Source organism: Stegodyphus dumicola, chromosome 9, assembly GCF_044657685.1.
Source record: "Stegodyphus dumicola isolate Sdum_Otavi_A_Nest chromosome 9, ASM4465768v1".
Lineage (NCBI taxonomy): Eukaryota > Metazoa > Arthropoda > Arachnida > Araneae > Eresidae > Stegodyphus > Stegodyphus dumicola.
In genome coordinates this window covers 145,123,180-145,367,705 of record NC_140776.1, presented here as the reverse complement: position 1 = coordinate 145,367,705, position 244,526 = coordinate 145,123,180, and the positions used below count along the sequence as shown (strand labels likewise).

The 244,526-nt window shown below is 33.1% G+C and overlaps 1 protein-coding gene and 1 long non-coding RNA gene across 5 annotated transcripts; one reads left to right on the top strand and one right to left on the bottom strand.

Annotated features, from left to right (window-relative positions):
- The first annotated feature begins 29,388 nt into the window (after positions 1-29,388).
- On the top strand, positions 29,389-236,247 carry LOC118183424 (prostaglandin E2 receptor EP3 subtype-like). 4 transcript variants are annotated; one of them, XM_035352945.2, is made up of 4 exons: positions 29,389-30,900; positions 227,324-227,740; positions 232,007-232,223; positions 235,724-236,247. In XM_035352945.2, the coding sequence occupies exons 1-4, from the start codon at positions 30,415-30,417 to the stop codon at positions 235,906-235,908; spliced, it is 1,305 nt and encodes a 434-aa protein (XP_035208836.1). In that variant the 5' UTR covers positions 29,389-30,414; the 3' UTR covers positions 235,909-236,247. The 4 variants fall into 4 exon arrangements, with proteins under 4 accessions (XP_035208836.1, XP_035208834.1, XP_035208835.1 ...); XM_035352943.2 differs by having other exon boundaries at positions 232,007-232,244; XM_035352944.2 differs by having other exon boundaries at positions 29,390-30,900; positions 232,007-232,244; positions 235,727-236,247.
- Positions 67,500-70,747, bottom strand: LOC146995501 (uncharacterized). The gene is made up of 2 exons (XR_015043109.1): positions 70,635-70,747; positions 67,500-67,730 (listed from the first exon to the last, which is right to left on the bottom strand). It is a non-coding gene; the product is annotated as an uncharacterized LOC146995501 (long non-coding RNA).
- Positions 236,248-244,526: the final 8,279 nt, after the last annotated feature.

Here is a 244,526-nt window from a genome sequence, read left to right as displayed (position 1 = left end):
CAGTGGCGCCATAAATGCCCCTTCCACGATTTTCGCATGCCTATTTTTCGAAAGGAAGCTGAAAGTGATTGGCACTTACCTTCAGCTCGTCTGATAGGTCTCGCTAAATTGACGATAGTTACTCGTATCCTTGGCGATGTAGATAGCTATACAAAGCGGTTTTAAATTCGGCTTATACATGATTTCCAATTCTTGTTGAAATTCTGTAGGAAAATCTTACTTCTTAGCTTATTTACTGATCGTTTTAGATTTGGAAATATATGGTAATTTATGATAATATGTCCAATCCCTAATTATGATCATTCGCAGTGCTTTTATAATTAATAAAATTATTTCTTAAGCCATACTAAATCGTTTGTTCTCTCTTAAATCATCTGTATATGTACGCAGTGTTAGTTTTTCGTATTTATAAGAAGGAAATTTAAATCGCAACTAAGTAGTTAACTATATGTCTTTTTAATTTTTTAGACTAATGAAATATTTTTCCGCGTTTTGAAAAAAAAAAAAAAAAAAAAAAAAAAAAATGTATAAAATCTTGGAATTTAGTTTTCTTGTTTAGAAACGTAAATAAATTCTATAATATCTTTCATTACATAAACATACATATTGCTAGAATACATTTGTGTAACTTTTGCATAATGAAACTCGGCAACGTCAAAAACAAACGAGAGCCAAACGATATATTGGCGAGAGAGGATTTTTTTTTTTTTTTTTTTTTAAAGATTGAGAAGTTTTAAAAAGCTTTGTATTTGCATTATTTTTTGTGCTTCATTCTTTTCAACATGTTACCTTCTTTTATGAAATATACTCCTAAAATATTGCCTAATAGGTAAGCCTGAAGTTATTTAAACTTAAAAATGAGTATTTTGTAATTTCTTTATTTGAACACGTCAATTTAAATATTTGTAAAAACTTTTAACTTTGATTTGTATTTTATTTGTGTCTATTTGAATTAATCAAGCTGTCTAACTTGTTAAATAAAGATTTCAAAGTTATTCTAACTTATTCTTTAATAAAACTATGCTAAATAGAGGCTATTGTACTCAAACGCTTTAACTGTGTTAAATGCACGACTTATCATATATATGTAATGCTTTAGATTTAGATAGAAGACAGATGTTGATGGCATAAAACAAGTACTTGCTGTCATGTAGAGTTTTAATATTCCTTTTTATTCCACACTGACATATATTTTTATGAGCCAACATAAATAAATTGACTCAATATTCTTGAAGAAGTACATCTATATAGTATTCAATTTTGAAATATATTTGAAGACATACAGATAGGTACAGTTAGCAAGAAAAGCTCAGAGCGAATGCGACGTGTCTTAGATAAAGGTTTAGTAAAGAGTGATTTTGAGCTATTGTTCCCCAAAATTCCTTTCAGTTGCCATAAGTTTCGATTTTCAGATTTGAAATTATTTGGAACAATTATTGATAAGATTAATTGACCCTTATGTAAGAATCTCCGCCATTAGTTTTATGTAAGAATCATATGACAGTAGATCCACAGTTCAGAAATATCCATTATAAGCATTTGCTATTTTTAGGACGGAATAAGAAAATATCCCAACTAAAATGGAGAGCCAAAGAACTACCATACAGACACAAGCACTTCGCATACCTCTTTCTTATATTTGTTAATTATCTTTACAATTCATTTCACCGTAAGTCTGATAATAATAATAAAAAACGTCTGTTGACTGGATTAGCAGTTTTAATACTTAGGTTTCATCTACCTAAAAAAATTCTTGATTTGAGTTTTAAAATTGCTCTAGAACAGAATATCATCCACATATTTTTATTCTTTTCGTAATAAGTATGTAACTACTACGCAGCTAATACTTGATCATCTAACTTAAAATTGCTATAATAATCTGGAAAGTAAGTGACAGAAGAAAATACTTCCATTGTATTTGTCACTTTTCTGTTATTATTGCACTTAAGACAGAAATAGATGTATTCCATTTTATTTATTTATTTACTTTTGTTTTTTCCTTTTCATTACTTGTAAAGTTTTAGGTATCAAATTTCTTCTCACACACTTATATTGAGTGCCCGAAAGTTAAGATTCTTTACAGTCACCATTCTGTGAAAGACAAAAAAGGTCTCACTTCGTCGCAATTCTTTCATCCGCTGAGAGAGAGATAGTAATCGTAGACTGCTGCAATAAGATCTTTTAATCTGAAATATTCCTCTTAAATGTCAAACTTCGAAGCATTATTTTGTGGATAATAGAATTTCGACAATAGTTCTTAGCCATAGTCTTTTTTAAAGCTTAAGGATTATGGGAAGTTTACGGTCGCAGCCACTTTGAAACAACATTTTTCGAATTTCTCTTATAGAGCGTAAAGTGCAATAACAGCCTGTTAGCTATTTTAGGAATTCTCTTTAGTTATTAAATCTTTTTCTGTACCGTTCTCCCCACCAAAATAAAGTGTATGTTCTACATATGCAATATTTATTTATGGAGAATATATTATTTAAATTTTTACACAAATGCCTCTGAAATGGAAAGGAATATATTAATTTTCTGATTGCAGCTTGAGGCTATACGGGCACTGAATTTTTTTTTCGCATTATAGGGTAAACTTCGTTTAGTATTTATTCATTTGACGCTGTTGGTGCTTTCAAGTATTACGCTATCGCTTAAATTCTAATGCAAGCACATTTAAATATTTAAAATATCATATTTCATTGGTTTCCAAAAAACTAAAGAAAAATCCTCCACATAGCGATTTTTCAGAAAGTTATATGTTCATGAAACTCAAATTATCAAACAGTTAGTGATGTTGTAGAGACATTAGGTTATTTCGATGCCGGAAAGATGAAAAATATGCAGCGCCTTCGCCGGGAATCAAACCACGGACTTCTGGAATACGCGCCCAGCGTGCAGACCACCACACCACGAAGGCATGCCAAGAAGGCGGGGAGAAATACCTTATAATGTATGAAATGATAGAAAATCAATATTGAAAAAAATTATTTTATTTCCTAAATTAACACATGAATGAAAATAATAAATGAAGAAGTCAGTTTACAATAGAGAAGTGACATCAGAATGAATTCTAATTTCTCCGAATGGCAGTACAACGCTTACAGCAAGTAATCATGCTTATTAATTATGATGTTTATGAGATCAAAGACAGTGACATTCATTACTGCAGCTTGCAAGGCTGTTGCAAGCGTATTAAGATTCTGACAAAAGAATCTACAGAATCCTCTATAGCAGTGGTATTCAAACGTTTTGGCAGTGCGACCGTATGAAAAGGAGAACGACTCCCCAAAACAATTTTGCGTCCCCAGTCAGAGCGTTGACTGTTAGTTATATACCAACAATTCAAAATTTTTAGGATTTTTATCCACCTTTTGCTACCACTGTAAATTTTTGCTACCCCAAAGGGATCGGGACCCATAGTTTGAATACCACTGCTAGACAGACTTTCTTAATAGGATTCAAGCGCAGAGATCGAGGTATCATTCCATACGCTTTTTTATACTGCTTAAGATATTCGTCTATCATACGAGTTCTGACTAACATAGCGTTTCCGTTCCCGAGAAGAAAGTCTGTAAATCCATCAAACGAGACCACATCCTATATACAGACATTACCCCTTTTGAAAGATTTTCTTTCAACAAGTGTGACTAATGATAATAAGTTCCAGATTCTCTCCTTATTAAACACAATCTGCTATCGCTCTCCAAACTGAATTTAGATCCACCATCAAGAATACTTTTCTCCATTATTCTTCATTCCAGGTTAGAGATACAAAATAACTTGCTTTCTTGCAAAAGACTTCTTTTGTGAAGTCTTCTACGACTTATCATCATTCTCGTGGCTGAAGTAAAGAAAGACCTAAGTGGAATTGGGGTTGTTGCGCTATCTTGTCTTGCACATAACTGCACATACCGGTCTTCAGCTGTAGCCGTGAGTCTTGATCTTCTTCTGATGAATATTTTGGAGATCGTACATGTACTTCGAAATTTTTAACAAAGTCTAGGGACCACAGAAAGTCTCACTTTGATCAATCGATCATCTCTTTGATTTTATTCTGCCTGCAGTCTTCTAGTGGCTCTTCATCGGTATCTGGAATCATAATACCTGGAAGTAATAAATGATAGCTAAACGACCCAAATGATACCTGGAAGTAATTTTAACAAACTAGCTGTATCATATTAACTCACAGGAGCTTTAAAAATAAATATTTTGGCTAGTGTCTCATGACGCAAAGTGATCGTACTACCAGTATTTTACACATTGCAGTTTTGTTCAGCACCATTTTGTATGTAAAAGATATTTTCCTCAGTTATCAACTTTTCTTTTAAAGTTCCCCTTAAGTTTTTGGAAATCAGAATATCATTTATTGTTATTTTGATCTAGAAATGTAATAACAGAAAACTGTATTACTCGTGTTGAAAATCTAACATCTATCCCATACGAGTTGCAGTAAAATATTAAAAGATGTCTAAAGGTGTAGTACGTGGAAGGCAGAGGTGTCTAATAATGTATCTGTATCTTCAGTTTATTTCAAATTCTTACATATTCTTTTAAATAAATAAAATAATTTATTATTATTTTCGAAAGCCTCTTTGATGCACCTTTAGACACACAGAACCATTAGATGCAAAAGAGCTTTGAAGAATCATCAATCTTTATTTTTACATATATCAATCATTTCTTTAGCAGACAAGTTACTTTTCGATCATAGTTGAATACAATAGTTTTTATGTACATAAACAAGGTACGACATCATTATAGATAGGAAAGCGCAGCAGGGCAGAGATGTTTGCAGGAGAGAAGTCAGGAAAAGGAATGACGTAATCGAATCGAATCGAACCCTAATATTTCGCGAATATCGCGCAGAGCGCGATGTATCCGGATCAATGACACATATTGCCATAAAAGCACATAACATGAATGCAGTCATGGTAAGTAGGACTTGGAAGAGAATACTAGTGAGTAGAGGCAAATTGGGCAAGAGGATCATAAAATGATCCGATATCGCAAATAAGGAAGGGCTGGAGTGTATGAAAAAGCAAGTCAATAAGTGTAGTAAAATTAACTGGCAGTGGTAACTGGTAGAGACATTAGATATTTTGGAAGAATTAGCAGAGCCTTCACCGGGAATCGAACCACGGACCTTTGGAATACGCACCCAGAATGAAGATCACCACACCACGAAGTCATGCCAAGAAGGCGGGAGAAATACCTTATATACTCCCCCTTTTAAAGGGAGACTGGGGTTTTTAGGGGACCCAGTCGCCAAATCCTGGGTGTGAAGAATCATCATCCACCACCCTTTTAGTTCGGGCGCCACTGTAGAGACATTAGGTATTTTGGAAGCAGGAAAGATTGGAAAATGAGCAATGCCTTCACCGGAAATGAAACCACGGACCTCTGAAATACGCTCCCAGGGTGCAGATCAGCACACCATGAAGGCACTCCAAGAATTCGGGAGAAATACCTTAATTTAAAGTAAGAACACTTCCTCATAGTGTGAAAGAATACAATGCAAGACAAAAGTGCAATGAAAGACAAAATAAATGCAAAAACAATACGGAAGGAAGATGTGAAAAATGACTAGGAGATAAAAAGATCTGTCTTTTTGTGGTATGCGGCAAACAGCCTTAGATCATAGTCAAGTATTTAATGACGTAATTGCTCGCGAAGCAATATTTGTACTAGCTAGGTGCATATGTACAGCTAATCTACGCTTGGCTAATTTTAGGTTTTAATTTCCTTTTTCAAGCAGTGTTATGTAATTTGGAAAGATCTCGAATTTAGGGAGAAATGATAAATTTAGGGGGAGAACATAAAATCTAAAATAGTTAATTTTGAGGTCGCCAATCATTTCTTAGCACAGCCATCGTATTTTATTATATCTTAAATATATTTAAAAATATCAGTCTACATTTCTCATTTCAAATAATAAGTTTTACCATAAATTTTTATTCCAAATGTTATTTTAAAACATCTGTTCTTTTTTTAGTTCTTTTTCGAAATCGTTCTAATAAGGTGTAAACATACTCTGCACACTTTATTATTTAGGTTCATGGTACATCATGGTAACTTAGTTCGTTCTAAAAATGTATTTATCTTTACAAACAAAAATAATGACAAGAAAATTGATTTTAAAAAGAGGCTCGAGATAACTGACATTTGAACTTATTGATTAAATATTCTTTTTTACTCTTTCAGTTAGTTTTATTAAAAAGAGCCTTTATCTGTTGTTAGAGAAATCAGCCTAATCTATATCAATTCACTCCATACATATTTTCTTTGATGTTTTCAAGCATATTTTTATTAATGAAACATAATTTTCAGTTCTCTTAACATGGGTGATTTTGTAAGAAATATTTTTAGACAAAACTGTAAAAGTTGTATTACTTTTGATGTTGTTTACCAACTGTTAAGCCCATCTTGAAAGATAAATCACCCTCCATTCAATACGTTACAAGTAACATAGCAGTCCATGTACTATAAATAACCGCAGAAACTCCCTTTGCGTTACTCTTGCACAGGATAATTACTACGAAATTGTCACGTAATAGCAGGAGGCTTATTGAGAAATTTGTCTCTGCTTGTAAGTCTAGGAGGATTCTTCAGAATTGATCTGTTCAAATAATGCATAAATGAAATCGTAGCAAAAGGTTAATGAAGTAAATATATCTGAAAATAAATCTTAGCAATATAAATGCACTTAATTATATATAAAAATATAGTTTACCACTTTTTAATTTATTCTTCTTCCAAAATATCACATGTAAACAAATTATGGGTTGAAAGATATGCTTTTGTGTTTCCGAAGAGATATATTCCTATTGCATAATTCAAAACTATTGTGAAATGCATGGTAATAAAATTTCGAAGTTCAAAATAAGCAAGCTTATCAATCGGATCAACCTGGAAAGAAAATTCCAAAGGAATACCCGGATACCCGTACTGTTTCTAATGTTACTCCTCCTACATAGAAATCACTTGCGAAGTCTTTAAATATACCTCTGTACCAACAGTAAATAAAAGATTAAACTAAGATTTACAACCTAAAAAGGTTAGAATTCATAATGCTCATCAACTTTTTCCTGAACATGTGGCTCCACGCAAAAACAATTTATAGAACACCTGCATGAAAAATATTTAGCATGGGGATAAATGGGAATGCATTGTGCCCCTTGATGAAGTATGGGTTTACTTACATGACTGCAACAAAAAGGTCTATTTATTGTCGAAAAAGTACAGAAAAAAATGTACAAATCTGATTCCATCAATGCAAAGAAAGTTTCAGGAAGGGGTTTATGATTGTCGGAGGATTCGTTTTCAAAGGGAAATTAAAAATAAGAATACTGAAAAAATATTAAAATCAGCTAAAAAAGTACTAGCAAGAGAAAGTTTTACGTCCGATATTCACAGAAAAAATTCATTTCTTTATTCGAATGATTTTAAGAGATTAAAATTCAGTAGGGTAAAGTAGCAACAATTCATACAAGCTAACGCATTCCTTGGAAAAATGAAGAGTGATACAGGTATTGCATATATACCTTTTCAATATATTATCGCAATAATTCAGTCCTTGTATATATGAACTGCATCTTTGGTCCCTTAAAAAAACGTTTTAAGCTGAAACCCATCACGATTGATGGACCCTGGAAAGTAGTGGAAGGAGAAAGGAAATTAATATCTCTGGACATTTTTATGAAAAGCCTTTCTCTCACAGAAATTACAGTGCATGTTTATATTCCAGAAAATGCTATTAGATCGAACATATAACAAAGTACTCTTGACACTTTTATCATTAATTAAACAACTCCGAAATCGTTCTGAAACTGTATAAACACCCTCTTTACTTCTTGCTCACTTATACTCTGCTTCATTTTGGTACTGATTTATTCCTACAGATGTTAATAGTAAGGTATTTCGTTTATAGAAGTATATCTTCAATTAGATATTGATTTTTTCCTAAATTTCCAGATTCCAGAAGAAATGTTCTTTTTCCATTATATGTTTTTTTTCGCGACTACTCCGGAAGACTTATTTCTTTCGGTAACATGCAGACGTTGTACATTAAGATCCACGGGAAAAGGAAAACCGTGGGATATCTCAGACTAGCTAGGGCTCCAGATCCGGCCGGTAGATGGAAAGAGGTCGCTTAGAGGATTAGAAGAGAAAACGAAATCTTCTGACCAGATGGAATTTGCTTGGCAAGCATGTTTCAATCGGACTACTGTTTGTTTGCCCTTAGTACTCTTAGTATTTTGCTCAAAATTAAATGACGTATAAAATGATACTTAAAGATTTTTTTCCTTGAGAAGAAATTAGAACTTGCATTTATGCTAATATTCTGTAAAAAAAAATATTTTCTTTGTTCAAGATAATAAATTGTAAATAGAGGTGGGGTCAATCTCGTTTACGTTAAATAAATAACAAATTTCAAAATACTGTGGTTTTAGAAATATCTTAGCTTTTTAAAAATATAAGCAACATTTTAATTTATCTGTGTAGGGTTTCACTTGCTAAGTAATTCTAGAATTTCGCTCACTACTCTACCGAAGCGTGAAAATCAAAGTGTCGGCACCGACAGAACGCAAGGCCGAATAATTACAACAATCATAGCTGGCAAAAATCTAATAGGTAGTATGCAAGCGAAGTTCTTTGTTCTATGTTCTTTGTTCAAGATAATAAATTGTAAATAGAGGTGGGGTCAATCTCCTTTACGTTAAATAAATAACAAATTTCAAAATACTGTGGTTTTAGAAATATCTTAGCTTTTTAAAAATATAAGCAACATTTTAATTTATCTGTGTAGGGTTTCACTTGCTAAGTAATTCTAGAATTTCGCTCACTACTCTACCGAAGCGTGAAAATCAAAGTGTCGGCACCGACAGAACGCAAGGCCGAATAATTACAACAATCATAGCTGGCAAAAATCTAATAGGTAGTATGCAAGCGAAGTCAGAAACACGCTCTGCCTTAAAATCCAGAAACCTCAGTTGAAATATTGGTTAAGGTATTTTCTGCTACTCGAGATTATTGGAAAGCAATAAGAGGATCGAATTACGGTTACATCTAACATAGTGGTCAATTATATTTATTCAATTCCACCACAAATTACCAAGATATCCATTTATGCTTTTCAAAGTACAAATTGTTTATAAAAAATTCCTCTATATATGAGCCTATACCGGCCGATCTGCTCAGCCTACCAAAATGAAATTTTAGATTCTGTTATTTGAAGATACTCGCTACAGATTCTGATGATTTCAAACAAAAAAAGCACTCATGGTTATGGCAACAATGAAAAAATTTGAAATTTTCCAATGACAGCGTCCACTTTTTCCCTGCACAAATGGATTAGCGCACTAAAAAACCATAAATGCTGTTGGAACGATACAAGTATGACGAAAAATTTCCGGCGTAAAATATTTGCAAGGCATATCATTGCAAAATACCAATGATAACACAAAAAGGAGATGTACTGACACACTTTGCATAGTTACAGGGATAATTAGAAGAAGCACCAATTAGAGAACAGCATGTGCAAAACATTACTTGTGTAAAACCTTTAATAAGAAGAGTGGGGATATTTTTATTTCAGTCAGGAGTTCGATTGGGCTAATAAGATGATACTTATAGGGAAATAATGAGGTGAATTGCTAAAGTTGCTTTCTCTAAACAGAGAAAATATTGCCGAAGCAGTGCGAGTTTATCGGCGAGATAATAAGTTAAGACAAGGCCTATACTTCGTAAAATTGTACTTGATATACTGAAAATATTTGAACTGGATGCACATGTGATAAACTGCTATCCGGACAATCATGTGTTCCTGTTCGGCCATATTCGGCCTATTCGACCATGTATTTCTGTTATGCTGAGGATGTGCAAAATACGATTACTGCAGGTCCATTGCATTTTGCAAGAGGTGTTTCACGCAGTTTGGATGTACCAAAAACTAGAGTCCTCCAGTTTCTGCACTCCATTCTGAAGATGTTTGCTTATTCATTGCGTTAAGATGTTGCTACTTGTAGACGATCAACTGCCTGACGATTTTGCGAATGTTTTCCTCATCAGGTATAAAGAAGATAGCAGATGGTACAGCTGCAGTTAGTATGGACAAATGAGGCACATTTCACTTTAACTGGGAACGTAAATTGCAAGAATTGCTTTCACTGGGCTGAATAAAATCCTCACGATGTGGTACCAGGCCTTTACACATAGCTAAAGTGACTGTGTCGTGTAGCATCTCAAGCACATTCGTTCTCGGTCCGTACTTCTTCGAAGAGGTAACTTTCACTTTTATGAAAGCGTGCTTCACCACAAGTACTCGGTATACAACAATGTTACAGAATTACGTAATTTCAGAGTTGCAGCAACAAAATGTGGTTAATGACATTATATGAATGCAAGATAATGCTTCTCCACACGTCGCCACCATGTGTTCGACAAGTGCTGCAACAGTACTTTGGAGATACAGTCATCTACCGTAACTTTGCAGTTTCGTGACCACCGGCTTCTCTTCTCTGACCTCCCGATGGATTTCTGGTTCTGGGATTATCTTAAATCTAAGGTGTGTACATCAAGTCCACGAGGTTTTTCAGAGTTAAAAGATGCCATTAAAATGTGAAGTTAATACAGTTTTCTCCTGCGATGTTATGTTCGTCATTGCTGTCAAAAGTCTCCTGCATGCAATGTGTTATCGTCTGCGAAGGTGAGCACGTTGAAAACTTGTAAGTTCTAATTATATAATTTTTCCTTCTTGTGTTGTTACTAGTGCTTTACATTGGTCTTCTTTATAAATGATTTTTTCGTCATACGGGTATCGTTCTTATGCCAGTTGGGGTGTTTTAATGCGCTGATCAATTTACTTAGGAAAAAAGTGGGAGTTGCCATTCGAAAATTTCGGAATGTTTTCACTGTCAGCGTAACCGTGAGACCCCTCTTGTTTTAAGTCCTCATAACGAGCGCATACCTTCAAATAACTGTATGTGAAACTTCATTTCGATTGGTTGGGCGGATAGGCCGCTAGGGGTTTATATATGGGGAAAATTTTATGTTGCCTATAGTTCTCTTCCTGAAATATCGAAGCCAAAACCCAGCTTCTGTTAATATTTTATCTAAGTAGTGATTGTGTATGGGTTCTACTTGGCAAATGTTATTGATGAGCGAGAATGATATGATCGGATGAATTCTCCCCAAAGCTGCAACAACAATTTTTATTATTTGATGAACTAAAGGTACCTAGTAACAGCTGAATGTTGCAGAGAAAATCTGGAGAGACGCTGTGAGGATTCATCTATTTATTCATTTTGACTAATAGTTAATTTTTAGTTAAAACTACTTTCCTTTCACTCTCTTTTTCACCTACGCTTTCTATGCCAGAATGTAAAGTACATAGACCTAAAGGGAGAAAGAATTGCAAGTTGATTTTAGAGCTTGTTCTGTTTGCTTGAGGTCACGTTGTTACAGTGATTTCATAGCTATTTGATTTTGTGGCGTTGAGTGTTTCTAGCCATTGAGTTTTCCCGCCGGTCTTTATGAGCCAGAGCCTTCCTGATTGTTTACTTTATCCTGTGAGCTATTAGGCTAGCCTAATTATTTTTTATTTTAAATTCAGCATTGCTTCTTTAAGTTAAGCCAGAAGGGCTGGCTTATATAAACCTAAGTGGGGTTCACTGTTAATTCCTTGTGATCGAATAAAAGAGCTATTTGCACTCTTCTTCTGACTTTGTCTGCCTACTGATAAAGACCCGAGGATAATTCTTCAACAGTCTTTCTAGAGCTCGTAAATTTAAGTTACCAAAGAAAATGAGACTCTATAATGCATTTCATGACTTTATAAAATACAGTTTATTTAGTCAGGGTTGAAACATTAAATAGAATCAGCGTACACTATTCGATTTCTACTGCTTAAAAAAGACAGTTTCATCAATACTGATAAGTAAAAGAAATCCCTTTACACGGAGTAAAAGTATTTAAAAACTAAGCAGAATGAATACCAGCATGTTTGAGGGTAGGATCGTGAAATTAAAAAAGCAGCTAAAGTGTGAAATCAAATTACACGTCCACTAATAAATTAATTAATGCGTTCCTCGGTTATTTAAATTAAATCTACAATTAAGATGTAGACCAGGGGTTCTTAAACGATGGTACCCAAGAGAAAAATAGGTGGTACGAAAAGAAGCAAATTATTTTTAACTATTAAATTCAAAAATTAAAACCTTAACATCCTGATTGAGTTTTTTTCTCTAACACTCGTAAATTTATGCGATCTGAGCTTTGTTCAAGAGCGGTGGTGGTAGTAGTACTTTGCACTGAAGGTAGTATAGTACTGAAGGTTTTCATTTTTTGTTTAGGTGATACGCTTTAGTCAAAAGGTTGAGAAACACTGATGTAGACAGATCTTACTTTCATTCAGAGATACTATTTGAGAAATAGAGTTTCTATGTACTCCAGGAGCAAATTAAAAGGAATGCGACACATGTGCGATAATATCTGGCATTTGTTTATCTACGTTTCTAATAATCACATACATATCTTAATTTTCGTGCACTTTAGCAGGTCTGGTCTTCATGTTAATAGATTCTTATTAATTTACGTGTTTCACGTGCTTAGCTGATATTGAAACATGTAATGCGGCATTCTTAATTTCAGACAGCAAAAAAGAAAAAAGAGAAATTTCACGTTCCGACCTTCACGACTCAGCAGGGTAAATATTCGAAGACTAACAATTATTTTTAATCATCTCTTCGGAAATAAGAAGCTGGCGATTTAAGCAGCTTACACCGCGTGCGTCCCCCGACTGGAAGATTTCTCGTCAATTAGGCGACCTCCGGCTGAACGTAGCAAATGCCTTCCTCTGCATCAACTGCGAACTTTTGGTAAAACAAGAATTAACCGCATTACAGAAGTTATAAGAAATACTTTCTTTTTGCATACAAACTGTATGGCTAAAGTCCGAAAGAATTTCATACTTGATTGTATTGTAAACAACAATATTTTTCTTTTAAATATCTTACAAAAATATTTCATATTTTCCATTCGTATGTATTAGATATTTTTTCATTTTTATTTACCCGTTAAATGAAAAACGAAGCATTGATAATAATAAAATTTAAATGAATAAAATAAGACAAAGCTGGATTTCAATATTTCGGTGCATTTTTTTTTTGATTGACCATATTTACAATATTAGATTTTCTGAAGCAGGAAACATGAAAGATAACTGTGCTTCGGGATTCAGACCACAGAACTTTCGCTCTAAGGAGGTATTAACAATTTAATCACAAGAGCACGCACGAAGAAATATCCTTATATTCTTTCTTAGATTCCTTACTATTTAAATGGCGACAGGGAAGTGGCAAGAAGTCCAGCTGAAAAATCCAGGCATTGAAAGATACCGTTCATCACATTTTAATTTAGGCGTCACTGCAGAAATTATTATACGTGCTTCCTTAAAAGCATGAATATAGAGAAGCCGGCTCGCATAACCTTGGGAGCAAGTTCGACTTTGTAAATATACAATGTCTTTGTGGCATGGGGACATTTAATATACTGTTGGTCTTAAAGTCCTCTCGAGATGTCGGTATTAGGGAAAAAGTGCAACAGTCTGTTGGATCCACCTCCCAGGTATTTTCCGTTAAAACTGGAGCAGATCTGGACAAAATAATACTTTTACATGGAGCTCAAAACCTAGGCCAGAAACAACACAACTCTCTGCATCATGGCCACATTGAAATTCTAGGACCCAATTTGGCTCAGATTAAAGTGTGGTTTCACTGAGACTTGAACCACAAATTTTCTTCTGTCATTTGCTAGTGGATGAGCTAATGCTACAAAAAGCGAGTATTCAGGAATGCCACAAAAGGGAGCATGGGGGAATGCGGTTCTTCGTTACATGGAGACGGAAAATTCTGTTTTCATTTTACCATTACAAAGGTATACACTTCAAACAAGATTTGATCGGTTGGCCTTTGAGATGTAGACAAATGCGTTTTTATAGCCATTTTCTTAATTTTATTCAAATGGTTTTTAACCCAGTTATTAGTAAATGGCAGCTTTGGATGATCCGTAGATGCTAAAAGGATTTTCTGTGGTATTTATGTCTCCAATTACGCATTTTAATATGTTTTCCAGTTAGATATTTGAATGCATAAGCTTCTGAAAATCATGAGATCTTTTAAGTACTTTTTATTTCTGTAGTCTAAAGGAAAACCAGTCGTTGCATAGAAACAATGAAACTAAATTACTCTGAAAAATCATCAAAATATTTTACTTTTAAAAGGGCAGAATTATGGTCAATTTCTGTCTCAATTAAAAAAATAATTAAATATAAATAATGAAAAGCTCCCATAGATCTGATAATATTTTGTCTCAGGCAATCAAATATTATGAATAACCAACAAAAGAACTGAAAGCTTTTTAAGGGCAGCCAATTTATTTATCCAGACACAATGTATAATGACAACTGAACATTCGAGTGATAAATTATCGCATTTGTGATTTATGATTTATAAGGACAGAAACTAGAATGTACTGTGGCAGACTGTAGTATTTATTCCTCGCCAGTCAGAATGATAAATTTACTTACTTTTCTAATAACATTTATTTTCTAAGAAACATCTTATTTGCTTTGTCAGTGATTCATCTAACATCTTTTCAGTATATTTTTATTATACATCTGGAAAAGTAGAGGTATCTGTAATTGTCTACCTTCTCAATTTCTATTGAAGGCTTGTCAATAAAACTACAAGCACATTAAAATACCCTTTAGGAGTTGTAGGTGTGAATTACATACGTAATAGAGCTCTACTTATAATTTATAAAAAGTGGAGAGAAATGCTTAAATTTTTCTCCTATAAAATATGTAGTTAAAAATGCTTAACAAAACAAAAAAATTAACCACTGTGTAGAGACATTAGGTAATTTTTTGTAGCAAGAGAGATGAAAAATGAGTAATGCCTTCGCCGGGACTCGAGCCACGGACCTCTTGAATATGCGTCGAGCGGGCTGACCACTACACCACGAAGGCATGCTAAAAAGGCGGGAGAAATCTCTTACATACCTCTCCTTTTAAAGGGCGACTGGGGTTTTAGGGAAGCCAATCGTCAAATCCTGGTGGTGAAGAATCATCATTCATTATCTTTTAGTTCGGGGGCCACTGTAGAATCATTAGGTTATTCTGAAGAAAAAGATGTGAGAAATGAGCATTGCTCTCGCCGGGACTCGAACCACGGACCTCTCCAATACGCGTCGAATGTCCTGACCACTACACCACGAAGGCATGCTAAGAAGGCGGGAGAAATACTTTATAACTATACGGAAATGAAAGCAACTGCACAATTTTATACTAGGTTCGAAAATATTTTATAAAATTTAGGATTTTGATTTTTGTTATGTTTCATGCTATTCAAACTTTTGATAATAATTTAAAACTTTAATCTAAAAAATAATACAAGCATTCTGCACATACATTTTTGAATATTTATAATATGCAGACTGGAACTACCACCACTACACTACTACACTATGTAACTACCACCGGACGAGTGCTCCAAGGCCTCAAGCATGGGGTGGGAGTCTCAAGTCTCAAATGAGAAAAAAAAAAAAAAAAAAAAAAAAAAAAAAAAAAAAAATCTATTGTTTTATATTGGAGACTGTATTTTGAAAATTTGAAAAACTAAATTTCACTAACGATATTTATATTTTACTTTTTAAGTTGAAAAGTTATTTATATAATTAAAGTTTATTAATAGTTAAAGAATGATATCCGCGAGTAAATCGATGTCTAATCGATGATCAGGTTATGTCATGCCCGCTACCACATAGTGCTGTAAAAGAGCATTTAAGTGCTAAAGTCCGAAGTAAGCTTATCAACCATTTAGCATATGAAGTTAAAGATAACATGAATCGAGAATTTCAAAATGCCCCATGCCACTGTTTTCGATAATTTTGGATATAACACCAAAAGTTTCTAACGATGGCAAATTAAATGATATTTTTAGATATATGTTAAAATAGTGAACGGCGAAACAAGATAATCTGCAGAATTAAAAGTTTGTGAAGTTTTTATCTTTTTTAGGAAAATAAATGGTCAATAATCAAAGGGCTTTGAAGTAAAAAATCTCGAAATTGTTGCACAAAGAAGGTTTGTATTTAATAAAACAAGGACGGTTTGTATTTAACAAAATGTCATGAGCAAAGATATGATGGCGCAGCAGTAATGAGTGGGGCAACAATGTATAATGGAAAAAGGCCCCACATGCTTCCTTTTTGTGTGGAACACAATCTAAATTTCGTTTTAAAAGATGCTGTTGAAGGGAACATAGAATCTTTCCAGCTTTTTGAATTAGTCCAAAATGTATATTGTTATTTTAGTCATAACACCGGAAGAACTGAAAGGTCACTGGGCTGGCAGGTTATGATGCAGTCTATGCCTTGAAGCTTAATTTTAGTGATGTGATTAAATGTCTCAACAGCCTAATTAATTCTGACTATCCAAAAAAGCAAGGAATGAAATGAAGCAATACAACTTGTTAAGATTCTAGCTAAATTACAATTACTTTGTTGGTTACATCTTTACTTGAACTGTAAAGCGACTATCTGCTAAGTTCAACTGCATTAGTAACAACACGTGGAAAGGGAGAGAAGTCTCTTTTATTTAACTCAAGAAAAGTATTTACAGTCGGCACTCATGGTGCTTACAAATCTACGCCAATACTTTTGTCAGCAACTTAAACCAGAAATGTAAAAATTAAAATTAAACTTAAGTCAAATAATCAGCCGAAGCTGCACAGAGATATTTAACGCGTAGTTGGCTCTTTGCACTATTACTAACGTAGACAAATCGGCAATTAATATGCACGGCCGTAAAATAGCATGGTTAAATAGCAGAGAAACAGCCTGGCCGAAAGACAGAACACGCTCTGTCTGAAGGATTTCAGACAACAGCTTAAACAGCATCTTTCAATCCTACTTTACATAACAGGTGGAACTGAAATCTTATTCTGGCAAGAAAGCATGGGTCGAAAGCGAGAGAAGTAAGAAACGTTGGTTTAAAATAAAATTAACTAAAATGGTTGGTGATATGGTTTAAATGGTTTGTTACATGGCTTTGCATGGTTTAAATAAATCTCACAAAGTAAAGGAAAAAATCTGATGCATACACCACTTGACTTTTCTTGTAAGGAATATTAAATTATACGCAATTTTTCCTACATTTCATTTAAACTAATTTCCTTGAATTTCATTAAAGATGTAGTTCTCATTTCGCGACAAGGCAAAAACAGATAAAACCTCAAAATATCTTTAAAAATTGCAATATATAGAAAAATGTGAAATACCAGATACAGCTAAAACAACTAAAAGAACAATTTTTGCAATTCAATTAAGAGTTTTTACGCAAAAACAAGCAATACGACCAATGGTCAATTTGGCAGATTTTTCGGTGCACAAAACTGAAAGTTTGCTTTCTGTCCCATTCAGCAAAGAGACACAGAAGATGCAGAAACTGACTTAATTCACTATTTTGCTAAGTTTCAAATGTAAACAGATATGGCTGCTTTGGTAAAAAAATTAGGTTTAGTCGCACTTAAACAAATTTTAAATTGCTGATAATTCTACAACACTTGCATGCAGATTAACTAAAGTCATAAAAACCTCAACTGGAAGATAAGAATAACATAATTCAATTATTTTTAAACCAAAAAATGCATAATTTACGAAAGTATAAGAATAAAAAAACTGAGCTCATTGATCCGAGTGGGTGTATCTATAATAATATATATATAATAAAAGAATTTAAAGTAAATTGGAGTCAAAGCAAGATATTTCCTCAACAATATTAATAATTGCAGTCGTATATAAGAGTTTTAACACAGTACCTAAAACAAATAAAAATTAAAATAAGAATTCACAGTAGTACAAACTCAAATAAGAATGTAAATACAAAAGGGAAGCAATATACAAAATAATAAAAATATAAATTAATCTCCTTATACTGAAACTTCAATTCAGAACTCATCAGGGAAAAATGAATTAAAGCTTCACAAAAGTCAATTAATATGCTTCGAAAACGTGTTTCGTTCTCCTGGTCATTTGAGATTAAAAACCGAAAAGAGAATCTATTAAATTTTCATTTAAGACATTAAAATTCGTATAAAACCGAAAAATCGATTCTCAAATATACCATGATTTTCCCTACGCGCCCTCGAAACATTTGGAAAAACGAGCAAAACATAGCATTGTGCAAATTGACTACTAAAAGAAAACCACAAAACTTTATATTATGTAAAACGACCATTAAAAAAAAATCGAATTGGTTCTAAAATCATTATATGCAAATCCGAAGCTCAAAAGCAAATAAATATAAAACAAATATACTTTAAACCAAATAATTGTCATTTAAACAACACTCAAAAATTGGGTGGTCCCCGATTATGCTAAACTAAACTTTTAATACAAAGAAAACGAAAAACTTTTCGTAAAGATGCTTTAAATAAGAAAATCAAAACTGAGCCTTTATCAGTTAAAAACTGGAAGCCAATTATAAATAAAAATAGAAAAGAAATGCAAACTTACTGAAATCTTATGACACTCTTCTAAACGAAAATATACTTAATTCTTCAGACAACCATATATACTTTGGGTGCGGCTGACTGCCCCAGAAAAGGGAGGTGCACAACAACAGGAGTCCGATATACAAAATTTCAACGTTCTGAGAATATTCGTTTTTGAGTTATGCGAGATACATACGTACGTACAGACCTCTATAAAAATAATCTCTTCTGAATCCATTTTATAAGTTTTATAATTCGTTTGGGAAAAACAGTCCTTTATTCTATCCTTACGTACAGATGTCACGCAAAATCATCGTTAAATTGCATTCGATAGCCGTCAAAATGGATATTTTCGTTGATATATGGTACCCGAAATTTTTCGTGATTACAGTACTTCCTTTACTTCGTACAAGGAAGAAAAAACGAGCTTACGGAGCCGAGTAACAGAGAATATATATATATTTAAATACTTTCGGTGCGGCCGATAGCAACCAAAAAGGGAGGTGCACAACTACATCTTATAGTGGTCCTATAATACAAAATTTCAACGTTCTGAGGCTACTCTTTTTGAGTTAAGCGAGCTATATACATACGTGCGTACAGACATCACGAAAAACGTCTTTTCTGAATCCATTTTAAATTCTTTTTGCAACCCGTTTTGTGAGAAAAGAGTCAGTATTCTGTCCTTACCTAGAGATTATTGTTAAATTTCATTCGATAGCAATCAAAATGGATATTTTCGGTGAAATATGATACCCAAAAATTTTCGTGATTACAATAATTCCTTTACTTCGTACGTGGAAGTAAAAGTGGAAACACATTTTGAAATTAAAATTAATATTTTATCGTACAGGAGTCAAACTTCTTCTAATTTTATTTTTTCATAATGAGCATAAAGCTTTTCCAAATATAAGTATACGAACTGGGAGATCGCATCGAGATTTCGTTACTCGTTGAAAATTAATTTGCAGTTGCTCTTAATATCTTTATACTTTTGTTTATTCTAAAGCAGCCAATAAATATAAAGATGCTAACAGCAGTTGCAAATTTGAGTGTTGTGGTCAAGAAGTCATATAATTATTTTATTTCAAATTTTTAGTACAAATCAAGCTCAAATAGCGTTTAGATTAAAAATCGTTTTAAATATTTTATTTAAATTTGACATTAGCAATACATAAAATATTTTCCTCATTTAAAATACTTTTGTAATTCGAAGTATATAACTAGGACCAAAGATTGCGAAAATAAAGGCTAGTAAGGACAGTTTAAGGGGGTGAGTATATAACTATATCTATATCTGTCTATCTATCTATCTATAATATATAAAAGTTTTGTTCTGCTGAATGCAACAAATAATAAACCTTTTAATCTCCAGCTCGCGAGACTGTCTATCGGAAATCCTAGAGATATGCTGTTTTAAATATTATGTGATTTTGCCGTTGAAATGAATTTTATGTAGTGTAAGCGCAAAGAACAGGATATTTAATATACAAAGTTAACAATCTCAATGTTGATAGTAAAAAGACAGGAGTTAGTTTTGTTAGCCATCTTACTAAAAAACTGAACATTGATATTATGAACTAAGAAAAGACTGAAAAAATAAAATCGCGCATGGTAGCACTTAGCACTACACCGGGAACTCAAAACAAATGCTGCTAAGTTAACTAGAGGAATTTTTGTGATTTTGCTGTTGAATTGTATACCGCGTAATGCGAAGAAAACGATGCTCTAATAATGAAGCTAAAAAATCTGATGTGTACAGCACATGACTTCCTTGTACGGAATATTAAATTATACGCATTTTTTCTTGCATTTCATTTAAACTTATTGGATTGAATTAAATCTACTTCGCCGACAGCGCATAAACCACAATGGAATAAATGCATTCTTTAAAATTCACTCTAGTATTTGTTTACCATAGCGACACTCTGGCGCTAGTTTTACTTAACAGTATTAATAATTATATAACAGTTAACTTATATAATAATTATATAACGGAAACTAAGTTAATTGTTATATAATCCAATAATTATATAACAGTTAACTTATATATTTTGTTCATATTATAACTCATAATACACAAAATTTATATCATTTAAAGAATAGAATTATCTAATCGTTGCCACATGTTCTATTCAAATACTGTAATAAAGCTAGAATGATGTATAAAAGAAATTAAGCAAACAAAACAAAAAAGAAACAGTTTTCACAGACAATTGAGTATTTCTCATTTAATTAATTCAGTTCTCCCTTCGCGAGAAGACAAAAATACATAAAAACTCAAAATATCTATATTAAAAATTACGAAGTAAATCTCAAACACTTATTTCCTTGAAAAAATTCTAGAAAGAATTAAGCATGATTTAATTGGCAATAATAAATGAATGCGTTTTCTTTGTTGTTGTGAAGTTAAGTTTCTCTAGATTGGCAACAAATCCACTAGTCTCCTGTTTCAAATGTAAACATCAATGGCCGCCATAAAAAAAGGCTTAGCGGCACTTAGACAACTTTAAAATTGTTGATAATTCTAAAAATATTGCACACAGATTTACTAAAGGCATAAAAACCCTAACCGGAAGATAAAATCAACATAATACAATCATTTTTAAAGCAAAAAATGTACAATTTACAACATATAAGGGTAAAGAAACTGAGATCACTGAGCCGGGTAACAGAGTGGATATATATATAAATATATTTATATACGTTGGTGCGGCCAATTGCAACCAAAATACGACGTGCACATCTACATGTTATAGCAGTCCTATATACAAAATTTCTACGTTCTGAGGCTATTCACTTTTGAGTTATGCGAGATACGTACGTACATACGTTCGTACAGACGCCACGAAAAATTCTCTTCAGAATTAATTTTAAAGCAGTTTTATAATTTTTTTGAAGGAAAAGAGTATTTTATTCTTTCCTTACGTACAGATATCACGCAAAAACATCGTTAAATTGCATTCGATAGCGGTCAAAATGGATATTTTCGTTGAAATATGCTTCCTGAAACTTTTCGCGATTACAATACTTCCTTTTTATTTCGTACAAGGAAGTAAAAACGACAAAAAAAGTTAGCTTGAGTTAGTGCAATACCTCAGCGAGAGCGCAAAAAATCTTAACAAACCCTTTTAGGCCACCATTAAAATCTGGAAAATATTCCAGGCTTTTTTTTTTTTTTTTTTTTTTTTTTTAATCTTCTCTGAGTTTTTTCTTTGGACAGCTAGCAGTATGTAGTATAGAAGTTTTACTTTTGGAAGGTTTCAACAGATATTCCCAAATGGATTCTGTCTTTTCTTATACAACTTTAGTTAGCATAAATCTTAAAAATTTAAATGTATTTCATACAGAATATAATTTGATAATTTTTTCAGATAAAATGCTTTAAACAGCACAATGCACATTCTTCTCGCATTTTTAAAACAATCTTTTGAAGTCGCCACCCATCCATATAGCAACTCTTCTCACACCGAGATCTAAGGAAATAATTTATCCTGTCATCCTTACTGTTTTATGAGTTTTTTATTACACGTCTCATTTACTTGCCCTATTTCTGATTCGAATCATTTCTGAAAAAAAAAAAAAAAAAAAAAAAAAAAAAAACTGAGTATTATGTTGCATTGGTTAGCTGAGTGACTCACCCATTTCTTTCTTTTTTTTTCCCCCCGGTGTAGTAGCTGAAAAAAATAGCGGTCATCAATCTCTAAAATTATGCTTCTCTTTTGCCTTAGCAAAAGCTATACTTAAAATTCTTCGAAAGCTTTACTTTAAAGCATTGAAATCTAAAATGCTATATAAATTATCAAATCTTTACCAAAAATTCACATTCATTTAATTAATTGATTTTGAAAGTGTAGTGTGAGAATTGAGGTTTGAAATTACTCTTTACATGGTTGAACTTACATACGTAGATCCTCTAAAAATCTGTTCATTAGTAAGTTGCAATGTTGACCATGCCTGAGATCTAAATAATATGCTTCTAACGTTACCGACTGAAATAACATTATTGATTACTTACGGATATGTGACTGAGTAATCTAACAATTTCAGATATAGACAAGAGGTTCATTAACTACCGCATTTGATTTAATACTGTGGAAAGAAAAATTCTTTTCGGATATTTTGTAATCATTTGCTTTTATGTAGTCTGCATTTTTTTGTTTTATTTAATTTGATTGCGTGTACATAAATCACGCAAAAAATACAAGCTCTCAAATTTCTAACTTAATTCATTTTTGAATGAAGAAACTGGTAAATATTTTTTCCTTTTTTTTAGTTATATTCTTTTAATAATATACTCATCTATTTATTATAAACTTTTTAGTGCATTTTTATGCTATTTTGTATTTGCTATGGAAATTTCCTTACTACTTAAAGCCTTGTCAATTAAAAGGAAATTAATGGAATCAATTAGTTCAAAATAATTTTGACTTAAATATCTTATGAAGTATTAGTTTCTTAGATGTATTCATACTAGTATTTTTTTGTTCCATATTTCCCATCTCACTGGGTAATTAGCAAAGTAATTCTTTCGACTACTTTAATTTTCCTAACTCGTTGTTTTTATTAATCTCACAACTGGAACTTAAAATTTAATTTAGTCGAAAATTCTAATTTGTCTATTGAAAACGTTTAATAGATATCGCAGACAATTTAGAGTGAAAAACAAATCTTATTTAAATCTTATGAAAAGGTATGAAATACTTTTTAATCTCTCTTTTAAGTCATGAATATTCATTACTATATTATTAGTTTTAAACTATCTCTTTAGTTAATGATTAAAGCGAAGAAACAGTTCTGTAAAGGCCTTTTTACGAATCATAATGATTAAGGTAAATTACGCAAGAAAACAATTTTTCTACCTTCTAAGGTATTTCTCCCGATTTCCTAGCGTGCCTTCGTGTTGTAGTGGCTCTGCACACTGGGCCGGTATCCAGAGGTCCGTGATTCGATTCCCGGCGAAGGCTTTGTTAATTTTTCATCTTTCCCGCTTCCAAAAAATACCTAATGTCTCTACAACGTATTCCGATGACAAAAAAAAAAAAAAAAAAAAAAAAAAAAAAAAAAAAAAATTCCGAAAAAGGAAACTTAGCTGTAAATGCTGAATACAGAAATTTCAGACCAAGTGTTATATAGTACTTGAATATCGATATTAAAATTCAGAATACACCCTACAACAAGTAAGTAGGGGTGTAATACAAGAATTAAACCCTGAAATTATTCAAATTTCGATTCCGATGTAAATAAGAATAAGTGTTTTTAAAAATTTTCTAAAAATAAACGGATCTCCACGGATCTCTCCGTAGAGCGCAGCCGTGTCAGACCTCAGAGCAGAGGAAATGCCAAGGAGTTCCATCAAGCAACAGTGCAATATGAGCGAAACTAAAGCTGCTAAACTAATTTTCTGATACCAGTTCTGCTTCCTACTGCTGACACGTATGGAGAAATGTGCAAGATATTCCAGCAATAACTTCCCTGTTACGAATTGCCCGAATCGTTGCTGAATTGTAGCTGTTATTTTGAATTCGATCTTCAGGAACAAGACGCAAAAAGTCACCTCGGTTTGACAACAACAACAACGAAAAAAAAAAAAAAAAAAGTATTCACAAATAACAAACTGGGAACACAAGTAGTTAGGTTCTGATCCGTTTCTATCTACTATATAAGACTGATCATATAACCAATTCAATAGCTGCAAAAAAAGCCTCCTCAAGTCCAGGTGGAATGGACAATTCTGTACTCAAAATAATGCACCGTGCGTTTCTAGATTTTCTATACGCATTTATATCCACTTGGACTTGGTAGATATTAAATCTTTTTACCATAGGCGCAAAGCAGAAGATGGTCTTTTCCTTCGAGTGGTTAAAGATCACTGAATAATGGTAGTTCGACCTGGCTTGAGTTCAAACCCAGGCTAACGGATTAGCGGCGTAATTGATTATCGTTGTTTTTCCCCATGTGCAACATGAATACGAGTCAGTTTTCTTCAGAAAGTTTACCCCGAAGACCCCTTTCTTAGGCAGATAGCGCTCGTGGCTTTGCCGTATTCAAATAACCTAATCTAACCTAATCCTAAACAGCGGCAAGGACGCGATTATGCCTTCAGCATATGACCAGTATGCCTCTGCTTGCAGTCGGTAAATGTTTAGACCAGCTTCAATACGGTCATAAAATAAGGGTTAAACGATAAAATAAGAATCGCTAAAAATATTTTTCTTTTATTAGATAATGGCATTTATCTTAAATTAAATTTTCTGATAGATTCTCTTTTCTTCCGTGAAAAGTTTGTTTTTTACTTCTCTCCAATTTATATACATAGGTAAGAGAGGTAATGTTTTCAGTCCAAAATTTCGATATTGGGCTTACAGTGAATAAGCACAAATTAGAGTCTCTACAGCATGTTAATACTATTTTTAGAATTATATCTGTCTCTCTGTATATCTGCGTAACAATTGTTTTCGTCCATGATAAGTGGTTATGAAGCTTCCAAAACTTTTCATTTGTATTTCGCCCTTCGTATAAATAGTTGATTAGATTTTGAGTAAAATTGGACAAACGGAAGTAGTACGTTACTGGAAGCCCATACCACTTTTTCATGAAAAACAACATTAAAATATAATTCAAAACTTTCCAATTTTAGTATTTAAGATTTTTATATCAATGGGAACCACATTTTGGATTTTGGTTTAAACTGATAAATCAGAAGTAATATTTTACTTGAAGCATGTACAGATTTTCTTGAAAAAGTATGTTATGAGATAAACCGAAATTTCTCAGCTTTAGTACTTAAAACATATATATGATTGAGATTAACACATTTCATTTATATTTATTCTTGGAATTATGCCAAATGCAAAGAACATGAGCTCATCATAAAGAAGAGCTCTCGCTATGAAGCATTTAATCCTCTGTCCTCAATTTTGTGTCCGTTTCAATGTTATGTCGCATCACTTTTCAAATAAAAGGATTCTGACACTGAATGTTATCGCTATGTATTATTTCTGAAGCAATAATACAGCAAATATAAATTGTACAGGGAATATAAAAAAATGCAATACAGAACTTTATTGGGAATTTTAAGGATATATTGCTTTTAAAGATTGTGTGATTTTGTGGTTAAATTTTATGTCGTAAAAGTGTGAAGAAGGTGATGTTTAATAAATAAAATTTTTTAAAAAATTTATAAAACTTTAAAAAGATAAAATTTTCTCAGATTCATAATTTTTGTTACTATCAGAACTCGCAGAATTTCTTTCCCCTTTAAATGTACTAGCTATTTGAATGAATAAACAAAATCAAGTAATAATATAACGTTTGCATCAAAACAAACTAAATAATAATAATGATAATTGTAATAAAATCATAATAATAGCAGATACAGATCAGTAAACGAAATTATGTCATTAAAATAACATAAACTAACAGACGTTTCTGCTTTTGTGACCACAAAATCTTTATTCAGAAAAAAAAAAAAAAAAAAAAATTGCAGTGGGCTACATTTTACATATATTAGACAAAATACAATTTAACATGCTTAACAGTATGCAAAGTCATTCAGTTACCCTAAAATAAGACGCGTGAATAAATAAAACAGGAACATATTAAATTTGTGAAAATCGCAAAAAAGTAAATATTCCTCCATTTGCGGGTGTTACTTTGCAGAATTAGAAGTCGGATATTTAATGCACTTTCAGTTAATTCCGTTGAATAACCAAAGAATCAGTTTAACATGTTTTAAATTTTATTAGCTTCTTTAAAAACGCCTTGAAGAAAAACCATTTCGAGATGTGTATTGTTCTCAGTTTGTGATAAAATTGTATGCGCAATAAATAGGAGCTGTTGCCAATCCACGATATGTAAGATCTTTTATTAGTTTTGATTGTAAAAGTTCGTTACTCAATATAGCTTATGTTAATCATTTAAAAAATCATATTTTGCAGCAAATGGGATTTTATATTGTAAATATCACAAATAAAGTAATTTCTAAGAACCTATAATAGGTTACCTGCAAAACGTGTAACTCTACTTCTTGTGCACGCTTTCTTTTACATCCAAAATAAAACCATGTATGAAAACCTTTTATAATAACATTTGGATTGCAAGCTTGCTTTCTTGCACTGTAGAGACATTAGGATTTTTTGGAAGCAGGAGTCATGATGAATGAGCATCGCCTTCGCCGGGAATCGAACTACGGACCTCTGGAATACGCGCCCAGCGGGCAGACCACTACACTATTAAGACATGCTAAGAAGGCGGGAGAAATACCTTATAATGTAATTCCTTTTTAAATTTTATTCAAAGGGTACAAATTACTTTAACCTTTTTATTAATTATATTCTACATTCAGAAAATAAATGCAGAAACATATGAATTACTAAAAATTTAAATATTTTGAGGTAAAAGTACATTTTGATATAAAAGTACATTTCATGAGTTGGGAGCAAAAAAGGTTATTTTAATTGAAGAATTTTTGTGTAGTTTCCAATATGTTTAAAATTTTTATATACACTCATGTCCATAAATTAAGGATAATTCGGAGTCACGCGGAAATCGAACTCTAAAATAAATATATCACCTGTAAAATCACTACACACATCTTCAAGAATCATACGCAAATTTCAGGAAGTAACCAGATGACACCGATGGTACGTCACAATGACGAGAGTGTAAGAGAGTGATATATAAGGAATACAAGTAAAGAAGTAAAATTGTTCGCAGGCGCTTTATAAGCATTTCAGTGCAATAACCGAATAGTTATGACACAAAAGACGCATTTGGGTGATTTTTTACGTCGTAGAATTATCGGCCGTCTGGAATGTGGGCGTACCCAACTGGAAGTATCAGACGAACTTGGAATTGCCCAGAGCGTCATCTCCAGGCTTTAGCAACGATTCCAAGATGATGGTAATGTGAATAGACGTTACACCACAGGTCGCCCCAGAGTTACAACGCCGAATGAGGACCGGTATTTGGCAGTTACAGCCAAAAGAAACAGGCGGAGCTCAGCCTCAGACCTGTCTCGTCAGCTCTCTTCAGCCACTGGTACGATAATTTCAAGACAGACCGTGTACAGACGCTTAGGGCAGATTGGTCTATATGCTCGTAGACCTGTCAGATGCGTTCCACTTACTGCAACTCACTGTCGCCTGCGGTTAGCCTGGAGTAGAGAGCATGCATTGTGGACACCGCAACAGTGGGCTTGTGTGATGTTTTCCGACGAGTCCAGGTTTAGCTTGCAGTCTGATTCTCGCCGGACTTTCATATGGAGAGCTCCAGGTACCCGTTACTACCAAGAAAACATTGAACGACACCGTTACGGTGGTACAGGAGTGCTCGTTTGGGGTGGAATTATTCTGAGTTACAGAACTGACCTGCATGTTCAAATAGGAACCATGACAAGCCAAATCTATCGGGATGTCATTCTGGAACAATATGTACGTTTTTTTCGGGGCGCCATGGGCGCGCAATTTGTGTTTATGAATGACAACGCCCGTCCTTACCGTGCAAACATCGTAATCGAATGGCCTCAATCGGAGGATATCACCCGTATGGACTGGCCAGCATTCTCACCGGACTTGAATCCAGTAGAGTACGTGTGGGACATGCTTGGCCGACGAGTTGCAGCCCGTCAACCTCCTCCTACATGTCTACCGGAACTTCGGAGAGCATTGCTTTTTGAGTGGCGTAATATGTCCCAAGATCAGATCGATAATTTGATACTCAGCATGCCTATGCGTTGTAAGGACTGTATTGCATCGTCTGGGAGACATAAAATGTATTAACAATCATACCAACCATGTAATACTGGTTTTTCGTAAATAGTTTTTTTTTGTAATTTGCTCCAGGGAGAAAAAATCGCTAATTTTTTTAATAATATCAAACATATAGAATCTTTTTTTGCTCTTTACCTTTTGTTTAATAAATAAGCTTTACATATAAGTCAAATTTGTTTTGCTTCTAACTCTTCCTTTGCCTGATTTTGCATTATCCTTAATTTATGGACATGAGTGTATTTTAATGATAAATTCTGATCTGAGATTTTTAGATTACAGTTTTTTTATTTGTTTATTTAAAAAAAAAGACAAAGGCATCCGTAATTCACCGTATATTTCTTATTCATTTTCAGTGCAACGAATTTGAAAACATTTCGAAAAAATTAGAGTAAATGACTATCATCGTTTATTTTGTAGAGATCTATTCGACTAGAAAAGGAAAACTTGAGAAAATAAAACCGACTAGGTATTTTAGAAATGAATTAGGTGCTTCGATCATTAATACCTTAACCGTAAAATATTCTTTACTATGAATTGCGTATGATTTAAATTATGCATAAACCATTTTCTTGATCAGCTGAAAGCACTGATCCAAGAGTACCTAACTCAGTCGTTTATTTTTTAACAATTCCAGAGAAGTTAAAATGATACTAATAACGCGACGCAACTTGCTTACACGAAAATTCATTCTTACGAGAAATAGCAGAGGGAATAATAATCAAAAACAGCATTAAGAACGGTTATTCCGATGACGATAATGCGCACAACAAATAGCACCATATTCAGAATGCACATCAACTAGTCATTCTTTTGGTAATGTAATTACAAGAATATAGAGAGAAAAGGCTAAATTGAAACATAAATGCTTCTAAAGGCTCCACAAGTCGTAAATAACGCAGGAAGAGAAAACAATTTATTAACCCTGCCCCTCCAATCACTGACATGGAAGTTGAACCAAAAATAAAAATATAAAATGTATCAGCCTCAGCTTCCAATGGCCATCCGAGTTGGGCTGAGCGCCCTCTGTGGGATTTACTTGTTGCTGCCCGTTCCAAGCGATCACAAATCGGTCTGTGCGTTGGAGGGAAGTTTGTAAACAGAATAAGCCGGTCGCATATTTGGTTCTGAAAAATTTGAGAATTCTTTTTCGCAGGTTACCTTTTCTCTGAATAAGGATGTTTTTGAGGATCGTATCCTTCAGAAGTTCTTGGAATTAATTTTGAAATGATAAGAACGCTTTTCTCTTTTTTCGAGATGAAATGTTTATAACAATGAATGTTTTAAAATACTAAGGTACTGTTCATACCTGGAAAAACTGCGAAGTAAAATACATCATAGGCTTATTTCAAAATAAAAATCACACTGATATAAATTTTTTCTGAGATGGAATATCAGTGATTGAAATATGATTCAAACGCCACTCACTATTTATGGAAAAACAAACATGTGCATTATTTGGACAAAAACAACACGAAATATTTTCAAGAATTCGGACTATAGTGCTTTTTCAATACGAAAGATTGGATTATTGGCTTAAATATCATATAAGTAAAAAGATCTGGACAAATGCGATGGTATAATTTACAATAACTGGTTATAGATATAAAATACAAGTATATAATACGTTTTCTTAAGAATATTTAAAAAGCGTTTTCGTGCAGTTGTTTAACGTACTAATTTTTACAGCTCTATCAAGCAAATTATGCAACTATAAATTTCCATATGGAAGTGGTAAATTATAACTTAAGTTGTTGAATATGTTCATAAAATGTTCATTAATTATTATGTTAATAAAAATATGATCATCAATTAATTAATCAGTAAAAATGTTGCAAATAACAATAAATAAATTTGATGTAACCATGTCCCAAAAAAGCCTGTTTTACAGGTAACTGTTTATACTGTTTTCTTTCAATATAGCAGTTTTTAAGAATAATAACGAAATTCGACGTGACGTCAATGACCATCGAATTTGGGACTTTCTACAGAAAGTTTAAATGGTGGCACACGACACACGAAGAGTATGTTTTTATGTTTGAATAGGCTTTCATAAATGATCTTTCCACAGACTGCTTAACATTCATGTTCTCATGGATACCGCAAACCCCACACAGAGCCTGATGGAGGGGCAAATTATGGACTTACATGGTACTTATAATTATGATAATATGACTACTGATAACTGGACATTGTCAAACACAACCTCCCAAGCCGTAATACAGCGATCAACACGTCATTTAACCGTCATGGTGCAAATTTTAATCACATTCTTCTATGGCTTCGGGATCAGCTCTAATGTGTGTGCCCTGGTGCTTTTAGCTCGAGGGGAAACAGCACGCAATCGTAAACAAACTTTAATGGTAAGGTGCTTGGCTTGCAATGATCTGGTTGCCCTTCTGGGATCTTTGATTCTCATGTATATGCATCTTTACATGAGTGAGCCACTTGTGGACAGTAGATGGTTCTGTGCTTTGAGAGTGATCCTCAGGACATTCGGTCTGTCATCTGGATGTGTCGCCATCGTCATGGCCGCCGAACGATGGATGGCTCTCACCAGGCCGTTCCTCTATCAGAAGGTAAAAGTGTTTTTAACATTAATATCATCATTCATTTATTTTCAGTTTAACAATTTTTATAAACGATCTACGAATATTCTTTTATTGCCTTTAACGAATATTTAGATTCGAGGAATTTAACATTATGTATCCAATACTTTAATAATATATTTCATCGAATTAATAGATAATTCCAAAATGATGCTGGATAGGTTACAAGTGTAATTTTACATTATACTGGTAACCTTACTCTTAAATTACACTGGTATTTAAGCAAAGTGTAATCTTAAACCGCTTTACTTAATTTAATAACTTTTGCATGTTAAATATCGTTCATACAAAGTATAATTAAAATCTTTGTATCCTAGTAATGATTTCATAGTAATCGCATGCAATTATTCGCAGCTCGCAAGAAAATCGATTGGTGGAATTGGCAATAAGGTATATTTTAAAATTGAAAATAGAGATGTATCATTAAAAATATACATAATTAAAGAAGAGGCATTTTTATTTGATCAAATTTTTTTTATATGAGGAACCAGAAAATATTTAGTCAAAAGGAAATCTATATGTTTTTAAGCTAGCATAATTTATGGAAGTTCACTAAAATACTTTCCATTTGAACAAAGGTTCATAAATTACGATAACTTAATATTGTACTGTATTAGCTTTTTGTCCAGTGCATTTACCTTTTGCTATGCAAATTAAATGTAAAAATATTGTTTACTGTGCAGAGAATTCATATTCAGAAATGAGTTTCACACAGCAATTTTGATTCTTTGCTTTTTCATTACTACTCGCATTATTAAGGTATAAATTATCCATATTGTTAAAGAACAAGAGTTGGGAATTTTAATATAATAACTTTATTTTTCACTGAAATATTTTAATAATGTTTATCGGAATGTATCTATATTAAAAATCATTGCAACAATTAGTTATAAGTCTTAAAAATTCTCATAAAATGCAAAATGCGTCTACAAAGTCTTAGGACTAAGTTCATACGGAGTAGAAAAATAAAGTAAACAACTTTCTTCGCCTTAAATACAAAATCCTTGTAAGTCTAAAAAATGCATGACACGTTCATACAACTTAGAACTCATCATCCAGTCTTAAGTTGCGGTATTCTGAATCTCATAGTTAAATTAAAATAATAACTTTTGAAGTGGAATTTACTTAAGGGAACAGTAAGTTGTTTGTGAATGCCAAATTTAGCAAATAAAGGAAGTAAATGTGATTTGTGAAATTTGTACTTGTTACAAATTGCTGGAAGAGAATGGTAATATATGACAGTGGATTGTGTATCAGAAATAGTTATCCGATTGTGCCTTCTCAGGTCTAACGTGTTGAATTCTCTTTAAAAGTCTGCTCATTATTTTTGTATAAAATATAGAATTCACTGTCTATTCTTCTGCAATCAAAAAAGTGTTTTTACTCGAGATTCTGAAACCCAAGTTTTTGTAGCCGTAATGAACTTTATCCAACTCAATCAGATGGCTGCCGTTTTGTCTTAGAATCGCAGCATCACACCTTGTATGATCTCCAGACACAGTCTGAAAAACCTTTCTGTTTTTCTTGCTTTGCAGCAAACCTTTGTAACTATTCTTTGCTCAGCTTTCAAATTAATGGCAGCAAATGATTACTGGATAAAGGAAACAAGTAATTGCTCGGAGAATTATGTCCGAAAGCGGAAAATATCGTAGGGAAAGTAGTAACATCATAGCAGTAACTGCTGTCAGTTATTATGTGGTAGTTTTTCTGGAATTTGCTTTTTTATAAAAAAAAAAGTTTGTTTAATGGCATTACGTATTTCTGTTGTGACGAACAATTAAATTTTGTCTGAAACAGAGTAGTTAGAAATAATTTTTAAATATTAATATCTATACTTATATTAAGTATTTAAAATTGGGTATGTTGCTTTAATGTGTTATTTTAGAGAGCTGGAGTTGTCCTCCAAGAAATGGGTACTAACTCATTAAAAACTTCAGCAGCAATTATGCATAATCTTTCAAAGGAATATAAACTACAAAAAATTTACATCGACTCCAAACATTTCAGGAAACCTTGTAAGAATTATTTCTGTAACTTTTATTATTTTCGAACGAAATTGAAATTTTTTTCATTTCATAGTGCTGGAAAAGATTTAACGAAACTAACTCTTACCAATAAATTTTGTATCTTACTTTATTATTTAATTAAAATTATCATTTTTATAAATACTACGTTATGTTTTTCAGTTCATTATGAGTATGAACCTATTTTGAGGCATTTTTCCTTTTCGTTTTTTAAATTTTGAACTTTAAAGCATTTGAGACGGTATACTGTTAAATCTGCTTTTTTTAACAAACAGAAATACCTATAAAATATGCTCGTTTTCGTAAAAAGATGTACTTTATTTGACTGTGTCACACTCAGTTTGAATCACTTTTACATCTCTGTCTATGCTTTAACGGATTATGAGAAAAGAATAAAAAAGTATTCGAGTCTGTCAGTTGCCCAGCTGTAAAAATAATTTAAAATGAATACGTGCATGTTAAGTGGAATCCATTTTGAATTTAATTCATGATGAGAAGGGGAGTTTTTCCCCTAGGTATAATGTAATTAAAATTTAATTTACGGAAGAAAATTCCCTATAGCAAATTTCTTCCAAAGTATATTACCAGAAAAACAAATTTTGAATATCTTTTCCAACTTTGCGATCTTCTGTTTATGGTAAAGTACTTTTGAAGTTCGTTTTGATAGCTTTAAGGAAGTTATTTGCATAAGTTCCATCTCGTTTCTGAAAATGAGTACTCCAGGGTATGTAATCAAAGTTTCGGATCTGCGGATTTTAATTACCCTCATTTCGCAGATACATCAACCCCAAAAATTTTCTGGTTTGCCCTGAATTCGAAACCAGAAATAGCTGCATACGCATTTAGCTTTTTTGCTGCATCGCATTTAGCTTGCGATGGAAGTCTAAATTACCTGAGGTAGCATTTCGAAAACTGTGAAATATAATTAACACTACGTTCATAACTTATTGAATATTGATTAAGTAATTTATCTTTTTTTAATTAATAACTTACTTGTCTTTCCACGCGCTATTAAAATCCATTATACACGGAAAGAATTTTTTTCCTAATAGGAATCTCTTGAATTTTGTTTTATTAGAATTTTTTAATAATTTTTAACCTAAAATTAAGTAAAATTTAGCTTTCACTGAGGTGTCCGTGTCCTCCGAAAACATCGCGGCCAAAACGCTGAGGAGAAAACAACGCAAGGCGAAAAACGTCGTAGTATAAAACATCGTCATCGATAATAAAGCGGTTAAAAAATATCGCAGTTTTAAAACATCGCTGTAAAAAATATCGCAGTAAAAAATAAAGCATCTGCAAATAATCGTATGATGCTAAAATTGCAGACATGCGTTTTTTAGGCTTTAAAAGTTGTATATTCTTACAATTAATTATAATGGATTTTGAAAGTAAGAAGGGATGATGAATATCCTTATATTTCATATTTTTGGATTAATTAATAATTTCTTGTAAAATAGAAAGAAAATTTAAACATTAAAAAACTGAAAATGAGTAGAAAGTCAATGCTACCAAATAAATAGCGCCAAAATTGTTGCTTTTATTTATTTATTCATTTTATTGAGTTCATTTGAAAAACGACAATTTTGAAAAACTGCAGCAGAATAATTTCTTCCTTGAAGGAAGCAGACTTTCATTTTGCTCACTAAAAATGTTTAGAGCATTTTCTCTCTTAAAGTACAGCCAGTCAGCGATCGAATTTTGTTTAACTTAGATGTTAAAATTTAAGTGCATCTCTTTTTGATATTAATTTAAACATATTTATTTCACCGCTTGTGAACATAAATTAGAACAAGTGTGTAACATAATTTTATTGAAGCATTGAATTTTATTTAATTAAGAGTTCGTATACGAAAACCTCCTTTTTGCGATGGAAGAGAAAATATTTAGTTAGAAGTTTTACAAAATAATGTAATTTTAAGGTTATTTATATTTAAAATCCTTTTATATTTAAAATACTCCTAAAATTTTCATAAACATAACGCCCTCTCTAAGAAATAAGTTAATGATATCGTTTAATCCTTTGCACAATGCATAAAATATTTAGTTTTCACTTTAAGGAAAAGACGATTTCAATTCGAAAAATATTCTTTTGCTTATTTTTAAATGTTTAAACTAAACAAAAACATTTCTACGTTTTATTAATTATTATCATATTTGCCGGTAACGATATGAAGAAGCGTCTGATATCATTCTGTGATTAAATTTATTTAAATAACCATTAAATTTTAACGATGTGTATATTTCTCCGCTTATGTATATAATTTTAACAATTGTGTAAATTTCTTCGCTTAAGAAATATCTCAGATATTCTTGAAATTGTTCATCATGAATTTCAAACTGAATTCTTTTCAGTTGGTAAATTTAAAATATTTTGTGTAAATTTAGGAGGAAAGAAAAGCTGCTGAGAATTTATTACTCTGAAATTTGTGTTTGAATGCTAGTTCGAGTAAATCAAATATGCATTTATTTATATATAGAAGAATAAAATATTTGTTATTATTACGTGGTTAAATGAAGATTATCTTTTTTAAACTAGTTTCTTTATATAAATATGGTTGAACTTAAATTACATGAATTTCGATAATTCCAAATCTTTATAAATAAAAGGAAGAGTCTCTCTGTGTGTGTCTTTCGTTCGTGCTGCGCGTAAGCATATAGACTCAGGGCTACGAAATTCGGTACATAGGTGCATCTAGACAAGAGCCAGTGCACCTCGAAGCGATTTTTTCAAAATTCGAATGAGGTTTTTTTTTTTTTTTTTTTAAATTTTGTTTTTTTTTTTTGATAAAATCGGATCAAATCGATTATTTTCTTTCATTATATCAGCAACAATGGCTGCGTGCCATTGTTGCTGATATATCACTGTTGCCACTCGGAAAAATGAGGGTGATAGTTTTGTGCAGTTTTTAAATTTAATGTTTCTCTTGGATATTGGACGTTTGTCGAGAGAAGGCAATGGGAAGTTGATTAATTAATTTATTCAGATAATTAATATTTATATTAAGGGATATTGCTTATTTCATTATAATTTTTTTATATGTAATACATATTTAGTGGGGTTTTTTTGAAAGTTGTTCTGCAGAATAAAATTATGAGCAATTCTTAAATTTAATGTTTGATGCTCCCTTTTGGCATTTTTCCGGTACATTTGAAAGCCAGACGAAGGCTGACCGCGTAGCGGCTAGTTTTCAATAAATGAAAATGTATGTTTCCAAATGAAGAAGACTTCAATGAAAAAATAATATTAGTTTTATTCGATAATTCGAACTTCTTTAAAATGAAATGTTCTATTAGTCGAATGTTTTTCGAATGTAGCTAGAATTACTTTCTTTACATTTTTTTTTCTCTCAAATAATTCTTTGTGGGATATTATACCCATTTGTGCAGGTCATGCTTCAAATTTTCTCAGTTAAATCTTTAAATTAATTCTCATTCCCTCGATTTTCAGGGTCATTTAGAAGGTGTCATCCCTCTTTCTCTTCGGATTATTTAATAAAGCAATTTAAAGAAAATCGTAACTTATTTTTGAAATACAATTAATATTTTTATGTGGGATAACGCAAAGTTAAGCTAAATTTTAATTTTGTGCAAATTTTTTAAGATATTTAATGTATTTTCTTATATATGTCAGAAGATAAATTAAGATATTATACTGTGATACTGTTTACGTTAGTCTATTTGGGTAACAGTTCTACTTTAAAAAAGAAAAAGAGATGTTGCCAAAATGGCAAAAAATATTTTATTAACTTTTATTATGACTTTCAAGTGAATGCATATTGTCTAATTCTCCTTCGTAATTATATAATTTCATGATTCTGTCCATACGGTACTTTACTAATGCAAATACACTATAAAAATTGAATTAAAAAATTTAATTATGTTTTGAATTAATTATTAACGTTTGTGAATACAATAGTTCATGTCTTGTTTTGTCAACTATCTTTAAATACTTGTCTAAGCAGAATCTTGGACGGTTTTAAGAGTAATTTGCCTAAAATCGCATTAACTTTATTTTCCTATTACTCGAGTAATTTTAAACTGTCTTTAATTTCGACTTTTCAAGTTTAACTATGCTGGTATAGTATTGGAGGCTGATTGCTAGCCTCAGTTATAGCATGTGGGTTCAAATCCGGTTACAGGCTTTACCGTTTGTATGTGTCCTCTCTTCTCGTGGGTATAACGTCGGTCTACTCCTTGTGGTGCGCCCCGTACAACGTTCTTGGGGATGAGACGACTAAATGAGAGATGGTGTCGTCCATTCTCGACAAATGCCTGAAGAGTAAGTATAGGGCCATTTTTTTAATGAAGTTTTATTATTTTAATAAGATTTCCGTTTCTGTTTAAAATTTCTCTGTATACACGTATGAAAGTATTTAGAAACTGAGAAAGATCATGATTATGAATAAGATTTTCTAATATTAATTTGTAAGATTTGAAATGGAAAATACTCGCGAATAAAATAAATCCTTATTCTTAGAAGATGGTTATGTTGCATTGATCTTATTTCCTCCCTCTTTTCTGCATGTCTTCGTGGTGCAACGGTAGTGCACTCGGCGCGTATTCGAGAGGTCCAGGTTCGAGTTCCGGTGAGGGCATTTCACATTTTTCATGTCTCTTGCTTCAAACCCTGATGTCTCTACAATCGAATGCAATTATGGGCTTTAATTTTGATTACTTTTATCTGCGTTAGAGGACAGCTACGTAAAAAATAAAAGATATAAAAGATTAAGCGAAATAAATTGCCTAGTAGTTAAGAATTTTTCTCGTGAAGAATAACATGTCATGAATAAAAGTCTGTACGTGGCTTTTATTTTCGGAGTTAGTCATAGACATATATCTTGAGTTACTAAAATATTTCAAAGGAAAATACTCACTTTTGTGATTTTTTTTAAGTTAAAAATTAATTTTGTAAAAGTTAGGAAATCTAACTTTATCTTCCCGATTTTAATACTTTATCTTCCCGATTTTAATACTTAATCTTCCAGATTTTTATACTTGTATTTAGTAAAGATATATACTCATTATAAAAACAAAAGATAAAACATTTGATTCAAGTACAACAAATTTGACGAGATACTGAATTTTAAAATTTAGGGATTTGAGATCTTTTTGAGCTTTCGTTGAGGAATCGGTTAAAAATAAATTAGGATAATTTGAAGTTGATAATTTTTGTATTTAATAGCGATATGAGATAATTATTTATGGTTTATTAGTGAGTAATATTTTTTAATTCATAATTTTGTCCAATTCGGTATGCCAAAAAAAAAAAACATTTTCCCATAGTTAATTATATTTAAATGCAAAGATGTGTTAATAATATTCTCATGCAGTTTTATTAACTTATGATCATAATCTAATAGTCATGAGAAATTCATTGAACTAGAAATATTCCTCACTTTATAATGTAATTTATGCAAACTACATTATGAATTGAATATGTGCCAATACTGAGATCTATCATTGCTTTTTTTGAATATGAATTCGTTGACCCTCTGAATAAGTTTTTTCTTTTGAAAAAAATTGTATCGATCGAAACGTTTCACGGCAGTCTGCATAGAAATGCTCGGCATATAATTTATTGACATCAAAATTCTTTTTCTAAACTAATGTTTCATCTTTAATTACATACAAATTAAATTATTTCACTTTTCAATTTGTGTATGATCCCTTAATATAATCGCAAATTTTAAAATTAAATATCTCAATCCCCTTTCTTTCGTACGAGAATCAAACGCATGCTTTAGAATAAGCATAAACTATAATTAAATATAACCATAAGAATCGGGGAAATCGTATAAAATGCTAGATTTCGTAACTTTACAAAATTATTTGTTATTTCCTTGTACGAAGTAAAGGAAGTATTGTAATCGCGAAAAATTTCGGGTATCGTATTTTAACCGCTCTCAATTGCATATAAACAATGTTTTTGCATTACGTCTGTACGTACGGACAGAATAAAGGACTCTTTTCCCAAAACGGATTGTGAAATGGGTTTAAAATGGATTAAGAAGAAATTTTTTTTCGTCACGTCTGTACGTACATATGTACATATCTTGCATAACTCAAAAGCGATTAACTTTAGAACGTTAAAATTTTGTGTATGGGACTGCAGATTTTGAGCATGCAGATGCACACCTCCCGTTTTGGTTGTATGGTTACAATCCTGCCGAACCAAAAGTATATATATATATACCTGCTCTGTTACCCGGCTCCGAGTTCTTATATATTGGTAAATTGTGCATTTATTTTTTTGCCTTAAATGTTATTCATTTATATTGTTCTTATGTTCCGATTAAGGTTTTTATGCCTTTAGTTAATCTGCATGCAATAGTCGTAGGATTATCAGCAATTTAAAAGTTGTTTATGTTCTACTAAGCCTAACGAAGCCGCCATTTGTTTACATTTGAAACTTATTAACATAGTGAATTAAGTTAGTTTCTGCACCAACTTCAGTGTCTTTCTGCCGAGAGGGGCTAAAAGTTTTGTGTTCTGAAAAATCTGTCTTTCTGCCTAATTTTAATTAATGTAAACTTTAATTTTAATTGCAAAAAATTGTTTTTTAAAGGTTTTTAACCCGATTTGGTGTTTTAGGCCTTTATGTGTTTTACAATTTGTAATTGTTTTGAGTTTTTATGTATTTTCTCCTTGCCGCGAAGTGAGAACTAAATTGATTGAATGAGAAATATATCTCTAATGAAAATTGGGGAAATAAGTTTAAATGAAATACAGCAAAATATGTGCATAATTTAATAAGCTGTGCAAGGAAGTCATGTGGTGTCCTCATTAGATCTCTTAAATTTAAAAAATGATGTAGGGCTATTATTCTAAACTAACCAGTTATTTTAATTTGGATGTTTACCATAATTTCGTCTGTCCATTTCCTTGCTATTGGGATAGTGTAGATACATTAGCTTATTTCGAAAACAGATGACATGAAAAATGAGAAATGCCCTCACCGTGACTCAAATACACGTCAAGTGTGCTGATCACTACACCACGAAGTCATGCTAAGAATGCGGGCTAAATACTTTAAATACACCCCTTTTTAAAAGGCGACTGGAGATTAGGGGACCTCATAGCCGAATCCTGGTTGTGGAGAATCATCATCTATCACCTTGTTTTTAGTTCTGGAGCCACTATAAAGACATTAGGTTATTTCAAAGCAAGAGACATGAAAAAGGAGGAATTCTCTCGCCGGGACTCGAACCTCGAACTTCTCGGATACACGATGCGTTTGTGGACTACTACATCACGAAGGCATGCTAAGAAAGCGGAAAAAATACCTTATAATAGCTAGAAGTTTAACTGAGGGTTTTGGAATTTTAAACAAAGCAAGTTTTTGGCTGCGCGTATACGTTACGTTTCGTTCCTGCCAGGTCGAGTAGTTCTAATTATTCTGCTTTGTGTTATATTCGCTGCCGAAAATTTGATTTTGGGATTCCGATTAGAATTACTTAGCCAGATTCGAGTATATTTAAATTGAAACTATTTCACGTTTTAACTTGAAGTTGACTGTTGTTTTAGTTGCGTCACCGCAGGCCGTGGCTGATGTATTGTTAACACAAGAAAGTGCATTTATATTCTAAGTTCTGTTTACATAAAAAAGATTGTTTGAACTTTTCAAAAAATTCTATAGTTATTTCAGACATAGCGATACTTCCCTTCACATCTGTTGGGATTAATTGACTAATTTACCAGTTCCAGATCAAAGAAACTCCTCAACGCCATATCATGGATGTTTATCTCATTTAATAAATTTTTGTCATTTGAAATATACGTTTGTGATTAGCTGTTGCACAAATAAACATTATGGATATGTCGTATTTAAAAAATGCATAAATGTTATATGAAATATACAGGTGATTATTTCATTTTAACATACATTTTAACTCACCGAGCTTGAATTTTGTTAAAGGCGGAGAGGTGAGGACAAACGAATTTCATCTAGAATCCAACGGAATCTTTTCCTTGAGAGATTTAGGTTCATAGACATAACAAAAACAATAATTAAGAAGATCTGATGTGTCAAAGACTGTAACACACTGATTTCTAACGCTTTAATAATTTGCTGTAGAAAATTTCGTAAAAGATCACAGTTTCATTATAGCACTAGAAAATTTTGATTGAAAATAGTGTAGATAGGAATGAGTAATTATAATTTATTTTGCTTGCGATTTTTGAAATAAATATAAAATTCTAATCTTAAGCCCTTTTCTTTTTTATTTCTGTTTAGTATTACTTCATCTTGCATCTCGTTTCTTATGGGAGATGAATTAAAAAATAAATTTTGCACAAGCTAGTTTAATGTATAATAGCAGATGTTATATATATAATTTAATTGCTAGAGGACGACTAGTTAAATCTCCGAGCTACTGATAATTCTATTTCCTGCGACTGAACGTTCTAGACATTCGATGGTTTTGTAGTTTTCATGTTTAACGTAAAAAACCGGCTAGTTTCTTTCGGTCTATTTAAAGCCCTTAAAGGTATCTGTATCTATTGACTGAAAGTTCTAATGTGCTTTACTCTAATGTCATAACTCAATCTATCCAGTTATATAACTAGTAAATTATAAAAATTCGTAAAACTAAAATTTGTGTACATAGGTCTAATAGGTTTTATATGCAAGTAATTATTATTGTTAATTAAAATACTTTGGTCAATATATTGAACTAAAATAAACAGTGAAACTCGTTGTAACGAGCTTTGAAGGGACCAAAAGTTTGGTTCGCTATGTCCTATACCGTAATGAATAGATATCCCTTTAAAGAATGTAAACCTTGACTTAGAAGAACAGATAGAAAAAAAAAATTCGGCATTGTCACATCTACCCAAACAGTGAATGATAACTTTACCTCTTATAAGAAAGATCATATTAAGCGTGAATTACAATTATTATTAAGTAAAATTGTGAAATTATGAAATTAATTTTTCTTTTATGTTCATTTGCACCAGTTTACGCAGTAAATTACTGAGCAAAAATTCATGGTTTAACCCTACCCTCGAAATACATATCTCCTTCTAATAGACCCGTATAGAATTATGAATAATTGCTTTCATGATATAGCATTATCTCTTAATATGCGCTTGTTGTGTACGCTGTTTTTCAAAGAATTGGCTATTTCACTTGCTTTACAAAGCTTTCATAATAGCCTAAATGAGGATAATTTTAAGATTAGTAATTTTTGAATTAAAATTACAGAAATTTTGGAAACAAAATAGGAAAAATATGTATAAATATTCCCAACTGAAAACCCGCTAAGTTCGTTACGTTCTATTTTCATACTGCTAGGAATTTTATATTATCATTATCAATCCTCGTACATAGTGTATGAGCATTTTTCCGGTTAACAAAATTCTGAAATTACGGGACTAAATATATCCAAGTCCGATACTGTCAAAAATCGCAACTGTTAATGTTTTTATTTCATTAAAATTCATGTTATTTCTAGAACCTGAGTTAGAAGTTCATTTCAACCCTGTATTATACCCCGTTGTTTATGCAGCGGTTTCGGTCACTACACAACAATCTAAAAGTAACTTTATCGGGTCATTATATGCAAGTTTGACCGCATATACATTCCAGTAATTTCGTGAAATGAAAGATACTAGAAATTTCCTAGAGTTTCCGAAGCAAAACTAATAAGACCGCAGAGAGTATGAGTTCTCAGTGTTTAGTTAGGAGTATAAAATAACATTTTATACTGCTAACTAAACACTGAGAACTCAGCAGTATAAAATAGGTAGCAGTGAAAAACCAGTAGCAGTATAAAATAACATTTAGTCGAGTCCCGGAGTACTGAGAGACCTCCGGGCGAGATTCGCTCTTTAGATACGCTTTGCATCTTTTAAATTCACTTTGCTGTTTAGATAAGCTTTGTGTTTAAGAATTTTAGTAGTTTGAAGTGGTAACTACTGATTGTGCTCTATCGTACTGAGAAGAGCTGTACGAGTACATTTGTGGAAAGTTCCAGAACTGTACAGTGTGTCTTTTGGAGAAATAAATTTTATAACTCTATCATCGGTTCGTGCGCATTCAATCCATTAGGAATCTGCACGCGCATAACAATACATTTGGAGGTTTGCTGTAGCAGTATAAAATAACATTTCGTGCATTGGAAATTGAACGAGAGCAAGAAAATTCATTCGTTATATCCGGAGAGTGCGTTATAAGCAGTGTTCGCTTCCCTTTGTATTTGATTATTAATTGTTGTTAAAAATTAATGATAATTACTCATTAATAGCAGACAATTATTTTTGTAATACACCATAAAGTATCCTGGGTTAGAGCAATATCATCTTCCTAGCTATATTTTTGATTTTGTGTTGAATGGCCTGTTTTGTCATTCTATGATTAAAGTATACTTGTATTTGGAAATTTCAATTTAGAACGATTAAAATGCTGACAAATCAAGAAAAACGTATTCATTCATGTGAATATTGCTGTTTAATTAGGTATGACTAAAATAAATTAAATAATAGTCTATAATTAAGTTAAATCTGACAAATTAATAAATTCGTTAAAAAGTCTGTCCCGAAGTCAACTGAATTAATTACTTTAGTGGTGTTGGAAACCTTAAGCATATTTCCATTTATTTATATTTGCCTTTGATTAGGTATATGGCTTATAACTAGCATTCTATTAGACTAAAGTTTCATAATTTGAGGATCGTGTACCAATGATAGAACACTGAGGCTTCACTTTCATGTGCAATAATATATATTTGTAATAAAAGACTTTTATTAGTTGAGGAAAAGAAATAATAAAAGGGAAACATAGAAAATGATATGACAACAGAGTGTTATTTTCTGAAAATTCCTACTGAAGTTCTTATAAACTTTAGCAATTTTCCCACAGAATGCATCATATAAGAAAAGAATATTTCTAAATTTATATTTAAATTAGCACACATAAACAAAATTTCTTTCTTATTGTATCTATTTTATGTGATTCTTAGAAATTTTAAATACATTTTATTCAGAATGAGGTCGCAACGTTCATGTATCTTTCATAAAGGTCTGTAGTAAGAATAGAAACGCTTAGGAATTTTAAGCATCCTCTTAATTCTTCCTAAAATTAGTGTCATAAATATTACGATAATTATTCGAATTACTGAGATGAAAACTTATTTATCTAGAGGACTTTAACAGGGATACAAAAAGAAAGTGTTTTCGGTAGAGATTATTATATTTTTCAGGAAGGAGAAGATAATGGCGTGTAAATAGGTATTTCTTTCTTTGAAAGTTCCAAAGAAATTTCATAAAGTAAACATATTCTAAGAATATCATAGTCCGTACTGGGACCCCCTCTCTTTTTAGCTGCACTTTTTGGGGTCGTCAAAGATTTATGGGATATCTGTCTTCTAGAATATAAAATTTGTAGCTTAATTATCCTTCGTAACAGCGTAATTATTTTAATAAGGTATTGAACTCTTGCTTTAGAAGACCATAATTATGTTTTTACAAAGCCTACAGCAAACTTCAACTGCATCTTTTCTTGACGACACAGATACGTTTGTATAGATGTGATTTCTGTGACTTACTACGTATTCATTTATAATGGTGGATGTTGGTGCATACAGTTGTTCCGTCTGAAATAGACTGCCTTTAACTACTATTAAAATTAGAAAACATTTTCCAATTCTACATCAAATATTCCAGCGTGTTTTAAACTACATCCCGGATAGGAATGAGACAAGTTTGAGATTTATTTAAATCCTATTATTAGCAAAAAATTATTATTATTATTAACACTATTATTAAAAATATTAAAAGTCTGCAAATTGATATTATTCAAATTATTCTTGAATGATGAATTCAAATAATTCTTCAATGAGACAAATTGAATGAGATTTATTAAAGTGAACATTATTATTTATGAGAAAAATAAAATTGGCAACAGAATATTATTCAAATAATTCTTTTCTATATGCAGATTTTAACTGATACGTAAATTGCTTTTCGAATTATCTCACGACGATTTGTTTTGACTCTTCTCATGTATCCTATTACTATGTATCCGAATTTGCCTCCAACTAAGGAAACTGACTGTAATAGTCGGAGGTAAATGCGTTCAAACTGAGTTAAGCTTTTAGGCTGCTCGTTTTTTATTAGCATACCGGTTTTTAATAATTCCCCAATACTTTTCGATAAACTTGGGGTACGTTAGGGAAGCATTATTCGATTAAGACACAAAACCAAATTTCTATTTTTTTAAAATAGTTCACAGCATTTTTCATATTAACGGCAAGTGACTAACAAAATATCTTAACTTTGGTGATGTTTTTCGATAAAAGGAAATAATTTTTTAATGCAATAATTTAAACAAACGGAACTATTTACAGTTTCTTGAAAAAAAGCTTTCTTCGACTATTACGCTTCACACCGTTACTTTTCTTACGAAACTCTCTTAGGTTTTATGGTATATATGTGGTTATAGGTTTTATCATAAAATGTGCAAGGACATAATAATGGAATATCAAATGGTAATATTTAGTGCCATTACTCACATTAGAATCAAACACAAAATGCACGTCATCATCTACGATGAGTTCCCGCCCACTTCCGGAAAGAATTAAATTACTTATCAATATTGTTGGTGATTGTTTCAGCATGTTTGTCGTAGTTTTTTGACGACTGTAAACGCGTTTTTGAAGCTTCCCTGAGTAATACTGACTAATAAATCGTGTTTTCATTCTTCATCAAGTGTTGTCGTCAGTCACTCCAAATACAAGAACCCGTAGAAACGCTGTAAGGCTATAACGGTAAAGATAGCTTCACGGCAAACCACTGGAGTATAGCTCCCGACTTGGTTCGGTCGTTCTCGGAACTCAACATACTCTCGAGACTCTCCACCCTACAACTCGTGATACACTGGACACTAGACACTCGCGATACACTGACACGACACTTCGACACCAGACTCCTACGCCACGTATAGGCAGGGTTTATATAGCTTTTGGCTTGCCTTCAAGAACATTCTGGGCCAAAGCAGTAAGAATTCGTTCTAGAATGTTCTCCATCCTTCTGTGGCATATCGATGATTTTGTCGTCAAATGGGCGATTTCGCGCCAAATTTGGCAATCATGACTACCCTTGCCATTTTCTGGCAACCCTAAACCTGCTTTGCGGGGAAGCTATCTTAGCGCAGCTGGACAATTCGTAACAATATTAAAGGAATTCTTTTTTGCTCAAATTTCTAAACCGGTGTTGCATTTTGGAGCTGTCACTTAAACATTAGGTTATAAGTCCAGATGATCTTCAGCTTTTGAGCAACTAGATAGATAGGAAAATCCAATTCCTCGACGAACTTCAGGTGAATAATTTTTCATAATTTGCTTATTTCTTTTTTGGACTCTTTTTTTTTAAATTGAAATTGAGTGGCCCGTGATCATCATGTTGTTTAATAAGTTGTAGCTTTTGATATTTGAATATTTTTCTACTATTTAAATATAATGATTTTGTTTCTTTAAATATTTTAATTATAAAAGCGTACATTTTCGTTTTTAAGACTTTTCATTAAGTGAGATGCCCTTTTATTAGCTACTCTAGCACTGAATGGAACTGCTGTTGCTTTGAAGGAAATGAAGTTTTGTTGTAATGGTAAATTGGGAGAAAAAAAATGCTAGTTATTTTTATTGGCTCGCATTTCATCAATGCAATCATCTCATTTTTAACCAAGACGCATTTTATTTCTAACATCCTATTAATATGAATAGTTACTCAGTTTGAGTTTTCTTGAGAGGTAGTAAGAATGCCTGTTCAATTCACGAGAATGTAAAAGTTCTGAAAAAGGAAAGTGGATCTTACAATTTAAAATGTATAGCATAGGATTGGAGTTCGTGATTCGATTTCTGAATAAGACTTTTATCCGCATGCAATAAATTTGCTACACGCAGTTATATAGTCAGAGGTAAGTTTCCATTTGCTTTGTACTCAGTATAATGTTGTATTTCTATCATTATAGTAAAGCAGCACAGAATTATATAAATAATCTTAGACAGCTTTTTAGTTATATTGCAGAATATGAAGATTAATTAAAAATCCATTCTAAACATAAAGGAAACGCGTGTGCTGCCATGCGGTGATATGTCTTTTCCTATTCTTGTGAAATCATTTAAGATATTTTGTAAGCATTTACTTATTTTTATCTAACCAGTTATTTTATGCTAAGTAGCTTTATTATCTAAGTAGTTATTTTATGCTAAGTAGCTTAAACGAAAATGTACGCTTTATTATCCTTTCCTACCAGAATGCTAATTTTAGTTCGCGCTTATTCAAATGAAGTAGAAAGAGATAGTTTTTAAAGAAAGGTTTTAGGTTGTTTAGTCAGAGCGTGTTCCGCTTGCCGAAAGCCACGGTACTAGTTGCAGTTCTACTACAGCAGTCTGTACACGCCGTTGCATTATTCTTGTCAGTAATGCTTGTATGCAATAATGCCGTTATAAGCTTCAGTCACTTGCGCGTTATTTATTCCTGCGTAACCTTTGCGCTAACTTAACATTTAACTTAGTTTTAAATTTGAATTCCTTATAATTTGAGTTACACGATAAATGCTGGCTGGTTTTAAGCACAAGAAGTGCCTTCTGTTAAATTATTTTGGGTTCTGAATAAAAGGGTCTTTGACCCACTTCTTAAGTTCTGTTTCGTCTTAGACATAGCCGTAAGTCGCATGCACGTCTATTCGAGGATTTGCTACAAGTTATACTTAGTTGCACAATCCCTATAATTAAAAAAAAAATTTAGACAGTCATAAAGAATTTAAATCTCAATTTTATAAACTGAAACAGACTCATCTTATTGGGATTTAATGATTTTCATGATAGCTTAATTATGAGTTTGAAAAATTTAATCAGATAAATCATTGTTATTTTAATGATATTGTTATAATATTTACAAGCATTTAAAAAAAAAGCTGAAGCCTTTAAATTTATTCTTCGAAGCATTTTTTCAAAACGAGCTTTATTCTTCCTTTTTATTTTAAAAGTCGATAAATATATATATAATAAAATAAACTGTAAATACAAGATCTTTGTCATTTTTCTAAGAGACTGTATATTTCTAGAGAAATTAACCGAAGCTATCCCTTTTATAAATTAATTTTCTTTTTCTAAACATTTCTTATTCTTTCGTTTGACATACATCTATCGCTTTAAAGTAATTTGTATGATAAAGGAACATTCTTTTGTTATCTTAACTTTTCCATTATGTTACATATTCAAACACATTTCATGTTTATTGTGTGTTACGAAAAACAAAATTAAAATAGAAATTTATGTAAATTTGCTAAAAAGCTATTTAAAGATGATAGACAGCAAAATAGATAATTTTGTAAAGATAAAGGCACTGGAACATTATTGCCTGTCTTGAGTAATTCCTTCTGAGTTCCCAAGAAGGGGGGAAAATAATACTCTGATTTTTAATACTGTTGTGTTGTTTTACTTCAATTATCAACATTAAAGACATCGTAAATTTTTTGTCATTCAAGGAGGGAGAAATGGATTTGTAAAGACAGTACCTGTATTAAGTCATCTATCGTAAAAGCAGAATGGATTCTCATTCTTTTGTGTGATATTTTTCGAGTTTTTTAAATCATAACAGCATATTAGGAATCTAAAAGCGTATTAGTGCAACAAACTAAGAATTTAAATTAAAATGACAATAAAAATAACACACACGCCGTTTTTATTGATTTCTATATTAATTTAGTTTTTTAATATAATAACAAATACGTTTCACTGATTAAAATATATTACTGATTAAAATATATTTTACAGGTAATTTCTTAAGCAATTACACCATTCGTGTCCTCAATAACAGGCGTTTCTATTGATTTCTATGCACATTGTAACAGAATAAGTGTTTGAGAGATATTTAAAAAGAGTATATTATACAGTCCAAAAAAGCGACACACAAAGAAGAAGGTATCCGAATGAGAACGATGTTGCGATATTGCTTATCCATATCTTACAAAGATTCACTTTCAGCTAATGATTCAATTACTAATGAGTACTTACAAGTTGAATGCAAACGAGATATTGAAGGCAAAAAAGTTTATGACATAACGAAACTGAGAGGATTAGAACCCCATATAAATCCAGATAAGGACCCGTGCAATGCCACAAATGTCAAAGATATGGGCATACACGGGAGCTATGTCATTATTCAGCGAGGTGCATGAAATGCGCTGAACCTCATGAAACTTATACCTGTACCCAAAAGAAAGAGAATAATAAACCTGCTTGCTGTGCCCTTTGTGGAGAAAATCACGTCTCGATTTATAAGGGTTGTGTTAAACACGCAAATAATATACAAAAAGCCATCGCTGCAGCAAAAGCCAAAAAAGAAGCAGAAGCAGCAATAAATTCCAGCTTAAAGCCGCTGACTTCCTCACGCTACCAAATAATACAAATAAATCAGCTTTAACAAAAAATAACCCAAATACTGAAAATGAAACTTCGATCTTTTCATGGATTAAAGTACACATTAACAAAGCAAAAGAATTCCTTCAAAAATTCAGAACTGCGAAATCAATGATGAGTAAAATCGAAGTAGGCATAGCCGCTTTCGATTATTTTACGAGTATTGACTTGGAATTCTAGTTTAATTTACTACAATTCCACTACTGCAACTTATTATTTCAACTCATACTCATTCTGTATATATCATTCTTCAACTTGTAGTCTGTAAGTAGTTTTATTTACTTAAGATTTTACCTGTTTTGGACTTAGTTTATTTTATGATAATTTATTTTATGATTTATGCTTCGAGCTCTAACTGCACTGCATTGGTTCTCATAAGCCATTTTTCCTATGGACTATGTTCTAAAGCAAAATACAAAAATTTATATCAAATTAAGCAATTTTCTAGCTTAATTAAGAACTTTTAACAAACTTTGCTTACTTCGAAGTTGACCAACCAGGTGCCTTCTTAACATCACATAACTCTCCTCTGACTGCCTTCAGGCCAGCATAACGCAAGACGCAGAACATCCTTCGTACAGACTTTACAAACTCATGAACTTTAATTTTGTTTGACTTTCGCCCCTGTGTGCTGATGTACTAATGTACATCTTTATTAATTTTAAACCTAGCAAATGTATAATGGTTGTAATTTTCATGATACTGGTAAAAACCCTTGGAGGTTGAGGCCAGAAATAAAGATACTATCAAAGATGAAAGATCAAAGTTCAGTTGTTTTACATAGTTGTTGTTGCTGTTGATTGAAGCGAATTCGCGGTGAGATCGTATTAGCTTTCTCTGCGCGCGCGTTGATACCTTGAAGAAATTTGTAGCGACGGCAGGGAGCAATAGCGATGGTTTTAAATTTTTACCCATATGTGCTTGTCCCTCTCTGAAGTTATCCCCGTATGATAGGAAGACCTCCTGGAAAGTATATAAGACACAGTTTTCTATAGTGGCAGAAGCGAATGGATGGGATCCCCAAGCTAAAGCCTGTCATCTCGCCATCATCTGTGAGAGCAGACGCAGCGGATAAGCTTCAGATCTTCAGATCTTCTCGAAAACAAAAGCCTGCATTTAGAAGCTCTGTCCATCGCGTTTGAGCTGCTGCGCTTTGGGAAGAAGTGTTTTGAAGACTATAGCAGGCTTCAGTTAAAATTCCGTCAACAGAAGCCCACGGAAACACTCCAGGAGCTCTCCATGGATCTTGAAAGGCTGTCTCAATTCGCCTTTTCGGAATGCCCGAGAGAAACAATGAAAATCCTCTCCCTGCATTACTTTATCGATGGTGTACGCCATGAAATTCGAGGCAGCCCAGCAAGGAACTTACAGAGATCGCCACCCAGTCAGAGCTGCTCAAGTACAAGAACTAGCTTTGATACAGCGTAGGAGTGAGAACAAACTGTCTCTAAAGTGTTGGAAATGTGGTACTGAAGGCCATATACGACAGAATTGCAGAACACCCCAGGGCACGGAAAATAAAATAGATGATTTTATCAGACAAGTCAGTGTTTTGAGATGAAACAGAAGTGAAAAGAAACCAATTCTAAAGTGATGGAATTGTGGTGTTGAAGGCGACATGCGAAGGAACAGCAGAACACTCCAGAGCATGGAAAATAAGACAGACGATTTAAACAGACAATTACATGGTTGATCTGTTTTAAGTTACTTATTGCAATTATTGTTTACGTTATTTGTTATTGTAATGCAATGTTTATTACTGCATTGATGCCTTAGTTGTAAGTTTGGCTTCTTGTCCAGGGAATGTACTGCTTGGCACGTGCAGTCCTTGGGAAGGGTGCAACATTATGAATTTTGTATTCAGTTAACTATTTTTAGTAGAATTATAATTAAAATTGTTTTATTTTCCCGTAAAATGCAGCGAGTGACAAATTTTAAGAGAAAGCTAAGCCGGAAAATTAAAAATGGAGGAGCACGTGCATTTAACATTGAATAAAAGTTTACCTCGGTAATTTATATTTAATTTGAATAAATGTAATTGACTACTGTGTTAGCTGTATACGTAATTCTACACTTTTTGCTTTTCAGAAATTGCTAGAACTATATCTCGCGGCCGATTTAGAAGGCTTTAAAAAGCCGTAGAAGAACATCTGAGTTCAGTTGTTGTTGTTGATTGTAGCGAATTCGCGGTGAGATTGGATTAGCTTTCTTTGCGCTTTGGATTGCGTTCTATTTAACGTTTTCGTAGCTTGAAATATAACTACTGCGTGATACTGTGATAGTGTACGAATAATTTTGAGGAAACATCCAGCGTTTTGTTATATTTGTTGTGATAACAACAAATTTTATTAACTTTTTATCGGACCTGTGCATTCAATATATTATGAACTCAAACGCATGCAACAATATTTTTATTCTTGGGTTCGTAATATTGGAATAAGTGAAAATAATAATTGGAAAATCGGATGATATTTTTTCAGTTTGCCCTATAGATTAATTATATTGTTCCCCTCCCTTGCTCAAATTAGAGGTCATCGATCTAGATCCCCAAAATAGGGGATAGAATGAAAGGCCATTTGGAACAGGGGTCAACAAAGGCATTACATCCCTCTCCCCGCCCATCATTAAAAGATGCCCGAAATATATGCTGCACTCCAAAATAGATGAGATCCTGTATTTACTTAGCTGATTGATTACCATATATAGAAGCAATAAAATCCACTATAACAGGGATGAAAAGCTGCAAAAAGAAGACATGGAAATAGTTGGTAATACCTCCATGTAACTAAAATATAAAAATTTACGTTCATAAGAATTTAATGTGACTGTAATTTGTGTTTGTGTTCACAAATAGGATCCCTTGAAGGTTCAGCCAGCTTTTAATTAATTTTTAATGTTGACAATCATTATTGCAAACATTAAAATTGCTATATTTCAGAGTGCTGCCGATTTTGTAGGAGCAGATTTTAAATTTGTCTTTCGAATCATATAAGTACATGAGTGAAACAAAGTGATGAATTTAATTAAAATAAAGATAAAATTAAAACATACTTCTTGATAATTTGCATATTTATTTAATAATAATAAATAAGTGTGAGGCATTTTAAAACATGCCTAGCAAATAAATTTTTAAAGCAATAACACCATTGATGTACTTAATAACGGACGTCTCTAACGACATAGTATATTACACACTTGGTAACAGAATAACTGCTTTTCTGTTTTCTAAAGTGAATTTATTACGTTTAGCTGTTGTTACTAATTAATAGTTTTTCATAAACTTTTAATGCTAAAATAAAATTTAATCTTTAATAAATTATCTAATTTTTGATAAATAATAATTTATTATGAAGAAACATATGTAAGAAAGAAATTATTTTGTGCGATATATTACAACATAATTTTTGTTGAGGAATCACATTAAATAATTGAAGAAAATTGTTTATTTGGAGAAACAGTGATATATAATATTAATTTATGTAAAGAGAGTAGCAACGTATAAATTAGAGAAGATCTTTTCTACCTCAGTGTAACTAGATCAGCATTCTCAGAAATTTAAAGAAAAATATTCTTTACTCAGCAATTCAAACTGTTTTGAAAACAATTTATTACTATTTTAAACTCTTTTGCAAAATAATTTGCAATACGCATTACATTTGTACAGTTTTGTTCATCAAGAAATGTTTCTGTCTAACCAAAACGACTGTGCTCAACAGCCCACGCTCTAGAATCGTATGTACCCATTTCTCTAATTACTATTTCCGACGACGAGATAATAAAAGCTTAATGACGCAAGTATGCTCTTCCGAAATATTTTTACGATTTTTTTCTCTCAAGAAATAAATTTGAAAATAAAGTATCATATCTGGTAGTTTTTTATATCTAACGAAGTAAAAAAAATGAATTTATCATTTATAAAATGCATACAGGTTTTTATCCATTTTATAATGAATTCATTTATGAATAAAAATCTTTATTCATTTTATAAATCGAAATATTTCTTTACTGTTGTTAAGAAACATTTTTTGTGTATAACCGATAAAATGTCCCTTAATGAATTTTTTGTCATTTTTAAGATGCTGTGGTACGAAGAGCTGCGAGCAGCAATGTAGTTAGACAAAAAAAAGCAGAGAACGAATACGACGCATCCATGATGAAATCTTGATTCAGAATGGTTTCGTTTTGCTTTAGTTTTATTTTCATTGATTAACAACAACTTTCTAAAATTATTATTGGATGAAACCTTGCGTAAGCATCTGCGTCGTTAGCTTTTTGGAAAATCATATGACATGAATTAAGTTTGAAATTACGCAGTTTAGAGAGATTTATTATGAGCAATTGCTATTTTTTAGGACAGAATGAAAAATAACCAAATTATAAAAGAGAGTTAAAGAGCTGTTGGAAATTAAAGTTAGTATTTTGCTTTAAATACTTTTTCTTTTACACTATAAACACACATATTTATGTATAATTTGATTTGTCTAATTCCTTTAATATGATTTCTTCACAGCTAGAAACATCAAAAGAAAAAATAATGCAAAGTATTATGTTCATTCATTTCTTTATACCTTGCTTGAAATTAACTTACTTTATATTCCAAGGTAGGATTTATCATATGTATGCGCATGGTAATTATTACTATTATTATTTGTGCCGAATTTCAGTTAAGACAAAATGATGTCATCTGTGCAGTTTATCTTACCATTTCAGAAGGCGAGCATCAGATATTTAATTAGCAATAATAATAATGGGAAAAAGAAAATAATTTAGCAATTCGACGAAATACTACGATGAGAGTCCAAGATCTGTTTTTTCTCTCTATATATGCATAAAATTTCAGCCGATTATCCTGTAAAATGGGTTGTTGCTTTCGGCAGATTACCTGCAATGACTGCTTAGATCAGTGATTCTCAACCACTGTGCCGCGGAACTTTTGAGTGCTGCCAAATTTTAGAAATGCATATAGTAAAAATTACACTCATATTCATAAATTGAGGGTAATTCGGAGTCACGCGGAAATCGAACTCTAAAATAAATTTATCACCTGTAAAATCACTACACACATCTTTAAGAATCATATGCAAATTTCAGGAAGTAAGCAGATGACACCGATGGTACGTCACAATGACGAGAGTGTAGGAGAGTGATATATCAGGAATACAGGCAAAGAAGTAAAATTGTTCGCAGTGGTTTATAACCATTTCAGTGCAATAACCGAATAGTTATGACACAAAGGACGCATTTGGATGATTTTTTACGTGGTAGAATTATCGGCCGTCTGGAATGTGGGCGTACCCAACTGGAAGTATCAGACGAACTTGGAATTGCCCAGAGTGTCATCTCCAGGCTTTGGCAACGATTCCAAGATGATGGTAATGTGAGTAGACGTTACAGCACAGGTCGCCCCAGAGTTACAACACCGAATGAGGACCGGTATTTGGCAGTTACTGCCAAAAGAAACAGGCGGAGCACAGCCTCAGACCTGTCTCGACAGCTCTCTTCAGCCACTGGTACGACAATTTCAAGGCACACCGTGTAGAGACGCTTAGGGCAGATTGGTCTATATGCTCGTAGACCTGTCAGATGCGTTCCACTTACTGCAACTCACTCTCGCCTGCGGTTAGCCTGGAGTAGAGAGCATGCATTGTGGACACGGCAACAGTGGGCTTGTGTGATATTTTCCGACGAGTCCAGGTTTAGCTGGCAGTCTGATTCTCGCCGGACTTTCGTATGGAGAGCTCCAGGTACCCGTTACCTACAAGAAAACATCATTGAACGACACCGTTACGGTGGTGCAGGAGTGCTCGTTTGGGGTGGAATTATTCTGGGTTCCAGAACTGACCTGCATGTTCAAATTGGAACCATGGCAAGCTCAATCTATAGGGACGTCATTCTGGAACAACATGTACGTTTGTTTAGGGGCGCCATGGGTGCACAATTTGTGTTTATGGATGACAACGCCCGTCCTCACCGTGGGAACATCGTAAGCGGATGCCTTCAATCGGAGAATATCACCCGTATGGACTGGCCAGCATTCTCACCGGACGTGAATCCAGTAGAGCACGTGTGGGACATGCTTGGCCGACGAGTTGCAGCCCGTCAACCTCCTCCTACATGTCTACCGGAACTTCGGAGAGCATTGCTTTTTGAGTGGTGTAGTATCCCTAAAGATCAGATTGATAATTTGATACTCAGCATGCCTAGGCGTTGTACGGACTGTATTGCATCGTCTGGGAGACATACAATGTATTAACAATCATACCAACCATGTAATATTGGGTTTTTGTAAATAGGGGTTTTTTGTAATTTGCTCCAGGGAGAAAAAATCGCTAATTTTTTTAATAATATCAAACATATAGCATCTTTTTTTGCTCTTTACCTTTTGTTTAATAAATAAGTTTTACAAATAAGTCAAATTTGTTTTGCTTATAACTCTTCCTTTGCCTGATTTTGCAATATCCTTAATTTATGGACATGAGTGTATAATGAGTTTAAATTCGGTACACATGAGAATAATATAATAATGGGTTTAATCACGGCCAACTGGAAGAACATGGACTGGTTAGCTACAGAGTGACGTCACGGAAGGCGTCTGAGTTTGCCGCGACTTTGCTTGGGGTTTGAAATGTGCGCGTTTCGTTAAATGTTTAGATTCTTTTGTTTTAAATAACGCATAGTAATTAATTTTTCAGAAATTTACGAAAAAATGTATATAAAAGATTGTTTATACATTTTTAGTTAATATTGATAGCTTTATAGGTATTATTTTAAGAAATATTTTTGAAATTTTCTATCCAATGTTTTACGATATTTTGTACAATACGATATTTAATTACGATATTTGTTGATTTTATACTGCATAGTAATAACATTTTATGATTTGCTGAAAAACAAAGTTTTAAAATAAATAAATAAATAAAGATTGCTATTTATTAACATAAATAAATCTTTCCAGTTTGATTGTTCTTACTTCCACTAAGTATTAATATAAAATTCTTTAATAAATACTCCGAAAAATAGATTTACAAAATTTAATGTTGATTTCACTGATCCTCAATTTTGCAGATTTATTTTTGTAGATGTAAAGGAAAAGGGAAGGAAAGAAATAAACATAATTCCAAAGTATAAATAATTAACCAAAAAATATAAACACTATTTAACCAATTAAAAGAGATAAAAACGATTTTTATTGTCTTATCACGATATAATTATTTATTAATAATTACAGCTGTTTTTAATTTTAAGAATAACTAGAATGAACGATCAGTAATATAGCCTGGCCCACCAGCGGCCGAGCGGTAAAGTCGCTGAACACTGGTAGTTCGGTCCGAGGTTCGAATCCCGCGAACGGGCTGGCTGCATGGGTGTTTTCGTGGTTTTCCCCATGTGTAACGTGTATACGAGGCCGTTTCCCTTAGAAAGTTCTCCACGAAGGCATCCCTCCCCTTAGGCAGATAGCCCTTGTGTGCTTTGCCATAATTAAATACACACACACAGTAATATAGCCAATGCTTTACTGCACAGTTTCCAAAAAGTATGCAAATGTATCTTTTATTCATTTCAGTTATTATCTAACAAAAAGAACAGGAGATAAAAATTTGCAAAAAATTAAAATTTCCTAAAATCCTCTTGGCATTTGCCAACATAAATTAAATAAAGCGTAATTTTGTGCTATATTACAACAAGCGAATTACTACTAATGTAATGATAACTTTATAATCTGTTAATAAAGAAGAAATCATAAAAGACTGAACAGATGTTGCTTCAATACGTTCAAGATTCTTAAGAAAGCTTCTCTTCTTATTTTTTTACCTTTCTATGTTACCTTTTTCACTCGAACTTCATCAATATATAAATTCACGAACTGTTCATGTCCTAGTAAGTTTTCAACTTTACCTTTTACATACTTGCAGTTAGCTTCATTGTTCGCTGATACATCAAGCCTTAACAGGCCTAGTCGTTGATACATCAAGCCTTAACAGGCCTAGGATTTTTCAGAAAGCGTCAATGCATGGTTAGGTAGATTAGTTGATTGTCATAGAGTCAACTATAACAAGCAGCTTTTTTAATGTATAACGATTTGATTTGACTTGATTTAGTTTATTATAGCAAAACACACTAGGGCTATCTGTATAAGGAATGTCTTCACGGAGGACTTTCTAAGGCAAACTGACTCGTATACACGTTATACATAGGGGAAATCATGAAAATGCCCTTGCAGCCAGTCCCTTCGCCTGGATTCGAATCTAGGTCGGAACTACCAGTGTTCAGCGATTTTACCGCTCTGTGGCTGGTGGGATAATGTATAACGAATAAGCAAAGACCAGTACCTTCTAGTCATTTTACTTTTCTTACACATCTTAAATTGTTCCAAAATACAATGTTCTATTCCTCAAGTAAGGTTCTCAAGTGATTTTTATTCAACGTATGCTTCCTAGTTATATAAGTCATAGTTCAATTTTAATGTTTTTAATTACTATTCTTTTGACATAACTATAAATGGTTTCAAATTCAGTGCATAAAGTATTTTCATTTAATATATTTTCATATACTCCCATTTCAACAGTTTCTTGTCCAAGAGACACTGCTATATTCATATGAAGTGATAGTTTCCCAACTTTAGGCTGAAGATTAAAAAAGAGCAATAAAATATAATTTCCATCGACAGATCTTATATCAAATTAAATCTGAATCATCTGAAATGTTTAGTTTATTCCATAACGAAAAAAAATCCTCAAAAGATACAATTTTTTCCTTTTTAAAAAACAATTTGGACAATCAGAAAAAATGCATGGATAAGCATCGTTTATAATTTAGGGTATCCTTTACAAACTTAAACCATAATGCCTTCATCTTTTGATAAATAATCGTACCGAAAGATTTCTTCTTCTCAAAAATATTTCTCACATTCAACGGTCACTCGGAAATTTTTTATATAGAAATTCCGTTTTAATGTATCTTTTGGAAACTTGAATATCTGCATATATTCACTGATTTTATAATAATTTGCAGTCTGAAACGCAATATCGTGCAGGTATGAAAGTAGACTTAACTCATTTTAGTTCTACATAGGAGTCGATAACTACATTTATTAACAAATACTAAAGAAATAAGTAAACTTAACTACCAGTGTGAACTTAAAAACCAAAACTACTTTACTTAACTCAAATTTAGTAATAAAAAATACATGAATAATGAAAAAACTCACAAACTAACGCAGGAATTCTTTGCTTACCAGTGCCCAAAGTGAAGCGCGAAGGATGAAAGTTCTGACGCCTTTCGTGACGTCAAATCACGTGACTTTAAATCTGACCAGGCCATCTAAATTCACGAAGGTCACGGTTTAATACGATGCACATGAGAAGGTTAATCGCAGCGAAAACATCGCGGAGAAAACAACGCAAGGCGAAAGCGTCGTGATACAAAAGATCGTCGCAGAAAAGAAAGCAAAGCAATGACATCGCAGTTTCAAAACATCGTAGTACAAAATATCGTCATCGAAAAGAAAGCGGCTCAAAAAAAAAAAAAAAAAAAAAAAAAAAAAAAATTGCAGTTTAAAAACATCCTCGTCGAAAATTTCGTGGTAAAAAAAAAAAAAAAAAAAAATACGTACAAATCATCGCATGACGATAACATCGCAGACATGCGCTTTTCAGGCTTTAAAAGTTTTAAATGTACATTCGCATAAATATTTGGAATTGCGAGAAATGTTAAAGACACTTTAAGAATTGACAGAAACAAAACCAGAAATAATTTTCACCAAAGGCATATGAAATTAACAAAGGTGAAAGAAAGTAATTTGATGAAATATTTATAGAAGTAACCTCATGCAGTTATTTATCTTTTTTTTTTTTCCTAAACATTTTTCATTAAAAATTATGAATAAAACTTTATAAAACAATATTAATTTATTAATGACCTTTGTAAATTAACTATGTAACTTTAATTAATTATGTAACTTAATTAACTATGTAACTTAATTAAGTGCTGCAAGTTGTATTAATTTTCTACTCCTTTTCAATTTTCAAATGCTTAAGTTTCTTTCTTAGCCTAAATACCTAAAAGCCTAAATGCCATTAACTGAATAAGAAATCCACGAAGTAATGATTTTTTAATACGCTCCTCCGAAATGGCACAAATTCATAAGAGATTAATTAAGCCTAGATCTGTCTTTCAGATTTAAGGGGAAAATCGTAGAGTTTCAATACGAAAACAAGCAAGAAATGATTGCATCAACTTTAACTGCTTATTCTAAAGATGCTTCGATTTCGGTGGATATTTCTATGAAAAGGAAAATCAAGCCTCGTTTTGCTCAGTACTGAATAAAGAATAGAAGCTTAATATCATTTCAAAATGCCATATACAGAAAACGCTACAATTTTTTGCAATAATCATTTCCGAAATATCATCTCTCCTTTATGTTCTCAAAATAAGGAGTGTGTGATCACAGTTCTGAACGCCAATTTCAATTTAAAACTCACCAGCGAATGCCAAATAGTTTTGATGTTGTACCATACGAATATTCATGCGGAACATAAAAGGAAAAGAAGCTAAACTAGAGAAATTTGAAGCTATAAGTGTTTTAAAAAGATGTTGAAGAAGAAAGAAGGGAAATTTCCAAAAAAGCGATCATGTCAAAGGTAGTTAGTCACATTGAGGAAAATCCTTAAATGTTTTTACAAAACTGAAAAGATATATTAAAGCATTAAAAATAATCTATAAATACTTTCGGTTATTCAGTAAACGCAAGGTGTCTGCAGACTAAGTGATTATATGTAATACGATTATTTATTGCTCTGCATAATGTAGGAATGCACTGTAGCCGATTTCTCTATGAAAGGAGGCTGTCATTAGTCGTTCCTACATGATAAACATTTTGGAAGATGGAGAACGCAAAAGAAAGACTGAAAAAAAAAAACTACCGTATACAACTCAAAATAGTTGTAGATGATTGAAAGACTATTTTGATAATTGTAAGAAGCTGAGAAAAAAATGTTAATTTCATTCACCATTTCCAGGGGAATTAACTTCAAAATAAATGAACATAGAGGATCAGAAGCTTTCATTTTCAACTTTAAACATACAGCAGTATAATATCTACAAAGGCTACGTAATCATAAACGATGAATTGTGGAGCAGTAGCATAAAGCTATTTACGGAGTGATGAAACAATAATCTTTTTCGCTCACAACAAAGGAGCTATATTCATATTACGCCAATGAAGTAAAAGATTCAAACACTACTCTATTTTTCAAAGCTTAAAATATCCTATTATCATTATGATTTGGTACTTAATCTCAGTTTACATTGGTGGTAGACTTCTTTTCATTGTATGCAAAATGAATGATGCCAATATCCATGTAATACAGAGGAAAATTAAGTTATTGACATATTCAGGAGGGTGTACTCCAACTGCGCGAATAAAAATCCCCCCTCTTCCTGGTATAGTCCTACTGAGCGAATCAAAATTTCTTTCCCCGGTTGCCTACAGGGTTGCCTACAGGGTTACAATTTTACTTTTCAAAGCCAACTGTAGCCAAGAAGAAAATAAAAATAAAAAAAATAGAATGACAAATAACAATAACACGTTGTAACAGAACTATTTAAGTGTAATTAAACTATTTTATTCAACGCCATGAACTCATGAACTGTGTAACCGAACTATTTTATTGAAACGCCATCTAGTGGCGAAGTGGGCCGCCATGATGATAGTTTACTATATCTCTATTATTCTAATGTTTGATGTTCCATTTGGTATATGTTTCATTTTTATGTATATTTCTTTTGTTTGTAACCGTTCCTGTGTGCTCTGTTAATAAATCCTTTTAAAGCTAGCCGGCATCAGTGTCTATTGAAGAACGGCTACATCACAACGTAAAGAATATCTAACAAGCAGGATGAATAACAGTAACAAATGCGAGAGCTAACAAAGAGAGTAAAAGGTATTGCTTAACATAACATATTAGAATTACAGACATCTTTCATTAATTACAATATTAGAGGAAAGAGTATTATAATAATATCATGAATCAAATAATTGTAAAGCATACCAATTATATTTTTTATAAATTACATCAGTAATAGTCAACATGTCTGAACTAGACTGAAAAATTTAATAGAGTTCACTAACGTGCAAAAGATTATTCCGTATCAAAGTGTGCTAGAAATATTTTTTGTTAATTAAAGTAATCATGTAAATATTTGCAGAAATTAATAGTTAAATTAAAAAAAGCTTAACATGAAATCTATTACAACAACATTACTATGCGTTAGTACTCTGACGTATAAATTGTAAATAAATTTAAATTATTATGCTAAGAAGTTTTTTTAAAATTTATCTAGAAGAAAATAATTAGATAAACAGTACTGCAAATTAATATAATCAATCAAGCCTCTCAATAAATAAAAACTTTTTTAAAACCAAAAAGTAAAAATTGGGATGCAAAAGTTTGTGTAATATACTTGGAAATATCTGAACATATAATTAATTAAAAACGTATAATTAAATTAATAACAAGCTAATTAACAGCAACATTAAGCTTAATTTCATTCAATCTAAAACAAGCAATCGATCAGGAGCTCCGCATAACTGAAGTTTAATTGCTATTTTACGTAGGTTTCCGTATAAAATAAATATCTGCACTTATGAAACAAGTGAATAATATACTGATAGTCCACAGAAATTAAAATACAGTGGTTAAAAATATAACTACTTGTCAGAACGTATGCAAAGTTACCATAGCTACAGAAATTGAATGATTATAGAAAACTCATAAAGTTAAGCGCTACAATGTAAAAAGAAAATTCTGGAATAAACATATTAAGAAAATTAGATGGAGAAATAATCCTTAATTTAGGGATAGCCATATAAACTCTATGCTTTTGGAAAAGGTTACATATAATTTGGACCGAGATATCAATCATCGAATCCGAGTTAATTTCTTTCCTTATTTTTTCTTATTAGAGGGATTTATAAAAGGATATGCTAAGGTAAAGGTGAAAATTTCTGCAGTATATTTAAAGAATAAATTAAAAAAATATTTTTGCTTCATGAACTGAAATTTATAGGAATCATTTTTACACAGTAAATAAGTACAAAAAAAGAACGAGCTGGGAGATCTCTGGGATTAGAAACTTGGGTCGAACTACCAATGTTTAGTGACTTTTCCGCTTGATCATAAGACCTTTTGAAATTAGGTTGAACAATATATTAAAGAAAATAGCACAAGTAAGAACAAAAGTGGGCTGAATTAGAGATTTACATGTTTGGTGAATGAGTTAAACTTATCTGTATGCCATTATGAAATATTAGGAACGTAGCATAAAAGCATCAGTGAAGAAGGCGATGGCAATCTCTAAATCATTGTAATCTAAATGTATAAAATTATCAATATCTGCTATTAATTTCAATACTGCTGAAAAAATTAGAAATGGACTCTATAAATCACATGAACGCGTTGTATTATAAATTACAACAGTTAGAAATATTGTTACGGATTTGGTATTTAAATAGCTAATGTTAGTTGAATTTAAATGGTTTTATTTCCTGCGAAGTGCAGCGCGTGACGAATATTAAAAGAAAGCTAAGCCGGAAAAACTGAAAATACAAGAGCGCGTGCATTTAACATTAAATAAATATCTCTTTTTGATTTCGAGAAAGTTCCATAAAGTTCTCGCGCGATTTAAAAATCTTATAAAAAGGAGGAAAACCTCTCAGTTCAGTGATCACTGTAACAATAGTTCTAAACGTACGCTGTTGTCAAAAATTTTTTTATCTATAAATAAGTCATTGATTTGCGAAACCGAAAAACAAAAATGTCCTTTTATAGGACACCACTCGATAGTTTTGCTGAAGAGGACTACCGAAGCGAGCGTTCGTCCAAAACCAACAAGACCTATCCATTGAAGAAAGAGGATTTCATCCTTATGGCCAAAGAAAAGAAAAGTAAAGCGAAAAAGGCGAAAACTATGTCAGATACGGAAAGCGAACAACCAAGTAAGAAGAAAGAGGTTAAACCTGGTAAGGAAAAAAGAGACATTCAAACAAGCTACTGATGAACAGACACCAGAAGATTTATCAATGGGAAATGATGAGGACATCCCAAAATTCAAGTCATGTTCTGAAGAAGAAATCCGGGACCAGATTGCGAAATTTGGATTTGACGTTATTTGCAATTACTTTCATAAAAAAACTAAGGGTGAGATGGATGTAGAGACATTCACGAAAAAAATTTTATCCAGGGCAAATAACTGAAAGAGGAACAGACAGCAGGGAACAAGAATGGATTTCTCCTAAGAAAACCGCGAAAGTCTCAGAAAACGAAGCTCCAATGGAAGTTACGACGGAAAATCGATTTGAGAAGCTAAGTGAAGTAGAAGGTATGGAAGAAGAAGGAGGAGCCGAAAAAGAGGAAACTCCACCCCCAATAGTTTTCCAGCAAAGCGAAGTGGATTGGCCTAAAATTCATGAAATCCTTATCAATACCTGCAGTGAAGAATTCGAAGCCAATATGAAAATGAAACTACTGTATGTTAATTTAAAGTCAGTAGACGATTACAGAAAAGCAACTCTGGTTTTGCAGAAAAGAAACATACCATTTCATACTTTCCAGTTACTCAGCGAAAAACCTATTAAGGTTGTTCTTAAGGGCCTCCCATCGACGATGAAGGAAGAAATAATCCAGGCAGATCTGGAGAGAAGGAAATTCCCGATAAGTAAAGTCAAGCAGTTTTCCAGACGAAGAGGAGACGCTATCGAGAAACTTCCGATTTTCCTGTTGGAGCTGAAGAAAACGAAGGAAGGACGTGCAATTCATGGACTCAACAATATGTTAAGTGTTAATGTCAAGATCGAGAAGTTTGCCCCGAAAAAACGCGTAATTCAATGCTTTAGATGTCAAGAATATGGACATTCGCAACATCTTTGCTCAAATCCTGAGCGATGTTGCAAGAGTGGACAGCACCATAGAAGTAAAGAATGCCCTCTAAAGCCAGAAGAAAAACCTAAGTGCGTCTTCTGCTCACTACCGCATGTAAGTTCATATAGGGTTGCCCCGTGTACACTGTAAAAAAAAAAAATCTGTAAAGTTACTAAGAAAAGTCGTGGAAACTGGGATGCCATGGATTATTTGAGTAATCAAAACAGGAATTTTCTTAGTAACTTTACAGAGATTATACCTGTAATGGTTACAGATGTTTGACATGTAATGTTACAGGAAGTTATTCTGTAGGCATAACAAAGTTTTTGTATGTTGATTACCGAAGCATATGCCTGTAAAGGTTACAGATCAAAGATCTGTAATGTTACAGGAAATTATCGTGTAAGTATAACATGTTTTTCATATGTGATTTACCAATGTAAACATCTGTAAAGTTTACAGGAAATAATAGTGTAAGTAGATCGTAATTTTTGAATGTGAATTACTAAAGGGAATATTTGTAGATTACTAGTGTTCTGCTTGTAAGATTATTGCAAGTGATTATGTAAGAACATGTATTTTCATGTGAAATTTTAAAGGATATATATGTAAAAGTTGCAGATAATTTACTTAAAAGTTCTTCCAAATAATTATGCATATAGAACATATTTGTCTTATACAAAATAGATGTATTCTCAAATATTAAATATTTTGATTGTAATATTACTATAAATAATTACACATGTAGAACATATGTTTTATGTGAAATGTCTACAGCTACTGCTTGTAACAAAATATGCTGCATTTATTTATTTGTGGGGAAAGGGAAGTTATGTAACTTTAAATATTATTAAGTTTTTTTTAAGGAAAAATAACCTTAGATTTTCTAAAAGATATACAACATTTTCTTTCAAAATATTCCCAATGTTAAAAAGAAGCTCAAATTTTATGTTTTTCTTACATCTGCATTACTTTCCTTTATTGAATTTTAAGACATCTCAAAGTTACATATGCATCACGAAATAGCTGGAAAAAAAAACTTGTGTATTAGACTTAATGGTTTTTTGCCAATAAATTAGTAATGTTCCAGAATTCCCCAGCTGAACACTGGTAGTTCGGTCCGATGTTCAAATCCCGCGAATGGGCTGGTTGTATGGGTATTTTCATGGTTTTCTCCATGTGTAACATGTATATAAGTCAGTTTCCCTTCGAAAGTCCTCCACAAAGGCAGATAGTCCTAGTGTGCTTTGCCATACTTAAGTAAACTAAACCAAATCATTCTCCTTATACCCAACAGTGTAATCTAAAGAGATTGCAATTGGATATGATTACAGTAAAAAAATATTTTAATGAAATTGTTTCAATAAACAATTCTAAATATTTTTTCAAATTCTAAAAAAAATTACTTATGTAACTCAACAATGAACTTAAATTCAGTTATCACAAGCTATCCAAAATTATTTTCATGCTTAATTGCATTATTCATTTTAATTACAACATATAATTCTTTTAGGCATAAATGCTTTTTAATCTCTTCTGCTACTGACCATTAATTGAAATAATAGATTAATTAATCAGACAGTTGTACAGGTATTTTCCCAGATTTAAAACTTTATTAATAAATTACATTCTTCTCATTGAATACAAAATTGAAGAATTAGTTAGTCCTAAATTTAATTTTTCAAGTATTCCTTCTACTAAAACATTTATTGCCTACAGGCAGCCAGACAGTAAGCTGAACACTAGCATTTGGCTCTAGATTTAAATCCTAGAGAATGGGCTGCCTGTGTAAATGTTTGTGTAACATGAAGTTTTCCTTAAAATATTCCTTTCCTTGGACAGATGGCCCTCACTTGCTTTGTCATATTTCAAATAATTAATTCAAGCATTTATTAGGCAGATAGCCCTCGTGTGCTTTGCCATAATTAAATACACCACACCAAGCATTTAATGTAGGTATGACTTCACAACTTCGTCCCAAATTCTAACTGAAAAATTGAACAGAATCCCCTGATACTGTGTCTATAATACATGATGAATATAGAATGATCTTAAAAATTTAAGGAAGAAAATATAATGTATTCGGAAATGCCTTGATCCTATAATTATATTTTTCTCTGCTATGCCTAGAAAATTAAGAAAAGAATGTAAAAACTGAAGATAAAGAATTCAGCATTAATAATTGATATGATAGTAGTAATAAACTAAAAATTTTTTAATGAAAAATTGATAATGCATAATGGCTCCTTAAAATTTTAATTTTCTATCCTACTATTAATGGAACTAATTTATCACTATAATCAAAATGACTCAGATTTTCTTTCTTTAACTGATGTCAAAAATACGATGATTATTTCAAAATTCCTGTGGATGATTTAATTGTTCTCAAAATTTTCTATTCATTTATCAAATGGTTCAGATTAATGTTTTTGTTATCATTATTTCAAACGACTTTTTAAATCTGCGGGAAAAATGTTTAAATCTTCATTCAACAAAATTATATTTTTAGATAGATTTTTATGGAATAAAAAATTCTGTAAGATAATATTCATTCACACAAGATATTAACTTAGTATTTGCTCATTACTTTACAAGTATTCGATGAAGCCTTTTAGTGTAACATACAGGTTACATAAGGAACCATTTCATTTTAACGTAATATTCCATAATCATATATTTTATTTCAAAAAATATCATATTTTGAAAATATTGGATATTGCAATGCATTTCACTCCTAACATATACAGCTAGCGTGAAGATCTATAATTAACAGTAAATATAATTCATAATAATGAATTTCGTTATGCATAACTACATCTTGCAAGATTAGATTTAGTTGACAAAAACTATTAAAGATAATATAAAAGATCTATTTAGTTAAAGCAATTTAATGCAGAAATGAAAATACTTTTAATACCATATATTAGTGGTTCTCAACCATTTTACCTTTGCTAGATCATGCCTCTCCTCCTTACCCAACTTGAAAAATAGATATACACTTATTTTGATTTTATTATATTTTAACGTTTTTATAAATTAAATAAGAAAAAGGTATGGAAAATGTTGATATATACAAAAACAGATCTTTTATTTAAAATACACAGAAAAAAAAATGACTTATCCAAATGCTACAATGTATCTTCTATTGTAGATCTTGAAAATTGTACATACTGTGAAAAATGAATGTGACAAACAAAAACTGATTTAATTTTGCACACAATTCTTTTACATGCATATCAGTGAACACTGGGGGGGGGGAACTCTTTATTCCAATACACAGAATATAGAAACAAAAATAGGTTTATTTTTATTTGAAAACTATCCAAAAGGAAAATAAAATAAAAAAATAGGTAAAATTTATATTATTGTTATTTTTAATTATTCATAGTTGTGAAGGTGCAGTCCTCTTCTTCTTAGGATTCAAAGCATGGCTCCTAAATAAAGAAAAAATCACATTCGTTAGAAGTACATAACATATTCTAAATTTGTTATGTGACATTTTAATTTAGAATCTCTTCATAATAATTGCATGCACTTGCACATATTCCAAATGATTTAAATCTTTTTTTAAATTAAATAATTAAATTGCAAACAAGATTCCTTTTGGTCATTTCATGAAATCATAAATTGCATGTATCATCCATTTTTGAAGCAAAAACAGTACAAATTTAAATAATTCATTTTGCAGAAAATAATTTGAGGTTTATTAGATATTTACTATATTTATTTGTAATATAAAATAAATCTGTAAAGTAGTTTTAATAATGATCAGATTTTTTTTAAGATTAATTTCTCTAGAAATTGAAATGTATTAAGGTAGCACTTCTCAATCTGTGGATCATACAGCTTGCCCTCATGGTCCTCCGAAGTTTCCAAAGGAGACAAAAAAATTTAGTTGAAAAATCTCAGAGTTTAAAAAGTTACATATGACAATCATCTATCACCTTTTCTCGTAAGACAGACATTTTATGAAATTTATTACCCTACTTACAGACTTCCCACTCAGTCTTAGCAGTAAAAGATGGATTTAAATCACTATAACTGTGGTACTTACCACCATATATCCAAATATACTATCATATATCCACTAAGACTGTGGTCTTACCATCATATATCCAAATATAGAAGAGCCATGCAAGAATTACAAATCATCCTTCTCATTAATAATCTTGAAATATTAGAAATATAACTTTTCTTCAATGGACTTAATTATGAAATAAACGGATTTTAATTATATATTAAAAATATAAGTGTACTAGTAGTAATATATGCTAAAAAATTAATAATAAAGTCAAGGGAGTGCGCGATGCCAAGTTTGTACAATTCACAGATTTTTTTTAAGTAAAAATAGGTCGATGTGTACATGGATACCGAGTATGTGCAATCTCTTGTCTTCGTGTAGCGGCGGTTTTTGGCACACAAATCGTCGCTACACAAGCCAAAATAACATGGTCAAAGAATTGCACAAACTCGGTATCCATGTACTGCCAAAAATCGCCAAATTTTGCCAAGGGGCACCCATAAATATGCTTTTACCAAAACAAGCTTTAAGGCATACTGTCAATTACATTTTAAATTCCAGTGATTTTTCAACATTAGTTCAAATACTCTAAGCATATGTTTGCATAAGTTACATAACTTTTGCATCAGCAAAATTTATAACTTAGCAAATATGAACTATGAAAAAAAATATTTGAGCTTACCTTGACCCTTGGATTTACTAAATCTATGACACTTTTAACGCCAAAGAAATTCGATGACCGAAAATACGCGATGATTTATTTAATCTGGTTTTAAAATGGGTCATTTTAAGTTTGGCTATATCAACAACATATTACTCAGTATTGTTGGATAGTGAATTTGTAATTCTTTTTCATTCTTTAAATATATACACATGACAGAATTGGAATAAAAATTTTAGGTTTTTCAGATGAACTCATAGATTGAACTAATTTGTTGAATTTTATCAAGTAGTTCTTAAAAATACAACTAACGATTAATTAAAACCAGCTGCAATTCAAATGGATACTCTTTGTCAAAAAGGAGCAGTAGAACTTATTTTAAACATTCAGCAATAAATAGTTTTCTGAATATATTTTTTAGCGTAACGGCAGTTTCAAACATAATAAAGAGGACAACATTCATTCTAATGAGGATAATTTTGAAAATAATTCACATTAAAATATATCTCAAAGAGATTTTTAAATGAAAAGATGACACAAAAGAATTATTCTAAAAAAATACATGTTATCTCAGATATAGAAGAAATTTGGCATTGAGCTGAGTATTGAAATTAATATATGCAACTGACGTATCATTACTAATATTTCCATGATTTGATATTGAATGCTATAACTATTAAATATTAGCAAATGCATTTTATAATGAACTTTGCACCAAAATTTATAGTAAATTTATATGTAAATTTACATTGTAAGTACTAGAATGACTGTTGTACCATTTTATTAATATTTTACTTTTCAACAAGCATAAAGGAAAAAATAGAATTTTTTTTCTTTAATGTTCCTAGTATGTTACATCATAGTTAAAAATATGTCAAAGTCACGGCATTTCGATTGCCTTTTGTAAATGTTGGTTATATTGTAACTTAGTAGATGCTTTATAAGTTGGTAAAGACTGTCCTGGATTAAAACTATCTTTAACACAAAAAATAATATACATTGAATACTTTTACAAATATGTAATTACTATCCGACTATATAATCTTTTAAGGCGAACTTATCGCATGTATTAAAGAAATGATATTCCATTTTTAATGTATGTTAAGTTATTTTGTCGAATTTTTTAAATATATTACATTTATTTTTTCTTTTCCGTTGAAATTAATAATAACATACATAGTGTAATAATGCTCTGAAAAATATTCTAAAGCAGTTCACGCTGGGTTTAATGATAACATGTATGGAATAATAATGTTACATCTGTCAACAAAATGAAAAATATGAATATTCTAACGCGATATGTTTTAAAAGATACATAAATATTTAACATGAGAAATTATCAGACTATAGATAGAACATTAATATTAAGCTTATTTGTTTTTAAACTAACATATTAACAAATTTGTTTCTGTTTATAAATATGAGCAGTTTAACTGCAGACACCTGCAGATGTAACGAATAAAAGTTGTTATTTTACTAAATGGAACACAAGCTCTGTGATTTGAACTCTAACAATAATTCAACACAGGTTTATTTAGGAGCATTAGAATTATAAGCTAAACATTAAAAGAATTTAATTATAGATAGTGTAAAGAACATAACAAATACATTACATAAAATTAGTAAAATACACGTCAAACACTATTTCGAACTTACCTCGACCATAGCAAAAATAATGGCTAACATGGCGACTATCGTTGAACTCTCCCGCTAAGACGCTGTTTTTCCACCTTCTTCCTGATTGGTTCTTCTCTCTCAGCCGTTTTAAGCCACGTGATCACACGCTACGGACAAAATCCAAGCAAAACTTCTTGAAAAATTCTTGTAGAGTTTACACTTTCGTTTGGTTCTGTGTTCGTTACAGGTATTTCCTTCGTAATTGTTCGCATTTCTGTAACTATACAAGACTTTTGTCTGTAAACTTCGAGGTTTTTTTTTACAGTGTACAAGAAGCGATATGAAGCAAAGAAGCAGCAGGCGAAGCCAGCAGCTAAGATCCCTACGCCGGCAGATTTTCCGAAATTCATCGAAACAGAGGAAGATATCAGTAAAACCCAGATGAAACCTCTCTACAGTGATAGAGTAAAGAAAAAATTGGAAAACCCACCCACAGAGTACAAGGATATCATAAACTGGATCCAAGGTCCTAAAATCAAAAAAATTCTGAACAGTATGGTTGAGCACGTTGAGAAGATCCGCGCTGCAAAAACCACGGCTGAGAAGTTTACTGCCGGGTTCAAAGCAGCCATGACACTGATGAGATTTGCTGAAAGTGAAGAGTAATCACCAGCTTAGAAGCATTTGAGAGAATTTCACTATGTTTACGATGTCTTTTCATTTTTTCAACACACAGGTTCCCCTGTTTATAGCAGCAGAGCTCGGGGTCAGTACTTGGTGACTAGCCTCGACGTATCATCTTTCTTCATACTAGTGAAGATACAGCTCGTACGGCGGCCAGATGCTTGAACCCTCCTTCTACAAAGTCTATTTGACCAACTCACGTGCATTAGCACATGTTCCTGCTTCACCTTTGTCGGTGCGGTGTAAATCACCTTAATTTTTAATTCTTCCCAACGCCTTAGGGCATATCTCCAACAGAGACGGTTAAAGTAGCAGAGGCTACTAAATGCCGCCTAACCATTCACTCGATTTCGATTTCGATTTCAGTTCAGTGAGTCAGTGATTTTAGTTAGCTTGTTGTTGTTTTAAGAGTTTGTTTAGAAAACTGCTCTTGTTGATTGTAGCGAATTGGCGGATTAGCTTTCTTTTAGCTGTTTTGAACTAACTTTTGTTGAACTTTTGAGTAGTTGAAAGATAACTACTGTGAGATATTGTAATACTGAAAGAATATCTGAGGGAATTTAAGTATTTTTATTGTGATAATAATAAAATTTTGTCCATTTTTCATCGGACTTGTGCATTCAATTCAAACGAACCCGTACGCACGCAACAATATTATTAGCGTGATTTAGCGACAAATCACGCTAATAATATTGTTGTTAATAATATTGTTGTTAACAAATAATTTAAAATAATTAATTTTACAAATAATTCAGTCTGAAACTAGGTTAGAAAATAAGCTGCATGCTGAAGATTAAGCTTTACCAAGGTGTTGGAAATATCTTCTGTTAACTAGAGTTCTGATGCAAGAATTTGTAAAAATTATCATTTAAATATAAATTGGCATAAATACAATACAAAGTATATAAATTCTACATAGATGAAAACTTGAGTACAGTGCAACAATATGTGAAAAAGGAATGGATAAAAAGGGGACTGAAAATCCCAAGACATGAATATAAGGGAGTTAGAATTTTTTTTTGTTAATTATGAAAATTTGGCAGATGCTTATGATTATCAATTTATTAATTAAATGTGTATTAGAAATTAAATGTATGCCAAAGTACATCAGGTAGAGTAACTGGAAAACGAAATAAATATTTAAACGTTTCTAGTATTAAAATATGGACTTTGTAAGAAAGTCAAATAACTTTGAAATAACTTCAATGACTAAAAATGGAAAGCTTAATACGGCAATATATTGCAATAATATTAGTGTGAATTTAGAACGACTTAAGAAATCCAATTTCTAGATTTAATAAAGAGAATTGTTTAAATTGAATTGGAACTGTTTACCTAAAATGGTGAATTTGAAAGTTAAAACCATTCTGCTATTTAAAAAGATTTGTTAATATTTATCTAGACAAGAAACTTGTTTAAGGTGCGCTACAAATCCGATATTTGATAGTTTGATTAAGTATCAGTTTTGTGTATGTCATTAAGCTATCAATTTAAGTATTCAAAACTGATGTATATATCAGCGACTAAAATCTACAACTTGGAAAGTTTTTAATTTTTACCAAGAATAAAAAGGATTTGGCTCATCATTCTTTTAAGCATCATAGAACTTAAAATGAGTGTAAAAGAAACTCGTTTTTATTTTAGCAGACGCCAGACTTTAAATTAATATTTGTTTTGTAGGCAAAATTTTTTACAATATTGATAAAAGAAAATAGAGACTTGCAGTCTCAATAAAATGAACCATTAATGGCGATAAAGGATTTTTTGTAGCACCCAATCTTTTTTGGAATTTAAGTTCTTAGAATGGTGTGGTGGTGTATTTAATTATGACAAAGGACACTAGGGCTATCTGCCTAAGGGGAGGGATGCCTTCGTGGAGGACTTCCTAAGGGAACTGGCTCGTATGCACGTTACACATGGGGAAAACCACGAAAACACCCATGCAGCCAACCCGTTCGCGGGATTCGAACCTCGGACCGAACTACCAGAGTTCAACGACTTTATCGTCGCTGGTGGGCCAAGTTCTTAGAAAGGGGGAACAGGAAAAGGTCGCGCAGTTTGTCTATTAAATAAGAGGGGGGGAGAGGATCTTCGATCAAATTTCGCGCAGTTCGTACTCTACCATTCAGGAATAACAATCATTTTGTTGAGTAGTAAATGGTTTGTTTCTATATCAGTCGAAACTGTGATGGTCTACATAATCACTGCACCTGTGTCTGAGGAAACAAAGAATCCAGTAAGGTATGTTGTTGCTAATGCTCACTTGTTTGATCTATAGTCAGCACAAGCCCACAAAATTCCGCGTGGTAAGGAGCGCAAGTTATACGCAAGCACCTTGCAGGTTGACAGTGCGATTTAGCTCAGTTCCGCCCTAAATTTTCAATCCCGAGAGGGGACGGGTCCGAGGATCTCCCACTCCCCCCTCTTCCTCTACCACCATTCTCTCCAGAGGACTTTCGGCTCGTCGCATATTTAGAGTGCCCCCATGCCGCAGGGACACTATAAATTTACAAGCATCCATGCATTCTCTGGGATTCGAACCTGGGCCTTTCGGCACGGCAGTCAGCAACGCTAACCACTGTACTATACTGGTTGGGCAGTATGCAGTAAGTATGACATAGTTAATTGAAATCCATGATTTCATGTTATTTACTTGTCATCACTCGTTGAGTTTGAGCTTGTGATGTGTATAGTTAGGAGATATATTTTAGAAACAAAAATAAACACTGCAAAAGTAGGTTGTTCTTAAGTATAGCTAACTATGTTCTCAAATATAGTAACTATTAGTCAATGGTGTGTAAATGGTTGTTGTTTTATAAAAGAAATAAAAAATGCGTTTATGGTTGTTTTATAATTTCGTTCATCTTTTCTTTACATGTAGGGTCATGCTGAACTTTTATTCAACAAAAGGTTTTGAATCTATTCCTCCTCTTTAATTCAATTATCCCATGCTTTCTCTCAAGATGCTTTTAATACTTTATTGAGCCTTTTCTGCTATCTTAAAAATATTACCTCTGCAAAATATTATTTTTATGGGATTTTAATTCATAATATGCAAGTTATTAATATTGACTGCATCTTTATGATTGATTTCAAAAAGCTGCAAAAACTTCATAATTTAATGAAGCTTTACACTTCTCAAATTTACAGTTTGACTTCAGTCTTACGTTTTACACTTAAGCTTCAAATTTCACTTCGAGTTTAAGTTTTTCACTTTCTTAAGCTTCGAATATCAAAGCAAAATTCGGTCAGAATCGCATAGTTAGTGACTTTGGTCCTGATAGGAAGTGAGCAGCAAACGGAAATAATAAATCATCCATCTAAGAGCTCTTTCTTCTTGTTTTAGTTTAAGCTAATTTGCATCTCCTAGAGAGAATGGATGTTTCATTATAAATTGGGAGAAATCGATACGAAAACGTAGTGTAAACGTTAATGGTTAAAGAAAGCAGATGTAAATGCATGTAGTTGAAAAATGTATGTATTTGAAATTTTGTATAATTTGTATAACCAATTATTTACAATAATTATCAGTATATTATAATAACAAAAGTTATTTATAAATATCAAAGTGAGAAATTATGCAATGCATATAACTAACACTTGCTGTTAAATTCTCTTGAGAGTAATCAAAACTTAAACGTGACATTATTACAGATACTTTTATCAGAAAGCTCTCCTGATTTTATGTAAATAAACCAAACGGTTTTGTATCGTGCATGACAGCATGTTAGAGTATCTTTTATTAACGACGTCAGAGCTGCAATTGTTTATAAAAGTGCTCAGTTGGATGCTTTATAAGTTATACATATTATAAATGTTATTAGTTTACTTGATTATTAATAACCTGAAAATAAATTAATAATATTGCTGCATGTAAAATGGCAGCAGTCGGGAAACTGGTTATTGGCCAGTCCAAGTAAAAGGCAAATTAGCATATTATGTATTGTGCAATGACAACAGTTTGCAGATTGCGTAGATAGTAAATGATCTGACAATGAAACGTATATTTGAAAAAATTCGGCAAAAAGAATTTGTAATATCCAAACTGTAAACAGGTTTCAACATATCACCTTAAAACGCTAACAAAATAAGTTCTAAAAGAAGCGTTTTTAATTATACATAGAATTCTATATAGCCATTAAGAAATAAATATTGTCACTAAGAATTACATAAGGTCACTAAGAATAAAGTTGCTTGCTAGTTTTTGTAGTTTTGTTTTCAGAGTAAGCATTTTCTCAACATTTTATTACAAATATGAACGTAGTACTACTGCATGCCATAAAAATTTAATTTGTTTGTGATGTTTCATTAATGTGTAAGTGAGACTAATGAGAAGAAATTGTATCGATTGTATTTACGTATTATAAAGAAATCATTATTATCGCTGTTCTTTTATCAAAATCCATAAATGTTTGTACCTGTAACAAAAATGTACCTTATTTTATTGTTTGATGACAGGTTTATAAAATACAGTATGGAAAAGTTAAACGTTTTTCTACTGTTTATATTGTCGGCAATATTTCTAGTCGATAAAAGACTAATAATAATTAAGTTTCTGGAGAGGCAAAATTTATATTGGGACTTAGCAACTACACTTATGCTATTTCAAAAATCAATGGTATTTGGCCCCATGCCTGAAAATTTATTTGAAAGCTAGGACACGATATAGGATAAGTATGTTACGAATTTGATTACTGTTTCGATATTGTACATATAACACTGAATGAATACATGTAAGCAAAAATAGATAGTTTCCCTATCATTTCACGAGTATGTCTATTTACGTTCAGAAATTTAAAAATCAACGACATTTGGAAGCTATTAAACCATTTTTAACACCTTCTGTAATTTACATACAGACGTTCCACATCTTACGAACGAATTACGTTTCGAACGATGAATGTTTCGTAAAATATTATTAGGTTCACTACGTATATCTTTTAACAATGTTAATAAGATAAATACTACCTAATAAAAAAAATTAAAATACTAAAAAAAAAAAAAAAAAAAAAAAAAAATAAATAAATAAATAAATAAATAAATAACATTTCAAGTTTTCAATATAATACATTGCAGTAAAAAATTATAAATAAGTAAAGAATTACTTTACTATACAGTATGTACCCTAGATTGTTTCCTTTGAGGGATGTATGGGTGGGGAGAGGATATGGCTAATAGATCTTTAAATGGGTGGAGGTGAGTCATCCTCTGACTCTCCCTCTGAAAACTCATTGACATGCAAAGGGGACATTTGTGATAAGGAGGCTACATGAGAGGTGCAAGGAGTTGGCATATTAGATCGGTCAGCGACATCAATTTCTGAAACGTTTATCTTAAGCAAATGAAAATGTCATCAGAATTGGAAGCTATCCGTGACTGAGCGTCGAAAGAAACTTTTCCGAAAATCTTCGCTTTCGGGATATCTGAGTGAGTAGATTCGCAAACCATCTGTTTAGGGAAAACCTGCGTAGTTCCAAGAAAAATGTTTTTGCATCAATCGCAAAATATCCAGCGTACATAGCTGTGACACCGATTCCAGCGAAACTGTTTCGGTTAGAGATCTCCAATGGTAAGAGAAGGAGTAACTTCTTTCTCGGAAAAGTTTCCTTCAGCGCCATGCATCGTTAGATATAATAACTGCGTTAGTGTCTAAACGTTTTTGAATAAGACGAATAGTACTGTATACCAACGTGCAAAGTTGTTTTTACTTTAACAAACCTCTCAGAATTTGCTTCTTGGTTTTCAAAAATGTGAGGATCAGTTTCACTTTTTGAGAACAAGTTTGTTTGGGTCTCCAAAAATTCTTAAAATAAAAAATCGCAAAATGAGGAGCTTCTGTAATCTCTCTCTCTATATATACAGTTTAATAATTAAATTCAATAATTTGTTGGGTAGTTGGAATGAATACTAGTCTGATTTAGTGAAAATAATGACTAGTACATGACAAGTTTAAATCTTGTGTTTCAGCAGAGGCAGCTTCATTATGAGGCATTAGGGCAAGAAATGACAAGAATTAAACGCACAGAATACTTTTTTCATATACATTAAGCATGAAATGTTTTCATAAACCATAAACGTTTGGCTTCGAAAGTCAAAATAAAATGGAGGAAATAGCGAAAAGAAATGTCATTTGTCTTATTTTATTGATTAAAAATCGTCTGACGGTGAAGTATATCGTCGAAAGAAAAGTCTTTAAGGATCTTTTCAGAGAAAAAAGTATTATCGTTGATTCTGAAATACTTTCGTGAATGGGCATTCCTGACGTCAGCGAGTTACTCGCGGTAAGTCACGTGTGTCATTGACATTGATTCGTCTACGATGGTAAATATGGAAGACATAAATTTCTGTTACCTGTGGGCGGTTCTGACATTCACTCAGTGGGGTGTATGCCGACGCACTTACGGCAACAACTAGCCAGCGAATATAATAGCACGTAGACATGGATAGCGAATGTCTTTTCTGATCTGCGCCCAAGATAATTTTTAAGATCATCATCAGAGGTAATTCGCTTCGGTAGAGATATTTACATTCTTTATACCCGTGACTTTTTTGGCTGATGCTCATATTTTATTTACTGTAATAGGAATCGTTTTCTAGCTGCCATTCGTTTTAGCTTTCTTCTTTCGTTTCCCAAAAAATAATTTCTTTGAAAGAGCTATACATATTAATAGTTATGGGATATTATTTCCGGACAAAGTGGAATTTATAATTCATTATCGAAAGATTATATTGCTAATTTGGTGTGCCATATTTCAGAGGTGCTATTTAGGAATATGAATTATAAATTTTTTTGCCTTAGGTATACCAGTCTACAATCCACAGAACTTTCTCTTATAAAAAATCTAAGCTTATACAACTGCAGCAGGTATTACAAGAGTCGTAACCGTATATATCCGAATAAATTGTTCTTATTGTAGTCCTTTATTCTTTTAGAATGAAAATGTTTGCGACCAGACAGCAGTATATTTACCAACTGCTCTTGTGTTACTCAAAAGGTCTTTCAAATAAACAGCGAAAATGGATGTATTCTTCATATTAAGCCAGTTGTGGGCAGGAAACACGTTTATAGAATATAAATATGACTCATTTGCCCTTGAGAATGTCACAAACAAGTTACGAGATCCATGTTGAAAACTCAAAGATTTGAAGTTATATGATTACTATTCAGGTAATAATAATTTTAAAAGTATTGTGATATTCTGTTATGAATGTAAACAACAGATATTTATTTATTTATTTATTTTTGCTTCTCAGGTGTAATAAATGTAAAACATGCGCGTAGTGGCTTATATCAAGTAAAAATTCTGAAAAAGTTTGTTAAATATAAAACTTTAAAAAAGAAAGTAAAATTTAACATTATGTATTATTTTATATAATAACTGAATACGTATACTTTATTTTCTTAGTATTTTTTTCATTGCGTACGAATACAAAGTCGTTTCATATTATTATTTGTTTTACACTTAAGTGCCACTGAATTAGGGATAGTAAGTCAATAACGAGTTGGGCCTCCTCTGGCCTTGATAATAGTTGCCATCTTACGAGGCATAGATTCAATAAGTTTGTGGAAGCATTCACGGGACTTGCTTGCTAAACATCGGATAGAGCTGTCCACAATTTAGGAAGGGTCACTAGTGTTGTGCGGTGAGGTTTCACACCTTTCTCTAAAACATCAGAAAGTTGCTCAGTAGTATTTAAGTCAGGGCTTCTAGGTAGCCAATTTACAACAGAGAACTCACAGGAATACTCATCCAACAAGGCAGTAGACGACCGCAACCTGTGATAGGTGCAATTATCTTGCTGGAATATTCCGTGTTCGCGTAAATGACAGTACAACATAAATGAAAAGAGACGATCGCCTAGTAACTCTACGGAATCATATGAGGAAGGTTGGCACAAGCACCAAAGATCCCAAACACTGTCAAGAGAAAACACCCCAGACTAGTGTTTCCCAACCGTTTTTGTACCATGCCCCACCTAAGCCTTTCTAAAATTCTTACTACCCACTCAATTAAAAACTTTCAAAATATAATATGAACTGTAGTAAACGTAGACTAAAGCTGCATATTTAAATATGTGTGGCACATTTGTTTCACCTTCCCCAAAAACATATTTTTCCATACGACAAATTTTTCTGAAAATGATGCTTCTAAAACTGAAATTAATAAAAATTACCAATTGAATTTACATACCATTTATAGTATATCATTTGTATTTATACAATGAATATATTTTTTAAAATAACTTGACTTTTACAACAATTTAACTGACGCTTATTCCAAATTAATACCAACGGTGTATTCTGAACGTTACTGCGAAACACTGCAGAAACTGAGACCCCGGCACTAAGCTTTTCGCGCCATTCAAAACAAATAGCGCGAAATGCTTAGTGCCGTCCCAATATAACCATTAGTTGAACTCTAACGTCTAACGATGAAATCACGGCTATTAACATGGAGGACAGAAGTTTTAGTGCAGGTTTACCGAGCTCGAGTAGCAATCGAGAGTAGCCATACGGTTAACTTCAACTCTGAATGAATCCATTTCCAAATTGACCACCTTAACAATTGAATTTCCCGCTGTGAGGCGTATGCCCCACCCTGAGGAACTTTGGCCTAGACTATTACTGATCCGCCAAGGCCTTGTATAGTTTCAGCCGGGCATGCAAGATCCACGGCTTCATGAGCCTTATGCCATATTCTCAGCCTCCCGTCGGTGTTAAGTATTCAAAATCGAGACTTATCATCACTCCTTGCTACTCGTTTCCAATCCTCTAGAGTTCATTCTCTGCGTTTTCTTGCCCAAGCAAAACATGCGGCTCGATGGCATGCCTACAGCAATGGTACTCTTTGTAGGTCTACGGCTTCCGAAGCCCATATGGTAAAGCGAGCGCTGCACGATCCGTTTTACTGACTATAGAACTGGCCTCCTGATTCAGCTGGGTTGCAGTTTGAGCTAATATTTGGTTTCACTGGCTATGTTTAATATCAGATGAGCCGTCTCACACCGCACCCGTTGAAGGTTAATTTTTCTTTGCAGTTTGTTCGATCGCTAGTTTTTTTCCTCCGATCATCCGTGTATTCTCAGTATACTCTTGACACTGTCGACAATGAAAATCTTAGTCTTCTGACGATTTCGGAAATTGAATGGCCCATGCATCAAGCGCCTACTATATGTCCGCAATCGAAGGTGTCTAAAACAGAAGTTTCACCCATATTGGCACTTGGAAATGGCTGATTAACAACCATAGTACTAGCTATATATGCAGTTACCACAACGCTCTTATGTGAACATAAATACGGTTCAGCGCTGCAAAATTTGCATAGTCATGTTTTCAATAATTCAATGGCTTGAGTTCAATTTATCATTGAGAAATAGCCTATATTTTCTTGATTTTTCCCATATATACATAAATACAGGCCAGTTAACGAAACATATTCCCTAACGTAAATACAAGCCAATTTCCTTTTGTGAAGTCCTTATTCAACTATCTTAATGCTGGAGTGCATTTCATTGTGAAACATGATCAATATACCTACGTGAAATTTGTAATCGCTCTGTCTATATTTTTTTCCCAGTAATTAAGAAATATTTTCATTCCTCTCAATACACATTTTGATTTTCTTAACAAATAAAACTTTAGTTGTTCAATTGTATGAATAGTAAAAAATACTACAAATTACAACAAAATAATTATTTCCTAATGATTTCACATAAGGTATTTTGTTTTTGGATTTATTGCATATTCAAGAATATTATAAAACAAAAAAAATAAACATGTTTTGGGCATTCGCTTACCCGTATTTCCATATATAATATTGAAAATGTGTTTAATAGTCTGTTATGTTACAAAAAATATCTTTATAGTCTCTGAAAGTTTTAAACAAAAAATATTACAGCAAAAAAGTAGCACTTAAAGTAAAGGTATTATTTTATATTTTGATAATTTTCAATAAAATTGAAACAGTAGAACCTAAGTCAATAAAATATTAAAGTAGTACTAAAATATGATAATAAATCTCAGTTCTCGTTTCACAAAAACCGAGATTATTATCATATTTTAATCCTACTTTATAAAAACGGCCGATATTTTCTTTCTCCAAACAATTTAAGTTATTTTAGGATAATTATTCGATATGGAGACTACTTATTGCCAATATTTAGTCCGAGGTAAATTAACCAGTGAATTTTCTTCTCTGTTCTTTCATGATCTCACTTTCATCAAAAGCATACAGACTGAACTAGTAAAAATAAAGAACACTCAGGCCCCGTTTTAAAGATATGGTAGCTATTTACTTGCTTAGAGTTGAGTCTAACAATACCACGATTACAGAGACGTCTCTCTCGGGCTGTTACTGGATGGAGTCAGGTAACGCTTAGACGTGAACAAAATCGAGCTGGAACTAACTAACTTTTCTGCAGGTGAAATTTAAATCATCCTTGCGCAATTTAGCATTTTGTTGAGCAAGTTATTTATGGTGTATTACGATGTATAACATGCACTTTTAATACAAAAATTAGGATCGAAACTTTAAAAGGTGTTATACGCCGGATATAAATATAATAGATTTCAAAATAAGGAAAACACGAGTATACAAAAAGGAGATATCTGCATGTACCTACATGCTTTTTATTTAAAAGAAATGTCATAGCTTGTAAACTTAAAAATTTTCATTTTCGGATAACATGAAATAGTCGTCTTCCGTTTATATCTTCAGACACATCATTGAATTATGTTTCATCTTCGCTGTTACTGTTGCTCTGATCCATGATGCTCTGATCCATGAATAAATAATCATCTTTCGTTCCATCTAAATTATTAGAAACACTAAAGTTTTATATGATTTCTGAATTAAGTAGGGTTTAATTTCATTCCATGCTTTTATTATCTACGCACACACTATTTCTAGAGTGGCATGACGCATTTGCCTCCTTTCGTAAACGTGTTTCACCTTCTAACATCCACGTATTTCACTTTCGTTTTAAATTTTCTTTTCCGCCTGGAATAACAGCGAAATCTGTATTACACTATTTCAGCAATTTATTCATGTTATCTATTAGATGGGATTTGAAGATTTCCCGAACTAAAAGTCTCTCTGAATTTAAGGAAACACAACACTTTTGTCAAACATTTCCCATCCAAAATTTTACACCCTTTTTGTCCAAACATCCTTTTTTGTGAACAGGAATGATAACACCATTTGGGAAATTACATTTTGGCACCGTCTTTCTTTTAAGAATAACCATGGGTTTTAATTTTTGTTCTGTCCGCTAAGTGGGAAAAGTACTACGATGAAATGAGATCTTTTGTGACCTGTCGTGTTATGTGTGTAAACTGCTTTTGTACCTTTCACATCAATCACACACATACTGCTCTCCTTACTGCTTGTCAGCTCAGTATACCATTGTGAAAAATTTTCGAATGAATGTTGTTGTTGTTGTGTCCATGTTACCGTGAAAGACCGAAATTGGAGAATGTCGACTTTCACCGGAGAATGTCAACATTCACCAAATACGTCGGTGAAAGATCGAATAATACGTTACATTCTTGTACATTCGGACCCTCACCGGCGCATGTCGACAATCACAGATATGCTCTGGTGTAGGTCGAAAAGAGAGGAGTATATGTACACGCTGACATTGCAAAAGTAAGTGTTCCACAAATAAATGCAGTTGTAAAAGCAAGGGCCACTTGTGCAATTCAAAGTGCCATAATAGTTTAAGTTAATGCAATAAATTAGATTTGAATCACATAATTTAGTAAGTTTTTAACTTCTATTATTTTCTTTTCTCATTTTGAATGTACTGTGTGTTTCAAGTTCTTATGTTTTTAAGTTCTTATTTTAAGTCTCAAGTGCGTTTTTTCGCGACTGAGTTTCGGAGAGGAAAATATAATATTCTTATATGTTCAACATTCACCATTAGTACATGGTGGATGTCGACATTTACCGGTGTAAGTCAGAAATAAGAGTATTTGGAAAATATTTCGGGCATACACCAAGCGACTATGTGAAAGGTAACATTCACCGGTGAAAGTCGACATTCTCCAGATTTCGGTGTTTCACCGTAACATCCATATTACATGAACAATCATTGCTAGAGCCTACTTCGAAGAGCGGTTGGACTTCTATTTTCCACCGCCCAAATTTGAGGTAGAGCACCCCGGAGGGTATCCGGGGGTCTTCCCTCCCTCTCCACTCCCACCAATCCACACGAGAGGATCTTTCGGGTCGCCGCATATTTAGAGTGCCGCCATGCCGCACCGACACTATACATTTACAAACATCCATGTCTCCTCCGGGATTCGAAATCAGGCCCTTCGGTACCGTAGTAGGCTTCCCTAACCACTTTACCTTCTGGGCGACCTCTGAATGAATGATTTCAAAAAGTAAGAGCATCGCACACGTATCTATCATGTTTCTCTGTAAAAACAAAAGAGTGGGCATTATGCAGCAAATATACGTGAAAATTTAAAAAATGTAGTTTGAAATTATAGGTGCACATTATTCGCCGGAATATAAGATCCTAGACAGCAGGGAGCTTGTGGACTGTTAATTTGTGCATAATTATTGATTGTTAAAATTTAAGCAAGCATTTGTTTAGTCTTAGAAAGCAGGAATGTTAGTTTGCAATGTTAAATTTGTGCACATGATAAGTTATTAATCAGAAGTAAATATTTTAGTTATTGTTTGCTTAATTATCTGGGTATTTAATAAGTTTGAATTAAACTCTAATTCAATGGTTAATTCTATAATAAGAAGCTTTGTTTCTTGGTAGCGGAGCTACAAAGCTAAAAATAGAATTAAAAAAATTTAAAATGTCTGAAAGGTTTCAAATTTTAACCGTCGCCCGAAAGGGTTTGTTAAAGTTTTTTTACGCTCTCGCTGAGCTCGCAGTCTACTTAGTCTGCTGTTGCACTTACTCTTGCAAACCCATTCGTTTTGCCTTTTTAGCTTCATTACTAAGCATAAATTTTTTCACTATTACTCCGTACAAAATTCAAGAGCAAATGCTCAAAAGTTTTTATTTAATTAAAACATTTTTGAATTCCCAATGCAGTGTTAAGTGTTGTCATACATTTTTATATTTTTCCACTCTTTTTTGAGTTAATCATATCAGTGTTCAGTTTTCTTAGTAAGATGGTTAGCAAAAATGTTTTTTTATTAGTAACATTTTGCATGCTTACATTATTTATTAAATATAATGATTTTTGCACTTATGCCACATAAAATTCAATCCAACAGCAAAGTCACCATATATTTAAAAATAGTATATCTTTAGATTATTCGATAGATAGTTTTTCGAGTTGGAGATAAAAATGTTTCATTCGATACAGTGTTGCCACTGTTTATTTTCATATCGTTGAGTTCGTTAATCAAAAATTCATTAAAGCGAAAAACATTCATACATTCATGCAAATTCTTCATTATTTAATTTCTTTAAAAATAATGCAGGGTGATAATATTTGGTGGCAGCAATTTGAAAAGTGATACTCCGTTTATAGCGATTCAAAGCAAAATGTTGTTTTGAGACTAATAGACCTTTTGGGCTAATAATAATTAGAATATTTGATATTAGATTACTAACGAAGATTTCTCTTGACGATATTCAAGAGCGTAGGAACAACCTGGCACATGCCATTCACCCTATGCTCTTCGTTACACCATCTTTCTAATTCACACAAACTCGAATTTATAATGATAGTCATTATTATGATAGTAAATTCATTTCAATTTTTTTTTCTTTAGTGTGACACATGTCAATATAGAAAAATTGAAGTTTTAGAACAAAATTAAAATATCATTATATACAAAATATTGTAGCGAAATTAAGGAGTACTAGAAGGAAAATATTAGATTATACTTTCTTGTAAAGCGGTACCGCGCTTAGTCGTCAAACCTGGCAAATTTATGTTAATTTGTAACGTAGAAATTTCAGTTGTGGATAAAGATTTATGCGATTGCCGCTTAAACAAGGAAATGTATTAAACCACTAAATTTCAAGGTAGAAAGGCCACTAAAATCAAACTTAGTTGCACCGCCTTTAACCGTCAGGACAGCTAGAATTCATTTTTTCACTAAATATTTCGCTTTTATATAATATTATTTTGATACAATATAGTCACTTTCAATACGTCTTTGTTAGAAAACTACATACAACTTACAAAAGACCGTAGTTTTTGTAAAGGGTTAAGATTCGGGATCCTTTAGATTTATTCAGTTTTGTCTGTATTATACATTCTGAAATCCATCATAGGAAACACTACCATTCCTGAAACACAAAAATGACTCACAATTAAACTCTACATCAACAGACTTAAGTAAAAACTATTGCAGAATAAATTTATAAACTGTATTAAAAATTATAATTATACAAACTACACGTTTTACAATTTAGGGTTTCATTTATTTTTACTAAAAGCTATTTTAATTTGTGAGCTTTTTCTGTTTTCTCTTATTTCCCTCGAATTCCTTCACCAGGATGTAAATGAGTTAGTGGGAACGAGAGTATTTAAACTGTTGGAGCGAAAAGTTTAACAGAGTGGGATTTCTCTATTGTAAGCGCACTTTGCTAGTTTTTCCAGCTGTTAACCTTAAATATCGGTTACGCATTCTTGCCGCCGAATTACTATTCTTCCGGTGTGGGTTCTGATTCAACCTGTTAGCTTTAACTTGAATCGTGTTGTCTTGTATTAATCTTACCTTTAATTTAGTTATTACGTATCTTTTAGGTTCTCACCGCAAGAGGTAAGTGTTTGTAAGCACGCAAGTCCGTGCCGTTTGTAAATTATATTGTGATCAATAAAGGGGTCTTTTATACCCTTTCCCTGGCTGTGTTCATTCTCAAACCTGTGCGAAAATTCGCAAGGATTAACACTTAGGCAGATTTAGTTATATTTTATGATAGCTAAAAGACCAGACCTTTCAGCTATTCGAGTCACATTTACCAGCCGTCACTAACGGCATTTATTCTAACTCCATATTTATAAATACAAGGAATAATACAGTCTTAACAATTTTTTTTTCTGTTTTCTAACATATATCCAGAGTTGTCTCCATAACTGAAGCATATATGACTTTTGTTTGGAAAAAAACTGTTTTTTCCATTTGTTTTCGTAGGAATTCTCTTGCTTTATTCCTTACCAAAACGTGTTTTTGACTGTTTTGGATTGTACTATTTAGACTGTGGAAAAGCACAAGAAGGCTCTCTGTTTAAAGTGAGAGATGTCTTCGTGGAGGTCTTTTTAAGGGGAAACAACTATCTTGTATTCATATTACATAGTAAAATGGTGAAAACTACCTTACAGTCAGTGTATTCATCTGGAGACTTGATCCCGGGTTGGTTTATCAGTCCTCAGCGGTTTAACACTTGTCCATTAGTAGGCCTTTGATTAGTTTGGAGAGGTAGGAATGATTATGCAGGAAGTGTATCTTATTGTATCTAAACTCCTACTAATTAAATTTGAACACAATTTCATTACGTACGTTTGCTAAACTTGTTCCAAATTTTTAAATGATGAAGTTTGATTTTACTTCAAATTGTTTTTTTTTTTCTTCCCAAAACTAGCTCGACAAGTTCTTATAATATATATTTTTAAATATAGTCCAAAGGGGCATTGTACCTGAAGGACTATTGTTTTCTTTTTGCGATTTTGCGTCGAATCACTACAAATGTCCGTTTCACTTTTCAAACTGTTGCCACCAAATGTTAGAGTCCTGCATTATATTTGAAGAAATTAAATAATGAAGAATCTGCATAAATGTATGTATGTTTCTTGCATTGCGATAAAACAACGGTACCTAGAGATATCCAATTTTGAATGACTTAATCCTACTGCGAATATGGGCATCTGAAAGCCCAAATTTGAAATTTGGAATTTGTTTTATTATCGATTTCATATTTTGTAATACTTTAACGAATTTTTGATTAACAAACTCAACGATTTAAAAGCGAGCAATGGTAACACTCTAACTGGGGGGGGGGGGTAAACCTTTTTATCTCCAGCGCGCGGAATTGTATATCGGAAATTCTAAAGATATGCTCATTTTAAAATTATTTTGCGACATTGCTGTTGAACTGAATTTTATAATTTAAGTGCAAAGAACATGATATTGGAGGTAATTTAAAATCTGAAACCTTTCAGTTTTTTATTTTTCCCTTTTCTTAGCTTCTTATTCTACAGAAATCTTATTAATATTTAACCGAGACATTATTTTATTTGCGATTTACTTTCTCCTGCAAAACGATTATCAAACTTGATTAAGTATATTTACAGTTCCTTTTTGAGTAATGTATTGATAAATAGAAGCGAGAAACAGCTCACTTAATGTCTCTTATTAAGTTACTGAAATTGTGTATTTTTTGAAAAACATGCTGAAAACTCTTCTACTATTTTGAATTAACTGGCTAGAATTTTGAAATTACTTACTAGTGGTCTAATATTTTTATCTTTAATTTAAAGTGGTGTGACGTTTTTTCACAGAATTAATTTGAAGAAAACATTTTGTGTAAAACGAAGTTAAAATTTTAGTATAAAACTACACCAGTTTCATATTTTCCCGTATGTGACTTACTGTGAAAAATATGTTTAATAAATATTTTGATAAATTAATTTGCCAATATTAACTTGCATTTAAAATATCTTTTTCATATTTTTAATCTTTTTCATATTAATTTCAAAGTGATATATTACATTCGGCAGAGATTTTAATATTTGAAGCGAGGAATTTTAGGAAACACTTTTCTGTACGTTTGAGCAATATTGAAAAGGGGAAAAACTTAGTAGTTTCCAGGAAGGAATTATTTAATTAGAATACTTATCTTCAGAGCTGGCGCAAGGGGGGGGGGAGGCAAGTAAGGCACTTCTCTCAGATGAATAGCTAGCCAAATTAGTGGCGAAACTTTAGAAGTACATTTAAAAATAAAAACTGATTTAATTATTAACGGTTTAATATTTAAGATGCGACAAAAGCTATTATCACACATTATATATAATTTTCTACTCATAACTTAATTTTTATATAAAGTTCAAATTTATATAAGGCATCAAATAATAAACCTGTGGGTTGAACCTAATAATATCTTTAAGCAAATCGGTTAAAAATATATGTATGCCTTTGTGTAATTTAATACTTTAAGAAAGCGAAAGGCAATCAAAAACTTTAAATATACATAAAGCTACACACTTAATAGAGGCAGTAATCTAATATCGAATGCCTGGGAATGGTTTGGATGCATGGCTGTTTTTGCTATTTTCCCTCACGTGAAAGGTAAGGACACGAACCTATTTCCCTTAGAAAGTCTTTCGCAAAGGCATCCATCTTCCTAGGGAAATAGCGTTCATACATTTAGCATACTGAATTAAACAAACATAAAAACATTCTTGAGAAATGGGAAAATTTAGCTTTCAAGATGATTATATCAGCAAAAGATGACGAGAATTTATTAACAATAAATTTTAATAAAATTTGATAAATCAGAAAGTTTAATAAATCAGACTGTCAAAAATCAGTTGATAAAATAATCAGTTTAAAAAAAATATGGTAGAAATGCAAGAAATATATATATTTTAATCTCGCAATTAAGATGTCAAAAATTTTACGGCTTCCAGTTTCTATAACTGTTGAAATATTAATGCCATTAGATTTAGGTATTTTAAAGATTAGGTTAGACTGAATTCGTCGAAGCACAGAAGAGCTATCTACCTAAGAAGAAGGATGCTTATATATTCTAAAAGGGATTAACTTCTCATTTACCATTTAAATAGGCAAACGATATAAATGATCCAAATATTCCATTAGAAACGTCTAGCTTTAGACACTACGCTATTTAAAGTTGCTAAATCAAACTCAGATTTTTTATATATTATTCAGGAATACGGTTAAGTTTTATCATATCCGAATTCGGAAACTGTTTTCGAAATATTTTTAACATTGGCAATTACTGTTTTCAGCTTGAAAGAAAATTCACAAAACTTAATAATGATAATAATAAAATGTAAAATTTTATTTTGGCCTAAAAACTTTCAAATATAATTATTTTATCTGTAAAACATAAATAACTGAATACATTTTGAAAAATCGTTATGGGTTTTACTTCGTTAAACGCAAGAAAAGTTAAATTACAAATAAAGCTGAAATATTAATGAAATACTTTTTATAATTTTTCAGTATTATTAGATCTTTATCAAAAAGATACCATTTAATGTTTTTATTAAAAAAATACAAATTATTAAAACATATTAATTTTTTGAATATGTAAGGTTATGATTACAAATATTAGTTGTGATTTATTATAGCTAACTTTGTTGAATTTAGAAGTATAGAGGCACAGTTGATTTGATTGTACATAGAAGCGTGTATTTACCTCTTTGATTCAGGTGACAACATACCTAACCACGGCTTTGTTCATCTTATAAAATCAAATTGAGGGAAACTCTTACCTAGTTCCATAAATATTTTCCTTCCCCTTGCTGAATCATAGAGAGAAATCCAGACGCTCATTCATTCTCGCCTTCATGCATAGCAAAACGTGCACCCTACTTGAAGAACCATTAAGTATGGCCTCCACTTGAAGAGCTATAATTTGCTTGACGCGTGAAAAGTGAAGTAAATTCCGCTTGTTTTATTTTTAGGATAAAAACTTTCCCCTTAACCCCTGTTTGAAGATGCTCAAAAAAATCAAAGAGTGTATGTATTACGGCTGGTTAAAATATTTGGAAATAAATTTTGGTTTCGACTTTTGAAATATTAAAACGAATACAGGTATATATCATTAAATTAGATAGTTTTATCAAGGTGATTGTTTTATAAATTTGTTTTGAGTGAATTCACTTCAGTGCTGTAGTGTTATTAAGACCATTGAAATAATTTAGTATGTTGTTTAAAGCTGTTATAATCAAAGTCAGTAGTAGAAAAACTCGGATGGAAGCCTGAGAAAATTCTGTAACGAGTTTTGTGACTATATCTTACTTCTGAAGTACAAAGAGTTAGGATAATTGTTTTAAATATGCAGTGGAACAATTTAAATCTGCTGGTGAACTTCAGGATTTAAAAGTATAAACTATCTGATATGAAGTTTATTTTTTGTGACTACAGTTTTGAAAGAATAACGTATGGATGTGTCATTTTATAATTTGCATATTACAATGTAGATTAATAGCATTGTGTTGCTTTAACACATCACATTTTTGTTGTTAACTTCTACTGTGATTGGACTCTGGGGCAAAAGCTATATAAAGAAATCATTTTGTGTCAGTTAAGTGTATATGTTGTATGTATATTTAAAGTTCCTTAAAAAGCCCTCCACGAAGGCAACACCCCTTAGGTAGATGATCTTCATGTACTTTGCCATAATCAGATAAACCAAACCGTGAATGATGCCCATCATACTGAACAATGTTCTGTATCCTAACTGCGTTTTGAAGTGTACTGTGCCATTGTATGAACTTCTAACGCAACAGAAGCACCACCTGTTAGCGAAAAACCTAACTGTCGATGGAAAAAAATTTCATTATTTAAAAAAAGTCCTATACTTTTTTTTGCATTCCTACCGTACTATTATTTATACTTTTCAAATTACTGAATTTTCCTATGTGTTATTATATTACACTGTATACTTAAAATTTATAAAAAGAGGAATTTTTATATAATTTTGATGCATGAAAAAAATTTCACATGTAGATTATTTAATGAACTTTTGCAAAGGAAATTTTTTAACTGAAATTTAATAATCTTCAATCAAGAAATAAAAGGATTACAATCCAGAATACTGACATAATATTTTATTTGGTAAATATTGGATATTATATTTTACGTATTTTAATTTATTTATTTATCTTGAATTACCGTAGTGTTTGTTATGATAATATTTATATTACTTATGCTTACCGTAATTTGCTAACTGATATGTTGCATTCATGATCGTGAAAGGAACATAAGTGATATTCTAAGAATTCTTGTCATAAAATTCATCATATTATTCAACAGGTTAACAACTTTACCTATAACATGTGTTAATATAATTAACCTTTTTATTGCTCATCTTTCACAGTTATGAATGTAATGGTGACTCCATTATAAGCATTTTAAACAAATTAATTTTTTAGTATCCATTAATAGTAGTATAACTACCAAAGATTTGAGAACTTTCGTGTTTTAATATGGTTGAAATTTTAATAAAATCTTTTAACAAAAAATAAAATTCCTTCACTTTGTTTGAAACCATTTTTGCTGACATGCATATTGATTTGATCTTCTTGTACTCAACGTAATATTTCATTTCCAAGCTCCCCTCCAAAAAAAAAAAAAAAAAAAAAAAAAAAAAAAAACCTAACCTTAGTCATTGTAACAATAATCTGTTTCGAGGTGAATAAAAATCCGTCTTTTATATTAATCAAAGCGAAAGCGACTTGAATCGACTAATAAAAGGATTATTCTGTTCCATTGGAGCAGACGATACTTTTTTTAATCACTGAGATTTAATCCGGAAGAAGCAGGAAGTTTAAACTTTCTTTTTCGTTGACTTCGCCGAAAAATATGAAAGAACAGCTTCTGCAAGCTGTGTAAAAAGTTAATGACTTTCGTTTGAATTTCCGTTCTGCTCCGAACTCCCGCTACTTTCAGGGAAAAAGGGGTGGCTTATGACCTATTAAAGCGGCAGTAGACAAAATCTTGTCCCTTCCCAAATGTGTCTCGAGCAGCACTATCTCTAATTAATTGGAGCGATTAGAGGCGCGATGCAGCCACGAGGGATACAAATCCCTATCAGATAGGACTGAAGGACGCGTAGGCGGCGATGGTTCGGTTTTCCTTTGTATGTAAAAGGCTATACCCGCCGTGTGACGGAAATGAAAACTTTACCAACGCAAAGCTGCTTGGAAGTGACAGTTCGGGTTGTTTTCTCTTAAACAGTTCAGTGGATTTTCTCTTTTAAATAACTGAAATAAATTTGGCGAGATGCATTTCGACATATCATGCAAGGAAAATATTTTTAAATAATTAAAATCGGAATTTTAATCTAATTCGTAACGATATGATTTTTAGACAGTTCGGTTTCAATATATTGTCACTTTCACTTACTCTGGTGTAAAGTTTGATTCTCTAGGAACTTCTCATTTGTTAGTAAGATGAAATTAAACTTCAATTATTGCGAGTTCTCTGCTTCTGAATTTTGATGTTTTGCATTAATGAAACGAGATGCGACTTACTGTAAAGTTATCGTTATTTGCATTCTTGCTATCTTGTATCTAAGAACATGTACTGTTCAGAGAGGATTTTTTTAAGTTGGGATCTGAGTACGTGTGAATTTAAACACATGGATGATCGGTATCACCTCAGTTGCACATTTCATTCTCTTTGAGATATTCTGCAATATGGACGATGGACATATTCTGCGAATAGTGCATGACACGTTACATGTTACATTGAGTACATTTTGCCTCTAAAAAGTTTATTTGTATCTTTCGAAAAGAAAGAGCTCTTTCGACGTGTGAGTATATTCTGTTTTAGAATGGGCGCAGCTTTAGTTAAATTTTCAGAAGTTTTATTCGCAAGAAATGATGATATCTGCTTCGAAATGAGAATTTTAAAGAAGTACTTTTATATTAGAAAGTACGTATAAAAGCAAACCGGTAGTAACGTACCGTTAACATATACTTTGACATAATTTGAATCATTAGTAGAAATAATTATACAGTTCTAAATGTAGTTTGTAGAGTACTTCACTTTGGAATTCTAAGTTAAAGTTGGAAGTGAGGAATCTAAGAAATGATAAGTGAATAATCGCTTGCGTTCGGTGACAAGAAACAACAAGATAGAAGGGTAACTAACCCTTTATTTTTCCAATGAGATTTAAAAAAATTCCGCCTGGGAGTGTACAAGCAAAGCCCGCGCTTGGACTTGAACTAAAAAGACTAAGAATTAACTAAAATAATTAATAACTAAAACTAAGTAAAAAGAAGTACAGCCGAAGCTATCACGGTTCAATTTGAGTTGGCCCCTTAACTTATTTTACTACGAAGCTTAGCAAGGGCCTGAGTACGGCCGTGCGTAATAACAGCTTTGAGAGTGAGAGAGTGGCCAAAAAGACAGACGCGCATAAATCAGAAACTCTGATTCTCTCTGACTCAGTAAGTAACTTCGTGGTTTAAATACCGCTCCTTCTCATTAAAACTTAAAATTCCAAAGCATTCAGCAAATTCCAAAACTACGTTCTGGCCGGAAGTAGTAAGTTGAAGTTAAGAATTTGACAGGAAAGGAACTTAAAATTTAACTGTTAATAAAATTAACATAACCCTTACAAGTTAGATTTTATTCTCTTGCTGGATTAAATTACTTTAATTCTGATTGAGAAAATTAGCAGTAACAGTAAACGATAATTAAAGAAAGATTTAATTTAACAATAATGGAACTATGTTTATCATTGACTATTACTTATTTTCCTTTCTTTAAAAATTTCACAGATAGCCTAATTTAGCATTTGGCAAAATTATGGAGTAAGTATGGAGGTATTAAACAGGGTATAGGATATATGTAACTGATGGATTTTTGTAAACAGTTACAAAATTTGCAGAAACGTAACAGCTTTTTTTCCTTTTCTAAATCTTTGAGGTAAACACGGAAAACGTACGAAGTATGTGGTATCAAATAATTAGTTATCTCTAGTCACAGCAACAGGTCTAATTATTTTAATAGTTATCTAGCTTTCTGTGTATTTTACTTCTTTTTAATTTCACGAAATACGGTTGTATGTCTCCAGCAATTCATTGAGTATTTGTTCTCAACCATCTCTGGTTTGCTAGCGTTTAAATTATCTGTTAGGACAGTGTTCTCAAACTCAAACTGCATGCAGACCGAATGCACGATCTGAAAGCAGATAATGTGGCGGAATTGGTTTTAAAAAATCTGATGTGTACACCACATGACTTCCTTGTACGGAATATTAAATTATATGCAGTTTTTTGCTGCATTTCATTTAAACTTACAAAGTGAGACGGAAAAGTAAGGTGACTCATGTCATAATAATAACTGTATTATATATTTACATATAAATTTTCCTTCAAAGTGGTTCCCGCCGTCTACCATACACTTCTGACAACGTTCATACAAGTTCTGGAAACTATTGAAAAAGTCCTTCTTTGAGACTGTGTTAAGTTCCTTGGTAACAGCAGCTTGAATGTCTGAGATGCTTGAAAATCGGCGTCCCTTTACTGCCAATTTCAGTTGTGGAAAGAGGAAAAAGTCAGCTGGCGCAAGATTATATGAATAAGGAGGGTGAAATAACTCCGTAACCTTTTTCCTCTTTTCACAACTGAAACTGGCACTAAAGGGATGCCAATTTTCAAGCATCATCTCCAGACATTCAAGCTGCTATTACCAAGGAACTTACCACAGTCTCAAAGGAGGACTTTTCCAAAAGTTTCCAGAACTTGTATGAACGTTGTCAGAAGTGTATTGTAGATGGCGGGAACTACTTTGAAGGACAGTGATGTATATGTAAATATATAATACAGTTATTATTATCACATCAGTCACCTTACTTTTCGGTCTCACCTTGTATTTCCTCGAATCTCATTAGAGATATATTTCTCATTCAATTAACTCAGTTCTCACTTCAAGGCAAGGCAAAAATACATAAAACTTCAAAATATTTTTATTAAAAATTGACAATCTAGAAAAATAAAAAACACCAAATACAGTTAAAACAATTAAAAAAAAATTACAATTAAAATGAGAATTTCTGCGCAAAAACAAGCAATTCGGCCAGCGAGCAAGAAGGCAGATTTTTTGGTGCACAAAACTGATAGTTTACCTTTGATCCCACCCGGCAAAAAGACACCGAAGGTGCAGAAAATGATTTAATTCATTATTCTGCTAAGTTTCAAATGCAAACAAATATGGCTGCTAAGGTAAAAAATTAGACTTAGCTGCACTTACACAACTTTTAAATTGTTGATAATTGCATGCAGATTAACTAAAGGCATAAAAACCTTAATCGGAAGATAAGAACAACATAATTCAATCATTTTTAAATTAAAAAAAATGTACAATTTACCAATATATAAGAATAAAAAAAAAAACTGAGCTCACGAAGCCGAGTAACAGAATGGTTATATATATGTAAAATATAAAAAATAGGACGACTTTGCTCTATGCGAACCAGCAAACTTTAATTAACTTTCTGCAATTCAGGATCTCTCCCTAGACCAGTACTTTCCAGAACATTCCAGCTTATTACGTAACTACTTCTATAAATAGAGAACTCGCGCCATTTTGCATCAGAAGCTCTTTTCTCCCTCTGCTGCTAAGATCTGTACGGCGCTTCTCATCTTTCTTCCCTTTGTTAGAATAGTTATGACGTCAAAAGCCTAGATTTCATGGTATTTTGTTTGAAACACTATTTGATATGTAATTAGGAGAATTTCATCTAAAAGAAAGATTACCTGCTATTGGAATTGAATAAAGATGTGCAATTAAAAGCAAAATTATTCTGCCTCATCATTCTGCTGTCTTAACACTCAGCCGCCGCAATGCCCGGACTTCGATGCCAAGCTTCGTCATTCATGTCCACGACTGCTAAAATATCACAGCTTTATTAATTTGCTAAAGTTACTATACAAATACCAAAGATTTAAGAAATTGAATAATAGTAATTAAAATTTATATCAGAATTTAGTTAAGAGTAAAATATAATAAATTTGTTTGGAATTATGGTAAGTGTATGTTATAATTATCAATAACAGTATGTTTAGAATAAACTATGATGAGGAAGTATTGGTTCAGAAACAGAGGCTTGTTTTACCTCTGCATAATTGTTCCTTTTACTCTCTTCATATAATATAAACTTTGAAGGCTCCCACTTTATTTAATTTTTTATATAGAATTTTTATTTTTTCATGTAATGGAGTGTGATTTTTTTTAATATACTGGAATCTTGTAGCGCAGCTCACTAACCACTCATGAAAATTTAATACATGAGTCCGTTTAAAGTGGATTTGCCCAAATAGCTGGATGTGTGTACTAGGAGAAAGCTGTGGGGGTCTTCCAGTTTGTGTAAAATGTCAAAATTGTAGTAATAAAAGTGAAAACCATAATTTCAATCATGCTATTACAAATGATAAAGTATTACTTATAAATGTGAAAATTGGTGTCAATTTTAAGACTTATGATTATTCGTAATAATTTATGGGTATATAAAATTTTTATAATTGTGATCTGGTATGCAAACATTTTTGGAAATCCTTCCCTGGAGTATCAAAATTGTGATGCGAATGTTCCAGAAACAAGAACTTTTTATAGATTGGACTCAAATTTTCATAGGACTTTAAAAATTATTATTGAACTAAAAATTTACGTATTATAATTTTATTGTTCGAAAGCTAATTTCATATTCTGTAGGTTTCAAAATTATATATCTCATGTTTTGCTACTCTAATGCTTTTTTCTCGAAAAGGCTTCTCTATCGCTCTGCCTTTTTCTTTTTTGAAAGGGGGGAATGTGTAAGATAAACAATATGAAAGCAAATTTCTAAATTTTATTCACTATAACCTCTTTTATTTTCTATTTCATTTGGAAACTTCATCGCTTTGTCCTAAAAATAGCGCTTTAGTCTAAACTGCGTCATTCAAATTAATCATGCGATCTTACGTAACCCTTAATGCAGATGCCTCTCTTGACCAATCACCAAATTGCAAACCAAAACTTTTCTCTTCGCGTGCTTCCATCTTGCATAACTACGCACTTCAGCTTTGCTCTCTATTGTGCTAAGATGTACTGGCTTGCTTTCTAGTCTCAATAATATCAAAAATGTAAATCTTCTGTGGAAAGGCACGACTAGAGTGCCAAGTGATTGTGGCCACAAATATCAATTGCAAATAAAAATGGAATTAAAACTGCCTCGACTGCCAAGTTCTTTAGATATTACCAAGTTAACATTATTAGCATACATCTAAATTCTTCTTCAATATGGATCTAATCACGCATCGGCACTGCTTCGGACTTTTTCTTGTGCTCTTATTACTACATATATATTGTTGCGTTTTTCTTTTCTTCTGACACCAGTTGTTACGTTATTTTCTTCCTTCACGTTCATACGGGGTTTGTAGATTTGGAGTGAATAACGACGATACTTGATGAAGTATCGAAACACACTTTATTTACCAATATTAATCAGGACAACTCCAAAACACTTTTACAGTCGTCGATTAACTACTGTAAACACTCTGACACGATCATCGACACAGCCTCCAGGTTATCAGGCTATCACGGTGGAGACAGCTTCACAGCAAAGCAACTCCAGAGTACAACTCCGACTCTGCTTGGTCGTTCTCGGAACTCCACGTACTCTCGAGACTCTCCACGCTACAACTCGCGATGCACTCGACGACACACGAGCACAGCTCCCGACTCTTCGGTTCAGTCGTTCCCGGAGCTCAACACGCTCTCTCGACGATGCACTAACCGCGATACACTAACAAACTCCTTCGGTGCACTCGACGACCCACTCGGCACTAGCTACCCGGCTGTCAACTCGATCGACTCCCCACGGACTGACTTGCTAGATGAGACACACACTCGATACTGACTAAACGAGGCACACTCACTCGCCCTCTCGATGAAGCACACTCACTGACTGCGGACCAGCAGGGTTTATATAGCTTTCGGCTTGTGTTCGAGAACATTCTCGGCTAAACCGGTAAGAATTCGTTCCAGAAGGTTCTCCATCCGTCCATGGAATATCGCCAATTTTGTCGCCGAATATCGCCAAATGTGGCAACCCTGCCTTCCTTTCTATTTTATGGAAACCCTAAAACTGCTTTGCGGGGAAGCTATCTCACCGCGCCTGTACATTTCGCAACAATATATATTTATATATTTTTGTTGAGGCGATTGCAACAAAAAAGGAAGATGCTCATCTGCATGTTATAGCAGTCATATAAGCAACATTTCAAGGTTCTTAGGCTACTCGTTTTTGATTTATGCGAGATGTATACATACATACATACGTATGTACGTACAGACGTCACCAAAAAAAATCTCTTCTAAATCTATTTTAAATTAATTTTATAATCCGTTTGGGGAAAAGAGTCCTTTATTCTGTCCTTACGTACAGATGTCATGCGAAAATATCGTTAAATTGCATTGAATAGCTGTCAAAATGGATATTTTCGTTGAAATGTGATACACAAAAATTTTCTCGATTCCAATGCTTCTTTACTTCGTACACAGAAGTAAAAATGAAAATGAATGTACACCCCCCCCACATATACGAGTATATATATATGTAAAGCAAATTTCTGGTTTTAATTTACTATAGCATCTTATATTCTTTATTTTGAGTATTTCCTTTCTCTGTCCTAAAAATAGTAACTATTTATAATTTGTCTATCTAAGCAGCGTCAATGTTCTTACATAAAACTGCAAAGAAGATACATTTTAGCCAATCAGCGAACAAGATTTCAATTGAAATCAAAACTTTTTATTCGAAACCAAAATCTCTCTCTCTTTTTTTTTTTTTTTTTATTCTATATACATCCCACATTTCCACTTGCTTATTTGGGACCAACACTTAGGCGTTCCCTTCTGTCTATCATTGTGTTAAGATCTACTAAGCTTCCAAAAATATGGGGTGCATACTGCACCAGTAACCCATGTGAGAATCAAAATAAACGTCGTGAGGTTAGGCATCTCTGCAGTACAAAATGGATTAAGTTGTGCAGGATGATGTACCCTCTCTAATAACTGAATTCAAGTTAAGCAACCTTCAAGCACTTAGCATGACTTTTCCTTGAAATGGAATGTTGTCTCTCAGCATATATATATAATATCTGTGCTTCGGGATAAAAATCACGATTTTTGTTAATTATATAAGAACTAAGTCTTGATTTAAAAAAATTGCTTACACAAATTAGTACACACACTGGCCAATGAATTAGGAACCCAAGATCAATATTTTATTGGACCACATTTTGCACGGATAACTGATCTGATTCGTTTGGACATCGAGTCTACATGCTTCTGGAATGCATTTACGTCCAGAGAATACCATGCATTGGCTATTCAGCTTTTTAGATCTTGTAAGTTAGATGGAAGAGGAAAATGCTGTCGGATGCATCTTTCCACCATACATTTTCCATGGGGTTAAGATTCTAGCTATGCGGTGGGCCAGGGAAGGTGTTGCAAGTCAGACTGATATACAACGAACCAATTTTGAACACTTCTAGCACGATGTATAGTTGCATTATCGTCTATTATCAGGGTAAAAATGCAACATTGCAGAGGGCACTTGATTTGCCAATATAACTAGGTATCTCATGGCCGTTTGTTTACCTTCGAGAAACACCAGGGCACAACTTCCATGCCAGCAGAACATGCCCCATATCATGATACCCGACCAGACCCTTGCACAGGGCGAGTAAGACAAGATGTATTCATGGCTTCGTGGGGTTCTCGCCAAATTCGACGTCTTTTACAGTGCAAAATAAGATATGTATGATTGTATGATTGTATGATGTATGTACATTGTATGATGTATGTATGTATGATTCCTACGGCTACATTACCTGTTTCCAGTCACCAGATGTCCAGTGTCTTCTTTCCCGACACCGCTGCAAACGAATTCTTGCATTCAATTTCGGGCAGAAATGAGTGGTTTTCTCACAGGCACCCGACTATGCATTCCTATCCTCTGTAATTCTTCTGTTGGGAAGAGCCTTGCTTGCTTGACGTTCTGTGTCAGTTGAAGCACACTGGAATCCCTGTACCGCCGTACAATTCTTCGGAGGCGACGAAGAATTCCTATCACTCCCTCGGAGACTATCACTCCCTTGGAAAACTGTGCTCGAACAGCAGTTTCACCTTCTAAAGGACTGTGTTTTCTGATTCCAACTTTTGAAAACCTTTGATATGGCTGCTTTTGAGAAGAGAGTGAGATTTGCTGTCTTCGAAATCGAGGCCTCTGCTAAACGGACACCAACAATAAGCCCTTTTTCAAATGGCGAAAGATCTGTCGTTTTTTCCATTTTACTTTATTCATCGTGAGAAGTACTCTTACACCTTACTTTATTAGTATTCTAACCACGTGTAACCCAGGTCACTAAAAATTTGCATGCTTCATCTCTAGCACTCATTCAAATAAAAATCTCAAAGGTTTCTAAATCATTGGCCAGTTGTGTGTACATAATCCTTCTTCACTTGTTATCAGATAAGTAAAATCAAGCAACCCTTGTACTTTTGTTTGGTTCTGGTTCACTGTGAGGCGAATGGGTTGCATACGAATTTTTCCGATTTGCGGAGAAGAAATATGAGTGAGGAAATGTGATTCATTCTCAGTCGTAAATGTCAATAAAAGCATTCCTATCAAGGCTGATAAAAGCTACGTATTTATTTATTAGATTTAATAAATCAGACATTTTTTTACATAATTTCATAACCATTTAAACAAAGTGTTGGCAGCACTTTACATAATTAGTACTTATAGAAATGAAAACAAAGGAAGACTATTTGAAGGCAAATTCAGTTACTTGTATATTGTCTTATTTACAACAGTATGATCCGTGAAATCATGTAAAAGATCGATGTGGAGACGCGTTGTTGGATAAACTTGAAGGGCAAAGTTCATCAATTGTTCCAGAGACTTCTAATAATGCTCCAAATTTGCATCTTAAGTGTCTACGCTCGGCGCACAATCTTCAAAGTATCAAATTCAATCAGAACCCCTGCATAAAGTTTCCGGTATTATCTCGAAACTTCCGGAGCTATGGTGTTTCAGCATCTCCCCTCCCCCTTTACTTCAGAATCTAAATTTTCTAGTTTAAAATCAGGACCGGAAGGAAATCTCATTGGATCTCGGAGAGAAATATTGACGTAAAGATAATAAACTGGAATGTCTTCGTTAGCGTCCAATAATTCATCCTGCCAGTAGTTCTTTATCGAGTGGAGGGCGTTATTTTTGAGACAGATTGGTCGTAAAACACGGCCTGTTATCTCCGCTTTTGGTCACGGATACCACATAATACATTTATTTTTCTTTCTTGGGTGCATGCCATGATGAAAAAGCGCCGAAGAATTTTCTTTTCAGCGCAAGGTTTCAGCTTCGGCAAATATCCACAACAAACTATTCTCGAAGAAAAATGGCTTTTTTTGTCACTTAGAGTAGAGATTAGTAAATGAGGTTATTTGCGCTCTTCCAAACTCTGCACTTCGTTTTACAATGTCATTAATTTGATATATAGTAGACGTTTCGTGCACCTTCATTGCTTGGGCCAAAGAGAAGAGACTAAGTGATATACTCCCAAGGAAAGCAAATTTTATTTCTGGCTTTTCCCCATCTGTAACGTAAATGCAAGCCAGTCCTGCTCAGAAAATTCTCCATGAAAGTATCCCTCTCTCAGGCAGATAGCCCATGTATGTTGTCATATTCAAGTAATGATCCTAGCAATCACACATCCATAATACTTTCAGTTTTCAACTTCGAAAGGAATAAATTCTTTCATTATAATTAAATTTATACCAATTATTCACTTTTTTATTTAAAACTGTAACGTGCATCTGTAAACTCTATTTATTTCAGTCTAAAACTGCAAAGTGCATCTATAAAGTTTTAGAACCGAATTTTTTTTAACCAGTTCCAATGAAGCTGCCAAATGGTAACTGTAGGCGATGGTTGCTAAATCATCTCAATTCGCTTCCGTTAAAATATCGTTTGTTTATTTAAAAAAGTTTCGCTAAAAGACAAAAAGAAGTTTCAGAAATATTTTTCGTTTGATTCTATAAAACTGACTGCTACCGAAATGAGCAGTGTAAAGCAAAACAGTTTGGTTTGTACAATACAAATGTCGCTAAGCAATGTTTTCATTTCTAAAGGAAAAGCTATTTTTATTCAACCCTTTTTTCACCAAATGTAACACCTGTAGACCGATTTTAATTCATTAAAAGGAAATCTGGTTGTAAAAAGAACCATTCTGAAAGCCTTTCAGAAATTCAGAAAATGTTAAGCTACTTAGATATTTGAATACAGTACAAAATCCGAGATCCGGAATCGTCGGAACTTGGAAAATTCTGGATTTCGGAAATTTCTGGATTTTAGATCATCTGTTTAAATCTAGTAAGATGTCACGTATAAACATGGCAATATTGAAGCTTCACTTATTGTATAAGTCAGATAAAAAATGGTACTCTCTATAACCGCTCAAGGGCTAAAAGTATGAATCTGGTGAACATCAAGACAACATCATTAACGTCGCTACTACTGTGCCACTCCCTAGACAGCAAGAGTTTGAAAGTGACATGGCAAGAATCTCAGTTATTGGGAGAAAAAAATCGCATTTTCGGAACACGTGCTTCCTGGATTTTGTAAGGGAAGGGGGGGGGGTTATGTTATTATTTATTTATTTATTTTTCCAGCTAGTAGTCCGTCTATTAGACCATTCCGATTATTGGATGTGCGGATTTGGGACTTTGTACTGTAGTTTATTTGACTGCATGAATGCGCGCTTTCAAAATAAAAAGCGTTATTCCATACACCAACAACTGAATCGAAATCCTTATGTCCCTGAAATGGGGAAAGAATAGAATTAAATACAGAAGAAAATAGTATTATGGCTATAAACTGATAAAACAGTATTCCAGAATGTCCACAGCAAAACAGAAACAAATAAAATATTATATTTGGTTCATTTGGTTACGGCAAAGCTTTCGGGAGCTATCTGTCTAAGAGGAGGGATCCTATTTGGAGGACTTTCTAAGGGAAACTGTCTGGTATACACTTTACAAATGGAGAAAACCACATAAACGCTTATGCAGCCAGCCCGTTCCCCAGGAATCGAACACGAGTTAGCAGTGTTCAACGACTTTATCTCTGTGCCGTTGGTAGGTCACCAGTGAGGTAGAAGAATGAAAATTGAAAGAAACAATAGAAACTTCTATTAAAATATACTCAAAGGAAACTAGGAAAATATTGAAATAACAAATACAAGAAATGTTCAAGATGCGAAATTTCCTTACTTTTATGCACATTTATTAAACTAGCCTAACCATTCAAAGCATGTTCTAATGTAATACTGTAGAAACTGAGACCTCTGATCCTAATTTTGAGCTCTCAGGTGAGTATCTTATCGTCTGAGCTAGTAATTGTCCATTAATACAGCATAATCGAGATTCTACCAGTTGTTGACTGTATCACAATTTCTATTTTCCTGAAGAAATTTTCTTTAATATTACTAAGGTAATTTTTTTAAAGTTCCAACTTAAGTTCTCTGCGTCGCTCTAATTTTTTGCAGAATGTGGTACTTTAGTCACAATTCTCAATGACATATTGAAGCACTAAAGTTGGCTGTTTGAGATGGAGGTCGAAGCTAAGGACGCATAAGTAATAATTTCGGTGAAAGAAGAAAATAAAGTGTTTTGAGTGAGTTATCATATTGTGCACAATTAGATTAAGATATTATAAGCCTTGACATGGCCTATGTTTACACGATATTCCCATGCAATGTTTTGTGACTTGTCACTCCATGCAGCTATTGTCTATTTGCAACACATGACTTTAGAAAGCTATATTATTCCTGATAGTTTCTATTTGCTTGTAATCTCTAATTACAAGTAGCTGAGACTTATTTGCAATGAAAGAAATATTCCTTTATTTATACCAAATCTCAGTTTGCTGGATTTTGTTTCATTAGTATGGCTATTCAGTAGTTAAGTCTCTTTGATTTCGTCGCAACGGCAACATCATCGATATAGCATGTGTGAGACGAATTCTAAAAGATCTAAAAGATGATTCAAAAGAAGTGTTTTATAGAGAAAGGTTAGGAGCAAAAGAATTTCCTGCTCAACTTCTCGTTTGTTTGCCTCAATAATGAAATTCTTATATGTAACATTATAAGCTATTTCTCCCACTTCCCTAGTGTGCCTTCGTGGTGTAACGGTAGCACCCTAGGCCGGTATTCCAGAGGTCCGTGGTTCGATTCCCGGCGAAGGCGGTTGCATATTTTTCATCTTTTCTGCTTCCAATTAACCTAATGACTCTACAAGTGGCGCCCGAACTAAAAGGGTTGTGGATGATGATTCTCCGCACCCAGGATTTGGCGACTAGGTCCCTTAAAACCCTAATCGCCCTTTAAAAAGGGGAGTATATAAGGTATTTTTCCCACTTCCCTAGTGTGCCTTCGTTGTGTAACGGTAGCACCCTGGGCCGGTATTCCAGAGGTCCGTGGTTCGATTCCCGGCGAAGGCGGTTGCATATTTTTCATCTTTTCTGATTCCAATTAACCTAATGACCGGTGACCTTATTATCTGACGCAGGAATTACGAATTCCATAATTGTAAGCAGTAACATCATAGTCAAAAATCCTTTACGTAATACGATTTGAACATCATTAACTATTTTGAACATATGTAAATGTGTACTCAGTCTGTTTAAAAGACTTCTTACAAACAGTTTGCCCAGCGAAGAAAAGTAGATTTATTAACGTTAACCATCTGGGAGTTCTAGGTTATTACTGTGTTTTAAGGTGAATAATATGTTATCTGCCTTCCAAAGGCCCAGAAAATACATAAGGAAATGGCGAGCATAAAAACCGTACATGAAATTTACTACGATAAACAGATTTACGCTGGTGTTCGTCATTATAACGTTAAGAGAATTTTTAACATTTGGTCGAATATCTCTAAAACTGCTGGACTGAAGTTTGGAAATTTGGAATTTACTGAAATTTGGAATGAATATAAGCTAATAAAATACAGAAAAAAAGAAAATATGCATCATTCTTGCGGTAAACTCTGTAAGGCTTATCGAAGTAAGAAAGTGCAAGACTGTTGCAAAATCGAGCTTAAAAGTTGGCTAAGTAGGGTTATGATCACCTCTAACAGTCATAAAATTCTCATAAGATGACTTTGAACTGGGAATGAGGCAGTTTATGAGTCCCAAGAGCAGTCTATCCCATTCGTATAGCAACTCTGTTGCCATGTCCTGAAGGGTTATGGGAGAGGGAAGACTAGTTGCAGAAAGAGGGTTCATGCAGAAGGGGATCCAACTACTACAAAAACTCATAAATTGGCTCCTTTCCAGTATGAAATCACATTGTGAGAGCTATGTGACTGCTATGTTAATCATAAACTCATATTAGCCTCATTTTTCTTCTATCCTGCATCCTCTGTTTTATATTTTTCTGCGCTATGAATTATGGGTGTTTCTCTTGACTCTTTTATACAATATGCTTTTACTATAGAGTATGCTTATACTTGTTTTATATAATATGATTATAATTGTTTTATAGAATATACTTGTAGTATATGTCTATGTCCTTACCAAATTTTATTAAAATCTGTCAATCGGTTCAACCAAATATGAAAATTTCTTTAATTTGAACACCATTGCATATTGGATTATAGTTAAAACCTCTTTCAGTTCCTTTAGATAATTCCTTCACCAAGATTCATTTAAATTTGATCTGATCCAAAATAATGCACACACACACACACACAAAAAAAAAAAAAAAAAAAAAAAAAAGCATTGAATTATTAAGCCACAAAACACCATTTTCTTCTTCTTCTTCTTCTTCTTCTTCTTTTTTTTTTTTTTTTTTTTTTTTTTTGTGCGAATAAATGTATATCTTATTTAAAAATCAAGTGGCCTTAGTGAATATTCCCATAGGGTTTTCGCTGGCTGCGCGGTACAAAAGTATATGGGACTAAAAATGTCCAAGACGTATGTAAAAGGGTTACAGCCGAAAACATCGCGGACGAAAACGTCGCGGAGAAAACAACGCAAGGCAAAAACGTCGTGCTACAAAACATCGTGGGAGAAAACATCGCAAAGAGAAAACATTGCAGTCCTAAAACATCGTGGTACAAAACATCGTCGTCGAAAATAAAGCGGTTCAAAAACTTCGCAGTTTAAAAACATCGTCGTTGAAAATATCGTTGTAAAAAGTAAAGTATCTACAAATCATCGCATGACGATAACATCGTGGACATGCTTTTTTTTCAGGCTTTAATAACTGCAAATGGATATTCCTATAATGATTTTTAAGCGCAAGATGGAAAGAGGGATAATTTTTACTTTCATATTTTTATTCACTAATAAATTTTTGCTGAGAAAATAAGAAGGAAACTTAAGCATAGAAAATTAATGCAACTTGTAGCACTCAATAGAATTTTAAACCGACATAGTTCACTAACAAAGGCCATTAATAAATCATTTTTATAAAGTTTTTACTGGTAATTTTTCATGAAAAGTATAATCTATAAGTTGCATTTAATTAATTAATGCAATAATTTAACTTTTTAGCAAAAATTTATTAGTCAATAAAAAACTGTGAAAGTAAAAACTAACCTTATTTACATCTTGCGCTCACAAATCCTTATGAGAACCATATTTCCATTTACAGTTATTAAAGCCTGAAAAAGCATGTTTGCGATGTTATCGTCATGCGATGATTTGTAGATACTTTATTTTTTACCACGATATTTTCGACGACGATGTTTTTAAACTGCGAAGTTTTTGAACCGCTTTATTTTCGGCGACGATGTTTTGTACCACGATGTTTTAGGGCTGCGATGTTTTCTCTTTGCGATGTTTTCTCCCACGATGTTTTCTCTTTGCGATGTTTTCTCCCACGATGTTTTGTAGCACGACGTTTTCTCCTTGCGTTGTTTTCTCCGCGACGTTTTCGTCCGCGATGTATTTGCCGCGATGTTATCGGCGGACACCATGTAAAAGTGTGCAAGTTGGGGGTGGACCAAAATTTTTTGACCCTCTAAATTTTACTTTTTGTTTGCAAAATTGGGATTTTTGCCCTTTTTAGATGCAATTCTTTTATGAAATGAAATTAAAAAAAATTGTCAACAAGCCCATTGTGCTCAGAATACAAAAAACCTTAAAAAAGTCAATAGCAATTAAAAAGAAGAAGAAGAAGAAGAATCAAAGTTTCCAAACGAAATTTGTGAATGGACAAGCATTGTATTAATAACATTGTATCAAAGACTTTCTGGAAAACCTCTAGTTTTTTATGTTTTATTGATATTTTAAATTTATATTTTTAATAACATACTTTTCTTTAGCTTCCACAGTTTGCAGCTTTTTTTTCTACAGGAAGGATATATTCTTCACAAAGAAAGTTTATGTTCGAATAACTATCTGATGCAATTAGAATCTGACTCGAAACTGAAATGGCTATGCAGTTTTCTTTCATGCTGTGAAGAAACAAAAATGTTCCGAACACAAACGGGGTTTGTTAGATTTTTCATTATTTTCGTATCATTCACTTTCTAATTGTGTCAGGAGTTGGCGTTTATGAAGTTTTGGAAACCGAAGCTTGTATAAAATGAATCGTAATACAGCAATTAATTGGAGTAATTACTTCACATAGTTATGTATAATTGTTTTGTTATTTTGTCCTAACGTTAAAATCGATGTACGATACAAAATCGTGGAAATCCACGCAAACATATTTAAAAAAAAATAGGCATGTTCTTTCCCTCCTCCACAAAGGGTTTCTGGAGGATTTTGCCTTGAAATTTAAGAGTGATTTCTTGTTGCTTTCTCATTTTGTGCATCAAATCGCGTAAGAAAACAAATAAGGCAAAATGTATCAATAATAGCTCCGAAAAAGCGAGATATGACTTGAACAGAAAAGTACCAATAGTTAAAAAACGATAAGTGTAAAATCAATAATTTACTTACTTTTTATTGACTTATTTTATTTACCTTAATGATTTAAACAAAAATAGATTAATAATGAAATTTCGAAGTGTAATTTAATCGTAAGTTTAAGGTGTATTTTAGCTGCTTGTTTTATGGAAATAAGACTCATCGCGGAGACCTGAGATCCAATATTACTCAAAATACTTCTACTGCGATTATTTCGGAAAAAGGGGATTCTATCGTAAACAAAATATATAAAGCAACAAACACTGTAGTGCCATCTATTGAGCTCGGCTGGAGGAATTAAAAAAGAGGCTATAAACTGTATTATAAGGATTTGAATAGGACAGGATTGGATTTGAAATCCTTACCTAAAGCTGGCAAGCTTTGATTACCATAGGAAGTTTCCGAAATTCTGACTCAGAAATTCACAAATACAAGGCTTTTCAATTATTTGAGAATAGAGGGTAGAAAAAGAAAAGAAAAATACTAAAGTTTCACAATAAATGATGAACAAAAATTTAATAATTCTCTTTCTGTGATATAAGAATTGTTTTTTTGATTGGAGATTTCAGACCATCTTAATTTGTTTTATTGAGGTTAATATATCTGAAATATCAACAATAAACACATATTTAACGAGAATATCGAAAAGGAAACCGATAAGAAACAAACGAAAAAAATTATTCTTTGTTATCTTTACCTTTATCTGAATTCAGCTCTTGAACATTTCTGTAAGTTTAGGATTCTTATTTTTTTAGACTTTGATAATATTCTTTGCTGAAGTATACTTCGTTCCATTTTTTAGATTGCTCCGAAGTTATCTAAAACTTTTATCACAAACGATACTCTTCAAAATAGGAAAAGATAAATTCTTAAATTACTACGATCAAAATATTGGATAGTTCAATGAATATTGCCTTAGAATGTTGCTGATGATATGACGCATTGTGCTTCGTATAATTAGAGCTCATATACTTATCTAGTTATAATATATGTGATTATATCACACCAGAGGCAAATCAGTTGCCTGTATACTTGGATTTCAGAAATTCCGAGTCTACAATTTCTCCTAGATTTTTATGATCTTTTACTAGGTTTTTATGATTTTACTTGCTTGTGAATATTTGGGTCCGGCAATGGTCAAGTGCATAAAATTGCTGACTAGTGGTAATTCAACCAGGTTTCGAATCGGTTTAGATTATTTGTATTGTAACCAAGCATATGAAAATTATCTGCTTAAAGGAAAGGGATGCCTTTGTGGAGAAAATTTTAAGGGAAACTGGTTCGTATGTACATTACACATGGGAACAACTCGGCTCGAAAAATTGTTGTTAATTGTTGAAAATTTAATATGAAAATTGTTGAAACTTTTACATAGTTACCTTTAGAATTAAAGCATTTAAATATAGGATGATGTACCGAGAGCATAATTTCCTACATATTCCCAATGTACTAATTTTAATTAGGATGTCAAATGGAAAGAGGAGTGTCAGAGTTTTAAAATTTCAAAAACCTCTAGAATTTCTTATTTCGTAAAAAGTAATTCCTCATTCCACCTACGCATTGGATGATTCGTTGTGAATATGACGATTATTTGATATTCCATGTTTGAATCCTTCGTTACGGGATCTTATACCACGCTATTTTTATTTTGGTATACACATTAAAGGTATAGCGTGTATTGATTTGGTTCATAAGTCTGCATGCTGTCAGGCACTGCAATGAATCTGCTGTGGAATACAGTTATAAAACGTTAAGCTGGTGCAAACTTTATTCTCGTCTTGATGTTGCTTGTGTAACTTAGAATCGGAAAAAAATGGAACTTAAACATTTTTCTTCCCATTTCATGTATTATTTGTCTTTCTGTGCCATTAAAAATTGTACCAGTTGTTTCGAATAAAGCCAAACTGTAATATCCTGAATTACGCAATCCCGCTGTTAAGTTACTTGATCCAATCTGCGGGAAAATGAGTTTTGTGCCGTTTAGTCGCGCGGTCTTAGTTCGCTTTTAATGCCATGCTTTCAGTAGGAAGGAAATATAATATGTACCAATCAGAAAGATGGAGAGATTACGAATTGTTCGTCTAATACAAGAGTTGATCCTATTACCCTTTTAACAAATGAAGTCGCTGTTAAGGAGAAAGAGTTTAATTGCGTACTGAACACGTTATAAAACTCTTGAATTCTTTTTCAGGAATGCGAGCTTGGAGATTTTCTGGAATTATGGAATAAAAACATCTTAATAAAACCCGAAAAATCTTATTCTTAAGCACATAGGAAAAAAGAATAGTTTAAAAAAAAGTATTACAAATTCGAAGATGCACTTTTCGAAATCGTTTATTTGGACGCTTATCGATTAACAATAACCACAAAAGGAATACATTTTTCTCGCCTGCAGCGTGAACTTCTATGGATGGGTATGCAGACATTTTTTGTCGGTGTCCGGAGTTTAGTACGGTAATTTTTCCGGCTTTTAGAAGCTTTCGAATTGCAAGCAATTTATCTAATTTTATAATTATAATATACACTCAAGTTTACTTACATTAATAACATTTGTATGTCATAAAAATAATGATAAATTTTAATTCTGTTCACAATAAAAAACTTGCAAATGAAGAGTCTTGATTTTAAATCTTTGCACATGTCTTTTTAGTGACGAATCACGTAGCAAATGTGAGCACAATTTTCGAAATGGCGAGTTTACAGTACTTACATTTTTGTGTTTTAGATTACTCAGATTGTTTATCCATTGTTACTGTGTGACGTGCGTTTTGAAAGCAATAATTTATAGATCCTTTAAGGCACCACAGTATTTTGCGATCTTGTCCACAGCTTAAGAATGCTTGTAACCAGCAAAGGCAAGAGCCAGTACGACTAAGCGTTTCTAATGAAACGAAGAAGTCAAAAGGGTTGCGGGTGTGGACAACAAAAACCGTGAAATTGTTCTAGCCATGAACTCAGTATTTCCCAACTAACAATCTGAAAGATTTTGGGAGGCTAGGTTCCTAGGTTTATAATATTTGCACATATTGCAACATTTAGAGTTGGATAATTGTATCAAATGATACTTATTTTGTAATTAGTTGGATAAAAGTTGCACTGCAAAGCGAAAATTTTGCCTCAAGTCGAATATTTATACATGAAGACGTTTCATTTATGCGGAATGGTAAACTAGGATTTGGACAATGGACAACCATTATCCCATTAACCATTAAATTTTTTATTCTCTCTTTGAACAGAAACGGAATTATCTGAAACTAAACTTCTTGTGTGTCATTGTTCAGATGGCCACCAACAAATCCCTGCTTTATGCCAAGTGCCCATCTTTATGCCCATATTTGAATGTATTTTAAAGATGATGCTTTTTGTGCTTCTATTGCCAGCAATATTAGGAGAGCTCCCGGACTGCATTATAGCTGTATTTTGTCCATCAACTGGGAAATGTTACAACGCGTACAGGCACAATTGAAAGTACGACGTATGACAAAAGGAACATATATAATGTTACGACTAAAATTTAAGACATTTTTCATTTTATTTAATGCAGTATTATAATTTTTTTATTTGTAATACTTAACGAACAAACAGCATCTCTAAACCCTTTGATTCCTTTGTGATAAGCCTGGGTTAGTAAGTAATTATCAGAAGACTACGTAGCATAGCAAAAGAAAGACTATTTCAGAGAATTAAGTTAACGACCACTAAATTTATGTGTTATTATTTTTGTTATTACCAAACGTAAAAAGGCGAATTTTAGCGACAACTAATTGATTTGCCAATTAGAAATAAAAGAGAAGGTTCATATTTATGATTGCATTTTACTTACGCAAAGTACCCTGAAACACAAAATGAAATTCTTACAAGAGAATGTCATGTTACTTCCTTGTACGAAGTAAAGCAAGTATTGCAATCGCGAAAAATTTCGGGTGTCATATTTAAACGGATATATTCATCTGATTGTTGCCGAGCCCATTTAGACGATTTGTTTTCTGCACGTACGGACAGAATAAAGGATTCTTTTTTTTTTTTTTTTTTCCCAAAACGGATTGTAAAATGGATTTAAAATAGATTCAAAAGGGTTTTTTTCGTGCCGTTTGTGCGTACGTATATAGTGTCTCGCATAACTGAAAAACGATTAGCCGTAGAACGTTGAGATTTTGAATATGGCACTTCTATAACATTTAGTTGTGCACCTCTTTTTTATTGCAATCGCTATTACCAAACGCATGATTTCCACCTTCCTTAAGTTAAAATTCATTGCCTTCCTTTTATTTTCGTAATCGTTGGTCTAGTCGTATACTTTCAATCACAAAACTGTTTTAAATGACGAAATATTTATGTTTTGGCAAGCCGAATTTCAAAAATAATGAATTTTCGAAAAATAGCGATTCTAACTTTTAGTGCAGTCTTCGGTGTCCTGTACTTATATTTGGGAAAGTTTCATATTCGTTTTGAAAAATTAAAAAAGTTTGAATTCCGTGCGGTAAAAATTGTTCGGGATATTTATTTTCAAAATTAGCAATTTCTGATGTCATTTTCAACTTAGCTTGTCATTTACAGCTTGAGAGATAGGTTAAGTTGGAAGAATTAGAGAAAGTAAGTCTAACTGAAGTGTAACAAAAAAAATCATGTAATTTAATGGCTTGTACAAGGAAGCCATGTATATTTTTTTATCTTTTAAAGATTTCTATATAAAATTTTACCTTCATTGGGGTAGAATAAATTGATCCCATAAATGCAGAGTTTTTAAAATCTGAGCACCTACTTAAAAGAGAATAGGAAAGTACAATGACAATTACATTTTATCAAGTTTAATGTAATGCTACATTTATTAGTTTGCCACATTTGTTTCTTAACTTATTTGATAGAAAAAGTTAATACAATTGCACTTATTCCTTGAAATAAATAGGTAGGTAATTAAAATATCGTTCATTTTTATAAATGCTGTATTACTAGTAACAAAAGTTAGATTTTAACATTTTAATTAATTTATGCATTTCAGATTTCTTAAACTACAATACATAGCCAGAACATGAAATTTAATAAATTTTAAAGCTTGAAACTTCTTGATGAATGATTTTAAAGTTTGAAACATGAAGAGAAACTTCTTGATTAATAAAGTTAATCAAGAAGTTTCTCAATTCCTTTTCCGCATTATTTACTTCGCCTATCATGTTCCAGTTAATTATTTACCGTATCTTTTCTTCTAGCCATTTTACAATTTTATACTTTAGTTGAACGCTTAAAATGATGAAGAAAGTGCTAATATCCTGTCAATTAATATTTCACAGCCAGTTTTAATGACAAGTATTACCATTGCTGTTGTAACTCCCTCTGTAGAACAAGTATAAGAATTAAACAAAAATGAAACTTTCGTTTCTACAGATACAGTAGACGCCGCTTAATGTGATCGCTACTAATGTTGTCATTCGGACGCTATTATCGAATTACTCAAGTCCTTTCGATTTATATACGAAAACAGGGAAATACGTCGCTTACTGGGATCAACAATCCGTTAATATTATCAAAATATTATAGGATATTTTTCAACTGAATAATATAGCCAAATAAGGTCAAAATTTATAATAAAAATTACCAAGTGTCAAAAATTTTGCTAAGTAAAGCATTAAGTCGCCAAAAAGCTTGTTATTGATTTTAATCAACCATTTAAAATTAGGCAGGAAAGCAAACTTAATTTAGCATAGATATTTTAATTTATCAATTTTGAGGATGATCAATGCCTTTTCTTCAGGAGGAAAAAAATCTGCAGAATATTTTCCTTTTGCACTCAGAAAAAAGAATCCCATGAAAACAGCTACTCCAAACTAAAGTAGTTTTTTTGCCTAAATTAAAATTTTACATTTGCATGTTGACTTCCAATGGATAAGGGTGTAGAGACATTAGGTATTTTGGAAGTAGGAGTTATGAAAAATAAGCAACGCCCTCGTCAGGAATCGAAACACGGACCTCTTGAATACGCGCCCAGCGTGCAGACCACCACACCACGAAGGCATGCCAAGAAGGCGGAAGAAATACCTTATAGACTCCCCCTTTTAAAGGGAGAATGGGGTTTTAGCGGACCCAGTCGGTCAAATCCTGAGCGTGGAGAATCATCATCCACCACCCTTTTCTTCCAGCGCCACTGTAGAGGCATTAGGTAATTTTTGGAAGCAGAAGAGATAAAAAATGATCAACGCCTTCACCGGGAATTAAACCACATACCTCTGGAATAGGATCCCAGCTTGTAGACCACCACACCACGAAGGCACGCCAAGAAGGTGGGAGAAATACCTTTTAAGGGATGCCTTCGGAATATGAAGATGAGGGTTACAGCTTCGGTTGAATGATTTGCAGAATTGTTATGAACAGTTATAAATTTTTATATTTCTCTAATTAAATATTCTGCGAAAATACTTCTTTATATGGTTCTTGTTGTTTTGATTTTAAGATAGTTAAACCCCGTTGCTGTTTTGAAAGATACTTTTTCTAATTTTTTATTGTTATCTAAATAGCAATGGGAAAACGTGATTACATTAAGGTACGCCTTTTTCTTCTTATGTTGTATACTTAATTATGTTATTTGAAATTGGGAAAAAGAAAGATATTCTTCCTGTGTATTCTTGTCATGTAAGGTTAGCATTTAGTGCTGATTTTTCACCTCCTATGAAAGACATTGTTTCTGCTTCTTTTCAGCTGTATCACGTTTCCAAATTATCTATTTTATGCCATGTTAAAAAATTGTTTAAAAAAAAGTTTAAAAAAAAAGAAATCTGAAAGATTTTAGATTACGCCCAAAGGTGTGTTGACGTTTTGTGTGTTACGTTTTATTAAATATGATTTTCTTCGCACTTAAACCATAAAATTCAATTCAAAAGCAAAATCACAAAATATTTAAAAAAGAGAATATTTTTAGAATTTCCAATACACAGTCTCGCGCGCTGGAGATAGAAATGTTTTTTTTTTTTTTTTTCCGTACAGTGTTGCCATTGCTGGCTTTCAAATCGTTGATTTTGTTAGCCAAAAATTCCTTAAAGCTTTACAAAATATTAAATAGATAATAAAACAAATTCCAAATATGGGCGTCTGGAAGCCCAAATTTGGGTTTCTAGATGCCCATATGCGAGTAGAGGACTACGTTATTCAAAATTTGATATGTCATACAGAGAAACATACAAGAAAACTCGAGAGACATACATACATTCATGCAGATTCTTCATTATTTAATTTCTTTAAATATAATGCAGGGCTCTAGTACTTGGTGGCAACAATTTGAAAAGGGAAACGTCGTTTTATAGCGGACGACGCAAAATCCCGAAACGAAGTTAATCGCCTATCCGAGCAAATTGCCCCTTTGGGCTAATAAATAAAAATAACTGTGTGAGCGGAAACTGGATATTCTTTGCGTATACATTTTTCGTCTTAAACTTTAAACTCTTTTAATCCCAAAAAATATTCTTTTATACCAGGACTTAACCGACTTGCATTATTTACTTGCTGTACCATCTTTTATCTCTTCCTATTCCAGAAGTTTATGCAGTGATCAAAATCCATTTGTGAAATTAAACCCTATTTCAAGCCCTATAACAAATGATATAATTAATTATCTTGCATGGCTTCTCTTTAACAAAGAAGGAAAATTCTTAATGGTATCCAAACCAAAAAATGTAATTTATGTTGAAGTAAGAATAATTTTTATTTTTGCTTGTTTTTAAAACAGACAAAAAAACTGAGAAAACATAGTTGAGATAGGATGAGACACTTAGTGTATTAGCATACGAAAATGAAGTGGCAAAGTAATTCTCTGGTTAACAGATCAAGAAATTATTAAAGTTTAGAGAGACAGCACTAAATAAAGCTTTGAAAAACAGCAATAATCAAAACAGAGATTGTAAAATATTCTTAAAATTGAAGATAGTACCAAAATAAGAATTTCTAATAGCAAATCTGAATGCCAACAAAGTCGGTAACGTATCCTACTACATTAAAACACAGATTAACAAGATTTAAATCCCATTATGTTGTTATGCATATTTTCGTACTGTTATCTGTTTGCACTAAAAATTTCTATTTAACTGCCAAAGAAACTGAATTATTCTACTTCCAGTTACTACAGAATTTAATTCAATGTAAGAAATTCATATTTAAATGCGACAACTACAGAAGTGTCCTCTCACAGTTCGCTGAACTTGCAGCGTGACGTCCGTTTTCTATTTTAAAATCCGTAAATAACGCAGCGTCCCGAATTTTACCCCTTTACTCTTTGTGAGGGCCACTTCGATTTCTTAACATGTACTCTAAAGAAAAAGGTGATACTGAGGGCGGTTTGCCCTTTCTTTGCCCACACATACGCAGTTCGTGAAACACCAAGCTTAGGAGAAGGCATCTTCGAATTTCCTGCACATGTTAGTGGAAAAGGGATGAAATGTTTCTGTTTATTTAAGTCGGTAAAAGTAAAAGCTTCGTTTCTATGACGATGGGGTTGACGCGCGTGTTTCGTGCTGATAATGTGATTTATTTCTTGTCAGGTTACGCCGTAAGGATAGTTAAATACAGACAGTGCTTCTCTTAAATAACATTGTATCCATTGGGAAAATTCTTTAACCAAATATCATACAATTCAGTCCTTTACTTTTTGCCAAGTTAGATGCCGTTAAATTTTAATATGTGTCAGTCACAAATAAGAAAAAGTCGAAACGAACTCTTGTATAATGAAATTTCGAAGGTGATATGTATTCAGCATAAAATAAAATAGCTTGAGTGAAATTAAAACTCACGGTAATGACCTTTTATTGTCTTGTTCACAGTTAGCTTGCTAGAATTGAAAAAATTTTCTAAATTCCGGCAGGAATCTAAGTTTTCAAAGAAGTGCACACGATTTTCATTAGTCGAGAATTTTAACTAATATTTGTTTTTAGAAATAAAAGTAGCGCATAAAATGTAATCCTTTTCTGATATCTATTTGCTAAGATAGTCTTTGCTGCCCCTACCAATTGATTTCTCTAACAGAAACTTAGCTACTTGAAGCTCATTATGCAACCGAAGAGAAATAGTCTAGAACGGAAAAATTCATTTCTAATTTCTTCAGATATATTTTTTTCCAATGGCGGGCACTTGCCTATGACGTCATTGGTCAGGAGTGGGCGCCATTTTATTGTGGAAGCACCTAACGGGCGGCTACCGTTGCCTCCTACGAGAGGGCAGACAGTTTACATCCATGCTTTCTCTGGGATTCAAACTCGGGCCCTTCAGTATCTCAGTCGACTGCTCTAACCACTATACTGTCTGGGCATCCATTTCTTCCGATATTGGAACTACTTTTAAAAGTAACGCCGAGCTAAAAATGTAATTATTTTTTCGGACTAAATGAATAAAAAATATGTGAACATAAAAGTATTTCTGCTGCTTAATTCAAATATACTCGTATATAATCGGAACCTTTCTATCGAATAATGAAATTTTGTGACATTTAAAATTGTTATTAAAATAATACATACATTTACTGCACAAAGGAAGGAAATTACCACAAAAAAAGAAGTGAGACCTTCTGCTGTATTTAGCATGTGTAAAATTTCTCTTGGAGGCCCAAACGAAATCATCAGGACATTCACTGACATTCTAAAGTCTTTAAACTCGTTTCTTAGTGTCAGAAATATACTGTTCAGATCACTCATTCTGTTCGTTGTTGACGGCTTGAGGCTGACAAGAAAGAAATCTACGCCGAAATTCGAAAAATTAAAGCTTCAATTTGGATCGGATATCTTCGTATAGTATCAAAATACTGCCAACATATTTAAATAGCTCTTTGCTTATAATTTTACAGGAGCCGCCGAGATGGTATAATTGTTTGGGGAGCCGAAAGCAATATCAAAGGATCTGGGTTCGTATCCCGGCGAAGGCGTAGTTGTAACTGTCCGTTCATGAGAGGCAACGGTGGCCGCCTGTTAGGTGCCTTCACAATAAAATTGCCACCACTTCCGGCCCTAGGAGTGGCTAGTGTCGAAAAGGCAAGTGGGGAGGGAAAATTAATTTTACAGGACATTCTTGGAAGCAGAATTGGCATACAGTTTCGAATTTCTGATCTAGAAGCCAGTAGATGACCGAAGATTTCGACAATCCTACAAAAAGCAATCTCTCTGATTTTATAAAAATGTACGAAACTTATTTTTAAGGTATATGAATCTTTTCCCATTTGTATCCATTGACAGAATAAAACTCTTCATAGATCTTAATTTTTAACTAATAATATAAGTGTTTCAGGTTCCACAGTTACTTATATGTGGTCTCAAAGAGTTTGTGATGAACCATCTGAAAGTAACTGAAGGGCCAGAATATTTTTTTAACAAAAATCAAAGACACATTTGATTTTTTTATCTAAAGGCTGATTCTTGGAAGAAATTTCTGTTGATTACACTTTTTAATTCAATTTTGGAAAGCTTCAGTCTATGTAAATTTTTATAAAACTTGCAATTCCCCCCCTTTTTTTTAAAGAGTTAGTATGGGAAGGTATTACGAGTTGACCTATGGTACATCGCTGGTGTACTCCATACTTTTACCTTTGTAATTTAAACGTATTGGCAACTAAATATTAGATTTTAGACTGACATTTATTTTAAATAATTCCAATATAATGAGAGTTGGAAGCAGAAAGTTCTTCACTCACCTTTAAGCTGACTTTTATCTAATGCTAATCAACGTACTTATCTTAGCTCCTCAATGTGCTCTGTATTCTGTTAAATATTAGTCAAATCGACATAGGAACATCGAAGAAATCGACATAGAATAAATTGTTGAATTTAGCATGAAATAACATATTTAATGTTTAACAAAACACAAAGGCTGGATTCTTATGATGAAGCAGTATTAGCATAGAATAAAAGTAGTCAGACAGAAAAATGATACAGAAATGGATACTTTTATTTCTGACAAAAGCTGTAATTTGTAAAGGTTTTCTGGAGAAGCAATGACGATATAAAACATTATTCAAATAGTTGTCTGCGTGTAGTGGTACGAAACATGTAAATAAAAACGAAAATTATCTTAGCCAATCGATTAAAGGGTAAATTTTAAAATTTGATATCAGATAATTACTTGAAGGATTGTATGTCAAAATTAGGGTAGTGTTGGGTGTCTACGTGGGTAATTAGGAGAGTGTGAAAGTGTCTTCATAATTCATAGCAATTAATTCTAGTAAAAGGCATCAGTTTTTATATTGCTAGAACAAATAAATGCAAATAACAAGTTTCTGGAAAACAATATTTATTTTTCTGGCGATTAATAAATCAAATAATGTTAATTAACAGCAGTAATATACATATAAATGTGAAATAAAATTTTTATATTTAAATTTTACACTGGTTTTACAAAGGTTCCTATAGAGATATGCGTCAGCAAATAAAAAGCAGAAGAAACTATGTTTAATTTGCTACATTATTTCTCATTTATCTTTTAAGTCAATTCCTATTTAAATATCTTCCAGGTATTTAACTAAGATTTTGCAGATATTTCTTTATTATTATCCCCTAATCAATAGTTGTTTGAGGTTCTTTACATCCATTTATATGAAAAATTATAGAAGTCACAGAGAAAGTTTATTGAAACCATTTTTTTTTAAAAATAATTCTTGATCCTGACTTTTGTGTAAATGAACAGGTTGCAGTATCTGATCGAAACTATTTCTCTTTTATAGCGTTAATACCTAAAAATACTGAATGAAATAGAGTATATTCTTACATGCATACGGCGTTCGTAATGGATTGAATGCATACAGAACCGATAACAGTTTAATAAAATTTATTTTACCAAAAGAAGCACTTTATAGTTTTGGAATTTTCTACAAAACTTCTCCTACAGATCTTCTCAGTACATCAAAGCACAACTAGTACTTACTGCTTTAGACAACTAATAACTTTAAACACAACGAAACGCAAAGCGCAACCAAAGAGGGAAACTCACACGGAGATCTTTCAATAATCCGAAGTCTGCTTTGAACTGAAAACTATACAGTTTTCCGCGGCCGGGCGCCGAGAAATTTCTAGTACCTTTCATTTCTCGAAATTACTGGAAAGCATATGCGATTAAAGTTACATATGAGGGCTGAATACGGTTATAGGTATAGATAGCTATCAATAACAGTTATTCAGTTACAGTATCAATTACAGTTATGCAGGAACTGGGGGAAAATGTCTCCAAGTGGTCGCCAAGCTTGGCGACTTTTAGATATTTTTTCTCAAATTTGGCGACAAAAATTAATCGCCAGAACGGTCGGCTGCTTGGCGACATTTCGTCAGTTTAGCAAGATAGCCATTTACTCCAATTTTAAATAGACTTACCCCTGAAATCTAATTTTTCCGGCAGAGCTTCGCTTCCTTGAAGTTGTTCATTTACCATTTTATAGAAGTCTAATAGTAGTATTTTTAGGCTTGCTTACTTGGTTCTTTTCTATTTGGTTGAATGAAATTATAACATCATTAAAGAGTTAAAAGGATTCTTACGTTTCACTCTGAAATTCACTATAAAAGAGAGTATTGCTACTAAGTTAAGTGAAGTTATTTGAGGATAACCAAAGCACCCTGCATGTCCTGGTTCGGGCAGATAACCCTTGTGCTCTTGTAGGGATGCATTCGTGGATAAACTTTTTAAGAGGACAAGCTAGTATTCACGTTACACATACATAAACCTCAAAACCCAGCAATGGAACCTGCCAGAGATCGAACTCCCAGTATTCAATGTACTTAACCATTCGGCCAGTTGTGGGGCCAAACTGCTATTAGGCCGTTGTTGCTTGCTACATTTTGTCATACCAAGTTAATAATTAATTTAATAAGTGAAACCAGGAGTTTTCTTTAGTTCTTGGCATGTATGTACAGCAGAATGAATAACAAACAACCTGATATATAAATTTAGCTTTTTGCTGATTTTGATTATCAAACCTTAGCTTTATGTTATTTTTATGTATTTATACATTGATATCTTCACAACTTTCAAAAAATAATGATAGACAATTGACGACATTCAATAAAACACCCAAATTTCCCTGCTAATTAAAGTGCTGATAATTCAATATACTATTGCAAAAAAAAAAAAAAAAAAAAAAAAAAAAAAAAAAAAAAAAAAAACTATTCAAAAGTTTTAAAGGAATGAAATATAATACATCTTTTATTTAAGATAAGATTTACATATCGTTGTTGGCATGGTGGTAGGACTGTCATAGCCTGGGTTCGAAACCCGGAGAAGACAGGGATATTCGTAAGTACCTTTGTCTTATGGAGGCACTTAGAATGCTGTCGAACCGAAAGTCCTTCAGAGATGTTGCTGGTAGAATAGGAGGAGTAGGATAGTCTCCTGGGGGTATTCTCCATTGCTGTTCGGACATAGGTTCCCCTTCTTAATTTAGAAGTCAAACAACAAAAGTCAACGTTATATTTTCAAATTTTCACAGGACTAGTTTCAATGGTTTTACGAACCATTATCTTCAAATGCAAAAGCGCAAATGAACGAGATAAGATATACTGATTACATAAGATAAGAAAGACTGGACAGGAGTTAAGCTACTGGCGAAATCTGTTGATGAAACGATAATTAAAACATAATTTCTTTAAATGCTGAAGGCGAAGATGGATTGCAATTAGGGTCGTTAACTAGAATAGAAAGATTTTTTTTTTTTGAATGTGAAATGCCTTTAGAAAATTCAGTTCAGCAATGGAAGATGTTTTTTGAATAATTTTGGCAGCAGAAAAATTGAAAGTGTGATTTTCCGACCAACAATGTTGGGCAACAGAAGTCTTCTGTGTTTCCTTTCTTCTAACATATGCCTCATGTTCCTTAACGCGAAATTTTAAGGCTCTCTTAGTTTGACCAATGTAAATTAAACCACACTGACAAGGAATTCTGTAAATATCCTAATATTCTAGGAATTCATATCCGGAATGGGGTCCTTGAGAATGGAACTCGGAATTTTATTGAAGGGAGAATAAACGATCCGAAAGTTGAATTTCTATAAAATACGTGCAACGTAAAATACGTTTTAAAAAAAAAACTGATGGAAAGAAGGGAATAGCTAACTGATGGAAAGAAGGGAATGACAACAGGCAAAGTACGCGAAGGGTATCTGCATAAGAGAAGGATGCCTTCGTGGGCAGGTTTTGAACGGAAACTGGCTCGTATCCATGATAAAGTAGAAAAACCATGAAAGCGCAAATGCAGCCAGCCCGTTCGCCTGGAATCGAATCTAGATCGTTACGCATTTTTTTCCAAGCGATACCAATGATATTTATTGCACCAAAAAATAATGATACCTTCCAAAAATTTCGAATGTTTTTTTGTCTCCAAGTGCCAGTCTCACAAGGTTACGGCCCTTTGCTCAATACTGCACGTAGATGGTTTGCTAAATTCTTATAACATGATACTAACCATGTTATAAAATGATGGTCTGATAAGCTGCGATGAGAGAATTGAACATTATTTTTCTTTCTAATCCTTCATTCCTTATAACTAAAAAAGAAAAAATGAATGTTCCTTCATTGCAATGCTGTAAGTGTCAGTATTCAAAATAGCTCAAAGGCTAGTGCTATTAATATCAATATTCTAAATAGCTTAGGATTAGTGCTGTTATTGCCAAAAATACTACCTTAAATATTCTTGCAGAATATGCGAATTGTAAGCATTTTATATTAAAAACTTAACTTCTCTTAAAAGAGCAATGCATATTACTACATATTACTACATAGATATATTACAATTATAGTTAGAAAACAATTTTAAGATAGCAGCAGAATATAAATAGCAGCTTTCTAGATTACTTTCACAGGAAATAAATGTAATGAACGAAAGCATAAAATAATATTTCTTATAAAAACTGATTCACTTTTGGCAAAAATAAATACAGTGTCTCACAAAAGTGATGGGACACTTGTGCTTTACAAAAGGAAACTGTAGTAAAATAAATTAAGAAAACATTTAAAAATTTTTTGTGGGTGTGTTTCGTACTTAAATTTAGTAACAATTATTACATAACATACATTTTCTCAAAATATTAAAATATTAATTTATTAAAAATATAATTGTTTAGAACGGAGCAAAAAATGGCTCACATAAGTGATGGGACACTTACTTTTTCCATCAAATATTTATCCAAAAATTTTACTTTTTAAAAGGTTTTAATATTCTGTTGGATTTCCTTTTACTTTTAAAACATGATTTAATCTTCTTGGAATGGATTCGACTATTTTTTTTTTTTTTTTTTTGTGATTTTTGGAGTGATTTTACCCCATTCTTCTTGAAGCACCGAATTTAAATGTTGTTTTGTAGAAATGGTGTGTTTGCGAATTCTTGTTTCCAATTCTTGCCAAATATTCTCTATGGGATTTAAGTCTGTGGATTAAGTCTGGAGATTGCGGTGGTGTTTTTATTACTTTAGGATAGTTATGCAGCAGCCAGAGTCCTAACGTTCAAAGCAATGTGCTTGGGGTCATTGTCCTGGTAGAATTTAAAATCGTTATGAAGGTTCAATTTTCGCGCTGAAGATTTCAAATTTTGATTTAAAATGTCAATATACTTGTACCGATCCATTATACTGTCAATAAAAACAAGATTAGCAAATCCAGCGGACGACATACACCCCCATACCATAACTCCTCCTCCACTATGTTTTACTGTTGGCACCAAGTTCTGTTTGCGAAATTCTTCCCTGGGTTTTCTCCACACCAAGCTTCTACCGTCAGAACCAAATATATAAAATTTACTCTCATCAGCAAATATAACTTCATTCCGGTAATCAGAATTCTTATTTATGTTGGATTTTGCGAAAGCCAGTCTGAGTTTTCTATTCTTTTCACTTACGAAGAATTTTTTCTCGGCTGCTCTACCGTGATATCCAGCAGATCGAATTACTCTTCTAATAGTCTCAGGATTAACAATTACTCCGTATAATGCTTGTAAATCAGCAGTTACTTTAGGAGCACTCATTCTTGGAGTTTTTTTTTTTTTTTTTTTAATATTTCGAACGATAATTCGCTTTATTCCATTGGATAGCTTTGATGGTCGGCCAGGTCTTCTTTTATCCTGAATCATATGATTCTTTTTATATCGTTTAATGGTCTTGAAAACTGTTGAATGACTCAAGCTAACTGTTTCAGCAGTTTTTCTTATAGATTTTCCACGTTCAATATGCAAATTAATACCTAATTTTCGAACTTCAGGCAAAGTTTCTTTTCGTTTAGCATTCATGGCTGCACAGAGCTAAAAAACACAAAAATTCCAAAACAAACTGGAGAGAAATACTGCAGACGATATTATAAATTGTTGCCAATTGCTTTTGAGTAAAAATAAAATCCCCCAAAAATATTTTTATTATAGTACGTAGTAGTATCTAATGGTGTCCCCACAAAAAATGCTTACATGTTTTTTTAATTTATTTTACTACAGTTTCCTTTTGTAAAGCACAAGTGTCCCATCACTTTGAGACACTGTAAATAAATAAATAAATAAATAAAAAAGAATAAAAAAAGAATCATCCATTATTCTTCAACAGATTCTAATACTGAATGGATAAAACCCTTTTCTTTTATAAACTTCACTAAGTTTTGATATTTTTGGTAAAAATAATAATCGTTTGGAGATCTTAGAGCTCGATTGGGTGAAATCCCTTCCAACAGCAGGTATTTTGGTATTTTGGTAAAGACATTAGTAAATAATTATTTATGCTGGATAATAACAAATTAACTTAAGTATTTCTTTTCCGTTACTCAATAATTAACATTTATTTTACAATGAAAAATAACCGTCGGATATTATATTTATTCCTTACTAATCGAAGCTTCTACCTCTATGAGCTAGTGATAAATGCTTCAGGATATGTTTTGACGTAAGCTTCGTTTTCGAAATTATTTTTCCCAAATCCAATAATAAACAATAGCACGGCTGTGAAAAGAAACATCCAAAAGTCTGAGCTAAAAGCCGATATCTTCTGGGTCGTATTAATTCGACCTTGGATATGGCGTTGGAAATCTAAACGGAAATCATCCGTTGTAAACATCATTCTCTTCCTGTCTGCCAAAGAAAGGTACAATAAGCAGAATTTCAGATTATTTTGGATGGTTCGCTTTTTTGTGCCGGGTACCCAGAAACGCAATGCGAAGTAATGGAAGATTTGATAAATGTTGTTTTTCATTCGCGCGTGCTCGCCTGATCCTCATTGCGACTTTCTTTGACCAACGGGAGATTTGCTTATTAGTTTGAAAGCACGAATGGACTTCACATCCGCAAAATGCAATTTTTTTTTTTTTTTTTTTTTTTGTCAACATGCTCTTTTTTAAACAGGCTGCTGGAAGTAGAAATTACGCTACATTTAAGTTGCTCCTTTTTGTGAAAGTGATAAAACCGCTCGAAGCATTTTATTTGCTCTCTGGTTTGCACTTCAATCATGACTATAAAAAAGCGAAAATCTTAAAATTATTTTACTTTGATTTTGTGAGTAATTTTACATGCAACATTATATCAAATACATTACAAAGTACACGAAGTTCTGTGAGAAATGTTGTCCGCTTTAGTCTTATGATATTATAAATATACGTCAGTATTTTATTATTGTTTACGAGTTCCGCTCTAAGCCACTATACGAAAGGTAGGGATTACTTTGTGGAGGACTTTCGAAGGGAAACTGACTCGTATTAACATGTTACACATGGGGAAAACCGCGAAAACGTCCATGCAGCTGAAACCTCAATCACATTATGCTTCGGCTACGCGGGACTTGACGTCGAAAGGAACAATTCTTAGAACCTGCACAATTCCAGGAAACCCACGTAACTAGGTTACCATTTTCACTTACTACAAAGACTTGAACGCCAAACACTAATCGATTATCGTTTAGATTGGGATCACGTGATCCTTCAGAAGCAGAACTTTCGTCTGATTGGTTGTCTCTACCCGGGACAGAAGTCCAGCCGAGACATTTCCAGTGAAGTTTGTAAAAATCTCGTGTAGCCGCAACATCGTTTCCGTAGCTAGGCGGGACTTCGCTTCAGACGGGTCTCTTTTTTCTAGGCAACCTCCCGTTTAAATCAGTGCTACTAGAATCTCGTTTCTCAGAAAAGTCCTGTCTAGCACGGACTGTAGCCAAGTGTGATAACCTCTTAACCCGTTCGCGGGGTTCGAAACTCGGGCCGAACTACCAATGTTCAGGGACTTTACCATTCGGCCGCTGGTTGGCCTTATACGTCAGTATAAAGGCTGGTTTTAAAAAAGCCACTGTAGGTGATTACATAAAGCCGAGATTCTCAACTAGGGGGAACGATTTAAGGTAAGGTAACTATGAGCATAAGGTAGGGGAATTCGGTCAACCTTTCATTTACATATTATAAAGTACTTAGTTTTATTTTATGGATAAAAAAAGCTACGCTTATTCAAGTTTGGGTATTTAGCAGCACTTTCTTTGCTTTTTCTTATTTGATTTATAAAAAAAAAAAAAAATAAAAAAATACTCTAAATTTAAATAAATATGTATGTTTTTCTCGAGTTGTGCAGTAAAGAGGGGGGAGATCGTTTAGCAATAGTGAAGGGTGTGCATGCGACAAAAAAGATTGACAACCACAGGCCTCGAGGGATTAAGATATGGAGATGCTTGTTTTATCATAGATGAAGTCAAAAAAATGATAAATTTTTTCAGATTTTTTAATTCTTGGAAAATAGTCATCTCGCGCTATTTAAAAACAGCGCTTATTTAAAAGCTTTTGTATAAAATGGCTGTGTATTTTGCAAAAACGATTTCCTGTTTTTTCATTGTAAATTCAGTATAAAATTTGATAAGTTAATATTATATATCGATTATTTGAAGCATGAGATACATATAAGACGACGCCTACAACCTAGCAAAGCTATTTATGATATATGGCAGTAGTCTCAAACTCAAACTGCGCACGTGCCAAAAACACAATCTGAAAGCATGAAATAGACTAACCCAAACGGGTTTTCTCCCTCGTCTGAGGCGTTGCCGGCTGTCACCTTGATCACATCCGGAGGAGTAGGGGACGACTTGCAGAAATTTAACATTGGTTGCCTATTGCAGCGTGTATAATTGTCAAGAAAAAGCTGGTTGTAGCGCCTCATTTCACAAATTAGAATTTCTACATAGTTTTATTTTTGAAATTGAGATTGATTTTTAAAAATTTAGCATATTTATCAAGCATAATTAACGTTCCACATAATTATAAAGCTATTGCATGCTTTCAGGACTGGATATTTTTTTAGCTTTTCTTATGCTGTATGGAAATTTGTTACTACTTCTTTTAGAAAATAATATTTTAAACCTGAACTAATAGAAAATTTCAAACAAGCAATTTTCTCTTGCTATTTTTATGCTTTTTATTGCTGTAAATAAGTAAAAAATACTAAAATATTTAAAAACGAATTTTTGAAAGTTGTGTTTAAAATTCTAAATTGTGCTGCTTTTTTAAAATTATAGATGAGTATTATAGCACAATTTCTATAAAGGAATTTTATTTCAATTATATTTCAGAATACACCATAGTGATAAACACTTTTGACTCCTTAAAAATATTTATACATTGAATTCTAATATTAAAATTGCATTTAACCGTATTAATTAATTTTGCTTGTATTTTATAGTGATTATTTTTTAAAATTTATTTTTAGTTCTGCATAAGATTTTTTTTATTTAGTGTTAATTTAATTTATTAGCTTTAAGGGCGGTAGCCTAGAAAGGCTGTTAGTTTCGAAGCGGCATTTTGCGCTGTTTTACTATAAATGTCCGTGTCTCCTTGCAAATTGTTGTTACCAAATATTATCGCCCAGTATTATATGTAAAGAAATTAAATAATGAAGAATCTGCATGAATACATTATGTTTCTCGCACTGTGACAAAAACGACAGTATCTAGAGCCATCAAATTTTGAATAATGTAATCCTCCACCCGAACATGGGAATCTGGACGGCCGAATTTCGAATTTGTTTTAATCTATTTCATATTTTGTAAAACTTTAGCGAATTTTTGATTAACAAACTCAACGAGTTCCGAGCGAGCACTGTAGGGAAAATAACAGTTTTGTCTCCAGTGTGAAAATTCTAAAGATATGCTGTTTTCAAATGTATGTGGTTTACGGGTGAAGAACACGATATTTAATAAATATAGGTAACACACAAAACTTAAAAAAAAGAGTGCTTCTAGATTTTATTTTATCTTTTTTTTCCTTCATTACGCTCAGAAAATTTTATGCTCCGAATTTTATGAATTATTAAAATAACTAATCCACTTCAATGTTAATAATTTAATGATTATATAATCAAATAAATATGATCGTTTTGTAATGTTATTATAGTTTGGAAAATTACTACCTGAAAATGTTCATTAAATTAAAAAAATTATCAGATCTTGTTTAATTTTACCTTATTTATTTCAAAGCATCGCGTACTATCAATCTTATTTAATTTTACTTTATGTTTACGCAAAATTAAGTTCATAAATTTTGTGCTTAGAGATTTTACCGTTTTACCAAAGTAAAGATGTTTGTACAAGAATTACGCGTGAAAAAAATGTTCGAAATGCACTAAAAAGTGCTTTAATGAGATATATTAAATCCTATTTGGAAAAAACTGTGGCTTTTATAATCTCATCACTATACAATGTATCACATTTAATAATTAAAAAGAGTTATGTGATACAAACGCCATAGGTTTCAGTGTTAAAGTAAACCAGATCGTCCCTACTCTTTTTTGCCGACATATCGGTGACGCGCGCCCCGCCCACTGGGTTAGTCTGTCTCTTATAAGGTCCGTGTCTGAAAGTAGATGACGTGCCGCAATTAAAAAAATATATATTGTTGTGTTTGCAAAACAGAATTTTTTACCTAAATTTGAAACACAAATACACCATATAGTTTCCAAAATATACATATATTAACAACGCAAAGAAAAATTCAAATTGATACTTATTTTCTGCCTGAAATGTAAAATTTGGTATCTTAAAAAAACTTTTACTGGTCACAGCTTGTGATTGAAACTTATTGAGAGTTAAATATTAAAATCTTCAGATTGACATTTATTCAAATAATTGTAATATATTGAAGTAACCACTAAATAACTTACTTTTACCTAAACTAGAACGAAAGAACGAAACATACGAAAACATTCCAACAGAGACGAAAAAACTTTCCAACAGAGACGAAATCTTTGCAACCGAGACAAAATTTGAGAACAAATAACGACAGCCTATATTCCTTCCATTATTTATTATATATTTCTATGAAGCATACAAAAAATACATATTTATAAATAAACTTCTTTACTTCTTAATACACCTTTACAAAATCTCATGGCTCTTTGATTTTCATAAAGTTTGTAACCTTGGAAGAAAATTACTAGAACGTATCTTCACCACCTACTGTAAATACTCATTGGCAGTATGGTTCATTTCGTAAACTTATTCATTTTCAATTACAGAAAAAAAAAAAAAAAAAAAAAAAAAAAAAAAAACTCTTCCAAATATAAATACACTCCCAAACAAAGCGATTATCCTTGCTGGGAAAATTCGTAAATGAGGATATTTATATTTTGGCAAGTACTAATAAAAGGTTACTCAAACTTGTATCTTCAAATCATTGAATATGATTTATATCGCAGTTAAAATGAATAAGCTACATTTCTAGATTTTCAGGAGCATTTTGGCCACCAGCAGCCATTAGGTAATGTCGTTGACACTAATATTTCGGTCTGGGGTTTTTGAATACGGGCGAACAGATTGGCTATATGGGCGTTTTCTTGGTTCTCCTCATGCGTAACGTGTATACGATCCAGTTTCCTTTGGAAAGTCCTTCACAAAGGGATGACTCCCCTTAGGCATATAGCCCTCGAGTGCATTGCAACAATTTAACAGTGCTAAGCCTTTCCGGAGTATTACTCACAATGGTTTTAGTAACGAAAATAATGTAAAATTGGATTCGAAACCTTTAAAAATCTTAAAATTTTTCTATAACTTCTTATCACAAAAATGCTAATTAATTTTAGAAAAATATATTCGCGGGCCACATAAAGTTGTTTCAGGGGCCATATGTAGCCTGCACGCCACCAGTTTGAGACCAATTGTGTATGGAACTTGAGGAATATTTTTTCCTTAATAGCAGCCGCTGAAATATTTAATATTGACATGGAAATGAGATAGCAAAACATATAGAAAGCAAGTTATACATATTTATAAGCTTCGATCAGACGTTCAAGATTTTTTACTTCGTTTTTCGACTACGTAACTCAGCTTCTTTACTCCACATATATGCAGTGTAAACAGTATAAAGCTGAGGATGCACGTAGCAGCCCTGGAGGAATTTGGCTTAAAGTAAACACATCTATCAATATGTGTCAGTCTGAGGAGGTAATATAATTTTAAACAAGTTTTGAAGTAACAAAAATATTTCACCAAAAATATGGAATAAAACTTCACTCTCGGAGGAATTGTTAATATTTTTAATTACCTTATGCTAAAAATCACCATACCATTAATACCATGATAAAAATGTGGGACCGTTCTATTTTACAAACTTTAATATGATCATTTTAAAATAGTAATATCACCTTAAGAACAATTTTAATTTCCAGTGTAATCTATTGAATGTTCAGTATATTGAACGCGTTGGATGTGAAAGTTTGGTCATTATTATATTATTTGAGTTATTTCTGTAACTAATACTAAGAAACTATTTTTTAAAGCCCGAGATAGTACATTGCGTTACTTGTTGGGAGTCTTCCAAATGATCTCGCCAATCAAGAGTAAACGAGGATTTATTCGCCATCAGCAGACACACATTTGAAATAGCTGTTTATTACCATTCTGGTCTTTTTTGTTCTTGTAAATGAAGTCCAAAAAATTAGAAGTAATTTATTTATGTTAGTATGGAAAGTTAAGAAGAAAGATTTTACTTTTTGCAAATGAAAACAAATCGCAACATGATCCTTTAGTTGTAGTCTGCCACCTAAAAGTGATTCTTTTTAATTACCTCTATTTTTTATGGATTAAAGTTATTTTAGTTTCTTTTGCAACTTTTTACAGATTCCGTCACCTGAAAGTTTTACAATTTTATAACTTCACACCTTTTCGTTGTACCAAACGTAATGATATCTCAGCTTTGTACAGCAAGCATTACATCAATGGTTGTATTCTTAATGCTCCAGGATTTTTTTTTATTACGAACTAAATAAAAAGTTTTCAGTAAGAATGCTTTTATCATCTAAGTCAAATCGCACATTAAAATTTCCACCAGAACTTAATGACTTCAAAACAGCTCTAGGCAATCGACACCAAAGCTATCAAAAGTATTGCGACTTAGTAAATTTCTCAGTATTACGAAGTGCAGGAAAAACATTCTTTCGATAATGCATTATCTCTGCTAATGGTAATCACTCTACGAATGGATTTGTAAATTTTAACACCTACTTGAACATAAGAAAACTCACAGAGTAATTTATACGAAACCATGTTTATGCCACTACAAAAGAAAACAAACAAAATATAAGCAGAATGGCGAGAAATCTCAATTAGGAATTCAACTCGAACATTATCGTAAATACTTGCGTACTTATTTCTTCATTTTTTAATTAAAAATGTGCCAAACTATTATTACACACTGTCATTTACATATAATTTCTAAAAAAGGATAAATGGAGAAACCATATTTAGTATAGGTTTGACCACTTTTCATAAATGCTGTGAAAAGTGCATGGAATTTTATAATAATACATAACATCATCAGACGCTGACATGATATAAGGTTAGACCAGATTTTTTCATCCCAAGTGTAATTACTGGCCGAATAGTTGTCTCCTATTCAAACAAATAGTTTCCTTCTACATGCAATAGGCAAATAGCCCCCTAGTGCTTTGCCATAATCAAATAAACAAATCCAAACTTAGATGAAAGTATATGATACATCTACTATAAAAAAGACTAGTGTTGCATTAAAAAAATATTCTTTTCCAGGTCAGATACAATTTCGCAAATTTTACCACAGGGAGAGAAGAAAAGCAAATAGCTATTATCATATATTTAAAATTTAACCATCTTCATACTAACTGAAATTAATCCAAATACTATCTTCTTAAACGTTTCAGTTTCCTCCTCACAAATACAGACAAAAACTGAAATTTGTTGAGTGACAGACAGTGAAGAAAAAAATGCTGTTCATCTTATTGTTAATATTTCTTAAAGCATTTCGTAAAATACTATGTAGTAAACACAGTTCCTATTTTTCTGAGCAATCAATATGACCTCCGTGTTAATCAAAATGAACCAATTTAAAATGACATCTGTACCAATTTAGAAAACAAAGTTCTCTGTACTGCTGAAATGTCCATCGCCGCTTATTTTTTTTACTCCATTTATAGCTGTAGATATCTAAAAGCTAGCTATCATAGCTGTAGATATCTAAAAGGCGCTCATGTAATTGTTGAGATTCGAACGAGCGTCTTGGGCCAATTTACCCATGCATGTTTACTAACTATAAGACTTTGTATCAAATATAAAGAACTGTATCAAGAGGCCATTAACTGTAGCTACGTCTTTATATATCAGTTCCACCAACATATTCTATGCCAACGCCCAACTGTTTCATTCCATACATATTTACGGATTTATAGTATTATGTATATATAAATATATTTAAATCTCTATAATAATGAAAAAGATGATTTGAAAAAGATCGAAGACGATTGGTTTATGGAATCATTCAATGACCGAAAGTTACTTTCCTTGACCGCTATTAAACTGATTTTAGCTAAGCGAAGTTCTGTTAAGCTGCTAATTATTGTAATTATAAAAATCTGATGTGGATACCACATTCACTAAAAACTGTCAAATGCAGAAATATATAAAACACCAGATACAGTTAAGAACAGTTAAAAAAAAAACAATTTTTACAATTACAATTAGAGTTTCTAAGGAAAAACAAGCAATTCGGCCAGCGGACAGGAAAACAGATTTTTTGGTGCACAAAAATGAAAGTTTACTTTGTTCCCCCCAGGCAAAAAGACATTGAAGTTGGGGCACAAATTGACTTAAGCCACTATTCTACTAAGAATTTCAAATGTAAACAAATGGTGGTATCGTTAGGCTTAGTACCACATAAAGAACTTTTAAATTGTTGATAATTCTACAATCATTGCACACAAATATCAACCGGAGTATAAGAACAATATAATTCCATCACTTTTAAAGCAAAAAATGCACAATTTACCAAGATATAAGGATAAAAAACTGAGCTCACCGATCCGGTTAACAGAGTTGATGTGTGTTTATATATATTCAAAATAAAGTAATTAAAAGTAAATTAAAAAGCCTATGATTTGCGCTAAAGCTGCAAAGTAATAAACTAATAATTCATAATAATTTATAATAAGAAAACTTTCCATATATCATCTCCAAGGAACACAAAGTCAAAACCATTGAAAAAAATGTTTTTTAGAATTTAAATTAGTATTTTAAAAATTTCAACTATTTGATTAAAAATCTGCTAAGAAAAATTTCAAAACCAAAAGTATATTTTAAATATTGAGAAACTAGATATTAATTCAGAAGTCAAACAACAAAAATCAGCGTTATATTTTTAATTTTTGTTGTTTGATTTCTGAATTAGTATTTGTTCGGCGTGTTATTGTCTTAAACTAGATTTTGACATTGATCGCAGATTAATCGACTTATCAAGGGGATAAACCAATCTACCATCAATTAACAATAACTAAATTAAGCGAGTGTTTCATCTTACTTTCAAGAAACTGCACTTTACGACAACCCTTTTACTCCCATCACTTAATACTTGAGTTTCCAGCCATTTGGGTTCAAACTTTTGAAGGCAAGTTTTTTAATTTTAACTTACTAGTTTGATCTTTAAATTTCTAATTAACTGTTTGTTTAAAACTTTATTTTTAAGATTGTATCATTTTTGATGTTCTTATGATTTAGAATCAGCTTTTAATGTTAATATGTTTACTTCTGTTTTTAAAGTGGAAAATGAGAGTGTAGGGGATATGTCTTCTAAAGGAAGCATCTCGTTCCGATTAATTGAGTTCTTATTGAGAAACTTTAATTTTAAGATTATTTGCTATTTTGTTTTACAAAATTATTTTGGCTTAAAGGGACTAATGTCTTTATTTGGATTGAGTATTTATGTGACTTAATGGTTTGAATCTTGCAAATAATTTGGTGCTTACTTGGAAGTAAGATGAAACACTTGTTTAATTTAGTTATTGTTAATTGATGGTAGATTGATTGGTTTATCACCTTGATAAATCGATTAATCTGCGATCAATGACAATAGCTAGTTTCGCAATATTTAAAATCTACATTTGGTTTTTAAATTTTTCTTAGCAGATTTTTAAGCAAATAGTTAAAATTTTTAAAATACTAATTTAAATTCTAAAAAAAACATTTTTTTCAATGGTTTTAAATTTGTGTTCCTTGGAGATGGTATATGGAAAATTTTCTTATCATAAATTATTATGAATTATTGGTTTATATATATATATATATATTTATAATACAATTAGTGCGGCCGATTGCAACCGAAAAGAGAGATGTACATTGGTGTGCAAAAATTAAGGACGAAGTCGAAAAATTAGCATATCAGCTGAACGAAGAGGCAGAGCAGACAGAAAGACCAATCAGGAGATTAAGTAAGGTGATGTACGGTAGCACATGCGCAGATATGCAGGTAGACGTAATGGGGGAGTGTCTTAGTAGTATAAAGCATGTTGTCGGTGTAAGATCAGTATTTCTGGCAAAGAGATTGCACGCCGTATAGCAGTTAAAATCACACCGAGTTGCTGCCTCAGCGAGAAATGGCGAATAATCAATCTGTTAGACGACATCTGGATGCTTTTACCCGAGGTCGAATCATTGGGAAGTTGGACGAAGGCCGCAGTGTGACAAGTGTGGCTGCAGAGTTCGGAATTGCTCACAGCATCGTTTCACGACTTTGGAGACAATTTCAAACTACAGGAACAGCTATCCGGGGGTTTAGTAGTGGTCGTCTACGAGGAACCACACCCGTAGATGACCGGTATATTGCCTTACAGGCCAGAAGAAACAGGCGGCAGACAGCGGGAGAAATCGCTAGACACACGACACAGGCGAATGGACGACCGATATCGCGTTTTACCGAAGCCAGAAGACTGCACGGTGGTGGTCTGTTTGCACGACGCCCTGTACGGTGTATACCTCTAACGACTGCCCATCGGAGAAGGCGTTCTCTGTGGTGCCGGGAACACCGGAATTGGAGTGACAATGAATGAGGACGAGTACTCTTTACAGATGAGAGCAGATTCAGTCTGAGTAGCGATTCTCATCGCATACTCATCTGGAGAGAGCGGGGAAGCCGCAATCATCCCTCGAACATCATTGAAAGGGACAGGTATGGAGGTGGCGGTGTTTTCGTTTGGGGAGGCATCATGCTTGGTAATCGTACAGACCTTCACATCTTCGACGCAGGTTCAGTCAACGGAACCCGTTATTGTAACGAGATTCTTCTTCCATGTGTGCGTCTTTTTAGAGGCGCTATGGGTCCGCAGTTCCTTTACATGGACGACAATGCACCATGTCATCGCACAGTAGCTGCCGAACAGCTCTTAGAGAGTGAGGATATTGAACGTATGGTTTGGCCGGCACGATCTTCGGATCTCAATCCCATCGAGCATGTATGGGCTTTTCTAGGCAGACGCTTGGCAGCTCGTACCTTACCACCAGTAACGATTCCGGAGCTTCGATTGGCGCTGCAAGACGAACGGGCAGCAATGCCTCAACTACTCATTGACACCCTCATTCTCAGCATGGGCAGGCGCTGTGAAACCTGCCTAGCAGTCATGGGAGATCATATCCCCTATTAAAGACCGGATGTTTCTTGCTGGACACCCATCACATGGATGTTTCGGCCTTCAGTCGCATTGCGCTGCATGCTACTTTTTCAATAAAGCTTCTTTTTATCCCTCTGATTTCTCTTTTAGTAAGTGTTGTTTACATTACTCATGTCCTTACGCATTGAGGATCTTACGGTATTAAATGTGTTGATTTGGAAAGCTTTTGTACAAAGTTATATTGAAAAAACCGTCTCGTCCTTAATTTTTGCACACCAGTGTACAGTCATATGTTATAACAGTCCCATATACAGAATTTCAATGTTCTGAGGCTACTCGTTTTTGAGTTATGCAAGATGAATAGATAAATATATACGTATATATGTACAGACATGACGAAAAATTTCTCTTCTGTATCCATTTTAAATCCATTTTACAATCACTTTTGGAAAAAAGAGTCCTTTATTTTGTCCGTACGTGTGTGACAAAAAAATATCGTCCAAATGGATTCGAGAGTTGTCAAAATGAACATTTTCGTTGAAGCATGATACCCGAAATTTTTACGATTACAAGTACTTTCTTTGCTTTGTACAAGGAAATAAAAATTGACATTTGTGCCCAGAATTAAATGCTGCACTGTACTTTATTAAGCAATAAAACTACAATTTATCTTAAACTCCACTTAACCTCATACCTGTGTATTATACCTGAAAATGTTGTAAACAAATAATCATTAGTAGGATATATAATGCCATTAAGTAAGGCATCAAATCTACTCCTTTTATTTTTATTTTTTATTTTTTAATAAGGATGATATATAGTTGACCTGATATGCGTCTATTAAACTATTGATTGTAAGTGTAATATCAAATTTAAGAGTATTTCTCAAGAGAATAAAAATGATATCTGACCAATAGTGGTTTCTTTTTGTTTTTTCTGTGTGGGAATGTAGAATGTTCTGGACGTTCAAAGGAAATTTTTGTGACCCTACATAAGGAGCTCTGAAATCTCGATCCATCACAGATTGTCAGAGTCTGACATTCGTTAAGTGGTGTGATATATTATAAGTAATATTGAACCACATTCTATATGATTTTTTTTCCCTGTCTTTTTCGGTCAGATTTTACCAATGGTATTTCTGCAGTTCGAGTTCTGGGACATAGTAAAATTATTAGTTTGAAAGTATATATATATATATATATATATATATATATATATATATATATATATATAAAAAAAAAAACTCAAATAAAATGTTTGAGAAGGATTTTGTTTCGTGTCTAGGGCACCATTCTTTTTCAAGTCATTTTTGTTGTTTTACGATGGTCCATGAAATGAAATTTAATTTAATAGTTAAACTCTTATAATGATATACAGATTTATTTATTCATTTTTTGAATTAAAATATTTTATAAAAATTCCTCCACCCGATTCATTGCATATATTTTTATTAATAGGAAATTTTTCATTTTCTGTAAAGAATGAAACTTTAATGTTTTTTAAGATATTACGGTTAAAGGCCGAGACGAAGTTCAGAGTTGATCGTTGTATCAGTATTTTATTATTAATTACATAAAGTTCAAAAGATTTTAAAAGTTACTTTACATTTTTAAGAAGAAAACATAAATGCAGCTATGCGACATAAATGCGACACTTTTTTATCACTGAGAGTTTTTTCGCGACCCCAGGACCCCATAATATTTACGAAAATTTTGTGGGACCCCATAAGCCTTGCGCAAATCCGACACACGTGTGAGTGAAACTGTCAATTTTTTCACTTGTACTGTAATATACTATTGCGGTTTTAGGTCAATAATTTTAATTTCTACTTTTAAGGCATAGAACAATGTGAAATGTTTTTAAAAATAACAGACGAAATGACAACGACCCCCTGCTGCAGATCCTGCGACCCCGTTTAAGAGACTCTGCACTAAATTCAGGCAGATAAAAAGAAATTCTTAGCGTTCTACTTCATTATCAGGAGTTATAAACAAAATCACACTATTCGTGTAGTAAAAGTACTTTTTAATTTTTTTTTCAATGAGGGATTAAATTGAGATATTCAAAAATATTACACTTTACTAGTTAAATGGCATATTCCTCCGTCCCTAAATAGCAAAATCAAGTAAAAGTTTGGAAAATGCATATACAAAGATATGACATGGAACTATATACATTTAAAAAAAACTTTATTTAGCATTAACTCCTAGGCTTCTTGAATGAGCTAGTAGCTCACAATATTGAAATAGTTTTCCAATAAAATCTCGTTGCTTAATTACTTTTGCTTTGAAGTCTTTCATTTTTCATTTAATTCTCTATCTTTTAACTGGGATATCCGTAGTTTATTGCTGCAATTTAGTATCCGCATGGCATCGATTTTCTGCTTGGTCCCGCTTTAGAAGTTGAATCAATGCATTTACGTTTAAAAGGCCACAGGTAGACTTTTTTTACTTAACTTGTAATGCCATCCTTCAGTGTGATTGTTCTTTCTGACTCCATCATTTTAGAAGTCGTTCTAGATATTATTGCAAAAAAATAAAAGTAGTTAAAACTACAAATAAAATTATGTTTCATTTATAATGATTTGTCATTATAAACTTGTGCTATTTTTTTAATGTAAATAATTTTAATTAACGGCATATATTACATGCCATGATACAGAATAATCGTTTTCGTATTGCCTAACAGTTCTTGATAGTACAGTCCTTCTTAAATACACTATATATAGAGAGAGACATAGAGAAATATAAAAAATATAATTTTCTTACGTTCACTAAATTATTTTTAATGATAACTGATTGAAAATTAGGTGATATATGCATTTCTCCCCATGCGGCGCGTGAGGCTAAAATTAGGCAGACAGTGAGGGAACTGAGGAAAAAACAGTCCTGTGCAGGTGATAAACGGGGAGTAAATTTGGACGAAACGTCATTTGAGGGATGAGACAAACATATATACCCTTCCTTCAGTCACCTGCCTTCTTTACATTTCAAATTCCAACCCTGCTATTGCTTTAGGGAATCCAAATTATGAAATTCACCTTTCAGGGTCCTCAAAGGACAGTAGTGACAGTTAAGTATCCAGTTTTATACCAGTTTTGCGCTCAAAGATATATAACGTGTTGTTTTTAACTCATTAAAACATAATGAGTATTTTATTATCTATAATTTTTATTTTCGAGAACCATCATATAAAAAGCTATACTTAAATATTCCAGACCCTCCTTCATTCGTAGTATTAAAAAATTTTCAATATATTCTCTACTTTCTAGAAATAATTTTTGGTAGTTAATAGTAAAACATGATAATGTAATAATTAGCAGAAATAATTAAAAAATTATAGATGACTACATTTTCATTGTAGTAGCTCAATAATATCAAAGTAATCTAATAATATCAAAGCACCATTGTTATTGTGGTACCACGTCAGCCTTGTCATTTGTGCTAATTATTGCGTTGAATTTCTTTACTTCTTGCTCTTCTGTACCTAATTTTAAGAAATTTGTTTTCTGGGTACATGTCTAGGATTACTATTTAAAGGAATACAGCCTGTACCTAACATTTTTGAACGCACTGCGTATCACATACCAACTTTGTCGTATGCAAGCAGCATCTTATTTTACTGTTAATCATTTATAATGTTTTATTAGATATTTATTTGAAATGATAATGAAATAGATAAGTTTCTTTAAAAGAATTTCCAGATTAATCAATTTTACATTTTTTTATGATGAATTAAATTAAACTTTCTGGAACATTTCTTAGCAAAACATCAGAAGGAAATCACTTTCATACCGAAAATACCTGCTGGCATCCATCCAGATATTGGCTACCACTTGTGTAAAGTAACTTGAAAAAGTTATAAATAACATCAGATACACATCTCGAGAAAACGAGTGCTGGTGACACTCTCATGACACATTCGAACTTCTAAGATATTTACAGGATTTTTAAGTGATTTAACAGACGAATTTAATAGACAAAACTAAAATTCAAAAAGCTGTAGAAAAACTTTAAAAACAAAGTGTTTCTTTAATTGTAATGTAAATAAGAGTTCTGCATTTAATCCCGTTAAAAAGCCAAGTTTTTGTACATTTGATTCATTTACAAAATGCCCAAAAGAGAAGAAAATTAGAAGTAAAACTAAAGCTCGCCTATATCTTTAAAATCTTTAGATAAAAATTAAAATGTAATTAATGCACCTGCAGAAGATTTATTTTACTTATAACGTCTATACGACGATATACTGCCTATTCATTGCATGAAATGTTGTGAACTGGGCAAACGAGAGCGCTTAACTGCGCAATAATTCGATAATTTTGAAACGCCTGTGTGGCAACACTAGTCGAATTATTTGGTTTTGATTAGAGAAGAAACATACTCGTTTGAAAATGGCTGAGATTGATCCACCTAAACTGTTATACCGTATTTCTGTAAGTATTGTATACATATATATTATCGCAGCCACCAATAGCAGTCACCAGACTGAATAATGCGTCGAATTTTGACAACATACGCATAACAGTGCTTCTGTTTTAACAAGCAACGTCTCCATTTTCATATGCATTCTTTTTGTTGTATTCTAACGGTTTTTGTAAACAAATATTATTTGGCTTAAACTCAATTTTAAAATATGCGCTTAATATGATATGTCTGCATAGGGAGAAACTAAGGTAAAATATGGGCAGGAATGCAGCATCTATTTTGCAGTAAAATTGCTAAGGGCAACAATTGCTTTGAATATACTTGTAAAGTAATCACCACGAATTTCCAATAAAAATAAAAATAATGCTCTTGTGAGTAGATTTATTGATTATTTTTGGGGTAAATATTTAATTAAAGCCTAAAATACATATCTAATCATATGTATGCATGTAATAAATAGTCGTTTTGTAACTGTAACTCATAATTTGTTTTCTTTTTCTACTAAAAAATCGTGAAACTCGGCTAAGGTGATTGATTTTAATAGATAAATACAGGAACTTGAAAAAAGATGCCATTTTCTGCATCATTCTGAATTTTTTAATTATATTATTTTAATACAAAATACCTATAAAAATAGTGGCTTATTCTAAAACAGTATAATTATATTTTGCAAAATTAACTGATAAATTTTAACAGTTTTTATGCAAAAAATATTCCTCTTGCAGTTTTATCGTTCCGAAAACTTGTAAAAACGTTAGATTACTGCGAAGCAGGAAAAGTGCAAAATAAGCAATGCGCTCGCCGGGATTCGAACCACGGACCTTTCGAATACGCGCCGACCGTGCTGACAATTACACTACGAAGGCATGCTAAGAAGGCGGGAGAAATACCTTATATACACCCCCTTTTAAAGGTCAACTGGGGATTAGGGTACCCAACTGCCAACTCCTGGTGGCGAAGAATCACCATCCATCCCTTTTTTTTAGTTCGGGCGCCATTGTAGAGGAGCAATGCCTTCGCCGGGACTTGAACCTCAGACCTCTCGAATACGCACCGAGTGTGCTGACTACTACACCACGAAGCCATGAAGGCGAGAGAAATACCTTATAAACTTTTATTAACCTTTCAAAGATTCCTAGAACAAGAAAATATAGGTGTGCACATTGCTAATTGCCTGTGGGAAAATTTAAACTTAAAATTATTTAGATTATTATGTTAATGCTTCAAATTTCTTTTTATCGTTTAAAAATTACTCGTTTTGTCATCCCTCTTATCAACTTAAATTGGAGATTCTCGAGGATAAATTTAGGAAAGAAACACAGACTATTCGTTTTGGTAATTAATGTTTTTCCCTCAGTAAAATAATACTCACTATTATAGCTGAGGTTTATTCTTTTATTTTGGATGATAATGTTTATTAAGAATACTTCTGTAATTTTTGCTAGTTAAAATAAAGTGGGTATTTTTTGTTTTTAATTTAATGAATCATATTGACCATTTAATAATCATAGTTTTTATCGGAAGCAAGATAAAAAGTTAGATTTTCTTTTACAGTAATATCCGCAATGTTATTCATAAAATTCTTCAAAGTAAGTAATTGGAAGCTCATAGTTATCTTTTTCAGATGCGTTCCGCATGACTAAATATTGAGAAGCGTTTTATGAAACATATTGATAGCATCCAAATAATCGGTGACTTAATCCAAACAAAATGAAATAGCAACCTAAACGTTCCTTGTGACCATCATATATAACTTCTTATATTTTCTTTTTCTCCTGCTAAAAGAAAAGTTCCAAGTAACAGGGTGTGGCTTCTTCGAGTAGTGGATGATTCGAAATCACAAGGGACTCATGTTCACAGCGTGCAGCATCTCGTATTACAGAATGGAGGTTTATGTTTATCCTTAGGTCATTAAGGAGAATGAGGTGAAGAAGGAAAAAAGTATATGATTATACTGAAACATTTCAATAGAGTATTTAAAGTGTTAAGTTCACTCACCTATTTATTTAAAGTTATTATTTCTTGTAGTGGGTGGCCACTTGGGAATGCTTTCAATAATGGGAGCCGGCGAAACGAAAACAGTTTGTATTCATTGGTTTTCCCACGAGGCGGAAGAACTTCTCAACTTCCGCCTTGCCTTTGGGAAAAAGGAGAGCGAAGTTGGTATGACAATGTTGCCATTGTAAGGAATTCCTACAGAAAGTACTTTCTCAGCTATTTCGTATATTATGGAGTTAAATTACGTGATTTCTTGCTATTTTAAAAGTAGCTCTCCTTTGAAATTTTTTGAATAACTTAAGCCAACTAAAACTTCTTTCAAAAATGAAAGGTCAATGTTATATTTAAGTGCTAATCTAATAAAAATCGTATTTCAAATTTTTAGCTAAAAATATCTGCGTAGAAGTTGTGGTTCTATCAAATATGTTGAAGATGCAAAAATAATTTAAGGACTTTTTCATTTTCTATGAAAGCTACAATATTATTATTCGCGACTGTTGGCAAACATTTTGAAATCTTTTCTAAGATACCGTATAAATCAAATCAAGTTGCCAGCAAATTTAATGTTTTCAACTTTCTGTCAAAGATCTACATTAATTATAAGATAATACTCATTCAATTTTGCGAAATTTTGTGCAATATTTTAAAGATACTTTCCTAGTTCACCAGTGAAATACTGTATTTTTGCCACAGAATTTCATTCTGACACAATCCTTACCATGAAGACTGATATTAGACAATACAGTGGTGTTCAAAATTTATGGTGGTTCTATCCGAAAGAAAAATTTCGCGACCTCAGTCAGAAGGTCAGTCCTTAATTACATATCACGCATTCAGATTTTTTAGGATTCTTATCTCCCTTGCAGGAGCCGCAACCCATCATTGAATACCACTGCACTACACCATTCAAAATTTTTAAATTGTCTGAAAGCAGATACATTATTTTTGTTTCCAAATACAGCTTCATTCAATCAAGCTGTAAACAGAACTTATAAAGAGGTTTAAGACGGACTACATTATGTAGTCGTTTTAACTTATCTTTAAAAAAATGCTTCATAAATTTATTAAAGTTGTTAATGTATGCAAATCTTCTTCATATTGCTTTATTTGAACGCTAAACTTCCCCAAAAAATTTAATTCCTAGATGAAAACATGCATTTAGTCACTGAAGAATGCAGTATCGTAATAATAAAGGAAAGCGGTAAGCTTTTGTGCATTCTCTTTGGTGTAGAAGGGAGACTTCATTTCTTTTTAGCTTCGAAAAATTCCAGAAGTTTTCATATTACGGCATTTAAGCTAAAGCTGAATATTGCCAATAAGCTGCATGACCGATCTCCGTAAGATAAGCTGCCGTTAAGTCTGAGCGTATAAAAACAGTTGCCTATTAAATGCCTATTACACACAGAAAGAAGATAACTACTGAAATTCCGTTTAAGGAGATTTATAATTTAGAAAGATTCATTTTCAGTTTTTTTTTATATAAAGGAATATAAATTACAAAATTCTATAAAATAAATGATAATCAGAAATAAAAATAAAATGTTTCTTAGTTTGTAGGGTTTATATTTATTTTAACTAACATTTATTTTAAGTTTAAACTATCTTTTCTGTCAAGCCTTACTTTCCCCTGGAACTGCCAATGCCAGAGTATGTAAATTTTAGTAGAACGTGCAAATTATCAGCGGAAGTATTCTGAGTTAAATAGAATGGAAACGAGTTCGAAGTGTGCTGTTCTTACTTCACGAGCGCGGAGGTAGTTAGCCAGAAATTGAAGAACCCCGCGTTTCGGCCTGTGTGCTTGTCTCGGAGAATTGTTAATCGCTCAACGTGATATTCAAAGTTTGCTGAATTAGCAGCGGTATTGTAAAACGCGGTGAGGTTAGTTACGTTTAGAAAGCCTCGTAGTTAGAGTCTTGTTATTATTTCTTTTCAGGTTCTTATTTTTATTTTACCGCCGGGTCGGCGTAGTTTGTGAGCGTCAAGAGCACGCAATTGTAATTTCTTAAGTTGAATAAAAAGGGACTTAAACCCTTAGCAAGACTCTGTCTAAATTCCAGTTTCAACAGTCACCTCGTGGTTGCGTGCAGGTTGGAGGCGCGCAACTCTACAAGTTCAAAAAGAGATTTTCGAAATAATATTGCAAATGAGACTTACGCTGCGAAGGTTATAAAACAAAAATGATAATAATGATAATGTCAAGAATCTTTATACTCTAAAAACTAAACTAAAGGAAACGTGGTGATGAAATGATTCCCACAAAAGTATAATCTTCATTACTGTAGAAACATTTTTGTAAATGCACAGGGATTTAGATCAAAAGTAAGATGAAAACTGTTTCTCGAGTTATAAGGAATAATAAACATAATAATAAAACAGCTGAAAAAGATCTTATGTAAAGAAAAACAACAGTTTCAGAATGTTTTAGGCAAAACATTTCAGAAATACTTTTATTTTGAGAGATATGGAGGACGCTCTGTATCAGTTAGATTGATTATTCCTGTAACAAATTATCGTTTCAAATAAAGTTGGTTTCTCAATCGTAAAATACTCGAACTACTCTTGCATTAAATTTCGTTGTAAACAAACTACTTCTTTTTGTAAACAAACAAACAAATTACGTCTTTCTATCTCCGGCTACAGAAAGATGCATGCGCAAGTTAAAAGGCTACATATAATAAATATTAAGACAAAGCGTTTTTGAATGGAAAATTTCAAAAAAATCCTGCAGATAGCATACAATGCTGGACAGTTGCTAAGGGCTGATCTCAAATCGCAGTGTAAGGTAACATTAAGTGAAAGTGGAGGCTAAGCAGAATAAAGCGTTGTTGCCACACATTTCGGACATTAGAGCAAAGGATGTACAGGAAAATACAGAAAATACAGAAGGTTTTGAAGCATTCAGAAATTTTTTTAAAAAAGTGTTCTTTTCATAAGTGTAAGGAGAAATGGAAAATACATATGAACAACAACAGGCACTTTCGAGAAAGATATTAGTACGGGATATGTCCACCTTGGAGTGTTCTGCAACTTTCTACTTGTCATGTGATGCTTTGCGCAGCATTATTGAGCAGCTGTTAAGGTAATTGATTCAACTCTTTTGTCAATGTATGGCTGAGGGTTCATGATTATTGGAGGATATTTTCGACCAGCAAATTGCCTCCCCAGATCATCCCAAATATTTTCAATCAGATTTAGGTATGAAGAACTTGTTGATCATATGAGGCGTTTTATCTTCTGGACATTTAGACAAACCTGAACAACTAGTGTTCGAAGACATGGAGCGTTGTCGTTCATGAAAAGAAATTTATCACTGAAAGCATCATGGAAAAAGCGAACATGAAGCAGAACTCCAGCAATGCATCGTTGGCCCGTCATAGTCCCAGCTGCAACCACATGTTGGGGCTTGCGGTTATTGATGAGGATGTCGGCCCATACCGTGATACTGAATTTCGAATGTTGGTCCCTTTCTTGAATATTTCAGGACGATAAGCAATACCACTCCAACACTTGGTCAGTTGGCGTCTGCAATTCGATGATGATGGATTGAATCTACTCTCACCTGAGAATAGTATGCAAGCCCGGTCCTGTTCAGCACATTTGATATGTTCGTGATTCTGTTGCAAACGGCCAGTACGGTGCTGTCTGGGCAACAGATCAAACGCAACACATCAGAGTTCCTCTTCTCTCAAACTCTAGTTATAGATTTTCGAGAGACCTGCTTTGGGTGGCAGCAAGAAACTTATTTGCCACCTGCTGAGCTGTGACTAGTTTTCTTTTTTGCTGATAGGACTATGTATCTATCTCCTTCATGCATCGTACATCTAATCTGACCTCACTGTGACACTGGCTACATGTTCTAGTTGTTTTAAATGCTTTCCAAAGCCGTGAAATAACGATTGTGAGCGATGTTAAAATCCCTGGCAACATGTGTTATGTTCGGCCTTCTTCGATCATTTCAACTATAGGGCCACACGTGAAATCATTTAAGGGATGTCGGCAAGACATCTAAAATCTTCAAGATCGTCAATTAAATCTTTCCCAAAAAACTTTCATTCAGCACAACAACTGCCAGGGGCATCAAATTCTTTAAATATTTTATCAGCACCATGACATGATGAACAGATGACGGAAGAAAAACTTGCAAACGCACACCTCTTCTTAATGTATCCCGCATTTTTAATTTCTAATTTTGCACATTTTGTTTCTTTTTATATTATAAGGTATTTCTCCCACTTCCCTAGCGTGCCTTCGGGGTATAACGGTAGCACGCTGGGCCGGTATTCCAGAGTCCGTGGTTCGATTCCCGGCAAAGGCGGTTGCTAATTTTTCTTCTCTTGAGCTTCCAAAAAATCCTAATGACTACAATATTATGGCTGGTGTGGGTGAGAGTGTTATCATCCGTTAGCAATTGCCCAGCAGTGCACTGTGATAAAATCTTTCATAACCCTGATATTTCAACTTTTGCTATTATTTTAGTACTATATTACAGTATATTATATTACATTACATAACAGTATGTTAAGTATGTAACAGTATACTACATTATATAACAGTATGTTAAGTATGTAACAGTATACTACATTATACTGATTTTTATTTTTTAATATTTTTCTGCTTTTTGTGTTTCAGTTTTTATAAATATTATTTTTTAATATTATATTTATAAATATTGTTTTTATAAACATTTCAGTAATATTATTATGCATGGACATCAGATGCTTATTAAATGCGGTTAAAAATCATGCATCCTACTTTTCGTAAAATAGGATACTGTTATAGAACCTCAGCAGCCAGTGAATAATCATGGAAAGAAAATTATTTTGTGTTTTACATGATTAAAGATCTCAAACGAGAAGGGAATATTCTTTTGTTGATTAGCTATCAGAAGCAAAAAATGGCTCATAAATATGTTGATTAGATCACAAGCTCTAGTGGTGGTATCCCATCACTGTCCCATTTTAAATCAGTGCACCTCAAGAGTTAATAATTGAGAGTTTTCTTCCTTTGCCTCTACTTCCAGCTCCTTGATAGGAAATTGTACTACTCCATGTAGACAAAAAGGAATACACCTGTGTCTAAGTCCACATTCTTTTCATGGAAGCTGCCGCCTCTGCAAATTACTGTATCAATTGGTTATCCTTTAAATATACTATATTTAAAAACGCTCCAAGGAAATTAGATTTTTTTATACCTACTGAGCTTTTAATCGTGTTTGTTTTTTAAACATTGTAGTGAGTGATTACAGATAAACATCACCAAACAAGGAATAGATAAAAATAAAAATGCTGAAATATTTTTATTTTGCCAACTTATATAAATTTTTAGTAGTGAAATGAACAGACATTCATTTCCTTTCGCATTAATGAGAACGGGAAGTCCAGGTTTATTCACTCAGATTTCAAAGTAGTGTACACTATTATGAAAGAGGTTTATTTTCACTATTGAAATACATTTTAACAAAGCTGCAATGTAAAGAAGCAATCTTGTGCCGAATTCCCCCCCTTTTTTTGTTGCAATCTGAAAGCGCGAAGAAAATAAAAGGGATTCTGATTAGACCCGCCAAAATGGCGCCATGTTTCTATCCACGCCAACAATGATAAATTCGGTGAGTAACCCCAGCTCAAGATTGGATTTGAACTTTCCGCACCACAGAACGAACAAAAATTTCGGTTTTCTTAGACAAAATGCATTTACGACTCTTGCGGTAGCATGCCTTGTTGTAGGATTGTTTATGCAGTTCAGACATTTAATAAGCTCTATTATGTTATATAAATGCTATTGCGTCGAGCGACCATCGTAAGCATATAAGTAGTATAAAAGTTAGTATAAAAGTTCAAAGACTTAGGAAATGAAACAAAAATACATTGAAGAAAAATACGTATATTAAAAGTATTTTTAATAAAGATTCATTTGTTTTGAAAGATAGATCAACTTCAACCTTATTAAAATAAACGTTCTTAAATTCAACAGCCCTTTTTACAAAAAAGTAATCCATAGCTGAATTGCAGTTCTGACTAAGTTATTCATAGCAATATTCCTTATCTATCTTATTAAACTGGAAAAAAAAATACACTCATATGAATAATTATGCTAAAGCTTTGCATTAACAGCCTTTCCTTCCTTTTTTTTTAAGCATGGGTAGGCTTATAGAAGTGTCTCTGACAGTGCTTTTTTTCAAACGTCTTAACCACAATCATTTTTATTCCCATTATAATTTCTTTCCAACTAGATCAATATCGTTGGAACATAGAGAACAAATTAATTCTCTGCGAACGTCTCAGAAAATGCTTTAGAAATAATTCATTCATATTTTTGGAATTATTCCCAAAGACATTTGGTTTAGCGTATAGAGCAGGGGTGGCCAAAGTGTGGCTCGCGAGCCTGATATGGCTCTCGCAGGCATTTGTGCGGCTTGTGCATATAAAGTATATGTATGAAATATGGTAAACTAAAACTTTTCAGTGTCCAAAAAAGGAATTAATTAGTTTAGACTCTTTCTACAAAGTTATCAGGGATTTCTTTCTATTTAAAACCTCCTCCACTACTTCTATAATCATGTAAATATGAACTTGTGGCTTTTAGAAAAGCTAGATGCGGCTCTCGAACATTCCTGAATTCAAACGTGCGGCTCTTACTGACATGAAGTTTGGCCAACTCTGGTATAGAGCATACATTTTGTTTTAAATTAAGTGCAGGAGATTCAGCTCAAATCTCTCCCCATTCACGCTAGCTAGTTTCTCATTGTCTCATCCGAAATTTCGGCATGTCAGCGAATAATTACATGGATTCATACAGTAACTAAAACATTTAATGTTAGCTAATAGCTTTTAGTTACACAACTAAGTGTAATGATAACTAAAAGCGTTCTGCCACTTGTTAAGCACTATTGATAATCTAAAGCTCTTCAGCTGCGTATAAATGTAACATAATCTTCAATTTCCCCGCATTGAAAGAAAAATCAAAATCATGAGCTACCGCAAAGAAGGAAAGTTTAATTTGTTTCTTAAAGACCAGGGTCTGGATAGTGTATCCACACCAAGCGCAGTTGTCCACGCACAATTAGCTGCTCTTACAAAGTAAAAACAGTAATTGCACTGTGGTTATAACAAATGAAAATTTTCTCATCATTTGTTAACAAACTAAATATATATTGTTTTTATTACCTCTTTACCTATCAGCATTTTAATACTATATACTATACTGTACTCACAAGGCGAAGAATTCAAAACTTCGTTCACAACAAAATTTCAAATAGGGATCAAAAGTCTGTGTCTGGAAACTAATTGTGTAACGTAACTTTAAATTCGTAATGGGTCGTAATTAGACAGTTTATATGCCATTCTTCATCTCACTATGGCTTTGTACAATGAACTACCGAGTGTTTATCTCTATTTCTGTAATCAAAGACCGAAAAAAAGATGTCTAATTTTTTCAAACTTTAATTTTTCCCGCTTGAAATAGTTTTCAAAATACTAATTTCCTCTATTGGAATTGTTTCCCTAAAACTCCTTCCTATCTACAAACTTGTAAATGCCTTTATTTTTTTGTAACTGAAAACTCCATAGCCTTCCAAACTAGTTATTTTAGTATTAATTTGATTGCTCGTAATCGATGTTAGGATATGCGAATAAACTAATTTATGTACTGAAGGCAAGAAAACGTCTTCAGTTTTGTGTACATTAATAAATGAGGAAGAAAATTTTATTCCAATATTTCAAAACCACTGGAGTGATAGGAAATTGTTCCTACAGTTAATGTTCCATTTGGTACACAGCCCAGACGGTATAGTGGTTAATGACCTTAACTGCTGTAGCGATGGATCTGCGTTTGAATCACGGGGAAGGCATCGCTGTAACTGTCCGTCCTTTCATAGGAGGCAATGCTGGCCACCTATTAAAACCTTTCAATAATGAAATGGTCCGATCTTCCAGCCATTGTAGTTGCGCAAGGCTATTAAATGGAACGCCCGGGTACTAAAATAAATGTTCAGGTTGTAATCTCTTTTTATTTAGGCAGATGGAATCTTTAAATTAATTTTAGATTTTGCTTTCTAACGAGTCAATGTTCTTTAAAGTGCAAAATAATATTCCTCACTGTTTGTTTCAAAATTCACCTTAGATTTTTTTAAAAAAATTTATATTGAATTTTCTCAAATATCCTTTCTTAGATACCTAAGCAATCATTGTAAATATTCGATAGTTGCGCCATCGCACAGATAGAAAGGTAATCTTGAACACAATAGTTTTCTTGAATATCTAAAAATTTATAGAATTTTGACATTTAAAAAAAATTATTTGATTTTCTTAAGCTACCATGTGCTTACTATAAGTAATGAAGGATTTTTCAATTGATGATCAGGTAGTGTTTCTAAATCCAACAGAAATTTTAATGCATGGAATGTAATCTTACGCCATTCGGTATATCGTTGAAAACCTTGAATGTTTCTTGGAAAAAAATAATATCACATACTACGCTGCCACGCTGGTTTTTCTTGCGTTCAGAGGCAATGCTTTTATTTATTATTTATTTTTTCTTTGAAGTAAAAATTAAAAATATGTATAATTTTTTTAATTATTCACTTGCACTAAAATATGAGAAATAGTATTTTAAGAAAGTCGTTCCTACATATTTTTTCACCTGCAGCGTGTGTGTGTGCGTGTGTGAGTATGGCAAAGCCTCGAGGGCTATCTGCCTAAGAGGAGGGATGCCTTCGTGGAGGACTAAGGGAAACTGGCTCGTATACACGTTACACATGGGGAAAACCACGAAAACGCCCATGCAGCCAGCCCGTTCGCGGGATTCGAACTTTTCACCTGCAGCAAAGAGGGAAATGCGGGTCTCTGCATACGTCTGGCCAAATTCAAGGAGAAAAAAATAATATGCTTAATTGTTCTAGCACGTTTAAAATTGCGTATTGTTCTGTGATTCAATTTTTGATTAGAAATGAAACAAAAGATTCAGAGAAATAATACATTGTTTAATTGATGCGTATAGTATTTAGTGATTTTTCTCCTTCCTATTCTACAGTGATAGAATGGGTAAAGCAATTTCACATGGGTCGAGAATATATAGATGATGATTTTTGTGAAACTCGATCGTTGGTAACATTGACATCAGAAAATACTACGCTTGTTTGAAAGGAGAAATAAAGAGATAGGAGACTAACGGTCAAAGAGACAGTAGCAAGATTGGATCTATCTAAAACAACTGTTCTGCGCATCTGTATGAATATTTCATGCGAGCAAAGTCTCTGCAACATACATACCCTGACTTCTTTCACCAATTCAAAATTTACAGCATATTGATGCTATTCAGAAACAATGTAGATTTAAAGCGTTGCCACTTCTTACATTCGAGCTTTAGTTTCAAGTGATTATCTGTTCTCTAAACTAAAAGACGACCTTCGTGGAAATAGATTTAATGATGATGATGGCGTGAAAAGAAAAGTTATACAACGTTTTCGAAGACAAACCTTCAAATTACTTTTCCAGGGGCAAACAGTTGCTCCTTACGTGGCGTGAAATCTGTATCGAAGTACAGCGAGATCATACTGAAAAACAAGGTGCTAAAATGTTTTCGATTTCTTTTAACAGTATATCAGGCCAAAAACCTTTGGATCTGCCTGCGTACATTTACCGTGTTCTTAGCTGTAGTGCTTTCAAAAACATAGTAACATCGGGAGATGAGTGTCGTTTGCAGAAAATTCTATTATCAAATCCACAATAACTAATCTAATAGTTTGGAGTCTTTTTAAAAAAATTGCAAATTCTTAGAGTCCGATATAGGGATCCGTCATGTTTTCGGATGTAATCTTTGGAATCTTTATCCAGTTTTGAAATGTTACGTAGTTTTTCTCTAAAATTCGTGTTCGCCATTATCCGAGCGGGTACCATTGCCACCTGATACTGTTCATCCACCTGATACTGTTCATGGCGAAAGGATTCGCTGTGTACTACTTTCGGATTTTCCTCGTGTGAAACTCAGTTCCTTTGGTATGTTTTTCACAAAAGTATTCCTCCTAAAGAAAATAGTCTCGCATGTTTCATTGCAATCTGCTGATTAAAGACATTGGCCTTCAAAATTTGCATGTCTCCTACCAGTTGATTGAATTTTTATTGTAAGAAAGACTTATCTGACCTCGAGCAAAAAAACTGTATGGCAGCCATATAACTCTATTTTAAATATGATCAATAGAGCAGCTGTCAGATAAAATTTTATAATTTATTGTTCTTATCATATCCCTGCAATTTAAGCACTATTTTAAAACTATTATTATTTAATGTCGCTCCATGCTTTCCTTTACTTCTTTTCAGCAGTTAACTTCAGCAGATTTCAGTGTGTTGAATTTCGCGATTCTACTAATTTCTATTCTACTAATTTCTTCTAATTCTATTTTGCTTCTACTAATTTCTATTCGCACCAATAAAAAAGTTTGCAATCTAATTTATGGTCTAATTTATTTTGATGTTTTCATGTCAGTTTTTTCTAATCTTAAAATCAACTACTTTATAGCGTTCATTTTTTTTTTCTTCTTTCAAATTTTAATTTTTTTAGAAACGACGTTTAAAAAAATTTCTTTAGCAAGAAACATATTGTTTTAAAATATATTCGATCAACTGGTTACTTTAAAATAGATTTTCTCAGCCGGGAGGATTTCATATTTTCAGGGGGGGAACGCGTCAACATTTTATTTAGCTGTTAAGTATTTCGTTTTAGTTTATGAACGTGAAAAACTACTATTATTCAGGTTTTGGTCTTCAACAGTTTTTTAGTTTCATTTATAAAACATGTTAAAATAATTTAAACCTGAATAAATGTACATGTATTACAAGTTTTGGAAAGGAAGGAGAGAAGTAATCTTTAGTCAATAAAAAAAAGGATGCATGGGAAAAGAATGGTTGAAAAACCACTGCTTAAGAATGAAAACGATCAGAACTAAGTTTGTTAAAATACGATATTTTATATCAGTATATGTTATATTAGAAGTAGCTAGAATGTTTTGACTTAAATCTTCCGCAATAAATTCAAAATTATGAATCTGTTTTATTATTTCTTTGGTAGTCATGCCAAACAATCCACTTTATTCTCTAAACAATACCACTGTAAAAATAAATAGAAAAACTTTAAAAAAATGAAAGGGGAGAGAAATTGGGCCTATTAGGTTAATATATCTAGCAATATGTGTAACTGCTCCAGAATAAATAATTAATAATAATTAATTATTATTAATCGTTAAAAACAATATATGAAAATAAAACACCATTATATCATTTGTGACAGATATTTTTTGTTGAAATATAAAAATTACATTTCTGCTTCAAACCAGTTTCTCTTCCATTAGGCATGTAACTTCATATGCACATTCTTTTAATCAGTGACGTGCCGAGGTTTTTACTAAAGTAAGGAGAAAAATTATAAGCCTTTCTAAGACGACCGCGAGTGTCTTAGAAAGTGACAACAGAATAGAAGAACGTCGATCGATATTTGGTATCATTTTGTCAAATTAAGTAACAAAAAAGGAAAATGCCGGTACTGTCAGATGATAATTTCCTGTTCTTTGGGATCCGCCTCCAATAGACAAATTTATTTTCACACCGCGCTTTGTAGTAGCAACAAAATATCAATTGCAGTAATAAAATAATGTAATCTTTAACAAAGTTTATTTTTTAACTTTTAACACTTTTTTCCAGAATTTTATTATTATTATATGTAGAAAGATTTTTTTATGGAATCTCAAAAGTACAGTTGAAAGAAATTTGTCTAGGAAGTGAGAGGTTTAGTTGATTAGTTCTAGCGATCCCACTTCTTGTTCAGCTCTTTCTGCTTTTCCCCTTCTTTGCACACCGCTCTTGATCCACGCCTTTTCAGAGCGCATTCATCAAGGTCATTGTTAGTGACCAGTAAATTGTTAAAAAGAACTGATTCACTTCAATGAGCTAACGATTCCAATCTGATCCCTTAAAGGAGAGATTTTGCCCATCTCTAGTTTTGTACTTGTGCAGACGAGAACATGTGAAATACATCTATCTTTTATCATTATTTTCTATCTTTTGAAAATATGTTATAAACCAAAACGTAATGGATAAGCAATCGAGGTCATATAGTATTGTGACACTGGCAGCTGACGAGAACATTATCATAAAATAGCATCAAAAGTTTTTTGCGCATGCTCTGTGATAATTCCTTGCGTAAGCTCTTCGTACCGCTTCCCTCTCCACAGTGTAAACCTGGAATTCTTACATCAATATATTTGACTTCGCTTTATTTCACGTATCATAAGAACGCTATGGCACTAAAAGCTAATTTTGTTTATAAGAATCATGAAAAAAATTAAAATTTCCGTCCTTCTTTTAATGCTTAAATATATTTGAAAATGTTAATGCATAAAATGTTAGGGGACTATCCACTGACGTCATTATAATGTAATTTCTAGTTATAGTACAAGTAATATATATCGATTCTTAATAGTATCGATAAATATCGATATTTAATGGCTATTGAGGCATCAGAAAAAAATTTAGAAGCTTTAACATTCGGCAACTTTTAACATTTAGATCAATATTTTTTACCTTTATTTTCAGTTTGTTCTAGCCATTAAACAAACGAATGAAAAATGTACTTCATTTTTGTCATAAACTTCTTATTATTTTTAGCCTCTTATTTATTATTTTTATTCTCTTATTATTTTTAGCCAAACTGTCTAAAAATAATAAGATAAATTTGTTAATTTTTAGTTAGACCTCGTGATAGTTACAAACAGAGAAACGCCAGTAAACAGCATTTCGAAAATAAAAATGTTACTTTTTTTATGGCTCTAAAATGTAGTAATTCATCAAAGTGCATTAAGATTAATTCGATCGCATATAGAAAAGTATAAATTCAAAACACATTAAAAATGTACATTATGAACTATTTTTTCTGGTTAGCATACTGCATTGAGACATATTACTTTAGCCGTATAAGGTAAAAATCCTAAGTTCAAACACTTGACAATGAATAGCTTTTATACATTTATCTATATTGATGGAATTAATCATATAAAATTCTGCGTTGCAGTTCAAACAAACATAAGGTTTCTAAGAAAGTAGGTTTATGCAAGACATTTAAGCAATATGTATGCTTCGTTTTCTTTAAATTAATGCAACGAAAGTGTACCGATAACTCCGAAAGGGGAACGCTAGACACTTAACTTTATCTACATGTAGAAACTATGTTACAAGAAATCTGCAAAAATCGATTCTATTTCTAATAAGAACTAAAAAAAGCTGAGCGATCCTTGTCTCCTTGTCAATATGGCGCCAGTTTCTGCTGAAAAGACATCTTCGCACTCATCTTTATTCGTCTCTGTGTAACATTACGTTATCTATACCTAGAAAGCACTCACACTCGAAGCTTTTGCATCGCCTATCTTTTCCAGCGCAATATAGACAATTTCTAGGCAGAAGTGCCAATGCATAAAGTTTGGGGAAAAGGGCTTATCTGTGATATAAAGAACACTTCTACGCCAGATGCGATACTTAAAGTAATAAGGAAAATGTTTACCCAATCAACTGTTTTTGTTTAAATTTACATAAATTATAGAAAGTACTGAAAATAGTCTGTTTAGACTACATGCTGGGTATCTTAAGCAAAGCATAAATCTGCTAAATTGTCTTTTACGAAAAATACTCTTGATACTAGAAATTTTCAAAGTCTGATAGAAATTTTCCAAAATAAGGAAGAATTTTTTTTAATAAACTTAAGTTTTTCAAATATATTTATAAAATTAGAAGCCATAAAGCTCGCTTAACAGATTTTTTCATAAACCAAAACAGAGGGAGAAAATAGCATTGAATCCGTGAGCCTGAAAACCAAACATATGCAAATTTTTTTTAATCAGCTTCCTTCATTATCTCATCATTCAAAAGTAAATGCATATTTTACTGTGCAAGCAAGCGATCTTAATGTATGCTAATAATATGCTAAATGGTGAAATTTTAATATTCATCGGGGAGAGTAATTTAAGAGTCTGTGCTCTTTGGTATTTTGTGTCAACTAAATTTTGCTTTGTACTCAAGAGTGCCGTGAACTTGAATAAGCTATCAAAAACGGAAGCTTCAAAGATTTTAAAAAATTACATATGTGCATGCGTTTAAAATACTGACAATATTCAGAGTGAATCTGTGAAAATCTTTCACAGAGTGCTGATGATGCTGACGATATTCTAGGAAAAGATCTCTTAAACTGGAAACTGGAGATTATTTGGAGATATAACATGAGTGTTTTTTAATATCCTATTTTAAGTTGAATTTTTTTAAGTTTTAAAAGTTCAGTTCTACTAATTTTTATCATTTATTTTTCTAAGTTTATCCAGGCTCATTAGTTTAATAGTTTAAAAGAGGCAATAAGCATAAGAATTAAACAGCATTTTTAAATTATAAAAGCATATTATTTTAAATGAGATTGAAAAGCTAAAAAGAAAAATTCTAAGTCTGCCTTTTTAAAAAAGTTATTATTATTGCACAGAATTTTCTTGCAATTATTAAAAAAAATGATAAATACTACGTTACCAATTTTTGATTTCTGAAATGCAATGTTATGGTATTTTCAGATAAAAATGTTTTTGAATTATACTTGTTTAAATTCCTTACAACTCTTTCAAAGTAGATGGTAGGATTAATAGATGGGAAGCAGGCATCAAACAAACATGGAGAGTTTATTTGTCTACTTTTCTATGAGTGTATTTAATGGGAATAAGAATTTTTCTGTTAAAAGAATGAAGCAGAACCGTAACTCTCATTCTGCAATCTTAATACATATCGCAATTAAAAAGTGTCATCTGAAAGGAAAATATAATGCACAGAATTTAAAAAATAATACTGTTTTAAGCGAAGTAATCAACTTCGAATAAAATGAGACTGGTTACTAGAGAAAACAATTGGAAAGCAAATGCGATTAGAATTCATATAACAGGCTCTGTAATACCATTAACTCAGTGAATAAGAGTTAGTAAGTTAAATACTCAGCGAATAAAATGAGACTGGTTACTAGAGAAAACAATTGGAAAGAAAATGCGATTAGAATTCATATAACAGGCTCTGTAATACCATTAACTCAGTGAATAAGAGAAGATTATTAGAACCAGCAAAGTATTTTTTAAAGTAAATCCACAACTAATAACTGGATATGTTTTAAGTAAGTATAAAAAAGAATTATTATTATAAAATTTCTAAATTTAATAAATTTCATGATTACAAGTGTTTCTTTATTTAATAAGTGAGGTAGAATTTTTCAAATATGAGACAAATTTTACGTCTCAAATTGAAAGGAAATTACGAAGTTATTAATTTTAAAATAACGCTTAATGAAACTATCAGGTCGCTATGTACCTTTCTTTCATCATTCTAGGCCATGTAATTTCATAAAATGTTTTCATTTCATCAGTAGTTGTGAGTTTTAGTTATTGCTTTCTCATTCTTTTCTTCTTTGCTTCAAGCTCTCGCTCAAAGATTTTGTAAATTTGCAGGGTTACACTTGATCTGTAGTGTTACTTAGTCCAATAACCCTAACAGGTGTGAAGTAAGTTATCGCTATGCATGAAACAACGACAAGCTCGTGAGAATGTTAAACATACCATTTTAAGTTAAACAGAATCTAGAACGCAAAGGCACTTTCTTGGCTGCAATATAACCACAACTAGCGGTGATGCAGCTAAATAGAACAGTCAGATTTAAATCAAATGTGATATAATAATAAAAGACTACACAGTTAATTACTCTACTAGAATGTGGCTCACTACCTTACCATAGCATTAGAATAAAAGCCTCAGCAGCGATAAAACGCAAAGCTGAATAATTACAACTATCAGAGCTGGCAGGAAACTAACATTTAGTGTGCATGCGATATTAGAAATATGTTCTGCCTTAAAATCTAAAAACCTCAATATAAATACTCTCTACTCATTTGCATTCTGGTCAGGAATACGGAAAGGAAAAATAATAGTAAGAGTTGAAAAATTATAAGTAACTAGTTAATTAACATAAAATACCCCACAAATTATTTGTTAAATAAAGCAGAGTTAAAGAAGATGCGTAATTTTACTACTCCTGGAGGAATGTTAACTATTATTACATTCACTTGCCAATATTATATTATTTGGATTATTACGTTGTTGTATTAATTTATAATACTACTACCAAATGTTGGATGAGTGACTAAAGTATATATTTGCTTTAGTTTATATCAAACTGAAAACTGAGACACTTTAAATTAACTTTTCGAAGTGTAAAAAATAATCGGGATAGTATGTAGTCAAAACATCACTATTGTTAGTCAACGAGTAGCAAATATTAAGTTGTATTATTAAAATGTAAAAAAGTCGCTAAATTTGCTTCAGAACTGCCAACACTTCCAACACTCGTCAGAAAATTGCAAACTAAAGCGCCGCTGCGTCAAGTGCGCGGGGGCACATAAAACTCAAAACTGTCAGGCTAGAAGAATTGACAATGCTATGTGCTGTAACAGCAAACAACCAGGACACACGGCCAATTACCGTGATTGTCCAAAATTCCCTACTATTAGAAATGTTAACAATTCACAAGTTAATGTATAAAGTAAAGTTAATGTATCTGATAGTGTAAATTTTGGTAATCTGAGTAATGTAGTACCAGGCACTAGTTATGTTAATGCAACTAGTGGTAACGCTGCACTTGAAAATGGCAAATTGTCTGATAAAAATGTTAAAAATGTACCTGATAACAATTAATTAATTGAGAATAATTCTTAATTGAGATTAAGAAGAAACCTACAGAAGTAGGCCCAAATGTATTTGCTGATGTGTTTAAATTTATTAAGGAACTTGTTGATATTTTTAACGGATTCTCATTTGCTAATATTATTATAAAGATTACAGATAAAATGCCTGAGCTTCATGCTGCAGATCACACAATTGACTAGATGTTTATTTTGTTTGAAATATTCGAAGATGTCGTTGGTTCTAAATGTGATGTATAATGTATAGTGTTGTTAACAACTGTGTAAACATTTATACATGGAACGCAAACGGTTTATTTCGTAAAATTAATGAACTGCGAGATTTTATAAATGAGCACAGTCCCGATCTATTATTCCTACAAGAACTCCGACTTAGCCCATCAAACCCAATCTATGTTGCAAATTACTATGTATATCGATTTAATAGAGACATAACTGCTGGCAGAAGGAGATGAGGTGGAACTGCTTTCTTTGTTAAACGCTGCATTCCTCACTATCATATAACAATCCCACAGCTTTCAGCCATTGAGGCCACAGCTATCTCCATCACAACAAACACAGGCACAACATACAACGTTTGTCTCCATTTATATACCACCATCAAAACTCCACACAGCTGTTGAGTCAGATCTCGTTTCTAGTATTAATGTTTAAGTGTAGCACTTCTACTAATGTATGTATAGCCACGTAGGACGATACGCGATTATGTGTAAATATTAATTGTCATCTCTCGCAATGATGCACAAGCATTACACTCAGTGCAACATTTCTGTCAACTTACAGTTGCTTAAAATGTCTTATTTCTATTCATGTACGCATAGCGCAGTAGGATAATACATGATTATGTGTTATCATTACTTGTCATCTTTCGTATTAATGTAAAAATATCATTGTCAGTGTACCATTTCTATTAATGTATAAATGCATCATTTACCATGTTATAAATGTATATTAATGTATAAGTGTATCATTTCTATTACTGTATGTATAGCCACTTAGGATGATACACGATTACGTGTTACCATTATTCTTCATCTATCGTATAATGTATAAGTGCCATTTTCAGTATTTCATTTCCATTAATGTATAAGTGTTTAAGTGAATCATTTGTACTAATATATATGTATAGCCAAGTAAGGTAATACACGAATATGTGTAACCTTTAATTGTCATCGTTCACACTGATACACAATTTTCATTCTCAGTGTATCATTTCTGTCAACGTATAGGTGTGTATGTATCATTTTTATTGATGTGTGTATAGTCCAGTAGAATAATGTATGATTATGTGTTTTCATTTATCGCCATCATTTGTATGTGTTTATGCATATCATTTCTAGTAGTTTATGTATAGTCATATAGGATGACACACGATTACGTGTATTCATTAATTGTCATCTTCTGCATTATTGCGCCAGTTGCGTCAGTGTTTCATTTCTTTAAATGTATAAGTGTTTATTGTTTGCCTATCTCATTAACCACTTAGACCAATATACATATATATCCAATGTACTTATACCACCAATGTACCTGTGTATGAAACTTTTTATTAATTGTATACTGAAGCATATATATGCACACGCCCTTGTTTGGCCACGTCAATACCACATATTCTCCATTAATATATTTCCGATGCAGCTCTCTCAGGAAGTCCCCAGGTTTGTGTTGTTCTAAATAGGTGCGGGTACCGGACGACACCCGATTTGTCATATTAAACCGTCCGGGTGTCCGGGCCCTGCATTCACCTGTCACCTGTTGAGTCAGATCTCAACACATTACTCACACTTGGTACAAACTTAATTATAGGTGGAGACGAACGCTAGACACCGTGCATGGAACTGCTATAATTCTAACACTATCGGCAACGTCATATTCAACTTGGCCCGCAAGGTCCCATTTCACATAGCAGCTCCAAGTACCCCAACACGATATACCACTGGTTCCTCTAATATCTTAGACTTATTCCTTCTCAGAAACACCAGTGTTCCGCTGGATGTTTCTGTGTTGAATGTCTTGTCTTCCGACCACAATCCGGTCCGTTTGATACTGGACATCAGTAGTTATACTGCATCAGTCAAAAGAGCCTTTAAAACTGACTGGCAAGCTTTTGCCAAAGCTCTAAACAACATTCAGTATATAATCCCATCAAATACATTCAGGCAATGACATCGATAGTTTAATCGAGGAGTTTGTGCAGAACAAAATGCCTATAAAAGTGATCAGAGAGAAATGAAACAGCCTAAACCTGCCAGATCCAAGGAACTTAGTCAGCTCATCAAAAAACGTAATGCCGCCAGGAGACAATTTGAGACAACCAGATCCAGACAAGACAAAACTATTTTCAATAGGCTGTGTGATGCAGTCAAGTTTCGCACTAATTATTACTCACAACTCCGCTGGGCTAACTACCTGGAGTCCCTCTCCAGAGACGATAACTCCATATGGGAAGCGGTCAAAAGGTATAAAAAATGCTACAACAACATTCCGCTCCTTAAAGGCCCTCAAAGGATCCATTACGCAAATACTGAGAAAGCAGAACTTTTAGCACAGCATCTGGAATCTCAGTTTCGCACTAACAACATTCGCGACCTCATTACAGAGCAATTAATTACTGACTTTCACAACAACTATATGCCAAGCCCACATACTGATAACACGATCCTAGTCATGCCGTCGGAGGTTTGCTCCTACATTAAAAAGATAAAGAAAAACAAGAGCCCTGGTTATGACACCATAAGCAACAGAATGATCAAGAAATTTCCAGTTAAAATCCTATTGCTCTGCACAAAGGTTGTCAATTTATACTCAGATGGCAGCATTTCTTGGGAAGTTGGAAACTGGCTCAAATCACACCAATTCTGAAACCCAAAAAGTCTGCAAGCTCATACCGCCCGATAACTCTGCTATCCTCACTTAGCAAAATTATGGAGGCTGTAATACTAACCAGGATTAATCCACATCTGGAACAGAATAGCATCATCATTCCTCACCAATTCGGATTCCGAAGCAGACATTCTACGGTCAACCAGCTATACCGTGTTGTGGAACTTATCAGTGAAGGGCTACAGAAAAGAAAGTTACAGAAGGACTGTTCTTAGACATAACAAAAGCCTTCGACCGTGTATGGCTGGACGCACTCATCTACAAACTACACAACCTGGGCTTTCCAGGTTACATTACAAACATAGTTATATCCTACTTAACCCGTAGACACTTTGTCGTTCGCGTCTCAAATACACTCTCAACATGGAGGGCAATCCTTGCTGGGGTCCCCCAAAGAAGTCTGCTTGGACCTAACTTATTCAGTATCTACGTTAACGACATTCCCATCACACAGAACGCAACGCTCGCAATGTATTCTGATGACACTGCTAACCTCTCACAGAGTGCATTTGTTAGCCCAGCAATACAACGACTACAAGACTACATAAACATACTCGAAACTTGGCTGACAAAATGGAAAATCAAAGTTAATGTGGACAAGACCCAAGCAATTCTGTTTACCAAGCAGTTTAAATTCAACCAAAACCTGCAACTCTTTGGAGAAGTCATCCCATGGGCCAAGCAAATCCTTTATCTTGGGGTGATCCTCAGTAAAACTCTATCATGGTACCCACACATAACATCTATTCTTAATACGTTTCGAGTTAGTAAAGTCACACTTCACTCCTTAATTTCTCGAAACAGAGTACTTTCAATAGACAACAAGTTGCTTATTTATAAAACCTTATTGCGTCCCATACTATGCTATGCCTGCCCGGTCTAGGCATATTCATGCAAATCGTATAGAAAAAAATTGCAACAGGCACAAAATTGTGTCCTAAGATAGAATACTAATTTGCCCTGGTACATTCGAAATCAAAAGTTACATGAAGAATCGGGTATAGAACAACTTAAGTATTTTACTGCCTGCTCGCCCGGAACTTTTATGCCAATCTTGTTAATATCAACAACCTAGTTATAAGGATTTACGATTACGACTTTAATGACCCAAATAATAGTAGACGATCTATGGCCGTACTTAGTACCTATATTGTAAACCTTATTTAATATGATATATACCTCTTAATATTGTGTTATAGATTTAAGGTTTAATTATTCCTAGTGCACCAAGAAACTCTCACTATTTTGCCTATTATTTATACGAATGTTTTTTCTGCATAAGACTATAGCCAGCTCATTCGTCCTTTCTCAGCCTTCCCAGATAGCACTTCAGGTCTATTGAAACTTGACGCACACTTTAGTCTTTTTAGAAATTTATCTTTTAATTTATCTCTTTTCTTATTTCTATTCTTATAATTTTTAAAAAATGTTAAAAACATGATTTAACTATATATATTTATATAAAAAAAGGAAAAAAATTCTAAATATATACTATACTCATGACAGTATTCGAAATAACATATCTGTTCTACAAGGGGTAGGGTCCTTAACCCAGGCACCCTGGTGCTATACTGTTTCCCCAGTGCGTCAAATTTGCTTCAGTAAGATGACAGTAAGAAAGAGTTTCTATTGGTTTCAGCAAAACCTTTTCGTCAGCTGCATAGCAACGAAAAATGCAGAGGATTCCAAAAACTGAGTACACAACGGTAAAATTAACAAAAACTGAAAAGGAAAGATCTGATTAAGAACAAATTGCACATGAAGGTAGCAAATGTGTTTATGCATGAAAGAAAACAAGCGTTATGTACAAAGATGAAAACAATAATTAATTTTCGTAAACTATATAATGACGTCATATTTGGGGCATTAACAAACTGATGTAATTAAAAGCAAAGTAAAAAGCTAAAACTAAGTAAACGAAACTTACATTAATGATGCGTGTGATCACCCCGGATACTCACACAAAATTTATAACGATTCACCATGCTTTTAATAAAATGATCAATCATCGCAGATGTTGGCAATGGCCATTCCTATGCTAAGGTGGTTTTCAACTGTCTGGAGGAGGTAAACGTGCAGAGGAGTAGCACACTTGAACGCATCGCAAAATTTTCTGTGGGAGTTCGGGTTAAACGGTGGCCACTCCATACGAGAAATGCTTTCACTCTCCAGTTACTCGTCAACGATATTGGCTCAATGGAGAAGGTTATTATCATCGATAAGAAGGAAATCAGGATCAACTGCTTCAACGTAGAGTCTCAAAATACGGTGTAGACTTCATCCTGATATCGCACAGACATCAGAGGTGTGCAACTTTAAGAATGGGCAGCTGGGAGCGATATCCCGTTGAAATTCAATCCCAAACCATAATGCTACCACCTCTGATTGTGTGATTCCCGATGTTGTCTTAGATTGTACAAAGTCTGTGAACAGGACGTTAATCTGATGCAGTCTAATTGAGATATTCATGATATCATTTTAATATTACTTGTCTAGTTGGGAGCTTAATAGAACACAAGTACTTGATACTCGTGCGTATAGTTCCTTCATGTGAAGATTTCGGTGCACGTTACTGGCATATATTGTTTTACCAAAGTGACGCTGCAAGCTTGGATGTAACTGATGTGAAAGTTGTTCATGCATTTCGCTTAGCCACTGAAGCAATATACCGATTTTCAGAAAAGGTGTTAACCCTTGGTGAACGGAACAGTGGTCTCTGGATAACTGTTTGACAGTTGTTTGGAATTGTTTTCACATTCGAGCTATTAACGAATGATCAACACCAATAAAATAAGCGACATTTTTGGTTGACTATCCTGCATCAATGCATCCGACAGCAACCCGGTAGTCATTATCTGCTATTCATTTTTCTTCAACCATAGAAATATAAATATCATCAAAGGTTTTCCTAAGAAAATTTCGTATCAGCATTTAAACCCTTCAGGGTGCTGGCATCTCCAACGATTGCCTAATTAGTACATGTTCGGACATTCAATCATGATTGGCTGTTAACATATGATATTTGCATAATGCCATGTACACGCACTGCGATTTTTAGCAATTCATATTTATTCAACTACAAATTCGGAAACTGCTGGTCTCCAGCTTGTGTTTAACGTTTGGAAGCCGGTGTACTTTGAAAATGAGATATGGTTCCATTATCATCATGCTACTATCGTACTGGGAAATAACTAGTTTATAAATGTATTTTAATCGATGTCTTTTAATGAAAAGGTATGACTTTTTAAAAGTTTTGCTCTCTGTTTTAAATAAAGAGAAAAGTATTTAAAAATTTTAATAAAGCAAGACAAATTCGCTTTTATTCCAATGGCCAATTCTGTGTCTCTTTACTAACAACAGTAAAAATAAATTGACTTAAGAATCTGTACTTGGAAGCTATGACATCCGTTGGAGATAAGAATGTTATTTTAGCTTTTCGGAAAAGAACCTAAAATACGATTTGCATCTTGAATATGTACAGAAGGAAAGGTTACATATAAGCGCAGTAAAATTCTTGAAAGGAAATTATTATTGATGTCAGAGTTAGTGATTTAAAACGTTTATTTTCAATTCAAATATAAACACCAAATAAAATAATCTCAGTTTCGAAGTAAATAAAATTAAATTAACATTTTTTCTATACAGTCATGAAAGGCTTCTTTTCGTAGTTCAAATGAAATTGCTACTTTTATGGCTTCTTTCTTTGGAGTCGAGCATTTGATTCAAGAATTTTATTCTCTCAGAAAAACGTTTCCAGTATGCCACTTTTAGTTTTAGTTTAAAAGCAAGCGTCTTCCAAGTTGAAAAAGAAATAGAAGACGATTTTTTAAATGCACTTATTTTCTGCATATTGATAGATTTTTATGCTTGCTTATTTAAAACAATAGAATTTATGATCTCATAACCAGCATCGATCGTATTTGCAGTTGCGCTTTTTTCTACGTATTTCCTAACAACATCATCTAAAAATAACCTAGCATGGATGAAGTTACTTTCAAAGACTAACGACTTGTTTTTCATTAGAATAAAAGTCAAAGGATTTTGTCGAAAACAAATTCTGATTCTATATTATTATTCTGAATGTATATACACTCAAGCATTTTTTTCACTTATTCTTCAGTGCAAAATGAAATTTATGCATAATATATTTGAGCCAATTTTTTAAATCTGCCCGATGAATTCTTTTCTTCATAAAAGTTTTTCCTTTTTTTAATAATTTTATAAATTAAGAATAGGAGGCATTTTAGATTTAAAAGAGTAGCATGTTGTGAATTAGAATGTAAGTGTTTTCGCCTGAAACTGAGTTTGCTTGACTGTGTCCCCCCCCTTTTGAATATGCATTGCAGACGATAAAAAAGGCGTCTTCCGTGTTGACAACGCCATTGTTTACATTCGCAGTCTTCCATTACTTTCTTCGAATTTCTACCTACAAGACGTATATTATTCCAAATGATTTCATTTATGAAGTTAGTTTTTCCCCCTTTCCTCTGCTCATTCGAATTTTTATAAGACCGTAAGATGAAAGAAAGCTATTCTATAACTTCCAAAAGAAGAAATATGCTTTGCAATGAACAAGCCCCCTCCGTATGACTATGTCTGCGTTTTGCGAATGTGTAAGGTACCAGAAGTGGGCGCAACCCGAACCAACTAAAAAAACGAGTTGGTCTCATGGTCATAGCAGGCCACTACTGAATATATAAGATATTTTCTCCCTGTATAAGATATTTTCTCCCTCCTTTCTGCATGGCTTCATGGTGTAATGGTAGCACATTCGGCGTGTATTCGAGATGTTCAGGTTCGAGTCCCGGCGAAGGTACTGTTTATTTTTCACGTCTCCCGCTTCAGAAAAATCCCAATGACTGTACGGTGGCGCCCGAACTAAAAAGTGGTGGATTATGATTTTTTATTTTTTACCACCAGGATTTGGCGACTGGGTTCCATAATCCCCAATCGCCCTTTAAAAGGGGGTTATAAAGGATATTTCTCCCTCCTTTCTGCACAACTTTATGGTGTAACGGTAGCACACTCGGAGCGTATTCAAGGGTCCAAGTTCAAGTCTTGGCGAGGGCATTGCTCATTTTTTACTTCTCCAGCATCAAAATAACCTAATGTCTCTATATATGTTAAATTATTAAACTGTTGTTTTACATGAATGCGGTTCCAGGAAGAGGATTTTAATTTTTGCACTCTTACCGCGCATTCCCAGATTTTCAATTTGGGAATTTGTTGGCTTGAGAGTAATTACATGTTTCTTTCATTTCCCAGTTATAATATTTGGATATTGATTTTGGATAGGTATAAGAATCTTAGTTTAAACCATTTAGCGGCAATGCTGAACTGCTTATGCTTCTGATTGACAGGCCGTTTTGCCAATACTTAAATATTTGAAACCTGATTTCGTACAACGTTAAGGTATATCCTAATTTTATATGTAATTTTTAAGTATGAGTAATTTTTAAGTTTTACGACTTTCTTGTCTCTTCTAGTTTCAGCTTACAATTCCTTACAAGAACGAGTTTTTAGAATCGCGTTAAATGCAAATGTGAAGTAGAGCAGTATTTAAGTCGAAGTTCCACTGACTTCGAGAGAGAGAATTAGGATTTCTCAATAGCGTGCATCTGCCTTTTAGCTACGTCTCTCTAACTGTTACTACGCTGGCCGTATTACGTACCTTTAGATAACTTCGTTAGCTAATTTAAAATTACGGTCTAACTAGTTTAGAAATTGCGTTAGCTTCGGCTAAATCTTTTTAGTTAGTCATTAGTTTAGTCTTATTTCTTACATTTTTTAGTTTAAGCCCAAGTGGAGGCTTTGTTGTACGTCCTGAGAAAGGGGCCATCTGTGAATCTTTATTTGGAGCAAGCAATAAAGGGTAATTAACCGTTCTTGAGTTTACGTTTCTGTTCGCGGCTTAAGAGATTATTCGATTAGCATTTCTCTAGGTTCCTCAACACTTAGATGAAAGGAGGAACATAACACAACTTCCCCATTTCTGCCATCCTTGAAGCCTTATCTTGCTTTTTTGTGAAGTCCTCTTGAACATTGTTCAGTTTAATGATTTTCTCCTACTAATGTCATGCCTTTGCAGTTGATAATACTTATCTTGTGACTCCCGCCTTCCTCTAAATATTAATCCAAGTAGTTTTTCAAATTTAAAAACTAAAGTAATATCCAATAGATCAAGCGAAAAATAAAAAAATAGACTAAATTAAATAATATGACAACACTATTCCTCGAGGTGGGTCAAAGAGAATTCAAATGTCTGAAAAATTTGTAGAACTTTCGCAGTATTCTAAAAACTTCTAGATATTATAATTGGCATTGAGCAATAATTGAAATGTTAAAATCATATGGTAGGAAAACAATTCTGTGCTATTATCTTATTGAAATTAACGTCAGATGAGACTTGTTCACTGATTTAAGAAAGAAAAGGCTTAATAATTCAAGACGTAGATGCGCATATATTTCACTGGATTGCTTGCACAAGGTTTGGAACAAATATTTCCCTTTTCTATTTTTCCAGAACACAAGATCCATGAAATGAAACAATAAACAACTCGAAAAAGTTTCCTTTGAGGTGTAAATAGATAAAACCTTGGCCAAATACATATTTTGGAAATTCTTCATTTATCTCGTTCTTAAATATGATTCTTCTAAAAACTGTTAACAAATACATATATGTCCACTAAAAATGTTTTTCCTGAGTTTTTTAAGCCAGTGGATATTTTTTTCATGCATTTGTAGTTCGATGGATTACATTTTTCTCCCAACATAGATCCATCGACATATGCATTCATAATTTAGTATAGCAGTTAAGCACCAAAATTATGCCTTCAACATTATAAATATAATTCTTTATCGACATTCAAGTGTTTCCGATTTCTTTTCTTATGCAAATCATTAAACTGTTTTTAGCCATTTCCTATAAAATGATTTATTAAGAATAATGAGCTTGAAATCTAGTATTTTGTTCGTTGTTTGGAAACTATAAAGGTAAAATTTGGAACGAAATTCAAGCTTTGCATGATAAAGTGAGTACCGTTATTTCCTTCCGTATATAGTTTAATCATTGAGTTTATAGTGCAACTCGTTCAGTTTTGAGCTTTCCCATATTTGGTTCCATCCAAAAGATATTGAAAACTTTATCCTTTACTTCCACGTTTAATCCGAGAAATAATATGGCAGAAGGCAAGAAGAATACCGAAATAAGAAAGGCTTATTTGCTAGATATTATTTTTGTTGGGATGAAAACTAAAATGATAGACCTCTTCCTTTTTAAGCTTATTAGATGGTTCCGGCGGTTAAAAGTATAAAAAAGGTGATATGTTTATGGTACGTAATGGAATTTTTTCGAAACAGTAAGAAAACTATATAATCAATAAAGACATCTAATTGAGGTATAATTAATAAAGATATGTAAATGAGAAGAGTGCAAACTGTGTCTTCACTGTTGCAAATGGTTCATGCAATCAGCTTTTGTGCAACAGTTGGTTTAATTAACAGATATCAAATTTTCGCGAATTTTCTCTTCAATAAATTAGTTAAAAATTTTTTGAAGATTGGTTACAAGCGGAAAAATTCTCGCAACCACCAGGTGTCCTGGAAGTATCCGAAGAATTAATGAAATTGTAAGTATGTCGTTAAATTTCTACAATAAATGTAGACACTATTCTTTTTATTTACTTGCAGCATACTTGACGTCAGCTCGTTTATTTCCTCTGTTGTGGCGCAATTTGTTGGTAAGGTTAGAAAGTGCGACGCCACAGTGCCTTGTATCTTCGAGATTGATGAACAAGCTTGAGGATAAAACTGAGGACTGCAGTGTCAAAGTCAAATATGGTACCTACACTGGACAAGTCAGTACTTTCAATGCAAATATCGCATTACCACTGCAAGTGCAGCCATTGCCAAAACAGTGCTATGCATTCCCTCCCGATATCTGGATCTGTTTCCTAAAGTAATGCTGATTAATCACCAAAACTCTGTTCCTCTGAACTCCTCAACTTCCCCTTGCATTTTCTCGTCAGGATATAAATTTAAAGTTACATTAAGTGAGTATTTAAACGGGGAAATTTTGGAGTTTTATTCAGAGCTTGTTTTCGCTAGCCAGCGCACGTTTCGTTTCAGACCTTGCTGTTAAAACTGATACGCCTTTTGCCCATTTGAAAAATTATCACACCGGATAGGTTTGTCGAGTCAAACTAGTTTAGCCGTAACTTAACATGCTATTATTTTTAGACTTGAATTGATTTGTGTAATAATGTTTAAGTTTCACTGCAAGTTATCGATGTTACTGTTAAGCACGAAGTACGTGCCTTTCTGTTCCATAGTTGATATTAATAATGGGTTATTTTCACACTTCTTCTGTGCTAGTATTCTTTCACGCCTGTGAGAAGTCGCCAGGTTCATTAGTAGTATCTAGATTAGTTTATGTGGCCTAAAAGAGGTAGATCCTATAATATATATAATTTAAAATTTAAAGAGAGAATGTAAACTTATACATCAGCAAACGCTAGTAAGTATGATAAATTTTATTTTATTTTTCTCTTAGGATTTTCTAATTAATACAATGTGATCATAAAATTAGCTAACGACTACTTTGGAAGTGCAAAAGAGGAATTCATGACATGATAAATGCAGAGTAACATGCTCTCGACATACCTGAAAATAAAACGTAGAACATCACTCTAACGCAGTGGCCTTTGTCGATTCACGGAATCCTTGGGTAGGTATCTTTAAGAAAATCTTACTTTTTTCGGAGAATCCCTTCTCATCCTTAGAAAAATATATCTTAAAAATAATGTTCAAAGTGGATCAATATGCGATAGGTTACTTTATGTAGAAACAATTAAAGAAAAGTATTGTATAATTGTTATTAAAACATTTTAACATAAAATTAATGCATTTTACTCGTATTTCTAGTTACACAATTGTTTTAATTATTGCAAATACTCATATTACGGCATTTAGAAAATTTTAAAAGTCAGTTTCGTTAAAATAATGAAAATTTTTCATACGGTTCCTCTGTCCATGCGACAAATTGACCGAGATAATGTATTTCAAAGCTTAAGATTTTTCAATTTTCATTTAGCTTTTTCTTCTGTTTGAGAGATTGCTTAAAAATAAATTAAAATAATTCAAGCTTAAACTTTCTTCTTTAACTATATTCAGAGATTTTTCTTTACGATTTATTAGTGTGTAACATTCTCTAATTCATAATTCTAATATATAATTATATTCGACATGTTAAAATCATTTCACTCAAGTAATTCATAAATTTTCTAATGCTAAAAATCCGTTAGTAATTTTCTTAAGATCGTGTTCTAACATTTCATTTTTAATTCATGCAAATAGTGTTATGAGTTGACTATGCGCCAAAACTGAAGGCCTATCATTGTTTTCTAAAAATCATACCGATCATGGTTCAAATCATAATTCCGATCTGAACACGCAGATCTGTTCTGGAGCCTTGTATAATTGCACCTCAACCAAACAATCCTGCAGCACCGTAGCGGTGTCGTTCAGTGATGTCTTGGTGGTAGATGGTACCTGAAGTTCTCCATATGAAAGTCCGATGTGGATCAGACTGAAAGCTAAACCTGGACTCGTCGGAAAACATCACTCAAACCCAATGTGACGATGTCCACATTGCATGTTCTCTACTCCAGGTTAACCGCTAGCGACAGTGAGTTGCCGTGAGCAGAACACATCTGACAGGCTTGCGAGCATGTAGATCAATCTGTCCCAAATGTCTTTACATGGTTTACCTTGGAACTGTCATATCTGTGGCTGAAGATAGCTGACGAGACAGGTCTGATGCTACGCTCCGTCTGCTTCTTTGGCAGTTACTAGCAAATACTGGTCGTCATTCGGTGTTGGAACTCGGAGAGCGACCTGTACTATACCATCTACTGACATTTTCATCATTTTGGAATCACTGCCAAAGCCTAGAGATGACACTTTGGGCTAAAGTTCCTCGAATACTTCCATCTGAATACGCCCACGTTCAAGGCGGCTGATAGTTTTAACACGTAAAATTCATCCACATGCATCCTCTGTGTCATAACGATTCGGATGTAGCACTGAGCGAGAATGCTTGTGAACAATTTTACTTCTTTGCTGCCTTTTCTTATATACATCTCATCACTGTGACGTAATATCGGCGCCATCTGATGGCTTCTTGTAATTTGCATATTATTCTTGAAGATAATCCTACAGGTGATTATTTTTACTTTAGAGTTTGATTTCCATGTGCTTCTGAATTATCCTTAATTTAGGGACTGTGCATCGGGTCAAATTCCAATGGATATTAGATATATTTTATATGAATTACTTTCAAATTGCATATCTCATCGTGGGGCAAGTGCTGGAGTCTGTGTATAATTTCAGAAGAGAACTGTTTTAAAGTACTATAGAGTACGTTTAATTCTGGCAAATTTACTCCCCTTTTTGATTTTTTTCCAGCAAAGCAACAGTTATCCACCGTTCTCTTTTAATCAACCGGTTAATTTCTTACACAATTTATAAATTTAATCTTGCGGCTGATTACTTATTTGCATCTACGATTGGAACTGTTTTTTGTTTAAGTTTAATTTTAATAGTTTGCATAGAACAAAAATTTTATATGTAGAACGCATAACTGATAAATTTTCTTTTGAGGTTCTCCGAAGTTATGCTTATTAATTATTTGCATGTGTGCAATATAGTTCATGTGAATACTGTGTTCTAAACTAATTCTTAACACACAATATGTTTTCCATCATAAAGCTGTAATTAAAAGTTTGTTAAATCACGAGATTCTGACAAATGGACGCAGTTATGTTTTAATATTCATTTTTGCAGTTGTGCTATGCTATCAGGAATTTTCGTAGCTTTAAATATTTTATTTTTTAAGTATTCATAAAAAAGAAGCGAATCGTAGAAAACATAGCTAGAAATCTCTCTAACATGGAAAGCTATTTAAATAATTAAACGAAATTTTTCATTCATAATCCTCCAATGAAAATTCACATGTTGAGGGCTTTCACTTTGTTTTAATATTTCACAAGTCGGCACGTTTAAGTATTTAAAAAAGCTTATATTTATCATACTATTATTTACAAGAAAAAATGGAAACAAAGAAAATATGAGTATGAAGACTTTACGATACCTTTTGCTGTAAAAAATTAATAAATAAAAATTTCTTATATTTCAAATAAATTTCTTACATTTCTTTCATTCCAATAAAATCTCTGATAGACGCTGATTAATAATAAATATAATCATAATAATTCAATATCTTTCATTTGAAATTACCAGTGATATTCTGTAGCAAATATTTTGGAAATAGTGAATGTAATATGTTTAAACTATGAATTGCTATCAAACTTTAAACCAAAATATAAGAGGAACCAGAAAACTCTGCAAGCGAATATTTACTGCAGTACATTTCATTGCGACAACTCGGCCGCAGCCTAAAAAGAGAATGGATAAAAAATTTATTGTACGTAATATTTATAAATATGTTGAAATTAGCTCGTTATTTATCCTCACCAGGGCAAAACATATAATACTGATCTTAGAAAAGCTTTAATTTAATATTCTGAGATAATTAATTTTTTCCTACACATGCCATATGACAAGATATTTAGTCAAATCTGTAAACAATAGCGTGTTACCAATTTATGCAGCATAAAATTGATATTCTACAAAATATATAACATTACATAGCTTACTAGTATAAAAAAGAGAATCATAACGTCTGTATTCTTTTGGATAGCAGTAAGAGTACTAATAGGACCTGATTCGTGTAAATCATAATTTCTAAGCTTTGTTTTTTTTCCAGAAGCAATATTGACTTGATATTATAAAACGTCCTTAGGAAAGAAATCCTGAATTTTTTGATACGACACCGTTTTTCTCATGAACTACATTTTCTTCTTATTTCTGGTACCCATAGCAACCGCAAGCCTATTTTACCTAAGTGTAATCAGCTCTTGCCAGACGATTCGGTTACTCAAGTCTTTGCTCACTCTGAATGTTACAAATACAATTCTAAAAGGAAAAAGCATAAGACTTGACGAAAACAGTCACAAAGGAGTTATAAAGCGTGTGAATAAAGCATTAAATTAAAAATGTGGCATTGCGCAATCACTCGAGACTCTCGAAAGAGAGTGATAAAGTTTTGCGCATGCTCGCTATATCTGCAGCCATAGATTGATAAACGTAATGCATTTGTTAGGCTTCAGACATTTTATCATTACCAAATCCCATGTTATGCGCATTTTAGAATTTGATATACACCATATATTAGCGAAATGGTCCACTTTGTGTTTCTTTGTTTCCCCTGCTTCAAGAGATCTGATGATTTACCACACTTTATTCGGTGCTGCGTTGTACATTCGGGCTATTGCTGCTAAGAATTTTTGTTGTTTCAATAGGGTTATAAGATATTTCTCCCGCCTTCATGGCATGCCTTCGTGGTGCGGTGGTCTGCACGCTGGGCGCGAATCCAGAGGTCCGTGTTTCGATTCCCGACGAGGGTATTACTTATTTTTTATCACACCTGCTTCCAAAAATTATCTAATGTCTCTACAGTGGCGCCCGAACTAAGAGGGAGGGTGGTGGATGATGATTCTCCACACCCAGGATTTGGCGATTGGGTCCCCTAAAACCCCAGTCGCCCTTTAAAAGAGGGAGTATATGAGGTATTTCTCCCACCTTCTTGGCATGCCTTCGTGGTGTGGTGGCCTGCACGCTGGGAGCGTATTCCAGAGGTCTTCTGTTCGATTCCCGGCGACGGCAGTTGCTTATTTTTCACCTTTCCTGCTTCCAAAAACTTCTAATATCCTAAATCCTAAATCTCTACAGTGGCACCCAAACTAAAAGAGTGTTTGATGATGATTCCCCTCACCCAGGATTTGGCGATTGGGTTTCCTAAAAACTCCAGTCACCCTTTAAAAGGGGGAGTATATAAGGTATCTCTCCAGGCTTCTTGGCGTGCCTTCGTGATGTGGTGGTCTGAACGCTGGGAGCGTATTCCAGAGTTCCGTGGTTCGATTCCCGGCGAGGGCATTGTTCATTTTTCATCACTCCTGCTTCCAAAAATTATTTAATGTCTCTACAGTGGCGCCCGAACTAAAAAGGTGGTGAATGATAATTCTCCACGCCCAGGATTTGTCTACTGGATTCCCTAAAACCCCACTCGCCCTTTAAAAGGTGGAGTATATAAGATATTTCTACAGCCTTCTTGGCGTGGTGGTCTGCACGCTGGACGCATATTCCAGAAGTCCGCGGTTCAATTCCCGGCAAAGGCGGTTGCTCATTTTTCATCTTTCCTGCTTCCAAAAAATCCTAATGTGTCTACAGGGTAACAACTCCCATAACAAAATACTTGCCAATGTACATTGGAGCCATGAGTCTTTTAGATACTTTTACGTCACCTACTTCACTAATATTTATACCAGTATCACAATATAATTATTACAAACCATTTCTCTTATCGTATAATATACCGAACACTATCCAACTTGCCCATACTTTTATTCCACTACTCAAGCAACAGTCATTGCCACACGCATCATCTTCGAGAAATGCACCTTATCGTTCAACAATGTTGTAACTCACAGATATATTACATATCTGTGAAATATATGTAATATATCACAGATATATTACTTATCATATATATATATATATATATTATCAGTCTATAGCTGAAAATACTGCAGGCACACGCGACACTTTATACGACCAATTCTGGAGGTTGCTGGTGACTGCGATATGCCACACTTTTCACTGCAATTTTATATACATGCTTAATTATCCGCGAACGTTTCCTGGTGACTTTAGCTGTGAAGTTCGACAATTTTCCTTGTGAAACATAAATTACAAAGGTGTCTTTTTTAAACACAATTTTATATATATCGATTACTAAGTTTATGTAGCATCATATGTTCGCACATAAGAAACAATGACTACATAGGAAATTTCCGTACATAAAACCTCATGCGACAGTTAGCTCATCACTGAAGAAAAAATTATTTAATAAGGAGCAGTTTTAACACTTTTAATTAATAGCTTTTGAGCTAAAGTTTCGTAGGTATATCTTTCGCTTTTGAACAAAGGGGTAATTCCTTGTTAGGAACTTTATGAACTACAGGGCGTTAGCACTAACAGCGCAAGCAACTTTCATTTATATTTCATATTATGATGCTTATGAGGCTAACATTCATTTGTTGTCATAAACATGCTCAGAAATGCAAACAAATGTTTCCTTGGATGTAAGTACTCGCTAATAACTGCGCCTAGTAAAAGACATTATATCTGTATGTTAAGTGGGACAAAAATGCAGCTAGTGAATTTAAAATCAAATTAAGATTTTTGAAAATTAATATGATAAAATAGATTGGTCGATTTTAAATAGGTAATGAAGTTTTAGCAAAACCAAGTACGCTTTTCCATTACTCGTAATGAGAGTATATACATATATATTTCTAAATATCTAAATTATTTAATATCTTTAAACTTTAAGGACTTTAAATTAAATTATTCCTATACTAATTTAAGTGTTTAGCGTTGAACTAAGATTAAACCAATTCTCAAGACTCATACACATTAATCAGTATTGTAAACGAAATTCACGTGTATCTTATTTCATTTCTCTTTTAAAATTTTATAATTTTAATTATTTGGTACTAAATTGGGAAGAAGAGAAACAGTTGTATAACTTGTTGAAATTGAGTAATAAAAAGAGGAAAGCATTTCCTTAGATAACATATTACTGACTTTTATAGCTCCGTAAAAGTTTGCATGACTTCAGATGGAATTTTCTAGGTTCATGATTGAAAGCACAAATGTCCCACGGAACATTTCCTTTACGATTCCTTTAGGATCTCAAGCATGTAAATATCTCGAAAATAGTAGTGATCTTTCTTTCTATTGCAATGATTTTCATGAGTACGCTAAAGAAGTTAATAGAAACAAGGCTGAAATTTTGTTTTCATAACTCATGTCTAGACATTTTCTGGTTACTCTGCAAACACATCTCGAGAATTTGAAGAAACGGCAGTAAATACCAAACTTTAGATGCATGATTTTAGAAACATGAAACTCCAGTGATGTGGTGTCAACTTAAAGCAGAGAAATTCCCCAAAGTTACTTATTACAATGAGTGTATCATCCTCACACCCTTCCTTACTTATTATGTTTCATTTTATATTTTTTTTCAATAGCTCTTTTTTTTAACATGTATTAACTGTTGCTCGCAACCTTAGCTGTAAACGAAACTAACCCTAGACATCCGCAACTGAATGCTTAAAAAGCAATTTCATTTTGTATTCTGTTTAAAAGGACGCAAATTTCAAGGCAATATTTTAGGCTTTTGTTCTTAAGCATTTCTCAAAACAGTTTAAGCAATTTACATAAATGATGCATATTAAATTCTTTGAATATAATGTACAAACACCAGTGTAACTCTTTTTGTTTGTACGATAATTTTTTTAGTTATTAATTTCTGCGTTTTCAAAAATGATCATTCTCTCCAGGTGAGCATTTCTGAGTGTAACTGCAAACTAGAAATATTGCAAACTTAAAATGGTGATTAACTTTAATTAATGAAAGAAGAAAATGACTTGACAAAGACGTTTTTCTCTTAATGCTCCTGTGATTTTCTTGTCCCTCCTATTTTTAAAAACTGTAAGTGACTAATTTTCAGTGCTGAGTTATGAGTATTCGACAAGACAATTTTAAATTTCTGGCTACTTAGGCTAGGCGAAGTATGCATTTAGGATTTTGTACTTAGCAGTAGCAGATAGTTTTTTACTTAGGCTAGTGGCTAGGCACTTAGACTAGGTGGAGAGCTGTAGCTTATGTTAGTGGTTCATCGAACAGGATTTGAATTAGAATTTTAGGAATTTTTTGGGCTTGCTTTTTAGGTTTGCTTTTTGGGCTTTGGTGACTTCAAAGTCCAGCATTCGTTGTAGTTTCTTCTAGTTACTGTGCCCTCATTTGGGATTGTTAAACTTTTAATTGAGCTTTCAGCCGTCTTGTATATTTTTAATCATATTCTGATTCGGGCGTGTCCCATACAGGGTGGTTATAATTAAAGTGACCCAATCCAGACCACTCTAGAACCCGTTATACTTATTGAATTTTGATGAAATTTGGTATATATGCTTTAAACGATTTTGGAAACGACGTAATGGGGAAACGATTTCTGCAATAAACACAGAGTTCAAATTTTGACCACCAGGGGGAATTGTCTCGCCTAAAGAAGGACACAATACCTGTCAGAATCATTCAAATTTATTCAGTTACAGAATGTACTCAATGTGCGCTCCATTGACACCAATTACGTGTTGAAAGCGCATTATAACATGTTCAATGGTAGCGCTAAGTAACTCTCGAGGTATTTCAACAAGATAGTGTGTAATGCTGCGTTTCAACTGCTAATGCTATACCCTGTATTCAGGTAAATTCGTAATTCCTTTTTCATAAACACCTCTTTTAAGAATCCCCACAACCAGAAATCACAGAGATTTAAGTCGGGGGAACTAGGAGGCCAGGCATCCGGAAAAGCTCTGGATATTACACGAATCTCGCCAAAGTTAGCACGAAGCAGTTCTTTGACTTTGCTCCCAATGTGAGGATTTGCTCAATCTTGTATGAAGACAGTGGTCTGATAAAACAGTTTTACCAGAGAAGCTCGATCTTACTTCTTCAAGGGCATGATTAACGATGACAAAGGCACGCAGAATGATTTTCAGGCTCTGGCTGCAAGTCTCTTTATAGATTTGCCTAATTTGCATAAGAAATGTTTGAAAATTGCCATCTGGTGGTCAAAATTTGAACTATTTTTATTCCAGAAATCTTTTCTCCATAGTCCATATAACCTATATACCAAGTTTCATCAACATCCGATAGGCAGAACGGGTTCTACAAAGGTCTGAATAGGGTCACTTTAATTATAACCACCCTGTATATTGCTTATTGTTAAGGTTTAAATAATAATTGTTAAGGTTTAATCCTGGCGAGCTAACTTAGACATTAATATCAGTGTTTAATAACTGATGTCAAAACACAGTTATGATCTTGCATTGCCCTCATATGCTTTGGGGCAACGAAATATTTCAATTCCTCTTTTAAATCTACTATGCCATAACTAATCATTCATTCTGATATAAAATGGAGCCGTCAAGAACTGAAGCAGATAAAACCCCTTATAGTGATAATTTTTTTTTCTAAGATTAGATTTTAAGTGGAACTAGCCGACATTTGGATATTTTCGCAGTTCATTTAAAGGAAAGTATATTTGATCCCATCCGGAATGTTCTCTAAGAAGATAAACATTCCAAATTATAGAATGAAGCTTCATTCAATCGTATTTTCAAAACTTAAGATAATGCTCTGATCATTTTATGGAAAAACATCACATTTGGGGAAATAAACTAGAAATATTTTAACATCAACAATAGTATAAAAATTCATCCACTGTATCTGAAATACAGAATTATTGCATGAAATTAATTTTATTTAGCAGTTTAACAGTATACTCCGCAACAGGCACCAATACGCAAGTATCAGCCTTAAAGTATTCAAGTTGTATTTTTAGTATTATGGAATTATGTTTGTTCATAATATCAACTTGTATACAGGTATGGCCCGCTTGACGACCGACATTTTTACAAAAGATAATGCTCTGATTAATAAGTACCATTTTAGGTTAACGAAAGAAATCTAAATTTTCGTTTACGGGAAGAAAGATAGAACGAAAATATAATTCAGCGTTTTATCTAACAAATGCATATACATTTGACTAATTGTGATATAAAATATGGGTTCAAGGCAATTTTGAAAGAAATTTTTATTTCCTATGAAGAACTGGAAAGAAGGTTGAAAAACAATAGTTGAAAAAAGTGTGCTTATTTGAGGTCTAAACACATTATCTTATTGCAAGCATTTCGAATCGTTTAAAACAGAGGTTTTGAAACTGTTTAACTCGCGGAACACTTTTTAGAATTAATTTCTAGGGCGGAGATCTCATGCCTACTTCATGTTTTAAAAGTTAATAGTGATTAGAAGTAGTGTTAGGGAGGTGTAAGAGGTGATTATCCAAGCAATGAAAGGATTTTAAAACTTTGAAATTTACAATAATATCTCTATTTAATCACAGCTAAGCTGTTCCTTTGCCAAACCTTTACCATACAAAACAGTTATTTTAAAGTTCGATACATCAAACTATTTGATTTACAACAGAATCATTATAGTCAATTTTATTAAAAGGCTAGTTCTGTCGTTATTTGTTATTTAAAATTTCTATTTCTTACAAAAAAAACTGTTATAATATAATATTAAAAACTAGAATGAACTGTAGTACAACAGTAGGCTTAAAGAATAACTGATAAATGTCTAATGAGACACGCTTGGTTCCGATTTTCGGTACTGTTTTCTTATTTTTAATTCAGTTGAAAATAACTGTAGGTTCTGCGTTAAAATGCCTTTCTCTGCTTGGGTACTTGAATAGGCGGAAACTCCCGATTAATAGAGATAAGTTGAGAAAGGCAAAAATACTAATTTCGTTTTCTCACATAAGATTTTGAAGTCATCTCGTAATTTTTATCAAAACTCCGATGAAAACGCGATTTTTAGTTCACTCTCAGATGTCAAATCTGCAAAGACTTTGTTTGTACTGTATTGAATTTAAGCTGGATGGTTCTTTATTCATGCTGAATGCATTCAGAAACCATTCTCAGTCATCAAGCGCCGCTTTAGATGTTGGAAGTAATATTCAAACAAAGCTTTCAATATTTTGAAGTACTCCTGAATATTTTGTATCTTTTTTCTAAATTTTGATGTTTTTTCCTTCAAATATCTTTTTTTTTTCTTTTGTAAAAGAGACGCAATCGATATCTTAATTTTCCATAGACTTCAATCAATACATGTTTCTTAAAGAAGACATTTAGGAGTTGATATCAAAAATTGGGTCTTGTTTCATTCTTTGATGTATTCGTTTCATCCATTTCACTAAACAAGTTGGCCAAATGTGGCATTTTGTATGTTCAGGCTTCATCATTTACAAATGTTGCTAGTAAAGAGTTATGGTCCATCAAGCATGCTGCTGCCTCTATATACAGTTCCTTCTAACGTTGTTAGTGAAACTAGTTTATAGTTTATATTTTGTTTACACATGAAAAAAGTCTCCCAAAACCAATGCAGCTAGACCGTTTGCCTGGGATCAAAGCCGAGTCGAACTTCCAGTATTCGGCGGTTTTAACCAATCGGCTATTGGCAAGGTGATGCTGTGAATAGAATATGATACAAAATACCTAGCTGTACTGTGCGAGTATTCTCTGGATCTATTAATGATAGTTTTGTTAACAGCATGATACTAATATTAAGATTACATGAATTTTCAAACGCAAATTAAAATCTCCCTTTAGAATAAGGAGAAAAAAAAAACCTTGCCGTGCTTCCATCTTTTGAGTCACCAAAATTATGCCTATCTCTGCCCGTGATTAATCCAAATCATTCTTTAAATATTTTTTCAATACTTTTTTCCAGTCAAATACCACTATAACGTCTCTTTGGGCTTGCCCTTTCTTATCAAAAACGTGTAGGCAAAATATTAGCAGAGATTCGAAAAAAAATCCATCCATGCAATACTGATATTTTAAACTGTTAAGTTTTAGATCTATTTCTCTGCTCATAGTTCTGACAACAAATTCTTTTGTTTTGTTGCCGCAGATATAGCATCATTATATAGATAAAATATCAGTAATAAAATTGCATCAGTCAATTATCTTATCATTAGTCACTGAAAAAATTAAATTATGAGTGGCTGAAATTGATCTACCCTTATGTAAAACACTATTATGTAGTTTTTGATTTCTTTGCCTGCTCTATTTTGTCTTTTCACAGAAATCTATTATTAAAAGTATATCTGTGCCAAATTATTTTAGACCTATTAAGGTCATAAACTAAATGTAAAAGTGAAATAGATGTTATAAACACAGTTGAATCACTGGTTTCAGATCCATGGAATTCTGGTTAGTAGGAATTCTTTCACTAAAAATAATCGCATTCCCACTTTGTTTTTAAATAATACTTTTATTATTCTTCTTAGCTAAGTGAAATGACAACATTTTCCTTCACAATAATAAAAATTTCAGAAATACGATGAAAATCTTAAAACGTCCTATTTTAGAGATACAAATTTATTATTATCATGCTGTCAAAATTCAATCGATCTAATCCAAAAGATAAACTGAAAAGTATTCCTTTTTCATTTTTCTCACTTATTATGATAAACGTTTTAAAACTTCAGAATTTAACCATTACAGTTCAAATGTTTTTGCTGGGTACAAAAATAAATACATACTAAGACATACATTTCTTACCTGAACTATCCATAAGAAATTCTCAAGTTAGTCAAAATAAAAGAATTATAAATCAGATCAAATACCATCCGACGAAAGTTTAGGCTTAGAATTCTTGCTCAATGGGCAACAGTCGCACAGTTAGCAATTTCTGCCAATTAAAGTGTGAGGAACTGAATGTTTTGGGATCCAAAACATTAGTTTTCGTCTATTGTATTTCAAAAAACATGATTGCATTGTTCGTCTTCTAGCAAACGACGCGTTATCTGCTAGAGAAGATGCGAAATTGGACTCGGTAAATTCATATTCAGAATATCTAATCTTTTTTTTTTCATTCTAATTTTTTGTTAATTATTCTTTAATTTCATCAATTTTTTATTTTTCTAAAGCGGATGCTGAGCCCTATGAAACTACCCCGATTACAGCTATGCAAATCTATATTTCCAACCCACCAATTGCTTCTGAAATCAAGAAACAAGCGGTTGGTACATTCGTCAAGATGAAAGCATCGCATAGAGCGCAATAGATGAACGAATGCAAACCAAGAACCAAGTGCTATGAAGACCCAAATGTCTCCCCTAGAGATTTGTGAGAAATGATTACAAGAAACAGATGAAACCAAACCAATGAATTGTAAAAAGTTCATGGCTAATCCCCTTGAATATATTGATATCAAATACCAGCTGGATATTAATGACTTGGGAAAGAAAAACCTTCCTGATGCAATATTAAAATCAAACATATTGTATATGTTATATGAGCAATACCCTGAACCTGAATGGACTGAAGTATAAACTGATGGCTCTAAAATACAAGACAACACTGGGGCTGGTGTATACAGTAAACGTTTTTCCCAGTGTACTCCTGTGGGAGATTTCATGTCGAATTTTGACGCAGAGATCCTTGAAGTCTATCTGGCTTTGGAAAACCTTAAGATAAAGATCGATTGTTTCTCTAAAGCAGTTTTTCTAGTCGATACCGAAGCAGCCATCCAGGCTGTAGTTATAAATCATAACACAGATACCCAGATTATCTCAGAAATAAGACAAACCTTGAACTTTATAAACACAACAAAACAATCAACCGTTTTCAACGGATCAATCTTTTTTCAACGGATCCTTTCATATGTACGTATCGGCGGTAACGAAAAGGCAGATTCATTAGCCAAGAGAAGAACACTTGCGTCACAAGACAGCAAACCACTTCCTCCAGAGTTTCTTAAAAAGCATATTTTTGAGAAATTAATGGCTACTCTTAAATCTGACCAGGCAGCAAAATCAACAGGCAAATCCTGGGATAGCATTCAAGACACATGGAAAACGTTTTGTCAAACATCTCGTAAAGAGCCTGTGGCAAACTTCAGACTGAAAGCAGGCCGCGATTGCATGCAAGATCATTTCAATAAATTAACATCCTTCCATGTAGCCTATGCCAGATTTGCAATTCGGGCATCATGAATGATGCATAACATCTTCCTATATGCCCAGAACTAGGTAAAGAGTCTCAGAAATGTGTGAGATAAGTAAACTATACTGGAATGCCAGAGCTTTCATGAAATCCTTGTAAAGACTATATCTCTTTTGTTCCTTTCTTTGTAGTTTAAATTTTTAACTTTTTACTTTTGTTCCCATGTTCATTTATTCTGATTCTTACTTTAAATGTTTGTTCTTTTTTTATTACGTATCATTGTTCTTGTGTGATACTTGAGATGTTTTATATGTTTTGATTGAGCTTTCTAATAAAGCCATATGTAACAACAACATTTTTTACACAACGAGGCCTTGTATCTTCGACCTCTCAGCACATAATCGTCATAGTCCATTACCTTTCTGACGCCTTTCAATTCTGGAAATTGAAACAAAAATCTCGCAAACGCTATTCGTCTCTCTCTGTTTCATATATTGTATACAGAACTTCAGGTTGTGCCATCATCCTGAACAATGTAGTTCATGTTGTAATGCAAGAGGAAATAAAATTATCTCTAAACCATTTGGCACAATATCTATCAAAGATGTTAGAGGTTCTTAATCAGAAACAGATCCAGTCATAAACCATTATTTATCACATTTCTTACCCTTCTACCCCTTATCAAGTTGTCTTTAATGTGGTCAAAGCCTTCAGACAATCGAAACTATCGAAATCGACGATATGGCCAGTCTATAGCAGATAGCAAAGGAGACATTCTATGATAGCTTCCGGGAATGCCATGAACAATGGAACCAAATGTATATTCTCATGAATGTTACTTCAGAGACGACTAGCTAATAACTTTTTGCATTTCAAATGTAACTATGCTATAGACATTTCCTGCATATTTTTACAACATAGAAATATTTATCATATTATATCTTTTACTTTTATTTTGATATTTTAGATTTTAAGAAATATTTAGAATGATTTGATTTTTTTTATATTTTTGAATATAAATTAACGGTAATTGCTACTTAGCTTTGCCGCATTTCACCTTATAAAAGGCTTTACGTAAAATCTCTACTTTCTTAATGTTGGTATTAAGTAGTATTTTGGTATGACAAGGAATATATCATTGTACCAAAGCAAACATTAACAGTGAAGGAATGAATGACGCGGGAAGCTATCAATGTATCTTACTTGGAAAGTTAAGGACCAGGATAATCACTGAAATACAAACCCAGTCTGTTTTAGCTAAGAAGTGTATTTCGGTCTTCGAAAAATGTAAACAACGCAATGCATCACTTGCTAACAAATGTGAAAGATTAAAAAACAAACTTTACTCGTATTCAATAAAATGAAAAGAAATTTAGCATTAAATTTAGAAGATGAAGAAATCGATCAAAAAGGAGGATTAGGCATCTCATGAATCATTTCTAGTTATAAAAGCAAATTCAAAAAGCTGAAATTTCGAAATGCAAATCTTTGAAGAGTGGGAAATGGTTATAATTGGATTCGTTGAAATGGAACCTCAAGTTGTGTACTGTGTTGAGTCTTAGAGTGGAAAACATACAAGGGGAAAATGTTCTCTTACGTTGACAGAAAGTATATTTCACTGTCTGTTTATCTGTCACCAAAATACGTATATTACATTCTCATATTTCTGGGACAAGATTTAGTACTGGAGGAAAAAAGCTTTGCAGTGCTTGGCGGAGGAATGAAGCATGAAAGTTTTTCCTTTTTTATCTTTTTTATTTTCGGAATGCCTTCAAAGGAAAAGAGATTTTCTTAAGGACTTCAAACTTTTCTCGTAAATAGGTGCAACCGATTTGAAAAATTGCTCATAGTGTTAGCATCATTACTGGAAACTGAAAAATATTTCCGGAAATTTAAAAAGAAGAGACCAGTTCAAATACTCCAGTTTTATGTTTCATGCAGTGAACTTATGAAGGAAAAAATTGCTCTCAGAATAAAATTTCAATTGTATTTAACATCTATAGTGAGCTAAAAATATTCTTTTAAGAGGAAAAAAATATTTTAAAATGAACTTCATTGAGCCTAAAGATTTTCCATCAGATACTATTAAAAATATCACATATTTAACATGCTGTATAAATTGTTCATATAAATAGTAAAAGTCTTTTACGCATATTTGCTTTAGATATAATATTTTCAAAAAGGTATTGGAAAAAATTTTATTTATGTATGTATTACGTTTTTCAGAAAGGTATTGGAAGAAATTTTATTTACGTATGTATTACGTTTTTCAGAAAGGTATTGGAAGAAATTTTATTTACGTATGTATTACGTTTGTTCTATAAATATTTAAAATGTTACGCTTTTTACAGAAGAGTTTCATCTAGCACAAAAACGTTTTTATTTTGAAACTTATTTGACCGATAATTCAGCTTTATTACTAAAATACTGAAGTAAAATTTTATGAGAAACATTTCCTATTATATTTATAATTACATTATTTATTTTCAAAAGCTAAGTAAATAATGTAAAAAAGAAGTTAATTATTTGTTAGTCAATAAATTTTTCCTGCAATAGAAAACATGGTATGTAATAATTTTTAGTACCATTCGTAATTATGGCAATGATGAATATTTGAAATGATTCCGTTCATTCAGCCGTTTTTATATTAATCATTTTACTCACGTTTGGGCTTTCTTGATGACAATCATTCTACTCGTGTTCAGAGGCTTCCTTGATATAATTCTTGCAAAATGGCTGGAAGAAATTTTCTTTTTTTTAACCTGCTTGGAAACTTGAACATAACAGAATTAACAATGAAATCTTTGCAAAACTAGAATGCGTTTCTTATCTAAAAACCAACTGGTAGGTTTAATAAATTATTATAAGAAACACTTGGTGACAATGTGTATTAAAAGGCATCAGGTACTTTTAAATATATAAAAATATGCTTTTAATTAAAATTCGTTTTCTTACAAGCATTTTAAAACAAACCTCATGTAAAACTTCGCTTTAGAACCAAAGTTATGGTAAAATATAATTTACATTTCAGCAAATATGTGGCATTAAATTTTCCTATTGACTGAACTATACATTTAAAGTTTCTGCATACAGTTTTATAGAATTACATAATTATACGTGATAGAAAAGTTAACTTATCAATATGTCTACTTGTCAGCACGTCTATTTATTACTTTTAAGAGAGTAACATTCTTACAAAATTCCTAGATAATTTCATTTTGAGTTGTGATTTCATAAAAGTGTAATTTCTCCGCTTGCGTGCATGATTTTTCTGAGCTGATTAAAATTTTATATTTTTATCTTTCTTAAATAATATGAAGAAAATTATATGTAGTTACGTGATTTGAAAGTAAATTTACCTGCTTCGGCGCACGATTTCTCTGAAACCATTGATCGAAATCTCAAAAAACTTTGATCAATCGTTTAAACTTTGTATCAGTATAAAATAACCAACTACTATGCTTCTCGCCTAAATTATATTTAATTTTATATTAAAAAAATCACTATGGCAAAAACCTATGTTACAAAATCACGATTTTGCACTCTCAAGTTAAAAAAATCTGATGTAGACACCACATGACTTCCTTGTACGGAATATTAAATTATAAGCATTTTTTTCTTGAATTTCATTTAAATTGGTTCCATTGAATTAAATCTACTTCGTCGACAGCGCATAAACCACAATAAAATAAATGCACTCTTTAAAATTCATTATATTTGTTTACTATAACGACACTCTGAATGCACAAAATTTATATCATTTGAAGAATTATCTTATCGTTTCCACATGTTCTATTCAAATACTATAATAAAGCTAGAACGATGTATGAAAGAAATTAAGCAAACAAAACAGAAAAGAAACAGATTTTCACAGACGATTTAGTATTTCTCATTCAATTAATTCAGTTCTCACTTCGCGACCTTAACCGGAAGATAAGAACAACATAATTCAATCATTTTTAAAGCAAAAAATGTACAATTTACAAACATATAAGAGTAAAGAAATTGGGATCACTGTGCCGAGTAACAGAGTGGATATATATATAAATATAGTATTTATATACGTTTGGTGCGGCCGATTGCAACCAAAATACGAGGTACACATCTACATGTTATAGCAGTCCTATATACAAAATTTCAACGTTCTGAGGCTACTCGTTTTCGAGTTATGCGAGATACGTACGTACGCACGTACATACGTTCGTACAGACGCCACGAAAAATTCTCTTCAGAATGAATTTTAAAGCAGTTTTATCATTTTTTTGGAGGAAACGAGTATTTTATTCTGTCCTTACGTACAGATATCACGCAAAAACATCGTTAAATTGCATTTGACCTGTCAAAATGGATATTTTCGTTGAAATATTCTGCTTGAAACTTTTTGCGATTACAATACTTCCTTTTTACTTCGTACAAGGAAGTAAAAATTTATTTTTTAAGAAGGTATTATTCGATTACTTTTAAAATAGATCCTTTTAATTATGCATCATTTTCCTAATTTGAAAAGAAATTAGGTAAAATAATGATCTGTTTATTCATAAATCTACGCGCAGCCCAACAGCGGCCAAGCGGTAAAGTCGCTGAACACTGGTAGTTCGGTCCGAGGTTCGAATCCCGCGAACGGGCTGGCCGCATGGGTGTTTTCGTGGTTTTCCCCATGTGTAACGTGTATACGAACCAGTTTCCCTTAGAAAGTCCTCCACGAAGGCATCTCTCCCCTTAGGCAGATAGCCTTCGAGGCTTTGCCATAATCACACACACACATAAATCTACGCGCAATGCGTATTACAATTTTATGCATATGAGGAAGAAAGTATTTTTTTAATTTCATTCAAAATATTTTTATATGTAAAACATTTAGTAAAAGTTACAATTACAATGTAAAAGATATCGACGTATCTGTATAAAGAAATTTCTCGATCATAACCGATCTAGTTATAAAAGCATTCATAAAGTATGCTAAACGTTTTACATATTTTCATATTTTAAAGATGCCTGATTCTTTAAGGCAAATGTTTTCGTGGATGACTTGCTGAAGAAAATAAAATCTTATTTAAAGTTTTCATTGGTAGAAAGCACGAAATCTGAATTCATGCAGGCAGTTGTTTCAGCCCCAAGAACGCAATCTATAATAAATAACCTTAAATCAGCAAAAGTGCTAACTATAATTTTTCCAAAAAGATACTGGATCTATATTTTGAATTGATATGTGGCACATATATATTCTGGATGTTGTTAAATTTTGTTCAAATAAATTAAGATTTATATACACATCATGTAAATTAAAATTTCTTCATCTTACAGTATTTTAATTACAGTATATCTGATAATTGTACACATATTAAATGTATGCTGAAACTTTTAAATGAAGTTTATACTTCTTAACTCTTAAAATGTCTTTTTTCATTTGTCTAAAGTTAAATACACTATTAAATTTCATTTTCCAATTGAGTTTAATTTGCCCTTTAATTTCGAACAAATGTCTGTAATATCCTTCTTCGCAAGCCGGTATTTAACTCTGAATCACTCTTCGTATTGAATTAAGATTTCAAGACCAGAACTGGATTAGGCTGGGTTATAGAAAAGCACTCGACGGCTATCTTCTTAAGGAAGGGATGCCTTCATGGAGGCGTTTCTCGGGGAAACAGACTCATCACCAGATTAAACGTAAGGAAAATCATAAACATTCCTCGAACAGCCAGCTCATTCACCAAGATTTGAGCCCTGAACAAAACACCAGTGTTCAGTGATTTTACCACTGGGCCGACGGTGGCTTCTTAGAAAGAAATGTTTGAATATGAAGAAAAGTTTCATTTTCTTACAAGTATTAAAATTGTAAAGACATTAGGTTATTTCGGAGAAGGAGACATGAAAAATGAGCAATCCCTTCGCCGCGACTCGAACCACGGACCTCTCGAATATGCGCCGAGTGTGCTGACCACTCGTCATGCTAAGAAGGTGGGAGAAATACCTTATGAAATTATGTTTTTTCTTGTTATAAACAGAAATTATTTAAAATACAGACTTTTAAATGAGTTATCTTTCTACTGAATTCCTTAACTAGCCTTAAGTTTTGCAAGTATTGACACATACTCGCAGACACATACTTTTAGTAACAAATTTTTTTAAATGACTCAAATATTCATTCTTTGGCAATTTCATATTTAAAAAAATCAAATTAACTTCTTATGTTCTGTGATCTTATTAAGGAACATTTTATACCCATTAAAGAAACTGAAAACGTTAAGATTTTAACAGTAGCCCAAAAGGGTTTGTTAAAGTTTTTTACGCTCTCGCTGAGCTCGCAGTCTACTTAGTCTGCTGTTGCACTCACTTGATTGTATTAGGTTGTTCTTATGTTTTTATGCCTTTAGTTAATCTGCATGCAATAGCTGTAGAATTATCAACAATTTAGAAGTTGTTTAATTTTCACTAAGCCTAATGAGACTTCAGCGTCTTTTTGCCGAGTTTTTCGGTCCACAAAACTGAGTTTGAGTTTACTCATGTTCCATAAGTAAACTCAGTTTTGTGGACCGAAAAATTTGCCTTCGTGTCCTCGGGCCGAATTACTGGTTTTTGCGTAGGAACGCTAATTTTAATTGTAAAAATTGTTTTTTTGCTGACCCATTTGTTTTTTCTTTTTAGCTTCATTATTAAGCATCATTTTTTTCACACTGATTCATTTCCATATACAATTCAACAGTCAAATCACAAAATTTTTATTTAATTTAACGAAATTTAGATTTCTCGATGCAGTGTTAAATGTTGGCCTACACTTTTATATTTTTTTCACTCTTTTCTTAGTAAGATGGCTAGCAAAAATGTTTTCTACCTTTTTATTATTAACGTTTTGTGTGTTAACTTTTTTAATAAATATCACAATATTCGCACTTCCGGCACGTAAAATTCACTTCGACAACAAAGTCACCAGATATTTAAAAACAGCGTATCTTTAGAGTTTTTGATAGCGCGCTGGAGATAAAAATGTTTTATTCCGTACAGTTTTGCCACTGCTTACTTATGAATCGTTGAGTTTGTTAATCAAAATTTCTTAAAAGTTTAATATAATAATATTCTTTAAAGTTAACAAAATATGAAATTCAAAAAATTCAAATATGAAATTAAAAGAAATTCAAAATTCTTCCAGGAACACATATTCGTGTACAAGACTACGTTATTCAAAATTTGATGGCTTTAGGTGCCATGGTTTTATTTTCTTATACGAAATAAATAAAGTAGTGCAATCGCGAAAAATTTCGGCTATCATATTTCAAGAAAAATATCTGTTTTAGACCACTCTCAAATCCATGTTTTTGCGTGACATCTGTATGTACGAAAAGAATAAAAGACTCCTTTTCTCAAAATGGATTGAAAAATTAATTTTAAATGGATGGAAGATTGCGCGACATTGGTATAGATCGTTAAATAATAAATATTTCCTGTACCTGTAACTAAATATTAACTTTGTTTTGATTTCAGGAATTGCATGGTATAATTTTCAGTTACAAAAAATAAATAATTTTCAACTGATCTTTGCCCCACGCGAAAAATAAATGATTTGTAGACTGTTTCCGTTTGACTTATCTCCCACTCTGCGGTAGAGCAAGTCTGAAACTTCATTTATCTCGGAATTTTTCATAGCACAGTGTATGCAGTTCCCATGCAGGAGTTTTTCTTTATTGATCTCCAAGGATTAAAAATCCTTGCAACCCTCTGGGTGGTCCACTCGTAAATATTTTCTCTAAGTTTATGAGAGCTGATACATCGCAGTTGAAAAATCATGAGCTGAAATAAATACAAGTCGACTAAAACTAGAAATGGCACATGTCAACTGACACACAAAAATAATAAATAAGTAAATAAAGGCATAAATAAATATAAAAATAAAGCAGGGAATTTTTTTGGATTTAACCTATAGATAAAAGTACAGATAGGATTAATCTCCCTTCAAGCACATTCCTCTTAACGAGAGTTCTATTAACGCTACTTCGCTCTTCCAAAAGACATACATTCGTACACGATTCGGAAGAAGAAATCCGAATGAAATGGATTCCCGTTTTTACTTTCAAATGCTAAAACTCCGAAAATAAGATGATAACATTCATTATATAGGATTCAAATATAAACAGGAATTTATCTACCAGCTTAATTAATGAAATGAATACTTTGAAACACAATGACTTATACATTATTTTTCTGTGTAATCACCTACTACTGAATTACTCTTATTCCCACTCCCAGAAAGTTCCTCAGTTCCCTAAGAATAAAAGTAATTTAATAGCATATTGATCCATTCCTGTATAACGTCAATAACCTTATCATTAGACTCAAATATCTTCTCTCCTATAAATTCTTAATTTATCGAGATCTTTAAATAACTTTTTCTCGCTCTCAGAAATTAAATTCTTTAGCAGTTTCTCTGTAAGTGATTCTCTAATCAATCCCAATTAATATAGCTACGTCAGTTAGCTTGTCATCATCGGTTGAGGTAGAGATGAGAAAAGCCACGTTTTTATGGGATCAGATCAGAATCGTTCGCTCATTGAGCTAATCCTCTTTTTCTTTTTTCTTTCTTTCTTTCTTTTTTTTTTTTTTTTTTTTTGTGATTCACCGCTCGCTAACAATAGCCTTAAAGAATGAGTATGGGAATTGGGAGTAGGCCAACTACTGTGTGCGAGGATGGAGCGAAGATAGGAAAGAATCGAATGAAGAGTGCGATCGGAAGAAACGACTCACTTTCTGGTCTTCCTCATTTCCATTGCCAATACCATTCTTAATCTTCCTTCTGCATAAAACTAATAATAAAATTCTAGAATAAGAAAAGTTTTAAAGTGCTGGGAATTGACAAAAATGGGAATCGAACATTTCTGACATTAAAATGGGAATCGAACATTTCTGACAGGCTTCTAACAAGGGCTTTCGATGTATGAACTCTAAAGGAGCTATTGCTCCATTTTGTCGAATTACTGTTTCGTCGCTCATTAAAGCGAATCGGTTTTTGGATCAGTTCAAGAGAGGATGATCCATCTCTACCTCTTTAAAGAACTTATAGGCAGATAACGTTCGTGTGGGCTTTGTCATATTTAGATAGCCTAATCGATATTTAAAAAAGTCTTACACCACAGATCCTAAATTGAGAGAAGCATTCTTCTCCCAATTGTTTTTTAAGTCTCAAATAAATAGAAGAAATGGCGACAATTCATTAATAAAAAATCAACTGAGGGTTCGCTGCTCCACTGTTGGAACTTTCTTCTCCGTCATGTTGATTGCAACAAATAGAGTGAATAAAAGAGAAACTAATACTGTTATTAGCATGCTTCAAAACGTATGTATTTGCCCATAACTTATGATTACGTTGAACTCTGAACTGAGCATAAATTTCTATTTCTATTTGAACACTTCTTGTAACAGACAATGTTTGTTCTATAATGACTGCAGCAAAGCATAATCTTAATTTTAACAGCGTGCCTATGCTCAGCAAGTTTATTTAGTTTCTGTACAGAATGCACGAATATAAGAGTTTTGAGTCTAAACAGTGAAACATATACTGAACAACCTTCACCTTTAGTATAAAACACAGAAGATGTATTCAAATGACAATGTTGTTACTGCTCATTCTCCTTAATCTGAATCAGGTCAGATCCATGAATTTCTTATGACCAAGATGAAGAGTGAAGTGGTCAGAGGATTTAGCAGCACATAAGTTCCTTTCTGCTGCATTAAAGCTGCATTCCAGTTTTGATCTAGACTATTTCGGGACACGAACTCCAAGGGTCTCGTTCTCCTTTTTTTCCTGTTATCAGCCTAGCGAGGGGATTTTCGGCTTAACCGGCTTTACCTCTTTGGCATAAATACATATTTTTATACCTTCGCTGGGATTCGAACTTGAACCGAACGATATGGCAGCCTGCTCCTCTAGCAACCATACTGATCAGGGCCGCTCAAAAGTCTATATAATATTAATGTGAATACATAGTTTGTTTTCTCTCTCTCTGAATCATTTCAATCACCTGTACCTCCCATTATGTCAGATGTCATCAACTCAGGCTGCGATAATTATCTTTTCCATCAATCTTTGTGTCTTCTTATGTACAGAGTACCTTTCTCATAGATTGTGCCGCTTTATTAATCGTGCATTAGGCTGCATAGCTTTACCACTATTTCTGAATTTACTGCAAGTTAATTTAAGTTTTATGTTAAGTTTATAGGAAGTCAAATATTACTTCGCTCGATATGATGAATTATTTATTAGGTCTAGGGACAATCAATTCCCTCTCTCCAAATAATGTCTTGCTTTTTTGTTTTATTCCTCTACGTTTTGCTGTATTCCAAAGAACAGAGGAAACCTATTTTCTTCAGTTTGATTTAACCATTTCCTGCGATCTCAGTCTGTGTTGTGGCGTAGACAGTAAGAAGAATATTTATTTCTGTCATATATGCACGCAAGTGTAATATGCCAGTAACATAAGACATGTAATAATCTGAATTCTTCTCACTGAAAATTAATGAAATCAAACTGATTTTTGACTTGATTTCTAACTAACATAATTTGATTGTTCTCTTAAAAATGGCAGTGAAAAAATATTTAAAAGAGTCTTATTTACAATATATCCATAATTTCGCAGCAACATAAGGTGTGTCGCTGTTAGGAATTGATAAACACTGCGTTTGTATCAGAAGTGTCTTTATATTTGTTTTATCATTACTTCGGGTGCATGAGTAGAAAACTTTTATCCCGAATTGATATTGTGTTGTTTTGTATCTTGAATAGCTCATATCGCAGTTTATTGCAAAATGAAAAACATATAAAAAAAACTATTTAATAATTACTTACTTCAAAAATAAGATTATCTAAAACAAATATCTGCCACTTTTTAAATTAATATAGTGTTAAAATCCGTGCTTAATCTGAGTTAATTTTAACTCAGATTAAGCACGGATTTTAACACTATATTAATTTTAAAAGTCACAATTATTATTTTATAATAATTAATTTTATAACTAGGAAAAAATAAACTAATTGGACTTTTATGCAAAGCTGTATAGTCAAAGGGAGAGGGAAAGTTGATGAAATAAGACATCTTTTCCTACAGAGGCCATTTTTATGTGTCTCACAATCGTAATCGCGAGGGTCTTTCCCCAGATCATTCATTCATTTTTAAAAAGGTAGCTTTCTCTAAATACGTATGAATGGTTCCTAGAAGTTTACGTTAAGTGGGCTTCCACTTGATAAAACTGCCACTTGTTTGATATATATATATTTACCATTTGAGTTGAGCTCGAGTTGAGCTATTTACCATTTGTACATATGATGTATTTTTTAAATATGTTTAATTTTTACAAGAGTCCTTTTAAAATTATTTGTTCGTCAAAATTTATTAATTTTTTCTCCATCTTTTGATTTTGAAGTCATCTCGACTTGTAATTTTAACATTTAGTTTTTACGAGATGGCTTTTACTACTTTATTAGTAATTCTGGTTGTTGAATGATTTTACATTTTTGCTAAGGCACTATAGAGTCAAATGTATTTTTTAGCATAGGCTTTTAAACGTTCCTCTTACTTCTAAAATTTAAAAACATTTTGCAGCTCAATGCGCAAAATTCTTGACCACTAAGGTCTCTCTAATTTATATTGTCTTGCTAATTATATATGTATATATAATTAAATAGCTTTTTCTTCGAAAATGCGAAATGTAAGAAAAATGCCGAAAATATGAGTTCTGTTATGACTTATCTCATTTGCCTGACAGTGACATCAAAACAAGCCCACGAAATTCATTGTGGAATTGGAGAGCAAAATTACGCCTGTCGTTGGCATACAGGTTAACAGTACGAATTCGTTCATTTCCGCCTCTCCCTCCTTTTGAAAGAGAGCATTCCGTGGTGACGGGTCTAAGGGTACACTCGTCTTTCCCTACCACTAACTTCTCGAGAGGACTTTCGGCTCCCAGCATATTTAGAGTCACCTCCATGCCGCACAGACACTATACATTTACAAACATCCATACCTTCTCCGGGATTCAAACCCGGGCCCTTCCGTATCGCAGTAGGCTCACTCAACCATTCTACCAACTGGGAGGGTTGCAAAAACTATACAACTACACTCATGTCCATAAATTAAGGATAATGCAAAATCAGGAAAAGGAAGAGTTAGAAGCAAAACAAATTTGACTTATTTGTAAAGCTTATTTATTAAACAAAACGTAAAGAGCAAAAAAAAAAGATGCTATATGTTTGATATTATTAAAAAATTAAGCGATTTTGTCTCCCTGGAGCAAATTACCAAAAAAAAAAAAAAAAAAAAAAAAAAAAAAAAAACTATTTACAAAAAACCAATATTACATGGTTGGTATGATTGTTAATACATTGTATGTCTCCCAGACGATGCAATACAGTTCGTACAACGCCTAGGCATGCCGAGTATCAAATTATCGATCTGATCTTGGGGGATATTGCACCACTCAAAACGCAATGCTCTTCGAAGTTCCGGTAGACATGTAGGAGGAGGTTGACGGGCTGCAACTCGTCGGCCAAGCATGTCCCACACGTGCTGTACTGGATTCAAGTCCGGTGAGAATGCTGGCCAGTCCATACGGGTGATATCCTCCGATTGAAGGCATTCGTTTACGATGTTTGCACGGTGAGGACGGGCGTTGTCATCCGTAAACACAAATTGTGCGCCCATGGCGCCCCGAAAAAACGTACATGTTGTTCCAGAATGACGTCCTGATAGATTTGGCTTGGCATGGTTCCAATTTAAACATGCAGGTCAGTTCTGGAAGCCAGAATAATTCCACCCCAAACGAGCACTCCTGCACCACCGTAACGGTGTCGTTTAATGATGTTTTCTTGGTGGTAACGGGTACCTGGAGCTCTCCATATGAAAGTCCGGCGAGAATCAGACTGCAAGCTAAACCTGGACTCGTCGGAAAACATCACACAAGCCCACTGTAGCGGTGTCCACAATGAATGCTCTCTACTCCAGGCTAACCGCAGGCTACAGTGAGTTGCAGTACTTGGAACGCATCTGACAGGTCTACGAGCATATAGACAAATCTGCCCTAAGCGTCTGTACACGGTCTGCCTTGAAATTCTCATACCAGTGGCTGAAGAGAGCTGACGAGACAGGTCTGAGGTTGCGCTCTGCCTGTTTCTTTCGGCAGTAACTGCCAAATACCGGTCATCATTCGGCGTTGTAACTCTGGGGCGACATGTGCTGTAACGTCTACTCACATTACCATCATCTTGGAATCGTTGCCAAAGCCAGGAGATGACACTCTGGGCAATTCCAAGTTCGTCTGATACTTCTAGTTGGGTACGCCCACATTCCAGACGGCCGATTCTACCACGTAAAAAATCATCCAAATGCGTCCTTTGTGTCATAACTATCCGGTTATTGCACTGAAATGCTTATAAAGCGTCTGCGAACAATTTTACTTCTTTGCCTGCATTCCTTATATATCACTCTCTTACACTCTCGTCATTGTGACTTACCATTGGTGTCCTCTAGTTACTTCCTGAAATTTGCATATGATTCTTGAAGATGTGTGTAGTGATTTTACAGGTGATATATTTATTTTAGAGTTCGATTTCCGCATGACTCCGAATTATCCTTAATTTATGGACATGAGTGTAATTACTGAATTAGAATTAAGCTTGAATTCTGCTTATATGCTGATCGAAAGAAAATCGTTATTATATTTTCGACATACATTTCAATACCCGCGGTTTCTTATGGCTAGATAAGATTTGATCACAGTCTATCTACCCTTCCCACACACATACACACCGCAAGCTAAATATTCATGATTCAGCGATAATATAATTCTGCATATTCAAATTAAGTATTCAGGTAGCTTATTTTTCAGCCTTTTGACTAACGGAAGAGACACTTTAATTGAGAGAAAATTAATTAAAACTTTTATATTTATGGTTAAAAAAAGTCTCTCAAAAGTGAATTTCGTTCAAGCGTATTCAGGATTTATCGGAATTAAGAATGCATCTTGTAAACAAACTATTTTTTAAATATTTATAAAATGCCAATTTCGACATAATTAAAAGAGATTTTAGTTTAACCTAAACAAGAATTTTCGGTATTTCCTTGAAATTATGAATTATTTTTGTGACAAATTCTGTAGCATGGATAATACGGTTTTCTTCTAATTTCCACATTAATCAGCAGTCGAAAAAAAATAACCGTTAATTTAAAAATAAGTAAAATATTCATTTTCATTATTTTAGGTTTCACGTTATTTTAAATGAGTAGAAAATTCTGAAATAGGGAAGCATACTTTGGTGATCATTATTCTGAGTTTTTGCTTAAATATATAATACTGGGATTAAAAACATGTGCAGGATTAATATTGCATTTCATTAATCATTTCATCTAAACAAACTTATCGTATTATTAATATAGCAGTTTTATTAATCGTTTAGTCTTATTACATGAAAGAATGACACTAGATGCCTACATGTATTATTTGCGGTCGCATTTTATTCGGATCGAAAGAATGTCAATAAGCTTCAACAAAGTCCAGTACGAAAACATTGGCTTGTTTATATGGAAGAGATGTACTCCAATATCAAATATAAAAATCAGGCAAAAGTCAGTTCTAGATTGGCATTGGTTGGGAAACATTTTCGATTTCAGGGTATGTAGGCACGAGTCTCTAGTCAAAAAACTATTCTGCCCTCATCCAAGGAGCATAAATATTCCGAAGCAATTTTTTTCATTTTTTAAGGAAAGAAACCCTTTACCTATTCTCTTTAAAGTCGAGAAGGATTTTCTACAAAAAGAAGTCAATTCTTAGGTTCATATATGATTAATTTTACATTTGGATTCTTTCATAGTAAATTTGCTTCCTTACAGCTGTAACAGAAGTTGCTAGTCGAAAAATTAACCACAGTTAAGCTTATCCTGTGAAATTAAGTACATAATTTTATTAATACTAGAATATAAAGTAGTGAATATTTTTTCCTTATTGTTTTATAAAAATATTTAAAATTATTGCCTAGACATTATTAGATAAGATTGTTACAGCGCAGGATAACGGTATTTTAACAAGCCAAAAATCAGCTTAGAAAGCTGATGGCTAATTTTTGAAAAATTAGAAACACTATGTATTAAGAATAAAGTAAATCAGAAATGTGTCATACTTTCTGAAATCAGCTCCTATAACTTAAAGTTATAGAAGGATGGAACAATAATTTTAATTTGCTAATTCTAGTTATTTAGTTCTAGTTCTTTCAGATTCCCGTTCTCGTTTATCTTAATGCCAAATTTTGCCCAATCCAGAAGGTCGTGAAAATATTAGTTATGCGAGCTTGTATTATAACTCAGTATCTGAGTATCCAAATAAATATATTTCTCGATTAATGTTCCTCATGCGAGGTAATTTGTTCACAATGTGAAGATGGAACCTGATCACTTATATGCGGCTCATAGTTGCGGAAACAGAAAATCTACAAGCCCAAGCTTGTAGGGAAATTCCCATTCATGAAAAGCTTAAGAAGGTGAACATTTATTTTGTCGTGTACCTCTAGTGTGAAGAATTCCAAATCAAGAGATTGATTGTTCCTGGAGGAAGACAACTAAGGCTATTCAAAATGTTAAAACTGCTGATTTTACTCGTGAAGTCAAAACGGAGAAAAAAAAAAAGAAATAGCCTGAGCTTGAAAAACTGAATCCTGATCGTCGATGGATATGAAAAGGGATTGAACTTCTCCTAAGAAACCAACCGATTCCCCTCCCAGATGATATTCGGTCTGAAACCAGTCTGATTCTTTGAAAGTTTGATCCAGATGCTCTTCTCCAAAATTTCCCTTAGGATATGAAGAAGATAAAGAAGTGGTTACAACAGCTGATTCTATTACTAATATTCAGCTTACGAAAGAAAGGTTTCCTACGAAAATGTTTCAGAAGTATATTTGTTTCGAAGTAAGTTGGGGCCTAGAAGGGACATGCATGGCAATTGCAAATTTTTTTCATGCAGAAAAACATAGAAGGTTATCTTGGAACTGTCACGGGAGAAGAAATTGGACAAACGTTTGCGGAAGAGAACATTAATTTTCCTTGTGAAAGCGGATATAGATTTCAGTACCTTCAGGGAAGAAAGTTGAATCCTCATTTAAAGAGGTTATGAGAGAACTTTCTGCTGACACTGATCCTAAGGAAATCCTAAAGGAACTTAAAGAAAAGGATTTTCTTATCAAGAAGTTCCTTCAATTATCTAGGAAGAAATCCTGAGTTTCTGAGCTATTACTGTCGCGGAAGTGCAATGCTCCGACATGGGAAGATTGATTTCTCATCTCAAGACACTCTCTCTGGACTGAATATCAGTATCCTGAAGCAAATCCAGGAAGGTCTCCCATAATGTTATTTCGATGCCAGAGGTTTGGTCATGGACAAATTGGATGCAATTTGCACTAACTCACTTTCCAAGAATGAAAAGTCAAAGTGAGTGAGATGTGGCTCTGATCACCTAGCTTCCTCAATATACTGTCCAATGTATCCCAAGACTAAATTTTAACTTCCCAGAAACTTTAATTAAACGGAGGACGCTTGTCTAGTTTACAAGACAATATTCCGAAACCTGGATCCTACTCTGCATGAGCCGGTTGAAATGAGTGTCAAAGCCGTTAAGGAGCTGCTTGCAGAAGCTAGATTTAGGAACCTTCAAGTGCAGAAAGATAAACCTTTCACCAGAAAAGCTAAAAATTGCACTTTTCATGGTAGAATTACTTAGAAAGGCCGAAATGAGCAAATTTTAATAACTAATAGCAACGCAAAACGATAATTCATCAGAAGCGAATTCGCCTCTCCTTTCTCATTGCTCACTTACAATCTCTCTGTCAAGATTGAAGCCATCTCATACTCCAGATGTTCCTGACGACTTTTCTAATAGATCATATAATAACGCAGAATCTCAACTACTTACGATTTTCCATTTCTCAATTTCACGTAACTCACTAATAAATGAGAGGTCAAAAGGCCTCACTTTCTTTCTATTTTCAAATCGTCCAAAGGAGATTAATTTATGAATTTTCAATTTCAACTCTCTATTTGGGATGAACTGAGATAAATCGAACAGCTATGCAAATGAAGCTACTAAATGCAATGCCAGTAAAAACATACATACTATCCATTTTACTGATTTTTTTTTTTTTTTTTTTTTTTTTTTTTCTTGAAGGAAAGGAACCTATGTCAAATCGCCCTCGAAGTAGATAGAATTTCATTCAAAATCTAAGCCAAAATACGGTTGCAGCTTTGTCTAACTTTCAATCCTTTTAGAATTTTAGACTGATAGCTTTTAATTTGTATCTCCTCCAATAAGGAAAAGAAACCTACGTACTACTTAAATCAACATCTGCGAAGCATCGACCGATGTGATGTGTTATGATTCTTGTAAATTTGCGTGACTGAAATGTTTGTACAATCAAACAAAAGCTTTAAAAATTTGTTTCAAAATTTTTCAAGTAATCAAATTTTCGAAAAGTCTTTTTAATGTCCACTTCCCATTGGACCCATAACACCCATTTTAATACTTTTCACTGCCTATTGCTGGGCAGTGTTGCGAATATTGGGAGACTATGACTATAATACATATGGTATAAACAAAATTTTTATTCTTCATTACTTTCATTCTTCATTAGCTTCATTCATATGTTTGTATTCTTCTGAGATTTACTATTTTTGCTTCAAAGTGCATAGTAAGCACTTTGAAGCAAAAAAGATACCTTGAGTGAAACAAGGTCAGAACCGAGTATAACTTTGTTCTAAAATTAAACGCTTGCGGCTGGATAGCAACGAGATTTAGAAATATGGTTAAGTGACAGAAAAATCCTATCCTCTCATTTTACGGTCGAGTGTGAGAGGAAGGGTTGATGAAGTAACGCAGAGGAAAGTTGCCGACAGCTCGTTATTACTCTGACATTTAGCCGCTAGCTTGTTGCCATTAACTTACTGGAAAATGCGGTTCGCGACAGTTGTAAATCTCCAGTTGTATTTCTGTTTATCTTCAAGACCTGGAAGACGGACGCAAAATTGTTTCCGGAAGTATATCTGGAATCCTGGAATCGTCTGCTGAACTGTCAACAAGAGACGCTGTCTCGTTTGCTGACCTTTCATTACAGCAACGTGTCTTTAAGCATATTTACATTGCATTTATTTCAAAATATTAATCAAGTGCTCTAAGAACGTTTTTAACAATCAATCGTGCTTTAAATTTATAGAGAATACATATTATTTAAGAAAGAAATTTTGAAAAGCTTTATTTATTTTTAGTCCTTTCCATTCAGTTAAAATCAATTTTTGAAAATTTGATACTATACTCCTACCTGTATATGGAAAATACTGTATTCAAAACAAAGATTTTTTAATAGCGTAAGCTTTTATTTAAAATGGATATGATAATTAAGGCACTAAAAATAGAAAATTAATTCATCCTGCAGTTTAATGAGAACAATAGATTAAATAATTATATTTTACAGAATTCATCTGTAATTTTGTAACACAAACAATAAAACGTGTACTGCACTCATGATAAATTAAAAAAGATGATGGCTTAGACATTTCACAATGAAATTAAATTAATCAGAAATTAAAGCGATAATGACTTATACATTTGACAATATAAATAATTTAATAGATTTAGTGATTCAGGTGATTACATTCACACTCTTATTATTCGCTATGTACGAGTAAAATTGTAAATGAATTCTTTAAATAGAACTATCTAACCTATTATTCCTGTTAAACTATATAATAAATTGTTTTTCTCCTTTTTAGTGTATTAATTATCATATCCATTTTAAATAAAAATTTATTGTATAAAAACCTTTTTCTTTTTTAAAAAAAGTGCATTTTATTTTCCAATTTTAATTTCAGTTACACGTTATCAAAGATGAAATTTATAAATAAATTTATAAATTATGACAAAATTATGAAATAAAATAAAATAACTGAATGTCATTCAGAGAATGATAAAATCGCTTTGAATATTCAGTTTCTAAATTTTTTTGGAAAGTGGTTGTAATAACAGTGTTACAAGGAGCACTTTACTTGCAGCTAAAATGAAAAAACAAATATCTCCAGTTCGTCATCAGGTATGCCAAAGATAGCAAACTTCATCATTAAATGCACCAGGATGGCAAATTCAAAGCAATTTTTTTGCAAGAAACACTTTTTCTCCCGTTTGCTTCAGACTTCAACAAATTAAAAAAATATGTAGAAATTCCTCAATTAATATTTTTTTGTTATTCTTGTTTTAAAGGCGGCAAAAAGCTTGTTTGATAATGTGTTAAAATTTCATTCATTACTTCAAAGCCGATAAGTTTTTAAATTTTCAAAGTTTAAAGTTGAATAGTTGAAAAAAATCAAGCAATCAAAAATTCGCCAAAAATTTGGAAGCTGAATTATAATTTTCATACAATTTTCACTGAAAAGATTTTTTCTCGCTCATTTCAGTGGTGAAAACAGTAAAATTCTGATATATTGAGTGCGCTCGTTAAAGCAAGAATTTGCGAAACATTGTCTAAACATTCAGCAAGTTTTGTACCTGACCAACAGTGATAGACAAAATTTGAGCTCGATAACTTATCAGGAAATCTATGATAAAATTCTAATGTCCAGAGAGAATAAGTCTAAAAATCTATGATAAAATTCCCCTCGCAGTGAAACACTAAATAAAAGCTTATAGTAAAAGCAGAAGTACGCAATCGTTCTCGTAATGTTACGAACATATATCATCAACACCATGCCAAAACCAAAAATTTACATTTCCTGTTTTCATCAAAGTTTATTTTATATTGTTTTCAGTATTTTAAACAATGCTAAACGAAAGAGATTTGTATGGAGGAACTGTTCGTAAAATTAGGTTCTTCCCAGCTTCTCCCAAAATAATGTTTAAGTTCTTGTCAGTTTACGTGTTCTTGGCTGCTAGAAATTTTATGGAAGTGTCTAGCGACTATTCGCTGGTCTCCTTATAACTATACAATTATGAGTCCAAAGAAAGGGTTAAAATACGCTTTTATTCACTCAGAGAGAGGCTAACAGTCGGCTCCTTCTCGGGCTTACAGGAAGGCCTCCACTTAGGCCTTAACTAAGATGAGAAAATCAGTACCTAAACTAATTCTAACTAGCTAAACTTTAGCCGAAGCTGTACAAAGATAGCTAATCGAGTTGACTGGTAATTAAACTTCACTGGCGAATACGACGCCGTGAATTAACGATGACGTGGCCCGAAGGCAGAATTCGCTCTACTAAGAACTTAACAATTAATTTTATTAATGCGATGAATTTTTCTAATAATTCATCGTACTAATTAAATTTATGTTCCTTGCAGATGATATATAAAAACCTTTTCCGATGGCAGCTTAGAAGACAATTGTAAGCAGAAATACAAACATATTCACAGAAGCAACAGGTAATAAAACTACAGTAATTCTATAAATCAATCATATTGTGCCGAGCTCTCCAGTATTTCTCGCACAAGTGTTCTGAGCCCAGTGTAGGGCAGTGACTATGGTTCGCGTCAAATGGTTCGCGTTCATTTCCTTACGAACATTTTTACCTGGTCCCACAAGGACTTCATTAATTCACCTCTCTTGCTCTGGAAGATACCGCCTGCATTCCATTGAAGAACCTTCAGGGAAACTTTTCTTTGAGAGCAGCACATAATGCAAAGGTTTTACATCATTTAGACCCAGGATCATTTAGGATCATGTAGACCCAGGGTGCACCACGAGGAGGTAGATCTACGTTGCATGTCAAAAGGAAATAAAAATAAATAGAAAAGAACAGAAAAAGTTAAATAAAATACAAATCGTATAACTTAAATAAGGTACAGAACATACATAAGCCTTAACTAAGATAAGAAACATATAGAGGCTGTGCTGGCGACGAAGATGGCCACTGAAATTTACTCCATCCCGTTTGAAATATTATGTGCAATATTGATTCAATCGAGTATGAGTTTCAAAGCATAGCGATTTTTTTTAAAGAACTTCAACCCATGTACGGATATGCTTCTCTGCAAAGGAACACATACTGATCAGGACCTTCTGCTGCTACCCCCATAAACACAGGCCATTTTCACGTCGTCTAAAGCGATCCAGATAAATTATGAAGGGACCATGCCCTGTTAAAAACTGAGTAGAGCCACTTGTTAGAAGCTCTCCTACTTTTGGAAAAAATGTGTAGCCTCTTCTGCCAGTAATCTTTGTTTCCCATAGATGTTGCCAACGCTTCAATGATTCTCTTTCGAGCTGGGCTTAAGAGCGAGCCAAGAAGAGGCAACAGTGTGCGCACGTGAGGCTCAGTCGTTGCTCTCTTGGCTGTTTCACCTATAATTCCATTACCCAGTATTCCTATGTGCACAGATACCCACTGGAAGGCTTAAGGTTTACTGGCATATCTACTAGCAGTTTTTGTAAGACCTCACGAGTAGATTTTTACAGTATGGCCCTGGATTGTCTGAAGGCTAGAGGCAGAAGTCTATATAAATATTGTACTATTTATTAGTATTGCACAGGCAAATGCGGCTTTTGATGCAACCAAACCCAAGCCTGAAAATCTGAGATGGGTTGATCTTTACAATATGGTAACTGGTAGTTTGGCGACATTTTGGAGGCGATAAAGGTTACTACCTGGGACTTTGGTAATAATGTGAGCAGTACTCAGTTCCGATTACGCATTATTTTGTGTGAGGGAAATGAGAGATCATGGGATATGTCATGTGATATTAATGGACGAATTACGGTTCTTTAATCGGAAAAGGGGGGAAATCGGGAAAAAATCTGGAAATTTTGTATTTGGCTTTATTCTGTGTTGTGTGAAACAGTGTTCGTGAATTTTTGGATCCCATGGCCGTAACTAAAGTGAATTCGAAATGGGTATTTATGTATGTATTAATTTAATGTATGTGCTCATTTATATTTTAAGTAGTGTTTTTGAATTTAATTATATTTTAATTAAATGATAGTTATTTTGTGAATTTTATGTTTGTAGGAATTTGGTATACGTTTTAGTTGAAGTAAACGTGCATGGAAATAATTTAAATATCTGACACTAAGTATTTGTAATGGTTGCGGTATGAATTCGTTGGTGATGTGTATAATGTAATAGATGATTTAGAGGTAAAAGTTTTTGGATATTTTATTTATTTTATATGTGGAAATGTTCATATTTGGAAAGGGTAAATACTTTTTCGCGATCAGGTAATTTCATATATGTTCTTTTTACCGGGTTTAAAGATTGAGAAAATTGTCATGTATTTTCGTGAAATTTTTCTAATTTATGAGAAAAAAGCAGTGTACATGGATATAGTGAAGAGTGTGAGCAATGCCATTTTTGTGCAATTCTGGGATGTTTTTTTAAGTAAAAATAAGTCGGCGTGTACATGGTTTATGTGTATGTGTTATTTTGAAAAACGCGTAAGGAGTATGGTATTGTGCACTTTTTCCCAATTTTGCAGTGAATATTTGTCATGATTAAGCAGTTTTGTTAGGTAAAATTTCTAGCATAAGTGTAATTCGGCTAGTAGATTGTTGGAAGAAGTGTTCAGTAGATAAAAAGAAAAGAAACATGTCTTTACTTCGTGAAGACAAAATGGCGGCGGGAAAAAAAAATAGAGGGTTGCTATAGGAGAGTTGGTCGCCAAATTTTCGCCAAAAAAACGCCAAGTTACCATAATGTAAAGATCAACCCTGAGATGTGTTTCTTGAGCTTTCTTTCCCAGGTATTTATGATCTGGCTTCCATTTAATATACAATGTCGACTGCCGGTGCCTCATTCTCCTTTTGACCCATCAATGTAGACTGTGGTAGCCTTGAACCCCACCGGCGATTTACAATTAAGTGAAATATTAAACTAGCAGACGCAAAGACGGCAGTCCTGAGATCACGTATAGTGCATTAGTAATGCCTTTCACTATATTTTTACTTGACTTACCCTCCAATCATCTGTAACAATATTTATTTGTCATATAAACATTCCTTTCAGCCAAGCAGTTTTTCTAACCATCTGTTAATCTTTAAACTGTGTTAATCTTTAAACTTTATTTCAATTTAAAAGAATTCCGTGGTACAGAAAACCATGATAATACGCAGCTTAGTTAATTTTTTTAGTATCACTTCTATGCATCTCTTCTCAAACTGCTTGCAAATTTATTGGAAGAATTATCACATGGGGAGGGTAACAGAACAATATAAAGTAGTAGTATAAAAAGATCTCAAAGGTTTTATAAAATGATTTCTGTTTGCTTGAAAATGAATACAAGGGATTACTTTTGGCTAGTTAAATATTTATTTCATATTTTCACCGATAGATAGTATTGTACCATATCTTTTTTTTTTTTTTTTTTTTGAAGACAAAAAAAAAAAAAAAAAAACACAAGGGCAAAAGAAGGAATATTGTGGGAAAACCTGAGAAATTTTCATGCAGTTTCCCAGCCCGCCGGGATTCGAAACAGGTCGAACTACCAAATCGAGAGTAAAGGAAGTAATCAAATTAACATTGAACAATAGTTTTCCTAGTGCTGATGCGAATAATAGGAATTACTTCTAAGATGCGTAAAAATTTCTAAGATGCGTAAGATGCGTAAAAAAAAACACAAGGGCAAAAGAAGGAATATTGTGGCAAAACCTGAGAAATTTTCATGCAGTTTCCCAGCCCGCCGGGATTCGAAACAGGTCGAACTACCAAATCGAGAGTAAATGAAGTAATCAAATTAACATTGAACAATAGTTTTCCTAGTGCTGATGCGAATAATAGGAATTACTTCTAAGATGCGTAAAAATTTCTGTCATATGAATAAATTGTTTTGGGTGCTATTCTAATTTCAATTGATAGAATGTAACACCATCTGTCGGTGAAAATTGAATTAAATATTTACCTACCACCGTCCTAAACAAAACTGTTTTTGTCATTCTTTTCCAGGAAAATCTTTTTCTTTGCCTGAAAAAGCGCTGCTGGCAGATTCCGCCAAACTTTCTGACTGACGTTTGACAAAACTGACGTCTCTTTATTTAATAAACAGTCAATACTCGACCTGCCTCCTGAAGGAGCTTCTACGGTTTCTACTATTTTGTTAAGCCTCTCTGCGAATTTTAAAGGATCCCTGGTTAGAATGCTGTAAATACAAAACATGCTCTAATCTTGCTCAAGTCTATGACTGTTTCTTCTGTCATATTCAGTTTACCATTATAGTATCCATTAAAGCACATTTTTTTATGATACTATCCCATAATTTAATGAATAATCCACTGCTTGTTGTTCTGTGAAAGTCAGGTCTGAAGTTTTAATCATTGTTTTCAAAATGTAAGAAAAATACAGCAATAATATTTAATTTATATCCTTGTTCAAAAAACCTAAATGTGGCTTACTTATCAAAAATCAGTCGACGCTGCATCAAACGACAGCACAGATGGTACGAGTGTGTTATTACGTCACACTTACCCACACTTGGCACTAAATCGCGCTGCTCAACAACAGTTTCACGGTAGATAAATCTTTGGGGTTTTGGGTCCAACGCTATGTTTTTCATACTCCTGCTGTAATCTTACGAGCACACTGAATTTTGAGCATAATAAACAAAGCTAATAGTATCCTTTGCATTAGAATGATAGTTAGTCCGAAAATATTGTTTCGAAATGTCCAGGCGTGGTAAGATAGCGTCTCCGCAAAGCAGTTTTAGGGTTGCCATAAAATGGCAAGGGAAGGCAGGGCTGCCACATTTGGTGAGGAATCGCCCATTTGGCCACAAAATTGGCGATATACCATGGACGGATGGAGAACCTTCTGGAACGAATTCTTACCGGTTTAGCCTAGAATTCTTACCGGTTTAGCCTAGAATGTCCTAAACACAAACCGAAAGCTATATAAACCCTGCTGGTCCGCAGTCAGTTAATGTGTGTGCCTCGTCTAGAGTGCAAGTCAGTGTGTCTCATCTAGTTAATCCGTGCGGAGACGATCGAGTTGACAGCCGGCCAGCGAGTGCCAAGTGGGTCGTCGAGTGCATCGAAGAGTCTCTTCGTGTATCGCGGTTAGTGCATCGTCGAGAGAGTGTGTGTTAAGCTCCGGGAACGACTGAACCGAAGAGTCAGGAGCTGTGCTCTGTGTGTCGTCGAGTGCATCGTGAGTTGTAGCGTGGAGAGTATCGAGAATACGTGGAGTTCCGAGAACGGCCAAGCAGAGTCGGGAGCTGTACTCTGGTGCTTTGCAGTGAAGCTGTCTCTACCGTTATTGCCTGACAGTGTGAAGGCTGTGACGCTGATTGTTCCAGAGTGTTTATAGTAGATCTTCGACGACTGTAAAAAAGTGTTTTGGAGCTGTCCTGATTAATATTGGCTAAATAAAGTGTGTTTCGATACTTCATCAAGTGTCGTCGTTATTCAATCCAAATCTACAAACCCCGTACGAACGTGAAGGAAGCACGAAGGCATCCCTCCCCTTAGGTAGATTACCCTTGTTTGCTTTGTAATTAAATAAGCCAAACCAAATCAACCTTTTCATGAGAAACAAATTTGAGGAATCAAAAATCCTTTAACGAATAAGTCAGTAAGGCTACTATCACACGGCGATTTCTTTCGGAAGAACAACTGTTTGGAACAATTTTTCTGCTTTGTTACAACAGCCAATCACCATAGATCGCTTTGGGGTTAACACAGGGGAAACTGGTTCCCCATTACAAACAAGCTGATAGCTGATTAGTTGAAAACGAACAACTTGCAATTTTTTTGGAAAGGAAGGAAAAAGTCGCACGTCTCTCTTTCAATAGTAAACTAGTGAAAAAAATTGTTCAAAACAGTTGTTCGAGGGAAACACACGTCGTGTGATATGGGCCTAACTTTTGCACATTCCAACCGATGCATCATCTTTGAACGTACAGCAATATGAGAATACGAGGAAGAACTGAATAATGGAAAGCTTTGCATCTTGTGCTTAATATCTCCATATATGCAATCTCCATAGGGAGATACTAAAGAATTTTCAAAGCGTAAGCGCCCAACTTTCCGAAACTTAATAGTAAGGCATGACTTGTAATGTAATCTTTTTTTCTTATTTTATCATCGGTCGCTGATTGCACTACCGTACAATCCCGATTCCCTGGAATTCACCTGTATTTTTTAGTGCTTCTGCTCACTACTGACCGAATAGTTAAATCCGCCTAAACTGTTAGTTAAACCCGGATTCGAATAATCTTGAACGGACTGGCTATATGGGTATTTTCATAGTTATTCCCCTGTTTAACTCAAATATGAGCCAGTTTCACTTAAAGTTTTTTATAAAGGCATCCTTGTTTTACGTAGATAGCCCTTATGTGTTTTGCCACATCCAAAACACACACACATAAATTTATGCCCAGGTATAGTTTTAAACCACACTTAGGAGCAAATCAAGTTTAGACAGAATCTTTTCAACTTACACATAATAAAAATATTAAATGCGCCGGCGAGAAAGAGTTAATGAAATCATCAAGTTAATTTAATCATGAAATGAAATGGAAATTGAATGCGTTAGATTCATGTTCTTACTTCCATAAGTAGTTTTTTGACAAAATGTCAAATGGATGAATTTTAAACCTCAGCTGCTTTTTTAATGTAAGTATGGAGTCGCGAACATGAAAAAAATGTGTAGGTTGAGCTCTAGTTCTCCACTTGTTTTGTATTTATGTTTATCGTTAAATGTTTTGCCGGAAAAAAAAACGTTCGTCTCTTGTGTCTCTTCTAAATCTTAGCTCCCATAGGATGTCTGTGAGCTTTTCTTGGGTTCCTAAATCACCGCAAACACGTTAAGTGAAATTGTATTTTGCCGTTTGTTTTTCACCTTATTTGCAAACAAATCTTCAATTCCTAGATAAGCTTCTTCCATTTCATTGGCCAAACAGATCCTTGATTTACGATTTCATTTTTGTTTTTCGCGCCCTTCGAAGGCGGAAGAGTGATGTGGCACAAATATTGCGGCGAAAGGTTTAAATCGATTCTTCAAACAAAAAATAATGAAGCTGCTCTGTGTATTTGTCACCGAGTGCTGTTATTTTTAGCGAGAAACGAACACATGCCCATCGCAGTGATGTCGTGCATTTCTCTTATCGCCATTGGTATTCGAAGAAGCGTGATTCAGCGCCGTCTTGTGGCCGCCACGTGCACTTACTGGGGAATACTCGTTTTGCGCTTTTACAATTCAACTGGCGGCTCGTCAAAATCAGTGCTTTTATGATAACGGTCTCTGGTAAAATGTGAGAGGAATAAATATTTTTTAAGCTGTTATCGTGGACATTTCAACTCGTTAGTCAGATATTATCTTTCAAAGGCCGCAGGCTTTCTTTGACTTCAACGCACATGCCTCAGATTACGAAAATGGCATTGCATCTTCTAACGCAGTTTTACATCACACTGCTGCAGTTGTTCATGGGTTTTAGATATTTAGCCTTGCACAAGTTGAGGGCTGCGATCTGCTTTATACGCTCCATCAACAACTTGTAGATCTTGATATTAAAATTGATTCCAATAATCGTTGGATAAAACTCTAGTTGTAGTTGGGAATCGAAAGACCTTGTAAAATTTGTGAAATTAAAGGTGGTCTTCAGCTTATATAACAATAATTCCTTATAAAATTATGAACATGAAGCACTTAGAGTGGCCCATATCCCCTAAGCTTGTAAAGTTTTACTTTATTTTTATAACCGTTATTTTTATTATAAGGCAAACTTTCTTGTACGCTGTCATTTTCCTACCTACGTTTTCCTACCAGAATGAGTTTTCAGTTTTACGCTTTATGCAAGTAGAATAGAAACAAGTATTTAAGCTGGGGTCTGAGTTACTTTAGTAGGAGAGCGTGTTCTGCTTTTCGGCTACTTTGTTGCTATTAGTTAAAACTTGCTGTTCTACGGCCTTTCTTATTACGTATTTGTTAGCTTATGCCGATGATTTTTAATTAAGGGCCAACTACGCGAGATTGATTCTGTGCACCTTCGGCTGTTTATTTTCTGTTAAGTTAAAGCCCAAGGGGAGGCTTCTTCTACGCCTGAAAGACGCTAACTGTTAACCTATTTTTGAGTTAGTATAAAAGGCTATTTTAGTCCTTCTCTGGAGTTGTTTCTTACGTATAAAAACTCCATAGTTTGCTCCATAGTTCTTCAATATTCTAGCATTCAAAGAACTCTGTTTTAGATAGACTATTACAAGCTCTTGAACTCTTAAATTTTACAAAATGCTCCTATTCGAGAAAAGAAAGAAAAAACGACCTGCAGCGATAAAGAGCTCGAACAGTTTTTAAATATGTTAATAGGCTCATTACCTAAAGTCCCATTGCACGACACGATTAATGTACAAGCATTATAACTCATTTCAGCGATTTTAAATGTAACAGTATGTTATAATTTTATAATAGAAAAGCAATAAGGGAATTATTATACAGACATATATCATTAGTTATAAATAGTATTCTATATACGCAGAAATCACACAAAACAAAAATTAGTCTAGAAATAAGACACGATTGGAAAATGTTTTGTGTTAAAATTCTTCTTTCGCTTTCTTTATACAGCACTAGTGGAAGTGTCCGATGCCAGTTAAGTTAGATTAAAGTAATGCGTCTAACAAAAGAGAGAACGATACCTCTGTAATAAAGATGCAAAATATACGATTCATAAACATACGTGTTTCAGTCTGATGCGATATGGAACCCACGTAAAAAATTTCGATAGAAAAATAAGCTAATTCTCTCTCATTATATCAGAAACAATGGCACGCAGTTTTTAATGATTTTCGTGTTTCTAATCAAATGGTCGTAAAAGTTCAGATATCATCCAATATTTCACCTATATTCAATTTTAGTCGATTAAATGTGACAAGAATTTATCATAATTGATCAGAAATCAATGACGCGAAGGAACAAACTGATATTTTCTTTATATGTATAGATTTTGTAAAACTTACAAATTTTTTATTAACAAATTCTACGATTTGAAAGCGAGCAGTAGCAACACTTTTCGAAATAAAGCATTTTTATCTCTAACTCGTGAGACTGTTGCTATTCGAAAAAAGAGTGTGAAAGTTAGCACTTTCAGAGTTTTTAATTAATATTTCCCCTGATTTAAGTCATACGAAAATGGGAATAGTCGAAATGTTTTCCCACGAACTTTTGGAATCGGGAATAATGTATTTAATGTTTGGCAATGCTATTTTTATTTCATTGTGAAACTTAGAAATTTTTTTTCTAATAAAATCTAGAATTTGAAAGCGAGCAGTGGCAACAACTTTCGAAGTAAAGCAGATTTTCATCTCCAGCTTATTTCCAGTCTAGGAGACACTGTTGCTACTCGGAAAAATGATGGCGAAAATTGTCGTTTTTCCGAGTTTTTAATTAATATCTCTGATTTTAGCTACCTTTTTTGTGGAAAAAAGTGGACATCGACTTTTTCCAGGACCCAGAAAAGAATTGCAGAAAGTTTGGGAACGATACTTATAGTAGTAACTGAGTTATTAGAGGACAAACAAACATACTTTCTTCTTTATATATGTAGATTTAAGAACTCATTCAAAATTCTATATGTGAAGTACATACTCTTCGAAGGTAAATGTAACAAATATGTAAGGGAATTTTTTTATATTTCTGGCTTCAAAATTTATACACTGTATTCACGACAGTTCTTACCCGGCCTTTACACGAAACGGTTGTCGTACACATATACTTCCAGTTTACAAATATGTTTTATTAAGTGATACAAAGCTTCATGTTTTGGCATTTATATATTTTAAAAAATTAATTTTGTATAAAATACGATATCTAACTTTTTACATGTTCCCTTGGTCCCTATATTTATATTTAGAAAAGTTTTAAATTATAAAAAAAATAAAACAGAGAAATGTTTGATTTTTATACGACTAAAAATTAATCGAGATATTTGATATCAAAATTCAGGGTTCGTACGTAAATTGAAAAGTGGAATGCTTGCATTTGTACGTGACTAACAATAAATATTGGTTTATGAAAAAGTTTTTGATATTAAGAAATTAAGCGATTGACATTTCTATGAATATTACAGTGAAAAGTATTAATTAATAAACTTTTTCCTTAAAAAATATAGACCTCGTGTACAGAATCTTATAGAATTCTCTTTCTAAAAACAACATTTATAAGAATGTAACCACTGATTGCCGTCTATCCAACTGATTATGTTATTTGCAATGATTTAAAATGAAAAAATATTTTTATTTTAATTAATTGTTTGTATGATAATGAGATTATGATTCTAAAGTAATATACTTCAACGTAATTTTAGTCTTTGAAAATTTATAAATTACAAATGAAAAATAAGATAATAAGAAATAGAATTACAAATTACAAATCGTGCCATTTCAGCCTTCCTTAATGGGATGAGTAAAAATGATTCCCATCGCATCTTTTTCATTCGGGGTCAACGCAAAATCTGAAAGGGCTCTAGGAGATCACGTGACTGGGAAATATGTATAAAGTTATGTCACGATGACTCTTCGCTCTTTAAATAAAACGTTAATCTGTACAGACATTAGGTATTTTTTTCGGAAATAGGAAAAATGAAAAATGAGCAACGCCTTCGCCGGGAAATCGAACCACGGACCTCCGGAATACGCGCCCAGCGTGCAGACCACCACACCACGAAAGCATGTTAAGAAGGTGAGAGAAACATATTATATTATCCCCCTTTTAAAGGGCGACTGGGTTTTTTTTAGGTGACCCATTCGCCAAATCCTGGGTGTGGAGAATCCTCATCCACCACCCTTTTAGTTCGGACGCCGCTGCAGAGTCATTAGGTTATTTTTTTGAAAAGCAGGAAAGATGAAAAACGAACAACGCCTTCGCCGGGAATCGAACCACGGACCTCTGCAATACGCGTCGAGTGTGCTGACCACTTCACCACGAAGGCATGCCAAGAAGGCGGGAGAAATACCTTATAAATCACATTGGTGATTATACCTAATACAGGAAACAAGATGGTTTTTTACATTTTAGTACGATATAATGTTACTATTTTCTCTAAAGATATTCTAAATTTTAAATATTAAAACAGCGGAAGTATAAATGCACACTGAAAAGAAAAGGGAAAACTTTTGAGGCTTTGGCTATCATTAAATATATATTAAAAATATAATGTTCTAAATAATCATGAAAATCTTAAGTGGTACTATTTTCATAATTTTTAATAAAGCAGATTTATAATTTAATAGACTTTTAAACCTCTGACTTTCATTGCAGAAAAGAACGCTAAAGCATGTATAGGGAAATGGCTATCTGCCCAGCAGAGTTACTGTTCAGTATTCAAACAAAAAATATGCCTTTCTTTCTGGCTGAAAATAAGTGTTCTTTATACATCTTAATCTCCCCACCAAGCAAAATTAAAGATTAAAAATAGAAAGACTGAAATGCTAAGATTTCTGATGTTCGGCATCCAGTGCACCTGCAGAAGGGAAGAAATGCTTGAAATGGCAAGATGTTTGTTTCCATTGTTAGGAAGCCTGAATCGGGAAACCCTGAAATGGGATGCCACGTCAAATTAGCTATTCCAGAAATTTGTATTAAAAATAATCTGGCTGAATTAAATGAAAAAATAATGACATCAATGTATTCTCAAAAGTGCTATCATTTCTTATTATGTCCTATTTTGTGACATTAAAATTTATTAATGCAACTAGCATATGAAAGTTGATTTTTAAGTTTCTCGTAATGAGCTTCCTAGACTAAACGTGCGTTAGGAAACACTACATTGCCGACATCAGTAATTCTGACTGTCTTCCCTTTAATCCGAACGACAACTCTTACCGCGCTCATTTCGCCATAGCAAGTTCCCAGAGTTCCCATTAACTATCGTTTAAAATTTGTTTCAGTAAACCTAATACACGTTTGTAGGAATGGCATCTGGAACTTAAACAAGGACGTTTAAAAATGAAGTGCACGTTTTCGCTGTAAAGTTCGTCGTTGGATGAAGAAAGGGATTCATTTCTGTCCTGTTGCATCCATATCTAATTTTCTAAGAATTATGTAGTTGGTTTCATTTACGTTATTCCTAGAACAGCTGCAGTTGTCGCTAGAATAGGCACTTAAGTCTCATTTTTTTTTTCTTACTAGAGAGAAGGTAAGGCCAAACTTTTCTAATATGCTACATAGTTTATAATTTTAAAAAATTTAATATAGGAGTACGTTCCTCATTGATGGTCTCAGGGACAAAAGACAAATTTAATATATGTCAGAGAGTGCTTATATCTAAATAACCACAAAAACTGTAATTTTCGTTTATGGCTTATTTGATAGCTAAAGGAGACCACTACAAAACATGAGAAAAAAATTTTTTTAATTGAGCCACGGTACTGTCTCAAATTTAAGCAAAAATATTTTTTGATGTCGTAACAAGTGCACGCGCGCGAGTTAGGTTTAATAACACAATGTTGGAGATTGCAGCGAGCGATTGTGGCAGCGACATACTGATTTTGTTTGCATAAAAATAAATATAAATTGCCTGAAAATAAAGATGCACTAAGAATACAGCGCAAGGGACAAGCAGAAAAATTAAAGAAAGATTTATTGAAAGACGATACTAATAAAGAACGTTTAGCTGTAAAAATGGAATGAATACAAGTAATATAAAAATAATGACAAAAAAAATCGACTGAAGGTGTTAGTTTTCAAATAAAACAAGGTGCTTCAACTTCTTCTATCGTTGCTGGTAATGAACTGCCAAATTTGGGTGTACCTTTACCAGATTATTGTGGAGAGATTCGTCAACAGTGTCTGTCAAATAAAAAATTAACCAATTATGTACACAATATTTAAAAATATTAGAAACTAGGTCTACGCGTCTAAATCCAACGGGTGTTTGAAAAAGAAATGCGACAGACAACCTCTCATATTTTTTTTTAAATATTATTTAATATCAAGAGAATAAAGGAGTAATAAAATTTTGAATTTTCTAGTGGAAAATTTAGACACACTATTCCGGCTTTTCTGAGATAATTGATATTCAAACTGCAAAAACGCTAATATTCGCCATTACCAGTCATAACAAAAAAATTTATCGATATTAACGACAGTAAATAAACATTGTTTTACTGAATAACTATAATAAATGTATGATAATAATATTTGTATTCGAATTTGTATTAAAACAGAAATTAATGCGTTGGTAATACTCGGTAATTACTGGAGACTTATTTATCCACCAGTGGGTGAGTCATGAGCTCACTAATCACTGGTAGGTCAACCCTAGCTCAAATTCCTAAAAATGAGTGGACTGCATGGTTTTTTTCTTGTTTTTGCTATCCCCTTAGAAAGCTCTCCCCGAAGGCACCCGTTTCGTTAGGTAAATAGCCCTTGCATGCTTTGAACACCCTCCTACGAATTGAGAAAGCAAGCAAAGGTAATAAATGTATTATCACTTTCTACTTAAATTCACGTTATTTCTGCACACAAGCAGCTGCAAGTTTAGGAACTTTAAAAGATAAATCACAAATATTTTAGTTCAATAACATCTGAAAGCTGACGTTAACTTTATTTTAATATTGCAGTTATTGTTGCTAAAATTAAGAGATAAACTTCGACAAATTTAAAATATATAAAAGTTATGCAATATCCTTCACTCGTTGAAGAAAAATGATTAAATATGGCTCTTTATAAAATATGAATTAAATAATAAAGTAGAATTGGGGGGTGGAATTGATTTTTTTTATTATTGTTTTGCTTGTTTGTTATTTTTTTTTTTTTTTTTGTTAATAATATTTTTCTGTATACATAAAGCTACGAGCAAAAATTTTAGAAGTTAGATTACTTTAATTTAATACAGTTACTTTTGATGAACATAAAAATACAATCATTCAATTTTATGCAGGGGCTGGAATTTACCTCCTGGTCTCAAGGGAAGAAATATCTAAGCGCAGTTCTGCTCACAGAATTCGATTAGAGACATTATGGGCAGAATGCGTACCCAAGGATGCGGACAATGTTGCGCAGAGAACGTTGCAAAGCCAACCCATGCATCTAATATAAATAGATGCAGATAAATCATAAATATTAGCATCACGACAACCTCCATCAGCGTGAACGCATGAAAAAGTCGGTAATGACAGAACGAACGCCCCTTTTTGTCGGGGCTAAATAAAAATATTTTGCTAAATAAAAATCTCTAAATATGAAATACTAATATTCTGCTTGCCGGAATGCAATTAAAAGTGATTAGCAGTGAAGTTTTTGTTCTGAACTATCTTCACGATCTTATTTATCGGAAACACATAAAATTATAGTATGCGAAAGTTTTCGCTGTTAATGTGAGCCAGGCAAGGCAAAGAGGACTTTGTATGCTCTGTAAAAAGAATAAATTATCGTTATTGTTAAATATGTTTTAATTTAAAATGGATCATATTGAAACTATACACGATTTATTTTTTCCTAGCTGTAATTTCATGCTCAGTCATACACAGTATTTCAAATTTTATAACGAAATATCTTTTAAACTGTTTATTGTAAGCCCATGGTTTCAACTTACAAGGGATTCAAATAAGTATCCTTTAAGACTGACAGTTTATAGGTACCATGCGGCTTTTGATAAAAATATGCAAAACTTGAGTGTCCTTTACAAAGAAAAGTTTCAATTAGTAAGACACTTCTTATCCTACTAATTTTTTTTATCTTAAATTAATAAAAGAAGTTCAATTGACTTAAAAGAATTTTCAGTTTATATGACCTAGGTTATTTTTGTTTGAAGGGTAAGAGAAGGAAAGAACTTTAGGAGTTGTTATAATAATTAATATATATTAATTTTTGAATAATTTTTTATTTCTAAGAACAGAAACTTGAACTCCGTGCTTACATATCCATGATTATCTGATAAAAAATACCTTTTAGAAATTTGTATATTCGAACGTATTTGCGCAGCACTCCTGACTCTCTATATACGTAATGATTTGGGAATGACACAGATAGATGTTGAAGCACCTATACTAAATGCGGAATGAAGAAGAAACTTGGAAGTCATATAGATGCAATAAGACTCAGTCGTAGCAAATTTAAATTATATTTCCTTTATTGTTGTTAAATATTTTGTGGCCACAATTCACTAGGCACATTAATCGCGTTTATTCAAAAACATTTATATTTTTGATACTGTTGCGTTAGGAAGACAGCAGCGAGGCAGCGTCTTAGCGAGAATAGAGGTAGAAGCAAAGTGCGCAGTTATCCAATATGGAAATTTACTAAGATAAAATTTCGATTTAAGCTTCGAATTAGCTATGTCATCTGCGTTATTGAGTCATATGTATAGATTGATCTAGAAATGAAATTGTTACTGTTTTTAGAGAGGGGAATTACCTAAATTAAAAAGATGAATTAAGGGTTATTGCCAATTTAAATTATAATTTATAGTTCTATATCTTTTATTTTACGTTTACACGATCCCCCAAAATTTTATTTGTCTCGAGTAATATTAATTAAAATTTTTTGTTCACAAGCGTGTTGCACCAGGACTCCTTTTTAAGTCATGTCAGCTGTGGAAAATATTTTTCTTATTGCAATTTTTATAAAGCATCCTTGTAAAATTTTAAATTTTGCATATTTTGCTAAACGATATGGTATAATTAAAATTATCATTTTACGAAAGCCTGCTTTATTTGATTCATTTCTTAGATTACGACCATGGGCTTACTAACTTAAAAATATAGTTCTGTAACTTATTTGAAATACAGTGTATAAATTATTTAGAATTATATGCCTTATTGCAAAACAAACCAGAGCTATCAATCTAACTGAAGGGATGCCTTCATGGAAGCGGAATTTTAAGGAAAATTGGCTTGTATTTACATTACATGTGGCAAAAACCACAAAAGCTCCCACGCAGTCAGCTTGTTTCCCGGCCTTTAAACCCGATCAAACTGTGGCCGGTTATAGTGTATAAAAATAAAGCAGAAAAAATATACTGTAGCTGCTGTAAAGTAGCTTTTTTTATTTTTAAATGTTAAATAGATAATTAACTGATTGAATCTGTGGCTATAATGCTATTAAATTTGAGCGTGCTATTTTAACATAACAGCTTGGCTTGATTGACGCATTCCTTCAAAGAAAACTCGGTGAACAAAATCTTCTTCAGAAGAGACTTCGTAAACAAGAAACTTGAGAGAAAATTAATTTGTTTGTGCAGAAATCTACAGCACTGAACACTAAACAAAACGTTATTGGTTAAATATAGTATTCCTTGATAATCTCGGGTTTTATATTTTTGAAGTTATCTGAAAAACTTTAAATGTCAGAGTTCAGAAAAAAAAAAAAATATTTTCTCTTAAAAGATAAATGGCAGTTTGTCACTCAGATAGCCCCAGATTTATAGGCGTTACCTCAACTGCTGGAAAGTATCCCAGCAGTGGTGTCTTTGAAAGCTTTAAACTATTTTGTTCATTCAGCTGCACGTTATTCTTTTCACGAGATAAAGATGGATTACTATTTGCAAGGCGTTTAAATCATTTGCACGATATAAGAAATATTCATTTACTTAATCATTATAAATATACTTTTTTGACCGAAATATTTGCATTTGTTTACTCTTCCTGTATTTGAATTGAAGTAACTAAAGCTAGAAATGTTTAAAAATGCCCTGCGCTATATGACTGAATTGTGATCAGTTTTGCTTCTGGGAAAGAGATGGATTATTCTTACTTCTAAAATTTGTTAAACTGTGTTTTATTAAGATTAACAACTCTTATAATGTAGTTCCACTGCTTAAATTCTGAATGTTGCTGAAATCGAAATTGGTTGCTTTCATATATGTGGCCCGAGATTCGCTGAGTGGGTAAGCCCGACCTAGACCGGTGTAGTGCTCAAAATTAATCGCATATTTTATCGATTTTTTAAAGTAAAAGTATAAACTGTTTAAAAAATGAAATTTTAATTGTCAACCATGTAAGTGTGCACTGGCGTAAGAACGGAATATTTAGGGAAACGGTTATTAAAAGCTCCTGTAGCATTTTTCGAGATTCGATTGTTCGCACTTCTCATGCATCAGCACAACTTTCGGGCCATTTTTTGCAACATTTAATGAAAAACAAAAAAGGCAATTAAAATTGTCAGGACTGCTATTCCTTCTAATTGCCTTCGGAAACATCCCGTAATTCTGATTGGGAACAGGGAGCTTACCCAAGCTACATTTGTGTGTGTGTGGAATAGACAACACAAGTGGGAAGGTTTAACTTTGTCCTTTATTTCTCGGGCCCACCAGCGGCCGAGCGGTAAAGTCGCTGAACACTGGTAGTTCGGTCCGAGGTTCGAATCCCGCGAACGGGCTGGCTGCACAGGTGTTTTCGTGGTTTTCCCCATGTGTAACATGTATACGAGCCAGTTTCCTTTAGAACGTCCTCCACGAAGGCATCCCTGCCCTTAGGCAAAAACCACAAACGCCAGGCAGATAGACCTCGAGGCTTTTCTGTAATTAAATAACCTAACCTAACATTTATTTATCACAGCGTACATGTGCCCCGCTTTTCGGAATACAGAGACCAACACTTTTGGTCTAAAACGTAGAAAATAAGAAATATTCGCTTAATAACTAACTTAATAAGAATTAAACTCAAATTATGTACAGAGACTAAGATTGGTTTTTTGACACCACGTATGTAGTGAGCAAAATACAAATACTGGAATACGTCTCGAATAAATTCATTAACATAAAAATCGTACTCGAGCTTATTCTAGCCGGAAATGGAAAATAAGAGAGGATAGCAAAGTTTTAAAATAAAGTAAACTTTAGTAAAACTTAAAATCCGTATAAAAGGAGTAGCCACCGACGTTAGAATGATAGAATACGCTAGAGTTTCGTCAAGAGACTGGAATCAGGGCTGTCTCAGGTGCAGATTCCTGGAGACTTGAATGTAACGCCCAGCGTCTTTTACTACTTAGGGAAACACTTTAAAGGTATTGGTTTCATGCAGAAACCGTGTGAATGATCATCCATGATCCTCGGCGACCAGTGAAGGTCAATATTTGTCAATTTCAGTGACGCATAACAGAAGTGCAAGAGCTTTTCAACTTTTAGTGTGTTTCTGTTGTTTCCTTCATACGGCCACAGAAAGAGGAAGAAGTTTGCCAGAAGAACTGCTATTTGAGTCCTGTCCCCTTCTTTGACCAAGAAAGACTATTTGGTATGGTGCAGAAAACATCGGTATCGGACCATGTCTCGGTGAGAAACTGCTTTTGTTACGGTTGAGTACCAATTCCCCATAACAACTGATTTTCGATTTTCCTTCTCTGAAGAGAACCAGGATCTGCTAGCTGTTCCTGAACAACTGCAAAAGGAACCAGTAGGGCAACAGACATTTGATGGTCTCGGCGAACATCATTCAATGACCGGGCGCACAAACCTTCAGGTCTTTGACAAGGACTCTGACTGCTGCGAGGTGCAGAGAAGAAATCTTAGAGCTCGCCTTTTCAACGGTTCAGTTAATTCTTAATTCATTTGTATGGACAACAGCGCTCGTTCACATAGAACTAATCTTGTGGATGATGTTTCAGGAAAATGAGGATATTAACGGGATGGATTTACAATACTAATACACCTTATGTGTAGGTGATATAATATTTTTATTAGCAGTTGGATCAAGAGTTAAATCTTCATATTAAATAGCTGCACAAAATTACCTAAGAGAAGCCTGTATAGTTCAAAAAAGGTAAAGAGGAATCAATATATTTAAGTGTTGCTAAAAATTAAGCCAAAATTTTTTAGTAATTAAAAACTTTTAAAACTGAAAATAAACTTGATAAGAAAATTAATATCAATCTAATTTTTAACGTTCTTTTCTTTCATAGAAATATTTCTTCCAAACAAAGTATTATTTGCCTTTTAAAAGTTTATGTGCCGCATAATAATACTAAAACGGTAAGCAGCGTTTAATATGATAGCAGTTAATTTTGTCATTCGTACGAATATATTGTCATCGAATTCCCAAATACAAAATCCACTTATATACAGAAACATGGAAAATACATCGCTTATTGTAAGCCGCAAGTCAATAAATGTTATCAAAATATTATAGAATGAATTTCTCAAACTGAAGTTATGTCACCAAACAAAAGATAAAATTGTGAAATAATGTCAAAATTGTGAAAGGAGATCACCAAATGACAAACCTGTGTCATCAATTAAGGCATTAAGTTATAAGGTATTTCTCCCACCTTCTTGGCGAGCCTTCGTGGTGTAGTGGTCTGCACGCTGAGCCAGTATTTCAAAGGTCCGTGGTTCGATTCCCGGCAAAGGCGGTTGCTAATTTTTCATCTCTCCGGCTTTTCCAATTAACCTAATGTCTCTACAGTGATGCCCGAACTAAAAGGGTGGCGGGTGATGATTTCTCCCCATTCAGGATTTGGCAATTGGGTCCCCTAAAAGCCCCAGTCTCCCTTTAAAAGGGAGAGTATTGTAATGCTTCTCTGGCGATATGAAGCAACTCCAATGATGGAACACAGCAATAACTTTTATTTAACACTCAAAAAATGGCGACATACAAACAAGAAGAGAAAACATATTCTAACATTTAAAAATAAAATACATTCTTCGTGCGAGAATCGCACGAGGCACTCGAGTCTGGTTTCAAATATTGCCATTCACAAATACCTTAATATTCATCTATTTAAATTATTTAAACTACAAGATTTTAATATTATTTAAAGCTGTTACAACCTCTCCCCCAACGGAGAGACTTTTACTGAAGGGAAAAGTTCTGTAAATTTCGAAAGTTTATAAGCTCGGCTTGCTCAATTGCTTAAAGAGAAAAGATAACTTCTCTCATAAGTTTCCAGGCCGAAGATTTTAAATTTTAAACAAATATTTTTACACCACATTTAAATAGGAAGAAAATGGACAGTGTTCAAATTAGTCTTCTTTTTTTTTTTTTTTTTAATTCTTGACGGCGCCTAGATCTCTTCCATGGTGGACCAGTTCCTCGGCTATAATTTCACAGCAAAGCCTTTCCTCAGTTCATCTGTGCCTTTCGGATAATATTCATTTGTCATTTGTTTTCGACAATTGTTTTCTTCGTCTATTAGTAGCGGCTTTGACATTAAATCAAAAGCCGAAAGATGATGATAACGCTGCATTGCAAAATGATTCTCAATATTAATTTATCGTTTTTCAAATTTTCGTGAACATCTTCCACGTTTAATTCTGGTGATTTAACTTCTTCTTCAAATATATCGTTGGATGCTTTATTTTCTTCCTTCATCGGTTTCAAGATCTTCTCTTCAACTATTTTTCTTTTCCTTTCAGCTCTACTAGAGACGGCATTAAAATGGTAACACTAAGTTTACGTTCAAGTGATAAATTAATAAAATAAGGCAGTTCAGTGTTAACAGGAGGTAATAACCTGATATCACTAATATTATGTTCAGTGATGAACTAATAAAATAAGACAATTCAATATCAACAGGAAGTTACGTTCAGTGATGAACTAATAAAATAAGGCAATTCAGTATCAACAGGAAGTTACGTTCAGTGATGAACTAATAAAATAAGGCAATTTAATATCAACAGGAAGTAATGATCTGGTTTCACTAATATTACGTTCAGTGATGAACTAATAAAATAAGACAATTCAATATCAACAGGAAGTTACGTTCAGTGATGAACTAATAAAATAAGGCAATTCAATATCAACAGAAAGTTACGTTCAGTGATGAACTAATAAAATAAGGCAATTTAATATCAACAGGAAGTAATAATCTGGTATCACTAATATTGCGTTCAATGATGAACTAATAAAATAAAGCAATTCAATATTAACAGGAGGTAATAATCTGGTATCACTAATATTATGTTCAATGATGAACTAATAAAATAAAAATACGCACGATTATTCGATCTCGGTTGGTGCCTCCAAAATAATTATGACTGTAATACTTCTTTGGCGAAATGAAGCAACTCCAATGATGGAACACAGCAATAACTTTTATTTAACACTCAAAAAAATGGCGACATACAAACAAGAAGAGAAAACATATTCTAACATTTAAAAATAAATTACATTCTTCGTGCGAGAGTCGGTCTCTACAAAGTCTCCAAGCATCTTGAGTTTGATTTGAAGCAATACTACAACCTTGAACCGCATCTCAGAAAAACGATAAGGAACTGTTTTAAGCATGCTAGAATTTTAATAAATGATAGAATAAAAGAAAATGAAAATTTCAAACATTTACAACTAATAAGAAATGGGAGGAATTTAACGTTTCGATGAATATTGATGAAGAATATCAAGTTGTAGATCCAATGACAGAAGAATATAGCCTATCGCTTTTTCAAACAAATCACATCACATCATGTGATGACATTCTGAAGAAGAAGGCGACGATATCGGTGAATTTCCTACACATGTTGAAATGAGGGATTCCCTATAATTATAAAGGTTAGGGTCACAGAATCAGCAAAACAATTTTCAGAGATATTATCAACAGTTCAGAAATTAAACTTTTGTGTAAAAATTCCATACAATGAACTGTTAGTGACTTTTTTCCCCAATTAAAATACTGTGAAAGTAAGTATTTAGAGTTATATTTGTGTAAAATTTGTTAAATTATATTGGTATTTTGAAAAATTAGTTCTCATCACTTTAATTGTTATCAAAATAGTCATGCATAAACGGAACTTCGACTTAAATACCGCTCTCCCTTCATTCGCATTAATCGCGATTCTAAAAACGCACTTTGGCAGGAAATTGTAAGCTGAAATTAGAAGGGACAGGAAAATAGCTTTAACTGTTAAAACCTTAGGATAAACCTTACAACTGTAACTATAAACTGTAGAGTCATTATTTCTAACTTTAAGAAATTGAACAGTAAAGTTCAAATTCATCATATCGAGTTAATGATACCGTACATACTTCTCTCAAATGCCTCATTTTTAAGGTCACGCAATGAACTTTGATTAATAGGTGTATTTATAGCATTAATGCAAATTAATGCTTGGATTATGAATTAAATGAAATGGATTATGAATTAAAGGAATAGAAAATAAATGATTAGACGAGTGCGTATGCATAGTTTTGAAACTAAATTTTAACAAGGTCTTTCATACTTATGAACGATAATTGAAAGCATTTATTTTTATGGCGTCTTAATTTTTTCTTAAGATAGCAGCTTCTTTCGGACAGAGTTTACTATGAACTTAATCGTTTGCTGTGATCAAGTGAATCATTAAGGGATTCAAAAGCTGAGTAAAGAACAATGGTATAGTTGTAAATAGAAAAAAATAACAACGGAGACATTTGAAATCAAACGTAAAGTATGCGGATATCAAGCATTAACATGACACACTGTTTCGATGGTATAGATGATTTTGTGATGGACGTGAAAATGTTGCTGATCAAACCAGGATGGTCAACCGCTGCAGTCTCAGCAAATGAGAACAGGGCGATAAAGTTCGGCAATTGGGTTGTTGAAAAGTAGTGATGTCTCTGTCTTCAAATGAAAGCTAATAAGTTAACATCAGTAAAGACACAACTTACAAAACTATCGTAGAAGATCTTGGAAAACAAATTTTTTCTTGTTTTGTACCTAACAGTTTCTGCTATATATCAATACGTCGATACACAAATGAATTCTCGTCAAGAAGTTTCTAGCGAAGAATGATGTCACACTACTTAATCACCCCCTTATTTACTATATTTGGCACTTGCAAATTACTTTACTTTCCTTAAAGTTAAATCTCACTTCAAATGTCATTATTTTAATAGCAACTGTTAAATCGTATTCTGATAGATTTTACGATGGAACCATCAGAGTGTTAATCATCGTGGTTTGTTCAGTGGGTCAATCATTATATAGACTCTTTCATTCATTGTATAGATTATCTTATAGAAAGCTAATTAAAAAAAGTAAATCAGAGAATGTTGTTTCTTTCATCTTTGGATTTCATATGAATGAAGTCTTAAAACTTCAAAGAAGCAATGTCATATTTGTCGTTTTACTTTGTGATCAACTAATGTGATTCTGCTTTTTTTTTATGTTATTTACATTTACTCTTTGAAATTCTTAATTGACATTTCAGTACGAGGAGAAGGATCTTTTCACGCTAAAGCTGAAAAAAAAATGATCCAAGATATTTTTCATAGTAAATACGCAACAAGCGTAAAGTACAAAAATTTCCTATAGGAGGTCGATGAACAAGCTTAACTTCAGCAAGCGAATTTTAGTGTGTTTCAACACCTTCCAATTATTATTATTATCATTATTATTTTACGATAACAATGAAAAACCTATGGTCTCAACTACTATTTTCATTATCTTACTTCATGAACTTCGTATTCATAACTATATCATATTATGCGTGTGAATCGCTTACTATTTTCCTGAGTGATCATCTTTATGACGATTGATCTTCAAATTACACTATTTGTTATTTATATTTTAATAATACTCATTAATATTCTGTACAAATATATTTCCTTAATTAAGTAAGTAGACAATTAATTAAGCAGTCGAGCTCAACAAATTTCGAGTTGGAAAGTTTTATATTTCTTATCACCATTTACTTATGAAGACTTTGTAAAAGCACCTTAGTTGCTTAATAAAACAGATTTAATACAATTTTTCAAAACACTGCGACTCATTTATATGCATATTACGTGCTCCCATAGTTTAAGTCCTTATAGAGGCAACCAGGCAGATTTTATAAATCACAACGTTAAATTTAATGTCCGAAATACATGAATTCTAATGTAATCTTTTTACTTCTTTCTTTATAGCATGTAACACACAAGCTAATCAAGCGTGCCATCTTCTCCTTGTGGATTGTGGCTCTGTTCTTAGTTTGCCTACCATTCACTGGCTTCGGCGTCTATTACGATGACAGGCCTCCAGGAAGCGGTATCTATCGGTGCACACGATATCGGACTGCTCGAGAACCTTCCGATGTTGCCTACGCTTTTCTGATGTTCACATTTGGATGCTTGCTATGTCTAGTCATTGTCTGCTGCAATCTAGCCGTAGTACAAGCTCTCTGCCGAATGGGTCGTAAAAGCTTAGCTCACTGTGGGAGGACAACAGTAAGGAAGGATAGTCGTGAACTATCTTTCAACCATACCACACCGGAAGAACTGTCCTTTGCGAAATTGATGGTCATTTTGTGCATTTTCTTTGTCGCCTGCTGGGTCCCACAAATGGTAAGAACATCTCAAAATAAAGTTACATAGCTCGTTATTCGATTAAAAAAAGTATTCAGCCATTGGACATTAAAAATAATATTAATTGTATGGCATTAAATATTGTATTTGTATTTGTATTTGTAAAATAGTCAAGGCCGTCTTCAGAGTGGACGCAACAGGTGCACCGAGCAGCAGAATTAAAAAGCGACAAATCTTTTCAAATTTAGGGAGGAACCGGGTGGCGAAACGCTTAGCGCCGTCTCTGAATACAATAACGGGCCTTTAACCAAACTTATTAGTTCTGCGCTACAAATGAATAATGACTTGTGCCAGAGATAATTGTTCAATTCAGTATGCATTGTGGTGTAGTGGCCGAAACCGCTACACAAACCCCGGGTTGTGAAGCAGGGTTGAAATGAACTTCAAACTCAAGTTTTAACAATAACATGAATTTTAATAAGATAAAACATTAATAGTTGCGATTCTTACAGTATGGGACTTGGATACATTTAGTGTCGTAATTTTAGAATTTCGTTACAGGAAAAATGCTTAATCGCATTATACACGAGGAATGATCGTTCTCGCAGGCCAGCATGCCCATAGTTCCAAACAGCAAAGTTCGTCTCTCTTATGCTTATGCTTATGCTTTACTTTCGGTACAGGCATCAACTACTAAGAGTTTTAACCTGATTGTTCGAAGTTGCCGTATCAAGAACGACCGTTCGTGGTTGTGAGAAAAATAAGGACAAGTAAATTTACATGTCACCACCCGAAGGTGAAAACATAAATATGCAGAGCATACGATCTATGTGAGACGTTAAGCGTTGGAAGGTCTTTGCATTAGCAGGCCGTCATGGTAGGTGCAAGGTAGTCATTCGAAGTCCAATCGGGGTCCAAGCTCCTCGATCAGCAGCTTAATCATCTGATTCTGCAATCTTCATTAGCGTCATCACAGCTTGGAAACCTACTGATAACTTTTCTGTTGTGGTCTTTGCCGATATTATCTTTTGTATCTTCGAAATAATAGTTTTAAGGAAACTATTATTTTTCCGATCATTAATCCAGTCCAAAGCTTCTCTTGCTTCTGCTTGAGGAGCTTCAGTTTCTTCTGCAGTCTCTCGCTGTAAAGAGGCTTGGTGGGTTTTTCACGATTTCTCTCTTCTTCAGCCTGAATAAGTCTGCTTTTTTAGGTGGTGGAATCGTGTTTCACGGGATCCTTCTTTCAAATTTCTTTTTGTACTCCGCGAAACCACGATAGCTGCAAACGTGTTTTTCTTGACAAAAAAAAATGCACTTTGGTTCCGCATTCGGTTTCAGGTTACACTGATTGCTTCTGGGTTTTTTTTCACGTTTTCAGCACCTCTCTGCATTGGTACATAACTGATGCGTGTGTCCCCACTCTTTGCACCTATAGCATTGAATAGGTAGCTTTTTCGGTGCAAACTTTCTATTCTGATGTTCACACTGAACATACAGTTCAGGTATTGTATGGCATATCCTGACTTCTTTTTCTCTAGCTCCAGCAAGAAGATGGGCAATTTTTCTGAGTTATTATTCTTACTTCTTTGGAACTTCTTTTTCCTTTACTTTTGGACTTACTCCTCCTTTATAGATCCTTGAATATCGCTTCTTCAGTTATATTATCCGAGATGTTCTTCAACACTACTTTCAGTGGTTTTTCCTCACACAATTGGAAGGTATGGAACGGTATGTTCTTTTCTTTCAGCAGTTTTGTAGCATTCCTGTAATTATCTATGGTCTTCACATTAACGAAGATTGATTTCGCCTTGGTATCAGCTAGAAATTCCTCTTCGCATGCTTGTCGCAGTAGTTCCTCTACTTTCAACCAATCAGTTGCATTGCTTTGAAGTACATTTGGTAGGGGCATCTTCTGCTGGACTGCTCCTCCTTCTGGCTCCTCCTCGTATATCTTATCGAGTGACTGGAATCTGTTGCTATTCGCAATTTCCATCGGTTCTGGCTTCTCAAGAATGTTTACTGTCTTTTTAAGAGATATCCATGGTCCATCACTTTCTATCGGTTCTGCAGGTTTTTCGTTGGTAGGTTTTCCTTCTGTGCGGGCCTTTTTAGCACCTTTTTCTCCATCAATGTATCTCTCTCAGGATCTCTCAGGTCTCTCTTGTCAGTAAACCACCTTATATATATCCCTGTGTTTATCTGCGCTGAACTCAAAGTATCCATCTCCTGACCCTGTTGAAAAGACTTCTTACCTTATCACAGCATATAAATTGGTAGCATATGCTTCGTCAGTATAACGTTAATGGAAAAATATGAGAACAGATTAAAATTGAAAGAAAAACAGTGATTATGTGCGGGGAATAAGGAGATCGTTATAAAGTCTGAAAGGAGAATAATGATTTTATATTAAGGAAGGAATAAAGCTTGTATTAATGTGAGGCATTAATGGAGTGGAACATATTTGAAGTACAACAGTGTCTTCTTTAAAAATACTAGGTTTTCAGATTACCGGACTGATTTGCTGCTTATGGTATCAGACATAGAAAGAATGTCTTTAATTCCTTATATTAGTATCTCAGAAATGTGTGTCTTGTGGGATTATTTTTTCATTCAACCAACATGATGCAAGTTTAATGAATAATAAAGAAGCATTATAAAGTTCTCTTAGAATATCATAAACAAAGTCTTAAAAAAGACTAGTACTAATTGGCAGTAGTTAGTGTGCATCCCTTTCGCAGATTGTAGGAGTCATAAAATACCTCATTAGAATTCAGCTAATATACTGTATGTTACACATCTCTCTAAATGAACTTAAAAGTACAAGGATAATTAGTACATAAGATATAATGAGCACTATTGCAATAAGATTTCAGAAGTTCAAATTTTGGCATCTATCTATGCTAGATGTGATGTTAACATAGTGAACAAGAAAATACCATCATTTAACAATAAACTAGAGGAAGAGAGCTGTGTTATTAGATGAAAAAACGCTCTTTTTCCATCCTGTCGAAAATTTAATTCGAAAGCGAACACTACTTACAATTAGTAGATTCCACTGTTAGTCAGTTTGTAAGGATGGCTTTCGCCTAGGGAAAGGTTTCACATCAATGTTTTTGGACTTTTTCACGTACAATAAAATTACCTTGTTGGATTTTGCTGTGGTGCATTTGTTACTGATAGTGGTACCTAATACGAGAGATCTGGACTGTCAGTACACTACTATGGGCAAAAGATGAAAACATCATTTCAATACTGCTGATCAGAAATAAGTAACCAGACTTTCAGCCCTAGCTTGCTCAAAAACGTTTTCAGGATACTGGGTACATATCCAGAAGACTTAAACAAGGTCGACAGAGATATTAATATTGAATTAATATCGAATAATTATCGAAATTAATATTGAAAAGAAAAAGAAATTGAAACTAAATTTGATTCTAAAATATGAAAGCTGCCACCTTTGTCAGTTATCCACCCAAGTTTCAATTGCTTTTCAATTCACATTAGTTGAAAATATTTGTATTTCCTTCTTTATCTCATGCAATGACACGTTTAAAAGCATTCTTTAATGTCTTTTCCGAGGTGCAGTTCCAGATAAAATTTAGCAGATTTAAAAAAATCAAAAAATTAATTAATTTCGCTCATTTGAATTTTGCATGTGTATCTCCCACGTTATGGGAGAGTCCAGTTCTCATCTCATAGCATCGCATACTTTCATCTGTCTTAATAATTTCTCGGGGTCGAAATTAGGACATAATATTTTCCGACAGAACTACAACGTCTGTATGCCTTAGGCAGGAGTTTGGAAATGGTCTGCAGTTCACTTTTACATTTAAAAATTCTTTCATTAAAAATTCTTGACGCCATTCATTACAGTAAGGCGTGCTGTAGATCGCAGAAATTAAAAGAATTCACTTTTATCTTTTCAAGCCGTAAGTACTTTTTATAAGTCTTTATAATTTAAAACTGTTTCAAAAGAATAAAAACGAAATTTAAATTTACGATATAATTGATCTAAAATGCAAAACCATCCAGTTTGTATTTGTTATTTAAGTTGCAAAAAACTCCTAATCAGTAACATTTTGATCACGTTAAGAGATTTGTTGATTATAATAAACTATGATATTTTCATGAGTCTGAAGATGAACGGGCGAAAGATGTCCACAATTTAATAACAAAAAACAAATAATAATTTTAACCACTATCATATTAACGGCAATCATTGTAACTTAAGCAAATGTTTGACTTAAATAACGAAGTTTCATTACAAGTGGTTGGTATACCATCTGTAATTTTTTTTCCATACAGATTACCATAGTAATGGCTCATTTTCATCCGGAAAGTGAATCCCATCCCTTCTATCGAGCGGCTGATGTATGTATGGCTTTGAACTTCACTCTGGACCCTGTCATCTACGTATTATCCCGCCGGCCACATCGAAAGGGTTTGCGGAAATTACTGAAACCTCTTTGTCAGTCTTGTTGGTCCCAAGAAGGTAGGACTCCGTCCATGAGGTCATCGCAAGGTAGGCCTCCACCTTTATGGAGTAAGTAGCTTAGCAGTGCTTCTCAAATTATTCAGGCAGAAATCATTACATAATTGAACCCAAAAAGCTTAATTAAAAAAGTATTCCTATGCATTTTGGTTCTCCATGTTACGATATAAAATACTCGTATATAAAATACTCAGATGAAAGCTCTTTGTAAAATAAAGATATACAATATTTTTTTGGATTGCTTTTGTTCTACAATATGCTTATTCTTATCAGACTGCGTACTGTTAAATTAATTGCACAAAATATGCACTGCATTATCCCGAATATGAAGCTAGATTTAAGGTAATTTTCCTTAAAATGTCCTTTTAATCCTTAAAACCGAACCCATCTTAACAGAAGTATGAAAAAGTAAGTTTTACAATCATATGCTTTAACTGTTTTTAATAGAACATCTTCCATACATTACAGTCCCAAACAACAATCACCTTAGCGTCCAGTGCTCTCCTTTGAGAAACGGCTCCAAAAACGTGATAAAATTATATATGAAACCATCGTCTTATTTTAAAATCTTATAATGGCAACTTTTTGCGAGAGTTGAAATTTCAAGTTACAACTGTTTGTTTGCAACTAGTTCAAAGTAAATATTTCCGTAAAACTTTTATTGTCCATCAGTTTAATCATCAGGGCTGTGAAGAAAACTTTGCTAGCCATATGGAACTCATAGTATTGTCTGTAGCATCATCTGTTCTACTGATAGTTCCAGTAGAGTAGTCTATTCCTCAAAGAACTCTGGAATAGTTCGGATACGATTACCACGAAGTGTTTCCTCCATATTGGAATTGAAATCATAGCCATAGAAGCTTAAACACAGTGGTACATAGTAGAGCACTTCTGAGTTTCATCGAATGAAAAAATCAGCCACAAGTTGCGCGACATTCACCTACACATCGAAAATGATCTAAGGATGGAGGATTCTGCAGGGAATGCGACCGCTTCTTTCGAAACATTAATCATGTTTTAAGTTTTAAAAAAGGAACAATATTACTACACATTGATGATACGTGTCTGAAGTAAGTCTTAAAATAACGCCAACAAAGTCGTAGTTAAGAACCACCAAAACATTCTCACTGCTGGAATTCTAAAGAACTTCTGATTTTTGTAGTGAGTCATAATGGTGTTATTTCTTTGACTGGTATTTTAATTTTGGTTTGTACTTTTGGTACTATGTCTCATCCAGCCTAATAATTCTTGGTTAAAAAAACCTCTCTTTCGTGTTCATAGCTCTCATTATCTCATAATTGGCGACTGCAAAGGTTTATATCAAACTGTAAAACTAATCTTCTAATGATACTAAAGTCTCAAAGGATAAATTAGTTTGTCTTCCTCTTTTAAACTGTAATCCAGTCATAAAATATTTTTTTATTAACAAAAATTAACGAATTAAAATTCAGAATTATTTTTAAAGTAATTTAACAAGTACAAGCAGATAATATCCTGAAACAATAAATTTTACAATGTTTCTCGCCTTTTCCATTAATAAATGATTTCTGCCTTGATAGCATTACTAGTGATTGTTATAGCTGCTAATAAGCTCATGATTTATTTTATTTCTAACTGCATGCACATAAAAAAGAATAATGTAATAAATCAGCTAACTTGATTTAGTAAGTTTCTTTAGAGATTAATAACTCTAAATAATTGATCTAATGATTTCATTTTATTACATTTTTTGTAATGTACTTATTTAGAATATTACACTGGTGTAAAAATTAGCAGATAGCTTAGAAATTTCAGTCTTACTTGTGAAGTATGAAAAAGAATCATATATTTTTCGATATGAATTTGAACAGAGATATAGTACTACATTTTGAGAGCTGCAAAATAAAATTTGTAGAAAAAATATGTATATGACTGCACATGAGGTATCTCACAAAAGCTCCACTTCCTTAGTGGTATAATATGTGATCATTGTGATAACCTGCAACAACTTTCTATGGAATTAATTAGGTATTCGAATAAATCATGTGGTATTAACACTCATTCATCTAAAAAAGCTGATCTGGACTTTCTCTTACAGAAAAGGAAGGCTGGTGTGATATTAAGCTCGGCATTATTGAGACATCCACACATGCTCGATAAGATTAAGATCCGGACTGTATACTGACGAATCAATCGAATGATAGCTTCCTTTCTTTATTTATTCACTAAATAGGTCGAGAAGGTCGGGTATTGTTGTTCAATAGAAGAAATTCTCTCTTTGCAATCGCTAAAAATCTTTACATCTGAATGCAGGAGCTCATTAATATGACTCCTCTGGTTTATTAGAGAAATTATGTTATAAATATAAATGCAACCATTCATCATACTGAACATTTCATCACGAATTAGGTTTATTCTAAATTGTCCGCAAAAGTTGAGTGCTCAAAATAGTTCTGATAAATGATCAAACAAAACTGCATAACTGAAAGGTGTATGTTGCAGGAATCTGCGCAAGTATCTTTAGAATCAGTATTTAAATTTATCTCATCAATAAGTAGTGCCTATCTATTTGGCCTCACTGAAAGTATAGATGACACCAATTTAAACTACTTATCCCCTGGGAGAGAAACAGAAATTATATAGATCGCTTTACCTTCGTACAACGATGAGTAAGCAATAATCCTATTTATTTTTATACTGGGAACTTGAAGAACAGATGTGAATTACTTTGCAGTTTCTTGGCAGCTCTGTCTTACCAGTGCAAACAAATAGTATGCGGAAATAGTCCATGGATGATTTTTAATGTTCCAGTTGATTAACATTTCTTGTTTTGAAAAACTTCTTTCATTTCTCTGAAAAGATGTTTTGTGAGATTTTTAAGCCCGTGGATATTTCCGTTTGCAAATAACACACATCAAGCCCGTCAGCCACCGGTATGGTTGAATGGTTAGGTTAGATTAGGTTATTTGAACATGGCAAAGCCACGAGGGCTATCTGCCTAAGATAAGGGACGCTTTCGGAGGGGGAACTTTTTGAGGCAAACTGACTCGCATTAAAGTTACACATGGGGGAAAACCACGGAAACCAACCACGCAACCAATCCGTTTGCCTTGTTTCAAACCCAAATCAGACCGAACAACCAGTATTCAGCATTCTTAACTTCAGGAAACTTAGAACTGCTTTATTTGATTCACTTCTTAAATTAGAACTATGGATTCATGTCCCATAATTCAAGAGATACATAGTCATGTAATCGTTTTGAAACACCCTATATGATGAATTCTAATTTGTATTCATGTTTTATCCTCGTGTGTTGTCCTTATTTACTTAGTATGTACGTTAATGGAACTGTAGCTTCATATTTTCGCCTTCCGTCAAGCTAGAAAATATGCTTATTTTCATAGAATTCTAAATTGTCACTGGGGAGTAAGGGTCATTTCCCAAGCTATCCTTTAATTTTCTACACCGGTGTAGTTTTCTCATACATATTTGGAACAATTCTATTGTTTCGAAATCTTTTCATGTTATCTCAAAATGCATTTTCTTTCAAGCAGAAGAAAGTAAGATCACAAAAGAAGTAAACCAAAACAGTCTAAGCAGTAGCTCGCAGAAAGATTGCATCATATTGGAACAGATGAACAAAATGAATCCTAAATTGCGGATTATATTTGCCACCAACCACCAGATGAAGAAAACTAACAGCCAACCATCATCTATCAAGGAAGAATCAACGTAAAATCATCGCAGTCGAAACAAGATACTATCTTTCAGAACCAAGACTAAAATCTAGACTTGTATTGGATGGTACATTGAAGTAATAAATTATTCCCTTAGGATTCAAACTTTTGCCATTTGAACTGTTCAAGATCTATTTAATGAAACCATGTTTTCTTATCCATGGTATTTCTAACACTGAAATAACTATTAAGTCTTCGAGAGATATGCTCTTGTAAGTCCAATGGTTTGTGACTCCGAAAAGCATTTTGTAATCAACTTCAAAAGACAAACGATAGCTATACATAACTGGAATATTTAATGTCATGTGTGTTGAATTCATTAAAAATTTAAAAGTCTACTTCATTGCCTGTGTTATTAAATAACTAAAATGTGCTTTGACATTAGTGCTTCTCTATTTATTTAAAATACGCCAATTTGGTGTTGAACTGTGGTGAGTCTCATTAGTTTTTTAACGTTATTTCTACTCTTGATGCACTCTCGTTTTAAACTACACAGTTACATATCCTGTTACAGCATAGCTTGTGCTACCATAGCTTGTATGACTTTTTAAAGGAAATGCGACTTGTAAAAATGTCCCTAAAACATATATGGAAGTTAAGGACTTTAGTGCATCAATATTATTATTCAACTCTGTGTAGAAACTCTGTTTCAACTCTGTTTTAGTGTTTCAATATTATTATTCAACTCCGTGCCGTTGTGTCATATCGGTGATTTAATGGCACACTTCTATTTTAAATTATTGATATGATTCTAGGTAAATACTCACTTAAATATCCAGATAAAGTAGCATATTTCATATTCAAATTCATGAAAGTGCACCTAAGAATAGTAACATTAAAATTATAAAAAGTAAATTAAGCTAATTATTCTTTATAATTCTGCGAAATTCCTCGCAATTTCAAATTTTTATATTTCTGTATTTTATTTAAATTCAGCTTTATGTACATTTCCTTTCCTTATATTGTATGATAATTTGATTATTTATCTAATTAACTTGAAAACACTGTAGCTAAATATTGCCGTATACTGAATAAAATTATAACTGCTTTTATCAACTACCTACATTTCCACTGTATTTTTATGAGGATTATAACATTCCCATCATATTCTCTTGTGGAGAGTTGCAGTTATTTGAGTAGTTGTTCAAAATTTCCGTGTTCAGCTCTAGGCAATAGTACAATTAAACGTCCCATTTCTCGCTTCTAGACACTCCTCTTCTCTATATCTCAATGAATTAATGCTTCAACTAATTGACATAAGCAAAAGAGTCTAAATATAAACATAAGTTTATACATAAACAAATTTGTTAAAAATTTGAATTTAAATTATAACTTAGAATGTAACAAATAGTTATTGCATAGTTTTTCTGACAGCAAAATATGTTCACTTATTTATTTATAACAGTATTCGGAATTTAACTAAAATTGTGTAGCGAACCTTTAACTCTTCAGACCTCTATTGAAGTGTTTTGAATTTAAATCAAGCTTACTCCAATAAATTCAGTTTTCCAATAAATTAAATTCCTCCTCTTTATTATTATTATTAACATTATTGATTTAAATTGCAGCTTCGATTTAAGAGTGTCCTTGTTTTATACCAATAACATCACTTTTCTTGAACGTTTTCTGATTATTCTCCACTTTATAAAAATGCGAGTTTATTTATGACCTGCTCAAGAACAAAGTTTCAGTAACTCAGTGTACTTATTACTGATTTGTCTCATAATTAAGATCAGGTTATTTTACTGTATTTCTCAAGCTATTTCTAGGAGCTGTTATGTAGAAAGGAATCCGTCTTCACATGTTATGTACCTCTAAAGAAATGTTTTCATTACATTTCGAATTTGTGTTTACTAAAACAATTATTTTTTAATTAACTGAAATTTACCAGATTCTTAATTTCTCTAAGCTTCAAACGCTTTCACTATTTTATTCATGATAGATTAATAAGGTGTGTAACTAATGTATTCATTGATAATAACGCAGAATTACTAATCGTAGCACCCTAATTACATGTTTATATACTAAAATATTACAAAAAATATCTTTACAAAGTCTTTTTTATATTCTTTAAAACTACTTTTTTTCAAGCGTGGTATTACCTTTCATAAAAAATAGATAAGTCTTGTTACTTCAGTTAAAATTTCTACTTAAATTATAAAGTATAATTTTTACTTAAATGTTAATTCTCGATATAGAATTTGATTTAAAATGATTTCGTGTTTCGTTAAATTCCGGTTAACCTAAAATCCTGTTAATGTTTTATATTTTCCTTAAATTCCAGCTAACCTAAAATTCTGTTAATGTTTCACATTTTAATGATACTTAAAAATGAAATATGTTACATGCTTATTAAAACTGTCATACATTCATAACTTTAAAGCAATTTTTGCCTAAAACCAAAAAAATATTTTAGTTTCAGATGTAACATAAATATCCCAAGTTAAATTCGCAGTTTTAATACCTTCTTAAAAATTAAAAATAACAGTAACAATTAAAAAGTTTTAATATGCATGTAAAAGACATAAATTTTGCTGTCTTGCTCGTTTAATAGGCACCGGACACCTAAACCTTTTAAACAAACTTATTATTCAGAAGCATTGTTCCTAGATAGGCACATAATAATTAATATAAATTTACTGAAATTTTTATCTGTTTGGAAATTTGGATATTTCTGTGCTCTATTTATGGAATATTTATTACTGGAAAACACTTTTGAACAGACTTCATTGGATAGGAATGAATAGGAAAATTATAAATGTAAAAGACAGAACAGTACGTAATATAACTGAGAAGTATGTAGTATAAATGAGAGGGATAAAACCTCATAAAATTATTAAAATTATGAGACATTTTTACCATGCATATTATTTTAAATAAACACCTTGTAAAAAATTAGTGACTGTGAATATTATGTTAAGCTATGAATATTATGTTAATAAGCGGTTTAAAAATTTTTTTCAGATTTTTTCGAGACTATTAATAAGCAAATTTGAATTTCATATGAAGAGAAATGTACTTTTATCGTAACGTAGAAAAAGTAAGTATCGAGGCAGAAGACACTGGAAATCTTAATTTCAGAGATTCGATTAATTTTAAATAATTAAAATTAGATGCCCCAGTCGCCAAATCCTAGTGGTGAAGAATCATCATTCACCACCTTTTAGTTCGGGAGCCGTTGGAGAGACATTAGGTATTTTTGAAGCAAAAGAGATGAAAAATTAGCAATGCTCTTGCGGGGACTCGAACCACGGACCTCTCGTATATGCGTTGAGCGTGATGATCACTACACCACGAAGGCATGCTAAGTAGGCGGGAGGAATACCTTACACCTTATCTTTACATATGTTTAAGTTTAATGTAAATGTAGTTAAAATTTAACAGAATTTAATGACCTAACCTAGATATTGTTCGTACATATTGCTTCGTGGCACGCGCTCAGATTCTTAAGTCATCAAGACTTTGTAACTTTTCTCAAAGCATCAAGAATAACCAATTCTAAGATCTCTCATGCCGTAAGTTCTCAGTTAATCATTCATTATATTGGTAATTGGTCGAATAGATATCATTGGTTGTGAATCCAAAGAATTGCTACAAACTTAATGCATAGATAATAAGTCATATCAAGTTCCCACATAATACAATTTACTTCTAATTCAGTTTCATTACTTTAAAGTATTCTTAATAGAAGTAATACAAGGGTATAAGTACTTCTCGATCGTATCATGTATGTATTTTGTCTCTTATTAAATATGACCGAATATTCTTTTATTACAAATCACGTTGTTTCAAATAATGAAGCGTTAAGATACAAGTTCTTGTAGTTCTTACGTTCATAGAACTTACCCATTAACTTCATTAAAATACTAAATTGTTCCGCAGTATCATCGCTCAGAGTTGAAATTTGTAGTCCGTTAAATGTCGGTAAAATACTCCAGTTTTGTAATATGAGACAGAATAGGATTTATTATCAGTTGTTTTCAAATAGTCATTACAGTCACATAATTAAATTTTAAGATCATTACTAGAAAATAATTATATTTCAAGATTATAACTTTCCAGATTTTGCAATGAGTTAATCATTTTGTAATGAGTTCTAGATTTTGTAATGAGTTAATCCTGCAATAAATTGAATTGTGTTACCATGAATAGTTTCAAATTTTGCAACTCATAAGTATATTTAATATTCCTTAACGTCTCAGTTATTTTAATGACTCACTTTTGATAGCTTTATTTCAGAATGTATGCTTCTAATATCAAAAACCTCCATTTACATATTTGCTTATCATAGGATAGAGTTTTAAAATATAATTTTCCTTTTGCTTTATATTACACTGTTTTAACTTTCGCTTTTCTTCTACAAGAAATAATAAAGAATGAAGGAGAAGTTTCGTTGAATCTTTTAATGGCTTTAAACCTTGCTTCTTATTTTTAACGTTATAATCACCAGCCTACTAGACTGTTGCCACTAATTAGTATCACCCTGTAGTATATTTTAAGAAATTAAATAATGAAGAATCTGCATAAATGTATGTACGTTTCTCGTATTATGAAAAAACGGCGGTGCCTAGAGACATCAGATTTTGAATAATGTAGTTCTCCACCCGAACATGGGCACTTGGAAGCCCAAATTTTGAATTTCGAATTTTTTTATAATCTATTTCATTTTTTTGTAAAACTTTAAAAAATTTTTTATTAAAAACTCAATTATTTCAAAGCGAGTAGTGGCAACATTGTACGGAATGAAAGATTTTATCTCCAGCACGCGATACTGCCTATTGGCTATTCTAAAGATATGCTGCTTTTTAATATTTTTAGCCAAAAGAGGCGTTAGCCCAAATATTTTCAAACGTGTATGTGTGTGTAAATGACGCTCCTTTGGGCGTTATACGATATCTAAAAGCTTTAAGAATTTTTATACATTTTTAATTTTTATTATTATTATTTAGCTTTAAAATAATATGTAAATAAAAAACGCTCTCGGTGACGTATTTTTAATGTTCTATTTTTGTTTATTTGCGTAAACAATATAACGATATAGAACATATCTTGCAAATAGGTTGCATTTTCCCCAAACGTATTTATTACTTCGGAAACAGAATTGATTTTGCTTTCATTACAGTATCCAACTAGTCTGGATTTACGATTGACGAAATTTTCGTATGTAATACTAATGTACTGCCTGATATTGTAGCTGGATGATTCCCAGTTCCTGCGACTGAGTGTGAAACTCATTTCTTTCATATTGTTGCGTGCGTACGGGTTCGTTATGAAATGAATGCACAAGTCCGATCAAAAATGAACAAAAATTTATTATTATCACAACAAAAATGCTTAAATTTTCTCAAATTATCATGCAGTATTACAATATCTCACAGTAGTTATATTTTAACTACTCAAACGTCCAATAGAACGTAATTCAAAACAGCTAAAGAAAGCTAATCCGCGAATTCGCTACAATCAACAAGAGCAGTTTTCTAAACAACAACAAACTAAGCAACTACTACAAACTGAGATGTTTTCCTCCTTTTATAAGATTTTAAAATCACGCGCTAGAATTTTCCAGTACTTTCTCGAAATCAAAAAGAGATATTTATTTATTTAATGCACACGCTCTTGTATTTTCAATTTTCCGGCTTAGCTTTCTTTTAATATTCGTCACGCGCTGCACTGCGCGAGAAATAAAACCATTTAATTTATGATTGAACTAACATTAGCTTTTTAAATACCAAATTCGTAACACTGCCCCCTTCCCAAGGACTGAACTTCTCGGGCAGTACAATCCCTGGACAGGAAGCCAAACTTAAAACTGTGGCGTAAATGCATTAATAAGCATTACATTACAATAATAAACAACATGAAAAATAAATGCAATAGATAACTTAAACAAATGCTATCAAATACAAATCAAATCAAATACACATTTAAAAACAAAAAGGACCATGGTCTTACACTATTTACAATTATTTACATTATGTACTATGGCCATAGTAATGAGCTAACCTGTCGTAATGAACGACTTTAGGTTTAGAGTTCGAAGACTTACGAATCCGAACCACGACGTCATTCAGCCTGTTTAGGACTGTGTACGGGCCATCCCAAGGTGACTGTAATTTCGGACAGAGTCCTTTCCGTCGAGTCGGATTCCACAACCACACCTTGTCTCCTTCGTGGAATTGATGTTCAGTAGCTCTTGTGTCGTATCGTGTCTTCATCTTCTCCGTCGCCAAGTTGACTCGCTCTCGTGCAAAGTTGTGCATCACTTCAAACCGGGCCTGAAGATCTTGAATATATTCCTCAGACGATGAAGGAGCATCCGGAGGGCGGCCAAACAATAGATCACAAGGCAGACGAATATCACGACCGAAGAGGATTTGTGATGGAGAATAGCCGGTAGTCTCGTGGACAGCACTGCGGTAAGCCAGTAAAAAGAGTGGTAATTTCTTGTCCCAGTCCTGTTGGTTTCTGGAAACCACTAATGAGAGGTTATTAAGGATGGCTCGATTGAACCTCTCTACCATGCCGTCCGACTGGGGATGCAATGGCGTCGTTTGAATTTTGTCAATGCCGAGTAGTTTGCATAGTTCTTTGATTACTGCCGAGGCAAAATTCCTTCCTTGATCGGAATGTAACTGAAGAGGCACTCCGAACCTGGAAATCCAGTGCTGTATCATTATCTCAGCTACTGTGACATCCTCTTGATCAGGAACAGGGTACGCTTCAGGCCACTTGGTGAAGTAATCAATGACAACGAGTATGTATTTGTTGCCATCAGCAGTTCGTGGCAGAGGTCCTAAGATGTCAAAGGCGATACGTTCAAAAGGCGCCCCTACGTTGTAACGTTGCAGCTTGCCTCGGCTGCGTCTCTTCGGTCCTTTCCGACCTGCACAGGCATCGCAGGATCGGCACCACTTTTGCACTTCATCCTTTGCATTATTCCAGTAAAAGCGCTCACGAACTCTCTGTAAGGTCTTCATTATTCCAAAATGACCTCCCGTAGGGCTGTTATGTAGTTCTTTAAGGACATCAGGAATACGGGATCTTGGAAGTATCAGCTGCCATTGGAACGTCTTCCCATCATCCGATTTGAATTTCCGGTATAAGACGCCGTTTCGAATGTGAAATGAATCCCAGAGTGCCCAGTACTGTTTGGTTGTAGGACTACAGATAGAAATGTCCTGCCAGGTAGGTTTTCTGGTTGATGACTACATTAAATCAATTATGGGTTTAATGTCGCGGTCTTCCAGCTGGTCTTTCCTGACTTCATCATCACTCCACGGTTCTCGATCAGCCGATGTTGATGTTGTAATTTGTTTTGCGACCGGAGTCAGCAGCTCGTATTTCGCTTCCACCCTGGAACAATATCGGCAGCTTTCTTGGCAAGGTCTTCTAGACAGGGCGTCGGCGTTTCCGTGTGATGATCCCTTCCGATGGCGGATAGTGATGTCATATTCTTGGAGTCTCTGTATCCACCTGGCTATTTGACCCTCAGGATTCTTGAAATTTAAAAGCCAGGTCAATTATGCATGATCGGTGCAGAGCAGGAATTTTCTACCGTATAGATAGTGATGGAACTGTTCTACAGCTTTGACTATGGCGAGCAACTCTTTCCTGGTGACACAATAATTCCTCTCCGGTTTAGACAGGCCCTTGCTCCAGTAAGCCACTACAAGTCCCTGGCCGGCTATTTCTTGGGACAAAACAGCACCGACACTTTCATTGCTCGCGTCGGCGACGAGAATAAATGGTCGGTCGAGCTGAGGATACGTCAGGATTGGAGCAAATTTTAATGCCTCCTTTAAGTTGTTAAATGCATCCTCGCATTCTTTTGTCCACAAGAATCTTTGCTTGCTCTCTGTCAGCTTGTGAAGGGGTCTTGCGATGGAAGAAAAGTCCTTCACGAATCTCCTATTATAGTAGGTGCAAAGCCCTAGGAAGCTTCTCAGCTGATGGACATTTTCGGGACGTTTCCAGGATTTAACCCCTGATACCTTTTCAGGATCCGTCCGCACACCTTCTGCAGAGATGACATTTTCCAGGTAAGTCACTTCCTTTCGGAACAATTTGCATTTAGCGGGACTCAGCTTCAGATTGGCTTCTTTCAGTTTCTGAAGCACCTTTCTAAGATTTTCTAAATGTTCTTCAAAACTCTTTCCGACGATGATGATGTCGTCCAGGTATATCAGGCAGGCTTCGTAGGAAAGGCCTTTCAAAACAGTCTCCATAAGACGTTCGAATGTTGCCGGCGCATTACACAGTCCAAACGGCATCACCTTGAATTGCCAAACCCCTTGTCCCGTAGTAAATGCTGTCTTTTCTCGGTCTTCAGGCTGTATTTCTACCTGCCAATACCCACTCTTTAAATCAAGTGTTGAGAACCACTTGCTTCCAGAAAGAGTGTCTAGAATGTCGTCAATTCTAGGAAGAGGGTAACTGTCTTTCTTCGTAACCTCATTCAACCGGCGATATTCGACGCAAAATCTTGTTGAGCCGTCTTTCTTTCTGACTAGGACGATGGGAGATGTCCATGTACTTACTGAAGACTCTATGACATCACCTTCTTCCATATCTTTTAACAGTTTTCGCACCTCTTCCTGTTTAGCAAACGGTAGACGTC

What these genes read in the sequence shown, in the direction of transcription:
- LOC118183424 (XM_035352943.2), top strand. Translation starts at nt 30,415, where the DNA reads ATGGATACCGCAAACCCCACACAGAGCCTGATGGAGGGGCAAATTATG. An exon ending in GGCCGTTCCTCTATCAGAAG is followed by an intron (nt 30,901 to 227,323) that starts GTAAAAGTGTTT and finishes CTTTCTTTATAG; the next exon opens with CATGTAACACACAAGCTAAT. An exon ending in CCTGCTGGGTCCCACAAATG is followed by an intron (nt 227,741 to 232,006) that starts GTAAGAACATCT and finishes TTTTCCATACAG; the next exon opens with ATTACCATAGTAATGGCTCA.